At 47.6% G+C, this 217,007-nt stretch overlaps 5 protein-coding genes across 15 annotated transcripts; 3 read left to right on the forward strand and 2 right to left on the reverse strand.

Moving 5' to 3' along the window:
• Positions 1 to 24,901: 24,901 nt before the first annotated feature.
• ARFRP1 (ADP ribosylation factor related protein 1) lies at positions 24,902 to 40,977 on the reverse strand. 4 transcript variants are annotated; one of them, XM_014609670.3, is made up of 8 exons: positions 40,899 to 40,977; positions 39,712 to 39,811; positions 38,689 to 38,776; positions 38,107 to 38,189; positions 37,030 to 37,111; positions 35,852 to 35,922; positions 28,169 to 28,269; positions 24,902 to 26,170 (listed from the first exon to the last, which is right to left on the reverse strand). In XM_014609670.3, the coding sequence occupies exons 2-8, from the start codon at positions 39,802 to 39,804 to the stop codon at positions 26,083 to 26,085; spliced, it is 606 nt and encodes a 201-aa protein (XP_014465156.1). In that variant the 5' UTR covers positions 39,805 to 39,811; positions 40,899 to 40,977; the 3' UTR covers positions 24,902 to 26,082. The 4 variants fall into 4 exon arrangements, with proteins under 4 accessions (XP_014465156.1, XP_014465154.1, XP_059569157.1 ...); XM_014609668.3 differs by lacking the exon at positions 40,899 to 40,977 and adding an exon at positions 40,720 to 40,855; XM_059713174.1 differs by lacking the exon at positions 40,899 to 40,977 and having other exon boundaries at positions 26,095 to 26,302.
• Positions 40,978 to 41,111: 134 nt separating this feature from the next.
• ZGPAT (zinc finger CCCH-type and G-patch domain containing) lies at positions 41,112 to 47,979 on the forward strand. 2 transcript variants are annotated; one of them, XM_059713171.1, is made up of 7 exons: positions 41,112 to 41,200; positions 41,743 to 42,559; positions 43,172 to 43,305; positions 44,275 to 44,430; positions 45,239 to 45,370; positions 45,604 to 46,021; positions 46,614 to 47,979. In XM_059713171.1, exons 2-7 carry the CDS (start codon positions 41,907 to 41,909, stop codon positions 46,750 to 46,752), a joined length of 1,632 nt encoding a protein of 543 aa, XP_059569154.1. In that variant the 5' UTR covers positions 41,112 to 41,200; positions 41,743 to 41,906; the 3' UTR covers positions 46,753 to 47,979. The 2 variants fall into 2 exon arrangements, with proteins under 2 accessions (XP_059569154.1, XP_006273124.1); XM_006273062.4 differs by having other exon boundaries at positions 41,136 to 41,219.
• Positions 47,980 to 48,074: 95 nt separating this feature from the next.
• Positions 48,075 to 75,225, forward strand: LIME1 (Lck interacting transmembrane adaptor 1). Its single transcript, XM_019495242.2, has 6 exons — positions 48,075 to 49,676; positions 57,903 to 58,061; positions 58,826 to 58,877; positions 59,574 to 59,661; positions 60,029 to 60,486; positions 64,634 to 75,225. Exons 2-6 carry the CDS (start codon positions 57,940 to 57,942, stop codon positions 65,054 to 65,056), a joined length of 1,143 nt encoding a protein of 380 aa, XP_019350787.1. The 5' UTR covers positions 48,075 to 49,676; positions 57,903 to 57,939; the 3' UTR covers positions 65,057 to 75,225.
• Positions 75,226 to 77,482: 2,257 nt separating this feature from the next.
• Positions 77,483 to 102,388, forward strand: SLC2A4RG (SLC2A4 regulator). 2 transcript variants are annotated; one of them, XM_059713172.1, is made up of 9 exons: positions 77,483 to 77,764; positions 80,056 to 80,300; positions 94,674 to 94,783; positions 95,510 to 95,754; positions 95,971 to 96,071; positions 96,441 to 96,702; positions 97,841 to 97,957; positions 99,296 to 99,420; positions 100,453 to 102,388. In XM_059713172.1, the coding sequence occupies exons 1-9, from the start codon at positions 77,513 to 77,515 to the stop codon at positions 100,562 to 100,564; spliced, it is 1,569 nt and encodes a 522-aa protein (XP_059569155.1). In that variant the 5' UTR covers positions 77,483 to 77,512; the 3' UTR covers positions 100,565 to 102,388. The 2 variants fall into 2 exon arrangements, with proteins under 2 accessions (XP_059569155.1, XP_059569156.1); XM_059713173.1 differs by lacking the exon at positions 97,841 to 97,957.
• Positions 102,389 to 105,683: 3,295 nt separating this feature from the next.
• Positions 105,684 to 186,600, reverse strand: ZBTB46 (zinc finger and BTB domain containing 46). Of its 6 annotated transcripts, XM_059713170.1 has the most exons (8): positions 186,292 to 186,597; positions 177,703 to 177,830; positions 162,737 to 163,706; positions 134,151 to 134,432; positions 126,791 to 126,963; positions 125,487 to 125,538; positions 125,086 to 125,402; positions 116,191 to 116,270 (listed from the first exon to the last, which is right to left on the reverse strand). In XM_059713170.1, the coding sequence occupies exons 3-8, from the start codon at positions 163,671 to 163,673 to the stop codon at positions 116,268 to 116,270; spliced, it is 1,764 nt and encodes a 587-aa protein (XP_059569153.1). In that variant the 5' UTR covers positions 163,674 to 163,706; positions 177,703 to 177,830; positions 186,292 to 186,597; the 3' UTR covers positions 116,191 to 116,267. The 6 variants fall into 6 exon arrangements, with proteins under 6 accessions (XP_059569152.1, XP_059569153.1, XP_059569151.1 ...); XM_059713168.1 differs by lacking the exon at positions 116,191 to 116,270 and having other exon boundaries at positions 121,233 to 125,402; positions 186,292 to 186,600; XM_019495223.2 differs by lacking the exons at positions 116,191 to 116,270; positions 186,292 to 186,597 and adding an exon at positions 185,660 to 185,975 and having other exon boundaries at positions 121,233 to 125,402.
• Positions 186,601 to 217,007: the final 30,407 nt, after the last annotated feature.

A 217,007-nucleotide genomic window follows, 5' to 3' on the forward strand; every position in this document is an offset into this window, starting at 1 on the left:
GTTCTGCAAGAAGTGGCTCATTTGATAAAGCAGTCTGGTTTAAGGTGAGGATGAGATAAGAGTAAAGCCCCCATAGGAATACCTCGACAGGAAAACTGAACCAGCTGGCTTTAAAAGCTGCTGCTGGTCTGGGATTCCCTAGAGCTTTGACCTGACTCCTGGAGCTGGGGTTGTGTCCTACTTGCTGCCAGCAGTGCAGGTAGAGCTTCTTCCACGCATCTCACTCTGACTGCAAGTGGATGAGTCGCAAGGTGAACACAGTGGCTTAGCCATTTGAGAAGGGCCAGTCTCTGGTAGTTACACTAATCGTAGCAATGCAGGGCTGGATGAGACCTCAAGAAGGCATCTACTCTGTCCCCTGCAGTGATGAGAAGACTGTCCCTGAAGGATGCTTGTCTAACATGCTCTTAACCTCCAGTGAAGGAGACTCCATCACCTCTCTAGGTAGCCTGATCCTGGGCTTCACTATCCTTAGAGCTGCAGTTTTCCCTACTTATTTAGCCACTATCAAGATAGGAATTCATGCAGGGAAGGGCAGTGTTTTCTGAGCTCCCCCAGATGCCTTGTTTAAATTGTGTCCTTCCCAGCCCCAACTAGGAACAGGCGATGGTATGCCTCAGCCCTTTCCTCTCCCAGCCCCACACATCGTTGTAATGAAGGGGGGGAGGGGGGTCCCACCAGAATGCTGATCCCCTGTCTCCGCGGTGTTACAGCTCCTGCTTCTTCATCTGATAATGCCCAGAAGCCTCCTGTCCTGTGTGGGGAAGGAGCCTGAAGGATGTTCCCATCTGCTGCTTCCTCATAAAGCAGGGAGAAGACACTGCTTCCAGCAGGAGTTCACGGTACTGGCTTTAGCCCTAAATGGCCTGGGACATGGATTCATAAGAGGTCCATTTCCCACCCCTGGATACTGCCCCAGTTGCAATCAGATGAGGTGCTGGAGTGCCGCTGCTCCTGCTGTTAAAGGTACGGGGCTGGTTGCAGGTTGCTCACTCGAGGGGTCTCAGCTTAGATACCTGTTCCTTTCTTTAATCCAAAACAGCCTGGGTTTGTTGACTGTCAGGGCACACGGCAAAGCTTGTCTATCTACTGGGGCTGGGGGAGGAGGAAGAGGTCACAGGAGGTTCTCAGAGGCTGCTGGTTTAGTTGGATGTTTTCTGACCTGTGTCAGAAGCACGGAGCAGGAGACACCTTTCCGCTTGCCTTGTTTGTAAGTGGTTGCACTGTGCTGTGGCACTGCATGATGAAGCTGGCTGTAGAGTATCAGTGCCTCTTTCTGAAGTGTTTGGTGAGGCAGCAACGCCCAGGCTTGGATTCGCGGTGCCCGTCCTGCTGGGCATTCTGGCACAGAGCACTTGGATAGATTGTTGTCCTGCTTCAGGTGGAGTAAGTCATGGTGCTGCCCTCAAAAACATGTCCCCAAATAAGCTTGCAAAGGTGCAAACATCATCCCCTCTCGTGCTCTTCATCTTTCTTGGTGAAATGTCTCTGTTGGAACACCGCTTAGCTGTGGACACTGTTTCAAGCACGCCTGTCTGGAGGCTAGTAGGCATGAGGTCTCCCTGGGGAAGGGACTGGTGCATTTATGTAAATCTGGGGATGATTCTTCAAACATCTGTTTCCCCTGCACTTCACAGTATGCTGGACATCATCTGCTCCTGCCTCGCATGCCAGGCAGAGGGCTAAGGCACACCAACAGTGCACAAGGGAGCCATGTGGCCAGCATCACATCTAGCTGGTTTGGACTCCCCAGCCTGGAGGACTACGTCCCCACTTCCAGCTGGGTTGGCTTGGGCGAGGATCGCTCTCATGCTTCCGAAGCCCCAGCTAGATGCCTCATTCGCTCTGCTGCTGCACTCCTTCATGCCAGACTCTGCTCCATGCAAAAGCAGGCCTGGCTTCTTTTTCCCACCACAGCATTTGGGTGTTGTGTGGCATGGCAGCAGATGTCCATGGGGCAACGGGGAAATGACACTGCAGACTCTCAGCTTGTTCCCTTGAGATGAGGGATGCTCTGTACTGAACAGCATTTGTGCTGCTCTGTTGATCTCAGGGCTGGGGCAGCTCTTGCTTTCTGGAAAGCATCTGCATCTGATTTATAAGAGTCTCCAGTTCCCCCTCCAGGGACTCTGTGCTGTGAACACCTGTGTGATAGCTCTGCCCTGTTCAGTCTGGCCTGTGTGGTCACAAGATGGCCAAAGGTGCATGTAGCATCCTTCTGCCATACCATGTGCCTTGTTCTGGTTAGAGCTTTATCTTTTGATAACTTTGGATTGTGCGTAGACTAGGGAAAGCCCAGTTAGGAGTTCTGTTTCCAAATGAAGTGCTGCCCACCCAACATGTGGAGCAAAGACTAGACTCCTTCAAGCCAGAACCAGGGGAAAAAACTCCTCTGTGGGAACTACCCCCGAACCACCCTCATTAGCAGCTCTTATCTCAGGACCTTGACACAGAACTGAGCATTTTCTGCTTATGGCTGTTTTTTTCAGCTGTTCCCTTTTTTGTGCTGAAGGCAGTTACAAGGGGGATGTGGTGTTAAAGGCTTGTTTGCTTGGTTTAGTTTTGTTGCTTTTAAACTTTGTCATAAGATTTATATCTCAGTTATTGCTGGGTGAGATCTTACCCTCCCACATCACCAGCTCTGCCAATTGTTCTGAAAAGCAGTGACGAAGGCAGGAGGTAAACTGTGCTTGGGTTACCCTAATTAATGAGGTGCTATTAATACAAGGTGATATAGCTGTTTGAACCTGTGAAGCTGTGTGGTTCTGCCCCTTCCCTGCGTGGAGAAACTTCTGGCTTCACATTTCCTCCACTCCCAGGTTTGGGAGGATCGGGTGCCATCTGGACCAAGTGGAGTGGCAAGACCACGTTTCCATCTTCATTTGGCAGGGACTCCAATCGAGCAGGCCTAGCTGGGCTGGGCCAGGCACGAGTTACCACACCTGCCCCGATCCCTGGCCGATATGGCTGACCCAGTTCTCTGCAACCAGACCAGCAGCTGCAAGTGCCACTCACCCCTTTTACACACACCTGCTGCCTCAGGTTTCAGGCACGCCTTCACACAGCCTCCATCTGTTCTGGCAGGCCTCGTGTTCACTGCTGTCCCTGGTCCTTCTGACTTCTGAGTCAGCTCTGGCTCTTGCCGACCCTGTCTTGGATCTCCCCTGTAGCTTGGCGCTGGTTCTGCTCTCTCTGGTTTTTCTGGCATCCTGACTCAGCTTGGCTTCCTTGACTCAGATCTCAGATTTTCCCTGGAGCTCAGCATCAGCTCTCTGCTTCTTGATCTTGGTTTACATCTCAGATTACATCTCTTGGATCTCCCCTCTGAGCTCCAGTAACCTGCACCCCTGCCCTGCTAACCTCTTAGTTGTCTCCCAAGGCCAATCCACAGGCCCAGCCACCTACATCCTGGTCAAACCCTCACATCGTTGATCTCCAAGGTCAGTCCCTGGGTGCGAGAGGGCCTAGACGAAACTACTGGGGGAGGGGTGGGGGTTGGCTGTCTTCAGTAACACAGACAGAACTACAAGCCAGGCATGTGCTGAAGGGATTTGTTATCTTTATAAACTGTGGCAAGCGGCCATTGCAAATGAGTTGTTTAAATGCCAGCAGATATCACCTAAGTATGACTCAAGCTTCCATCACAAGAAGCACAGATAGCTTTCCCAAATGCATACGTCACATACAAAGCCAAAACCCACAACATTCTTACTGCCACACATTACTACACAACCAAGAGGCAAGAAACAGCTGAGTCCTTCTGCTCACACTTGGCTCCTCCCGGAGTTTCACCCCGAGGACCGCTCAGCCCATACCTCAGGCCACCTCTCCCATTTCCACCTTTCTTACGTTCACATGCTGCAATGAGTCACCAGCGTAGTGAGTCATCATAACTCCCTTTAGTTCTGCCCTAACAAGATCATGATTGCTCATGAGAGGAAAAGGTTTTTTGCATACATCTCACTTCATTTTTGTCGTGCAACGCATTAGGCAGCCCTCAGAAAGGGTTTGGTTTAGTACAGATGCCAAGCACCCTCAACTGCTCTTTCCCTGTCACTCCTTAACTAATTCAAATAATGAGCTTCAGATTAGTAATGGGGATGCGCAGAGGGTTAAATGTCTTTGCACAGCACAGGAAACACCCAACAGAGTTCATTCTCATAAACCAAAAAGAAAAAAGCAACCCCGAGTTGTATTATCAAGTGGTTTCTTGTACTCCATCATCAAGTGGTTTCTGGACAGCACAAGGAGCAAATGCTCTCAAGTTGCACAAGGGAAGGAAGAATTTTCTCACTAGGAGGGTAGTGAAGCACTGGAACACGTTATTCAGAGGTGGTGGAGTCTCCATCCTTGGAGGTTTTCAAAACCCAGCTAGACAAAGCTTTGGGTGGGATGATGTAGTTGGAACTGGTCCTGCTCTGAGCAGGGGGTTGGACTAGATATGACCTCCTGAGCTCCCTTCCCACCCTCATTGTCTGTGGTCCTATGACCTTTCAGAGCTGCTGCTTTTTTCACTGTGGCTTTACAACCAATTAGATATGTGCTAAATAATAAAACCCACTTAAGAGCGCAGCAGAAGAAATGTCACAAATGTACCATCTTTCATCCCAGAGGATCCCAAAAGACCCTAAAGACAAAGTGCGCTCCAGGACACTTCCATCCTGCTGAAACACAGTGGTGGTTATAATGGCAAAATGATTGCTGGTACCTAACAGCCCAGGGAGCTGATCAAAAGGCCACTGGATTTAGCACAGGGGCTGGATGTGGCCCGCCATGCCATTCTAGCTGGCCTGCGGGGGCCCTAAAAAATTTAGAAAATTAATATTTATCTGCCCTGGGCTGCCTGTCATGCAGCCCTCGATGGCTTGCCAAAACTCAGTAAGCGGCCCTCTGCCCAAAATATCTGCCTGCCCCTGATTTAGCAGGTGGTTTTCTGTTGATTTCAATGGGGTTTGGGTTACACTTAACACAGCACAGGATGAAGGTGCCTACAGATGAATGAAACTACAGGGGGAGTTTTTAAGGATGCCTAATGGTGTCTAGATGGAACGTGGCCAGCATGTGCTTTGGGTTAACAGCTCTGCTCTTATAGGTGCGTCACTGACTGCGGGGCTGCAGTCCAATTGTAGGGCAGGGAAATTCAGTCTGGGGCCTGAAAACTGCCCCCGAGTTTTCATGTTTCACCTAGAGTAATGTGTCCAGTTTTGAGCCATGCACTTCAAGAAGGACATGGACAATTTGGAAAGAGTCTAGCGTGGGGCAACAAAAATAATCAGGGTGTAGGAGATGAGATTTATGAGGAAAGGTTGAAAGAATTAGGGTTATTTAGCTTGGGGAAGAGAAGCCTGAGGAGGGATTTGATAACAGTCTTCATATATCTCAAGGGTGATTATAGAAAGGATGGAGATGGGCTTTTCTCTGTGGCTGTAGGAGATAGGGCTAGGAGCAATGGCCTCAAGCTGCAGCAGAGGGAATTTAGGCTGGAGATGAGGAGGAGCTTTCTGACTATGAGAGTAGTCAGGCATTGCTACAGCCTGCCTAGAGAAGTTGTGGAATCTCCATCCTTGGAAACTTTCAAAAGCAGACTAGAGAGACTAGATGATCCTGCCTTGAGCAGCAGGCTGGATTAGATGACTTTATGAGGTCCCTTCCACTCCTACTTTCCTATGATCCTATGAACAAGCCAGACAGGCAGAAGTCTTTGTTTGTGCCCACAAGGGAGAAAAGAATCCAGCTCTCGGGACTCCTGTGCCCTAGTAACAAAGGTGACCCGTGGCCAACATGAAGTCGCATCTCATCATGCTTCAGGCCGTTGGGACGATGATCAAATATCAACATATACGTGGAGGAGTTTGTATGACGAGGCCTGAGCCACGAGCTGCGTCACAGGATTGGGAGTGCTAATGCTACTCCCTCCATCTGCATATTCTCTTTCTCTTCTAAGTGCCGGCTCTGTCCTATCCCAGGTGTTCCTTATGCAGTCTCTGATTTCTTCTTCCTTTTTACTGCAGGAGCTTCTTGTAACTGAAAGACACTGCAACGGGGAAGTTGTCAGCACACCTTGTCTCAAAACTTGCTCCCCAGCCAAGCCAGCAAGAAAAATGGGAGACTTTACATGGAGCACAAAGCGTGGGCGGACACCCCGTGAGATGCCAAATAAGGGAAGGAGGTTTACTAGATGCTCTCACTTTTAACATGAGTCATGCACACATGTTGGGCTTGAATCCTGAACACAGCAGGGAAATCAAGCTGCTGTGACTCGGTAGGAGCACTATTTGGCTTCTGCCGCACACGATCTATACTCAGAACATTTGCTGATTAATCACGTCTTTTTTTAGATGCTTTGTCTCTTGCCTACACATAAATCCAGCCTCAAGAGAGGGGAGACCACCCAACTCTCATTAAATCTGAGAGTACGGCTGGTTGAAAATTTGTCATCAGAAACCTCTGCTGAAGGGGAATGAAACAAGCCCAGCTTTGGAATGAAATGGTACTTTTTCCCCTCTTTCCTTCCTCAGTTCTTCTTCCCATCTCTTCTGTTGTTGAGTGCTGTGATTCTGGACAGGTCGTTTCCCTCCTGGTGCCTCCTGTAAAAGCAGGAGGCAAGTGTTTTGAGACCTATGGGGAAAATGTGCTGCAGAAACGCAAAGCAGTGTTACTGCTGGCCTACACAAATTCTTCTTGCATGAATTCTGTTTGGGGGCAGATGGTCCCCATCATATGGGAGGGCAGAGACGAGAGGAACAGATGTTTGGATTACTCAGCCGCCTGAGCTCTGATGTCTGCCTTGACAGGCCTGCCTCTAGCAAGCCATACGTCTGAGAACAGCATCTGAGCCAAGCAATCCAAGCCTCCCTCCTCACAACTGGTCTATTAACACAGATCATCCCTTAACATTTGTCAGAAATGGGGCACTTGTTTTCCTGCTGCAACATCTCTGCAAATGTTCTCACAGAAAACCAGTGCACACGCAAGCTCCAACACACGCTGGCATTTGAACCTGCAACTGAACTAAAGATAAACCATAGACACAAAATGTGTGTGCATGAAAGCATTTCAAAGAGTGGGGTGTTAGGGTCCAGGACTGTCATAGACTCATTTGCATTTTATGGTTAAAGAGAATTGGCCACAGAATTTGCACTGACCGATTCTAAGAAGAAAAAAATCCTTGTTCCTTTCTGTGATCCTCTTGTTTGAGTTATTCTCCAGTACTGAGCAGCTTTCCTTATCCAGAAAAGGCCCAACTCAGAGCTACTGTTTTAGGATGTCTATGAAAGAACTCATATCAGCTGGGAAACAGCTACCAAGTTTCTAGATAGCAAAAGGGCTGGTCAAGCAGAACTCTCTTTGGCTCCAGTTCAGCAAAGCATTTAGACAGATGCTTTACTTTCAGCATGTGTTGAACACATCTTAGACAGCACTGAACTTTAAGACAGCCAAAGTGCTGCACTGAATCAAGGCTGGGAAGGTAATGTAAGACCTGAGCATTTGAACTGGTCTCTGAAATTTATTTGTATGTAAGCCATCTGTCAGATGATGAGGAGATGCACGGTATAAGCCACTTTAAACCCTGGCTGGGATGCAGCAACCACTTAAATCATGCACTTACTCAATCCCATTGACTTCACTATTAAAGGCACTGCTTACATTGACTTAAATTTGCCCACTAATGCAGGTGGAGACAGCCTGCTCGTATATTTGCACTTCTTTAAGGATGAGAACCTACTCAAGGCTTGTACTCAATCTCTGCTCAGCTGTTTGCACCTCTTTAAGGCTGGTTACACTGTTACTCAGTGCCTTTTGCCTCTAACAGCAGCCTTGAAAGGGACAGGACCTAGTCAGGTCCAGAGCTGATAATGGCACAGCACTGAAATCAGCTGAGAATTGAAGGATTGACTGCCCAACCCGCACACTGGGCAACTTTCTGGTTGCCATTGAGCCCTTTCTATGCAGTTTAGAATTATAGGATCAAAGCCTTCAAGTGATGAGGCCCTCACAAAGTGGGATTATTCCAACAGCTGCTTCTGGAAGAAAGCCTGTGGTGTTCCAGCGCAGACAAGTATGCAATGCGGCAGTACAACCCTTTCTTGAAGGACTACAGGATGGACTCTCTCTTGCCTCTGAGGCTTTGCTTCTATTGTACAAGGTGGTTTTCCTCTGCAAAAGGAAAAAAATAGGATAGGCAAACCAATAAGGCATGCACTCTCACCAGTATCACCTCTGGAGCTTAGCCAGAAAAGGCTTTAACAGGACACCTGCGTAAAGAGCAACAAGTGCATGTGTGGGCAATACTCCCTGATCATTAATAAAACTATTGAGAGGTAAAGTCATCGCAAAGGTAGCTCCACCATTGGGAGGTTTTCATTCACTGAGCGTAAAGGTCAGTTTCAGTTGGAAAATCAAGCAGCAGCTGCTTCTTTTGTTGGTCACCTACCTCATTAATCAGCATATGACAGTGTGATCACTGGAAAAAGATATGGCAGCAAGGGAAAAACAAAAGCAACAATGAGACATGACTCTGCTGATCTGTCTTCCTTGGTGGTGGAATGGGGTGATACTCAGCTGATGGTTTCCCATTCAGAAGTGAAGCACCAGTTCTGGAACTGGAACCTTTTAGCTTTCAAAAGAAAACCACCATGAAAAAAGGAAGGGAGGAAGGAGATTCCCTCCAAGGATTAAAGTTATTAATGCAAACAGTGAATTGTTTTGGCTCAGAGGTAAGAAAAGAATCCGGATGCACCTTTAAGTAGGCTCTGACCCACTTTCCACTGCAGTCTGGAAAAGCCAGCTGATATAAGAGTCTCTCTCTGTACAACACACACACTTATACAGAACGTGGGGTCCTAGCAGCAACTGGCATGGGGCAGAGGGAGTGCAGGCCATTTGCATTAACAAGGGGCTGCGCCCATGCGGCAGGAAAGGCATGAAGTCACAAGCACATGAGGTGGAAATCCCAACTGCTCTTGCCAAGGTCACATCAGATCTTCATGCCTCACAGAAAGACTGGCCTTGCATGTAGGGAACTGAACAGTCATCAGGAAATCAGGGTTCAGGTCTGAACTGCCACATTTTCTCCACATGATCATGAGCAAGTCACTTACTTGCTCTGGAAAATAGGAGTAATAATCCTTCCCGGTATCATAAAGTCATCAGTCACTCTAGGTATCACTCTGATATCAGAGATATCACTGAGTCCAGTCTCCTGCTATCACAGGCAGCACATGAGATCATCCCTTTCTGAAAACTGAAGCACAGTCTATCTTAAAACCTATTCTTCTTTACCCCTGCTGCTCCCAACACCAACAGCCTGGCTCTGATAGTTAGCAGAACCTCCCTGCTTTGGTAGCTAGAAACCTTTTTCTAATTCCCAATTTAAAGTTGTTCAAGGCCAATTTATGGCAGTGAACAATGCGTTTCTGTGCAAATACTGTCCTTTGCTTTAAACAGTTCTTTCCCCTTCCTGATGTCTCTGTAGACAATGATTGCATCCCCCTCAGCCTTCACTTTGCCGGGCTAAAAAGGCCAAACTCCTTCAGCCTCCTTTTATAAGACAAGCTCTCCACTCCTCTGGTCAACCTAGTCGCCATTCTCTGCACCTGTTCCAGGTTGGTGCCATCTTCCTTGCAGACCCATATGCACCGGTCTAGATAAAGACTCACCAATGCCTTGTGCACTGGTATTCGTACGTCCCTATCACTCCTGGAAATAAGTTGCCAGGTATAACCTAGGGTTGCATTTGCCTTTTTGAAGGCTGAACCAGATTTAATGACTTGCTCATCCCAGGACCAACCAGCACACCATGGTCTTTTTTGTCTTCTGTCATTTCCAATTGCTGAACTCCCAGCTTATGGCAGACATCCTTATTTTTAGTCCCTACACACATGACCTCGCACTCTGTCCTACTGACTTCATGCCACATCTGTTGCTCCATCTACAAAGCCACCTGAATCCTCCTGCATGATTCATAGATGTTAGGGGCTGGAAGGGACCTTACAAGTTCATCGGGTCCAGCCCCCCTGCACTTGGGCAGGAAAGACTGCTGGGGTCAGATGACCCCAGCAAAGTGGGCATCAAGATGCTTTTTGAAGATTGTCAGGATAGGTGACTGACTGCTGTGCTTTGGTGAACAAATACTCCCCCAGGCCCGCAGCCCTAATATATTTATAGGCTGCCACCAAGTCCCCTCTAAGTCTTCTCTTCTCCAGGCTGAACGTTGACCTACACAGGAAATCTGATCCTCCACTGATGCTTCCCAATTTTGTGTCTTCAGCACATTTCATTCGCTCCTAATTCTTGTACCACTGTTGCTACCATCATGGGAATATTGTGTGGATCATGCCATCAGCATTTATGAGGTATGCAGAGAATGTAAACCTGGGAGCCATAAAACTCATTACTCTGACCAACCACAACCAGCAATGCTGGGATGATACTTTTCTGAATGCTCTTTTATAGATTGATATTACAGAATGAGGGTATGATTCTACCCCCTTGCCCACCTGATCCAAGGAAAGTAACGGCACGACCCCACTGGCTTCGGTAGGAGTTGGCTCTAAGAGGGGAACAGTATGGAGGAAACGATCCCTTCACTAGGGATTTTTGTAGCATCAGAAAGCTGAGGAATTGTGTGGCTACAAAGGTGCAACCATTAATGAATAAAAGAACCTAGCCTCTTTCATGAATCAGGAATGTCTTATACTGTCTTTGACTTGTATAAAAATCCTTAAGAGAAAACTCTGCCTGATCACATGCTGTTTGTATTTGCCCTGACTAGGGCTTATTCAGATGCTGACTCCCACTGACTCATTTCCCCTGGGTTTGTAACACTGCTTTCAATTTCCTTATGTATGGCAGTGAGCTGACCTGGGCAGAGGGATGTGCTGGGACCAGGAGCCAAAGCACTGTCCTTCAAAAATGCTCAGGAGACACTGATTTCTTGATGATCTAACACTTTCTAGGAAAAAATCAGACTTGCCCTGAAGCATCTGCAAGGACCCTACCAGGTTGCTGGGAATGGACATTCTCATTTCTTGCAAAGGGAAAATGTACTCAATCTTTTGGTATTCCTCACTTAAGGAGCTTTTTGTAGTCATGCTGCCGGGAGCCGATGCATGCTATAAAGTCTGTTAATGTTGTTTCACCAGAGCGCCCAGAGTGACTGAGGTAGGCCCCAGGGGGTGTGAGGGTCTCCCTTGTGTCCTTCCAATCTTTGGCCTGGGAATCCCTTCCTGGTCGATCCCGGGGCAGTCTGCAAAGTAGCATCAGCGAGGGAATTTATTCTCCAAAGTCTTCCTACAAACAACATGTGGTTTCCCAGAGGGAGGTGCCTGGAGGGTTTTTGCCCCTACAGCCCTGTGTGCATTTCTGTGCCGCTTTACCTGGGAGCTCACCAGGACATACCAGTCATAGCCAATCCAGAGATGGGGCTCTTATTTAGGTCAAGGCATGGGGACTTAGCTGAAAGCAGCATGCTCTGTGCTGCCAGTATCTTCACTGATCCGCAAACGACAGGACGTCGCTGTAAGAACTGATAGCACCCACAGAGTCCCAAAGGAACAATTCCCCACCTTGAACACACCTACGTCCTTGCAAACTCACATTCTTGTAACACGCTGCATTTCACATCCAGGAGTTTTGCAGCATTTCCTAATTGTAAATACGTGCAACCTCTCTGTGCCCCTGTTAAGTGCAGAGAGATAAAATAATGTGCCCAAAGTCACAAAGTTGAGGCTGTGGCAAAGACAAGAACAGAGATCAAGGTCCCCGCCTCACAGTGCCCTGTTGATCTTCTCCTTTGCTTCCACCTATCTTCCTTCCAGCCAAGCAAGGCTCAGGCAGGATCTTCTCTGCTCCCATAACTGCTTAAACTATCATGGTAGGAAGAGATGAGATCCTTCCGCGTAGGGGAGGGCAAGAGTATAAGGCGAGTATAGACCAGATGTTAGCCCCATGTGTGGCATTATTGATCTCTGTCTCTGGGGGGACTCCCAGCTCCTGCTTTCTTCAGCAGTCTCGGGGCTGCTTCACAGTTAGCTAATATTGCACTATGTGCACAAGAAAAGCGACAGTTGCTTTTCTATACAGCAATCAGACATCTTTAGTGAGGGATATGGCACTCTCTGGTGGCTAAAGGGTGCATGTGGCAATATCCCACAAGAACCACTTTCCACTTTGGGCCTGGCTGCTCTTTCTTTGTTAGACTGCCCCTGCTTTGGAAGTGGGACTTCCATAAGGACCAAGCACTGGCCTACCTCTGCTCCTACTGCAGCCATCAGGGTGATTAATATCTCAGCTGAAGAGTGCCAGTTCTCTGCATGCGTGTTCCCTCATATGGCAAAACATCTGTCAGCAGCAGCAGCAGCAATTGCTCACAGTTGAGGATGGCCGTCTTCCATGACTGTCTTATCTGTGGCTCTGAAGACGGCTGCGGGGCCTATCTGGGATTGACAGAATCTGTTGCAGCTCTGGCACATGTTTCTGTGCAGGGTGGGTGGCTCTGGCTTCCTGGTTTGGTCCACGACACTCTGTTCCTACCACTCCTGTTTTCCCATATCTTGTTGTTATAGTAAGGTTTCAAAGTACTGAGATCCTTGCAGCAGACTCTTCTTCCATTTGGGGCAGTCCTGGCCAATAGTCTCCCACAAGCTGATATCCATATTGCATTTTTTCAAGTTGGCCTTGAGGATGTCCTTGAAGCACTTTCTCTGCCCTCTTCTTGAGTGTATGCCTTCCCTGGCATGGCAAAACATTAGCAAAATATCAGAAAAGCATCTCCACCACACTGACGCTAAGTAATGGGGCTTGGAATGACTGGAAGTGCTCTCATGGGACAGATTAGCCCAGCATGTCTGGTGTCCTGTCTGTACAAGCAGTTGATGCCAGACAATGCAAAGAGTGACGTTAAGTGTAACAGTAGCTTGGAGATGGGCTAGTGATGATAAGTTATTTCTATATTTATCCAATATTATACAAGGTTTGGCTCTGCAGTTTCATGTGTGATTGTAGGAGGAAGTTTCTTCTTGACCTCAACTGTTGAATAGCTTCTGGGGAGCCAGAAGCCTGAGGTTTGAGATCCCAGTGAAATTGTATCCTATTGTTGAGGGTCCAACCGGGAGATAGCTCCAAGGAAGCCCTTTACTCCAGTAGGACCCTGACACTTGGTGTGTTCTTAATCAGTGAACAAGCAGATGTTCTCTGGAATGATGAAATCAGAAAATACCAGTGTTCACTAATACAGAGGATAAATGTGGAGCTGCCACTCACTTCATATCGTTTAGTGAAGAAACAAGCCTCACAGGGATAGAGATATCCATGATGCCATCACGTGCCCTGTAACCTGATTCTCATTTCTAGTGACTGTATGGCGCCAGCCCCTGTTCTGTTTAGGAGTTTGCATCTGAGAACTCAGAATCCCTAAATTACAAAGCAACTGGAACAGCTGGGACTTCTCACTGTTTACCACACATTTTTCCTGGTTCACAGCCAAAAGTTAAACCAATCAGCAACCAAAATCCCCAGAGAGATGCAAAATACAATGTGTTCACTTTGGATTTATTGGTATCTAACCTCAAAGGGCCAAAGATCTACCTCTCAGTGCGGACGATAAGGATTTAAACAGCTTTCCTCTGGCCCCCAGAATGGTCTATGACCTTTGGCCAACTGATGCTTCATCTTGAAGTTTGTGGCAGTGATGAAAACAATGACAACTCACTCTTACCAGTCCATTTCAAAATGCTTTACCAAGGCAGTCACAATCATCACCTTCATTTTACAGAGCCACCAAGGAGGGAAATGATATGTCCAAGTTTATCCAAGAGGCCAGCTGCAGACTGCAAATAGAATCTCAAGCCACTATTCAGTGTCCCACTCATGGGGCCATAATTAGGTCTCTTGACAAGGCACTGGCTGAAAGCTGTCCTTCAGAATCACTGGCTGATGGGGTGGAGGCTGTTGAGGACACCCTGGCTGAATACTTTGGCCAAGCTACCAGCCACAGTAACTACATCAAAGTAGCCAGGCTTGCCCATGCAAGAAGCAAACCCTAGGTGCTCTGCAGAAGGAGAGAGATGCTGCTGCGGCCAGGGGCAGAGAAACTGGGAATCCTCTGGGATCCTTTGACCCTAGCTGACTTCCTGCCCTTTGGGCAGGGAGCTGGACCCAATGATCTTACAAGGTCCCTTCCAGCTCTACAGTCTAGGAATGAAATACAGTGCAGGAGGAGACCATTCCCATTTACATTGACTCTTGACCTCCTAAGATAGCACATCTCCCCACTCTGCTCTGTACATTATCACTCATGTCGATTGTTCATTCAACCTCTTTCTACCCCACAACCTAGCAGATCCAAGGTTTCCTGGGTATTTCTTTTATAACTCCACTGTTTTCATTATGCTTTTACCAGTCATGCACTTATACACGTTCTCTGCCCTAACCTTGCTTTAAGGAAGGCTTTGATGTTTGGGAATTATAAATGAGTCAGCCTAAAAAAGAGGAAGAAAAAAGAGGAAGAGTCCCCAAAAGGGGCACAGCCATTTACAGGAACTGTATTATCTTGGGTGTTCCAAATCCTTGTGATTCATAGTATTCATGGAGCGCCCACAGCCAGCTGGAGTCTTGGCAGTCACATGTGGAAATGGCGCTTGTCCAACCAGACTACAAATCCAATGTGCAAGCCAAGAACAAGGTTGGAAATTCGATTGGGATAAGTCAGTGGGATGCTCCCCAACATGCCTGAAAATGTGTGTGTGGGGAGGAGGGAGATGTGTTTGGTTCTGGGTGGACAGGAGTACACAAACCTACTGCTGGATCGGCACCAAGTGCTTTGCAGTCTTGGCAGGTAGATCCAGAACTGAAGGAAAACTCAAGTCCTCACTCACCCTTTCAGAGAGGATGGAGACCCATTGGTTGGAGTTATGTTCATAGAGCTTCTGTTGTTGCTGTTTTATGGATGCTGATGTCCAGGGCTGTCAATCATAGCACCCCCGAGTCAGCAGGGACCTCAAGGGTCCTTCAGACCGACTCCCTGCACAGCTGCAGAACTCAATGACATAAATCAAGCACTTCTACCTGAACCAGGTCTTTTATTAAAGGGGAAATGGCAGGGACCAGTGACAGGACTTCCTGTGTCCAAAGCCTTTCCCTGTCTCCCATGTTTTTCCTCTCAGTTCAGTTTCCTCATTGCCATTAATCTTGCTTGTTTGTTCCCTATGCACTTTTGAGCTGTCAGCAGTAAAAAACAAACCTAGCCACTCCACTTCCCTGAACCCCTAGGCTACTGCCCAAGCCGATGTCTAGAAGGAGCACAACCAGAGACTTTTGACAACACCAAGTCTATGATCATTTAGACAATCTGCCCTTTAAATTCACTGTTTAGTACTCTTCAGAAAAAGTGTGTTCAATTGACATTCATTCCTTGGCTTCAAGGTGGCTCTGTCTTCCTATTCCCTCTCTAAGCAAACACCTTTGTCCCACCAGTCTGATGGGCTATAGCTCCATTATCTTATCCATTGGAGTGCAGAGATCGTGCATGTCCAACCACATGAGGACTACCACGTGTGGCCTCCCCAGACTTGACTTAGAAGTATTTGTGAATACCTCAGTTCTGAGAATTATTATTAAGTGGAAGAGACTCATGTAGTGAATCCAAAGACAAAAAGATATGCCCAAGCCAGCTGGAAGCCTTCGAATACGTGGATCCCATGTTTAACTAGAGCAGAGTTCTGAGAAATGTGCATGTGTCAACAATTCCCTGTCCGTCTATACCTTGTTGCCTGTATTCCCAAGCCAAGACTCTACTGTTGGTTCCTGAAGGACAACTAATGATTTATATAAAGCATTGCATGTTGATAACTTGCTTAATATTCCTTTGGAAGAGATCCCAGGATTCTCTTACCCTTCCCAGGACAAGCAAACAGTGCCTGGATAGAAAGTTTTGTCTCCACAGGCCTTTCAAAAGCCTTTTGACAACAGGAGTTTAGCCCAAGTGGCAAATGTGGAGGTCTAAGTGACGGTATCTAGGTTAGTACTGGGTTCCTCCAACCCAAAGGGCCTTCACTGTTTATCTGGTTTGTCTGTCTCTCCAACTACTCGTACCATGCTCCTGAAGTGGGTTGGCCCCCAGATCCAATGATTCAAAGAAGAGGAATGTTTCTGTCATGGGGAAGAAAAGCAAAGATGGTTCCCTGGGACACTGGGTCTGTTTGGAAAGGAAACAAGCAAACAAAAACAAAACGAAAGAAAAGAAAATGCTGTGATGGAAAGGCCCTTTGATTTTCACCTTGGCTTGGATGCTAATGTGCAGCAGATCCTGTTCCTCAGGAAACCTGAATGTGCTTCTGACTCATGCTCTACTTGCTTATGCACTCCTTAGAAGGGTAACCTGCTGTGTGCTGAGGGAAGGCAGTGTTCTCATTAGCAGAGGAGTTTTTATTCTTGGTTTGGCCTTCTTCCTCCCAGACTGCTGGTACCAAGGCTTTTCCGCTACACCTTGGCACAAAATGACCTATGTCCAAACAGGATACTGGCCTCCCTTGGTGCACAGTTGGGATCCAAGCAGTTATGCAGCTCTGGAGGACAAACTGTTTTCCAGTGCTGAGCCCAGGAGATCAGAGCTGCAGTATGCTGATGGGGTTTTCTAGGGCATCTGAAGGCTGCTGCCTGTGTTATAGCTGATATGCGGATACAAGGAAGTGTCTCAAGTGCCAGGTGTGTCCATCTAGCATCTCTTGAGCATTGAACTCATTGGGAGTGAGGACCTTCTGTCTGGGGCAGGAAATGCACTGAAAGAGTAGAGGGCAGAGCAGATTTAGGCTTTCAGGAATTCCAGGCAGACAGAATCCATGTGCTATCCCAAGGATCTTGCACACATGATGGGACGATAACACCAGTCTATACGGTCTCTTCTTGTGCGTGCAGGCGCAAAAAGGACAGCAGGTGCTCGTGAAAAAAATCTCAGTGCTATCTATCTGCTGGTGGGACCTGGGAGGTAGGGATGCGAAGAACAAATGCATAGCCTAGTCTCATAAGGCCCTGAATAAGAAAAAGAAGGGGTCAACACTCAAGCATCCTGCCCAAGCACTGCTGTTGTCCACCCTCTCCCCCTACAGTCTATGAATGAAATACATAAAACAATTAGGACCTTTAAAAACCTGAGTGCAGATCAGAGGGATATTTGTGCTAGTTGGAGGGGGAAATGTGCCCATGTAGGATACAGCTATTGTCCTTTACCTCCCCCCTTTGTTTGCCTATTTCACGTGGAATTTGGGGTGGCTACTCCCTCATGTCACATAGCTGCTTCCTTCCTCTCTGTGCATCTCCCCATCTCAGTTTATGCATGATTAATTTGCCATTGTTTTCCTCTATGGCACATGGCAGAAGTGGGGGAAGGGACTAGGTCTCAGTTTACACTGTCCCTGGGACAAGTACTTAGGATACAGGATTGCCAACTCTGTTTGAATCTGTTCCAGGTTTCTGGAACGCCAATGTGCCGCGATGCACAATGACAAGTTCTTAGGATATAGGATTGCCAACTACATGCCCATGACACACAATGTGAACGTGCCCACGTTTGCGCATATCAGTTACAAATTATGGTGAATAGACTTTACCGCACAAAGGCAAATGCACGTTACTATTACATTTAAAAAACCCACTGGACTACTGTATAAATCAGATTCAACATTTAGTATTTATTTTAATGAATGCCCTATCGTCTATCTCCCGGGTGACTCTCAGCAGTCTCCTGGAGATTTATACCTAATTCCTGGAGACTTCAGGGCAATCCTGGAGGGTTGGCAACCCTATTAAGATAGTGCTTATTTACCAAAATATCTTTGGGCATGAGGCTGATTTCCCACTGGGAAACACTGCAATGGATGTGGATTTCAATTGCTGCTTTATCAGGGAGTATGACAGAGCTGTTCAGAAGCCTTAAAATAAACAGAGCTTCTCCGAATCTAATGGGAGATTTGGGGTGAAACACTAAGGAAGTGAAGAAACTTGAGATTCCATCTATGCATTCTATTCTAATGACAAGATTAATTTATAAAATAGGGTGAAGTCAAAACATTATTCCTAATTGGTATCTATCATTTCCTGTTCAGGTACCCAAATAGCTTTATTATTATAATATCTTTGGTATCCTTTTCGACTTCCAGCTTTACTACTGGAAATGATTACTGGACCTGATTAACATGTGGAAAAATTCCAAGACAAACACAAATCAGAAAAGCTGACCAAAGAGGAAGATGATATGTCTCAGTTCAGGAATGAGGTCACTGGAGAGGCAAGGGAGTACTGCCAAATAGATAACCCAGCAATGCATACAATAGAGCAGCGGTTCCCAATCTGTGGTATGGGTACCACCAGTGGTATGCAGACAACCTGTCAGTGGTACACATTAGCAGATCCATTATAATTACTTTATATGACAAAAACTTGCTGGTGGTACTTAAGATTGTATCATTTTAAATTGGTGGTGCATAATCTGTCAGCGTTTGGGAACTGCTGCATTAGAGAGAAAATGCACTCAAGATAATAGGAAAGCAGCTTCTTTACAGGGCTTCTGCATATAAAAGAGCCTATTAAAGCTGAAATGTGTGTCCTGCAGAGAATGAGTCTATGCCTGGAAGGTATTTCAAGAAAAAGCTTACCAAGTACAGGTGATGAATCTGTGCTGCCAAGGGAAGGTACACTGACTGCTTGGAAAAAGAATTGTACATAGAGCACAATGGACTTAACAAGCTTGTTCCAAGAAGAAAGGTGATGAACTGGAAAAAGCACTGACTCCCAATTTAAAAATCACTAAGGCATATCTTAACTTTCACTGTGAGTAAATGGGGAACTGTACTGGCAATCCAGAAAACCTGCACTGATAAACTCAGCTCCTCCAAGGTGAATTATGTAATGCCCAGGATATGGTACACGATTCAAAAACATTAGACTCCTTGTTTTGGCAGAACTCTTTCAGGTCCCTGCACTATCTATCACAGGGGCGGGCAGTTATTTCAGGCGGCGGGCCACTTACTGAGTTTTGGCAAGCCATTGAGGGCCACATTACAAGCAGCCGGGGCAGATATATTTTAATTTTCTAAATTTTTAGGGGCCCTGCGGGCCGGGCAGAATGGCCTGGTGGGCCACATCTGGCCCACGGGTTACGTTTTGCCCACCCCTGATCTATCAGGCCATAGGGACAGTCATTAGCCATTACGGCCAGTCAGCCCACTAGTATTCGTCTTTGCAAATATTTAGGCAATTGCTAATGCAAGTTCCTATGCTTCCTTTTAAAGTCAGATTCATTTCAGGCTATGCATTCTACCTCTGCTTTACAGATTCTCTGCAACGATGATGAGCAATAACGCGAGAGAAAGATGGTTAAAAAGCCCTGTGGCATAAGTACATTCAGGATGCAGTCATAGAGTCTTACGGTATAAACCTATTATGGATTAAAGGTATAGGTTTGTACAGCTCTTAGATGCAATTATACAGACATGGAATCTTTTGCATGCCTCGTGCCCTTTATCTGTTATAGTACTTTATACCCATGTAAAGTGGGTGCGAAGCACTGCCATTCTTATTTAATGGTATTCTAAACCAGCATTGCTCAACCCATGGGTCGTGACCCAAAAATGGGTCACAAGAATATATGAAAGGGTTGCAAACAAACTTTTAATATTGATTCTTCTTTAAAGGAGAAAAACATGGGAAACCATGGCTTTTCCCCTGCAGTCTAGCGGAGTCCCAGCCTGCAAGGGGTTGCTTGGAGCCCTCCATACCCACACCCTGCCCCACACCCTGGGGGGGCTGGGGCCTGGGGACATAGGGCAGTGGGTCAGGAGTGAGGGGCACTGAGTTGGGACTGGCCATCAATATTTACAAATGGGCCCTGGTACAAAAAGGGGTGAGAACCACTGTTCTAAACCTTTATGCACTTGTATAAATTACTGCATGTGACACAAGGCCACAAAAGTGCCAGTCCATGCTGTAGTTGCTCAGAGTTATGGTGCAGGTGACAAACTGCATTGCTAAAATATTAGAAAAGTCCAGGGCAAAGCATTAAACCACTGTTTCCCAAAATGAATCGAGCCACAAGTATGCTGTAGGAGTGTATTAAGAGTACTTAACAATCACCCCCTCCTTCCCAAGTGCAGGGAAAGGCTTTGGGCGGGATATGTGCATTTTATTTGTAACTGGAAAAAATCAACTTAAAAATGCTCATTTTCATAAACAGACCCCAAATAGAAGATTTGCGCAGTCTTTGTGGGTGGCACTGGGGGCAGGAACCGTCATCGTTCTAGCAGCTAACCCTAAATGGGAATTGTTTTTGCTGTTTTCTGTCTCGACTAATTCTCGCCCTTTTCACGGATGTTCCAGCGGGCTCAGATGTCAGCAAATTCATTACAGCAAGTGTAATGAATAGGTCTCGTTCCTGAACAGCCCAAGCACTGATACTGGCTGGGCATCAACATCTGATTCAGTGGGAGCAGGAAGAACATATTATATTACTGTAGTTCGCTATCTGTAACATAAATACCAAGAACTTGCTAAGGCACCACTTAAGAACAATGCTTTTTGGGCAGTGATACAAAACATGCCTCTATGGTTCTGTGATCTCTGGAGTGCTGCAGGAAACTTTCCACCAGAAGTCTTTCCTCAAAGGTGCCATCACAGCCTTTTTGCCTGAGGAGGCTTGTTCATGACTCACGGAAAATACTGAAATGCCATTTTGTTTAGGAAGTCAAATAGCTCTATGTAATAGGGCTGTGCGAAGCTTCGGGTGGCAGTGAGGTGGGGTGTCAGGGGGCTCATGCAGAGCCCCCTATGTAGCGTGGGGCAGTGGGGGGCAACAGGAATTGCCTCCCACCTGGCAGCACCCGGTGAGTTAGGGCTTTTTTTTTAACAAGTGCCAGGAGCTAGGGTGGGCAGGGCAGCCATTACCAGGCTGGGAAAGCAGGTGGGGGATGGACCAGTGTGATTTGGAGATTCAGCCAATTCGGCAGCAGCCGGATCTCCAAATCGGATTCGGCTGAATCAATTCGGGACAGTGATTCGAATCACCGTATGAAATCACTGTCTCCCGAATCAGCCAAATCCAAAGCGAATACTAGCCACTTCGCACAGGCCTACTATGTAGTACACCCTTTTTTTCTCCTTGATTCAGAAGACTTTCAGGGAGACTGATTTAAGTACGAATCTGCTCCTTTCCAGGCGCTTTAATGGCCACGGCCTATTTTCACTGTAGCTCAGCTCTCCTCTTTAAATAAAGAATTCGAGTATAAATTAAATTAAAATTCAAATATTAAATAAATACTTATTTGAATGTGATCCTATTTTCTGGTCACCATTCCCTAACAACATGTAGTGAATATAGATCTGTGGCCTTACTCTTCTCCTTTCTTCATGAAATGGTTAGTTATTATTGGGATGCTTGCATATAAGCTAACACACTGTTAAGGAAAAGATTATATGTTTTCTTTCCTGTCCAATTAACATGTGTTTTCTGAGATATCAGCTGTTCAGCCTATTTACTGGACAAGACAAAGGTAAGAGGATGACACTCCAAGGGGAGGAGATACACTACCAAGTTTGTGTTCTTTCTGTCCTGGAGGAAGCCCTGCTCATTCTGAATGTTCATCCCGAATTGGTGGGCCACATACAGACGCAAGCCTGTTTTTATTCTCATAGTATAGCACAATGCAATAGAAGTAATTTAATGCTTTATACTGTACAGTTAGTAAAGGAAGCTGTAGTCCAGTGGTCATTTCTGGGCAATGCTGCGTATCCTGCTCATTATTTTTGCTGGTCATATTCCTCCATGTCATTTTATGGATTTTAATGCCAATGAAGAATTTACTGGGAAGCTATAGAGACTTTAAATTCATTAGAATAGTGATGTTGAGGTCCCACTCTTACAAGCAGCTCTGCATGACTGGAGCTCTCTGCATGTGCAAAACCCCTCAACTGCCATGGAGATCTGCACCAGTGTAGGAGTCTAGCTGTGCTGACCAGCCTGCAGGACTGCAGTCTCTGACTGACTTGGGAGAACCCATCTCCACAAAGCACCAGGCACACATCCAGTGCCCCAGGCAGATATTTAATAAGCAAGCAGGTCAGATAGCAGCCTGCATCAGCAAGCCACATAAAGCAGCATGAGCAGGCCACATCAAAGGAAGGTAAATGATAAACACATGGCTGAAGGGAAAATTAAAAGTTGGTGCTTTCCACTCTTGAAAACTTGGATTTAAAAGTTAATGGGTTTATTTTAAATTAAACTGAGAGTACTCAGATGTGCGGTGAAATATGCATTCATTCTGTTCTCTAGGACTAGTATGAACTTTCGAATCCTTGCTAAAGGCCGTTACGGCTCTGAGCTCAGGAATGTGACGTCTTCTTCAATAATATCTATAGGAAGTGAGGGAAGAGGTCATCTGAAGAATCCCTGGGAGGGCTGGAAACCCCCTGGCATCTATTTAAGGAAAAAAGCCAGGTTGCTTGTAGTCATGAGAAAAATCACCTGGCCCCAAGAAAAATCCCACTTACACACTTCTGTCTCCTTTCACCACTGTTTCATTTACTTCAAGCTGAGTACTGGTAAAAATCATTCAGAGAGGAAGGAAAGGTGGGTCTGCACTGATGCCCCAAAAGCAGTCAAGTTATCAAAGCTGCTTGGGCATTGATATTCCTATTGCAAAGAATAGGAACTGGGCAGCCAGATCCTCAGGTGCGTTTGAGATTAGCAACCTCAAACTAGGTGCGAATGTTACTGTGACATCTGAAGTGAGTGCCACTGCCCGAGGCGTGTCAGTCCAGGCTCCCCTTCCACTTGAGTTCCAGATCTTACAGGAAAATGGAGTTGAAGTTCACAGCTTTTAGACCAGTCTAATGAGATTTGTAGTTCCTGAGTGAAATCTACTAAAGTTCGATTCTTCTGAGCAGGACTGCTAGTGTTGCTGCCCTGGCCAAATTCAAACTGAGTAGTTATGCTATGTCTCCTATTCTCCAATAGATGCAACTGAATGAAAGAATCCTCTTCCTTCTTCCCCTGGCTTCTTAAGTTGCTGTGTGCTGTTAAAAGCTAGCTAGCATCCATCATAGAAATGGCTGCATTTCAGTGGTGAGTGGTATGCCTTTTCTGTAAAGCATTTCTTCATCTTTAGCCAAGGGCACATTATCATTGGTACCAACGGAACAGACCAAGTAAAACTAACATACCAAGCAGTGGCTTCTGTACTATACACTGAGTAGTTCCACTATTACAAAATTCTACCCAAAAGTATTACCTGTGTCTAGAGGACCACCAAACAGGTTTGTGCTGGTTAGCAGAAAACACCCCTGTGAACCTTTAAAACTGGCAGCTAATCACCACTGTAACTCCTCGTGCTGTGATTCGCATTTTGGAGATACTCTAGCTCTGTAGTAGCTATAGTTTTTCTTCCAGCAATATTACTTGGGGTCTGTCTATAAGGCAATATATGTTGCAAGTCTTATCCAAGGCTCTCCTACATTTGGTTTCCATGTGGATTTCCAGCATCAGTGCTGACTGTCTGTATGTGTGTGTATATATACTCGCTTTGCATTTCACCGTTGAGACAGATAGCCAAAGAACTGTGGCAGCTTTTCACGCTTTTTCACTTGTGTCTTTTAATAGCCTGTATCTAGGAAGGAAGATTAGATAAAATACTCTTAAGTATTCCAAACTGACCCCAGGCCTTGTCACAGCAAGGGGCCCCCACCAAAAAAGAGCTTTTCTTTCATTTCTCTTTCCTTGCTTGACTCAGCAGGGAGACAGAGTCCTGGAAGCTGTGAGAATTTTTAAACGGCCCATATCCTGCTCTCACTTAGAATGATTAGAAACCATAATAATCCTACTGCACTGTAGGATTACTGTACTGTAATAATTCACAGGGTGTATTTTCTCCATTTCCATCTTCAAATGCTATGTTTTTATCTTCAGCACCTTGTGCAGTAGGTTCTTGCCTTGCTTTGTCGTGTTTATATCCCTTCCCACGTATCTAACACAAAGCCCTGGGTTCTCCGTATAGACCTCACCAGAATTTTCCACTCATGTACTTACCTCTTAAATGCATCTTGCCTTGTAGGGGACATATGACATATGTTTGAGACACGCTATGCCATTTACTGCAGGCAAGTATGTTGGCAAGGGCTAACACGTGGATCACAGAGCCATGACACAGCATAAAGATCATTCCAGAAGGCAAGCAAAGTAGAAGTTCAAAGACAGCTTGACCCCTACTCCTGTTAATCTGTTCTAAATGGCTTATGGTTGTCCTGCAGGATTAGGCTGTGAGCACAGCTGTGCCAATCTATTCTACAATCTTATAACATCAGCAATTTTCCATATTATCCAAGTGCCTTCCCGTAGCACAAGGGTGGCCAACCTGTGGCATGTGCATCACAAGTGGCATGGGCAGCTTGTGGATGTGGCACATGGCAGAACAGGAAAGGACAGGTAGCATAGTAGTGGATGGGGCAGGGAACAGAAGGCAAGGCAGGAAGCAGAGTGCAGGTCCCCCACGGCCATAAATGATGTGACTACTGGCACACACAGTCCATTTCTTTATCCAGGGTCAAACAGTTTGCAGGAAGATTGCTGGACTCCACCCTGTGAAGGCTGAGATGCACTGGTTTCAATCTAGTCTTGTGAACCTGCCAGTTTTTCTCTACTGTCAACATGAGCCAGATCTTACTCTCCAACATGCACGTATTTACAACATTACTCCTAGCTGCCTCAACCATGAGTGGATTAGCTGTATCCTCTATTACGGGATTAAATTGCATAAAGAAACCTATTCAGAAGTTACTTGTCAGACCGTGATGCAACACATTGAATGTTTACTTGACAATGCCCCTTTCCCTCTTGCCCAAATTATGGGATCTCACAAGGTTTTGTAACTCCTTTATACGAGCAATGTAACATGACAGGTCAGCGATGCTATGACATACTAGTGTAACCACAATAGCCCAACAATGACTCCTGCTAGCACATCTGAAATTTAATCAATTCTTTTGCTTCAAAAGATGAAATTTAAGGAACACTTAAGATTCATCAAAAGATCATTAGTTCTGTAGCAGGCCAGAAGGAACCAATGGGTTTGGAATGATTTACTTTCAGCTTGGACAGGAGCCTCTTTCTCTATTTTGTTCCTTTCAAACATTTCCTCAGATCAAAATCCTGTACTGAGGAAGCCTTTTAACTAAAGGCTTGAGCAACAGAGACATGCAGAGGAGTATGAAGCTTTATTGTACGCAGATTCTTCCCAGTGTACAGGTATAGCTTTCATCTTGGAACATACATAGAGGGTATGGATTCCTTCCAGTTGCTGATTATTCTCTCCATTAAATGGAGAGCACAGGAGTGCTATCAAGAGTCAAAGAAAGGTGACACTTGTAAAGGTCATTTCCGGTCAAAATAGCCCATTGTGAGCTTATAAACCATTATGTACCTGCTGGCTTACATCTCTGCAGTTACTGTAGATAAAGTCACAAATCAACATTGCCAAACTGGAAACAGAACAATTACTGTTAACCCCGTCCATTATATTAACAGCAGCATACATAGGGCCCGTAACACCATCCAAAATGATCATTAGGGTAATAGTGGTGAAATGTTGTTTTTGTTACAAGGGACGGCCACCATCTCTCTCCCCCCCAAGCAAACCCCTTGTCCCTGACTCCAAGACAATTAAGGTTTGGAAAAAGAGTCTAAATGAATTTGCATATGGAGCCCATTAGATTAAAGACATGAGACTCATAAATCCCACAGCCCAAAACAATGAAGTAGAAATCTCAAAATCCTTTGAACCTATGGAGCTTGGACATAGTGAGTCACTACTCAGCCTTCAGGAAGGCCATGCTCTTGGGCCAAGAGCTTAATACACAATGCAAGAAGCATGTTGCAAGTTGGAATCCATTGCTCTTAAGTTCTTTCAGACAGAAAGAGTTTGTTTGAAACAAACATTTGAAGACAGAATCAGGTGTAACAAGAGTCCAGTGAACCTTCTTCTTTGGAGAGCAGAGAGACTGCGAGGAAAGAAGCCATCCGTGCCTAGGTTAACCAACACCTCCTTACGTGATGTCTTTCTGCCGTGGGGGCCGGTGAATGTTCCTCACTACACACTTCACCATCCACTCGATCCCCTCATTCACTCCTTTGCTAAGGAAACACAAGACAAAGGCACAGTCATGGTTCATACCATCTGCTGCGGGTACTTTAGTTTCTTTCTCCTCCCTGAAGTCCTTCTTTTGGATTACGTTGTTTTCCTACGATCTGAGTAATGGGTTCCAACTGTTAAGTGTCAGATTTCAAACATTCCATTATTCAGTTTCCAGGTACTTTCACAGTTTAGTCTCTGTCCTAGCTCAGACTCAATACTGTCAATATGAAAGTCTTGCAACAAAACATCAAACAAACTACTTGATGTTCAGCTGGTTTGTGGTATTGCTACAAACCTTAAAGCTAGCTCTATTTCCAGGGCTGCAAATCTTCCAGGTGTTATTTTTGTCCAGTTCAAAGTGACTCAAAAAATTAATAAGCTGATATGACCACAGAGTAACCTCAACGTTGCTTGTTTCATTTTCATTATTTCAAACCTTAGATCCAAAGGAAAACTCAGGGGTGGGGGCAGGAGAATTGCACACAGACAAACTCAGGGTGTTTGTACAGGTCAGTGAATCAGAAAATGAGTTTCATACTGCTGTTTCTGCTCCGTGCGAAACCTAGACATTGAGTCTTTGTTCACCTGCTTACTGGAACTTGCTTTTCTTTTCAGTAATTACACTTGTAGTTTTTTTACCGTTTGAGAAGATTGTTCTCCTGCTCTCTGTAATATTACTGCAGTAGGCTTGCACAGCTTTGATGCTTTAACAACTAACATAGGACATTCACCAGCCTGGATTTGGTGATTTAGGCACATTAATCTATTCTAACTTGATATAATAACATTTTACACTTATATAGGGTAGTACTTTTAATTTAGAGAACTTCAAATGCTTTATAAAACAGTAGGTAAATATTCTAACATCCTAATGTTCTTAGGGTAGATGAAGGCACTTCAAATGACATAAGTGACTTGCAGCCTGAAATGGGATCCACTGTCCTGTCTCCTAGCCTGTTGTAACCATTTTACAACAAACATCTTAGTTGTCTGTGTATCAGTGAGCCAGTGTTTCTCTCAAAGTTATAAGTAACGAAGTTTATTTCCTACCTGTAAAATCCAGAATGGTACCAAGACAACATCGCCTTCTCTGACCATGGACACCCATCTACCTTGTCTTCCTAGTTTCACAAAGGCAATCACTTTTCCATGTGATTTTCTGGGGAAGTAATGGCTTGTAGCAAAGTTAACCTGCGTGGCTGCCATCACTATGCTGGGGAACTAGATCGTGGTTTTCAAGTGTGGTTTTGCAGAACCCTGGGGTTCCACGACAGGTCATCAGGGGTTCTGCAAAGAGACTGGGGGTCATGGCAGAGCAGGTGGGGAAGCAGTGACCCACCATTGCTAGACCAAGTTGCCTGGCTCCATGTCAGTTTTCAGGATAAGATCATAAGAACTGCCATTTACTGGGTCAGACCACAGGTCAATCTTGACCAGTATTTGGTGTCACACAGTGGCAGAAAATGGGTGCTGAAAGGAAGACTGGACTGAGTATGACCAGGGAAGGGGCTAGGGATAGGGGTTCCGCAGTAGACGGCAGCCCTGACAGGGTTCCGTGACTTTAGGAAGTTTGAAAACCACTGCCCTAGACAATAAATTAGCTGCACAACCCCGAGTCTCAAGATTATATTGTTCTGTGCAAAACTGTGCAGCGGGCAGGGCACCCTCAGTAGCCTGCATGCTAGAATTTCCACCTGCAGTTTTCATCAGTGCAGATGAACAATGCTAGGGCACTGAGAGACAAGACAGGGTAGGGTGACACTTTAGAGACTGAGTGGTTCAGAAAGACATGAGCTTTCATAAGAGACAGCCTACTTCACTAGATACTATGAATGGCAGCAAGAGGAAAACATGTTTTCCTTTGATGGTTCTTTCCTGCAAGTCATATAATGCCCCTCCAAGTGCCCTATGCATGCTTTTTTTATTCAAGTGACAGTCGCCTCCTTGCTGTGGCATTTCACCAGGCCACCCAAGCCTCCCACCCCTCCTAGACTTACCCAGTGAGAGCTGAGCAGGCCTGAGTCAAGCAGTCTCTTTTTCCAATTTTGTTAATGCAGTCACTAAAAGCAGTCTTGATGTCGGGGATCGACAGACACGTCTGCAAGAGAAACCATAACAAAAAATCTGCCTACTGCAGCACAAGATGGCTCTCCCCCATCCAACCTGCAGCCCCCACACATCCCTGGCACAACTTCCTGCACAGTCTTGCCTTTCAAGTGAACTTTAAGTGACTGTGAGAATGTTTAAGCAACTGCGTTAGTTCCAGACATCCCCATGCCCTCCAGCAACCTTGCTGTTCTTGCAGGCATGGAACTCGTGATGCAAAACGCATCATGTCAATCTGCACAGTGGCTTCAAGACAAGACAACATTCTGGACTGCAGGTCTGCACACTTCTGGGATCCCCTTCCCACACCATCCCACCCCACCTGCATGCAAAAGCCAGCCTTTTCCCATTCACACAAACATGTTTATTTCCAAAAAATGTCTCTGGCAGGTTCCTGAGCCAGTTCCAGTTCCTGCCAGAATCTCCATTGCTGTAGCAGACAGATCTCCAGGGCAGGTATGCCACGTTCTCCTTTGTTTGCACAACACTGAATGTAGCAGCTGCGCTCATGTTTGAAAGTTGCTCACAGGTGTTTTCACTTGGGCTTCTCTCAGGTGATATGGCCTCCCCAAATATTTAAGTCTTCATGGCACAGCGCTGTTGTTGGAGGGCTCTTGGTTCTGGAATTTGCTTCCCCTCTAGGTCTGACAGAGCCTGACATTGCAATGGGCTTCACTGCAACCAGCTGCTTGTTTTTGCTTTGGCTGGAGACATATGGAACACACCACCATGCTCTCTGGGGCATGGTGACACTGATGCAAATGCCTCAACTTCTGACCTGCAAATGAACTGCCCATGCATCCCGATGAGCAAGATTTAAAAACAAACAAACAAACAAACCTGCCAGACTAAGCTGTTTTGGATGGTCATGGCCAAGGTCACACTAAAGAACTCCAGCCCTTCTTCCTCACTGGTGGCTTGAATTTACTATAAATCTCTTGTGCCCTAAGGACTTCTCTAAATACTGTTACCATCAATGTGCAGTGGTACTAATCAGACACTGACATCATAATCTTTGGAATGCATTACAGCACCAGGAAAGGATAGATGTAAATTTTTCCTTCTGGCTTTTCAAAGCAGTACCCTGCATACCATTAGAAAGGCATAATCTCATTTTGTACTTTAGTCTACATCTTTCTTCAGAAACTTGGAGCCCATTTCTGCATGTTCTCCAGAAACCAGTAATGGCACGGTAGAAATGAATGATCTAAACAGACTGGAAGTGTAGCCAAAACAAGTTAAAGTAAGTATGATTATTAGTCAAGAGACTATGTAAAGCAGAGGTCTCTCATTTCAATATCGTATTTCTAAACTAGGGCAGGAAGGAACAATGTGCAGGAAATGTGGACTAAACACAGGATTGGGAGCCAGAAACTCACTAATCTGTTTTGACCTTGCTGCTCTCTCAACAGTCCCAGACAAGTGTTTAATTTTCATCTGGACACTGCCCAGTTTCTCTCTCTGCAAGCACAGTTTGAACCTGCAGTTAGTTACAGGCTGAAAACTACTTTCTAGGCAAGGAAGCATTTTACTGAGTGAGCAAGTCAGGTCAACTTTTTGCCTAAGGAGAAAGGTTTTGATTCCACAATTAACTTCAGGAGAGTCCAGGGGTAATGTTCACAGGTGCAGCTTATTCATGCAAAGAGGAAATGTGCTTTCTACAAGTGTGGGCCTTATTTAGGTTGCTCAGATGCAAGCCAGAGACATGACAGTTGCTATCTATTGCAGAACAGCATGTTGCAAACTTAATCCAGGTAAGTACTATGAAGATTACAGGACGGTAACTGAGGACTGTTGTCCAGTGCTCATTCAAGTGAGGAATTATTAGCAGTGGTTTGAGATTCTCTAGCCATCTCAGCTAATGCTTCTGAATCTGGAGTTGTCGTCCTGCCCTCTACAATCCTCTCTCACACCTGAGTGAAGGCTGCTAGCCATGCAGCTTCTTGACTGTGTTCTCTTGTGACCTAAGCTGAACTTCCAAACTCCAACAGCAAAAAGACTGAGTGTACTAACCCACTACCCTATTTAATATGTACATAATGCAATCTTAAATAACACTCTGCTGCTTTAAACAAAAGCAAAGCCTGCCATTTGAAAATGCAACATACATATCAATTGACAGGCTAAACAGAGAATAGTTAGTAGTCTAAATCAAACACCAACTTCAGTGGCAGTTAGACATGGCCCTGGGGAGAGTCCAGACTCATGCTGGGGGATCTGGAAGGTGGAAGAGACATGATGGCAATACTAATATAGATGTCTAGAGGTTTCCTTTCAGCTACTCTACTCCTCTCTAGTACCATGGCCAAAAAGAAGGGAAGAGCTAGATGACTGCTGACTTAAATTTGGGACAAGGCAAGCTACACCAGCAGTGAAAAGACAACTTCCATACTACCTATCCCTGCCAGCAGTTACTGATGCATTTACTGTGGTATTACAGGTTTTTCTAAGTGCAATAATGGCAGTGCTGAGCTGTTGCCAAGTCAAATGAAGCACTGAAAGGGAAAGGACAATATCACCTGCCACCAGTTTTCACATTACAGCAAGCCACTGACTCCCTTGGTGATAACATCTGATAGAACTTCTCAGAATCTCTCAAATTCTAAAAATGATGAGAAACAACAGGACAGTGTTAGGAGGCTCTGCATTGCACATAGAGCTCTAGGAAAGAAAAACTACACAAGAAATTCTACCACCAGGATTAGTATTTTGGGGTGTCGAAGAGACCTGCTGAAGCCATATGGCTCCTCTGCACATGATCATAGACACATACTCCTGCTATTTCAATTGCTCAGAATGCAGAATCTCTCCCAACAGGTGGGAACCAGTGCTTAAGTGAATATCGGCTCTTGCTTGTCCCCTGCATTCTCTCTTTGTAATCTTTTCCAGGTCTCTAGCATGAATACAAATTGCCAGCCTGCATATCATCACAACTCCTATCCCACATCATCACCGCACTTGGCAACAGCCACAAACTTAAGCCAAGGGCCTATCAATCTTAACTATACCAAATGTTCATTCCCAACAAGCCAGGAAAGTATGCTACTGGCAATGGTTGTCATGACAAGGCATGGATGTCATGTAATAGTCAGAGTTTTCAAGTTCTCATTCTCAGCATTCAGGGAGGTTTTTAATCTTGGAAACAATTCTTGTAAAACAAGATTTTGGTTGCACAAGAGTCTTGGAGAGAAAGTAGGGTGAGCAGCCAAAGCATCTCCTCTCCCCCTTGGACTTCAATTACAGAGTCGAGACACAGTTACTTCCAGTCTCTTCCACACCCCAAAATACTAATACTTGGAACCCAGGTGCTGGTGGTATGCTGAGACTAGTCAAACAAGAGATTGCCTGCATCTCTGCCCCAGGATTGGTGTGGACCTGTGTGTATAAACAAAGCAAGTTGCACTTGTAATATATTATACCCAGACTCTGCATCACCCACCTCCTCCATTAGAGAAGCCTACCTGCAATGTCCCAATGTATGCTACTGCTTGGCAGAAGGGCAATGCAATATCAGCCCTGCTATTGTAAAGAATTCTCTCATTCAACTTCTTTGGAAAGAACAGGTCTTCTGTAGCTACCATACATGCCAGTGTCACACCAAACAACTAAGATGTAGACAAGACTTGTCCCCTTACCCAAGAAGTACAATGGATGAACCATCAGCCCCGTTTATGACAGACTGACTACAAGCTAGAAAGTAAACTGTTGTTCTTATGACACCAAAGCATTTCCCTCCAACTTGATGGCTTTAGTTGGTTTCACCCGAGACAGAGAAAGCTAGATGAGAAATGAAGACCAACCAACTACACTGTTGCTCACTGTTTCAAAAGCATTATAGTACCAGGGGACAAGTGCAGCCATGTGTTTGGACGCTTGCCTATCTCACAAACGTAGCCAGTACACACTCTTCTGTTCTGAGATAGGGAAGGCCAGGGTCAGTCTCCTCCACCCTGCACTGCCCACACCTCTGAGAAGGATGCTGAGTGAGTACTACTCACTTTCCAGAAGAATGGGAGCAATAAGCTTGGAGAGGGCTCTGCCCATAAGTTACAACAGTAGCATGACATACTGTAGTCATTGCTACAGTCTGGATCTCCTTTAATTCTATTTTAATCACTTCCCTTTCTCATTTCCTCTGAGAAAACTTTTGTAAATTCCATAGAAGTGTCCAGTTACCTCAGTTTCCAAATCAGACCAGGAAGTGTTTTACTTTTGGTGAAATATACCAACTACGCTATGAAGCCACTTTGCCTGGATGAGGAATCTGCTTTAAGGATCATTACATGTCATCTTCAGAGCTGCGGGGGGAGGGGGGGCAGCAGGCTACAGGCAACTGTGCACATATGCACAGATAGAGTGGATGGGTCAATACCAATAGCATGTTGATTTGGAGGCAATCCACTTTAGCTAGAACAATTCTTGTCCCCAGCCCAGCCTTCCAAAGAGGCCATGAACTTGGGTCCTCAAAAGACGATAGAAAAGATTGATTACAAAAAGACTAGGCTTCCCAGCCAGGCACATGTGTCTAATTTCAGGATTTAGAAGAAAACATCAACATTGTTGACAGGATTTTCCCCCACTGTTATAAAATACATTTATAACTGCGTTTTGTTCCTTAACTAAAACCATACCAACTCAGAACAAAACTATGGAAACCGAAATGATGGAAACCAGTACATAATAGCAGACCATTATAGTAATAAAACCCACACAGTCTAGAAAGGTCATCTCTCCAAGATGTTTCAGAGCAAAGTCACACAACCTGGGAAACTACATATTCAGTAAAAATACAATGTCCGGTGTGTCTCACCATTCACATCCTAGTGTATAAAATTATTTTAAAGGGGAGGATGTACTTAAAATAACAGGGTTTTAAATACAGGAACTGTCCTGGATTATCATAGGAAACGAAAAGTAATATTTCCCAATATCTGCATCACTGGCAGCTAAGACCCCTGAACTCCAGCAACGCACTGCTACCCACCCATACATTTCCCACCCCTACACTGAAGGCCTTTCAGGGAAGACAGCTTAGGGCTTGCCAAAGTTTCTAAAAAAGAAAGTCTTGGACTATCTTGGCACACAAGGTTCCTTGGGTGAATTTGATATCTTTTATTAGACCAACCCAAATAGTTGGAGAATAGTTATTAAGCAAGCTTTCGGGTTCAAAAACCCTTCATCAGGCTAAGGAAGTTTCAGCAGTTGGTGTGTTAGTCCTAGAAAAATTAAATAAAATGCAGTCCCAGAAACCACATCTTCCTGGATTTCCGCAACAGTCTATTTGATATGTGCTATCCTTTGAAAGCTCTCAGTTTTTCCACTATCTATTAGTGGTATTCCAAAATGTCTCATGTTTAGCATGAAACATTCTCTCCACAATTGTTCCCTATTAAATTACTGTCAATTTTCTGGTTCGGCCGTTTTAGCTTTTTATTGTTTCACTTAAAGCACATAAAGTTACACTGAAAATAAAGTGTAAATGCATATTTTACAGGTTTCAGTGGAATAAACAATAGTCAAATAAAATCTCACCCCTCCAACCATTAGGAATTCCCACTCAAAAAAAAAAACAACCTGTCATAACTTTGTGGAAGAAACAGCTCCATCACCATATTTAATTTAATTCTGAATATTCTCCTGATCAGGATATAGTCTCAATAGGCATGGTAAAAGCATTGTTTGCTGTTCTGTCATGTGTTTCACTTTCCATTTGCATTTTGTAGCCTGTGTGCTAATATGTCAAACATTTGAAAATGTTGAACACTGCTGTTCTTAGTAGCATCCAATGGAATGATTTAGGATGTGTTGCTATCACATTTACTCAAGATAAACACATTGGCTGCTAATGGAAGAATTCTTGATGCTGCGCCAAAAATTTCCTCGTATACTTTACGTATTCCAGGCCTTACAACAGTCTTGATTGGGCAAGTTATACTTGGGACATTTACTAACTTGTTTAGAAACACAATAACCTCAAGACCTACGTCAGCTGTTTGCCACTCCTGAAGCATTTTGTTCAAATGTTCAAACATACAATCATTACCAAAGCCTGAATCAGCTTTTAATAAACAAAGCCTGGTAAGTTTAGAATCCTGACCGTCTCAGATCTTTATGTTCTGTCCCAGCAGGAGAGATCACCTGAGATGTCCTTTTTTTTTTTCTTTTTTTACAGTCTGTATATTCGTATGTTTGCAGACACAGCATAATCAATATAGGAGTCCCACTGATCAGATAAGAGTCTGCTGGAGGAAATACAGTGGAAAACCTTAAAAAGCCTGAATCTTTGAGTTCTTAGAGGTTTGATCAAGACACTTCAGGTGTGTTAAGCTGTGTAACTGTGTAAATACAGAGCTGCTCCAGTCAGGATCTTTGTCAAGTCCTTATGCAAGTTCCATGGACCCAAAGAACTAAGCTCTCTGGGTTAGTGCCGTAGCCCCTCTGCGGTATCCAGCAAGTCATTCTGAGTTTGTAGATTGGAAGCCTGTTCCAAATCCTTTTTTCCGGTCTTGTGTAGAAACACCTGTTCAATCACTTTACACTGAGCCTCCCTGGATGCCAGAAGTGCTAGTGTCTGTGGCATGTCAGGGAACAAGGGAACAGTTCCTGGAACCGGTGTGTGGAGTGGCTGTCAGTGGATAAATGCAAGAGTAAAAAGATAGAAATGGACTGTGGTTGGAAACAGTGGGTAGGTGGGGGCACTGCTTTTTGGAACAGAAGGCACTGACAATAGCTAGAAGTAGGTTATCTGAACTGACAGACCAATGGCTTCAGAGTTGAAATGAGATGCCTAATGTGAAAGTATCTGGCTCCCTCTAGAGAAGAAATAGTAGAAATGCAACTGCTAGAGTTCCGGGTTGACTGCACGTGAAAGGCAAGGATAACGGAAGAAATGGGAGATCAGAAATCACCCCTTCGCATTTCCTCTTCATGTTCCACCTCAGCAGGACAGATCACTGAGGCACCTTCATTTGTGGTCCCTAGATTGGTCGCCCAAACAATATCCACAGCTTGATCCACAGCTTGATATTAAATAAATAGGTACATCAATTATTCTAAATATCCTAGAGGGAGGGGGTTGAAATTATGAATCCAAGACAGATAAACTGTAGTTTGCCATTCACTGCTTGTTTGTGAAGAGCTGTAGAACACAGACTGTTTCACTGGGCAGGGTTAGTTCAGTAAAAAGGGAGTAGGACTTTTTCTTCATATGATTTATTGTGATGGTATAAGAACAGCATAAACATGTATATGGCCAGCAAAAACAAAGCTGTGCATTAATATAAAAAGACCCAGAATAAATTGCATCAAGTTACAATAACAAAGCCACATAATTCTGTTGTGGCACATAAGAGCCACTGCAGAGATGGAAATATTTGCTGTAGATTCGTTTGTGCCTCTGCAGCAATTATTTTTAGCAGCAGGAAAGGACTCCCACTACTAAACAGAAACCAGCAAGAGTATGAAAATAAATTTAGCTTGAATGTACAACCCACCTTTTTAAAGCTACAACAGTAGGCAAGAGATTTGTTTGTTTCTAATCTAATTTGGAAAAAAAAACACACTCCTGATCTTACCTCTACATCCTGTTTGTTAGCCAGTACTAGAATAGGAACACCTTCGAGAACTTCACTAGTAATCATCTTCTCTGTAAAGCATAAAAATAGATGAGAGAAGTCTAGATCTCACACCCGCAGCATCATCCAAATGTTTAAATTACAATGGCTGATCTAAGAGGGAGCAAAAAGCCACCATGCATCACTATTTCACTGGCTCAAACCCTGCCGGATTCAAGTTGTTCATCAGCTTCTACCTTTGACCATTTTATGCAGGTATGGTAATCTCTGGTTATTTTGCTACTACAAGAGGAATGCAAACAATGGCAAATAATAATGGTGGGAAATTAGAACAAAGATTACTCAAATCCAGAGTGGTGAATTATTCAGTGTTTATTGTACCAACTAGATAACTCAATAGCTGGTCACAAGAAATCTGCTACATACGCAACTAGGGACCAAAATGTTGAATCAGAATTAAAACAAAAGCCCAAAAGGAGATGCAGGACCATTATAGGCAACTACAACTAGAGACAAAGTCATGTCTTTAGGTCACCTACCCACTTGACCCCAAGGACTTTTCAAACTTTATACTTGAGCAAGTACATGCAGCACACAAGGTGAATTGACAGGGCTAGCCAACTGGGAGCCCACGAGCTTCATCCAGCCTGTGGGTTCCCACTCGACCACCACTCCCTCCATTATTTCTGTTGACACAGCAGGTCTTTGGAGGACAGCAGCATGGCAAAAGGCCCTATAAGCTTGTTGCCTATGCAGCATGGGGTAGGGGAGATTGTGCTGCCACTTGGTAGTGGCAAGGGAGTGAGCTCATGAGGCAGTGATGGGGGTGGGGTTGCCCAAATAGCAATGGTGGTACCAGGAGAGGAGGGAAAGCAGGCTCGTGCTGCTTGCGCAGTGGGGAAGGGAGGGGGAACCCTATCTGAGCAGCAGGGGTTCTGGAAACCTACATAGGGCATGGCCCCTGCAGCATGCTGCCTGCGCAATGTGTAGCCCAGGGCTCATGATCAGTGTGGCATGTGGACCCTGGCAACCCTGAAGCTAGAGCCTGGAGGTACAGATGCATGGTGATACAGGTAACAGAGCTGCAGAAACAAACTTGACTGAAATAATAGTTAAATTCCATAACATACATAGCCAACATCAGTAACAGAAACACAAAACCCAGAAAACATACTCACCAAAAGCTCTTTTAGATTCTGACAGTCTCTCCTCATCCGTGGAATCGATAATATAGATGACCCCATGGGATTCAGCATAGTACTGAAATCATAGTAGAGGTCAACGTCTAATGCTTAGAGCAGTTTGCTTCTCTTCCTATTTTTTACGTGAATTCTGTAAAGTTTCTGATACACATGGAAAAGTCTGACTGAGATCAAACCACTAGTGTCAGGCATGTTGTGAACAGTTTCGCAGATCTCTGTGGACAGAGTTGGTAACTGTTCCTCTATCCCAATGATTCACTATTTGCCATAGTGGGCCACGCTTGCAGCTTTCAATGTGGCACGTGGACTGCTCCCACACAACTTACTTCCTGTGTATCCATTTAACAAGATGTCACATGGGCCGCAGCAGTGTGCTGATTGGGCCGCATGAGGCCTGTGGGTGGAGAACCACTGCTCTATCCAGACAGGTAAGATACGTTATTAGCTCTTCCTGATAACTAGAATTCAGCAGCAATCTCAGTCTGTAAGTCTCCTTATTATTCCATTGCCAAAGACCCTTGTAACCAGAGTCTGGCAGGGGCGTTCAATTGCTTGGCTGTTTTCTGATTTGCGCACTTGGGCTACACAGATGCATGGAATTCCTTTAAAGTGTCAGAAAAGAAACCTAAGCAGTGACCTCCCTGACACCATCTTTAACAGTCGCAGCCAGGATGCAGTGGCTTTTAAAGTCTAGGGCAATACATGCTAATCAAGCTGTTTGTTAAATATCAGCGTGGAGCAGGCAGGGATACATTTACTATCAGACAAGTACAACCAACAGTACTAGTGGCTCAGGTGGCCGTTTCCTCCATTTGTTATAAAAAGATGCTAATTCTGTTACCTGCTCTCCCCTGAGGGCTGAGAGACTTGATCAATTAGGGTTGTAAAGCGCTGTGAAAGGCTTAAGTAATGCTATTGATCTCTCAAACAGATTAATTGCACAGGGATCAGTGCTATATATCAGGGTTCACCAAGAACCCTGTAGAGTCACCTCGTTTCCCCGCAACTCTAAAGAAACACAGAACCCTGGAATATAAAAGTTACTTCCTCTACCTTGTCCCAGAGAGACTGCAACTCGTCCTGCCCTCCAAGATCCCAGAACATTAGCCGGACTTTGCCCACATCAATAGTGCCAACTAGAGGAGGGAAAGCAACAAAAATATTCAATGAATACTTTGATCATCCTCTAAAGCAGCTTAACATATGCACACAAAATGAAAGGACAAATGAAAAGTTCATCTAGAAAAAAAAATGACACTCTATTTCATCGGTATTTCTCAACATGATAGCCACAACTAACATTAGTATAATTTCACCTTTCTATAAAGTAAATAAAAACAGTCAGTGAAGCTATGCCAGTTTAAATGAGATCTGAATCAGGTCTACTAATTTCAGTGGAGCTGTAGGACTGAATTGGCTTAGGTATGGTAAAACATGACATTCGTTCCTTCAGATTCAGCAAGTTTTTGCCATCTGCTCTTAAAAGAATGCATGAAGAACTGGGAGGTGATGGAAGTATCTCTGTTAACACGCACTATTTTCACTGTGTAACCTTTTCCTAAATACTTCAAGAAAAGATCAATTTCATGCAACTTTGCAGGAAGGGAAAAAGAGCCTCCAAACCAATTCACTTACTGTTTAAGCCTACAGTAGTCGTAATTTTGGATAAGCTCATCCCCTTGTAGTTCCTGTTAAATCGGATTTTAGTTTGCTCAAGGAAGGTCTGAAAGGATAAAGAAAAACTAGTTACTGTCACGTACTTTATTGGTAAGGGTGATTCTATCCAGATCTGCCTTCCCCCTACTAGAAACCATCAGGATTCTCCATGAAATCTTAGAATACAGGCAGTCCTTAGACTTACGACACAACTGGTTCCTGAAAACCACATCTTAAGTCAAAACGTTGCAACTCGGAACCGATTTTCCCATAGGAAGCGATGTTATAAATGGGGGATTCGTTCCTAAACCAAGTCCCAATACCCTATTTTCACCAAAAATACCCCAGAATTTTGTACTTGATCAATTATAGATGAGTAATATAGCTACATTGATGTATTTATATTGTAAATAACAATCCTATTGATTTGGAAGGACTACTTTGAGGAGCCTTTGCTGGACGTTTTGAAGGGCTCTTGGCTGGAGTCTTCTCAGCAGTCCTGGCTGCAGGTTTTTCTGGAGTCTCGTCTGCTTTCTTAAAGAAAGTGTCCAAGGAAGTTTGGACAGATGTTCTCCAGGAGGGTGGGTGACGCAGCAAACTGGTTTGCTGGCGTGGCTTGGCATCAGATCAAGTGTTGTAAAGTCGAAACCGTCAGAAAGTTGAAACAGCGTGTCAATTTATAAACGTAAGTGCGGTTCGTTGCAACTAGAAACGCTGTAAGTTGAGGACGGCCTGTATAATACTTGCCTTGTTTTCCCTGTCATACCACAGAACCCCACACGCGTTCCCAGGTGATTATGTGCTTATCAAAGCCTCTGCGTGAGTCTGTCTGAAGGCTTACTGCACTAAAATTGGGGGGGGGGGGGGGGGGAATCCATCCTTGACGTTACATCACTGAAGTAACACCAAGGAAGAAACTTGCCTGTACTCCACCTTTGCAGGGGAGGAAAAAGTGGAACTGCACGTGCCATCTAGACAGAGAGAGAAATGAAAAGCACGTACCGTTTTACCAGCATTGTCCAACCCCAGGATCAAGACGCAGTATTCATCTCTCTGGAATATGTACTTATAAAGTCCAGACAGCAGCGTATACATCCTGCTCCTGCAATAAAAAAACAACAAGTCAGATCCTGCCGTACGGTTTTATCTGCTGTTGGTTAATCATACAGGGTTTTCATTCCCGTTCTTAGCAAAGGGAGCGAGCTGGGTTGAAGGCCAAGCGAGACAAAGCGTTGGCTGGGACGATGTGGACGAGGCTGGTCCTGCTTGGAGCAGGGGATGGAGCAAGACTGAGCAACGCGAGCTCAAGCAGTCTCGCTTCTCATGTATTTGGCACCTACGACCGAGGGCCGACCAGCTCTCGCCTGCACCCCGAAAGCGGCCGGCTTTTCACCCGCACCGTGCTGAATCGTTTGAAAATCTTGCCACGTATTTGACCGCCTGAACAGCAGCGGAGCAGTCCCACGCGTACGCAAACCCCTCCACATCCTGGGCTGCCCGTTGCCACGCCAACGCCGGTAACCGCTGCGGGGTCCCTCTCGCCGTGCGCATCAAGGCGCGGCAGGCGATCCGCGCGCGGCTCCGCCGGCGCCCGGCTGCAAGTCGTGGACAACGAGGGCTTCGGGCCAGCCCCGACTGCATCGCCCCAGGCCCGGCTTCATCTACCCGGGTCTTAACCCCATTGTCCGCCCAGTGCCGTTACGCTGAGAAAAACGACCCCCAAAAATGCGTCTTTGTGACGCCTGAAGACGAACGATCGTTATTTCTGCACAAACGCACGCGCTCCGTATGAATCGTAACCGCGGAGCCCGAGATGGGCTTCTTTTTGTCATAATGGAGTGAAAAGGTCCAGATTTTTTTGGTGGTTTTTTTTCCTTATTTCCAGGTATGGTGCGGAGCTGAGGCCTAACCCCGGCGCGGAGCCCCCCGCCCCTCTGGGTCGCTCGCCCGGGGCTGCCCACCCTCCTCGTGGGGCAGTTTCTCCTCATGTCCCGCCCCTTGCCCAGGCACCTGCCGCCAGCGAGAAGCGGCGCCCGCAGCTACGAGGCTCCCGGCGTCGGAGCACAGAAGCCGGCTGCTCACGGCCTCCCCCCGCTGGACCCTTGGAAGCCGGGACAGCGAATGCGCTGGGAGGGGGGGGGGGGGAGGCCCCGACTCCCCTCAGAGCAGGCCCTCCAGTCTCGCCTCACCTCAGCGAAGCCCCGGAGGGGAAGCAACAACCTCCCCGCGGGGCGCGCTGGGAGCTGTAGTCCGCCCGCGGAAAGCGCCCCGGCGGGCACAGCGGGAGCGGGTAGGCGAGCGGACTACAACTCCCGGCGTGCTTCGCGCGCGCAGCTCTTCTTCCCCCTCCTCACCCACCTCACCTCAGGCGCCATTGGAGGAGAGGCGGGAGGACTGCCCTCCCCCGCCAAGATGGCGGGCGGAAGTGACGTCTGACCTGCGGTGCGGAGGAGAGGAAGTCCCGCGGGGGTGTCATGGCGGCGAGGAATGAGTGAGGCCGGTGTCGTGGGGTCAGTTCTGGGCGGGGGGGCAGTCACCATCTCCATGGTTACCAGCCTCCCCCAGCCCCGTTGGTCAACGATCTCCATGGTTACCAGCCCCAGTGGGGTGGGGGGGCAGATGCTGGGTGCCCCATTTGCGGGGATGCTGAGTGGGGCGGGGGGATGGCTTCTTTGTGCCCCCCCAGCAGGCTGGGCTGGGCACGGAGCGGGTCAGGATGCGACCCTGCTGGAGTAACGGGTGGTGAGGGGACGCGGCGTGGGAGCAAAGCCTGGGGGCTAACAGCCGGGCCGCGGGGTGGAAGGGTGCGCGAGGGGGGCTGCCGTCTTCTCCGCGCGTCTCCTCGCGGTGGGATTCTCGGAGCCGGCCGACAAGGCGTCCCGTGCACGGGTGTGCGCGGGCCGGCTCTGCCAGGTCGGCGGTGTGAGACGCGGTCGTGGCGGTCTCCGCCGTGAGCCCCGGGATCGGTCGCGGCGGGGACCTTTCCCGGGCGTCCTGGCGGTAACGCTGCTTTCAAATCTCCGTTCCCTGCAGCGTGATTCGTCCGGTCGCGCCGAAGGGAAGACGACGCGCGATGGCCGAGGAGACCGACGGCTAGTCTGGACAGAGATTCGCTGTCGTCGTCCTTGAGCGTGTGCTGATTTCCCGCCCACCCCCCCAAAAAGGGACCCGGCGAGACGGCTTTATACTTGACAGCGATGGATGAAGAGAGTCTGGAAGCGGCGATTCAAACCTACAATGCCCAGCTGAAGCAGGTCGAGCTGGCTTTAGGGGCAGGGCTGGACCCCTCGCAACAATCTGACTTGATCCAGCTGCAGGAGGATTTAAAACAGCTGATAGAATTGACCGAATCCAGCCTGGTCTCTGTTAAAAAGAGCAAACTATTCGCCACTTTAGACCCTGCTGCTCCCTCCGCCTCTCCAGCAGATCACCTGAAGCAGGACGCTAACCCGGGCAGTTCTTCCTATGATGACGAATATGCTGCTTTTAAAGAAGCTATCGCTGAAGCTGGTGGCAAGGACAGGCCTTCGAGTACTCGGGATGAGGTTTCTCCAAAGAAAGATGGAGAGGCTGACGGGGAAAATGAATCGAAGTACAGTGATGAAGAGGAAGAGTTTGGGAGAGAGGAAGAGGAGGAGGAGGAGGAGGAAATGAGTGGGATGAAGGTTAAAGCCCCATATTACAGTTCCTGGGGCACTCTGGAGTACCACAACGCTATGATTGTGGGGACAGAATATTTGGAAGATGGCAGCGCGGGAGTCAGAGTGCTGTATCTCTATCCAACTCACAAGTCCTTGAAGCCGTGTCCGTTCTTCTTGGACGGGAAATGCAGATTTAAAGAGAATTGTCGGTAAAGAAGCTGATTTCCTTTGTGTTGCTAGATGGTAATTAAAGGCACTGTCAGCTAAGGGGGTAATCTCTGATTTAAACACTTTATCTTATTTGGCTTTTGAAATCTGCCCCAACTTTGCCAAACGGTTTTTTTATGTTTGACAGTGTCGTCCTTTTACTATCCTATGTCAAACAATGAGAGCGTTCCTTCTTCTTCTAACCCAAGGAGAAAATGGAAACTCCTTTAAGTGAAAACTGCAAGGAAGGGGTTAATTCTAATATAATGGACAGCTAAATACATTCTTGCTAATGAGGAAGACAAAACTGGGGGGGGAGGGGGGGAGGAACGGGACACCTCAGTAATTTTGTATGTAGCTCCTGCATTTTGTCCTGAAAGATCTGTTTTGCCACATCTGTTGCTGCAGGTGTTATTGTTGATGACCAGTGAGATGCAGCCACTTCCGAAATGGACTACAACATTTATTTTATGATATTGAAACCATTTGGGGGGATGCACCTTTTTATAATTTCTGGTGTGGATTTAGCAATGCCCATGCCCCTTTGAAGGAAGAAACTTTGTCTAGGCTTATTTTCAGATGAGGGCAGATCTCATCGCTTCTCTTTCTTGCAGGTTTTCCCATGGGCAAGTGGTATTGGTGGAAGAACTTCGTCCATTTGAAGAACCTGACCTCAGTTCTATGGAGGTGGGTTCGGCCTGTTTGGCTAAACATAATGATGGAATATGGTATGCTGCGAAAATCACTGGTGAGTCTTGTTTTAATATATTTTAGCCAGGTTGGAAGGTGACCTGAGGTCCTGTAGTTAAAATAGAAGGATTAAACTCTTCGTGATCAAACAGAACCAAGGAGGGATGTGGGTAAAGTGCAGACCTGGGAGTTTTGAGATGAATAAATTCATCTCCCATCTGTGCCACAAACTTGGGATGCAAGAGATGTTGTGTTGCTTAATTCGCTAATATTTGTAAAGTGCCTTGTGAGCCTGTAAGGGAGGGGCTTTAAAGTAAAAAAGGTGAAGGAGCAAAAGCTGGAAAGTAGGGAAGACTGGAGAAAAGGGGAACAGCAGGCAAAAAAAAAAAAAAAAAGGCATAGAAATGAAAATGTGCATAGAAGAAGGAAAGAATGAATCAGTTAGATGGTCAGTAAATTGTCCTTGTGTCCCTTACCCCCTATTCAGCGTTGTTCAAATATTCTAAGCACCTGGTCAAATACGGAAGTTAGACACTTGGAACAACTCGCTATTGTTTTAAGTGAGCACCAAATTAAACACAGCCAAGAAAATTTGGCCTCTTGCCTGCTCGCTGAGGGGAATGTTAGGCTGAAGTGCTTTAACATGCGAAGTGGGGCCATTTCTTCACTCTCTTTCATCTTGAAGCAGCAGCAGAGGACTGGAGGATGCCTTTAACTTTGCCTGACTTACAGCATTTCTGCAGTGCCCCATACCCATTCTTCATTCTAAGAATAAACAGCTGAGTCTATCTGGGTTTAGCTGGCTATAGATGTGAGTGGCGTTTTTTCCTTTTTTTTAACTAGAAACCCAGCATAGCAAAAGCAGACAGTGAGGAGAAGAACTTTCGGTCAGTGTTCACTGGGCCTACCACATCCCTGGTGCCACTTGACTGAAACCAAATGCAGTTAGTAGCAGAAGGGTTAGATGTTGTCATCTGTAGTTACTTCCCTTGGAGACTTGCACAGTACATCATTTTTCCTTCCTCAGACATTGACAGTGGTTATTACACTGTGAAGTTCGATTCACTGCTGCTGAAAGAGGCTGTTGTGGAAGGAGATGGCATCATTCCTCCACTGCGAAGCGATGAGAGTTCTTCTGAAGAGTCTGAGGAGGACAACGTAGATGATTCTGGCTATGCTAAAGGTGATTCTGGCTATGCTAAAATTAGGGAGCGAGAGAGTGCTAGAAAGGCCCACAATCAAGACCTGCCCTGTAATTCCAGATCTCTTGAGCTCTTGCCCTGCCTTAGCAGAACACTGACAGGATGATTTTCACTTCTGGAGAAAGGGGACAGATAGTCAGTCTCTCTCTCCTGTTACTGAAAAAGATGCTAGGGGGGAATTAAGCATGAGTTATATCACTGTCACCAGTAAAATTTTCTGATGCTTCATGCAAACAAACTAAACTAAGCTAAACTGCACCCACAGCTTCCAAGAAAAGGCTGACGAAAGCATATCCTACCCTAGGATGAAACTAGAGAGTAAGCTGGCATGGAACGGGCTGGAGGCAAGGATCCCTATAGTTCAGATCATGGTTTCCCTGTTTGACTCTGACTTAGACACCTTGTTAATTTAATAAACTAAAAATTAAATTAAATTAAAAATCATATCCTGTGCCCTTCTGATTCAGCCATTGTTCTTGGCATGTAGGATAGCCTTATACTTTGTCTGCCTTTTCCTTTCAGGCACAGTGTTGCCACAGCCTCATAAAGGATGCTTATTGATATTAGCTCCTCAATGGGAATGTGGGAAACTTGAGACTGAGAATCTCAGGGATGTCCCTGGGGTCCTACAAGAAGTCCTACAGAGCTGGGATGTGAGCTCTAGTCTCCCAGTCTTATGTTAGGGCCACTATGTTTTGCTTACAGTTTCCTGTCCTCTCTCTCTCTCCCCTCCCAGCTTAGGGCCTCTGTCTTTGTGTCTTACTGATCCATCTCTGTTTTGTGCTACAGTGATAGATTCAGCGTCCTTGGAGAACGGGGACTGGACTCCCGCTTGCAGCTCATCCTTTGCTGGGTGGGAGGCCCATACTCGTGGCATCGGCTCCAAGCTGCTTGCTCGAATGGGTTACGAATTTGGGAAAGGTAAGGATAGGCCCAAAACCTTGCTGTACTGGTGGCTGGCTGTGTGCGCCTCTCTTCATCTCCATGTTGGCTTTTAATGCCAGCAGCACTGCACCCAAGGACTGGGTCTAGTTGTTTTAGGCTTGGCTGTGAATTGGGATTTTTGACACAACATGGTTGGGGAGGCTCATTGGGATGCAGAGGACTTTGTTGTTAGTGTTTGGCTTCCCAACTGTGTCTTCCTGCTCTCTCAGGTCTAGGAAAGAACTCTGAGGGCCGCGTGGAGCCTGTCCAAGCTGTGGTGCTGCCAAAAGGGAAGTCCCTGGACCAGTGTGCTGAGATCCTGCAGAAGAAGGAGGGAAAGCTGCATCCAAGCAAGTCAAGAAAACGCCAAGTGAAGGGAAACCACAGGGCAGCAGCTAGCTCAGGGAGCCGCAAGCCGTCCCGCAATGTCTTTGACTTTCTGAATGAGAAGCTGCAGGGGGAGGGCTCTGGGAAGCAGGAGGAAGGAGGGATGGGACTGCCGGAGAGGAACAGCAAGGAGATCTACCACGCCAGTAAGAGCACCAAGAAGGCCTTGAGTGTCCGCTTGTTTCAGACCATGGAGAAGATAGAGCAAACGCAGAAGAATATCAAGGGAATCCAAGAGGCCCTGGCACGCAACATTGGGCGGTACGGAAAATCCCTCTCTCAGGTTTCAGACTGATTTGGGGGATCCTGTTGCTTAGGCTGGGGGTGGGGGGGATCATACACGTGGCAATGTGGACAGGAGGGTGAGGAGCTGGGTTCCATTGAAGAACAAGTGCTGAAGGGAAGCTCACCCAGGGTTGCTGGGTGAGGTGCATGAGCCAGTGCAGTAGGGTCCATCCCTTTTCTATCTCAGTTGCCCAGAGGGGACCTAATGCAAAGTGTGATGATAGAGCTCTCAACAATGACTCAGAGCAGCACATGTCTTTGGGTGCTCCCCCTTGTTGACAGACTGGGGAAGGAAGGGAACACTTAGTAGAAAGGCTGAAGAGCATCACTTCCTTTCCAGTCACTTATTTTGCTACAGCATTTCCATGGCCAGCCCCATGGCAAGGCACCTCTCTGCTCTGACACGTTCTGCTGGGGATCAGGTGCTTCATGGCCCCCAGCAGATGGCTTGCAGCCACTTCATTGCAGAAACTGGCTTGCCCAGCTGCAGAACACAGCCGGGTTAATGACAAAGCTTTGTTCTTGGTGTGTAGGATAGCCTTATATTTTGCCTGTCTTCTGCTTTCAGGCACAGTGTCGCCACTGCTCAGCTGGAGGAGAAACTAGCTAACGCTCACAGACAGCTGGGGCAGCTGCGGGCCCAGGAAGCCAGCCTGCAGCGGGAGCAGAAGAAAGCAGACACGCACAAGAAGATGACTGAGTTTTAGTCTCCCAGGAAGGGGTGGGATTGTCTTGGTTCTCAATATGGCTGAGCCACACACTCGCTGTGTTTGAGCCTCAGTAACCCTGCCATCTCCCCCAGGCTCCAATCAGCCCAGATGTATCCTGGGGTAAAAAGCAGCAGCTCTTCAAAACACCTGATGCCATGTGAGCTGAGCTCTCCTGGATAGGGGAGGTGGGAGGAGGAAGAGTGTGCACCTTCTTTGCCCCAGATGTGTTCAGAAGGCCCAAGCCACTTATGTGGACTTAGTACAAGAAAACAGACCCCTGCTCCCTCTCTTGTACCATGGTAGTCCATCCACAGAACCTTTAGTCCCAGTGCCTTGGAGACTGTAGATTCTGCTCCCAGTCCCAAGACAAGTGCTCGCAGGCAAGTGTCCCAAGTGCATCCAAGCAGAGCCACTGAGGAAGGGTCTGGTGCTTGGTAGACACAAAGGGAAGTTGTTGCTACTGTTAGCTTCCTTCTGTCCCTTGCTCTAGGCTTCACCTAGGGGCTGAAGTCAGTACTGGGGTTCTCTCTTGTTGCTGTGTTTTCTTTCAGCCCTATCACAGTGAACAGGAAAAAAGGTTGAGTAGTGTAAGGGTCTGTAAGCTGTGGGTGTGGTAAGCCAACTGCAGGAGTAGCTCGGGGTCAAGCGAGATGCAGCCTAGTACAGCAGTTTAAGGCAGCGTGGAGAGCCACGTCACTCAACACCACATGCTAGAGCTACAGGAACAGGGCAGTTCAGCGGCTATCTAAAACAGCAGAGGTGGTATAACAGGTTGGCCGCACATCTGATGGCCAAGAACAGCTTAGCGGGTGGCCGTTTATGTTCACTGTGGCTGTGGAGTTACTGCCATCTAGATGTTTCCTTGAACTTGCAAGTTCCCTTTATATTAAACATCCCTAAGCACAAAAGGTCATGCGGTCCGGGGGTACTCGACACGCATCCATTTGCATCCATCTCTACAAATGAGGCAGGGAGCTAAGCAAGTTTCCATCTCATGCAGCAGGTACAGATGGTCTCTGACAGGAAGTTAGACTTCTCCCATCCAGAGGGATCCTGTCAGTGGTCACCGGCTCTGGCAGTAAGGGGAGGTGAAAGTCCCACCAGGCATCCTGCTTCTGGGGGTGACGTGGGCACTGGAATATTTTTCCGTGCATTCTGTTTTCAGGTTCTGTGACTTGCTGCCAGTAAAAAGACAAAAATAAACACCTTTTACTGTGTGAGTTATTTTTAGAAGAAGTTGGTCATACCTTTAACTTGGCCCCTTGTCTACCTTTCCGAGGAACTACCAAGCTGCCAGCTGTTGACAGAGCCTTGTTGGCTACAGGGCCAAAGCTATTCAGTTCACTGTCAAGAGGGATTAGAAAGTATGAGGCAACCAAAGCCACTCGTCAAAGGTGTACGAGTCTCATCTGCAGCATAGCCTTCCTACAAACGCCTTGGAACAGCAAAAGCTATAGTGAAGGTGCAGACATGGATGAAAAATACCTTGCCGCTATAGAGGAAACGGAGACTGATATTGCCCTCGCGTGGGAGGCACGTGGATTCTACAGTGCTGGACACCACCAGAAGAATGATGTAGATGGACAGCTGAGGTTTCATTTCTTGTTAGCAGGAAAGAAGGAAGACACGGACTGTCTGAAAACATCTTCCAACCCTAACAGCATCAGTTTCTTCAGTTCTCGTCATCAGCATCATTCTGTATTCAAGTCTTCCCCCTGCACTGATGTAATTCAGAGCTGCTTTGGGATGGCCTCTTGGGGTTAATGCGTGCAGTGACTGAGTTCTGTGGTCTCATACTTGTGATAAGGATCAGCATGCACAACTCAGCATGATGAACTGTCTGCACCCAAGTGGCATAGGATTGGAGAAGCCAGTTGAGTGGAGAAATCTTGCACGGTTTAATCTATTCCCCAGGGCCAGGTCATGTGTAAGTACATAAGGGGGGTGCACCAGGATCTGGGAGAACAGTTGTTCACCAGGGCTCCCCACAGGATGACAAGGTCTAATGGCCACAAACTTCTGGAAGGCCGATTTAGACTGGACGTAAGGAAAAACTTCTTTACAGTCCGAGTGAACAGATTCCCCCCAGAAGTGGTGCAAGCACCTACTCTGGACTCATTCAAATGGGGTTTGAAGGCTTATCTTGTAGGGGTCATTTGACCCCAGCAGACTTCCTGCCTATAGCAGGGGGGCTGGACTCGATGACCTCGCAGGGTCTCTTCCAGCCCCTAATATCTATGAATCTTTCTGCAAGGACAGGAATGTTCATTCCAGCACTTTGGTGAAATCACATAACTGCCTTTTGACTCCAACCTCGAGAGGCCTTCCCGGTTTGCTTCGTGGCTTTCTGTCCACGTGTTTCCACCTCCAAGGTGGCTGTGTGTTAAAAGTGAATAAAGCAGTTCATATATATGTTGTGATGCTTCACAATAAGCAACGCTACTTTGAAATAAAGGAACTGCGTCTCTTTTTAGGCAAATTCGGCAAAATGAATCTAGTAGTCTCAAGAACTGGTATAAAATGAGGTCAAGTACAACTGAGGAGTCAGCAGGGCGTGCTCTTGCACGTTGGTCTCCCACTGAACCCATCCTGCAGCCAGCTTTCTGCAAAAACAGTCGAGAGAAAGCAAAAGCAGCATACAAGTTAGTGAAACAGTGCTTCTGCAGGCCAGGAAACGAGCTGTGGTATCAGACTGCCTGGTATAGGCTCAGAGGTGTCTCACTGTGGACTGGAAAACAGCACTGAACAAAGCAGCAGCAGAGTTGCACAATCAAACTGAAAAGCTCCAGAGCATGCAGTTAGGAAGAGCCCCTTGCTGCTGAATAAAGGCAGCAGAGAGTAAGAGCAGCCAAGAGTGTCTGGTTCTTTGACAGAGAAGAGGACATGGATGGATTTCTGCCTAGCTTCTGAATTTGTGCCAAGTAAGTGCTATGGGTTTATTACCAAGTGCATTTGGGTAGCTGGAAAGTATTGCAGCTGTTGTATTTGCACATTGACGTTCCACATGTAGCAAGTGCAGCATGAATGCGGCTGGTTGAACTAGAAAGGTGAGATTCCTGCTCTGTGGTTTAGCACTCGAACCTCAAGTTACCTGCCAGGCAGGTTACTTACACTTCAGTTAGTCAACTGGACAGAGGAGCTGGGTCATGGTCCATAGTTGGGTCAGGAAATGGACTGGGGGCTGATTAATGTCCTTGTGTCTGAAATGCTGTTAGGAGTCGGTACCTAGTACCTCAGAAAAAAGGAAAAAAAAGTCCATTTCCTTCTTGGGGTGAGCCACCTCTTGAAGAAATAAGGTATTGTCAACCACGCTGCTGCAACTGAGGCTGTGTTAGAGGGATGGGGACTGATCAGGGAAGTAACAGCATATGTTAGGAGCTCTGATGGCATTGCCGTGGTGCTAGGAAGAAGGCCAAGGTAGGCAAGTGAATGACTGGAGTGACTACCAGGCATTTCGCAGTAAATGCACTCAGCTAGCTAATGGCCTGCCTTTCTGCAAGTAAAAAGGACATCAATTCCTGCCAGTACCAGTGTCTTGTGACCCGGCGTTCTCTCTAGTATGCCTGGCTACTACTTAAAAGTGGCTTTCTCCGCCAAGGCACGCATGCGCTCTCAGCTAGTGGATGGAGGGTGGGATCCTGATTTTGAGTCTTGACATTTCAATCGGTTTCCTCTGATGTGAAGAGGGTGCTGGGCAGTTCTGGGAGTGCAGCCTGCACAGACAAGCCAAGTGCCCTGGCAAACCCCACCCTCCTCGCGCAGGGCACCCTACACTAGGAAGAGTGCTGCGTCCGCCCTCCGTGCCACTCTGAGCCTTTCCTAAGTCCAGGGCGCTGTTCAACGCATCAGAAACTTCTCCATCCTCTAGACAGTGAAAGCTGCTACCAAGCCTGCCCAGCTTGTCTTGTCTGTTGTTGAGTTGCCAGCGATGAGCTGCTGCCCTCCATGCACATCTGAAACGGGATGGTTTTGCTGCTTAGCCTCTCCTGACAGCATCCTGGGCAGCCTGCAGCTCTCCCTGGATTCACTGCCATTACAGTGTTTTATCCAAATCTCAGTAAGTAGAAATAACCCTTTCCTGTCTAGATAAATCCTCTAAAATAGCAAAAAGCTTTTGCCAGTTACTGCCTCACTAAAGATGGCTAGTGGTGACCAACCCATACGCTCGTTCCTCTTCCCTTCCAGAAATTGGGAGGTTTGGGGGAATTTTTATAGAATTTAAAGCTGGAGGGAGGGACCCTTAGGTGATCTAGTTTGACCTGTAAAACAATCCATACAATTTCATGGTATGGTGAATTTTGTTTCATATGTTTAGGCAGTTTGGCTGATAGATTTAAGCCCCAGCCTGTGGTCACTCTTCTGAAGTAACAACATCAACTACAAAACCCAGGGGAGACAAATCAGCAAAAACAGCCTGTTTTTGTACCAGACACCTGCCATCATTTGGGTTCCCTTGTTCATTCTCACCAGTCAGGATCGCGTGTGTGTGTCCTAGCAGGTGCACGCATTTGCTGATCAAAGCCATCCTGGCCTGTAAAGCTCTCCCGGCAGGTAGTACTGGCTGCTATTAGTGCTTGCCTTAGAGAACAGCTCCAGGTTTGGGGGCCCAGTAACTTTACTGGCAAGGAGCTCCATTTCACATTTCAGAAAGTCTGTCTGAGCCTCCGTTGTGCAATGTCCCAGTCAGCCCACTGGTCCTTGTGCAGATGGTTAGCCTGGCTGACTTCAGTGAGGCTGCATGAAGGCAAAACTATTGCCTGTGCAACTCAGGGTAAGCAGAGTCGGGTACTAGACTAACTCAAAGTCCATGGCACCAACCACTGTGTCCCAAAGGAGACTTCTGACAAGTGTATGTATTGTGTGGTCTAATGTACTCTGCAGCGTTCGTCCATGCTCCCCAGGTATGGCCAGCATATTTTTCCTATCTTTATAAACCATAAATTCCATAAAAGAGCAGAGGAAAAATTATGATTGTCTAATGGGGAGGAGGGGGGGGCGTTAAAAATGTTTTATTGTTACCATTCAGTGAAATCCTTGTCCTGGCCCCTAGTTGCAGTGCAAATACCTGGCTGACAAAAAGGTCTGGGGAATTGGCCCCTTCCTGTTACCGTTACAGTCATATTGACTCATTCATGCTTGTACATGGATGCTGAGGCCTGTATCTGTATTGGATGGTCCCTGCTTAGCAAGCCGCTTGTAAAACATGAGAAGAGTTAGAAAGGCAGCTATTCAGCTAACAAGAATAACGTAATAAGAGTGCACCTAGTACCATGTATTTTATGAAGCCAGAAGGGACCTATTGACGTTGCAAGGTTTGGAGAGCTGGTGTCTCTAGCTAGTCGCCCTCTCTTCAGTTTTCTCCTTCCCCATCCTTGTATGAACGGCAGCTGCAATGATGGGTGGTGGAGTTCAGTTATTCCCTTCCAAGCCCTTCCTTCTGCATTGGGGTAGGCCAACCTCTAGACCATTTTGCAGCGTGCAGACAAGCTGATGAGGAAAGAGGACGGCAGAGAGTCCTGGCTGCTTGGTGAGCAGTAGCTCTGCTTTGCCGAGTCCTCCTCTGGGGAAAGGGCTGTTCCATGAAGAGCCCCAGAAAATCTGCCTCTTCCATACAATCACAGACAATGAGGACTGGAAGGGACCTCATAAGGTCACATCTAGTCCAAACCCCTGCTCCAAGCAGGACCAGCCCCAACTACATCATGCCAGCCAAAACTTTTTTTACCTGATTCTTAAAAAAACCTCCAAGGATGGAAATTTCACCACTTCTCTGGGTGGTTTGGGGGCCAGGCATCTGGAAGCCTTTGGGGCATGTGTTGTCTTAGTTTCTTATCACCTGAGAGACTATCTAGGGCTCTTGGCTTATGTACGTGACTTGCAAGCTTGGATGTGGGAGGAAGGTGAGTCACAGAAAAGTCAGACCAGAGGTGACTTTATTTTCCATAGCACTAAGCAAAATGATTGCACAAAAGGTAAGCGACTTGCCCGGGGAGACCTCTGGAGTGAGAAGCTTGAGGACCTGCTGGGGCATTGGCTACCCTGTTCCCTGGCCAGGGAACAGGAGCCGAAGCCAGGTTGGATCCCACAAACAGGCCCGGTGTCTGGTTTGGCTCCTTCGAAGCTCATCAGCCTGCCATGAACATGACTTTTCTCTTTGAAGGTGTCGAAGGCAGAGGGTCTCACTGAGAGGCGGCTTTTTCTTTTTATCTTTTTTTTTGCACAGGAAAACAGGTGAAACCTCAAAAACAGTTGATCGTTTTCCATTCTGGTGCAATAGCACGAATGTGACGCGAAGCTGCCACCCCACAAGCTGCCTGCAAAATACGCCTGCAGCAGAGCGGCCCCAAAAGGCAGTGGCACTGTAAATGCTCCCAGCCAGGGCACGTGATGGCTGAATCAGCTCTCGCTGCTTGGCTGGGACCGAGGAAAGGCTTGGCACTTCCCCAGTCCCCTCTGCAGTTGTGTAAGCACCAGGGCTGGCACCCACTGCAGCCGTATGGGGCCCGATCCCCATGGGAATCGGCTGAGGGCAGTGACGCTACGGCAGCGTGTAGACGGGGAGAATCCAGCCCCCAAGCTGGTTCCGTCTTCTCTGCGCTCTCTCGGGCAGCTGCACCTGGGCCCTAACGGGGCAGGGTTGGCTATGGTGGAAATGGTGCCAATGCCAGCTGGTTGACTAGCAGCGCTCCACCCACCTTCCTCTGCCTGGTTCCTCTGTTCTTTGGCCTGAGAACGACTGATCCAGACTTACTAATCCATGCTGCATGCTGGTACGATGGCTTCACCAGGGCCATTTCCCCTATTCATGGTGCTTATGGGCACCAAGCTAGAGCCCTGCTGTCAGGATGCAGCTTGTGCCTTTTAGAGGGTAGGGCCCTGCATGGACTTGGGGCAGCAGCAGCGTCCTCTCTTGCGTCACGGGGACAGCTTTCCAGCTGCGGCAAGGTTTGCTGCTTCGTGCACAGCTCTGCAAGCTTCTCTTGCAGGCTGCCAGCAGTAGAGGAGACCACAGCAAGCATGCCTGGGGGGTGGCAGGCAGGGTGGAGGGGGGCTGTGGCTTGCTTGTTCATGCACAGAGTGCATGTGATACAGGGCAGCACAGGAAACCAATGGTGCTGATAGAGGGAACAGAAGCCAAGGCAGAAAGGCAGGAGAGGTGACACTCGTGGGAGAGGCTGGGGGGCTAGTGTGGAGGGCACAACTGCATGACGGGCTTTTGCTGGGGCGGCAACGGGGCTTGAACACTGATCAGAGTCCTGCGGCTGGTTCCACGATAGCTCCTTTCCCAGGTGGACCAGCGCACCTCCTTCCTAGGCCTGGGGAGAACAGCCCAGCATCCTCAGGGCAGATGAGGACTGTGCCTTTATGGGCCAAGCTTCCCTGACAAGCCTGGACAGGGCTTTACAGCTGCTCACCTGCTTGGAACTGGGCACACAATAAATAGCGAGTACCTGGAACACCAAGGCCAGATCCAAGTAGGTGTTCCCATTCGTTTCAATGCACCTAGGGGCCTAAATGCCAACTTGGAGCTTGCTCGATGCCCTGTGAGAGAACCACCTGCTGTCCTGGGCCAGTCCCCCCAGCCCTGAATCAGATTTGCTCTAGGCTTCGTTCCCTTCTGCCATCCTCTGCGGGTCTTGGGGTGCTGGCAAGCGCTGCCCAGCAAAGCTCGGGAGTTCCCGGCCCTGGTTCTGTGCCCCTGGTGCGAGATCCCCAGAACCGCTCCCCTGCCATACCCCCCTGGAGCAGCCCTGGCAGAGAGCTGGGGCTGCAGGAGGAGCGAGTGCAAACCCCTCATGGTTTCCTGTGAGCTGAGTCATTGCCTGTTTGCCTCCTGTTCCTGTCTGCCCCACAATCTGAGCCTGCTGCTACCGCTGCTGGAGGAGTTGCAAATGAGCTGCAGGGTGGTCTCAAACCCGCCTAGCCGAGCCTGGTGCTTCCACTAGCCCCCACATGCCCAGAGTCGTGAGAGCAGGTGTGTTGGGCTGCGGGGCTGGAGGGGGAAGGTTTAGGAGGAGGAACTGGGGGATGTGGACGTGTTCAACACAGAAGGGGCTTAGCGATGAGCTAAAGCCCCTCTGGTCCCAGCAGGATGTGGCTGCTAAGAGGCCATCCAGCTGGCGCGCCCGTAGGAGCTTACTGGGGTGTCCGGTTATGATGGTAAGGAGTCTCTTCCTTGTTCCGAGGGTCCGTGGGCGATGCTGGTGTTGGAGCCAGGCGCCCGTGGCAGTACGTAGGGAGACTGCAAATAGCATTCATTTCCTTTCATGCCCTTGCAGAGGCCTGCAGCAGGCCCATTGCAGGGTGGAAGATGTGCCCCAGCCAGGTGGCATGGACAGCAGGCCAAAACCAATGTCCTGGAGCTGGAAGCGCGAGTGCCAGGACACCCTCGTGCAATGGTTTGGACTTTCCCGCAGGAGTTCTTTGGCGGTATCACGGTTCCTAATTTTGCTTTGATCTGAGAACCAGGCTAGGGGTTATTATTAACGTTGTGTTTCATCCCATCCTCTGCTCTCCATCTATTGCTTTTCTGGTTCTAATAGCATGACTCCAGGAGCTGGGGCTTCCAAGGGCACCAACCACAGCCAGACTTGCCGTAAAACGGAGAGATCAGGTTAGACAAATACTTGGATGAGAAGGTTTTGGACAGAGCTGCTCCTACCTGGAGCAGCGGTTGGACTAGATGACTTCTGGAGGCCCTGCCCGCCCTACGTTTGTGTCATTCTCCCGATCACATCCATGACTGACCGGTTATCAACTGCAGTGTCGTGTCACAGATGATGATTCCTGTGAGATTTTGGCTAATTTGAGAACCAAACCCTCAAGACCAGCTTGCACGATCATAGCCGGGTTTCAGCTTTGAATCCTCCAACCTCGCTAAAATGCAGAGGGGATGCTATGCTTGCAGCCCAGCTCTCTGCAAGCTGCCTTATTCATTTGGCTCTAGTCACCGTGAACATGATGGTTTGGTTAAGAAACTGCCGATATCCTGAACTGAAAGCATCCCTCCCATCTCCATCTATGAGTCTGCTGGGTCTCAGCCAGTCAGTACCGACATGCTATTCTACCCTCTTGTTTTCCCCTTCTGCTTTCCCCCCTCCCCATCTTTTTCTGCTTTACTCCCTTCATTCCTTCCAAGCAGATGATGTTACCCCAATAGCAGACAGGTTTCAGACTCCTGCACCCATCTAGCCACTGATACCTTGCTCGAACTCCATCTGAGAGCATTCAAACCCTAGAGCCAGGCCCCAGGATCACAAGAGAGTAACCAATAATGTCTGCAGTACTTTCTCTTTGCTCCTGTGCTGTTTGAGCCCAGAGGGGGCACAGGGGCTGTATTGCCAGGATTTCCTTGATGCCTACGTGAGCTTTGTTTACGAATGCATTTGCACTATTCATTAAATAATAAATGAGGCATGATTTGCCATGAATAACATGGCTCCAGGAGCTGGGGCTTCCAAGAGCCAGGCTTGCTGTAGAAATGTGGGCAAGCAGCGCCAGAGCCCAGTGGGGCTCTGCCAGGCACGTGAGGTTTCTGGTTTGGCTCCAGGGAAGGTTGCAGCAGCCCCTTGGAAGGAAGGGATGCGTCTCAGGGAGGGCTCTGCTTTTCAGGAGGGGGAGAGGGTCTGTCCTCATGAGGCTTGGCCATAGGGCTCATACAGGCTTGCGTCTGGGTGCTGCGAGGGATGCTTCACAGGCACGAGGGCGAGAATGGGTCAGTCCAGGAGTCCTAGGAGTTCAGTGAGGGGGAGCTGAGTTCAGCCCTGGCCTAGGAGAAAGGAGATCCAGGGCCGGGTACAATGACAGCCCCATTTAAAAGCAGCGCTTGGCTCCCAGCTGTCCACCCAGGAGCGCTGCTGAGTTGGCTCTTGATTGACACCCTCTGCCGGCAACCCCTGCAAGTTTCTGGTGGCGTCTTCAGCAACGCTTCTGCTGGCCCACGCTAGATGAGAGGCAGATCTCTTGTGCATCTTGTGACCAGAGACCCTGCATGCTGCTGTCTTCAGCAGACTCCAGCTGCCACCGACTAAACCTCCCTGACCCCAATAGCTGCAGCGAGAGGTGCTGGGGTAGGAGCAGGAGACCAGCGTAGCTGCAAGGCTCCGACGTCCCATTCACGCTGGAAAGAAGTGATCTCAGGTGCATATTCAGCTAAAACTCCTGTTCCAAGCATTGCAACCAGGTGGTCCCATTAATACCCACAGAAAGGTGGGTCGTGAGCATGGCTACGTTCCAGCCAGGTGCTTGTTACGATGCATCTGTACCTCGGGGGCTGCAGAGAGCATGTGGTTTGCTCGCAGCCACACTAGGCGTTGAGGCAGAGGGTCACAGCGGATCTCAAACTACACACGAGTCCACAGCGGGATGCTGCTGGGAAATTAAAGGTATATCTTATTCCAGGTCCTATTAACAGGACTAAGACAAAGGAGGTAACGATTCCTCGCTGCTCAGCACTGGAGGGGCTCCGGATGCAGCGTGGTGCCCAGTTTTGGGCAGCGTGCCCTGAGGAGGTAACCACATTGGAAAGCGTCTAGGATGGGCAGAGGCTTGGAAAATGGCACCTGTGAGGAAAGACTGAACGAATTGGGTTTATTTTCCCCGGAGAAGACGAGACTCATGGGAGGCACGATTATTATTCCTGTTATGGGAAGGGCAGCTGTAGAGAGGCCGTGCTCCGTTGTTCTCTGTACTCGCTAGGGGACAACAAGGAATCGGCTTCCTCTGCAGCCCAGATGATTTGGGGTAGATATTAGGAGACCTTTTCTAACTCTAAAGAGAGAAGTGCTGGGACGAGCGGCGTAGGGAGGATGAGAAATGCGCTTATTTGCAGTGCTTAAGAAAAGGCAGAAGACTGTCCAGGCTGGTCCATGTATTCTTCATCCTGCCCCAGAGCCATGGGTGGGCTGGATGATTGGGATGCATCTTCCAGCCCTATGTTTCTGTGATTCTGTAGCACCCGCGAGTTCTCAGACCCCAGCATCACACTCAGTGTGCAAGACCGTGCAGCCTCCTTGCACCATCGCCTTCCACATGGGGCTAGGCTAGCACGTACCCCATGCAATCCCAGGTGTCCCCCAAGCCCTTCCCAGGGCTGTGAAAGGACCTGCTATCTGCCTTCTCCCTGATCATCTCTTTTCTCTTTGCAGAGCTTGGCCTGAAGCAGGATTCGAAGCGGCTCCTGCTATGGCTCCGCTCCCTGGCGAGGGGGTAGCCAGGCCCCATCTCTCTCCTGTCAGTGCCCTGCTGGCCGTGGCTCTCCTGGGCGTCCTGGTCCTCCTCTCTGCCCTGTGTGCTGCCTGCCGAAGGTACGGGCTGACTCGTAGCATAGACCGTGACCCACGGGAAAAGAAACCGTGGGATTCCCACCCCTCTGCACACTCAGACAAGGCTGCCGTGTTTAATTCTGCCCTGCTCGCTCTCATACTGCAGTGCCCGGTACGTGCTGGGACCAGGCTTTGGGCACTTGTCCGGGGCCGCGTGAGTGCCGGTGCAGCACAGATCCTGCGTCTGCAGCCCAGCACGACAGGCCACACGAGGGAGCCCCCGTGCCTGGTTCCCAAGGAGCTGTAGGGAAGTGATTCCCAACCAGGTGCCGCAGCACTGTTGGCCACGCAGACATGGTTCACAAGATAAACGCAGAGATTTCCCACTGGACTCTGCAGCGTTAAACACGGGCTGACCTGCACCGGTCTTCCTGACTTCTTTGCACCAGACCAATTGCTCCACTATTGTTCTGTAGTAAAAAATGGAGTGAAAACTTGGTGCCAACGTTTTCTGAAGGGGCCCTTGAGTCTCTCCCAGAGTGCCTCGAGTTTATCAAGGGGTGCCTTGAGCCGAAAATGGTTGAGATGAGAACCGCTGCTGTAGGGCATCCAGGTCATGGCGTGCTCCAGGGACGTAAATCGTGCTCTCCGCCGTTCCTCCCCGAGGCCCATCGCATCAAATCTGTTCCCCGACGCGCTGCCCTAGCTATGAGCAGAGCCGAGTCACGTGCCAGTGTTGCTCACACCAGCTGTGCATTGTGTGTGCCTCCTGCCCCTCTCCACCTTGACCCCACTTCTCATTGCAGGAAAGGCAAGAAGAAGAAGGTCCTGCCGGACGGGGTAAAGCTGATAGATGAGGTGAGTGTATGCGATGCCTTGATAAGCTATAAGTCACGTGGCAAGCAGCAAGGGCCAGTGCAGATGGGTGGCTTGAAGGGGGTCCAGGGGGTGGCATTAGGGATGGGCTGTTTCTCAGCCAGCATCTGTCATAGGAAGCACCTGAACGAAAGGTCTTGGAGCCTTGCCCTGCAAGGGGCTGGCTCAGCCTGGGCTGGGGGAGAGGCAGGGGTGCAGGCCACCTGGAAAGCTCCAATAAGGAGCCCTTACAGACAGAGGGGGAGCAACTTTCATGCCCAGAAAGAGCAGCTGGTTGGAAAGAGCATGCTGGAAGAAGCTAAAGGGAGGACTCCTTCAGAGCGGTGAATGCGAGGGGCCTCAGGGCCGTACCGCACGGCTGAGAGCCGGGTTATGCTGGCCGTGACATGTTCCAGTGTCCAGGGGGAAATGGAAAACTAAGAGGAATTGAACTGCGTGAGCAGAGGGGCTGCAGGGTCCTGAGCCGGGCTCCAGGGAGCTCCACCAAGGCATCCTTCTGGACGTAGGATCCTGGATCCCGGCTGCTGAGCCCCTGGTGGGTGTTGCCCCCCTCGTTGCTGTTTGTCTAGCCGCATGGAGCAGCTCGGGGAGGGCTGGGGGGCTGTGCGGGGCAGCGGCGGGGGCACCCCTGATGCCACGGTGGTGGTCACAACCGGACACATCCTTCTTCCTTTACAGTCTCTGCTGAGGCAGACACAGCTCCGGTCGCTCAGTAAATCGGACACCAAACTGCACGAGCTCAACAGGGTGAAGCTGCAGAAAGACAGTGAGTCGCGGGGGGATCTGAGCCGCCGAGAACAGAGAGATCCCGTAGTTCTGCACCGGGACCATGCCGGGGCCTGTGCCGGAAAGGCAGCGCTGCCTGCCAGGAGCTGCCAGGGCACGGCGGTGCTCCCGGTGACCTAGCAAGAAGGGCGGCCCCACATGCCGCAGCATGCCCGCAGTGTGCCGGCAATCGCCATCTGACCCAGGCTGGCCGTGGGGGTGACCCACGGTAGCATGAGCCATCGCACTGGCTGCAGGCTGTAAACAGGGAAGCACATGGTCCCGGTTGAAAGGGGCTGAGCAGGGAGTTATTCTGGGTGCCTTGAAAGCTAAGCCATGCCCTCACACCCTTTCCCTTTTCCTCGCAGGCCACAGGCCTGTCAGCATGGATTTCCTCTACACGTCTGGGCCTTCGGGTGAGGGAGAGAGCTCCATGAACAGCTCAAGCATCAGCATCAGCGTCCTACTGCGCAGAGAGCTGCCCCGGATCCCCCTGCCCCACTCTTCTGCTGAGACCCCGAGCCCGGACCAGACCTACTCCAACTTGGTCTTCTCTGCCACGCAGAGGCCAGCCCCGGAGACGCTGTACGAGCCTGTGGTGGCGAAGCAGGGAGCACCGCAGCTGGTGGCCAACTTGGCATCCTCAACCGAGGCCGCCCCTTTGGGCAGCGAGGGCAGAGTGGTGACAGCTGATTACGCCTGCGTCCGCAAAGTGAAGAAACCCCAGCCCGAGCTGTGCGAGGTGATGCCGGGCGAGTCCTCCCAGAAGCCTTCGGACGGCCTCCCGGGCTGGGGAGGAGCTGCCTGCAGCCCCCCGACAGCGAAGGTACGGCAGCATCCATCACTTCTCCCAGGCTGTCCACGACCAGGGCAGTGGGAGCCGCAACCACTGGGTGGAGGTTGTAGTTATTGTCTTGAATGGATGCCTGGAGCTGGGCTGGCCGGGGAGGGCTTTGCGTGTGAGGGCGGGGATCCAGTCCCTCAGCTTCCCCAAGGCTCAGGGTGAAGGACTGTGAGGGCTGGGACTGGGGCTGTCCTCAGCTACAGAGGGATGGCGCCAAGCAAGGCCCAGCAAGTCAAACGCTCTGCAAACACAGCACTCCCTGCCCTGGAGAGCCTGCAGGAGCCAGCAAGGGTCCGTGTCCTGCAGCAGGTAGGGGTAGAGGATAGAGTAAGGTCCTCTTGGATCTATGACTGTTGCCGCTATTGGGTGGGGATAGAGAGGCAAACGTGTCGGGGTCAGCGGTGGCAGCACTGGAGGGGTCAGCGGTGGCTGGCTGTGACCCCGGCCGCATCACGCCCTTGTATCACTTAGCCACATCACCCTGATACCTGCTAGACTGGGAGGGGGGTGGTGTCTGGGCCACGCTTTGCCACGTCCCTCCCATTTGACTGGATAAGTGAAGCATATTCAGAGTGCAGAGGTGGTACCCGGGGAGATGGGCAGCCAACAATACTGTGCACAGGACAGGCTAAAGCTAGTGGCATGGAGCACCTGAGCTTGACCCCCAGACTAAGGAAAACCAGACCCCAGGGTCAGCTGGCGGAGAGGCTTAGTCTGCTTTGGGGTTGGCCTGTCACCCCTAGCTCAGTCAGTCTAAGAAACAGTGAGCAGACCGTGGTCTTCCCCTGAAGAAGGAGGAAGCCAGAAGCTCGTGGTGGCTTTCAAGAGCTCTGCCTGGGCCTGACACAGAAAGATCCTAGGTGAGTAACACTTAAGACCTTTCAAGGCCCAGGGGCTGAGAACGGTATGTGCTGGCTTAGGAAAGGTATGTGTGGATGTTCATGCAGGTCAGGAAACACGAGCCTTGATTTCAGGCTCCTCCATCAGATGTAGCCTTCCCTCCTTGCCTGCCCTCCAGAGAACAGGCTGGGCTCTCGCTGCTGCTGCTCTTGCTCGAAGCCTGGGCGAGGGCTGGTGAGTCTCCTTGTAGGACGGCCCCAGATCTCACCCACCAAACAAGCACAGCCAGGCTGGTGCTGTTCCAGGCCCATTCAACCCTCTGCTCCTGTGAATGCAACACACATCCCTGGCTCTGGTGCCCTGATCTGCCTTCTCCGCACATGCAACGTGGGAAGAAGGGGGTTTGCACTGCTGTTAGGGTGGGATTAGGCAGGATTTGGGGGCTAGATTTTTCACCTGTGCTTTGGGAAGGACGTGAAACCATTTATCTTGTCTGGGCTGCGTTGCACAGACATCTGCTGAGCTGGAGAGTAGCTTATCAGAGGAGTTCAGGAACCAAGCTGCTTGCAGAGGATCTGCTGGCAGCAGAGTCCAAGGGTTCACTGCAAGCCCTTCAACAGATCTCGCCAAGAGATCCCTGGGGTGTTGCACTGCTCACTCAGGGCTGGACCCACAGCCCAACCCCAGGACTTTCCTCTGAGCTTGGGTCTGGTCCCTAGGGGATTTCACTCATCTGGGGCTGGTGGAGGGAGTGGAAATGGCTTCAACCACGGTGAACATTTTCCCAAGCATCCTCTGCCTAGCTTGGTCGGCGCAGCTCAGATGGTGCAACGTCCTCCCGGCAATGCCTGCTAGCGCGTGCCGGGGCCTTGCCTGCCTCGCCTCAGCTTTCCTGAACGATGAGAGCATGAGAGGCCTGAAGGAATCCCATCACTCCTACCCCTTTGTCCTCTCTGGCACTTCCCAGGCTCTCAGCGCAGCCCCGCAGAGAACGGTTGTCCGATGGGTTTCCCTACTCAGGCTGCCTCTTAAGCATCCCTACTTTCGAGGTAGAATACAGTTGTTTAAAGTGGCCTGCTCTCTCCTGTATCTGTCTGGGAGAGACTCAGCCCTTGTCAGCAAAGGTGGCGAGCATTTACATGGCAGCGTTAAGAAATATGGGGGTTTCATACCATTAACCTGGAGTCGGAAGCTGCGCGCAGATGGATTCCCCAAACCATCCCAGCGTGGACCAGGTCATCCATCCCAGAGACTCCACCACTAGACATGGTGCAGGGGTATAATTTCACCCTGCAGCAGAGAAGTTACTGCCTGAACTTCATTTTTGGCCTGATCGGCAGGTTCTGCCCTACTGGCTGCTGCCTGGGCACCACAGACCTTCCTCCGTCTTCATCAGGGGTCAGGAAAACACCTGCATTGCAGGTGCGAGACCGCTGCAGTCAGGTCAGCGCATGGACTATGGGGAGCCCTACCTCCCCAGAGCGCCTGGAAGAGGAGGACTTGCCTGCGGTACAAATGGAAGATGGAGAGGGTAGAACCGGAGCGGGAGGCTGGTGCTCTCCTGATGAAGGTGTTGGGGTAGCCACAGCTTCTCTCCTGACCAGATGCTTCCAAACAGAAGGGCTAAACCACCACTGCCTTCGCTGGCTGCTTTGCAGGAAACCTTTCCCTTGGTCTTTGGACTTCTGGGTGCTGCTTCCAAGAACAAAATCTCTTCCCACAGCTCTCAATGGGCTCGAATGTCAGCAAAAGCAGCACAGTCTTCATGCTTTGTGTCAGATCCCTTGGAGAATGGCTGATCAACCACATCCAGGCCCCATAGAAAGGATTTTCTTGCTTTTAGACACCACCTTTTCCCAGTTCATTAGCAGTGGCAGCACTGGTCCATAGGCCAAGAGCAGGTCTGGCTTCCTTTGTAGTGGGGAGAGTGAAAAAAAAAATGGATGTAGTTGCCTGGAAAGTATCATCTTCTTTTTCATTTGAAATCAAAGTGGCAAATTACCAGGTGCTCATGTTGCAATGGGGGAAGGATCTCTTGGTTTGCAAAAACACTCCCCAAGGAACAACCTAGACTGGCTGTCGCTTCACTGTCTGAAAGCCAGACAACAGCAAGGCGTGTGCTCAGAGCCTTGTTCAGGCCTTCTGGGTCGTTGTATCTGCTAAAACACATTGCAGAAACCCTGGTCAGAGGCTTCTACTCCAACCCAATCTGAGGGAGAGGACCCCCGCTTACTAATGGGGTGCTTTGTTTCATGACAAGACTGATGAACTGTTCGAAAGGATCCAGGATCCACGGTGAAACCAGTGGGTCTGCTTTAGTCCTTAGCTTGCCTTCAGACATCCTCCATGGTGGTTGTCTGTCTTGTCCCAGGTGTGTCCTTGTCAGCACCAGCAGCATTTTCTTGGACAAAGTCACAGCAAGTATATTGCAAAATAAGCCATAAATGCATCATTCCAGTGCTGGCCTGGATCCAGAGGAGTCCTGAGTACTCGGGTCCTTGGGTGCAGCGAGCAGCAGCAGCGGTGCATCACGTGCTCGTAGATAAGTAATCTGGCTTTGTGCATGCCGCAGACAAGACGTGTATGGAAGGATTGGTTAATATTTATCCTGCCGTAGAGGACCCGGTTCCACGCTGGGACATCAGGGCGGTCTTAATGCAGCTTATGAACCTCTCCAGCTGTGCTCACCAGCGGGTTGTCCTTGGTTCCAGCTCTGTAATAAGGCAGCTTCTCCAACAGCCAGAACATCAGGCAGACCGGATGGCACGCTCCAAGCCCACCTTGCCTGCCTGCCCTTCTCTGTCTTTCATGGGGGTGTATGGTTGCGCTTCCAACTAGCTTTAAGTTCCTTCCTAGGCCGATCTCTGAATATTATCCAATCTTGATCAAAATGATATCATTGCGTCAATCATGAATATGAATCCATATCAATGAGGCAGGCTGCTGGTTTTCTTCTCCCGATGTCCCACTTCAGGGAGGGGCTAGCACGTCCTCCTGCAGAAGCACAGAGCGCAGGTGCGGGTGGGAGCAGGTCCTTCTTTATAACCAGGTGTTGCCTGCTGTGACTGGGCCTAGCCCAGCCAGGTGTGACTGTAGCTGCTTCTTTCCACACCATGTCCCCGGTCCCTTGCACGCATGCGCACACACATGCACATGCAGCCTGACCTTCTCTGCATAGGGCCCGGAGAGGTGATAAAGCGAGAGCACAAGTCAGAGGTGGGAATGCAGGCAAGAGCCTTGTGCCGCTGTTGTCTGGCACCTGCCATTAACCACGGCTGTTCTCTTGCAGGTGGAGGAGATGTACTCAACGGTGTGCAAGGCTGGCAAGAAGAAAGCCCAGGACTCCCCGTGTGCAGGAAGGGCTGCTGCGGAGGTGGGTCCCAGAGACCACAGCTGGCCAGCGGCATGCCAGGAAAAGGGCAACAGGGCAGGGTACCCATCCACCCCAACTTGCCCCTTGCTCATCGAGCCCTGCTACGAGTCCGTTGATGACAGCCCCTGGGCCAAGCGTGGGAGCAGCCCAGCCCCGGATCCAGACTATGCAGAGGTTGACGCCAAGTGGAAGAAGTCGGAGAGAAAGAGCAAGTCTCCCCGGAGCTGCCCCAGCGAGAACTTCTACGAAAGCGTCAGCGACCTGTGGGAAGGGGAGGCAAGGAGAACAAGTACCACAAAGGTCCACAATGGGTTGGAGGTCTTCATCACGGGCTTATAGCCCCTCTCACACAGCTGCCCCCTTCCTGGCAGCCCCGGGGCAGCCCCTCTGCACTGCCGTAGAGACCTCCACCTGCCCTGGAGGTCAGCCATCCAGCAAGGTACCACAGGGAAGTCCTGCAAACTATAATCCCTTTGGTGCTTTAGGGCACGCACCCATCTCTGACTTTCCTGGAGAGACTATCCCATGACTGCTCTCAGCTTCCTCTGAAGCAGCTGGTGCTGGCCCCTTCTGGGGGCAGGAGACTGGTCCGGATGGGAGTGTTTGGGTTGATGCTTCTTGGGGTTTGTGTCCATTGTAGAGGGACATGGACCCCCAGCTCAGGCACCTGCCCTGCCTGTGACTTCAGGCAGGGTCTGGAGAAGAAGAGCGTAGAAACCTAGTCTAGGAAAGGGGCAGCTGAGCTCATGAGGACGCTTCCTTCTATACTGTACTCCACCTTTGTAAGCTTATTATTCTGTATGTTATAGCCGGCAGGCTCACACTGCCATAACTGAGATACCCAGCAGCGGAGTAGTCTGGATTACCTGAGAACGTGCGTTTCACGTGATACGTGTGGTCTGTCTGTTTCTTGTGAGATGTGATGGCCTCCCGCCCAGGCCACCCGCCTCTGATTATGGGCTGCCCAGAGAGATCACAATTCGTGGTGCTAATTGCAAGGTGAAGCCAAAGTTTGCCAGGTCTCTGTGTCACGCTGGAGAGTGCAGGGCATAGCCAGAGCCAAAAGGGGTGCAATGCACAGAGATTGTCACACTAGGGCAGGGGACCTCCCGAGGGACGTGGGGCCAGCTCACTGCAGGTCCCAGGGCATGGGGGAAGGGATTGCACTTGGCTACAGCCTCCTGCAGCCCTCTGTCCCTCTGGGAGCTCACCCTGAGTTTCCTGAGCGATAGAGCCCTGCATGGGGACGCAGGGGCCAGAGCTTATTTCTAGCTCGACCACTGGGTGAGTAAGGAAACATCACAGTTCAGTGCTTCCTCGTGCAAAACGGGAAGGATGTTCCTGGCCTCCAGTGCCAGGCGCCTTGAGCAAGGGTCATCAAGTCGGTCCCTTGCAGGCAACAACGTCTTCTAAGCCTGTTTGCAAGCTGCTGACGGCCGGGGGGCGGTTGCAAGAGATGCAGGAAGCCCTCAGCCCTTGGCAGATTTCCTATCTGAGAAGAGCTACGGTCGTATTGTTCAAGCCTGAGAGTTTTTTTTTTTTTATACAGGAGAAAGTTCCTTGGTAAACTTTCCCCTAACATGCTGACCTGTGTCCTCCTTGACTTATCCCTTGTCTTTGTAACACTGGCGGCTGCCCATAGGGATGCTGCAGGTCCAATAAACACGACAGCAGGATCTGAAATGTGGTGGCCTGTTTGTGTTCCCAAAGCCATGCCGCTGCGATGGCCTGGAGCCCTGCTGTGGGATAGGTTTTACCCCTGAAGCAAGCCCTGAATGCAGAGCGGAGCCGGAGGAACCAGGCCACGCGCTGCGAGGGGATCTGTGCCGCCTCCCAAAGCCTTGGGGCTGTTGTTTTCTCCGTCTGCGGGGAGGAACGATGACAGGATCTGCCTGTTTCTGGTTCCACCGGTCTGATCATCTCCCGCCTTCCCCTGCGTTCGCTGGCTGCCGGAGTCCCTGGGTGTGCTGTGAGCTGCTGCCAGAGGCAAGCCTCTCTCGCAATCTTCCCTCCTCCTCCACTGAGCACCATCTCACCAGCCCTGCTGTCCCTGGGCCTGTCTGCGAACACGGGGCGGGTCAGGATTTTGCCTATGAATTGTCTAAAGCCCTGCATTTCTCACCAGGGGCAACCTGCTTTGCCCTTTCATTGAGGACATTTTGCTGTCTCTCCGTACCACCTCCAAGGTAAGGGGCATTTCCTGATCCCTCCTGGGGGCAGACGGTCTGTGAGCTGGGCACGCTTCTCCGTGTGTGAAAGAGCAAAGCTGGCAAGCCATTACCTTTCTTCCCACTGCTGGTGCGTCCCGAAGGTGCCACGGCCTGGACGTTCAGGCTGCTGCCCCTCGTTTGCATTGGGCATACGTATTTCCCTAGTGCAGGTGCAGTGTGTGCACCATCAAAGCAAGAGGCTTAAATGTTCGGGGAGTGCAGGTTTGCTATTCTCATTTCCCATCGGAGCAGGCACTTCCTGGGGAAGAAGAAACGCACGTGACAGCAGCGAGTGTGTTAATGCGTCTTGTAAAATAGCCGTCCGGGGACTCTACAAATGAGGAGAATTTGGGAATGCAGCTGAATGTATCCTGCGGGGCACATTGTCACGGGGCTGGATCCACATGTTGTCAGCTCATCCTACACCTCTTTCCATGAAGGGTGATGACAGATTGCCCACGCCTAGAGCGGTGGGTCTGTGCAACCACCAAAACAGCCGTGACCTTTACAACTTCTACCGACACCTCGGACTGACACAGAAGAGGCAGCACAGGGGCGAAGCGGGCGGAGAGCACGTGGCCCCGAACGATGCATAGTCGCTAACCGCTGCATTAACATCTTGGCTCGAAAAGCGGTACAGAAACTGAGCGGGCAGAAGACGCTTCCAGAAGCCGAGCTCGCCCGATGCTGACTGTCCATCACCACCCCGGCGCGTCCCTCCCTTCACCAGGAAAGAAATCGCCTGTCCTGTTTCGCTGGATCCGGCCCTCTGCCAAACCAGGCTCGAAGAATGACAAGAAACAAACCGCCCCCACCCCCAAATAAAAGCCACACATTCAGCATGTTAAACCTAAAAAGTCCCCGAGCCTGCAGCGTTCACGCTCTCTTTTGCATGTGCCTTTTTGTCGAGCGAATGCAGGATGCCAAACCACACAAGCTAGAGATACGAACGCTTTACCAGACATCTGGTCCCACCCCTGCCAGATACAGCGCCCAGATAGCGGCTGCAGAGAGCAGGCGGGTAACCGTGCTGTCAGCACGCTCTGCCTGCTAATGCCCCGAGCTCGACAGCGTGTGGCTACGGCGCTCAGCTGGGGCTCGGGAGAAACGAGCCAGGCTCCTGCGTCTGCCACCGAGTCCTGGTACAACCTGGGGTGAAGGAATTACCGTATTCCTTCCCATGTAAGATGTGCTTGTTCAGATGTGAAATATTTCTTCTAAAAATGGCCCGCGTCCCAAATGTAGAGTTTAAAAAAGCTTAAGACGCTCGTTGGAGTTGAGCAGATGCCCAGAGACATTAAGTCCATAAAGAAACACTCGGGGGTTATGGAAAGCAGGACTCAGGTCCCATCTGCTGTTGGCAAAATGGACAAAAGGAGAGAGGTCTCCATCTCGGCTCCATCTGGAGCCCCTCCAGATACACGCGTGTCATTTGTCACGCATGCAGTTTGCCGGGGACAAGGTGGTCCGGTGCCCTGTGGACCGTGGCAGCATCTAGGTGGGCTTGGAAACTCCTTGAATGACCTTGCTCAAGCCCACCTGCTGCTAAGGGGCCTGTGGAAAGGCAGGGTGGTCTGGAGTATGAAACGTGCCCCGAGCAGCAAGTGCCCGAGCATAGGAGCCGCAGAGTGGGCAACGGGACGCTGCGGGGCTGGCGGGGCTGCCTCGGCGAAGCCCTGCCGGACCCCCTGCTCCCGCAATGCACTGGGATGACGGCGCTGCCCAGCATCGCCCGGGGTCCTTCTAGCCCTGCTCAAGCAGGATCGTCTACTGGAAAACAGCATCCCAAGCCAGGTACCAGAACCAGCGCTCACGAGGGCTGGAGGAAAACCCCGTCACTGCGGCAAAGCCGCTGGGATTTTGGAAAGCCGAAATCACCGGTTCTTGCTTTCAGCATCAGGGAGTCTGTTTGCCTCCCTCTTCTGTGTGCGATAAGGCACAAAGCAGGGAGAAGAGGATAGTCTAATCTCGGTCATGTGGCTTCATGCACAGATGGTCAGAAGGGGAAGGAGGATCTGAATAACGGTGCCTGTGTGCACGGGGCGGGGAGGGGGAACAACCTTCCAGTCAGCGCCGGTCTTGTGACTTTTCCTGACGTGCCTGTTCCAGCCGATCATCGTGCTGGAAATGTCTCTGCGTGGGGCAGCCGATCAGAAACCGGTGACATCGGAGCAGAGACCGCACAGGCCCCCAACCGCCCTGTCGGGCTTCCATCTGGGACAAAAAACAGGGCCCTTGGCACCATTGTGGTCCTGCTGTCCTGGACCTCAGGCGTATTTCCCACGTCCGATCGTTTCTTCCTGGCCTGACAGCCCGGAAGCCGGTCCGGATGGACAGCAGAATCCAAGCTAGGCTTCACCGGAGACTGGCCTGGGTTAAAAGCAGCCGCGGCCCAGTTTCAGACAGACACAGGTCTCGCCCCGAGCTGTTCGTGTTCTTGGAAGAGAGAGACGAGCTTGCACCTGGCTCCTTTGGTCAACCTGTCGGTGCTGCACATGTGCAAAGGCTGGAAGGGCCAGCTGCCAGCCCAGGCCGAAGTGTCAGTGTCTGGACAGTGGCCCCGCTCTCCTCCACCTCCGAGAAGCAGAGGGATGATCTCGACGGCGCTGCCTCGCTCCTGCCAGGGCGGACAGCAGTTCTGCATCTCGCATTATGCTGCTTTGAGCAGTGGTGTTGTGACGAGACATCTCCCAAGCCCCCTCTGAGCCGCATCCTTGAGGGAGGTGTGGGCTGCGGCACTGTCAGCCCCCGCCCGCGGTCTCACTGCGGGTCTCGTGGTGGTGGGCCCTGCTGCTGCTGGAGGAGCCCTGTTATCCAGACTTCCACTTCAGAGCAAGTTCCTGGCCTGGGTGGCTGCAGAGGACAGCTTGGGGGTGTGACAGAAAGCCTCAAAAAGGCACAAAGCAGGGAAAGATGGGCTCCCGATCTGCCTTAAAGCAACCCCACGATAGCTTAGGCACTCCCAGCTTTGTGGGAGCCTGGTTCACTGACTGGGGGCTGCAGGGGTTGGAGAGATGCAGCTCCCTGTCTCCTCCTGCAGCACTGCACCAACCCACTCCTTCCTGAGCTGCTCCGGGCAGTGCCCCCTCTCTGCCCCAGGATACTTCCCCTTACGATCCAGGCCCTCTGGGCTCCCCGGGCTGCACTGTGGGGCCTGGACCACGATGCCACGGGTTCCCGGGTCTCTGGTGCAGGACTGCCCCGGTTTGGTTCCTGCCTGGAGCCGGCCCCGTGCTTTCCACCAGGGGGAGTTCAGTGGCTTGCGGAGCAGCCCACGCAGCTCCTGGCGCAGGGCACCCGGGGGCCAGAGCTCCAGGGCAGGAGAGCGGGAGCAGACGGCTGCGGGACAGTGCAGCGGCCAAGGCTGGGGTGCAGCGGGGCGGACACGGTGCTGGGCACCCTGCTTTGGTTTTCAAATGGGCTTGTCTCTATGCTGAGACCCAGTGGAGGGAGGCTGTTCTCAGGGCACATGGCCCGATTCGGCTTGCAGCACAAGGGAGACGGGCCCCTGCCCTTTGGGGAACGGACCGTGCCAAGGCCAGGTGCAAGGCCAAGGCATGCAGAGGCAGGATGCGCAACGGGGGTCAGCGGGGAAAGAGGTCCCAGTTACGCTTGCCCCATCTCAGCGACGACCCCGGATGAAAGGGGAGCCGCGTGCACAGCAATCCTCTCCCCGATAAGCCAGCCGGGGATCTCTCGGCGGGTCAGAGTACCATCCAGGAGCCCGCCTGGAGGGGCGCGGGAGCACCCAGCAGACCTCGGCCGCAGCCAGACCCCTTGACCCCAGCGGACGAGGAGGGCCGGGCGTCTGTGCCACGGCGCTGCGAGGCTCTTGTGAAACGACTGCAAACTACATTAGCTGCGATTGCATAATATTTAAATTGATTAAAGGAGCCAGCTCAGCATTTTTGTGTTAAAGATTAAACACAATTGGAAAGAAAAGGCAGCCTGAAAGCTGACACCCAGGGCCCGGGTGATAACAGCCCAGACTTGTTATTTCGATAATAATTTAGGGGGGGGAGGCGTTGCTTTGCCAACCAATGGTGCATCGTTCTTTTATTAACTCCTTCTGAGCTGGACTAATGGGGGGGAGAGTCCTAACAGAGCCCCCCCACAGCTGCTGCTCCGGTCCATACAGTGTAGTGACCGGGGAACCACGTGCAAGCAGGGACCCGGGGGGTCAAGGCCAGCTGTAAGCGTGGTGCTCAGTGCCAGCACAGCCTGACAGCGTCTGAGGGCATGGGTCTGACTAATCCAGCTGTTTGAGCAAATCAGGCTTAACGATGACAGATCCAGCGATGCGAGACCCGGTTGCTCGTGGTGAGAGGTCCGTTCTCAGCCTTGCTCGCAGGTCTGCACGGCTGTGTAGGGCATTGTATGTGCCCTGCCTTTTTCTTTGCTGCCTGGCCGTAGTGGTGCGAAGGTGAAGCCTTGGTGTTCTCCGCTGGGAAGAAGTGTAATTATCATTGTTAATGATTTATAGCGTGGTGCTGCCTGAAGGCCTCAGCCCGGGTTTGGCTCTGTGGTCCCAGGCTGTGGACACACAGGTGAGGAGAAATGCCTGTCCCGGGGGCTCACAGGCTCTGAGGCACAGGTGTGGCTCAGTCTTGAAGGCCAGGACATAAATGAGCTCAAATGACGGCATCTGACCCAACGGCAGGTATGTGAGGAGTCAGCGATGTCCTGGACAGGAGAGCAACCCCAGCGGGATCACGGCTTCAGCACCGACCCCTGAGGACAGGACAACCAGGCCCAGTATCGTGGGGCAGAGCGGGTGGGCCTGAGCCAAGCAGGGCAGGGAGTCCCTCGAGGTCAGTCACTGCAGCACGTGGAGATGATCAGGGCTGTGGGGGGTCACTCACGAGGAAGCCTTGGTCTGGGTCCTGAAGGGTTAAAAGCCATCGCTGCCTTTTGGTGGAAGGAGACAAACCGAGCGGGAAGAAATAGCAGCCACAACAACAGAGCCGTTATCTATGTGCAGGAGGGTCCCACCCCACCCTGCGTGCTGGCGCAGGGAGAGGGCTCCGTCGGCGCCCGACCCAGCAAAGCCCTTTCCTCCATACAGTCGTCACCGTTGTCATGTCCCGCTCCTGATGGGACTGGCAGGGGTAGGAAAGGACCCGTGCGCGGGAGGATTTCAAGCCCCCACCTTCTTTTAGCTAAGGAGCCTTTCTCCCTTGGTCACAGCTATGGGCTGCGCTGCTAGCAAAGCAGGACATACGGATACGTGTACGTCCACATCCCATGGGCAAAGGTGCGGGAGGCCCATACGGACTCTGTCCTTGCTTTTAAGCCTCCAATTTGTAAATCAAACAGTGGTGGCATCTGGAAGGCCATGCCAGGAGAAGCCTGCTCAGAGAGGAAACGCTCTCGGGCAGGCCCTTCCCAGGGTCTTCCCCACGTCCTTCCCCCTCTGCCCTTCCTGCCCACGTGCGGGCAGCCCCGCTGGGGTTCGCCCTGCATAGAAGAGCCGTGGCAGCAAAAGGTGGGTGAGCAGATGAGCAGCGCCCAGTCATGTGCCTACGCCGGGAGAAGTGGAGCCCTCGGGGAGGCTTCTGGCATCCGACCGGTTGTATCAGCACCTGATCTTCCCCGGCTGTGCTCAGAGTCGGTGCCTGTGACCCGGCTCCTCGCTTTTTGGCTGGGCTCCTGCTTCAAACCTGGGGGTTTGCTCAGGTTTAGCAGGGATGCTCGGCCCCCCTGTAACCAGCCTGCTGGCAGGTCTAGGAGTCAGACGACAGGAAACGAATGAGTAACGCAGTGCTCGACACATGAGAGGACGAGGGAGATAAAAGAACCCAAACCGCCTGTGCACGCCGCACAAGCAGAACGAGGCGCTGCGCCGCCGTAGGGAATCGAGTCCAGGTGACTGGCAGGCTGGCTCCCGAGGCGCGGAGGGGCCTCGCGGTCACACGCTCCCAAGGACTCGACGTGATGGGAACGGCAGGCTGGTGGGAATGCGGAGTGTGGAGGTGCAATTTGGTTTCACATCCCTCCACTTGCAGGAAAAGCTGGGTGTTCATTCACAGCCACTGGCAGTGGGGAGCACAGCGTAGCCCTTCATCCAGACAACGAACCCCCTAGCTTCTCCTAGACACAACTATGCTTATTCTGCAGTGCTGATCCCTGGAGCAACGTAGGGCGCTTGTATTTTTAAAACAAAAAAAGTACCAATGAAATAGGGGGAGTAGGATCAACCTGAGTGCTTTGGGACTCTGCTCTGCCTCCCCAGTGGTAACCGCTCGTGGAGTTATTCAGCAGTCCTGGACAAGTGATGGCTAGGTGAGCCCTCGCCCTGAAGCAGGTGACACTGAACTCTACAACCACAGGTTTCTCTTTTCAGGTCTGAAGAAACCCCCAGACTAAAAGCAAATCTCATCTGAAATGGCTGCCCTCTCAGTGGGCTTCATTACTGGCTTGTTTCATTAGCACAAGGCTGATGCGATGACACCTGAAGTTTTTTTTGGCCTTGATGGCGCACTGCATGCTGTGACCTGCAGCAGCAAGTGACGGATGAGAAACACCTGCAACCTGCTCCAGTCTGTGCAATTCAAGTGCCATAAAGGCAGGACCAGAGAAGCACAGGTCTATAAGCAGGATTTATTGGCCATGGTTGCTGCAGTTACAAAATAGTTGTTAGCTTTGTCTCAGCCATCTCTAACTAAGAAATGGGTTTCAGGGGCTAGGTGAATTCATAATTACTAACTCACTTGTCCTGAAGGAACTATACTGCAGCCTCAAAAACTCAGATGAGCAGTGGTGGAGGCTTCAAACAACGCGGAGACAGAGATGGAAGGAAGAGGAGGACCAAAGATGTTATTAAACGCTCTGGGACTTACCCCGAAGAAACATGCAGGAGAGAGATCAAGGGACTGAGCAAATTCTTCTAGGCACGGATCCGGAAAACACTGCCAACTGTATTGTTTTCTACTGTAATAGCCCCATTGAGGGCAGCGTGCCAAATGAGAGGTGATGACTTAATTGATGGAAGTCTTTTCACTGATTTAGACTCCGTTGCACTGCGATTCATTTCGACCTACTTGCAGTCGCTCAGAGTCCATGTGAGAGAGTCGTTTTGATGCCTAAGAGCAAGAGGAAGGTGCAAGGGTGCATTAAAGGAACTTAGACCTCTTTATATCTCCTGGCACTGATGTGTCTAGTAGCTTAGATTCCTGGGCCCAAAGGAAATGCAAGTTGGGGGTGCTAAGGGAGTCCATTTGAGACCAGGATGATTCTAAAAAATTCAAAAGCTAGAGAACTTAAAATCCCTGCAATGAAACCCTTTTTGATGGGATTTAAGCATCTGCCTGCGCCGTGTGCAAAATACGCACTGTGGCATGATAGCTGAGAATCAGCAAGTGGAAGCGGCTATAACCAGGAGTGAAAGAGGCTGGTCCATTTTCATCATCCAGGCAGAGACAGAGATGGATTAAATGCTCAGGGCTTTGTGAAAAGCACATTTGATTCGTGTCTGCAGTTGTTGTAGGGTTTCTAATCTACAGCGTTGGTGGTTATGCCATCGAGACTAGGTTTGGAATACATAAGACCAGCTTCTCTGCTAATACAAGGAGCGAGGCTGATCTGCACTCGCTGGAGAGCCATCTCATCGCTTTGATCTTAAATGTCCTTTTGAATCTTGAAGTCCAAGAGCTAATTTCCCTTTCAAAGTTCGACCCAACTTCCTCGTTACTTTAGCTGCACGTGCTTGTGTGCCCTGGCACCCTGCGTGGGGCAGAAATCTGCCTGCTTAGAAAGACTTCAGCGGTTTGGATTGAGCTGTGTTATTGCTGCAATTTGGTCTCCTGCTTACATGCCCAGCTGGTTTTTGGGCACCAGCATCTGTGCCTTAGAAAGTATAATGTGAGGCTGTGTTAACGAATGCAACCCCCGTCCGTTTCCTGCTCTTTCCCCTGACTTTTACACCAGGCCGATCTGTGCATTTGCTGTTGTCAGCATGAAGCTTTTCTGCAGTTCCTCTCTTCAGACCTTCTGCTTTGTTGACTCTCATTCATTTCAGATCTGAGAGAGAGAATATCCCTTTGCTTCTCTGGCTATGCCACTCACCTCTCACCTCTGCCAGTTATGGCTTACAGTTAGGCAGCAGAAACTGGCTGTGCTTAGGGCACATTGCAAGAGTCTGAGTTAACACGTGGCACTGAAAGTGCAAACTGGTGCCGTGGTAATTAGCCAGCCAACAGGTCTTGGCATCTTTGATGGGCCATGCAGAATCCTCATGACTCCCCGGAAGAGCAGGTAAATATGTTTGATAATATTTGCAATTAAAGGAATGGGGTATTATTGAGGGATTGTGCTTTTTCTGTCATAAGGGGAGGACTGGTGGGATGGTTACGGCACTGGCTAGGATTGGCAGGGTGGTTACAGACCTGGCACCTGTCTCGGTCACTACTCCCTGTGTGACGTTGGGCAGTCATTTACTGTCTCCGTGTGCCTGTTTCCAGCACGCTGGAGCCCTCACCAGTCGCAGGTGCTACTTTCAGGCAAATAACTACATACTTGACTGGCAGACTTGAACTTTACTTTTGGCCATGCTACTGAGTCCTGGTGTGTCTTTGGAAGCCCAGTTATCGCTCCTTGGCAATGCCCACGTGGCAAGGGTATCTGGGGTGGGTATGCTCCAGCTAGCTGTACTCTCAGCAACTCGCATCCTGCATGGAGCAGTGGTGGCGGCACTCTGAGATCTTACCTTGCTTTATCAAGCAAGTTACTAGGCCAGAAAGCCTTGGTGAGGAGGTTAGCCGCCAACAGACACGGTTCCAGCTAGGAGGAAGAATGACAACGAGGGAAGGATTTGGGACCAGCCCACCTGGAGAGGCCACCCACCGGCCCAGCAGGTTGGGCAGGATCCCTGCCCCAGCGACTGCATTTAAGGTCCTGTTACACGTTACATATATCACACAATTCACAGGTTCATCTTGGAATTAATTGAGATAGGCCACACATGCAAAGTAAGACTGGCCGTTCATGCCAAGCACTTCTCACGCTACGAACTGACGAATTGCACCATACATTGAGACCAGCCAGCCACACGGTAACCATCGCACCATGAGGCCCCTGCTCCACCTTCCATCTCTGATGCCATTAACTAATGATTCACTCCATACGTTTCCTCCGGCTGCCCAGGCAAAGCAAGGATCATGCCCAAAAAATGACCATGGAGTTACAAAACCAGCCAACCAGCTACAAAGTTAGTGCCTGAACATGTGGAACAACAACTGCAGGGCTGGTTTTCCTCCAGCTGCCACTTGAATGTGCAGCGGGGGCCCAAAAAAGGACTCTCCAGCTATAGACCAGTCACTACTACTGCTTGAACATGTGGGCTCTTTCCTCCAGCTGCTATTTGAATGTACAGCAGGGACCCAAAAAAGGGCTCTCTAACAAGGACTGGTCACTGCTAGTGCTTGAACAAGTGGAACGACAACTTCAGGGCTGGTTCCCCCCCAGCTCCCATTTGAATGTGCAAATGGTCTCTCTAGTTAGAGCTGGGCCACGCTATTAGTGCTTGAATGTGTGGAAGAAAAACTCCAGGGTTTTTTTCCTCCAGCTGCCATTTGAACGTGCAGCAGGGGCCCAACGAGGACTGGTTGCTGTTAGTGCTTGAACATGCAGAACAACTCCAGGACTTTTCCCTCCCGCTGTTGTTTGAACGTGCAGCGGGGGCCCAAAAGGACTCTGTAGTCAGATGGGAAACGCTACTAAAGTAGTGCTCGAACACGCAGAACAACTTCAGGGCTTTTCCCTCCTGCTGCTGGTTGACTGTGCAGCGGGGGTCCAAAAAGGACTGGTCACTGTTAGTGCTTGGAAGTGCAGAACAACTCCAGGGCTGGTTTCCCTCCTGCTGCCATTTGAGCGTGCAGCAAGGGCCCAAGAAAGGACTCTGCAGCTATAGACGGCTAGTACTACTAGTGCTTGAACATGTGGAGGAAAAACTGCAGGGGTTTTCCCTGCAGCTCCCATTTGAACATGCAGCAGGGCCCAAAAGAGACTCTCCAGCTATAGACGGGTCAGTGTGAGTGCTTGAACATGTGGAAGAAAAACCCCAGGCTGGGTTTCCCCCCGGGCTGCCATGCGGAGGGCCCAAAAGAGACTCCCCAGCTCGGTGCTAGCGCTTGAACGTGAAAAACTGCAGGGGTTTTCCCTCCAGCTGCCGCTTGAACGTGCAGCAGGGGCCCGACGAGGCCTGGTGGCTGCTGCTGCTTGAACAGGCAGGGCCGGTTCCCCCCACGCTGGCATCTGAACGCGCAGCGGGGCCCCCAAAAGCGACTCCGCAGCCACAGCCGGGTCAGCTCCGCGCTTGAACGGCTTTGCCGCCCCGCTGCCGTTTGCCGGGGGCTCCGCGCGCTGGTGCGGCCGGGCAGCCCCCGAAGATGGCCGCGCAGCCGCCCGCCTGCCCGTCCGTCAGTCTGTCTGTCCCGGCCGCCGCCCCCTGCTCGCCGGGCCGGGCCGGGCCGGGCCGGGCGCGGGGCGGGGCGGGGCGCCGGCTCAGTGGCAGCGCGCCGCAGCCAATGGGCGGCCGAGCCGGCCGGGCCGCGTTCCATCTCGGAATGTTGATACACGGCGCCGGCCAATGGGAGCGCGGCCCGGCCCGGCCCGCACGCGCCCCGCGAGGGGGAGAGCGCGGGCCGGCAGCGCGGGCGGCGGCGCCAGCGAGCTGCGCCCGGAGCCCCGAGGCCTGCGGCGGGTGGGCGCGGCCGGGCCGGGCCGCATGGATCCCGCCCGCGGCCCCGCGCCGCGCGGAGCCCCTGCCAACGCCGTCTACACGGTGCTGGTGGCGCGGGGCGGCGCGGAGCCGCCGGGCCGCGGCCGGGCGCTGCACCAGGTACGCGGCGAGGGGCGCGTCCCGCCCGCCCGCTCGCCCGCCCGGAAAGTTTCCCTCGCTAAAATGGCGGAAAGTTTGGAGGGACGCGGGCCCGGGCCCGGCCCCGGGGAGCGGGCTGCGGAGCGGCGCCGGGGGTGCAGCCGCCCCCTGGACCGGGCCCGGGGCGGGGCGCGGCGCGGCGCGGCGGGAGCCGGGGTGCGGGAGGCAGCGCGCCCGCCCGGGCCGGGGCCGCACTCGCGGGCTGCAGCGAGGCTCGGGGACAAGCGCGCGCTGGCAAGCAGTGCGAGCAGCGAGGCTTTCGGGGACCCCCGGGCCTCGTGTCGTCGCTGCCCGCGCTGCACCTGCGTCCAGCACGGCTCGGTCCTGTCCCCGCCGTCCCGGGCCGCGTTTGAGCGGAGCCAGGTGGGCAGCCGTGGTGCACCTTGGACTGCACGCCCTCCCCGCGCCTACGCCGGGAGCCTGCAAGGTGCATCGCCTCCGCCCTGCCTCGAGCGCGCGTCCCCAGCCCGGCTGCACGGGGTCTCGGCCGGCTCCGACCTCCCCGGGACGAGGCCGTGGGAAGAGGGTGCTCTCCCCAGGGGCTTGGGTAGGTGCAGCCCATCCTTGGAGGCCCCTTGGAGGCTGCCATGCCTCTCTGCGTGCCGGCCTGCTAGTGTCGGCCCACGGTGGGAGCTGATCTGAAACTAGAAAGCTGCCGCGGTGCAGACGGGACCTCTCGCGTTTGTGCTGGGAGCGCTTGGCGCTCGTGCCCCGAAGCCGGTGGCTCTCAGCCGGGGTGCCTCGGGATCCTTTCGAGGGCGCTGCGCCACGTGAGCCCGGCCATGTGTGCGAACGTGATTCGCGAGAGAAAACCAGGGATTTCTGCCAGGACTCCAGAGGGTTAAAGGCATTTGGACCTGTTGCGGTTTTTTGGAGGTCTCTGCAACAGGAGAATCTCTCTCAACTCCCCCAAGTGACAACAAAGACATTTTCCAAGGGGGTCCTCGAGCCTGGAAAGGTTGAGAACCGATGTCCGGAGCAGATGGGTCCTGTTCTGTGCCACTTCCTTTCTGGCGGGCTCAGCTATTTGTAGGCAGTCCGTGCAGATAGCGTCCTTCCCCCTCCTGCTCTTGGTGAGCGTGCTCCATCTAGCTGCTGGCCGAATTCTGCAAGCCTCTCTTCCCCGGTGCCGTGGGTGCAGTCCCACGGCGCGGTAGGTGCTGCTCTGCAGAAGCAGGGACGTCTCCGCTGTAGTCGCTTCTGCGACGGCAGCTCGTGGATGCCCGCCTGCGTCGGCTCCCCGGCTGGGTGGCTCGGGCACGGAGAGCGGCAGGCAGCGTAACCTGCTGAGCACGCTGAGCTCAGGGCTGAGGCAGGCAGCACCTGAGCGTGCAAGGTGAGAGCTGGCCTCGGCGATGTCCGTGAGTCTCTGCAAGCGTTCCCTGAATGGGGCAGAAGGAGAGCTCGGAGGGGCTCGGTTGACAAATTGCTAGAGGTTCTGGTTCGAGCCAGAGTGATCCCTGTGGTCGCCTTTGTCTGCACCTGCTCTGTTTGTGTAAGATAAAGCAAAGGTCCTGTACGCTTGGCTGCTCCCCTGTTTGCCCTGGCGCTGGGCGCTGCTCTGAAGGGGGGAGGCTGTGCAGTGCAGAGGTGTGAAAGCAGCACGGCATGACTGCCCAAGATGGGGACTGCAGACCTCCCATCCAGCATGTGTGAAAGAACAAGACAAAGCTTGAGGTTTTGGGGTTTGTTTTTCTTGCTTGAACAAGGGAAAGGTGCACAAGTCAGCCCTGCTGCAAAGTGCCAGCGAGATGGCCCTGACGGGCTGGAGCCGCAGCCGTGGCAAGCTTCCCACAGGCCGCTTGTGTCAGGTCGGACAGGACAGCTGCGTGGGTCCTGTGTGCCCGAGTCCCTCCTCAGTCGAATTTGTTGGAGGGGATGGATTTCGGGCTGCAGGAGGGGCTGTTTGGAAGCAGCCACGCTTGTAAGGGCAAGGATGGAGCAGTGCTGTGCGTTGGTCGCAGAGTGGCTGCGAGGCACTGCTGATTTGCAATGTCCTGGAGGTTTTGGCAGCCCAGGGTTTCTCCGCGTGAGAATTGCAGCCCCTGAGTTTTAGTCCAGAAGAAGCATCTGTGAGCAGAGCCATATCGTAGCCTGTGCTTAGGGAGTGACCCCGGAGGGAGGCTCCAGTGCCTGTGCTACCTTGAGCACTGGGTGCTGCTATACTGTGCCCTAAAGTTTCATAACCTCCGCACCCTCCGCTTGCATCTCTACCCCCACGCTAAGAGCTCTTCTCTGGGTCTCGCCTACAGAGTCCTCTCTATTTTAATGGCCAAGGGCTGCTGGAAACAGCCGAACCAGCCAACGGGCGGCTGAGACACCTGACGGACCCGTTGGTGCTGAACGGCAGGAAGGTGGAGGAGCGCCCGGGGCCGCCCGCCGCAGCTCCCAGCTTGCTGGAGGGGTCGGACAAGGAGGCAGTGCTGAGGCTCCTTGGCCTGGACTTGGAGCAGAGCCCTCCACCTCAATCCGCCTACATCCCAGTGCCCAGACAAAGGTAGGGACGTCGCGGTGGCGGTGGGGGGCACAGTGTCTGCCGCCCTGTGCCGGGGGATGTGGAAATGGCATGGCCTGCCCATGGCAGAGCTGAGCTAGGCAAGGCATGTCTAGCAGGTGTGGCCTGGGGAAGCCGGGAGCCTGCCTTCTTGGAGGGGCTCTATGCAGGGCATCAAAGCCACCCTGTTTTCCCCGTGCCGGGGCTGGGTGCTGCCGCAGATGGAGGCATCAGTAGCTGTGCATGGGTGCATACGAGCACCCTGATTTCCGTGGGGCTCCAGGGCTGCATGTGTCCCCTTACATCCTGTGCTTCTGCCAGCAGACAGCTGCTCCCCTGCCTGGAGATTTGAGTCTGGCCTGAGCTAGCAGGGGTGGCTGCTGGCTGTGCTTGCCGGGCTCTCAGTCAGGTATGCAGCGCACTGACATGTCACTTAACTGCACGCAGCTCCTGTAGTGGGGAAACACCAGGCTAAAAATAAACCTAATTGGGAGGCAATTATGTGCTGGTAATCTTCTTGGATTACAGGAGGGAGGCTGTGTCCTGCCTGAGTTTAGAAAGGCTCAGTAAGAAGGAAACGACGTTCTCCCTTGGGCGGGAGCTGCCACCAAGGTAGATCAGTACCTGCTGGCGACGGCAGAGCAGGCCAGATGTTGCTTCTCTGACCTAGAGACCGTGCTAGAGCCACTTGTCAGGGCTGGGGGGTAAGTGCCTTTTGAGTGGACTGAAGGCTTCAGGCCACGAGGGTGAAGGAAGGAAGAAAGGGGGAGAGTCAGGTCCAGGACCTGGAGGCATGAACCAAGAGCGTGAAATTGGGCCCTTTCTGGGCATTGGGTCTGCAGTGCTCTGCTTGTCCGGAAACAGAGGCCGCTGCCAGAGACAAGGCTCCAATCTCCAGGGCCATGGTAGACCTGTGTCCTCCCGAAGGAAATCTGGAAGGGCTGGGCATGTGGTTACTTTCCAGCCCTCTTCCCCGTGGCGGCTGACCGTGGTGCACTTGGCGAGTCGAGAGCCCGCAGCTCCTCATCGCCGTCTCGTAGAGCTGCGTCAATCCACCGTTTCGCTCGCCTCTGTAGGTCTGACAACGGGGCCTTTGTGCAGCTTGGTTCTGTGCTGGATGCGCGGCACGGGGAGCCCAGCAGCTGCCTTGGCGATAGTAGACGGTGAGGGGCTGGTGGGGGGCTTGAAGCCTGAAGAACGGTTGCAAAAGCTGTCTCCTTGGCGTGGTGATGGCATCAGCTGCTGGCGCCAGCCTCCTGCCGTGTTCCCACCCGCTCGCTGCCTTACCTCCTTGCTTTTGGTCGTACGTTCCCCACTTGCAGCCTTGTGCTGGGCTGAGCTCCTTGCTGGCTGCCACGAGGTGCAGTTTCCCGGCCTCTCTTGAGCTGCAGGCAAGTAGCTTTTCCATTCTAGTTTGCCCAGGCAGAGGAACAAGAGTGCGTCGGCAGAGCCTGGATGCGCTCCAGCAGGGTTTGAGTGCTTGGGGAAGGTGGGGACAGCAGTCTGGGATCGGGCATGGGCAAAGCTGGAGGGGATGGAGCAAAAGGGGCAGGCCAGGCCTGTCGCTGGATCTGCCTGTCTGCTGCTTGGCCCAGTGGGACTACCTGAAGCCTTCCCGCGAGGCGAACAGGCGTCGTCTGCAGAGCTGCTGAGTTGTAAATCACATTTGCGAGTTCTGAAACCAGTCCAGAAGATGGTGATGGGGGGTGTGGGGGGAGCTTGTGTTTTCACAACAGCTGCTTGGCACACACTGCCCAGACTTGGTTTTCAGAGTTTTATTTAGTTGGCCCTTTAAAGGAGGCCTTGGCACCCCTGCCAGCCTGCTTTGGACAATAGCGAGCTTGTTGCTGCCAGGCCTGCCCCAGTCGGGCATGGAAAAATCCAGTTCACCTTTCCCTTTTGCCCCAGTTGATTTCAGATACGTCAAAAAAATCATGTCCTGCTTTCTCTTGCTGGTGGCAAGTGATTTAGCTCTTTGCAGAAGTGTTGCTCCGGTGTCGAGTGAACAGCGTTGTACCTGGCCAGCGGGGTCTGTAATCCTCCACGGGGATATCCTAGATTGGAGTTGGGTGCTGAGCATGAGGGGCTGCTGGATTATGAAAACGGTGACGGCCCGGGCTTACTGCTGCCGCTCTGCTCTGGAGCTGCGCGGAGTCGCTGGCCGGCGCTTGCAGTAACGGTTGAACTTGCATACCTCCTGGACTGAAATAACTGCGCCTGACGTCCCAGGGAGGAGGGGCGGCCTCGGGCCCACAATAGCCTGGGTGTTCTGGGTAGCAGGAGCCTCCAAGAGAGGGGAGGGTGAGGGACGCAGGCTGGTTTGAAGTTGGGCCTGGGAAAGCTTGGATCGCCTGGCATCCAGCAGGATTTATCCTGATGGAGACAGAGCTGCTCTTATGTTTCCCGGCGTCACTTTGCGACTGCCCCTTTCAACCCAAAACTGTCAGCCCCATCTGGTTCCTCTGACAGCTTCCCATATCTCTTCACCTGAGGCCAGGACGTGTGTTGTGATTTTTTTTTTTTCTTTTTTTAATAAGAACATGTCTGTGGGGCAGGGCGGGACAGGACAAAGCATCTGTTTTTTGGTGGGGTTTTTTAAGAAACAAGCAGGCGAGGCCCCCAGAGGCTGTTCCCCCAAAGCAGAAGCCTGGTACCAGTTTTTTCTGGCGTGAGCTCCAGACACATCCTGTTGTTTTTTGTAATTTTGGAGAAGATCCATGATGCAGTTGTAACGACAGAGCTTGGGAGGCGAGACCTGCCCACGGACGGGACTTTTCAGCACGACGTGAAAGGCTTAAATTTAGACTGACCAGACCCAGACCTCCAGCGTGTCCTGTCTGGTGCCAGAGGTGACCCTAGAAGTAGCAGGAAGCATCTAGATCAGGGCCGTATAGAAGAGAAGCCCATTTTCTTGGGCCAGCACCTGCATCTGAAGTGACCCACCTGTCCTTGGGCAAGCAGTCAAGAGACCCTTGCTGGGAACTGCCCCCACCTCGTTCTCGCTCCAGCCCTTCCGAGAGCTAACGATGCCAGAAGATGAAGCAGAAATGCCAACTCCTCTTCTTGTCCTGTGTGGAGGATGCTTCTCCCCCTTTTCTTTTTTTTTTTTTTTTATTTGGCTATGTGGCCGTGCAGCGCTGGGGAAACAAGCTCCCCAAGAGCTCACCCCAAATCTGTCATCAAAAAGTGGCTTTGTTCAAAAGCGGCTGTTGTGTGTGTGGTTTAGTAATCGCCACCTCCGTTCGGTGTTATGCGTTCTGTGCTATTGTGGGGAAGAGAGGAAGTCGGAAAGAAACCCAGAACGGCAGCAGCGAGATTTAAGGAGGAAACGAGAACGCGCAGCTCAAGTGCAGCTCACCTTGGTCTGGGGACTTCCTTAAGGCTGCCAAGATGATTTCACCGCCTGTAGCGGGCGATGATCTTCCTTAGGGAAGGCTCCTAAGCAGAACAGAGAGTCCTGTGGTTCACAACGAGGTTGATGTCATGCTCTACTGGGAGCTGTAGTTGGGGTCTGGGGCTTGTCTACAAGGGGAAGTTGCCCAGAATAGCTGTTGTGAAATAGCTTGTTGGAAGGGGATTAAGTTAAATTGCAGCCAGGCATTCGGAGCGCAGGATAAAAGCGTTTGTACAGGGACTGAGTGCAGCATAGCTCTCCCACTTTCAAGTCATACCCTGGCTTATTTTGCCACGGCTTCCCAGAGTAGACAAGTCCTAAGATTAAAAGAAGACAGCTCTTTCATTCGTTTTCCAGTGCAGCCATTCTTTCTTGTGTCACCGTTAGGATTTAACGTGATTACCAGTGGTGTTAATTGGGTGACTTGATTGTTAGACCCATTGAGCTGTTGGTTCAGCTCTGATCTGATTAGTTAGATGCAGTTGTCGGTGCTGTTGGTTTAGTGTTTTGCTTGCTTGTTCTTTTTAATACAGTCCTTAAACACCAAAACCCAAGTACCCCGGGCGGGTGTAGCCTTTCAGCTTGCAGTGTTGGCCATGTAACTCCAAGAGCAAAGGAAATTTAGCTGCAGTGCTTGAGAGCCACTTGACTCGGAGGTCACACACCGATTCCCTCGTGGAGTCGCTGCAACATGTTCTGGCTCCCACATCCATAGGTGTTCAGATATCTTCCAAAAAGCAAACCTGGAAGCATCAAATCGGGGCAAAGAAGTTTTGATCACAAAACTTGGTATTGCACATCGGGACTGGCTGAGAGAGGAGATGTCGCCGACTCTGCTCTGGGTGAAAGAATCGGTACCCATCTTTGAGCGATGGATGGGAGCCCTCGAACAATAACACTTCCCGGTGGGGCTGACTGTACGTGGAAACTATATGCTGGTGTGGCATAAGACAGGCTGGGTAGGACGTGACCTCCCTGCCAGCTGTGGGAGGATGCTGACTGCCTGGGTGAGCGGCAATCTCCTGTGCCAGTCTCTGTGTCCAGAGGGCTGGTGGGTTTTAGCAGGGTCTGGTAGCAAGAAGCTGGGTTTCCGGCATCAGGCCTGGCTCCCTGCACCATGACTCTCCAGCACTTGGGAGCTGCTTCATCCAAGCCATAAAACTAGAACAAATATAATGGATTAGCCCATGGATGTTCTGGACATCGGCATGATCAGCGCAGAGCTGTTGGCTTCTGGCATACTTCCTTCTCGTGATGGATAGCTCCAGGAGTCCTGGGCACGGCATTAAGTGCAGCCTCCCTCCAAGGGGGGACTCCTCAGCCTGGGACTACGTTCCTCCCTATGCTCCTATTCCAAGGTCTCTTATCAGCGTGCTCTTCAATTTTTGCCTCTCGGCTTCTCTGTGCCCCATGGCACCCTTTGCAGCCCTGAATCTCAAGCCTGTGTTATGCCCGACAGGCCTGCCTTCCTAACAAACCCAAATGCAGGGAAAGATGCTGAGGTGTGAGCTCTCCCAGCTGCCTAGCCCTGCTTCGTCGTGGTCAACGCCGCCTCTCTGCGGGCAGGACAGGACGGTGCCTCTCGACTCCCCGGCTGTAGTGCAGCTGGGCTGGGAGGCGCTCTGTGGGCATTTGTGGCCGGAGCGGGAGCGAGGCGGAGGAGTTTGACATATGTGCTGCGAGTGGTTTCCTTCCTGGAAAACAAGGGAGCGTTTTTCCAGGCCAGAGGTTTGAGAGCAGATTGCAAAATGGCTCCTGCTGTCTCTGAGCTTTCCAGGAGGCTGGTTCCCCGCTCGGGCAGAGCTGGCACTTCTGCCATGCGGGGCGTGCCAGTCCTCGTGCCGTGCATGTGTGGCTGGATCTGAACCGAGTCGCCGCCGGCATGGCCTGCGTGAAGTGCGGGGAGGAGACGGGGAGGTGGACTAAGCTAACGAGGGCCTGTTAAGGCATCGCTTGGGTAGTAAACAACTGTGCTTGGCCCAGAGCCTGGCTGGCTCCTCCCAGCCGCTCACGCCTCCTTCCCTGCTTTTCCCATCCAGCTGCTCGGACCGACCGCAGGCCTGCGCTTGGCTCCCGCGGTTGCTCTCTTGCTCCCGCTCGTCCTCAAAGCTCCACTGTTTCTGGAGGGCGTCTGGGGTTGGGGGGAAGGATGTGGGAGGCGGCAGGTCGTACTCCGTCTGCCTGGAGGCATCGGGGCTGTCGGGAGGGCTCTCCAGGTGGGATGTGCTTGTCCCTCGGGAGCTATAGCCACAGGTTGCAGGCTACAAACTGATCCCAACTCTCCAGGAACGTCGGCTGTTCAAAGGTCTCATGTTTTAATCCTGAAAACTCTACGGGGCTGGGGGTGCACGTTTTTATTCCAGGACATTTTTCTTTCCAGGAGTAACAGGTGCGCGGAGGTGTAGTGTTTAGGCTGTTAGCAGGTAGGATTTGTCACCAGAGCCTGGAGAGACGCTCTTTATTGTTTCTATGGCAGCAGGACTCTCGGGTATATTGGGAAGAGCTAATGCAGAGGCTGAAGCCCTGCAGCCTGTGCTGGGAGCTTGTCAGGGAGCCCCTGGGCTGTGACTGTAGATGTATTTACCTAAGGAATTGTCAAGTGGTATTTCTCTGTAGTGGGATCTGATTGTAACCACAGCAGTTTTGTCTATAAATGAAGACGGTTCCTAGCTGGGAGTTGCGTGCTGTCTTGCTTTTTTTGTTTTTATCCTCTCTTCTCTCCTTTCGCTGCACTCGATTCTTTCTTGACACCTCCTGTTCTCACCTGCTACTCTCTAGGATGGGCAGGCTGCCTGCCCTCCCCTCGCCGACCGTCTGGGCATCTGGAGCGTGGGTGTCCTGCTGTTCTCCCTCCTCGTGGTCCGTGCTGACATGGGGCTTCACGTCCCCAATTTCTTGGAGTAGGTCTCAGGAGCAAGGCATGTCTGGCATTGCCTTAAAGGAGCCCCTGGAGGCACTTGAGCTGCCTCTTAGTTCGAGGTGCGATGCGGAGGGCGTGGGGGACAGCAAGATCAAAGTGGCAGCCTGTTTCCTCAAGCAGCCGCAGATGGATTGCCTGGCCCTTCACCGTGCCTGGGTGCATGCTCTTCGCTGCTGCTGTCCTCCCTCCGCCGCGAACGCTTGGGAGGTAGGTTGTCTAGCGGCCACCTCGGAGAGGAAGTTGCAGAATCTGGCTGGTCTGATTTCTCTGTGACGCGATGCTGGTCTCTTTATGGCTGCGATCAAGCCCCTGGGGCTTCCCCCTGCTGCGCATCGGAGGAGCAGGTGCCGTTCGGCCCTTGCCTGCGGTTGTCGTGCAGTAGGCTGGGATGTGTAGTGTAGTGCACGAGGGAGGGTGGAGAGGGGATTTCTCTCCTTCTAGGAGCAGAGGAGCCATCAGCGCTGTTTCCAGGGCTGTGTTATTTCACACTGTGGTTCCTTCACCCTTCTGTGCCATTGCAGCCCCAGTTTCAGCCTTGCAGTTGACTTCCTCGCCTGTGGTCTTGGCTGTTGGTTATTTCCTGGCCAGGCTTGGGGAAAAGCCTCAGCGTGTGAGGCTGAAGGACCAGAAGCTGGACACGGACCTCAAGCAACCCCCCTGGTGCAGTGGGCTCTGTCCACTGAGTTTCCCGTCACCAGCCCTGCCTGGCGGAGGAATGGCGACGGGTACTGGATGTGCCTGGGAGGAGTGGCTGGTGGCCTGTGGCTCGGACCCCATGGACAGGAACATTTTGGGCTCAGATGAAAGCCGGTCCAACTCCATTACTCTCTGTGGGGTAGCCCCTGAACTGACTGCATCATTTGGAAAGCTCCCCAAGTTGGCAGATCTCTCTGAAGCCCTGCCTCCATCAACCTGCTGCACACCTTCAGTTTTCCACTAGACCCTGGGAGGAGGCTTCTCTTCCTCCCTTCCCCCCCGGCCGCATTAAACCCGCTGTCTGCCCCCATCTCCCAGCTGCATCCGAGGCCAGCTTGAGTGTGCACTGCCTCAAGTTTGCACCCGCAACAGGACGCTCTGAGGACTTGAAACCTGAGTCGTGATCCCGCCTCAGATCTCTGCAGTCAGGGAAGGACCTCACGCATGCTAAGGGCTCACTTGAGTCGTTATGATTTGGGACAGGGGCTGAGCGGTCACATAGCTGCTGGCTTTTTTTTTTTCCTTTTCCTTGCACGCAAAATCAGCATCCAGCCTGTGGAGGGAGCACAAGCTAGCTAAGAGTGGTCTCTGCTGCCCGCCCCTGTGAGCTGCTTCACCCAGACGGACAGAAGTAGGTGGCATTTGCTTCTGTTAGCTTTATTATTTAAAGGGGTGAAACTTTAAATAAGCATAGTTGCCTGGGCGCACATCTGCACTACTTTAATTAAAATCTGGGCCAGGTTTTGTGTGGACGCACTTGTTTCGGATGAATTCCAACCTATTTCTTAGCGGTTTCAGCGAAATCTCAGGAACCCTGGTCTGAGCTCTGGCAAGGGGCTCCACGGAGTCTTTTTGCACTCCCTGAACTAAATCTGTATAACATTTTCATCTTGAGTTAAGCTGGTATGTCCCTGCTTGAAGACTTGCCAAAAGTAGGAAGGCACGGGTAAGGGTGTGCGAGGGAGAAGAAACGCTGTCTGTAGGCTTATAATGAAGCAATCGAAACAGCGCAGAAGGTGATAAGTCCTTTCCTTGCCGAGGGTGGGCTGCACTCGGGATGCGGTGCAGCCTTTTGAAGTTGTTGTTGCTTCTGGGGTGGCAGGTACGTCCCCTCCAGGCAAACTGAACCGGTTTTGTTCAGCAAAGTGTTGTCATCCTGTTAGCAACCAGCCTCGGCCTCCTGGGGGAGGTCGGACGCTTGGTTTCGGGTGCCTCGTTTCCTCTCCGCTGGCAGGGGGACTTAGTGGTGTGTTGGCCTTGTAGCAGGTAGGGCCAAGCATGCTGGGGTTCCCCTGCTTCGGGGGAAGGTGCCATCCAGAAGGAGTGTAACACCGTGCATGTTGTGGGGACCTTTGGTCTCTGGGCTAGGATGAGAGCGAGGATGGATCCGTCTGAGTTGCAAGGGCTGTCGTATGATGATGCCTGGAGGCCCAGGCTGAGATCAGCACCGGTGCACAGTGCTGTACAAAACTGTAGCAAGACAGTTTCTGCCCTCCAAAGTTTGATGGCATGGGTAGAAAGGACAAGAAGAAACCCGAGTGCCGTGGCTGCTCTACTGCGCTGCCTCTCTTCTGCCTTGAGCGTGGTGTGCGAGCGACTGTGATGGGGCGGGCATGCCGCCCCCTTGCCGAGGAACTGCTGTGCTGTTGAGCCGCTGGTTGCTCTGTGTGAAGGAGGGCGGCGTTCCCTGCTCCGGGATCTCCTTGGAGCTGTATCCGAGGCCCCGTGGCCTGGCGTTTGAGCCCTGAGCATGCTGGCAGGGCCTTCCCGCGGGAGGTGTGGGGGAGAAGGTCTGCCCTCTCCTGCCCCATCCTCCTGGGTCAGTGCCCGCACGTGTATGGGGGTGTGCTCGCCTTCGGCTTTCCCTCCCAGTTATCCCCAGGATGGGCTGGGCTGGGCTGGGCTGGGCTGGGCTGGGGGAGACCCTCTCGACACAGGGGCAGGCTGCAGCGAGCACGACTTGTCCCATGGAGCAAAGCAAAGGGCTGCGAAGGACCCCGGAGGGGAGACGGCACTACCCAGGCTGCAGCCCATGCGTCCCTGCTCCTGGCGTGCAGCTGGGCTCGCCCCAGGGCGAGGGGTTTTTCGGCAGAGCCCGCAGGCAGCTTTCCCGCGAGGCAGCCGGCGCGGCCCGGAGCTCCTGGCCCTCGCGCAGAGAGGCTGCAACAGGAAGTTAATGCGATGTCTCCCGGGCCAAGGCCCATCTCCCTGCCCCCTCCTCCCCGCCCCAATCTGGCTCCCGGCAGCCTGCGCCGCAGCTGCCGACGACTAATTTTGGCTCCGGGGCTGCACGGGGCCAAACGCTGCTACAGGAAGTGGTGTGGGAGGGGGGAGAAGGGGCTTGCGATTGGCTGGGTCTCAACGAAGCTGCCAAACGAGCTGGCAACTGCCTTGCTATTGGCCCACCAGTCTCCATAGTGACGGTGATAGGCCGGGTGTCAGGCCCTCCCTTAAGTGCAATTGTTTATTTTTTATTAAAAAAAAAAAAAAAAATCTTTCCTCGGTGGTTTGCTGCGGTTCGCGCGGGCCGGGAGGGCGCGGACGGGGCGAATCCCAGCTCCCCTCACTGAGGCTCGCTGGGAGGTCTGTGGCTCCAACATAGCCCCTGTTGCATCGGGCCGTCCTCGAACCCCGTGCGCAGGTAGATGCTTTCCTTCGAGGCAGCGTGTCTTTCGGATGCAAAATGCACTTCTCTGCAGCATCTGTGCCCGGCCCTGGGGGTGGAGCTGCCTAGACGGTAGTGATGGGGCTGCATGAGATGCAGGGAGGACGAGGTGTCTCTCAGTCCCGAGAAGTTGGGCTAACGGGTGAGTTCCTCCTGTGCTGGCTAACCTGGGGTTGTGCTAGGAAGGGGGCGGAGGAACTCTTTCTTCACGTCTCTGCTTCAAGCTGGCGATGTCCCTGCAAGGACTTGTCACAAAGCTGGATATCTCTTTTTAAACTCCTTTCTTCCATAGAAGTGTGAGAAATGGCATGTCCGCCTCTCCCTGGCTCTGCTGGATGACTTCTTGGTGGTCTTGGAGAGCGTCACTGCCATGCTCTCTCTTCCTGTGTCCTTACAACACTTTCGCATGGACCTGTGTGTACCAAGGGCAGGCACCCTTTCTCCTGGGATCTGCTGTTGGGTTTAAACAGTTGTAAACACAAATGAAGTCTTGGGCAGCTGCTTCTGGGGTGAGCCCCGATAAGTGGTCGATAATACACAGCCTCAGTGCATCCGTGGGAGAAGGGTCTGCAGTCGGAGGGTGGTGTGCCAAAGGGACCAAAGGGTCTTGGTTTTCAGACTCAGACAATTAGGGTTGAAAGGGACCTAGTCTTGGCCGTCTAGCCCCTTGGACATATACTCCAAGCAGGACCAGCCCCAACTCCATCGTCCCAGCTGAGGCTTTGTCTGCCCAGGTCTTAAACACCTCCAAGGATGGAGACTGCACCACCGCTCTGGGTAACCTATTCCAGTGCTTTACTCCCCTCCTGGTGAGGAAGTTCTTCCTAATACCTTCCTAATTGCCCACCTGATCTGAAAGGCCCAGCTCCTTCCTCCATAGCCTCAAAACCAGCTCCGAGCAAAAACTGCTCCCGGAGCCATGTCTTACAGCTCGGGGCATTTCTGGCATGTGTGTCCGGGGGGAGGCCATCCTGCCATGGACCTGGCATACACTGCTTAGCTTGCTGCTTCCTCAGAAGCCAGCTGCTCTCGTGCATCTCGTTATCCTAGTTTAATGCATCTGATTAAAATCTGGCCTGGTTGAGATCTGACCTCTGCTGAGCAGGCTGCACCGAGCCTCCACCCCTTACCCCAGCCAGTCAGCGGAGCCTGGCTCGGCCCCATCAATCACAAGCGAGGGATGGCTTCTCCCGGGAGCCAATTGCAGGGCCTCGCGATGCGGTCTCTTCCCTCCTGCCAAGCTCCGTGGAGCTGCAGCTGCCTGCCAGTCCGGTCCATAGCATTGCACAACTTGCGGCTAAACTATTATGTCCTGTTCCAGTGCCTTGTTCCAGCTGGCCAGACTCCCTTTCTAAGGGCTGGTGCATGTCACTGCTGGATGTGGGGCGCTGGAAATGTGAGCCGGGTGTGGTGGCTGTCGGGATGCTCAGTACAGTGCCTGATTTTTATTTCCCCGATAGAATTGCAGGGGCTGTAAATCTCTTCCGAGGCCCTTCCTGGGCTGCTTGCTCTTGGCTGAGGCGGTAGTGGGGAGAGAAGAACCGGGGAAAGACGCTCCCTTCTTCTTTGCACCTTTTTCTAATAGCTCAGAGGGGTCGACCAGGTGTGGGAGTGAGCGGCTTGGGGAAACCTGCTGGCAGAGGCTGGAGGTCAAGTGCGTGGTGGGTATCGCAAGCCAGGTTGTAGCGTGGTGACAGCGATCTTTGAAGGCGTTCTAGTTGCAAACGTACCTTTCTGTCTCCAGTGCGGAGCAGAGAGGATGTCAGATATTATGCTGGGAGATTAGGGCAGCAGAGAAACCTAGAGAGAATAGGAAGCGGCTGGTAGAGCTGCCTCCACGCTGTTACGAGCCGTTCCTAGAACCCCAGAGCTCTGGGGGGGGATGTTGCAATGGCCTGGGAGGAAGGAAGGGGTGGCCGTTGCAAGGCCCATTGGAGGGCATTTGGCAGTGGCTGGGCTGGAAAGCTATCCAGCACCCTCCTTGCCTCCTAAAGCGCCCACTCCCACGGTGGCTGCGGGCAGCTGAGCTGGGGAGAGGTAGCCGGAGGCAGGAGCGCACCGTGCGGTGGGAGGGACCGGGCGGGATGGCGGGGCAAGTCTGGACCTAGGCAGGCAGCAGCAAACCATGTCTGCACCTGGCAACTGTCTGGCAAGCTGTGGGGATTGGGAAACCTGTATCGCCCTGGTAAATATTAACTTTGGAGCAGAAAACGCCGTGCGGTTTACTACAGGTCAAGTCGGTGCCGGGCTGCGGTAGAACCCGGGAGCCCGAGGAGGTGGATTAACCACCAGGTCCACCCTCGGCCTGTTTTTTTTCACCATCCATCTCTCCACCCTGGCCTGTTCTCTCCTGGCTGCTTTCGAGCCGCTGGGGAGGATCAGGCAGCAGGTGCTGGTCCCCTGCTCTCCCCCGAGGCGGCTGCAGCGAGGAGGGGATGGGACCCGTGGCTGGCACTGAAGCCTGGGCGCAGCTTCTGGGAGCTGGAAGGAGGAGCCAAGGGGAAGCTGTGGTCTGGCTTTTAGTGCCAGGCATGTTGGGTCATGGTGAAGCCAAGATGGGCATGGCTGCCCGGAGTCTCCCACACTTGGGGATCCTGCGTGGCAGGGTGTGGAGGGCACCCGTGCCTGGCTGGAAGCGTGGAAGGGCTGTGTGGCCTAGGGGACTCTGGGAGGACGGGTCGGCCGGCAGTCAGGCAGGTAAGGATGGACAGCACCTGAGCGCCAGCCCTTGCCAAGGCTGGGTCTAAACCCCCTGGAGCTGACCCTTCGCAGGCTCCTACGGCCGTGCCCTGTTTTCGGTCTGACTTGGCGGGGGAGGTGGGCTCAGGCCCGTGCCACCAGAAGCCCTTTCTGTTCACGGGCAGGCCTCGACTTACAGCGTTTCGAGTTGCAACGAACGGCATTTACGGCGTTTATAAATCGACGCCCTGCTTCAACTTGGACGTTAGTTTTGATTTTATGACGCTTGATCCGATGCCACGCCAGCGACAAGTCCGCGGCGTCGCTCACCCCCCTGGAGAACATCTGTCCAAACTTCCTTGGACGCTTTCTTTAAGAAAGCAAACGAGACTCCCGAAAAACCCACAGCCAAGACCCCTTCAAAACGTCCAACCAAGTCACCTCAAAGAAATCTTTCCACATCCATAGGATTGCTATTTACAATATAAATACATTAATGTAGCTATATGACTCATCTATCATTGATCGAGTACAAAATTTTGGGTTATTTTTGGTGAAAATCGTGTATCAGGTCTTGGTTCAGGAACCGATTCCCCCATTTATAACATTGTTTCCTATGGGAAAATTGGTTCCACGTTGCAACATTTCAACTTAAGAGGTGGTTTTCAGGAACCGGTTGTGTCGTATGTCCGAGGACTGCCTGTATTCTGGGCTTTGTGTCGTCACCCTCGCGTCCTGGAAAGCAGCAATAGACTTGGTTCCCCGCTCTCCCTCCCTCCCTCCCTCCCTCGTGCCAGCCTCGCATCTATTTTAAGACGGGAAGAAACCATCTTTAACGCTTTGGGAGAAGCTGCCCAGCTCCTTCGCTGCTCTTGCCACCACAGTTAACTAGCCTGGCACTGGGCCACCCAGTCCACGCTGCCCGTCCCCCCAGCCACCAGGCAGGGATTCATCCTGCCCACGGTGTTAGTTCAGACCAGACGAAGGTGGGTGCTTTGTGGGGAGCTCCAGAGTTTTTCCCGCTGCTCTCGTTTCCCCTTCTGGGTCCAACAGGACATCCTGCCCTGCCCTCCAGCCTCTGGTCTGCTCCCCTCCATGCTCCTGCGGGCCCGGTTCAGATGAAATGGGACAATTTAATTACCTGCTGAACTTGGCAGGCTGGGGAAGGGCCCCCAAGAGCTGGCTGTGGGCTCGGAGAAGACTGATAGGGCCACGGGGGCCTCTGCAGCAGTCCCCACCCTCAGTGCCCTGCTCCCAGGGCTGGCACCAGGACCCCAGGTAGTCTGGTGGGGGGCACTGATCTGCTTGGCATAGGTTTGAATTCCTACTGGTGAGCAAGGGTGGATGGGTTTCGTGCTTTGAGACGAGGACACGCTGTGGCGTGTCCTGTGGCTTTGGGCATGTCACTTAACTGCTCCGTGCCTCAATTTCCCTGCTGCTAAAACGAGACGGCCGAGGACTGCCTGCCGTGGGTGGTGCGGAGGGTTGCGAGGGGGGTGAATTGATGGGCCACGTGGCCCAACGCAGCGGAAGTGCGGGTTAAAGTGGAGCGGAGGGCACGGAGCAGCTCCCCCGAGGTTTCTCTCTGCCTCTTGCTCCCTTCCCAGGCAGGAGGCTTTCCTAGTTAAACGCTGACCCAGATAAAGTGCCCCCCCATGCTCCTTCCTGCTCCCCCTTCCCTCCTCACAGCTGTGACTAGTTTAGTCTGGATGGGCGCAGGCTGCCTGAGCTAAGGGCTTTTAAAATGGTGCCAGCTTTATAGAGGGGTGGGTGCATGGATCCCTGCTGCTGCCGTAGGCTTTGGGATGCCCCGTCTCCCTTCGGGGCCCCTTGCTTGCTTTTCCCCGCCATGCAGCTGCCTGGGATCCAGGAGGCAGCTGTGCTGGACTAAATCGCCCTCTGTCCCGGGCGTGTAGGCGCCCCTGCTCTCCTCTGACCCTCTGGGGCTGCTGGCATGGTAAAGGGGTGTCGGGAGCAGGCGGTGCCCTGACATCACGTCGTCTCGCCTCCTCTGTCTTTCAGGAAGCTGTCGGGCAAAGCCAGGATTGACGAGGTCATGGCTGCCGCGGTCCTCACCAGCCTGTCCACCAGCCCGCTAGTGCTCGCCAACCCGCCCAGCGCCTTCAGCCCAGGTAACGACCAAGCCTGCAAAGGGCAGGGTCCAAGGTTGAACGTGAGGCACGCGCTGCTGCCCTGTGGGGTGACACTACGGGGCATCCCGTGGGCCTGAGTCTACACCTAAGAGCATGCAGATGGTCCGGCTGGATTGGGCTCCCCTGTGCCCCCATGTCTGAGAGGGGCCAGCACTGTGCGCTTTGCTGGAAGGTGCAAGACCCCTGCAGGGGACCTCTGTCCTCAGCACCTGGCTGCGGATGGGATGGGGGACTGGCAGGCATGTCCTGCGCCATTGGGTCTGGTGCCCTGCTGTTGTGGGCTTCCATGTCCCATCCCCTCACTCGCAGACTCGCTGAGCTCAGTCGTGCCTGGCACGAGGACTGGGTGCAGTGCTTCTAGCCAGACCCGGGACCTCTGCTCCCTCTCCCTCCAGCGAGGTCCAGCATCTGGGCTGCACCAGGGCTTGGAGCTGAGGTGGGCCTGAGCTTCCTGTGAAATAAAGAAGCCTCTATCGAAATCGCTTCACTTGGCAGGGACAGAGGCATCTACCTGCCTCTGCCCAGGGCTGCTGTGGTGGTGTAACCTACCCCACAGGGGGTTGCTTGCCAGTAGGGTGGGGGCTGTTGTGCCCCAGTTTTCCCCTTCCCTCTGCTTGGCCCCGAAGTTATCTCAGCCCCTAGGTTTCTAGGAAAGTGTTGGAGGGGATAAAACCTGACCCCTTTCTCTGCCTACTCCTGCGGCAGAGCCTGGCTGCGAGGCCTGGAAGGACGGTCCGGCCATGTCGTCCAGCTACAGCAGCAGCAGCAATAACAGCGGGGACTGGAGCTGGGACCTGCCGAGCGACCGCTCGACCCCGTCCACCCCCTCGCCTCCGCTTCCCAGCGATGCTGCCAAGAGCTTCCTGCCGGCCGCCCCGCTGGATGACAGCACGGAGGAGACCGAAGCGACCCACTTCCTCTTCGGCGATCCCATCCCACGGAAGAGGAAGGTAGGGGGACAGTAGGTGCTGGTACAGCGAGGAGGGGATGGGGGCAGCCTGCCAGGGGTCCTCCTTTGACAGGAAGAGCTGCTCAAACCACTAGACTGCATCTCCTTCTTCCACCCAGGCTGGGGGTTCATGCCACTGCCCAGGCGAGGGTCTTTGGGTGGGGTGGGCCCTGAGGGAGAGCTTTGAGCCTCACGGTCTCTGTCTCTGCCCCTGCAGAACTCCACCAAGGTCATGTTCAAGTGCTTGTGGAAGAGCTGCGGCAAGGTGCTCAGCAGCTCCTCAGGGATGCAGAAGCACATCCGGATTGTCCACCTCGGGTAGGTGCAGGGGCCGCCGGCGCCGGGGGAACTTGGAGGGGGTCAGTGGTGTTTTCCCCAGGCTGTGCCGGAGCTCCCTGCTCTGTTTCCAGAGGGGCTTCCCTCCCTTCTTGGATCTCTCGCATGCTTGGCAGGCAGCTCGCAGTGCTCCTCCTGCCTATGCGCCCTCCGCTCTGGAGCCCTGTCTGGCTGGAAAGAAGTCCCGTCATCTGCTCCTAGAGAGCTCTGAGCTGTCCTGTCCCCAGGCCCCAGCACCGCCTCTCTCTCGCTGCCGTTACTGGGTTGTCCAGACGTGTTCACAGCTGCCAGCCTGGGACCCGCAAAGGCAGGGGTTGCCTCCGACACCCGTCTCTGTTCTCCCTCACCCAGTCGGAAAGCTGACCTGGACCAGAGCGATGGCGAGGAGGACTTCTACTACACGGAGCTGGATGTCAACGTGGACTCCCTGACGGATGGGCTATCCAGCCTCACCCCCGTGTCCCCCACCTCCTCGGTGCCCCCGGCCTTCCCCGTCCCGGAGGTGCAGACTGCGCCGCCCCTGCTGGTGAAACCCGAGGTCTCCCTGGTGTCTCCCCTCAGCCACTCGGCGCCCACAAACTTGTGCCACGTCCAAACTGACCATGCCTATCAGGTGAGCTGCATGGGGAGGGACGGGCTGGGCGTGGGTGGGAGGGGCTGGGAGGTCAAAGGCAAAACACCATGGGGCATTGCCCAGATCAGCGCGCGGCTGCCTCCTGCCTTGGTCCTGGCTCGGAGGGGCTCTTGGGCAGGGAGTGTTTTCCATGTGCTGCTGGAGCCCCAGACCCTACTCGGCAAACTTCAGTGAGCCTTTGCAGCTGGCACTTGTGTCTGCTTCCGCCCATGCAGGCTGGGGAACATCTGTGTCCTTGCTCCGTGCTGCAGACTCAACTGCACGGCTGTAAACTCTTTGGTGGGGGTGTTGGCAAGGAGTTGCCCTTGCTGACCACGGGCACCTGTGGGACTCGCCACTGCAAGAACCAACTCGTTCGTTCTGGGCTCCTAGCTCTTCTCTCGTTGTCCGGTGGGCTGGAGCGAGGCTGGCCAGTGGTGGGAGGGTTTGCTCCCAGCTTTGTGCCCATGAGCAGGGTGGCAGGAGCCTGCCCATGTGATCTGAATCCAGGAGAGTGCGTGTAAAAACGTGGGGGAAGTCAAAGACCAGCGGAGAGGATAGGCAGCGAGAGGGCACGCAACAGAGTCCCGGAGCTGCGCCGGGACCCAGGGTGGACGTTCAAAGGGCCGGCGCTCGCTGGCTGGGCTTGGGGAAGAGGCCTTCCTAGCCTGCTGTGTGCAGCATTTGGGGGCTGCGACTCTTTCCTTGCCAGCGCCTTTCACGTGTCAGTGGGACACCGGAGCAGCAGAACAGTCCCTGTGTCGCCGCACACCTGGCTCTGCCTGTGCAAACCCAAACGTCCAGTGTCAGGAAGGGCCCAAGGGCTTTCCGTGCCAGCTCTAGATGGACTTGGATCCCTCCCCGTCCCACCGAGGTGCCGCAGAGGCTTGTATTGAGCTCCGCAGGGCACCTTGGCCTGTGAGGCCTGCTCAGCCTAGACAGGCTGCCATCCCCTCTGCCCCCACGCTGTTCCCACCAGGGCTTTGCCGGGTGTTGCTGCTGGCGAAGTGGCCTGTTGCCTTCTGGGGCCGTGGGGGCAAGACCTTCCCTTCCTCCCTCCTGCACCCCTTCCCAGCTCTCCCTGGCCACGCAGTGCCCAGATGTCTCATCCTTTGCCGGTTACATTTGTGGCTTTCAGGCAACGGCTCCTGTGAGCATCTCGGCCGTCTCGAAAACCCTGCCCGGTGGGTTGGGATTCAGCATCTCCTGGCAGCAGCCATCGCCACAGGCACCGGTTGTTTTTAAAGGGTCCCCGGTGAGTAAGCAGATGGCACCCTCTCCCCTCCGCAGGGCCTGGCTGGCAGGGAAGAGTAGGCCAGGCTTTCCGGCTGGCTGCATTAGTGGGAGGTGCAGGCACTACAGTGAGTGCACCCCTGAGTGGCACAGAGTGCTGCCTGGGACCCGTGGGGCTCCTGTTCTGGGGTGCCGGCACGGCGTGCACTCAGAGCAGGGTGCTCCGCGTCCATCAGGAAAGTGCCAGCAGCTTGGCCAGGAGGATTCGGCAGTGGTCAGTGCCCAAACCTGTGGAGGTTTGCATTTTGCCTCTCTCTGCAGCCCGAGCTGAGTTTCACAGAAGCTGCTGAGCTTTTGCAGGGGGGTGCGGTTCCTATCTGCGCCCCCCAGACCAGGAGGGCTGGTGTTGCTTGGACCAGCGACCTGTTTGTGTTCAGAACTGTCATGCTTCAGGGCAGAGGTGCCCAAGTCCCGTGTTAGGCAAACTGGGCTTGGCTTCATGGTGTGGCTGGCGATACGCTGGGCAGGGGTGCGTTGCGGTGTAAGAAGTGCAAGAGGGTCAGAGGAAGAAGGCTGGGCTAGGACTTGGCCCCTGCCAGCTGGCCTGGACCCTCAGGTCTGAGCTGTGATACTCACACTAGTGCAGCACTGTCTGCCGAGGGAGCTCGGGGCTCCTTTGAGGCAGGTGGTGGTCTCCGTCTGGGGCAGAGCTGGGAGAAGAACCCAGGAGTCCCTGCTGTCGTCGCCAGCCTTAGGAGCTGGGAGGTAGGATGCTAGAGCACCGGCGTTGGACTCCGGAGGTCACGACTAGTCCAACCCCTGCCTGAGGCAGGGTCATCTAATCTAGCAGAGCATCTGATCTATAGGATCCTGGGTGGGACCTCAAGTGGTCCCCAACCCCCTGGGCACAGCTGCTGTGGCTCTGTTCTAGGCTTGCTTTCCCTGCTGCCATCAGCCCACGTCCCTGCTTGCCTGGTGCCGCCTCCTGCTTGGGGAGGGAGGAGGCATCGTCGTCGGCTGGAGGATGGAGCAGACCCCATCTTCCTCCAGCCCTAGCCAGCTCTGGCTGCCCCGTGAATCGCACACGGCGGTGAGGTGTCGGGACATGGGCCGCGTCCTCCGGGTCCTACCCTGCAGGCAGTCGCTGCTGAGCTGCATCCCTGGGCTGCAGATTTCTCCTCTGTGCCGTGCTCTCACTGGCTGTGGCTGCTCGGTTTTTCAGGCGGGAGCTTTGCCCTTCTGTGTGCACAGACCTGTGTTGCTACCCTGGATTCAGTCCATACCATCAGCCTGGCCTTGGCAGCAGTCTGCCCACACGTGCCATCCGTGCCCCGGTCTCACGGTGGGTTGTTCTCCCCAGGGCTGCCTGACTGCGATCCGGCCCGTTGGAGTGGGAGACAAGCGGCCGCAGATCCCTCACCTGCCCGTCATCAAGCCGCATGTGCCAGCGGCCCCCGCTGCGCCGAAGCCAGCCTCCGGGACGAGGTGAGTTGAGATGCTGCCAGCGGGAACTAACGTGTTCCTTCCTACGTGACTGCAGCTGGAAGCCACCTCATGGCTATTTGACACGGTGGCTCCAGCAATAAGCCACCCGATGCTTCCTCAGCCAGCCGTGTCTGCCAGCCTGCGGTGGACCCGCATCCGTGGGCAGCTGGATGCTTCAGGTGTGTGAGCTTTCCATCTTACCCAGCCCCAGCTGCAGGTGGGCAGGAAGTTGCTTGGGCCCACGGCCGCAGGTCATAGCGCCATGTCCATGCTCTCTCCACCCCCAGACGGCAGTCCTGGGCCACAGGGCAGCTGTGGGCAGGGCTGATGCCTTGTCCCTGGCCGTGTGTGATTTGGGGAGTGTGGGGCAGAAATTGCAGTTGGCCACCAATGCTGGTGTCGGGCCTCAAGGAAGGAGCCCGCTGGCCTGCACTTACGATCCTGATGTGTAGTGCCCACTGCAGTGGTGTCAGGTGAATGCACATCGGTGTCTCTGGGGCAGCTGGGCTCAGGGAAGCAGGGGCCGCGTGCGCATTGAGGAACGGCTTCCCCCTGGACATGTACTGCTTCGCTCGTCACTGCCGTTGGCACGTTCCAGAGGCAGAGGTCCAGCCCTTTCGGCTGCCCCTGTGACGAGAGGAGTGAGGCTGGGAGGGGACCCGGCTGTGGGGAAGGCCTCCTGTGCAGATGTCCTTGACGTGCAGCTGTGCCAGGAGCCGGCAGGCTTGCACTAACGCGCATCACGCCAGGGTTCGGTCCTCAGGGTGTGGCGCACCCAGGGCCTCTGCCTTTTCCCTGGGGGAGCTGATGCCCAGCCACGGTGGTGCGTGGCCCCCCACCCCTGTGGCTTCACTGAGGCCAGGGCTCTCGAAGGCTGCAAAACGTCCTTGCAAGGGCAGAGGAGGGGAAAGCACAGGTCTCAAATCAGCCACCTCTGCTACGGCTGGGGGAAGCTCTGGCATCAGTCCCCACCTCTGGCGCCAAGAGCTGGACTCGCAGCCCTGACTGATGGGCCTTGCTGTTCTCTCCTAGGAAACCCCGTGGGGAGGCCAAGAAGTGCCGCAAGGTGTACGGCATGGAGAACCGGGACATGTGGTGCACGGCGTGCCGGTGGAAGAAAGCCTGCCAGCGGTTCGTCGACTGAGCAGCGCCCTGCTGGGACCTCCGGGCTCTGGGAAGTCAGCAGCAACTCCTCTTCCTCCTCCTCCTTGCACAATTTTTTTTTTTTTCTTTTGCACTTCAAGTGCCTTCGGAGCCTCGACTCCTGCTCCCTGCCCCCCGGGGGCCTTGACAGCAACGGGCCAGACTCAGGGAAGGGAGCCCTTGGCCTGGCACTGCCCTGAGGAGCCGGAGAGGACAGAGCGGGTGTGAAAGGACGTGGGGGGTCCTCTAAAAAGGAGGAACGTGCGCAGCGGCGGCCAGGCTTGCAGCCTCTCGTGGGCTGGGCCCTAGCCGCGTTCTTCCCCTTGCGCCCCATCTCTCCCTGCCCGCGTCCAGCCTCGGCCTGGCGGAAGCTTTATGTGCACGCGCTCGCTGACACCCCCGAGCTCTTTTTCTCTTTCCTTTCAGATAAGCTATTTCCTCCCCCCACGTTTCTGCCACTACGTTCCCACTCCTCCTCCTGCCCGGGTGCCTTTAAGGAGCCAGTCTGGGCACAGCTGGGGGGGTCTATCCGGTTTTGGAGACTGCTGGCTCAGGCTGGGAGACGGGGACGCTGCAGCCCTTTGGAAGGGAGGAGAATAGGCCTGGGTCTGCTGGCTCTTCAGGTGGGGAGAGGAGACGGCCCCTTGCCTTCCTGGCTGTAATTTTGCTTTGGAGCCTTGTCCGACTTCCATCGTTGAAAGCAGAAGAACGCGCCCGACACAGCCTCGTGTTCGGCGGCGTCTCTTGCGAATCTCTGGGTTTCGAGGAGCCGGGATCTCCCCCATCCTCGCGGGGAGCCCTGCGGGTTGGAGCAGACGGGGCATGTCACAAGGCCCCGGGGCGCGTCGGGCAAGACCCGGCTGTGCCTGCGAGAGCTCGTCCCCTTTTCCCGCTGTGCTTTTCCACCTGGATCAGCAGCAGCCCCTCGGCTCCCTTTGTCCCGTCCCTTCCCCTTCCCCCTCGGTGTGTGGATCGGGGGGCACCAAGGGCTGAGGCGGCACCTGGTTGCCTCCCACTCCCCAGGGTGAGGTTGTTGGTTTTTTTTTTAGACTTTGTAACTTTTTAAAAAAAAAAAAAGAAAAAAAGAAAAGAAAAAGGAGGGGTTGCCCTGCCCTGTCCTGTCCGTGCAGGGTTTGGGGGCGCCGCTCCGGGAAGTGCCTGAGTCAAGTCGCCCATTTGCACTAAGTCAAACTGCACAAAGAGGTTTCTTTTTTTTCTTTTCTTTGTGTGTGTTTCTTTTTTTTTAAATAAAATCTATTGCCCAGCCGGATTTTAAATACTTCCCCCAGGACCTGCCAGAGAGATGGAGGGAGGGCCAAAAGCCCTATCCCTTCCTCTCCCAACCCATGCCTCCTTGCTTCTATATTTTTTTAAGGACTACATTTCCCAGAATCCTCTTCTCTCCCAGGTTTTTCCCCCCCCCATACCCCAAATTTTAGCACCCTCCCCCTGGTTTTCTAAGCAGGCAGCACTCGTGACCGGGAAGTGGAGCGCCCACCTTGAGCGTGGTTTTAACCTGCCCAACGACGGTCTCGACTGCAGGGGTGCGGAGAGTCCAGTGGTGTTTGCTCACGTTTGAGGTCACCCCCCCAGCCTTCTTCCCAAAAACGGTCCATTGTGAACGCCTGGATGTGTGCGTGCATGTCTGTGTGGCCCGATATCTTTATTTTCTTTTGTCGAGCCGTCGTTTGGGTTCTTGTAGCGTCGCCGGGTCCCGTGATTCACTTGGTTTTGTTACTGATCCGACTATCTGCTGCCTGCCGGGGTCCGGGCAGGAAAGCCCCTGTTCTCTGAATGTATTAATGAAGGTCCGTTTGCTGCTGGAGCCCGCGGTGGTGATGTGTGTTCTGTGCGGGGAAGGGGCCCGGGCTCCTCTTAGGCAAGGTCCTCAACGTCTGCCCCAGCATGCGGCAGAGACGGCTTGGGGCTGTGCCCGAGCCTTGGCCCGCAGGTCAGCAGGGCCGGACCCCGCACCCCGGGGTTTGTGCAGTCAGTAGCTGTGCAGTCTCTTCAATGCCAGCTGTGGAGGGGGAGTAATAGAGCCACGGTTTTCAGCAGGATCTAGGCACTTCAGGCACCCTGGGAGGGGCCTGTGCAGCAGGATGGGAGCTCAGCGCCACTGGAGTATTGCAGCCCCCTCTGCCATGCCCGAGATGGGCAGTTGCTGGTCTGTCGGGCTCCTAGTCGACTCCTGGCATTTCGGTGGCTGCCGGGACAACTCCGGTGTTTGCCCGGACAGAGCTGGTTTCCCTGGGGAAGCCTGAAGGGGCTCTTGGCAGTGCCCGTGGCGTGGTACGCTTTCCACACACTAGTTTCCGGGTGGAGGGCAGCTTTGAGGTTGGCAAGCAGCTTCGTGCAGTAGGTGGCAAGCCTGTGGGTGATGGCTGGGTGGCTCTCCTCCCATGGAGGTACAGGTGTGCATGGGCCAAAGATGTGCTACTTGCTTGCCACACGTTCATGGGAACTGCCCCCCTTTCCCTTGAAATGCCCCACAGCGCCCCTGCCTCTGCCACCTTTGCCAGCGTGTGGAGCTTGACTCGCTCTGGCTCTGCTGCTTACCTGGGGCCTTTGTGTGGCTCTGACTACACCAAACATAGGGGGCTGTGGGGGGTCTCTGCTTTGGTTTGCTGTCACTTGTGCCCCTCTTGTTTTCCCTGAGGTCCCTCTGGGACCCCAAGACGGGGGTTGTTGCCAGACCTAGGCTTTCCCTTACTGCCTGACCCGTCCCTTGCAGCTGGGGCTTGGTGTGGCCAGCGCTCCCTTCCAAAGGGGCCGAGTGTGGCATGGGCGCCTCGCAGGCTGGGGCTGGTGGTTGCTGCAGGGAAAGGGGAGCCCTGGGAACAGACAGCAGGTACAAGGGGCTCCCATCACCTGTACCAGGCAATCAGCAGAAGGGAAGTGCACAGGGAGGACTCATGCCTGCCCCTGGCTGGGCTAACTCCTGGGGCCAGGGTGTGGGGGGAATCTCTGGGCACAACAGAGACCACCGTGCTTCCCTGGAGCCTGCAAGGGGCAGGGGCATGCCCCCCTGCCTGGGGGCAATGCTGGGGTCTCTTTGCACCAGCCCCTGCAAAGATCAGGACTTCAGCTGGCTGGGAGCACATTGACCCATGCTCTGACCGGGACCTGCAGCAGAGGTGCAGCAGGAGCTGCTTTTATTTCCTTCCTGGATGCAGCAGATGGTGGCACGGGGAAGACTGGGGGCCTTGTCAGAGCCAGAGGAGAAAAAGTGGAGTGACTTCTTTTCCAGGCCCATCTTCACCTGCCTCGTGTGGCTCCGGTCTGGGGTGGCAACAGCTGCTGGACTGCACCCAGGCCAGGGCAGGTCCGTGCAGCCCCAGGCCTGTTGCTCAGAGCTGGGGGCTGTCGGGGCATCCTCGGCCAGGCACTATCATGGAGAAGGCTTGTGGCTGCGCAGCTGGACGACGCACACAGCAGGCTGCAGGAGTCGGGTCCTGGGGGAGCTGTTCACAGGTCAGGCCATCACCTCCCTGGGGCAAAGGCCCCCACTCCTGTCCCTGCAGGGGCAGGGTCACTGGGTGCCAGTAGCTCTGGTCCCACTGCTGCAAGGGCTTCATAGCTCACCCCTGCTTCCTGCCAGCAGTGTGGGCCAGTGCAAGCTGCTTGCAGCTCCTGGGTCTGGCCTGAGCAGGCAAAGGGGAGGGGAGGCTGGCTGCTTACAGAGGGGTGGCTGCACTTGTACTGGCCACGGGGGCAGAAACACCAGGGCTCCCTGGAGGAGGTGGAGACCATGTCCGCACCCCAGCACATGCAGGCTCGTTCCTAGGAGTGGTATGTCTAGGCCACAGAGGGGAGGGTGCTAGGATCCTGCTGGCAAATGCCCAGGGACAATGCAGCTCAGGCCTGGGGGCTGGGCCTGTGCCCACTGGGGCACCTGGAGCCATGGGTTTGAGCCAGATTTGTTGCTGGGACCAGCAGCCGTGTCACCTTGCATCTGCCCCCAGTTCCTAGAGAACAAGCCCCTGCCACAGCCCAGAGCAGGCAGGGCAGAGCTACAACCCCCCTCCCCACAGGGCTGGGGCTCTCCTATTCTCCCTATGGTCTGGGGTGCAGGAGGCTCCTTGCAGCAAGCTTGGATTTCAGCTCTCTCCACTCACCCCAGTCCCAGCATTGCCCTGGCCAGGGGCCGAAGCCCACGGTGCCAGGGCAACCCATGCGTGCAGTAGCTTGAGTACCACTGTGCCAGCCCTAGCAGCAAATAAATGTACCCCCTTCCCCTCTGTGCAGCCAAAGGCAGCAGCTGGGAAAAAGCAGGTACATGTTGCTGCACGGAGGTGCGCACAAGCCTTGCACAAAGTTGCAGCCTAACGGTGACCCCAGCAGCCCAGGCCTGGCTCCGGCCGGCCCTTCTCCGGCAAGCCCACGGGGTGGCAGCCGAGGCCGCCTCTGCCCGTGGGCAGCCGGGCCGGCAGCAGGTGGCAGCAGCAAGCGCTTTCCCTTCCCGCCGGCTCCGGGCTGCAGTGCTGGCCCTGGGCACGGAGCGCTGCCTGGCTCTGCGCAGGGGCACACAGCCAAGCAGGCCGCACTCAGGGCAGGCCAGAGTCACAGCGGCCTTCACTGCAGGCAGGCAGGGGCCTGGGGCAGGCCCAGGCTGCAGCGGCGCTGTCCAGGACTGCAGCACGCGTGCAGCCTTGCAGGGGCGGTTGCATGGGTTTGGGACAGTCCAGGGCAGTGGCTGAGCCCTGCTGTGCCTGGAGAAGGAGCTCCAAGCTGCACAGGTGGGATGAGAAAGCAGGTTTAACCCTAGGAGGGCAGCAGGATCCAGGTGCAAGGGGTCTCTGGGATGGCTCCGGCTGCTTTCCGCCCCTATGGGAAGGAAATGGATATGATATACTCAGAGCCACTGAGGCAAAGCCCCTCGCAACACAGGCATCAGAGAGAAGAAAGTCAGCTCACTTAGTCGGGCCCTGGATCTGCAGCTGGGGAAGGCAGTCTGCACGCTCCTTTATGCATCGCACGGGCCCCTCCATCCACAAGCTCCAGGCCAGGGTGCTCGGACCCGCTTGAGCTGCCTCTGTCCATGGAGGCAGTGGCCAGCCAGGCTCGTGGGCGAGAGAGACGAGGGGACTCCCATGGGCATCGAACAGACCAGGACCACGTTTTAGCAGCAATTTTCCAATTTATTGAAACTGATTGATTTTGCAAGTATGTCTACGCTAATCCCGTCACAAAGTAATTATAATCGATAGGCAGCCCGCGGGCATGCCCAGGCAGACAAGAAACTGTGAGATCAACTAGAAAAGAAGGTAATATTTACCTGAACTACATTTACAGAAAATCAGTACAACACACAGTCATGTTCTCCCACTGTCTTCTGATTACTAAAATCTCCCCACCTCCCCAAAATATTAAACACATCTCCAATACAAACACAGGTTTATAATAATTAATATAAAGTCAGTATAATATAGAATATTCCCAGCAAAAAAAAAAAAAATCAACAATCTTCAAGCACTGTCTTGGTTTCCCCCCCCCTTTGTGTTTAGTTTTATTTTTTGTAGACAGGTTTGAAGCACGTTGAAAAATAAATATATATGAAAGCATACACACAGCACTCTTACTATGCAGAAATCCTAAAAAAAGGCAGAAATCCAAAACACAATATAGACTCTAAAAATAAAAAGAACCATTAAGTATGGCTTTCTTAAGAGTTGCACATGTCACAGAATGAGCTAAAATAAGATTATCTTTCATAATATTGCAAAAAATTCCAGTTTTTGCATTTTCTTGGATTTTTTTTTAATTTTTTTTTATTTTTTTTTTTTAAGGATGATGTGCAAAATTGGAAGTATCCACGTGGAGCTTTTTTGCAGAGATTCCTATTCAAAGATGGCAGTGTATGGACCAAACTCCCTACCCCAGATGGAGAGTCAGAATATACAACTTTGTCAGGAGCAAGAGTTGAACACCCAGCCCAAAGTAACACGTTCCAAAAAATGGACACACACACACACACACACATATATATATATAAAACGCCAACTGAATGCAATTTTCACTTTGGAACTGCAGAACATTTCAAGGCATAATTCAAAATACAAAAGGATAAAAATCAGGCTTAATGCTGAAGTCAGCTTCCTTTTCATAAAAAAATATTCTTTTAATAACCTAAACACTGATTTAAAAAACAAGTCAGTCACTTTGAAAACCTTCATTAGACATGCCCCTCTTCTCGACGCCCTGCCAACTCATTGTGCATCTCTGTGAGGTTCTATGGTGACCTTATATATATAAGAAACTATTCAAAGCTGCACAAATTAGGAGTTTTTAAAGACACATTTTTGGAAGCAAAAAAAAAAAAAGCTGACTGGAGGAGATGCCATGAGCCTAAGCTGCATTGTTAAGAAACTTTTTAATGCAGAATGACATGGAAGTCTGACTGAGTGCATCATTTAGTATCATTGAGCAGTATTCTTGATGTATTTATTTTGCGTGGCATAGATAAAAGCATATCAATCAAAAATGGTGGCTTCTACCATTGTAGATCATCAAAGCCTTGTTCAAAACGCTCTGAAATACTGGCACCATTTTGTTTTGTTTTATATAAAAACGAGAACAAGATTCAGGGACCAGTGCTTACATGTGTAAAGGAACATTTAAAAAATAGAAGCTGCGATATTTCTAGCGTGATTAAACGCTTCAATACGCCACAAAGGGAATACTTTTCTGGAACTGTATTTGTATAGATCTATATATTTTAGAAAAATTAAAAAAGGGAAGCTCAATGAAAAATACAAAGTCCTGAAGTGAGATACAAAGAGCAGGGGTTTGAGGTTAATTTGAGCAACTGCTAGATAGATGCAACGCTTGCACCGAGTCTCTTTACCTAGGAGGGCAAAAGAAACTTGCATAGGCAGCAGATTGGACCAGTGTCTAGAGAGAGAAAAGCACGAGGTATGGGTGCAACCGGGACCCTGATCTTGGAAAGACTTCAGCATGTACACACAGCTGTACACGCGCTGACGGCGTTGCAGGTTTTTAGGACCTGGCCTCTTTCCTTGCTCAGCTCCCCGCTCCCAAATCCCCTGGTTTTACAGACTTCCCTACAGGTCAAGACAGTGGAGCCGAAGGCTTGAACACAGTTGCAAGTAGTGACAAAACTGAGAAAGTTGTATAGAAGGCATCCCCTTTCCATCGGATCGACTGTGTTGCTGTTTTCAAAGTCGCTTCCCCTTTTTAAAATCAACCCCCGCGACTCTCCCCTGTACGCGTGTGAAACTCTAAACAGGAATTCCTGAAAGGGCTTCGTTTCCAAGTCTGCACACCTCCGTCAAAATCAGAGCACTTAAAAGTATACGTCACATATTAGAACAATTTATTTGGTATATATAATGTATGTTAGTAATATAGAAGCATGTGCTATATTATAATTTTAACATTATAACACGTTAGCTTTTTGTGGGGATTTCTCTCTCTTTTTTGTAGTCTCAGCCTGAAGAGCACAGAAATGGCACTCGCACTATTTAGAAAAACATTTTTGAAAGCCATTTGGCTTATTGTCCACTATTTAAAAAAAAAAAAAAAAAGGAAAAGGAAACAAAAAAAGCAATATATAAAATATTTCCAAATAAAACACAAAATAAAGCTAAGCACCCCAAAAACCTCAATATAAAATTAAGTTCACCCAAGTCGGGGCAAGGAGAGGGGGAAAAGACAGCTCAGGAGCGAAACCTTTCGTTTCTCCCTAAACATGAGCTCAAGCTAGTGAATGTCTACGTCGGAGTCAGGGGATGAGAGAGATGGAATGTCTTAGAAACAGAAGGTTTCTTGTGTGGCTTGGGGTTTTTTTCCATTTTTAAACATATTTATTATATAAAAAGCCAAGCTACAGATATTGTGAAGTACTGTATGTATTTGTCTCTATGTAACAGGCAATGGCTGGAAGTTCAGGAAAAAAAACCTAATATTTACAGGATAACTGTCAATAAATACACAGCCTGCATTTCTGAGAGGTGAAGGCAGTCAAATTCATGAAACAGTGAGCTAATCTTATGAACAACACACAGTGAACACAACTGCTGATTTCTTCTGTACTTAGAAAAAAGTATATAAAGGTCCAATCTTAAAATATTTTTTAAATACAGTAATAGGGCTTTACAACAAGCTAAAATGCAAAAACACCTTTTTACAGTTTCATAAAAATGTTTTTTTGTTTCTTAGTAGGACCCCACCACACTATTCCTTGAACATTTAACAAATTTGGTTACCCATTTTTGTTGGTTAAAAGCAACAAATCGCATTTAACTTCCTCGATCCTAAAGTTTAGCAGCAGCGTAGACAGCAATCACAGAGTTTTACTTTTAGCTAACAGGTGGTGTTGAGAATACGGAGTGTTTTGGGGAGGGGGAAACAAAGACCAACAAAAAATACTTGTTCAACTCATGGATACGAGCAAGCCAGCAGTCCCAAAGCTGCTGGACGCCTTATGCGCAACGTGAAAATAGAAAGGACCGTGGGCAGGAAAAAGCATGCATAGGTCAATCGGTGAGCTTTATTTATTTTTAATTTCAAAAGGACTGCAGACGATTGTGGAGTGAGGACTCGCGTACAAAAGCATGGTGATACGACCCTTTCGAGAAAGCACTACCTAGAAATCCGGCTATGGTTCATGCGCCGGGGGTGGGGGAGCAGGTTCCCATGCTATCACCCCTCACCACTTAGCCTGGAATAGCTGAAATCCTTACGGAAGAGTTGCTTTACTGGGATCTTGGACAGTAAAAATCTGCTTTTAATTTTCCTCTCTGGGTCGAACCAGGATCTCCAGCTTTTTAAAATTAAACTGCAAGAACTTTTCTGGGTTTTTTTCCCCATAAGAGATTGCCTTGCCCACCACTGGAAAAAAAGAAATTAGCACCTTTAAATCGTTTGGCTTCCGGATTGAACTGGTTGCCTCTCGTGGCAGGTTTCTTGTATAAAAATCTGCTCCAAGCAAGGAAACAGTGAGGTCTTCGGCTTTTTTTAAAGCACCAGAAGCATAGAGATGAGAGGTAAAGCAGAAGCTTTTACTATGAACAGGACACTTGAACTGGGTTTCTGATTTAAATGTTGTCAGAGGAAGGCAGCAGTGGCCAATATGAGCAAAAACCGAACCGGCCCATGGAAACTCAGCTGTACAAGACAGAGGAGACGCTCCAGAGGAGATATCAGGTTCTTAAATGGAGACGTTTACATGGAGCCAACCACTAAAAATTCAGGTGTCCTTGGTTAACTAAACCTAGGTGACGAACCTACCAGTTGTGCGGGACGGTTTTTGCTTGGCAAGGAAGAACGGCACAAGTTGGGTGAAACCCAAACTCCACAAAGTCAAGGACGCCTTTGCAACTGACTTCCACAGAGCCAGGACGTCACACCTTGCTTCTTGCAACTTCAGTTGACCCTTCATCTTGTTAAATGCCGTAGATTTACTAAAATTTGCATATATCTACGAAAAAGGCAGCTGACACCAAAGGGGGAAGGCAACACCACACGCAAACCAACACATTGGGCGCTAAACCGTTCGCGTCTTGCTGGGTGTATCATACGTAGTAAACGTTTCATGGGGAAACACTGCTGCTCCTTCCACCCAACAGAAGCAAACGTGGTTGGAAGACTGGACACGATTAAGATGCCAGAAGGCCCAAATAATTTCATGATCGTTCTCGGTGAAGTATTTGGAAGTGGAGGCCCCATTACTATGAAAGGAGCTCTTAAGGCTGCAACTCAACTTGCCTTTTGATCTACCTGGCTCTGTGAAAACACAAATGACACCAATCCACACCATCAACAGAAATTAAATATTTAAATCCATTCTCTGCAAAAGGCCTGGGTTCTCAGCGGAAACCCTCCAACACACAGGTCGGCTTGTTTACAAGATCCTACAGTGTGCAAGTCAGTCCACTGCTGCTGTGAATTTGGAACAAAGATTAACAACATTGTTTGGGGCACGAACACCACCCTGATATTTTAATTCAGGGTGGAAAAGATGGATCAAAGGAATACATGCTTCGCAGTCTCCTTAGCGCACTCTCTCCGCACAGTGCTCACACCATCAGAAACTCAAAGTCACTTGCATGCAATCTGATTTGCTCCCACAGAGAGGCCAAGACAGTCATGTTTTCATGGGGGGGGGCAAGGAAGGGGAAAGGTGGAAGGAACTGATGCCACCAAAAGTGACGTTTCCGAATACAGTATCCGAATAGTATAGAGAAAGGGCTTGTTTAAAAAGAAAAAAAACCACAAAAAAAATCTTTTGCACACATGGACGACAACAAGGCTACGTAGCTTTTCCCGACACGCTCCTTCCTCCTGCCCTCCCCTCCCCTTACAAATGACAACAGAAAAATCCCTAAGAAATCCAAGTGAAATCCTTGTCGTTCTCCCCAGAGTTCTCTTGCTCCTGCGGAGAGTCGACGTCTTTGTCATCATCTAGAATCACGTCGTCTTGTGAAATCCCAACGTCATCCTTCCACTTGATGTCGTCGTCGTCGCCCATCTCTTCGTCTCCCTCCACTTTGATGTCGTCGGGGTCTTCCATGTACTGGCCTTCGCCGGGATACAATTCGTCGGGGGAGCCTTCCCCTCCGTTCTGATCTAGGTGGCCTGCCATGCCTCGTCCAGAGCAATCGGCGCACACCCCGTGGCGGCGGGAGCCGTGTTTAATCCCCACGCTGGCGGCAGACATGAATACTCTATTGCACACTTTACACACATATTTCTTATCTTTACTGTGCACCTAGGAAAGGAGACAACATTAAAAAAGATTTAGGCCAGGGAAGATGAAGCAGAGAACAGCAAGCATGCTCCAGAAGAGAAACAATGCTTTGTTTCACTGGAAGAGAAGAAAAGGAGTGTAGGCCGTGACCGTCACCAGCTAATATCAGGGACGGACAGGCAAGATGGCTCCTTGGCGTGATGTGAATCCTCACTGTGTTTCATTCTGCTTTGTGATAACGTTAGTAGGACTGCATTTTATAAAGCAGGACAAAATCCTTCCCTGAATCACCTTTGGCCGTCAACCCAGTAATTTTAGCATGAGCCATCACTGGTCGACATTTTCTCAGTGTGCCTGTATCCCCCAGGGGCACTACAGCACATGCACACACACACTCCTGAAATCCCTGCTGCATTTTTGAAAGTCAAATTCTTCAAGTGGCCTTTACCTTCCGCTCGTTAAAGCTGCCAGGAACAGGTCTCAATGTTACAAAAAAGGGTATTTGCTCAAAGTCAGACAAAGGGACAGTTTACCACAGATGCATCAGAGTAGCTGCTTCACCGCAGCTACATTTTGCAAGCCCCTAATGTAAATTAAAAACCCCCAAGGGTGGAAACTCCACCACCCCTCTAGGTAGCTCATTCCAGTGCTTCACCACCCTCCTAGTGAGAAAGTTTTCCTAATATCCAACCTAAACCTCCCTTGCTGCAACTTGAGACCATTGCTCCTTGGTCTGTCAAGTTTAGAACAAACGCTTCCTTGCGCTCAAACACGGTGGTGACGTGGGTTTCCCAGGGAGGAAAGGCATGGTGGGAGGGACGGGGAATATTACAGCAGCCCCATCTTCACTCAACATAGTCAGGAAACGTGCTGCCTGGAAAATGTCATCTGGAGACACAGCACAGGTGGGCCAAAATATGGCTCTACCATATATCCCCCTCTGAGAGACAGTGGCCCCTATAGGAGGCTGTGGACAGAGACTTGCGCCTGGAGTTTGGTCCCAAATCTGTTGCAGAATGACCCTGGACAATTCACCGAATCCTTGTGCCTAAATTATCAACCAGGCAACAGGGATACTATGACTGCTTTTCTCCCATGCTTTGCAAGCCCTGCTGCATTAATGCGATGGCTTGAACAATGCAATACTGGTTGGGCCCTCCAGCCAAAAACGAGGAAAACAGGCAGCAGCAGTGGCAGCAAGCTCATTTTAGTTAAAAGCAAAAATTCTTGAGCTATAAATAGAGAGATTTGCTCTGGCTTTGCAAATGAATGTTCAGCCACCAGCACAGCTGGTACCATGGCTAAAAGCATGAGAGGGGTGAAATGCCAACACTCTTGCTACCTTCAGGAGTAGCACTGGCAGCACCGAGAGCTGTGACTAACACCAGCCCAGTATGAATACACAAGAGTCGGTCATTCCCCATCCCAGCTCCAAGGAAAGGGAATCCCCAAGTAATTCTGATCCCCATGTCACCAGAAAGCGATTGTGAGGGTGCAAAGACAAGCTCAATGACAACAGCTTTCCCTTGTTCCTGTTGGATCCAGAGGTCCACTCTCCCACATTAATTTTGTAGCAGCCAAAAACTCTATCCTTGAAGGGCTTTCAAGTTTCATACTGATTGCCATTTCTCCAGTAGAGTACGAAGGGAACACTCCTGGCCTTAGGGTCAAGCTGGTTGAGCAGACTGGTTATTTCCTGTAGCAATAACCGTGACACATGCGCCTGTTTTTCCACGGGAAGGCACCAGCTAAGGGGTGCAATGGATGAGAGAAGCGGTGGGGCACTTCTGATAAACATGCCAATATGGGAAAAAGTAGCATACAGCCTTCCTGGCCCTGTTAAGGTCCCTTGTTAAGCTGGCCATGGATGTGCTGCTTGCGCACAAGCAGCAACAAGCACAGGAAGCAACTATTTGGCCCCAACTGTGTGTGATGCCTTTCACAGGACACAGCTCAGTTGTGAGAACAGGTGCTTGGCTACACAAGAGCAAGCAACAGACTCTTCCATCAGAAGCAGCATCCCACCTGCCAGTCAGCAAGGAGATGGGGAAGGGAGAAAAGCAAAACAGCAAAGGAAAAAAAAAATCCCAACAGCCTGAGCAACAGGTACAGCAAAGAAGAAAGTGAAGCAAGTTAGAAACCTGGCAGAGGAGTCATCAGATAGCATGTGGGGATGACAGGGGCTCCCAGGGAAAAGGAATAGGGCTATACTGCTTGTCCTCTTACATGGTTCACTTAAAGCAGGTACAGGTGGCCCAAAGACTAGTAGGCAGGGGCAGGAAGACGGCTCCTTGGGCGACAATCCCTTTAGAAAAGCTGACCGAGGCCCATGGATTTCTTCCTTGTTCCATGCTGCTGGCTCTACCTCATTTTCACAGGCGCTTGGGCTCCTCAGTGCGGGGGAAAAAAGCCCAAAGTTTTTAGACTCTGAGGGAGCTAAACATACCATACCTAAACGTAGGAACTGAGACAGTGATTCCTTTGTCCCTGAGTGTAAGATACCTCGATACCTTTACACCTGGGTCCTCTGCAACGGCAATACTCAGTTTTCTTCCTGGCTGCGTAGCTGAGTGGCAGGGAAAATTGATTGGCTCCATCTTTTCAATATCTACCAATAAAGTCAAAGCTTCCGATTTGGTCAGCACCAAGCGAGCAAGTTCAAAGCCAGTACTCTCCGATGGCGCTCTCACTGCGAGCGATCCCTGTTCTCAAACGTCTATCAACCTGGGTTCTTAAAAGCTATTTCAAACTACAACACCACTGTGCTTTTTACTACACCTAGGTGGAGCGTTAACTGTCTGAAAACAGCAGGGCAACAGACCCGGGCTAGAGAAGGGTTCTCAAAGGCAGTTACAGTCTCTGTCCAACCCACTGGGGTCAGCTGAAGTGGGTTGCTAACAAGGTTTTCCAGAGTCAGAACTGGGATGTGGCATCAGAAGATGGGAGAGGCCCCTCATGCCAAAGGAACAATTTTGGACCAAAATAGAAACATAGGCCTCAAAAATGAACCATGCTTCAAACAAAAACGATCATGGTTTTTACTTCCTTATCTAACATGGATAGTCTAGCCAGGATTCTCAAAGTGCTCTGTGTTACTCGATGTTCCCCCCAATCCATAAAATACTTTTTAGAAGACAGGAACACACTCTCTTTACCTGTTTTGAAGGATCAAAAAAGCACCAATTTCCCCTTTGTATTAGAAAGACCCCATTCCTATTGTATTTGTTACCAAGATTTCAAGGGTGGGGGGAAGCCGTCTCGGCTGCAACAGTAGCAAATCCTAATATAAATCAATTGTTTCCAGAACGAAAAAGACCCAGGGAAGCAGCTGGCACGACAAGGTGTCTATAACTGCAGAACTAACAACAGGCCTAAAAACCTTTGTGTCTGCAGGGAGACTAACCATACTGTTTGGATGTGCCTATTGAACACCAGAACACTAAGACCCAAAGGAAATAATAAAGGGACATCTCAGGGAGCAGTCAGTCCCCAGACCAGATGGCTGGGCACTCATCCGAATGGACAAATACTCATGGAAGGAAGGAAAAGATGGCGAGGCTCTGAATACCATAGCAACTGATAACATAAGCCCCTTGATCATTCTGGTTTAAGTGGTACGGGCTAACTGCCCACCCTGTGTATACACCACCATTTGGCAAGCTATGCCATTACGCTGGCATCTGTTGCAGGCAGACAACTGGCTACCAGCTGACGATATCATCATTCTTCCCAGAAATGGGAACTGAACGTGGTTTCAGGAGGCAAGAGGTTACAAAACAAGTTGCACGTGCAGGGCAGTAGTGACAAAAAGTTTTAAATGGTCTTTGAAAAAAGCCGCCTCAATACTAGAACTGGGGCTGTTGCAAAATTCAGCACTTCCCTTTAGCTGGACGGTAACAAAAACCCCAACATCTGTCAGGGACATCTTTGTGCGTCTTGCCAATTCCAATTTCTTGTCTGCTGGCACAGGGGTGACCAACCTGGGACATCAGTCGCCCAAGTGGCGTGGGCAGCCTCTGTGCAGCAGGCAGTAGACTGGGCATGGGGTGGGCAGCTCAGTGGCAGACAGGAAACGGAGCAGAAAGCAGAGCAGCAGATGGGGCAGGGGAAGGGGGTGTGAGTGGCCCTTGGGAGGGTACTGAGCTAATTTGTCACACGCCTGCCAAAACCATGGGTCCCGGCAATGCTAGCACATTGGAGCAACGTGGCCTGCAAAGCTTGCAGGGACGACATTATTCATTTAAACACTCGCACTAGAGACAGAAACATTTCTACTGAACTTAGGAGTCGAGTCAAGAGCCTTTAATAGCTATTTTTAAACCAAAAAAATGGGCTAAATAAGGTAATATAGTCCCTTTAATCCTTAGTAAAAGATCAAGGAACTGAAAGCAGCAAAGGCTTTGTTGGTTTACACTGGTTTCAGGCGTGCATGCATAGGTTCTCCGCAGCAGTCTGCACTGCGTTAGGAAGAAACGGTATGCTACATGAAGACAGGAGGCTCGGAGTGAGAGATTCTAGCTCAGGCTAGGAGCACTAGGCGGGAAGAGCTACTGGAAGTAATCTGCACTTCGGGAACCCTCTGGCTGAGCAGGTGTTGATTAGCTCTGGGTGAACAGTCAGCAAAACACTGGGCCTTTGAAGGGTGAGGGGAAAGCACAGAGAAGTCTTCAGAGCTCCATAAAGAGACTCAGAGGAGCCCCAGAGGGGAGAACAAAACCTAAATCTAAGCCAGGTGAAGCTCCTATTATCCCTAATCTGAACAAACCATCTCTGTTTCCCAGCCACCACTCACTCCAGCGACTTCAAAGACACCTACTTACCAAGGTGTGCCGTTTCATGTGCTCCCGGCGTGTGAATTTTTTCCCACAGATTTCACAAGGATAGGGTCTCTCCCCTGTGTGGGATCGCATGTGTCTCTTCAGGATACACTGGTGCATGGCAGAGAAACTGCAGTACGGGCACTTGAATTTCTTTCTGATCACTGTGAATTCGTTTACTGTAAAAGAGCAACCAGAGCAAGCAGGTTACAACTCACAGCACTTCAAATAGCCCGTTTTGTTGTTTAATCTTCATTACCAGGATCTTTTTGCTAGAAAGCACATTCCTGCTGTTTAAACCCCTGCATAAGGAAAACATGAACCACGTTCAATTATGCCGCGCTATCTTCCTAATGTCTGTTTTATTAAGTAGCCTGCCTTAACCAGGGTACTTAATACTGTGTCGACACAGCTGGGGATTTCGAGCACCTTCATCAGAGAAACCTTTATAAAGGTAGTGCACGAGGCTGTCAGCTATTTAGCAACAGTTGAAGAAGGAACTAATTTCTTCATCTTTCAAAACAAGATGATCAGCAGCCATGAGGCTGAGTTATCAGGAAGGAGCTGGCACACCTGAAATTCAAGCATGGCTCTCATTAGTGTCAATGTCCTGAAACCTCCATGTGAAGAGTCAAGTCAAAAATGACTACCTGTGAACCAAGTGCCAGAAACGTGACACAGTGACAGCTGCATGCTGAACTTCTCTTTCAAGCCCCAAATAAAACTAACCAGTGAAATAAATGCAGCTGGTGTTACAGTATGTACCATGTTCGTATTCCCATTAATGTTCAAACAGACCAAGATGCATCTTGAACAAATATGGCATTCTGTACACAAGCATTTCATGGCAACCATCTCTCAATTACTGTTACCGGCACTGCAAGCAGAACGAATGACAGTGAGAAACAAAATGCTGAATTAAAACTCAAACCTCTTAAAACTTCTTCGCAGCCCCAATTGTACAATTTTCATAGGATTCAAAATAAATAACCACATTTTGCTGAACTGACAGAGGATGACTTTTTCAGAAGATATTCCTGGGCTGTCAATAGCTCTCCTCTTGTCATCCTGCTAGAGTGCACTCAAACCGGACTCCAGGGATGCATACAGCACTGACAGCCCAAGGGTCTAATTTGCCACAAGAATGCACATAACAGCTGTGTTGATGTTTCCTCCTCCAAACAAAAATGAAAGTGGAACATGCAAAACAAGGCAGGTGAAAACACAAGATCAGATATTCCCCCAACGAAATCCACCCACTGTATATTTGAAAGCAACTGTCTGCGTGCACGTATTTTTTTTTTTTTAATCTGTCCTCTAAAAATCCTCTCGTTTGGCATTATTGCATGTTAATCATCACCCATTGACTCATCCTCACCCAAAGCAGGTTTCCAACGGTGCTAAGGAACTGAATTCTGAACCAGAAATACAGTTGTCATTAATCGAAATGTGGTTAAGGATCTGATACTTCTAGATGTCTGGCAAACTTTTTATGGTTGTTTTTGGATGAAGCAGGGCAGGAAAGCAGCAAGGGAAATTCAGCGCCTATGCTGGTGAGCACTTGACTACACTATTACCTGGTAACCCGAAAAACTCTGTGTTCAGCAAAGACCCCGCTAGTGAAGTGAAAGCAAGGGCTTTCAGCATGTTACAGGATCATGCCCTGGGAGTGCAGCTGTACCCCAAAAAACAAGCATTTAAAGCTCACTGTTTTCTACTCATTAGGCAGGCTCCCTGGATATATTCAGTCTCACCAGTTTGCTTTGATGTCCAGATATTTTTTTAACCTTCACTTGCACTGTATTTTGCCATACAATATAAAGCAAGCCATGGGAAAGGGACTGCAATTAATTGTGCAAATGTACCTGAATATTTGCTGTGAAGATGCGGGAGGAGCCCATATGTATATGGGATAAGTTAGTTGGGAGAATATCGGTTCTTGGTACTGGTACGTGAAAGGAACCGAGTTCGATTGCCATCCTACGTGGAACCGCACATCTGTTTCTTTCCAACTTTTCAGACTAGAATCACAACCAGGTGCAGGAGACTGGCGGCAAGTAACTAGCACAACTTATTTCAAAGCATACAGATTACACATTGCACTTTTTTCCTCCCCATATTTCCAAGAGGAGGCCTTGAAAAATAGGGAAAGTTCCACATATTTTACATCCAGCCAACCAACCACTGCCTGCTGTGTAATCCAACATAAAGATATGTCTTGACATTCCATCAATTTTAATTAAATTAAAAAAAATGCAATTTTCTTCTCTTTTTTTAAAAATATGCACAGTAAGGTTATAACAGGGCCATTTACTGCATACTTGCTGCCTATCTTAATACATTAGTGTCACCTTTACATGCAGATGCTGCTCGTGGGAAGCACTTTTGCTGCTAGGTCTGAAAGTTGTAGGTTCAAATAAAACCATAAGCAGCAAAGCAACAACTCAGTGTTACTTGCAATGTACTGTAGGATTAAAGTAAGAACTCCTGGTAGAAATGATATCCTTTAATGGGCTATTTCACACTCCTTTCTAACCTTTGTTGCCAGCTTAGGTAGCAGTTGAAGAGCCCCTGGGCACTTAAGGCTGAGAAATAAATAAACTATTTCATCAGATGCTAAAAGCCAGCTAAAAATCATATCTGTTCAATACCTGGATGGGAGACAAAGTTAAATACAGAGTTCTGTAAGAAGTGGTAATAACTAACTGAGCACTACTCTACCTTCTAAGTCTCCTGAGTGAAAATACCCTAGTATTGTGCTACGGGGTGCCATGCTCCCACATGTGCCGCTTTTAAAATAATACACAAAAGTGGTCCTGACTGAAGCTGGTCTGACATTTTTTTGACTAAACATTCTGATGATGAAAGCTAAACATTTTGGAAAGAGCCCTGTTTTGATACAAAGGTATCAAAGGTCACTTCCAATGAGAAACACGCCCAAATAAAGAAAACCGGCCTTTTTCTTCAAAACAAGAATGTTCAGACAAAAGTCAACTTCGTGAAAATGTTCTAAGAGCCTTGCTGTTGTTGCAATATGGGACACACAAAAAAAAATCCAATGTTGAAAACTTGAAAATCATCTTGACGCGAAATGTACTCTGGCCAGCCTACGGTCTGACCACTTACAGACAAAGACGCGTAGAAGGGTGTCTGCTTCAGCAAAATGGGCAGTTGTCTTCAATTGACCTTTAATTTCCTCAACCAACAATATGAGTTAGATGTACTAGAATTCATAAAATCATAGAAAACGAGGGTGGGAAGGGACCTCGGGAGGTTACGTCTAGTCCAACCCCCTGCTCAAAGCAGGACCAGCCCCAGCTACACCATCCCAGCCAAAGCTTTGTCTACCCAGGTCTTAAACATCTCCAAGGATGGAGATCCTAACAACCTCTCTGGATAGTCTGTTCCAGTGCTTTACTACCCTCCTAGTGAGAACGTTTTTCCTAACATCTACCCTAACCTTCCCTTGCTGCAACTTGAAAGCATAATCTCCACTTCTTGTTCTAAATTGTTGCCTTGTGCTGTTTAACAGCTGTCTTGTTCCACCCCAGAACTGTTCAAAGCAGCTGTATCAACTTTTCCCAGTCCAGACCCACAAAAATCTACCCGCTCACCTATGCAACAATGACAAGAGTGATCATAGCAATAGCGAAAGCCAAGAATATTTTATTCACCCATTAGAGACGCTTGCTTGTTCCACAAAAGTAGAATTTTAGAAGGCTAGTTTAAAATCAATACACACACACATGCACACAATCTCTCTTTTACTCTCACTTCTTTGCAACCCTTTGAGACAAGAAATGCAAAGTAAGTAAGAGAGACTTTAAAACACCCAAGTTTCCAGGCACCATTCATTCCTCAACAAGGCATGTTCTAACATCCACTGCTTTGTGCGGGCTTATTGTTGATAACATAATAGTAACTCAGCTTGCCTGCATACATATTGTGCTACCTGTATTTAACTCGACTTGTAAAGCATTTCAGAAATGACTGCAGTGTGAAAAGGCACTCTCTTTTATTTTGTCACCATGCTCAGAAGAACTTGGAAGCACATGAAAAATATTTTGCCTGCAACTTCTGTTCAGGTTCTGACACATTTCCAGGCGACATAACCAAATTCAAACTGCCCACTCTCTTTTCTAGAGCAGACTTTGGAAAATCAGAATATGGTGAGACACAATGCTATTTGTGAGAATCTATCACCATTTAAAAGAGAACAAAAAAAATTAGCCTGCAACTGCTTGGTCACTAGCGATGGGTTATACAAGCAAAACATTTGTACTCCCCAGGATCACCATAAACCAATTACTACAGAGTCTAGACAAAGCAGGCGAGCTATAAGATCAGACGAGGTCAAGAGGGGTTATTCCAGCCCTCTCTCCTTCACTTCCAAGGCTATTTTCAATTCTATTCAACAATTTGGACATGCTATGTAAATTGTAACCTAATGGGCTCCTTCCTTGGGTAGCAGATTCCAGGTCTAAGGATTCTTTTACAGGTGGTTATAGGACAATGTAAAAAAAAATGTAAATTTTTCTAGAGCTCATAACACTAGCTTGCAAACCCTTTTAAAGATGCAGCGGACCAGGTGTTTGGATCACCGGTTTTGTGAACAGGAAATATTCGTATACAACTACAAAGGACCGATCCAGTTGAAATAAGCTATGCACACCTAGTATAGCATGTTTATTTGCCTTCTCCACTGTCTCACAAAAAAGTAATTATATCAATTGCCTGTTTCAATAAGCATAAATAAAACACACAGGCTTGAAGGATCTTCTCACCTTTGCGAACGCTCACTGCATGCCCAAGTGGCATCAAAACTAAACAAGCCTAAAGTTAGATACACTGCTGCTATTCAAAACTGTAAGAGCAACAACAAAATGGAAAGGAATTTGTTTCGCATTGCTGCTCGGGAAACAGATATACAACAAGTCCTGGAGTTATTCAGAAGAGAAGATGCAAAACTGAGACTGATGGGTCCCATATAGCTGGTTAGTGCAGAAACCAAAGAAAAATGCATCTACTTGAACTAGAGAGGTTAAGGTAGACAGAATTTTGTTATCACAGTTGAAATTATTCAGGACGTTAGATTTAATTACTTTCCACTTGTGAAAAATGCCACAGAAGTACACAGCAACTAAATGCCTGCAGTATTTATTCAAAAGGCAAGAATGCCCCTTAATGAATACATTCTTTCCTACATCATGGGGCACCTTAGAGATCTTCCACCCATTTATTATCTAAAACCCCTGCATGGATTAAGGTTGTAGAAAGGCGGTGTACGTTACTGCAAGTGCACAAAACACAAATTTCAGACTTCAGGTACATGACTACAGCAATTATTCAGACATTAGCATGCACAAATAGCTAATCAGATACCACGTATGTGCACCTATCGCACTTCAGGTGATCAATCACGGCAACTTGATGTAAAAAAAAAAAAAAAGATGTATTTGTATATTTAAACCATACTTGCATATCCAAAACAGTGTTAAAAAACCAGGCCCACACATTTTAAACAAAGGGTTAACATTATATTGAACCATTTACAGCCATCTGTTTATCAACAGAAAGATGTGAAAGCCTCAACATTAAATACAGATGAAAAATCTGTTTCTAAGAAGGTATGCAGCATGCGCTATGTTCCTCAAGTTTACTGCTTTGCTTGTTGATAGTGAACTTTGATGCAGGTAAGATTCAACTTCCCAGATAAGAATTCTTCAAAAAAAAAAAAAAAAAAAAAAAAAAAAAAAAAAATCAGCTTGAAAGAGACTGGACATTTTTTAATTTAATTTTGTTTTTTTGCAATTATAGTTTTATTAAAACTAAATATTTTGGCCAAATAACTATATATTTTATCTCTCCATCTATAAACTCTTGAAAAAATAAAAGCACTGTTACAAAAACTATATTACACAGTTTGAATTCGTATTTTATGGTATTGTGCATTAAGAATATATGCCTACAGGCACGTATTTTGTGAGCAACATACCAGCTTTGGTATAGAAACATATTATTTTTTGCCTAAACAAAGGTAAAATATGAAATATCTGTCCTAAATAAAGAGGTTCAAGTTGAATATATTACAAAGCTCAAGAATAGCAGCATCTGCAACCTAGAAATTGGACCCTGACTGGATCATTACTCATGGCGACATGGATAAATAAGTACACAGTAAATCTTTACAAGAAATTAGTACCAAGAAATAGAATTTGTTACAAATATTTGCTGAATTTAAAAACCTGCAAAAATATATCATTTTACAAATACGGTTATATAAAATGTACACTTTAGAAAATAGATCCACCAATGCTAACCCCTCCCCCCTGCCACCCAACCCAGAAACAACCTTTGGCATAATCTCAAGTAATCTCACTTACATCACTAAAGTAATTTTTCATGGTTTTATATTTTTAGTTTTCTCTTTGGTAACAGTTTATTTCTCAGCCCCTTCTCTATCTGAAAAAAGGGATACATAATTCTTATCCATTTATTTTACATACTGGCCTTCACTTTATATTTTTAGGCTCAAAATAGCAGTTATTACATGGTAAAACTAATAGTTCACATCATATTTTCCCCAGCCCCAATCCTGGAAAGTGCAAAGATTGGTTTAAGAGTGTTGTACCGTACTTATGTAAACATATGCTACATTGTACCCTCTGGTCCTTGTCTCTTGCCTAATGCTATGGGCATTTTTAGTTTATTGGCTCATTCCTGAAAAAAACTAACCCAGGAATATGAGAGACTCACATTTTGATAAGAATCAGTAAAAGTTTCTAGACTTTACAGCAGGTATTTGGGGGGCAGGAGAAGGGGAGGACACCTACTTAACCTGTCTAATAAAAAATTAGTTTGGAAACTGAAGGTAGAATTGATTAGTATGGTGAATTAATGCAGCTGAGTTCTTTGAATATTGATAAGAGGGACTAGTATGTCTAGCAAGAATAGTACCTAGGCACTTTCACACAGAGTAGCAAAAAAAAAAAAAAGGAAGGACAAATGAAAATCAAAAAAATAGCAGCTCAGCCAGGTTAGTACAAAGAGAATCAACTTGATTATAAAATAGAAGTATTCGGTAATCAATAACAGGGAAGAAATTATAGGGACCAAAGAGTTTAATATGGCTTTGCTGCCATCTCACTTAAAATGTGCATGTGATTATATAGCAACAGACTGTCAAATGCATCGGTAGTTTGCTCAGATGCAGTGTGGGTGGAAGCCTGGGGGGCTGTCAACCCAGTTGGCTTCCTGATCTAGAGCCATCCAGGCCTGGTTCAATTTAAGAGCCGCGGCTCTAATTGAAACCAGCAGGCGATTGGGCGTGGGGGAACTTTGCTCCAGAATGTGCCCTGACAGTTCACAACGTGGGGGTGGGGGCAGTCGATTCAGGGGGTGGCGGGGCCACCTCTGCAGCTTTCCCAAGAGGACAGCTCCTTTTCCCAAGGAATTCTCCACTGCCTGCTCCCCTCCTGGAGACAAAGGGTGGAGAATTTCTTATGAAAATAAATTGTCCACTTCATTTTAAAATAAAATGAACCAAAAAAATTGATAGGGCTGTAGTGCTGTATGTGAAATGATAAGCATTTCCCTACTGTGTTTTTCCCCCCTGAAGCAAGTCACAGAATCACCATTTCTAAAGGATGGCCATGGCTTCCTAGGTTCTTTTGATTTACATGACAGAAGAACCAACACACAAAGCATCCTAGGGTGTAACATTTCAGCACCAAACTAAGCTGCTAACAACTTGCATATTCTGCAAAGAGCATTTGAAAAGCAGTTTTACTGAGCTCTGAACTATCATAATTGTTCATTTAGCTTCAGCTCTGTTTGTAGGCAAACAAACAGCAAGCTGCCAGTCAAGGAAAAGAAAGCAGTTCACAGCTCTCAAAAAACTGAGCCAAAGTAATAAATGGGAGCTACAATAAGACTTCAATTTTCCAGTAGCATCCAACTGTCAAACTCCACTATAGCTTATAAGCTATTTTAAATACAACAGGATCTATTTTAATATGCATTCAATGTAGCCAACTCCACTACAATTATAGAAAAAACAAATAAGATCAAAAGACTTAAAGAACCTACCCTCCTGCAAGCAGCATTTTACCCATATACATGTATATCTCTCTAAAAACTCCAGGAAGCATAGCAACATACAGGTAATTGGTAGAACCTAAATATGTTCTCTTAAGTATAGAGTTTCTTCAGAAATCTTAGCCTCATAAATAGCTTATGGTACTTTCATAGCTCTTAACCCTGAGATGGAAGAAACAAAAAGAATGGATAGCCAAATGGACCAGGAATCAGGAAACCTAGGTTCTGCTGGTGACCTTTGGGTAAGTTTGTCCCCACTTGACAGATGGGAACTATGACACTGATCTCCTTTGTAAAGCATTCTGAGATTTACTGATGAAAAGCTGCAGTATTCATATAGGTGAATACTACAGCTTGGTAGCATCGCAGCTGTAAGCAAACCAAAACACCAATCTACTATCCAAAATATTCTTACACAAACTTGCACCTCGGCTGTAATTAGACATTTTAGATTCACGACATCTGCAATGGAAAGAGCTTGTGACCAATCTGCCCACCACTTGGAATTTACTGTGGTATTGCAATCCACCCAATGGTAACTGTGTTTGCTGCAAGTAATAGTACAGCAGTCTACTGTTCCCAGCTTATGGAATTTAAAAGAAATAATTGCCTAAACCAGACATCCCTCATGGTCTTTTAAAAATGTCTGTAACTGTAGCTTTGCTAGACATTTTCAGATTCCTGATTTTGATCTGCATCACCTAGAAATTCTTCTACTGTTGGGTGGGTGGAGCCCAGATAGCACATTTTCATATGAGTAGTGAGGTTTTTTTGTGTACCAAAGCCCTTGCCACAAAAGAGACACACAAAAGTATGTTCATTTGAGTGCACAGATGTAAGGTGCCGGTTTAAGTCAGTCTTGTCTCGAAACATTTTTAAACAGTTCGGACACTGCACCTTCTTGCAGTTGAAGTGGATTGTCTTTTCATGCCGATCCATGTTGGACTTCAGTGTGAAGCTTGCAGGACACTTAGAGCACTGGAAGCGGGCAAACTGGCCATAGGGGATATGATTAGCAAATTCAGTGACTATCGGTCTAGAACAGTCAATGAAATCAAAAGGCAGTATCACGGATAAAGCGTGCTCATGGATGTGCTCCTCCAGCTCTTCAGCACACTCAAAAGCTCTCCAGCACAAACCACAAGTCAGTCCGGAGTCCCAGAGCAGGCCTTCATTAACTAAAACTGCATCTTCAGGTCTTGAGATGTTTCTCTCTAAAACAGAAACACATACACAAATCAATGACTTCTAATACAAGATTACACCTATTTTTAAATGATATTGTCCTCTCTATTTACCTGTGTCAGAGTTGCCAAACTGCCAAAATGCTAAGAATCCATCGTAGGTGACCTGCAAATGAACAGCGCAATTAAGTTAAAATGAATGTATACAAAAATGTTTCTATATGCTAATACCTAGATTTCCAATTCACTCACCTGTCAAAACCCCCTGCTACTTGTCTAATGGAAACCCAACATAATGTTTTGCAACAATTATTTCCTTTTCTACAAAGCTTCCACTCTGGACAACATTTATTTACTTACATCAAGAGTTTGGGTGCATAAAGACAGGGTCCTAAAACTCATGGATAGGCTATCAAGTGAAAATGCCTGTTATAAAAATGGCTCAAATAAATGTTCACCGTTGCTGAGAACCTGTAGGCCCCATTTAACCTTGGGGATGAAGCATTCCTGCTTTTATTTAGAAGCCAATGCAGGACTGTGGGTACCTGACTGTAAACAGCAAAATTGAAGACTGTGCCCTTACCCCTTTACTGCTATTTCTGCTTTCCACAGAGAAACACCTATCTCAAGCAAAAACAGCCTCTGTTCCGTTTCCTTCACATGAAACTGTCTGGCATTACTGATTCTAAACCAATAAATAAGAGCAAGGTTTTTCATAAGCAATTTCCACTATGCCACTGCCTGGCAGATGGTGACCCTCTATGAGGCAGAGCAGATGATATAGCCTGGACTGGTCCGTCAGATTGTGGAGGGGTTATTAACCTTTCTTACTATGCAATTTTTCTAAGGTGACTGCAAGGGAAGAGGCTCTGCTTCTCTCCATTTGTTTAACGAAGCAAATTTCTCACTCAAAAATATTTGAGAGGAAAGCCCCGAGAGGAGAAACTTTTATATTTAGATAAAGCCGATCCTCCGTCTAGCCCTATTCAGGCCGAGGGAAAGAAAAAGTGCATTTGGGATAGTTGTGTTTTCAAGTATATTTATGCTGCATCTGATCTCTTTAGCACAATGACTTAATAACTGTTTTATAATAAAAAATATATACATGCAATTTTTGTAAAAAATATTGTTCAGGATAAAGGTTCCATTGAGGTAAAGGAAAAAAGGAGGGAAAGAGGGGGAGGAAAGGGAGCTGCAGAAAAGGTTAGGAAAGTGCTAGCTTTCCAGCCCAAAAGCAGAACCGGATATTCCCCTCCCTACCCAACATTTTAAATATAGTATATTTTGAAAACATAACTAATCAGTGAGAATCAGCTACAGGTATAAAATATTGCTCATCAAAAATTCTCCTGCCAGGGATAATTTGTTTCAAATAACCTTAACTTTTAAAAATGACTGCAATTATCTCTTGTTCTTACCTGAGTGGAGGAAGATGTGTCTCCTTTTATCCTGGTTTCCGGTGAAATGTCACCGGAACAGGAGATCTCAGGGGGGCTCTGAGTGGCAAGGTGTGATGAAGACAGCAGGGGAGATGGTGCTTCCACTTTGCCATCAAATTCGCCCCTTGAACGATTCAAGTTGGTGCCAGGCCCTGAGGAACACAGGAAACGAATCTCACCCACGTGAACTAGCACCAGCTGGTGGTTTTAAAAAAGGCCCTGAAAAGGCAGTGAATGAGCACTTGCAGTTTATCTTCTCTCAGTGGGAGGGAATGCAGCAGTGTAGGGATGCCAGCCTTTTTTTTTCCTTTTTTAAACTAGCCTCCCCACCCAGAATGCCAGTTGTCTGTATGTGATGCGTGTGGTGAGCATTACAACTCAAGGCTGCAAAATGGTCACTAAAAAGAGTTACATGGGAGAAAGAAGTATAAGGCAGCGTAAATACTCAGAACTAGTACATCTCTGAAAGACACCACTTTTAACAAGTACTACTTGAAATATATACATCTAAGCTTGCCATTGAAGATGCATCAGTTATCTATACAATTTGCTTTTAGAAGTGGTTTTGTCAAAGCTTTTAAGCTCACTATTAACCTGAGGGGTTAAATACCTTAGGGTTATTTATTTATATAATTCCTCCTGGAACACAAAGTGCCTTACGAAGGTGAGAAAGTGTTTTCCTTAATTTATATTTATGAGAATACAGAAGCAAAGGAAACTTGTTCAAGGCTGCACAATTAAACCTTAAAACAGTTACACTCTCTAAACCTCACTTACAGTTTAAAGGGGGAAAAATGACTGGCCAGGCAAAATATTTGTACACTTCTGCTCTATCTGAAACAGCAGCTAAATGGTACATTTTATACTGTAAGCAAAAAATATGCTTTAAAAAAAAAAATGGTGGAAGTGTAAGTATAAGTAACATTTTATGGAAGATGAATTGCTTTAAGTTTAAAGCTGTTAATTAAACCTTAAAAGCCACATTCAATTTTTTGCCTCCTTCAGCTACAAAAACAAACATGGAATTTATGAAAAGAATGTAGGAAAAATAACCAGGAACAAAAGTACATTTATATTTAAACAGGGTATTACTAAAGATTAAGCTGTAAACAAGATGATGTTTAAAATAATTTTTTGTCCTAGCGGCTTTTCATTGTCATTACAGAGTAATTCAGTTCAAACTTACTTGCGAGATTGCAAACAAGTCATGTAAAAGTGTCAGTCACTTCATAATCAAGTTATTAAAATACCTGCACATGTTGAGCTGCATAGCATGAACACCTATTTCACAAATGCCCATTATTTCACATACCACCATAATCAGAATACCATTGAAATATTCAGATGAAAACCTTCTTAAATTTTAAGCAACCCAATAATCTATTGTTTTATTCAATGCCAAAAAGGTCAGGTTTCTCAACCCTGTATTATCACATACTCCCACTGCTATCTCAATTTAATTTTTGGTCTAAGTGAAACAGCAGTGCTACTCTTGCTCTGTATTTGGTTTTGCCTCTGCTGTTTTGATCACCTATATTAAAGTCTTTTTATTATAGCCAAAGATGATAACACTATTTTAAACTTCTTTTCCAACTGTTTCAGCTTAACAATAATCACAGAATGGAAGAGGACAAAAGGTGCCAAGAAAACCTAAAGGCAGGCAATAACAATACGAAATGCACGAGTCAATGGCTCCAGTTCTAAAACAGGTGGATGGTTTTATCCGACTCACACTGCCACGAACGTAATTTCCTTCTGAACACACATCCTTCTAACTGAACAAGAAATTCAATATATTTAATGAGAATTAAATATTCAGGGAAAAGCAGCAGACAATTCAAGTCTGATCATGAAAACTGCCTGTGAAGCCAAACACTGGAGGCTAATTACTGTTCTGATTTAGTCTTACAATGCTGAGTTGGTCCTGTTTATATTGTAACTATACAGTGGGACTCCAGACTGCGTATGAGAGGTTCAATCCGGAGACTTCAGCTTATCACAGAGTAAAAACAACAGGACTTGGCTTCCATAATTCCCTTGTTAGCCCTCAGAGGAAGCTACACTTCATATTCAACACCAACTAAACAGCTGCCCATTTTTCAAACCAAGGGTAAATATTCATAAATGACCACCAGTAAGTTTTGGGTAGTATAAAGGGGAAAAAGTACATAGCCATTGACAATGGGAATGGAAGACATTCAGCACAACACAAGAACAGTGATTATTTTGAAAACAGCCATTAAAAAGATACTTATCTGTTTTTGCCAACTGCAAACATAAAAAAGCAGCACTGCTGTTCTGTGCTACATGTGTAAGTAAACAGCATTTGAGTTCAGGCTCCATTCTGACTGGTATGGTAAGAAAATTAAGATAACTAAGTTTTAAATGTAATTTTCTTTAATGATTGAAAGATGTCTTAACTTCTTAATGAGAAATTAAGCCTGCCTATAATCCTCCAGTCACCACTGTTCATGGAAGTAACATGCATGCAAGTCCTTTAGCTATATGAAAGCTGTGGGTCCCCATTGCTAAAAGCACCAAGAGATTTAAAAGTAAACTCCTGCAGAAATGCCGAATTGAAAGGCAAAGCTCATTATGACATGCTTAAAATGACATCAATGACGTTTTGGTTTTGCATGTACAAAAAAATCTATGTGCATGTGAATAGTTTTAAAGCATTCCCACTTGGGAAAAGTGACCACTGTGTAAATGTATTCCTTTAACTTTTACTGAAAGTATAAATTATTGGCTGCAATGAATTGCTACCTAAAAATAAAACATTAACTGGGTTAGGCCTAGAGAAAAGGGCCTTGTGTACTAGGTAACATCTTGGACAACAAGGTTCAAGGAATTGCTTCTCTAAACAGTTTTAGGTGTAATGCAGAGTGTAAACAGGAAGAGCTGAACTTAGACATATGAAGAGCTATATAACATCTGAAAATATGAAAGGAGTCATTTTAAGGGAGTTTAACTGAAGTACCCAGAAAGCTGAAGCATTGACTTTTTACGCTGGAAAAGATAGATAAAATAACATGATCGAATCACCAAGATTAAATCTCTTCTTCTCTTAGACATGAAAGAAGAATAGCAAGACCCTCTCCCTTAAAGAAATAGAAACTGGGCATAAATTTTAAGAGCCGACAAGCTCACCCTAATCAGGGCCCATGTAAGCAAGCTCTGCACACAATATCAGGAAGGGAATTTTTCAGTATCTTCCAAAAAACCTCTGAGTTATTGGCAACCTTTAAAGCACAGGCAGAATTGAAGCAAGCAATCACATATTCATTTTGGAAACAGACCCTTTAGGTAAAAATTGAGTTTTTCAAAGAGTTATTTTTGTTTATTTAACAAAAATGCATTTCATTATTTTACCAACCTAGACTGTGCCAAATACATAACATGTATACACATGATAGATATATTTAAACTAAAAAATCACCAGGAAGCAGTGTTGCAGAAGTTTTTACTATATTTATTTAATATGTTACTCCAAAGAATCCCAAAATATTTGACAAAGAAGCTGATATAACAAGTTATACACAAATGATGTCCTCTACCCCCCCCCCCCCCAACCACCATGTCATCTCTTTGGGGTGAACTGCGACGCTTGTCTAAAACCACTTAACATCTCTACAGACTTTTAATACAATACATGGAAGTAAACTTTACACAGATTTACAAAGGGCCTGAGAGACCAGTGCATCATCATCATTACTACAGTGGGATACTAGCACAGAACAGCCTCCTTACGAACAGTACATGACATCTATAATGACAAGTAAAACTGAAACCCTGATCGCATGTAAAACTCAGCAACTCCAGCACCAAACTGTCCTGTACCACATTGATTCAACAGCTAATAAATCACTGAGATTACTTTTCTTACAGTATCCACTCTTTAGACTTCTTATATGACTATTAAGCCAGCTAGCTTATGAGAAGCAATGTCATTCACAGTAAAAGACAGTACCGTTTCCAGGTATATGGCTATGATGTTATGTCGTGGCAAGAAATGTAAATTACCTTATTTTTAAACTGCTTTGAATCTGGCAAATTTAGAAGTACTGCACTTCTGCTTGATCCTTACATAGAAAATATATTAACATGCACTGAAAAGCAGGAATCCTACTAGGCTACATTTCTTATTAACTGAATATTAGGTAATTTCACACCTCAGGTGTCAGTATTACAAAACGTACAACACTTCTACTTCCACTGAAAAGACTGTTCCAGTTGCAAAGAACTTTTTACTTTGTTTTGTTTACTGTGCAGAACCATTTTTGCAGAAAAACAGGAAAAAAAATGAAGACAAAGCTTTCTGGTAACCAGTTCTTCCCCAAGTACAACTTCCCAGGTTTGAAATACATTAGAAAAAGAAGCATGAGGTACAATGAAAATTTTAGTGTGTTCTCAGATAACATCTCACAAAAGTATGAATTATGTTAGAGGAAAACAGCAGGGCTCCCATTTACACAGAGACTTTTAGAGGTATACCCATTTGAAACAGCTCATGAGAAAGCACAGAAAACAGAACTCTTCTGTTCTCCACCTTCTCACTTCCATCTTACTTTAAAAAAAAAAAAAAAAAAAGGAAAGCTGATGTTAGCCCTAATTAGATGAGGTCCTTACGGTACCATTTTCAGAGCAAGGAGGAGAACTGAATCAGAAGGTGGTCAGCCAAGGTCCAAATACAATTGAATTAAAACTGACATTAGGAAACCTTTTTAAATGCTTCAAATTACAGTAATACATTTCGTTTTCAAAGTCCACAAAGCAGAAAACAAGGTATTGAAATGTATCTACAACTGCATGTGCTTAAAGAAGAAAAAAGAAAAAGGAAAAAAATCAACCTTGTTCATTGTGCCTTAAAAAAAGGATTTAAATGACTCAACATCCTCAAATTGTGCTTATGAAAACTATGGAAGTGAAATAATGGGAGGCAAAAACATCCAAAAAAAATCAATTACCGATTGAAATGAGATGTTCTGGCTATACTGTAATATCTAGCCACTTGCTTTGCATGAAAGTTATACACTATACTTTTACAAAAGCATTATGTTCTGGGGGGATTTTTTTTTTTTTTTTTTTCCCCCCAAGCCAAAGAAGAGTGCTCTGTGTTAAAAATGATGCCTAGGATTTAACACTATAAATTTAATATCACTAATGGATTAATATTACAAAGATGTGCATTTAATTGGAATGAACATTAAAAACAAGTCCATTTCAAAACTATGACAGCACGTCCAAGCGAGTCATGAACAAATAGCACACATTTTAATAAAACACAGACAACATTTTTCAGCTCCATGCTTCAGCTTTAAAATGAGTTTCCTCAGGCCACAGCCACACCCAGAAGTGAGAACCATCAAATAAGCAATTATCTTTTTGCCTTAATTAAAAGAGAAATCCATTTCACTTGCATAAGGTGATTGGAGGCTCCAGGTAATTGGAGCCTTCATGCTTCTGTTGGTTAAAAAAAACAGCCTAAATTTGTTTGTGATCCGGTTTATACCTATTTGATCTCATGCCAATAGCTTCCTTCTGCTTCAAGGCAAAATAAAAATCCTGCCAACTCAAGGCCAAGATGAGGGGCGGTGGTGCAGCATAGTTCTCTCCTGCCAATGAAGGTAAGAACTCCTTCATCATGCTACCACTTGCAGAAGCTGTGGCAGTAATACACTGTACTTGAAACTGTGACCCAAAGCCCCCCCCCCCCCCCTTTTTTTATAAAATTGCCCCATTTTCAACCTCCACACCAGCTGCAGGCGTGGTGAGGACACGCTTTCCATAGCAGAGGTTCTAGGGTTGGTGCTATGGAACAGGAGACTGAATTGGTACAGAGGGGCTCTGTGCTACATCACTACTTTGAGATGATTTCTGTTTGAATAACCAAAACGATTCCAGTCATTTAATCAGAGATCACCAAGGTAAGTAAACTGAAAATACAACATAGGAGCTGCAAAAGCCATAAAATAACCCCCCAAAACTCTCAAACTGTCAAAAAAGGTTACAAAAATCTCAATCCCCTACATTTTTTTTTCTTTTAGACTGATTGTAAGAATGAAAAAGAAAAAAAAAAGAGATCTGCTGTTATGTTTATGGCAGTTACATGGTCATCTCCTGCAGTCACTGCACAATTTACAGTGATTACTGGGTTAAAAGTAACCAAGCACACTTCCTGTGACCAAAAATACAAAAAAAAATAATTAAATCCATTCAAATGTGAATATCCTTTCAACCTTTTTTATTGAGTGAAGGAAAAAAAAAAATCTCTGAAAGTAATGGCTTTTAACTTTGCTCCAGCCTCTACTTTGCCCTGAGGTCTCTCCCCACATTATCACTGCAGTGACAAAGTTTTCTTAACATTATACCCCAAAGAATCAAAAATGCCTTAGCAGCCTGCTCCACTGAGAAAAAACAGATCTGTTCTTAGAAAACCACCAACATTTATGCTCCAGTGCAATTGTGACTTGTCTCTCACTATCTCTCTTATGATAAACAGGGTGCCGTTATACACGAAATGTTGAGAACTTTTTAGACTCAAAAAAGTAGCTTTAAATGACTAATGCAGAGAATGTCTGTTGCTATTGCTGTGCAGGACATTTAGCAAATGTGCAAGTCATCAATAAAAGAATCCAACTGATTGCCCTTCCTTTTTCAGTTCCATCATTTGAAATAAACTAGTTCCTTCTTCATAAAAGAAATGTAAAAGCCAAACGAAACCCAAGCAAGCAACTCTTTTTGTGACTGAACACAATGGAAGTCAGTTCACTTGCACAAACCACTAGGTCATTATTAGCTGAAGAACAAAACACAGCAGTAAGGAGGAAAAAATAGGTTAAGCAGAGTTATAAACATGTCAACTACTCTTGTACTTTTTAATGTTACTGGAATAATGATTTCCTCCCATCAAGCATTACGACTGGTCAAATTTGGATTCAAAACCTTCACGGTATCTTTTTTTTTTTTTAACTGAAGAAATCAAGCATTTTGCATTCCATTCATAACTACCATTTTCCCAATCAGAGTTGAGCCATGCTACTTAGATACTATTAGTGTCCTACTGTGTCTATTATATACACCTCTGTAACACCTTTTTGTACTTCCAGTTGTTGCTGTTAAAGATATGCTGCATAATATTACCAATAACAGTGTCTGAACATAATGGAATACATATGAAAGACAGGGTAGAGGGGCATAAGTTTCTATACATGCAATTTTAAAAGTCTGTATAATCAGTTCTGATAAATCTAAAATGATCTATATTTCCTGCTTTTCTCCCAAATGACTTTGCAAATGTATCGTTAAACTAAAAAATAAAATAAAAGTGCAAACTTACAAGATAAAGAATGTGTGCCTTTGGGTAAGTATTCGAAGAGCAGAGAACTATCCTCGCTCAGCATGTCAGCTTTCAGAGACAGCAGGCTGTTCTTACTCATGAGGGCTGCCCGCAGGTTAGCAACTGTTGCAGCCTGAAGTGCATCATCCTTCTCTGGAGTAAGAGGCTGAGACAGGTAACTAGCTTCACCGCCTATGAGTGCTTCATCCACATTTGTGTAAAGATCGGATCTCTCCACACGGTTATCGGAGCTGCTAGGTTCTGTCACCGTCACATCACCACCTATGGAAATAAAAAAATGCCATTAGGGAGACGTATAAAATATGCCTTGCCTTGAAAGTCTGCATGTCTGCCATACGTGCATTTCTAAAGTCTAGATAACTAGGAACCAATACCATGTCGTTCAAGAGGAAAGCAGTCCCCTCGGTTTAACTCTTAACAAACGGCAGGAATATTCCAATTAGTCCCAACCTTGCCAATACATTACATTTCTTCAGCTTAACCCAAAACTTGCTTTACAGGTACTCTATATCAAAGCAAACTTCGTTAGCTTTGCCTGTTGCCAACCACTGAAGCCTCGTTGTAATGCATCATGAGGAACTGGTTTGTTGTAAACACCTCCTGCATACCTTAAAAAAAGCCTGTGAACTGTAACATTATGTTTTACTGAAGAGCACATACTCTTTTACAAATTAAAGATGATGCCACCAGAATCAGGTCAATGAAAGCTCTCTGGACCTAATAGGAGCTGTAGCCTACAGTGTTGTCCTGGGAACTAGTTGGGTGTCATCACAGCAACCATAAGCAATGACAACCCAACAGAGTACAAGTAGTAAGAAAACCCCTCACTCAGCTATATCAATTTGTATTTTGTACTAGGGTTTAAGAGCCTCAGTAACTACCACAGTTCAGATTTTATGACAGTGCACTAGTAGAGAAGCTGTTTTCAGTCCCTTAAACTGCAGCTTTCCAAAACATTACTCGTCCAGGCTGAAATTTTCCAGCCCTGGTTTCTTCCCTGAAGACGTTTTTGGAAAATTTGAGCAACAGAAGTTCTACTCTCTGTACAGGGTCCATGAGGTCATTTATATGAAAAGGGCATGCACGCGTGTGTGCATGCAGGCACGCGCACGCACACACACACTCTAAATGGTTCAATCACATGCAAAAAGAGGTTAAGCTTTACATGAGCAATAGTGACAGATTTCTGACAACAGCCCACTTGATTTATAAGCTAACAATGCCAAGTGCTTCAAGAATAGTCAAGCACTGAATAAAAATATAATGGACCATTAAAAAAATGACATGCAAAAATAAAAAAGATACAAGATGATACTAACTATATAATGTTTACAATTGTGCATGCATTTGCATGTTTTTGCTTTGATTGAATTATAAAGCAGCGATCTCCATCCATACCTTCAGCCACCCTGGTAATTATTTGAAAAATTCATAAAGAAAAGAATTATCACCAAGCTGCCAAACATGAACACTACCCCACAAATATGAATTAGTTAATTAGTCAGTAGCTACACGCAACCAACCCAAAACCCAATCTCACACATCTGGGTAATGGTTAAGACTCCCTAACAAACAATGCCTTTCTAGGATGTATTAAAAACTAAGATCTTCAGGATGTTTTGGGGACTCTCTGGAAATGACCCAGCAGGGGTGACTGCAGCTCTAGAATGCTGCACAATTCCACGTAAATCCATGGGGGGGAAGAAGAGGTTTTCAGGTAGATAGATCTCAAATGATTTATACTTTGTATGTCAAAACACTGTAAAATCCACACAAACCAACAGGCAGTCAATGCAGGTATAAGAACTGGTATTATTTGTTTCTCTTCAATATACCCCACTCAGAGAACCTGGCCAACAGACAGCCGTCAACAATAGTTGTTGGGACATATGGGGAATAGCGAAGGAAAAGCAGTGTCTAATTGTAGGCTTCAAATACATCCTTTCTCTCCTTAAGCAGGCAGGCTACTTCTGAGTGATAAGGGACCATAACCCTGCTCCAGCTCAATTTTTCTTTTTGGAGAAACTACCCAGTTGTACTCATTCCCATCAGAAAAAAATAAAATACAATTTTAAGTTGTGAATTTTTAAATTTTAGTTGAGGGTTTGTTTGTTTTTTTAACTGCTAATACTTAGCTATGTTTCTGTCTGTGTTGTATTGAGTGGTATAATCATTTAAAAACAATTATGTATACATTACATGTTATTAGGTAGTTTCCCTTTAAACAGAATTCAAATTCAAGCATCATGAGATGGCCAAAGAACAAAGAGAATTTGAGCTAATTAAAAAAAGTGATATAATGAACATCTTTATCAAACAGGTGGTTACAAATGGATACCAAACTTGTTCTTCTCCTGTTTGGAGTGCATTTCTGCATGTAGCGACAAAGAATTCAGGGCAGAAAGTATGTTTGACAACAAAAGTTACTGTTGCCAAATATAGGCAGTAAATACTTCCATTTTTCTCACTTCTTTTCAGAAGCCAATTACAGATGCTGACTGACAGCTTCCAGAATCTGTTGCTGCATGCTACACATACACACTAATTGCTAAAACACATGCAGATTAATTGTAACCGCGACAAGATATTAAAGATTTCCCAAAAGCCAAGACAGCAAAATACAAGCTTTGGCACTTCTAGTATGTATAGTATAACTGGCTTAAATACACAGCAAGGCAAAATATATCCTCATACAATCACATGCATATTAAAATACTCTTCAACCTAGAGCAGACAAATGTAATTTATATCAGTTTTGCAAGCTCTTGTGAATTGAACAGGGATCAGGAATGGATAGATGGGTAACTATCACAGGGTATCTCAGACAGTAGGCAGGTATTATTGCAATTTGCTCCTGGGCAAGAAGGTAGCATTTAGCCTTTAGCAAACATCTGCCTCAGGATGGACACAGCTGGACAAAAATGTAAATTGCTGAATCTTATGCCAATAAAGGTTTATCCTGATTTCTTCAAGAGCAATTCTCTATCAAAAGGGGTGAAACTGCCTTCTCCTAAAGGGTCTCTCTTCTGCTGATTACTTTTTTTTCTTAACACACACACGCAAATTGCTTATTACTTTATGTAAATACTGTGTGTCCAGAGCTGGAGTACACCAAAAATAAATGAAGTCCTTCTTCACGGAGCCTCTAAAACTATTCTTCTCTTCTGTCTGATATAAAAGGCCTAGTATGTTAGCAAGGAATTATGTAAAATCTAGAGTATTCATCATTGCCCAGTAATCAAAATTCTCTATAAAGGCCCTTCAAATTCCTGTAAACTAAATTTCCATAAATGTCTTTTTTCTTTAAACTATCCAAGGAAAGGAGACATTGCAAGCTTCAGCTTCACCTAACTTACAGCTTTCAGTGCAGTTTTTTTTTTAACCACTAAGGCATTCCTCTGATTCAAGGCACCATTCACTGAAGTCTTGATCAGGGCCAGCAAGTGAAACAGGGGATTAATGCTGTTCTGAAAAACTGAGCTCATTAATGTCATTGAAATTAGTTCTTCCCCATTATTCTTTTGCCCCACCCTACTTTCCAGGGCACCAAATCTTTCAGAAAAGCTTTATTCATTCAGCTGAATAAAGATATTTATAAAGCACAGGGTTTGTTTTATCAATTTTAACTGCAGTGTACGTCCCACATCCCTGACACTATGAAAGCAATGTTTAACTGGAAAAGCCCTTATTTACACATTAATAAAAAAAAAAAAAGAGTACAGGAAGCCATAGTACATGCATTTTCACACAAAGCAATCATATCCTAGTTGCTTAGCATACTGTGAAAATGCATTTTGTCCTTGATTACACTGACCAGCTGGTAATTACCACAACTAAGCAAGAATGACGGTCAAGCAGTTTGAGAGAGTGGCTAGAGCAAGTTCCTAAGCCAACATAGGCAAGGCTGCTGTGTATAATTTACATTTGGAAAAAACAGAACTGAAATGGATACTTGCTCTGCTGAGGAATATGTTAGCAATAAAATACAGCTCTCTGTTTCATGCGTATAGTTCCTAATCCAGATTACAGTTACTCGATCTCAGCAGCAAACTGCTACTTTGGTCACCAGGATTTTATTTTAAAAGTAATACTAAACTGGAAAGGGCCATAAACTGGAGATGAGAAAAATTAAACACACCTAGAGATGGTAAAAATACAACTGAAATATTTTTTCTACAGAGACAATTACCTTATATTTATGTAGTCTGAAGAACCCAAAATGCAGTTATGTGGGTGAGAGGTTTGGAAAACATTAACGCTACAAACTACATAGAACCGGTCATGTCATTTACCACCGCATGCAAAAACTACTTCCCTTAGTCTTTACTGAGGAGTTCATAACAGAAAACATAAATTGCATTATACTGATCAATTGTATTATATTGATCAATCAAAAAGGGTAGCTCTCCTATATCATGAGGAATATTTCAAGACTAGCTACAACATATCTGGGGATGAGGCTGGAATGTATGTAGTCACCTAGGTACCGATTTGTACTGTGCTGTTTGTGGTAAGTTTAGCTTGCATATATGAATAACTACTGGCTGCTCCTTTACCACATTGTGACAAAGTGCTCCTAAGCTCTTTGGTCTGATCTATGTCTAACAGGGTCTGACAGGTCTCCAAACTTCCAGTCTGAATAGCTAGCTTCACAGAAAACATAAGCCTTAGACCAGTGAGAGACTAAACCTTTGGGCAATGGTTCGGCAAGCAACCAGACTCCAGAAAGAAGTGATCACAGTTTCCCTTTAAACAGAATTCATGAGGATTCTCGTTCTGTGTACACGCAGTTTGTTCTTGGTTACTGTAGCATGAAAAGAAGCCGAAACCACATTACAGAATGTGTTCTAACATCACACCATATCCAATTGACATCATCATTAGATTTTTGCATCTCAAAAAATGCAGTTGGTGCAAACTGGTGTGGTCTTGACAATCTTGATTCCTCAACTCTATGCGGTATATAAATCTAACCATCAGTTTAGAGTTTAGTCAAAGTGAAAGGACAATGAACTGCATGAGCTCCTTTTTACTGTGAAGAGCAGGAGCCCAAAGACCAATTCAAAACAGTCACTGCTGTGTAAGATGTCTACGTCCGGCCGCTGTAGCCTTTCAAGAATTTCTTCAGACTTCCCTCTTCCAGGAAGCTATGGATGATGACAGATATCACCCAAGATGATCTGCCCAGCAGAAGAATACCTGGGTAATATCTGTGAGCAGATGTGAATGAATGTGTGCGATTCACAGCATTCTGAAAGTAGACAGTGGATGCTCATTGCTGCCAGTCATAGAAGTCAAGGTAGCACTCAGACTGCAGCATGAAAATGCTTGGCTGCTTCAAGTTTTAGGTCTATTTTGAGCTGATGCCCAAAGATCAGTGTTTAGGCCAAGGCCCTTAAAGAAAGCAAATCCCCAAAATATACAACGACAATATTTAAAGGGTCAGGAACTCAGCCCAGTAGTTTCTAACCACACACACAATGCAAACATACCACAAACATTTTGCTCTTAACAGAAAAAAAGCAACTTGACCTTGAGTTTACATATTTCTGGACTAAAGTACAAAAAGAATGCTACAAGGTAACACATTACTGACCAAGCAGGGTAAAGGTATTAGACAGCAGGATAATTATCAGTAGGGCTGGCATGCAGAAGTTTCAGATTTTCTTTTAGTTGATGCTATCCATAATCACATTACCTGCATCTTGTAACCAATGAACCAAAACTGTTCTGTCCAAGATTAAAATTTACTGATGCAATAAGGAGAAGAGCAAGTCCAGAAACTATGTTACTCCGCTGATAGAAGTTGACACAGATAAACGAAAAAAATAATTAAATTGTGGGAGCTGTATCCAAGACACGGCTTGTGTATGCATATAAAAAGCCCATCTCCATCAACTAGGACATATCATCATCATGGGCCATGATTAGCTGGAAATTCAGATTTATTAGGCTTTAAGGTAGAACTCAAAAGATTGTATTATCCAGAAAAGCATGATGTATTCTACACACCTCAAATGTCTAGTGAGGTATTAAAACAAAAGTAACGTGATAATGTGACTTACTAAAAATACTGGAATGAAAGAGATTTTTTAAACTATTTATCTACAAAAGCTAAAAAGAGTTGCTAATAAAAGCTTGAGACCTAGTAGTCTAAAGGAAAAATAACTGTGCCATCATCCCCAGACAGAGAACATATGCTCAAAGAAGTAACTCCTGCAGTTTAAAAAAAAAAATACAATTTTATGCTGCAATTTACCTGTAACTTGCTTTATTTAAAGCACTTTACATTTTTTGCTTTTGCTTATTTGTCCTATGCTCTCATTTCATTAGCCAGCCCCCCCCCCGTACTTTATGGCTTACAAACATCAAGCTATACTTAATTTCTTTCCTCCTTTCCTTCCCCTCCTTCTCTTTTCTCTACTTTTTATTCTTTACTCCCCCTCTCCCACACATGTTTTCCAGTCATTTCTCCTTTTTTCCCCCCAGGCTCCCAATACCACTCTTCCCTTTCAAAATTTATTCCAGGAATTTTTCCCTCCTGCCTACTTTCATTTCTAATTGTCAATGGACAACTAACCCCACCTCTCCCAGGGAAGGAAAAGCATTTTATGAAATGGGCAAGGTGTAGATCAAGAGAGCGATCAAGAACGTTGATTTTGCAAGTTACTTATAACCTTTGAATAACAAATCAAATGGTACGAGGTTGCCCTCCTTTCATAAATTGCTGAGTTTAATACTACTATGGTATCATATTTTTTTCAAATGAAACTAAGCTTTTCTTGTAGATACTTTAATGTCTTCAAAAGGAAAGAGAGAAAAGTCTAAAATATATGGTGACAGAAATGAGAGCCAATACAGGGAAAGCAGATGTAATCTTATATAAAAGAGTCTAGATGAATGTGTATCACACCGCGGCGAATGCTACTGGAAATAATAAGTGTTTGGCACAACAAGCATAAACAGGCATCTGATTTGTTCTTCATAGTTAATTTCAATTGCAGATAATTACCATTTTAAATCCATTTGTACATTTAAGAATTAATTGTGCTTCATAAATGTTCCCGTGTTTTGCAACACAATTTATAGGCTGTCTTCTTCACATCTGTATGCGATCCACAGATAAGTGGCACATTATAACTGGAATAACCCACAGATGAGCCGATTCCAAACAAAACAAAACAACCCCCCCCCAGATATCCTAGAAAGACGATCAAAAATATTTAAACGTTGATTTTAAAATGTAAGTCACATGGTGAAAAACTCACTCCTGAGTTCAGGTGGAAAAGCCAAACCTAATTATGAAAGTTCAACAAAGGACACACTGACCTTACCAGCTTGTTCCGCAGCACCCACAGCTGCCTCCATCCACCCACGTTCAAAACTAAATAAAACCAAACTCTTTATACTTATTGCATTTTAGCAGGGCCTGGCCTTGCAAGCCATCCTACTTCCTCTCCTACTCAAAACTGCCAGAAGCTCAGATTTGCACCCTGGGGAAATAGGCATTAGAAATGATGCCTGTGCCACATCAAAGATACAAACACAATTTCTACGCCAAGTGAGGGCTCTAAAACACAAGAATGAAGGAATTTTTTTTTTAATGGGGCCGCTAAAAAGTATACTGCCTCCAGACAAGTTTAAATGGTCAGAGTAGCCTTGGAATATTCTAGTTACCGACATAGAAATTCCCCAATGTTGTATACTTGGTAGAATATAAGAGACCTGCAGCCAGCTTTAGAAAAAAAAAGGAAAGTCTAGAGCCTAAAAGAGAGGAAAGAATGATGAAAATAGACAAAGTACAAAATGTAACATTATGAACTAAGTTCCACCGCCATCATTTTCAGAAAGGAAGTCGGAACCTTTTCTTTTCTTTTTTTTAAATCAGAAATATTATTTCTATGTCTAATGGTAGTGACTTCTTTTAAAAGATGTTTCTTCTGCATTTTAGTAATTGTCTGTACACCTAAGGAAGTCTTAAATTTATAAAAGTTTTTATCTAGAAGGACCTTGAATCTTTTACCTACATAGAGTTCAATTAAAATAGATACCAGACTTGCATTCTAATGCAAGTAAGAGTTGAACCATAAAAATAAGAATATTTACCCCTCTTAAGTAAGAAAGCAGATGCTGACAGAATTGAGATAATAACTTATCACAACTCTGTTCATCTTTAACACAGTGACAAAAAACAACAGCTGAATAAAAGTTAAGCTTCCACAACAGAAGTCCAGCATCCCAAAGGCACAATGCCTTTCAAATATGTTCTATGTATGTTAATAGCGTGCTATATTACTGTCTCGCACCAACCATTTTTACCCAATGCAATACTGCCTGATAGTTGAGCAAAACAGCAAGATCTCAAGCCCACACACGCGCATATCCTTATTCTCATGACAGTGAAATGAATCTGTGGACTGAAGTCTTGTGTAAATTTTTCCACATGCAAAAAAGGTTGCGCTTACTCCGAGTGAGACATGAAACCCTTTTACAGTTAATATGGTACCTGCAAGTATACTTAGTAGTGTATTGCATGCTCTCTACAGTAAAAAAAGACCAAAAGTATTAAAAGAACCCAGATTCTAAATGCTAGTTTAGAGAAAGAAGAAATCCAAAGGCAACCCTTAACTACATGATTTAGGATCAATATTTTTTGAGTACAAGCTCTACTGTATGCTGATACACTCATTCTCGTGTTGGCTTTTTCTAGCTGTTAAACCCATTTACAAAAAGGGAAGGGTCCTTTTGATCTCTTCCCAACTCTTTATATGCAGATGGAATCTGAAGGCAATTTAAAGACTTGTGTGGGAGTGGGAAATGAAAAAGCTTTGGGAGGGAGGAGGGACATTTCTGGACAGCCAAAGTCAGACAGTTAATGCATGAATAATCAAAAAGATTTAAAAGCCTATAGTTGAAAGAGTTGCAAATAATTTCTAAATCTCTCTCCTAATTTTAAGTTGAAAATCATGCTTGCAGAGTCGTTTTCATACACACAGGTAATCAGAAGGAATTTGCTGGTTGTTTCATACCAAGGCTACACAGCACGCGGCACCATGCTGTTAAGGACAGTCACTTGAGGTAGGCACTGTTTCAGTATATACATCTGTTTGTGACAGCAACCCCCCTGAGAGGCTGTTTTAGGACATTTCTAAAATGTAGCGTCCCCGAAAAATATCTGGAGCCAAGGTTATGGGTTGTGCACGTCCAGCTGTCCGAGTTTCCTCTCATAAACCCAAGTATCCTATCAGAATAAAAATCTTAAGGAAGAGGGAAAGGCACAATGATGGCAAGACGGCACTCTCAGACAAGCTGTAGTTGTAATATTAAGTGACTATATTGGCTTTCTTCAAGGTGGCCCATTTCCACTGCCAAGAGTCTAGTAAGCAGCACACAGGATGGAAGACTAAGCCCTTCTAATTATACAAAAACTGCCTTCCTTGTTATATCCTGGTAACCTGAATCATGCTGAGGGGTGCTTTAATCTCCAAGTGGTGTCACTGAAGTCAGTGGTACTTTTTGAGGAGGAAGGTGTTACTCTGATGTAAGAAAAGATATAAGAATTTGGCCCCAAATGGACCACCACATCTAGATACAGAACACTACCAGAAAGTCAATAAATAGCCCACAAGTGGGAGAAAGACAAAGGACAGCTCTCTAGACTGATAATGCCCAAGCTATTACTAAAGGGATACAACATTTGCACTGACAACACCCAAACTACTAAGGCCATACAAGGATCCATGCATTTTTTTCTTCCAACTTCTGCATCATTGATACTTCCCTCCTCCCCGCCAAAATCAATCCCTTTGAGCTGGTGATAGCCACATACATGCTGAACAAATGGTAATTAGAGAGCTGGGCTTAAAAGGGCAGCTTTTCCCGCCATCATTTTAAGTGGATTTTTCTCTCAATTTGTTCAATCAATAAACATATTATGTTAATTATTTTGCATAGACTACATCAACCAACTGACTAATAACAACATTCAAGTCACAGGTCAATACCGACCCTTGTCCATTTAGAAATGGAAGTCGTTCAAGCGGCTGTTGAGCATGCTAAAAGGCTACAACAAGATGGACTATCAATATTGAAGAGCCATCAGAACCCGTCTGCACCGCATGAAGGTCATTTGAAAAATCGGATGCTGGAACGTACACCAAAAAGGGTTCATTAACTTCTGAATTACACAAGTAAAATACTGTTTTTGTACAACTCCTTGGAGAAGTCAACTTCAACATAAAATACATTTTTGCATTAAAACCACTTACTGGGGAAAAAAACTGACAGTTCTTTCATAGGTCTTAAAACTTTGTTCAAACATAAATTAGAGACCTAAATTCATTTACTGTCCCTTCCAAAGGCTCAGAATGGATACCTCGTGGGTTTTTATAGGCCATTACATCACCCAATTTTCAAAGTAGTAGAACAAGCCAACCCTTTTTAATTGTTCCATAATGGTTATAATGCTACTGCTTAAAATGTTTGAGGTCTTAAGAGCACAAATTGTCCAGAACCAAAGAAAATCTGCCAAGTATCAGAACGCTTCCACGTGCCAAATATGAAGCAGGTCTGGAAAATCATGCACTCACTCCCCCCCACTTTTCTTCTACTCAACAAGAACATGCTGAAAAACACAGTATGTGTATAACACAGGATTAGTTTGAAAACAAAGTAATGCCACGAAATAAGTCTTTGATTTGCCAGTACTTAGGGTGGTGGGGGTTTTTTTGTTTTGCTCTTGAAAAAAAAAAAAAAAAAACTATATTGGGAGCAGTGGAAAATAATAGTTTATATTAGGCAAGACAGCCACTCCAGACTGAGGCTGCAAATAATCCCAGCTGATGAACTGAAAGGTCCCAAGATCAATGTTTTACAAATTACTATTTGTGGAAGGAAGTTGCTATGTTCATGTGCTCTACTTAAACGATTTGCACTAATGAATTAAGTCTGGTCCCTGTATGGTATTCTTCGCTAACCCTATTTTGAGTTTTGCTGAATTTGCATACGAGTCAGCTGTGCAACAAATTTTATAATGGCATGCTCCTGGTTATTCAAACTACACATGCCTCATTTGCTGAGCAATTTATATAGCTTTTGTATAGAGAGAACCAAGAAACTGTGAGCTTTCAAGCACACTCATTGTGTATGTTACTCTAGTGACATATCTTAATGTCTTTTTAATAACACATATTCTGAGATAAATCTCCATTTAATTGAAACAGTTAAATTAGTCTTCTTATGTTTGTACTTCACTTTTCACCATGTTTTGGGTTTGATGGGAGTGTTTTAAGTTTAGTCAATATTAGTGGGACCTAAAGCACAAATCTCACTTGTACTGCAGGCTGGACTTGGATAATCCATTGAGAAGTACCGTTCTGAAAGAGATAGCTAATAGCTTTGGAAGTCGGCAATCTAGTGCAGAGGGACCCAGAGGGAAAACTTCAAAGCTTGCTGGGCCAGCCCCCACCATCACTACTTACTTCATTTTGCATTTAGCTAGATGTCTCTGGGGGAACCACAAAGGCTTTTGGATAAATTGGGAATAAACTGCAATATGGTCTTCCAGGGTATATACAGAGTTGAACTCTGACAATTCAAAGGCAAATTCAAGTGCATGTCATTTGAAAGGTAAAACTCTGCTGCACTTACAGAGTCTTGGATTCAATTTATCCAGCTGTTATCATATGGCAGCAGTGATATGCATGTGATCTGTAGCAACAAATAAGTTTTTCATCACCACTTCTAGAACCTTATGCCTAAAATCAAATGTGTTCATGCTGAACTTACTAGTCTTTCCGAACTAGTTTGTTCCTCAAGTACCAATACAAAAAGCAGAACAAGCAAACTTAAGTGCCTCCCCAAAAAAACAGGCTTTGTAGAATTTCTGAATACAACACTGCAGGATCTAAAAATCTTGCTCTATTTTTTTTTCCCAAGTGTGGCAGAAAGGAGAACTGGGTTTGCTCCTAGATTCAGGCAGATGGGTCCAGTAGAACTCATGTACCAGCCGACTCTTCATCAAGAACAAAAGGTAGCGTACTTTAAGAAGGATGATTTATATGCAATGTATTTTGGCCCAAATGGGAATAAGGTTCTCTTGACTGGCATCTCAAAAAGCAGCTTAACAGGCAGCAGAAATTACACTATTGGTCATACAATGTTTGCAAACAAAAACATACTTTGTTTAAAAAATATATATACACCTTTCATTCAGTATGAAAAGCTTAACAGAAATCTAAGGATAACTCACGCTCACTGAATGTGACGTAGCACCACCCTGAACCGCTGCGAACGTTACCTACTACCACATTTTAACCCATTGACTTTTACTTGCCAATTCCCTGATATTCTAGACCAGACATATTGTACTCAGGCTTCTGTGGGCATGACAGAAATGTTTGAGACTAACCTTCAGTGGCAGAACGTTAGCGCTAACGACACTCCAAGATTAGGTATTTCAGAATGTTAGAATGTTTCAAAACCCTCCAAAAAAGAATTTTTACTTGATGAAATAATATTGATTACAAAGCTCAGAAAAAGTAGAAGTAACTTTACTCTGCTGATCCTAACTTTAGGACTCACTGGATTCAACAGCCAGCAATTGAAACAACACATTCCTCTCCAGTACTCTTAATTGCCAAATCAGCCCTTCCAAGCTAAAGGTGAAAATACAGAGCAGTTAACAAGCAGTATCCCTCTTATCCCCTGAAAAGGCGAGAAGAGTTTAGTAGCCTGACCATTTGACTCGCACTGAAATTTTCTAAAAATTCAATAATCAAAAGCAGTGGTATAATTAAATGGATATGCAGGAGTAAGAATATTAGCAGGACTACTAGAACATCTGCCAAAAAGTAGGATATATGTAGATGAGAGGCTAGTAGAGGTTCTCAGTCAAGAAGCAAATAAAGTAAAGTAGTAAGAAAGGCACTTTCTAGGGGGGAAGCACACTCTGATCCATGGAGTTAAAGCAGATTAGTAGAAACCTGGCTGTTACCATAAGGGGAGGAGGAGGAGGAGAAGGATAGCTCTGGAGCCTGGGGAAAGTGGAATGCAGGGTGGGGAAAGGAAACAGACGCAGAGCTTGGAGCTAAAGCTGGTTTAGGGTGGAACCATTTTAAAGCCAGGGTGTAGCCAGGGAATAAGTGTCTGGGTTTACAAGAATCATTTCAGTTTCCAGAGACTTGAAAATAACCGAACCTAACCCTTTAATAACGGAAATTTAAAGCAGCTATTACAGTTAAGATTGCACACCATTAATTTCATTAACCTGCAATTCTTGTTAAGTGAAGGATCTTCTTCAGTGAAGAGTCTGGACTAAAGACATTCTGGATAAATGACACAAGGTTCACTGAATTTTTTTTGCTTTGTTCCAGCAGGTTGCTACACATTCAATTGAACGTGTTGCTGTATATGACAAGGTGGCGTGGACCAAAAGACGGTCGAAAGCTCTGAGCAGCTTCAGCAGGCAGTGCAAATGCAGAACAGGGGGTGATTTGGCTGATTTAGCTTCCAAGGAAAGAACTGTGGGGGTGGCATCTCAGCACTGAATCTGTAACCCCTACAGGTCTGGTGGCACAGAGAAAGACTAGCATCACCTATCACTAGATTTTACAAAACCCAGAATTATTTCACAAAGTTAAGCATGCTATCACTTGGGCAGATCTGATAGCAAGGTAGACTGCAATACCCTGTACTATATTAGAATACTGGCTTAATTGCTATATTTTCCCATCTGTTTTTGATTAATTTCCTTTTTCAAGGTGGTATGCTATGTGAAGCTCAAGTATATGCATGTGTGGGAGACATCCAACATTATGTTAGCACAACTCAGATTTTCATCCCCTCAGTTTCTAAACCCAGTTAAATGCAAGATGCTAATACCTGAACTCAACCCCCTTCTCCCCCCCAAACACCCCCAACCTGTCTAGACTAGTGAGATGCAATTTGCTCTAGCAATACCTGGTAGAAACATGACAGACATACGTGTATACCTCTACAAAGATGTGCACTTGTCCTAAGGATTTTTTAGTCTCCTTCAAGAACTGAGTACATATTCTTCTACTGCTACTTTTAGAACAAAGTTTCTCTACATAATCAAACCATTTCCCTCCCAGAAATGCTCACAGGACTTAGATAAGGAATTCATTAAAAAAAAAAAATAACCACCTCGATTTCAATTAACTGCAATAATACTAAGTATTTTTCCTTGTGCTATTTTAATCCCACCCTCAAACTCCACCAATACTTAAAGCAACATTATTTGACTAAGCTGCCCTCATTTTCTTCATCTCTTTTGCTGTAGAGAAGGGTGAAAGAAATCATCATAACCCTGCAGTTAGGGGAACCAAATACTGTGCTTAGATCCAAAATACAGTACATGATAGAAAGATAGGAAATTCAAAATTTTACCCCACCTCCTTTTTTAAATTATAAAGCTCATTATACCCTGTTGCTTATCCAATTTGAGGCCCCATGGACAGCTTTCTTTTAAATAGACCGGAATGAAATGTGTACTGTGACAGAATGATCAAGGCTTTGGCTATTTTACAGAGTTCTCAATATATTAGAACAAAGAAGAAAGAAAAAAAACCACACCCTCTCAAACAAACCCGTAGATCAAACATAGAAAGACTAACTTTGTTTTGGTTAGATGGTTTAGAAGAGCTCTGGAGAACAATCTTTTGATCCAACTAAAATTTTGGGGGGAAAACGTTATGGAAGGATTATATGCTAATGCACTCTCGTATTTTAAATGCGTTCCACCGTTGAAAAGTTTACTGACCTGAATTATGAACCTACTCAAACACTACTGAAGTTGCCATCTTGATGGTCAGAAATAGAGGCCAAAACCACAGGTACAAAAAGCTTCTGAAGAGCTTAAATAAAAATTCTGGGATGAAAGATGCTCAGTATTTTATATCTACTAGGCCAACAGCCTAAGAAAGCAAATGACAATGGGATGGGAATTTGACTCGTTCCTCAGTGCAAAAACGTCACAGGCCTGCGGAATGGATACATAGTTTGAGAGAAGCTAGTATTTCTCTGCTGTCAAGATGGGTGAACCAAATACCACCATCTGTCAAAGATATGGAAAGGCCACAATTACCAATGTTGTCCTTGGTCCTTTTTATCTGGCATCTGTACATTTGGTGGTCTGCAGCAAAATATGCACTTGAGGGAGAAGGAGCATCCTGAATCCTCTCTTTTGGCAATGAGTATTAACTACTCAATGAAAGGGGCAGTTCCCTCACCTTTCATTTACCTATAGGTAACACAATCATATTCCAGAGGACAGATCCCATTTCCTTCTTTCAAGGGACGAGAAGGGCAGATTGCTCTGTATTTTTCCCTAAACTATGCAGGCAAAATGCTGAAACTATAGTCTTGTTACATAGCCTTTTACCCTTAAACTGGCTTCCTTAAAGCAAACTGTAAAGAAACGTTGTTCCATGATATTATATCACTAACTACACTCACAATGATGGAAGGGAGGTGGGGGAAAGATCAACTCAGCATCCTGCTCCCTGAACAGTGCTTTTCTGTCTATGATAAAAGTGATCCATCCCTATAATGAATGGTTAAGACATCTGACTAGAATACACTTGGTATGAAAGATGGGAAATCATATCGAAAACAAAGCATCTGGCAAAAAGATGCTGAAGTTTCTGTCTTGGAGGCAGCTTTTTAAAAACAGTTATTTGGAGAAGCTGCCAGCTTGCACTGCACAAACCCCAGGGCCAGATTTTCCCGAACAATACATATGGAAACTTCAACATGCATGCATACACTTCACAACCTCATGCACTTTGCCTTGAAGGAGCTACACCCAAAAGCCTCATGTCCTGCAATTAGGTAGCCACGTTGTACAATTATTTTTCTTTAGATGATGCACAATCCCTTATTTGCCTTGCACAAGTTTAATGTTTAATGCCTCCTTTTGTGACAGCTCAAGTAAAACAAAACAGAGAGGTAGGGGCTGAATAAGCTTTAATAAGTGCATTGAAACACGTCTGTTCAACAGAGCTATGCATGGCAGTAGAGGGCCAAGGTCCAAAGCAGCAGATGCTTTGATGAGCCTGGAGCAGAGGGGGAACTATCAACAGTTCAAAATGGATTGACAAATCGGGAACTGCTTAATTTAAAACCAGATTGTTCTTCACACTGTAATCTTTGAGACACAAAGTATGCTAAGAGTAAAGTGATCTGGTTTTAACCATAATTGCTTCCAACTACCAAGTAAACTGAACATCCCTCTCATCTCACTGCTTTTCTAAGTATACAAATACCCTGACCACACAAGGACTTGAAGATTGGAGATGTAAAGATTGTAAGATTGGAGCATCTGCCTGGGCAAGACAGTTTTTGAACAGGACACTGTTCCTGAAATTATCCTGGCCGTATTTCCTCAAGGTTTTTTCTTTTCTTTTCTTAAAATTTTGTATGGACCAAAAGAATTGGCAACTTAATAGGGGAAGAAATTCTCTGGTGATTTGCCATCCCTTACCACAGGGTTGAAAGTTAATAGCTTCCTCTTCAACAATTAATGGAAAGTTCCCCTGAAGCTGGAATTTTACTATTTAGAGAGTCTTGGAAAATTCCCCTCTCCCCCGTATGTTAAAAAATGCCCTGTATGTGAACGAATTGGTTTTATTTTCTGCCCCTTCAGACTTAGAAGCAACACATCCTTCCTTCCTCTGGGAGCAAAAATCATTGTTCAGTTGTTACATAATAATACTATTTACACCAGTTCTTCTTGAAGGCTGATTTGAAAGAAGGATATTCCTATTTAAGATGAGGAGGAACATAGAGAGGCATCATTTTCACTGACAAGTGACTTGGGAAGAAACTCCCCGAAAACCACTAATTACAAGACAACAAGGGAGTGCTCCTTTGTGCCATATATGGTGGTTGGGAGTCACCACTTGAAAAAGTCCAAAGAAACTTTTTGGGGTAGAGGGAAAAATGGAAGCGGTCCCTGCTGTATAGTGTACAGTTTATTCTACACTGTCTAAGCCAGAGGTGTCCAACCTTTTGGCCCCACAGGCCAGATGAATGGCATGGGGCCAGGACTGGGCCCTACACCCTGATCTAGCAAGTTAAGAGTTTAGGATTTTAAAACGTACTGTTCTGTATCATTTCTACTGGACAGAAGTTTCACAGCAGGCCCACTCCAGGCGGAGATTTGCTCAAGTATGTCTTAGCCATGTCTGCCAAGCAGATGTTACCCTAACAGAAAAGCTCAGTAATTTTATAAAACATATTTGGGGGGGGGGGGGGGAGATACTTGGAGAATACTTAAGGACAGGAACACGTTATGTTTAAAATAAGCAGCCATCAAAAATTTACAGATTTCAAATGTGTTCTTGGTGAGTACAATTCTCATAAAGGGCAAGTTTTCTGGTGGGGGCACGAGAGAGATGCAAAAGAAAGCAGACAGTGAAGTAATGCCACATACTGTTGAAGCCAACCACCTACTATAGACAGACTTCCTGGAGGTGGAGTGCACATAGGAACCACGATGGACAAATGAATGAATTCCTCTGCCAGATACCAGCGTAGGCTGTAAGAGACTAAGATTTGCATGCCATGCTGTAGACATTTCAATACCACGTAATCCATGCTCTATAGCCACCTACTGAGGCTTTTTTTAGCATCTGGTTTAATACATTTATTTTCTTCATAAAAGCTGTAATTTGCCAATTTTTTGTTCTTTTTTTAGATTTTAGACAACTTGACTAGATTCACAGATATGGGTTGGGAGAGGCTACAGTGCAGAGAAAATAACTTTTAACCTTATGTAGGAGCAGTCAAGATCAAAACAGGTTGTTCACTCTCCCATGCCTGGAAGAAGGGTTAGAAGAGGCATGCAGAAGCAGCACTATTTTCCATGTATCTGCAGTACAGTTCAAAGTGTTTTAGATTTCCTCTGCATATACTTTAAAAAAATGGTGAAGGCTAACAGACAATAGAGTCCATGTAACAAAGTTCAGTTTCCTGTGGCAAAAGCTTTTGAAATCTCAGAAGCTAGATGAAATTTGTGCATTGCTCCAAAAGAAACTCTCCAACCACGCCCCTCAACAGACTAGAATACAGAACTAAAGAGTTCTGTGGTGTCTGAAATATTTCCAATTCATATACAAGTTTTTTCCCCCTGAGGATAAATCCCCATACACTAGCACGATACAATAAGATATTACAGAAAATTTGCATGCTGGTTCGTTGGGCTGTAATAGGATTTGGAAATAGAGCGGGGGTGTGCATGCGTGTGAGAGTGGGGGGGGAAAGGGAAAGAAGTCAGTAGCATCTTAATTATTTGTGCAACGTTAGCTCTTGATACTAAACCAGAGATGAAGTATTTCCTCCAGTGTTAGGCCTAGAAAGAGATTCTGAAGGGCTTGTAGTTTAATGCTTCCTTTTTCATGGTTCTTCTTTATAGACATCTTTTAAATGGGGAACTGAGACAAAGATTAATTGATCTGCTCAAGGTCACAAAGAAAATCCTGTGAGAAAATCAGGAACTGAAGCCTGATCCAGCAGTTTTACCTACAATGCCCACCTGGGGAGGAATTCAGCTGAGGAATTAAGTTAGGTATTCAAACTTCAGGAAGACAGCAAAAAGTATGCAGCCTGCGCTAGCTGAAAGTAGCCAGACACCCTGCTTGAAATGCCCTAACGGGTGAAATGCTTCAAGTTTTACAGGAAACTAGGAACACTAATAATTATCACTGCTTACAGACAAAAATCTCTCCCACCACAAAACTGGGTTGTCATTCAAGTTTATTTGTAAATCACATTTTTTTATGAAACAAATCAGATATATCGCATTTTACATTTCCCTTTGATACTATGGGATGGCAAGATAGAAAAGTGTAAAACATTTGTAAGAAATATCACGTTAATGTATGTTTTTGTGCAGCTGCCTATGTTAATCATCTTTGAACACCTATACTTGCACCCAACATGAACTTGGATTATGATCACCTCCTGTCTAATCTCACTGCCTTGCCTCTTCACGATCCATCTCCAACAGTTGCTGATGTTCCACCCTCCGGTCCCTGCACCGGCTTGTTTCACTACATTAAACTAAAGTGCTTTCTTCTTACCAAAAGGGTCTGTTCAAGCTTCCCTCACATTACACTTATTTGCCATTACTTTTTCTCTTGTTCCACTTTGTACGCCTCACTATCACATTAGCATAATCCTCTTTCCATCCTTTACTTCATTCTCTGCTTTCTCATCAGTCTTTTACACCTGAGTCTCCCTGTACCAACCTGCTAAACCCCATCTCTTCCACATCCATCTATTTAAGTAATATTCCCTCCACTTCCCCCATTAACATTACTCACCATAAATCTTACTTCAAAATGTTTGGCGTTTTTTCTCATGGTACTTAGAAAATGAGTATTTGCAAAGCACCATGTAAAGCTAGAACATTATATGTTTTGCAATAATAGTTCTTACAATCTGCTTACATGATTAGCTACCGTATATGAACGGTAGGAACCCTAAGCCAACACGGCTCACATTTTTACTTCTAATTACCCAAGGCACTTACTCCACAATGTGGACTAATATGTTGCCAAATATCACAATAGGAACCATACCATTCTTCTCTCAAAAAAACCTGAAAGCATGCCAAGGTTAAGAAATGAATTTGTAGTAAACTCAATTTCCTAAAACAGCAACAAAAAAACAATCTATTGAAAACAGATTTTAATATACAGTAGTTAGAACCAAAGAGGGCCAATTAATGGATGAGTCACCAAAAGCATGAATTGCCTGGGTCTGTTTACTACATACCTGTATAAATAAAAGGAATTGTACCTGATCAAATTTACTACTTTTTATAAAAAAAATTGTGAAGTATTAAGTTTCCAAGCGATTCTTCCTTTCTCCTTTATAAAAAAGAATATCAACATGTACATGTAGATGAGTATGCAGACTTAAGGAAAAGCCCAGCAAAATTCAATGATTGACGGGTAATATCAAAACAAATCAGTACTGCCTGGAAAGTGACTTGAAAATTAGTTTCATTTTTTTTCCCCTTTTAAAATGCCCATATGTATGATATATAATTTAGTCACTCATTTCCTCTAGCCATTTATCCCTTATTCACCACAGGTGGCCTTCAGCTGTTGTATTTCTTGATTGAGCTGACCTTCATTATCACAAGAACAGTTTATGAAATAACATCCTTATATTTAGCTATTAAATACTTGCTACAAATAAGCATGCAACTATCCCCCTTACTAGCTAAATGAAAAATTCTAAAAAATTTCTTTTTATTGTAGAACAAACCATTTTACATAATAGATAACAGGCGACACAAAAACAGCATCACGTATCAACCCAGTGACTTCCACTCCATAAAAACAACTGCAAGTGCTTGTGAGCAGCAATAACCTTTATGTGCACTGAATTCCCAGAATGATATAGTAGCAATGCCTAGTTCAGATGATTAATGTGATCAATAACTGAAAGCTTGTGGTATGCATGTTATATATACACAAACATTTAAGAGTATAGTTCAAATAACAGTTTTGGAAATAGCTGAATAATTAAGTTACCTAGGTTTAGAAATTCATCCTTGTACTAAGTGCCAACATAGCCATATACCCATGCATTTTCATAAGTAGCAGGAGTCCCAAAGATGAACAGGGCATATACCTTAAGGCAGTGATTCTCAACCAGTGCATTCCAGCACCCTGGGGTGCCAAAAGATCCTTTTAAGGGTACGATGGGGGTGTTGTTCAAAAATAAGACTGTTAAGAGTGCAACCACCTACACAGGATTCAAAAGAAACCCAGAGGTTTCAAATAAGAATCCAAAGCATCAGAAACTAAGGTTAGGTAATTTGGACAGTCAAAATAAAGTTTGGTCAACTGACTGGTCAAATATCAGTCAAAAATAGTAAAAAACTGCCAACAGGTTGAAATAATGCAGAGAAAGTACACATTTTTCATTAAGAAATGTGTCAACAGACAATAAAAAAAAAAAAAAAAAATCACTTTCAGCCAAGAAAGCTACAAATAAATGTAGGGGTTTTTTCGGTAAAATTGCTTTAATCTTTGACTGGTCAGATGACCAGCTTGCCAACCCTATCAGAAACATTCTTACCTGCTGTGGTCTTTCCAAGGTCTCTACAACAGAAAAAACTGCTCTATTATTTTTTTGTAGTAAAAAAATGCGTGAAAATTAAGTGCTGGCATTTTCTGATGGGTGCTTCAAGATGAATGAGGGGTACTTTGAGTCTACAAAGGTTGAGAACCACTGCCTTAAGGTTTCAAGGAGGCAAAGAGGAATTTCCATCCCTTGGCTATAGAGAGATCTTTTGTAAATCTGACAAATTTCTGCTTTGTAAAATTTCTGAAGCCCTTGTTCAAGTTACAAAAAGGCTTAAGTAATTTGGTATTATTCATCCCTCAAATAAAGTGCAGAATATGACTGGATTCCAATTCTGCCAGAACCACCTGTTTTGGATCACCGTGCTCAAGCACCATTTTTAGGTACAGCCAGCCAGACCTTTCATAGCCTTATCTAATGTTACAAATAAATGGCTCGTTTCCTGAATTGCTTTTGGTTTATCTTTGGTTTTAGGAAGAAGTCGGGAAGGTTGGTGGTGTAGCTGAAACAGAAGTCTAGTTCCACTTTGGTGAGAAACTCAGGGTAGGTGTCTCATTGCCAATTTATCCTCACAGAAGGCTGTGCAAAGGATATATGCCACTTGAGTCTTGCTAACACTCCTGACTGTGGTGATGGGTACCAAGGAGATTGTTTCCCCACCTTTGGGTGCTCAAAACCATCTGGGTAAAGGCTCGAAGGGAGTTTCATGAGGCCAACAGCTCGATTTAAAGTCCCAGGAGGGAGAAAGTTGCAAAAAAGGGGCCAAGAAGTCATAAGCTGCACCTTTTTTGCCCTACATTTGTTTTCAGTTTTGGGAGAGCCTATAAAGGAAATAAACCTGCTACCGTGTAGATTGATACAACAGAGGTGAGAACTTGCCTCTCTCATTGAGCTGAGCAGCAGTACCATGGCTGTACCCAGTCTGATATCCCTTATGAGCCTGGGCTTTGGGGGAGGGAGAGAAAAATACTGCCTTGAAGCCAAGATTGAAAGAAAATGTCCTTGAGCCAGTATCTGCTCTGAAGCACAAAAGGAGGCACTTGCCATCAACAAACAAGTCCATCAGCTGCTAAATTTGGACTTGAGACTTCAGCAAAGATGCACGGTTGGCAAGATACTGTCTGCTTAGGTAAGATGCCAGATGGTTATTTTGTCTGCTAGGTAAAGAGCCACAAAAGATACCCTGCAATGGTGGTGCCATCCCTACAGTGCAGCAGTTTCCCTACAGAAGGGAAATGAATGAGCAACTCTCCCTGCCATTGATACGATACATGGCTGATTGTCATCTGCCAACATCTGGATTGCAGTGCCTTTACTTTCAGTAGAAAAATATTACAGGGTAGCTGAATTGCAAGGAGGTTCAGCGTACTGCTCTGGAGAGGGAACTCTTTCCAGTATCACAGCTCAAGACTAAGCAGCTAGGCTCCCCCATGGCACCTTGCCCTGCCCCTTCCCCTGAAAGGTATATTTTTCACTCTGCTTGTTCTAGTATTAGAGGTATAGTAGCTGGACTTTTACCAGTTTTGTGCAGAAATGTCATGGGTTTTCTCTAATCTTTTATTCCAAGAGTAAATATACATGTCTCTCATTTAAGAGGTGCTCATTTTGTTTGTTTATTAAAATCTATTTTAATATTCTAAAGAGTGAAATCTGATGGAATGTGTTGGTCAAAAAACCCACTTAATGTGAAAAAAAATCTTCCTTCAGAGCCAAGTCTGTCTTAGCTCCATTAATACCACCTTAAAAGCACAGTACTGGATTTCACTAGGTTTTTTCTTTGGTGCTTATAATGTGAAACTGGAAGTAGCTTGTTGACATCTTGACACTTCAGTTTGAAAAGTAACACCATATTCTTGCACTGCTCTGATAGCCTACAGGCATTTTCTCCTCTACTCCCTAAACATTTAATAGTGAAGTAGCTGCTGTATCCTGAGAGCACTGAAACATTCTGTGCGACTGTTGGAGGATTAAGAGGCTGCATATTTTCCCTTGGTTTTGCTACTCAAATTTACAAATACTTCTGCATATCATCTATCTTCTTACTTGCTCTTAAAAAAACAAACAAAAAACCCAAATAAAACCCCTCCCTGGAGTGCATCTAGCTGACCCACTCTGCTAGGTCTAAACACCTTCTTGCCCAACACTAGCCTGAAGTTGGGTGGAAGGGGAGCAGCAGAGACTCTCAGCCTCCATCCAAGAACCATCCCTTTGGCACAACCCAATATATAATAAAAATATTATGAGCTGCTATTCACAGACAACTCCAGCAAGTAATTTTCTTTTGAGCTTGGTTTCTGGGAAAAGGAAAGAGAATCTTATGATACCACTTCCCTTCAGTCTTTGTGGACAGCCTCTCATGGCAGACAGCAGGACTGTGTTGAATCAGACAGGGAAAAATAGGCTTGAACCATCTCCATTTCCCAATACAATACTGTACAGCATAAAATATTTGAGCTGGGGAACCGAGTTTCTTGGGTCGAAAAATTATAGAGCATTTTAATACTGAATGGATAGGAAAAACACAAGGCCCATCTTCAAAACATGGGTCAGTTATGTCAGATGAATCTGGAAGCCTACATAAGAAGATGTATCTCCTTTTAACTTCCATGGGATTAATGCTTTTGGTTTATATAAGCATGAGAGAAATTTATTCATAATACAGCTATTGCATTCAAGGGCGTAAATTCTCTCTCTCAATCAAAGGGCACTAGGTATTGAAACTTGATTAAAAGTTCCAAAATTTGAGTCTTTAAAAACTACTATTCAGTTTTATTTTTACAAATCTTTCGTTTTTGTGCCACTGACTATGTGACATAGCAACATCATTCCAAGCTCAATGTTGGAAAAAGTGAAAAGATAACAGGGAGTACTCCCTTTTAAATAAGTTCTTGAATAAGAATTACTATGTCCAAGTTGATCTGTATTAGCAAAACATTAATAAATTCCTTAGCACACAGGTGCACACACACACGGAGAAAAAAGTTTCAATTATATGTAAAAAGCAACACATGTTCTTTAAGGCTAACAGGTCTTCTAGTGAAGATAATTGACCTCTACGAGGCCAGCCTCTAATACCATCAAATCCTTTAGTTCAGTCTCAGACTCTCCTTAATCCTGTAAAAGGTATATTCCTAGCATTAACTGAACAGCCGCCTTGGGAAAAAACCCCTCAGAAAACAGAAAACTGTTCAAAGATAAAGCATTTTTGTTGTCTGGTAATATTAAGGGGTTTGAAATGAAAAAAAAAGTAAAGACTAAGCCAGCCAGGCAAATCTTTTTAAAAAGCTTCTATTTGGTTGCTCTATGATGATGATCCCACAATTGGAACGCTCAGGTTTCAGAAGTTGCTATTTTAATACATTTGGGCGGAAAAGAAACTTAAGATAAAGGAGCACACATCTTTTCACATGTCCAGAAGTCCTCTTAATGAAAGAATGGAGGGATTTATTTCTTTTTCCTTGGCTTTAATACCAAAAAAATAAAAAATAAAATAAAAAAAATACCCCATCCTTGGTTTGTCTAGTTTCTTTTCTTCAAAGAAAGTGGTGCTCCTATTGTATCTCTCACAGCAGAGCACCAATATCCCACAAGCCCTATCCTCCTTTGCTCTGGATAACTGCAAACCCAGACACTAAATAGCATATGCTAGGAATATGAACACAGAACAAGAACATGCAAGGCAGAGTTCTCAACCGTTTTAGGCACAATATACCCCTCAGAAAATGCCAGCTTTTTGTGTTTACTCATTCTTTTTTACTACAGAAAAAGAGAGTAAATCTTCCGTTGCAACGAACTTGGGTCAGAATGGTTGTGACATTATGGATTCCTATTTGAAACCTCTGAGTTTATCTTGTGAAAGCCTGTGTGGGTGTATAAACCTAACAGTGCTTATACTGCACCCTTAAAAAGGGCTTCACGGCTCCCCTGGGTACCAAAAAACCTGGCAGAGAAACACTGTTCTAGATATCAATAGACACAAAGATAAAGGAAGGAATCAGCAGTACTTATTCCAGGTATAAAGGAAGGAAAAATTATGGGCAGAACATCCTAAACAATCATACAGCACTAAAAGGGACTGAGGAGACAGGGAATGAAGCAAGATCTCCATATAATTAAGTTCCTTCGTGGTATCATGAAAATTTGGGGGGGAACACCAAGTGATGACCCTACACAATTCTACCATGAGTCATTGGTGCTTTTTAGTCTATAAAAGAACTAATGGCCTTGGAGGAGGGGGGGAAAATATGCATCAGTCAGCCTTCAGCCTACCTACCAGGGAGTCCATGTTGTAACCCTTGGTCTATTAAACTTTGAAAATACTGTCCCGACTATTCTGAAATCAGACTTCCTGAAGTCTCAAAATGCTTCTTATTACATCTGGATAGGAAAAATTGTAACCAAGCCTCACAATATTAAAAAAAAAAAAAAAAAAAGGTTTTAGATAGTTTTTTCTCAGGTATTTCTAACGTGTCTACTGCCATGACACATCAAGTGCCAATCCCTTCAGTGCCAAGGCATTACTTCTCCTTTGTTGTGGACAGTGTAGAGAAGGATACTTCCAACAGGCAAAAGCAACAAGTAATTATTATACATAAAAAAGTGAAGCCAGTTTGAAAAAGAAAAATATCTTGTTAAATCACAGCAGGCAAAGCTAGATTTTTAAAGGAAATCTTACATAATACATGCTAAACATCACTTCAAACTCCTTGCCTGTATATTGCAAGCACTTGTTAATACAGATTATTATTTCTTCATGGATGGTAACTGTCTGTATGTTTGTGAAATCTCTAGTCTACATTTGGACTCTAGATTAAATATGAAAGTCAAGAACCTAAAGAAGTGTAAAAGCATCAATGACTAACTTAAGCAGATGCCTAGCAGCTAAGGAGATCTAGCAGCTAATAAGAGGGTTGCTTCCACCTGCTGGAGATGGGAAATATTAGATGCAAAAAAGCCCCACATGTGGGGGAGAAGCAGTTAGCGAAATTGGCTTTTTTCCCCATTCTCCCCCTTATCAGAAGTGAGAGGTAAGCTTGTACGAGTGGCCTACTCAATGTCACTCAGAATATCTGTGGAATTAGATAAAGGAGGAAAACTTGCCGTTGGCAAGCAGCTCAAATACCAAACACAGGATGCATCCAGACATTTAAAAACAAGACACCACACCACCACCAACCCAAGAACAAGTACAGGCTAGAGAGAAAAAACAACTTTTTATCTTAAATACATAAAGTTTGATCTTGCCACTGCATGGATGTTGGGTACCAGTAAGCACCCAAAGAACTATAGAAAAGGGCACTGGATCCAGAGTCTGCCCATGCAGCAAATACTAGGCCCATTGAAAAAAAAGACTGCATGACTCTTCAACAGTACAAAGAACAGGATTAAATATCCAGTGGGTCATCTCCCTACCTACTAAGGTGGAGAGACCACAGGTCACCCACACATATCCCCTTTCTCTAGCAAGGCTGGGGACCATGGGGCTCAGAAGGTGCAGCTATGATATGGGAAGATCCTCGTTAGCATGGACAATCCTCATTAGTTAAATAAATTGTTATTCTGAGCATGTCATTTAATTTGGAAATTTGGAAAAGTGAAAATTGTTTCAAGTTTCTCTTTCTGGTTTATACAAACTGGTGAAAAGATTAAATATTTCAAGGTTTCATTTTTAAAAAAAGGATTAATAATTCAAGCCTGTAGGTGCCAACATAAGAAAACACATCAGGGTCTCAGCTATCTGACAGTATCCATATTGAAGCAACTAAAACAACACTGCACTGGAAACTTTCCCCTTCCCATCCCCAAGAAACTGAACAGACCTCTATTTCTTTTAATTAAATATTGTTCAGTACTTTAACAATTAGGAACTGAATGATACAGATATTAATTCCAACAGTAGAAACTCTTATTTTATTATCGATTCTTTGACTTATGCTTTAAAAAATAGTACTTGTAAAGTGATCCATGAACTTATTCCTACTATTAGTGCTGCAGCCTATTTTTGTAGTCAGTCAAATAAATATACATGTATTTTACTCTAAAGCTGTCCAAAAAGCATCTACTGCATGGATAGAATAAATGCTTGAGTCACTTTTACAGGGTGATGTGTGAGCAAGAAATATTTATGCTTGAATAGTATCACAGGCAGTCAACTTTGAGCCTTTATTGAAGAGTACCCTGAAGTTTGAGGATTATGACTCCAAGGTCTATTTATTAGAGATTAATCTTAATATTAAAGTCATTTGACACTGTTAGTTAGAACCAGAATAATTAATGCATATTTGCATAATTTGCATTACCGGGCTATTGGAATGATCAAGATGGCATATCAAACTGTTACAGCACAAATAAAGGTAAATAAAGGTAATAAAGAATAAATTTAAAAAGTATCACGTGTTTCACAAAATTTGATGTCAAGGCATTTAACACTCAAATTTCAAATCACAAATAGCCAAAGCTACCATGTTAACACGCTGTGCAAATTCAAACAGCATCAGAAATAAAGAGTCCCCTGCCCTCCACCCTCAACATTCTTACCTCTTTCTTACAAGATTTTTGAAAAGCAGTCATACACAACCCCTCTGTTTTTTGCTTTTACATCCCAGCATGAAGTAGAACAATTTTTTTAGCTGTTGACAGACACTGGGATTTTGACAAAGGCACAAGTTGCTGTACATCCAGTTTTCATGCAATTCAGTGGCATGCAGACACCTCTCTCTCCCTCCAACTTCTCAAAAAATCCAAGGCATAACATTTCCAGGTAAACATCCTTTGGTCTAAAATAACAGGTGCTTAACAAAGATAGCTGGACAACCTTATTCTGAAAATAGAAGAATAGTTGCTGAAAATTCAAGAGCTCAGGAACGTGTTTCCTCCCTGTCCACATATTGAAAATCATCCACTGAAAGACTAGAAATACTCATAAGAAAACTGAAGGTTTAAACCATGAAATTATGTGAGGGTTCCAGTCTTAAAGCTACCAACTGCTTGCTACATCTGATGTTTGATATAAAGAAAAAATATGGATACTATACTGCCCTTAAACTTTGTCTATCCAGTGCTCAATGGCAGTATTTAAAGGAGAAACTGATATTCATTCCTTATAAAAGAAGTGTTCTCAGCACTGACCTGACTCAGTTATTCTACCAGGTGGGCAAGCCATGTCAAATCTTACCTCACCAAGACTGCTAATTACATTACATTTTTGACAACTTCTACAGCCACCTGAGGAGCAGACTGAAACTACAGATTCATTTTGCAGACAAATGAACACTTATCAGAGAGCTCTGACTTCAGGTTCCCACCGACCCAGGCACAGTAGGAGTAACCGACCTAGAGACACAAAGCTCCTATGTTCCACTATGAAATGACAGCACTTCAATGAAGATGACTATTAACATTACTAGAGCATTCGCTGCTGGAAATTAAATAAAAAGACTTACTTGTGTCACGACTGTTGTATGGCCATCCTGAGGCAGGTAAAAAAGATGGCATGGGAGAGCTTGCCCTGCTGTCATCCTCTACTTGCTGAGTAATGTGACGCACAGTTTCTTTATTTTTTCTGTTCTTTCTGCGTCCTGTGGGCTGCCAGCCATCCCCTGCTCCTTGCTCCGACAAAGCGTTCTGTATTGCACTATCCTTGGCAGAACGTAATTCATTCCCTCCGTAATGCGACGGTGAAACCTGCTCCTCTTTGATACGTAGAGACCCGTAACCCATGTCACTGGACCAAAGAGACTGGGATGAAATGTCATCGTGGCTATCAGTTTTTGGTTCCTGATCCTCTTTTCCATAACTGCTCCCTCCTTCGTGACAGCTAGCGATGGCAGAATCTCCAGAGGAGTTTGCTGGACTCGTTCTCCGAGCTAACCATGGAGATATACTCCTGCCAGCCACGACTGCTGAGATCAAAGCATCCGTACTACTGCTGGAAGGAGCTCCAAGTTCATAGTCAACAAGGTCATCTGAGGCATCAGATTTTATGCTTATGTCAAGAGCTGCTTTTATGAAATTGTGACAGGCTTGGACAATATCAGTCATTTGCAGATAGCTAGCAGCTGACATGACCTCAATGACATTTCTGCTGGTCAGTGCTAGGTGTGCAGAATACATGAAGTCAATGATTGCTTTAAAGCCCTGTGCGGTTACAATGTCTAAATGAGTGACTGTTGCCTGGTCGGATGTCTTCTGCACCTGGCAGTACAGCGTCTTGAAATACCGACTACTCCCGAGCAAAACATTTTTATGAGCCTTGAAGATCTTCCCTTCCACTATAATGCAAACATCACAGAGGATGCCGTGTTGTCTCTGCTCATTGAGCTCACGAAGTAGATGACGGTAATGGGAGGCAATCTCCATATCTTCCTTTCGGTTATTCATTTGGGAATCGTTCCGTTTCCTTTTCCACAGATCCTGTTTGGAGGGGGGCGGGAGGGAGTGAAAGTGTTATACTCAAATACGGTGCAAATTTAAAAGACTTATTTTATACACAATACTTCTATGAAAAATAAACTGCATGGAACTAAATAGTCTCCAAGGATTCGTCTATAAGCAAAACACAATTTATTGCTTACCGTAGATTGTGCACTCCTAATATGATGCATTTTCCTTACCAGTTATTCAAATAATTCACATTATTAAGAGACATCAAAACAGAAGTTCAATGCTCTGAAAGGCAGTAGTGTCTCAACGAGACATTACATACCGGAGACCATACTTCAAATTATCATAGGATTATTGTAGAAATGTGCCACTAAATTACTGAAACTGCCTTGGTAAAATGCCTGTCAGTTTTTACCATTTAAGGTTTGGTTAAAAAAAAAGACTAGAAATAAAACTACAGTGATAGATGCAAAATACCAAATAGCATTCTGTGGCAGTAGTTCCGCAGGGAAAAAGTATTATGTATAGCACACTGAATAGTTTAAATCCTCAAACAGTAAAAGCCAATTGAAACTAGCTATTTTTCTTGCTATATTGGTGCTGTGGGGCTATAAACGCTGTCAGGTGTCAGAAGAACAATAGACAGATTGGAGACCACATTTCAGAAAGCTTCAAATTCCCACCCAATAGAATGAATCAGTAACATACAAAGGCTAGGAAGCTATTTTGCCTGAACTTTAACTTCTTTTCTGTGAGATCAAGACATTTTTAGCATTATAACATAGGACAGGATTAGTGTACCATTTCCTCATTAAGTGTCCCTTTTGAACTGAAGAGGTTATTCTCTACATATCTAAATACCTCCCCCCTCTCTCAAACATGGATCAGTAAAACACCTTTGTTCATCAGATCCTATGGTCACATACCTAAAGGCAGTTCTATGATGGAAGCTGTAGGCAACACATTAAAACTGATGAAGATATACTGGGCTTTCCCCACTCTTCAGAAGCCCTGCAATAGGAACCTCCAAGGAGTGGTGTTGCATTCAGCCCAACAAACACCCAAATATGCAGGCCCCAATGTCTTAGGGCTTGTTTGTTTTTTAAAGCTAAACATACAGTTATTGCCAAAAGATGTTTTCATTGCCTCTTAAGTTCTCAATCAAGTTTATTTATTTAGAAGAAAGTTTTAAAATAAACATTTTAGCCTTAACTAAAATTTAATCATTTTCCCCATATTGCAGATAGAATAAAATTCAAAGAATACAAAGCAGCAAAATGATAAATTAATATTTAAGTTTTTATAGGCCACTAAAGTGTAGGCACAATACACATGTAATTTCCATATATTAAATAATTTAAATTTAAACCAGATGCAACTTAATTTACTTCTGATGATGCTATGAGTTAAAGGAGAATAAACCTGCTAATGTCTCAAGATGCTTCTTTGTTGACATAATGCTCATTAAAAAGTCCTACCACTCACGTAAAAAGCCTTCTAATTTAGGTTTAATCCGGGCCTAAAAAAACAAAACAATGCACATGAAGCTTGCAGTCAGGACAGGCTTGTAATTTGTGCCAATACCTCACTTCCATATGAGCTAGTTTCACAATCTCCTCCGTGTGTGCAATTCCATAATGCTAGACTCTCCACCAGAGATTCTGCCTGTCTTTATGCTTCTGTTTGGAGCCCACTGTAACAAAATATTATTCTAAAGTGCTGTTCGAGCAGTGAGACCTTAACAGGCAAAGTCCTGAGCCCATGGGATGCTCTATTACAGAATAAAGCATATTTCCTAATTGCATTCAGAAACTGAACTTTGACATAACAATGTGTGGGTATTAGACTCAAACAAACAATATGAAACAGCCATTTAAAGATTTTTTTAGAATTGTGTACACATGACTAAATTTGCATAGCTATACATAATTATATACCAGACGCCAGGTAGGCATCTAACTGACAGTTTGCATTCATCTACCAAATGCACATGAAATGACTCCAGATAACACGATACAGAAGAACTTGATATTCACAATCATATTTTTTAAGAGAGAAGCTGGAGAAATAAGGACATTTTCAGAAAGCTGGATTAACTTTCAGTCACCTATTTAAAATAAAGACCCATCTGCTCCAGACAGTTTTTCTAGAAGGGAACAAGCCTGGCTTTATGACTGGACTTTGATCAGGCAGACCTAACCTCATATAAAGAAGAGTCATCAGTACTGTGCAAAGGCTTAACAACATTAGAGATACATGGCCCCAAAAAATCAACACAGACAGTTTCTTTAACTTTTTAAAGTTCCTCTGCCTCTTAAAATCTGAACTGTTATACTATATTTGCTATAATATCCATGTGCCTTGTAAGTCATGGTTGTCTCAATTTCCACCTCCAACAAACATACACCCATAGAAGCATTCATGACAAAAAGTAAAAGATGAAAATTGTGTTCGATTGGGGAGGAGAGTGGAGGGAGAATTCCCCTTGAAATACACATGATATTATTGTCCGATTATTAATCATCTTGGAGAGCAGGATGTTTTAACTGCAACCCAATACTTTCATTATAATAATTATAATAAAGAAGAGAAAAGGACATGAACCAAATAGTTATACCCTCTCTTTCTGAAGGATCTTCCTGACAACTCAGGACATCTACTGTCTCATGTACTACTTGTCTCCATAGGATCATTTAGGTACAGTATGTGGGAACAGAGGTTTTCACCTTCTTGAAGCAACGACTAACTTTGTTAGATCACCTTCCACTAAGGATCTTTGGAAGGGACTAGTTTCCCCCACGGAAGGATGAATCCTTGAACAGACAGAACTTTAGTGGCATATTTTTTTATAATAACTGAACTCCATTTGGAGAAGCCAAACCTAGAGATTCTCATCCTCTGGAATAAGGCACAACCTAGTCTTTTTTAAGCCAACAGGCAGAGGACTAATCCTAAGTACCTGTAAAATACCTGGATGACATTACCTGCTGATTATGGAAATCTACCCTGCAGTCCTCAAATATACGTGTGTTGAAATTCCATTGAAAACCAATTTGATTGAAATTGTACAGACAAGGATCAGATGAAAACCAAAATGTGAGAGCACTGGAAAATTAATTCTTAAGTATTTCATCTTGCAGAGGAAAAATACTTGTTGGAGGTATCCAGGCTAGAAATTATCCAATCGGTGATTTGAACACAGCTGCCACAGCTTAATAGTTCCTTTGAGTTCTGTACAAGAAAGCTCTTGGGGAGTCCTTTTCAGGGAGGAGGACAGGTAGGCTAGAGGCTACTGCATCTATTTTTACAAAACAAAGGGGAATTGTCACACAGAATAAATTAAGTTGTTCATCATCTATCCCATCTTCAATGGCTGTCATTACGAAAGCTTCTGAGGAAGATGCAACCCCTCCCAAAAAAAACCCAAACCCTTCACAATATAGTTATGAAGGCTTAAAAGAGTCCAACTTTTCCCTTTTGTGTTGCCATTCTGATATCAAAATCAGTATGAAAGGGAGCATTTTTTTTTGTACCTGTCTGGAAAATGGTTTAAAAGTTCTCCCCCATGGTACGAGATGCCTTCCCTTCACAATTTGCTACAGAAATATTTTATTGATAGTAATTCATATCTTCACCAGTCTTGAGGAGTCTTAAGTAGTAACAGCTACTCTGATTTCTTCTTCAATACTTTCTATTTGGAACTCAGGTAATTCTCCTGCCATTTGATACAGAAGATCACTGTCACTACTTATATTTGGATACATGTAAGTTTTTCCTTTGTCTATTGTCTGCTGATTACTCTGTTGGACCTTTCTGATGTACCTTAATGCTAGAGTTATCTTCCAAGAGAAGAGCCACAGTGATAGAAACATCGTAAATGTCTAGACAGATGTGGGCTGGAAGGGATCTCTGCTAGACTGATTACATACTTAATCATCCCTTACTGCCTTTTTAAAGCAGGGCTTTTAAAATTGTCCTTTTCTGATATTACAGTAATTCAGGTAAACTCAACTGTTCTACTAGCCTTGTGCTGTTTACAGACATGGCACGTGCTAGCCTCAGCAAATGAGAGTGTCTCAGTGATTTTCACTGTTTCTAGACGCAAAAAGATACAGCACTGCCCTCTCTCCCAGCCAACCAAGACCTTGACAGAAGATGCCCTCAGGGCAAGCCAAGAAGAATGAACACAAGGACACTAATAGGAAAGCATCCTGCCTTGTTTGACCATATTTCTGACAGTACTGAAAAAGAGCAGAAGATGGGAGGATACATTCTGAAGGGTAAAACCACTTCCTCACTAAAGTTTCTTAGGGCAGACTCTGTGGAATCAGGCCCTGCAAGGTGAAGGGCTGACAGGAACACTGCACCAAACAAAGAGGAGCAAGCAAAAGTAGCTGTGGCATCCTCAGGCAGGCTACAGGCAGTTCACGCCAGTCTGGAGTGGGAAACAGCAACAAACCATGGAGATGTTCAAATTATTCTGTTCCTATTCTAGGAGCTACTCAAATATTAAGTACATAAGTGGTAAGAGTGTTGGAAACCAGGCGCAATTTCTTTGGGAGGAGGCTTACTGCAAATAAATATAAATGTGTGTTAATATGCAGCATATAGGAGCTCTAGTCATAGGCCAGGAATCCAATGCCCCAGCATTGTACAAACAGAGCAAAAAGATTGTCCCCGCCTCAAAGAACTTATGGCCCAAGTTTGAAACAAGAGGGAACAGATGGAAACAGATGAAAGGGAATCAAGACAGTATTTTTCAGAATAAGGCACACAAGCGGCCTATACATCATCTAGGGTTTTTGTTGGCATCACAGAAGAGTTTTAGGGAGCGGGATACTGAATGATAGCAAAGCAACTTTCTACTTGCAGGGCTACTTATGGGGAGCTTCTCCGAAGCAGGGGAGAATGCATACAAGTGCTTTCTTTGGAAGCTGAACTAGATGCCAGTTTCCACAGCCCACATCAGGCACAGATTGGGATCCTGATGGCTTGATACAGGATGAGAAGTGATAGGCTGCAGAGTGCATGAAAGCCCTTGAAAGTAAAGCAGCATAGCTTGAATGATGCAAAAAGATGTGATGCATACTGAACATTTTCTAGTCTTTTTATCTTCTTAGGTTCATCTGCATGAGGGAAAAAGGTAAGATGGCCCTAAGAAAAATTACCCAACCACTGAAATTGCTAAAAAGAATGTGTAAAAGCAGATACCAGCTTTCCTTCCAGTGGTAAGAAAGTATCTCTCTCTCTCTCTCTCTCTCTCTCTCGCTGTTTTTTGGTTTTGTTTCTTTGTTTGTTTGTTTGTTTTTTACAAGCGAGTCTGGTAATAAGTCTTTGCACAAACTTCTGGAAGGCTTTTCTAAAGAAAGCTATTGCCACAATGAAATACAAAACTATTTTCCTCGCTTTGCAAACTTGTTTTAAAAGAGGTACCAATTATAAGGACTAGTGGCCACTGCAATGACAGCCGGCCATATTATGTCACCTTCAGATACATAAGCAATGGCAACTTGTACTCTATTTGATCAATAAAATTTAACATCTTCCAGTCTGACAGAAACACTGCTATATGCACATCTTGATCTACCTGTCACCATATATGCCAACCTATGTTCACTGTTCTATATTCAGGCTGGACATAAGGAAGAATTTCTTTACTGTCTGAGCCCCCAAGGTCTGGAACAGCCTGCCACCGGAGGTGGTTCAAGCGCCCACATTGAACACCTTCAAGAGCAAACTGGATGCTTATCTTGCTAGGATCCTATGACCCCAGCTGACTTCCTGCCCTTTGGGCAGGGGGCTGGACTCGATGATCTTCCGAGGTCCCTTCCAGCCCTAATGTCTATGAAATCTATATTTACAATGTTTGCAGTACCATTATACTTTTTTTTTTTTTTTTTAATATGTGAAGTCTTTGGGGGAAGAAAACTAAATATGCCTCAAATTCAGAAGAATTAATTAGTTTTTTGTCTACCCATTTCAAGCCAAAGCGCCTGTTTAAGGTCAACGATCACAAGGGAATTAATCCAAGTTAAAATTTAAGGCAATTTGCTAGTAGTTAAAAAAAATTCAGGAAGCTTCAAAACGCTGCTCTCCTGTGTCCTAATTCTACACACAGCTTTGTGATGTTAAGTCTTTGTTTTTCTGTCCTGGTAACCAGATACCTCTCTATTAACAGAACAATTTTCACAGAAAATCAACTAAAGGGAGAACTCCATAAAAGAATATTTGACGGTGAAGTAATTTTTTTATATAGATGGATTCTCACTTAGAAGAACATATTTAAACCTGAGCTTATCAAAGTTTTCCAATACTCCATATGAGATCTTAATGCCAAATCAACTTATTTAGGTCTAAATTTCACTCAGTGTTTAAATGTAGCATAGCTCCTAAAAGGACTGAATAGCAATAAGAAGCATGAACAAAGCCATTAACAGCTAAAGCAAGTTAGACAGATATGGTGTCAGGATATTATAATTCACATCTCAGTTAGGAACAAACTTTTAAGTGTTTTCTATCTGATAGATTAGCATCAATCCATGCACTAACTCCACTTTGGTGGCGTAAACCTAGTCCAAACTTTTAAAAATGTCCCTCATGTATTCAGAGTTTATTTGGGCTCGGAATCAAAAGACAGTACCTAATACGCTCAGAATCTGTAAAGTCGAATATAAAGAGTCTGTCAAAAGAGTACCTATTTTTAATATTTAAGCTATCCAACGATTTTAAATCTCTGAAAAGACATCATCTTTTGCTCATGTGGCCCCAAATCCTGACAGCTTTCCATTTGTATTTGCATTTACACATTGTTAGTTCCACTGAAGTCTGTGTGTAAGAAGTTAAGCATAAACATATGGTCCTTAAAAACTGGGGCATTAATCTTCAGTAACTAAACAGGATCTACTATCTAAACAGCAATAAAGTTACCTTCATGGCAAGATGCACAGAAGTACATTGAAAATGCAAGAGAAAGCATGAAAGATATGAAGAGCTGCCAAGCTTTGGAAGAATACAAGACTTAAAAATTAGCCCATCTCAGACCACAGACTGTATACCAAAAATAGGATAATTCTGGTTTTAGATTACAATACTCCACAGAGCTACAAAAAAGAAAATAAGATCTATAATGCTTCATGATCTATGCCTTTTAGCAGCCACATTCTATCACCATTATTAATACACTCAAATGGCATTCTCCACTTAATATATTATTGACAATATTACTAGAATTATTTTAGTTACATAAATCTTACAACCTTTGTGCTGCCCTGTATTCCTCCTTAACTCCAGGGAGTCTTGCTTCAATAACCTAGTTGTAATACCTACTCGTTTGAAGATTTCTAATGTCTGACGAAGTAGGCTGTCGCCTACTTTCTGGATCAGTTGGTCTCTGGGGTGCCAACCTGCCCTGTCCTCTTATAGATTTCAGGGGGAAAAAATACATTTCAATGTAAATGTACAATTTGCTGTTCAGAAAGCATCCACTGGGCTCATAATGTATAGTGCCCAGAGTATCCTCAAAGGAATGACAGAGGAAATACTTTTAAAACATCACCATTAACATAGTGATATGAACAGGAAAAAAAGAGCTGAATCTCACCACTGCAAAATCAACCCAGGCAGCAGTCCCACTTTCCACCACAGTGGCACACGATAGCAATGAACAATCCAACATTTGTCCTGATTTAGCATTAGCTTAAGCGATCTGCATTTGAGTCAACTCCTCAAGCCCACCTTGCATGAGTGAGAACAGTAACAATGCAACACTCAAATGGCAGAATTAGCGTATTGTATTAGCGGCAGAGAACAGCTAAATCTCGACTGTATTCCTACCTCAAGCATGGGGGCAAGCTTCAACCCAGCCTCCTCTCCTCTTCTCTCCCCTCCCCAGGTGGGCCAGTTAGCTTAACTTTAAAGCACCATTTAAGTAGGAAATAAATGAATAAATAGACTGATAAACTGACAGATTCACACATCCATGCACTAGAGCCGAATTAGGAGCAATACTTACAGTATATCCCATTACACTGCAGTGAACACAAGTTCCCAGTTACAGGGTTTGTCTACACTACACTACAGAGCCTGTGCTGTTATAGCATACTGGCACAGCTGCACTGGCTACAATCCCTCAGGAAGGCACAGTGCATGCAAACAAGAAAAGGTTGGGTGGGTTTTGTTGTGGGGTTTTTTTTTTGTCAGTAGAGTTACCCTGCCTTCTGGAACAACACAACTAAGGTGGCAGAAGCCTTCTTGTCAGCACAAGTGCACTCACAGCAGGGATTGTGCCGACATAGCTCTACTGGCTAATGGGCTATGTCTGTCAAACAGCTTGTCAAATATCTGTAGCACAGACCTGGTCACAATACTTTGCAGAATAAAAGGGCTCCCCCATTGACCCCTACTTCAGAGATGGGCATAACCTATTGTGACTACCAGTCTCCTGCTGGTCCAGGAAATGGAAGTTTTAACTGAAATTACTAATAACTTTGACCACTAGGGTGAACCAGACTCATGCTCTGATTGTAGAAAGTTACATCCCAAGGAAAAAAAAAATCCTCAAAACTCTAAAGTGGTAAATTTTCCAGCCCTGTCAGTATGATATACCCATGTAATAGCTGCATATTCTGGCATTCTTGAAGTGAAACTTTCATTGCAGAACATGTACTGTGAGAAGATGCAAGCATTGTGGTGTCTACGATTTGACAGATTCTATTGAGATTAGGTTATTCATATCCTTTTTAAATACTAATTTTGGAAGTGAATATATTACTTGGCAAAATAACCTGAATGGAAAAAAAAAGTTTTAAAAAGCCAGGGTAAACCTATCTGCAATCACTTAGATTACATGCATTAGATATGCTGTTCAATGGGTTTAGTGGTTTATTAGGCTTAATTTTAAAAGTTCATTTGCTACAGCTTTCCTCTGTCATATTAGAAACCGGGTTGGAAAGTGGCAGAGGGGGGAGGAGGGGGATGACATATAGCATGTCATTTTCTAGGGCACAAAAGGACTAAGAGACAGCACCCCCAGTCTCTGAAACCAAACATTCCTCTGATTGATCTAGGTGCTCTTATGACAGACTCCAGAGGGAGAAGAATCGGGTCTCCTGATAAAGGAAGGTTGCCACAACACAGCCTTCCAAGAGGCCAGTGAACCATGAAAACTCATCTGTAGAGAACCTGACAGATCTCTCAAAACAAACTGAAAGCTGAACATGGTTTTTGTACAAGTCAATTCACAAATAGCAACTCCATGCTATTAAAAGCATATTCATAAAATTAACACAGAAAACTAGAGAAATGCTTTAAACAAAAACACTTGAATGCAACACTACCATCAACTCTTCAGCCTCAGCAGATACAGTATAAGCACATTGGCTACTCTGATTTATAGCTCAGACTGACAATGCCCAGGTCTTTCCTGCTTGAGTCTGAAACTAGATATTACAAATACAAATCTAAACTACTGCTGGAGTAAACAAATATTGTTGATAGAAGTACTTGCCATATGTAAATCCCTGATATATAATAAAACAAAGTCAGCCACATTAGCTGATGAACAGCCTATTAAAATGATCTCCTTTAGTTCTTTAACAAACAAAATACAGCCTGACTACATGCAGACAGTAACATTCAGTGTAGACTTAAAACATGTAAAAGAGGACCTTATTTTTAATTTTTCCAAAAGAGAGCGCTGTTTGGTATGCCAGTAGTTACCTTCTATGAAACCAAACAACAGAATCAGAGCTGCAAGACTTCAGTATATTAACCTGGCTACTTAACCTCCTGTTAAGGTATCATAATGCGAATATGGAACTAATTACATAGTACTCTTAACTAGAAATCTCAAAATTACTTACTTGAGGTTTTTTGGGGGTTTGTTTGTTTTTTTTACTAGAATGGGCTTCACTAATGTACATCTTCTAACGGACTACGCTAGACAATACAGGCCTTATTTTCACTACAGTTTATATCACTGCCAACTACCTAAAGTACACATTCTAGATTTCATACTGCGTTTTAAACCACCAACTAACAAAGGCACTAGAGGTTTGACAGAAGCAGTGTTCAATGTAAGGTTTACAGTCAGACCTTGGGGGAAAAAATGGTAACATTTTCCTTTTACCTTAAATGTTGTAACAACATGAAGTGGCCTATACTTAGCTTTGTTTATTTTGAGAGTGTTTTCTTTCCAGATTAAATTAACACCTGCAAAATAGGTTTACAGCTGCAACTCCACACATTTACCTCCACTGTGTTAAAAGTATAATACTGCTGGCATTTAAAAAAAAGCCTTTTTATTGATAATGCAAGACCTATAATACTTGGGCAGGCAGGTATACCCTCAGGACAGAGGAACAGTCCTAATAAAATTGAAGAATCCCTAACACAATGAAGGGGCACAAGCAGTTTGTTCCATCTAAAACAGGGAACTGCTTCAACACCAACAAAAAGAGACAAAGTGAAAATGCAGTTTGCAGATCAAGTCTACAGAACAGTCCCTTGGGAAACCTTGGAGACAAAAATAAGTTCTGAGGTACTTAATTCCCTTTGCTCAGAATAAAAACAGCAACAACAACAACAAAAAAAGATTTAGCTTTTCTGATAAACTGAAATCAAAATCCAGGAGAAAGATATTCTTAAGTCTCTTTCAGGATGAAAAGTCACTTAAATTTCTGGTATTTAGTTTTACTCTGATTAAGTTACTAGAAGGGTCTTTACCCTTAGTATAAGAACAAGCTATCATAAAAACTACTTAGGATATGCTGTCTTCTCCACAAGAACCACCACCTACCACTCCACGATCCCTTGTTGGGAGAGCGGGGGAATTAAGTGGAACTCAGACCAAAAAAAATGAAGTCTGTTGTTCACAGATACCAAGGTATAACATATTAAAAGAGAAGCCAAATTCAATGCAAAGATGTATCATGCAAGATTTAATGAATGAACCCCACATTTCTATTTTCCCCATGCTCCTGCCTATGTCCCTGCCGCCACTGGACTGGCATTCTAGCATTTTTAAGATTCCTGTGCAGCAGAACTCTAGTACACAGAATCAAGCAATTCTTCCACTTGCAGAGAACACAGTATGCCTGCCAGTTCACCTGGATCCTGGAAAAGTGGTATGTACAGGGAGCCAGGAACAGGTGTGATTTTCACTGCTGCAAATGCAGCTGGAGAACAGAACAAACAGGTAAATCTCAGCAACAGAAGAGGATTGTGTCTGTGCCTGGGTTATATTTTATATATGGCTGATCAGAAAAAAGCAGCAGAATTAAGGTGTTGAGGAATGATGATCCCCAGCAGAGCTGCTCTTTTTGCTACTCACTTTGGGACTGGAAGTGTTCCCTTTCCAAAAGTAAAGGATTTTTGTATGGATGTCTTTGAGAAGGGGAGGGACAGAAGTACTGGGATGTGCTTAATGCAGTTTGCTCATGTTTGTTAAGTTCAAAGGAATACCAATTTCTTTTGCACAATATTTCCAGGCTAAGTGTACATAAAACTTTCAGTAAACAGTTGCAGAGAAAAGCAAGTAAGTTTACAAGTCCTCTGGGTCACCAAAATCGCAAACAATGAATTTTGAGGAATCTGGAAGACTGAACAATGTCTGTAGTTAGGGCAAATCAGATCTCTCAGCCTGTGCTGTTATTCAGAACTAGACTTCAGCATGCCACAATGACCCTTAAGTCATAGAAAATGCAGACATTTAAAATTAGGGGCCAAAATGAATCCTGCCCTTATATGTCTCCTTGCATCTTTTTTTTCTGCCCTAGAGCTGGACTCCTGGATCTAGGAAATATTATGGAAAAGGCCAAGATTTCTGATGCATCATTTTCAGTTATGTACTTTAATACTATTAAGCTGAGGTTTAGCTTTATTGCTGTCAAAGTCTAATAAGGTTCTTCTAATAATCAATTTAAAAATTAATACCACAAAGTAAAAGCAATAATAAAACAGAAGTGATCTCTGTCTGACGGGATGCTTTTCCTTCCCTCCTCCCCCAACCCCGCAATCCTCTGAACATGTAGAACTGGAAGACAGGTTTGCCTGTAAAATTTCAACTTGCCACTTACCCCCTTTTACTTCTGTCAGACTCCCAATTTCTTTTTAAAGGGATTACTGTCCTCTCTGCGAACAGTTCAAGAATATGTCTAATAATTTGTATTATCTGGGTCCCTCTGTGCATCTGCAAGCATTAACTTTTGATACTGCCGTACTCGCTGATACTTTTTTAAAACTTCTTCAGAAACTCAGGTCTGACTCCGCACATCTTGACTTTAATGGGACTATCCTTGAGGAGGAAGTGAGCTGGGCCAAAAGCTACATTTGGCTATGAGGATAAGATCTGAATCAAGACATTTATTAAAAAATCTAATATTCAAGAGCTTCTCTCTTCTGAAAGCACTGTACTTAGAGATCCTTGTTATCATAGGCTCCAAAGTGACAGGAAAGGTAACAATAGCAAATGCTAGGGTAATTTCCTATTTAAATAGGACACTATCAAGGCAGACAGTTTCTAGTCCCACACTTAAAAACTATAACACTGGAAAATTAAAAAGAAAGAAAGAAAAAAAGAAAGGGTCACCAAGATTGAGAGGCCAAAGACATTCATTAAGACCACTTCCCAATAGCCACAGAGTAACTGATTACAAATATGTAATTAGCATCATCTACCTGAATTTGTAGCAGTAGATCCTGGCACCAGGATCTGACCCACTTCACGTTGTGGGAGTTGAAGGAGACCCAAGTTTAAGCAATATAGGCATGACTGAAACCCACACTATTAGCAAACCTTCAGAGCTAGCATGTCAGTAGGTGGGCAAGGTCATCCAATTCAGTTAGGTTATTGCTTCCACCTGTACCATGCATGAACTGGTAAAACACTTGGGAAAAAGGAGTTTGAAATGGTTACCATACTGTTTCAGCCACTAAGATTTTTTTTCCCCCTAGGTGGTCTTGAGTGACAGCAGCTACATGGAGGAAGAAGTTTCTACTTATGACTTTACTCTTCCTGGAGAGTTGTGCTACACACTTCATATTCTGCTTATTTCTCTGCTATAAAAATATTTTGGATGAAAAATGTTATTCAGTTGACTTTCAACACCTAAAATTTAAAACTGAATACTTCTTACCAGAACTTGCTTTAAGTTTGGTTTGGGTCCTTTAAAACTATCATTATGGCTAGGATTTTTTCAGTATGCCCCCCACCTCCACATTCTGTACACAGACTAGCTCCCTTAGCAAAGGGGATCAGTTGAAAATAATATTAGTTTCCTTAATGCTAGGGCACCAAGGCATATTTATCTGTGTAAAAAATACTAGCATGTATAAATTAAGACAGAGTTTTTGAAATGCATACAGGAGTTTTAAAAGTTTATTACTTCATTATTATAGAACTGCCAAATTGCTATTAGAGTAACAAGGAGAAATGTAATTGCTCTCTCAGAAATATGTAAATTATACAAACTCAAATAAATACTTCCACCTGGTTTAGACCATCAATCCTAGCTTCTCCATTCCCGTTGGCTTCTTTTGGATGCTCTTTTCAGCCACTCTAAGGCTGATGAACGACAGCTGTTTTTATATTTTAAAAGTAATTTGCATTTACATTGTCTTCTATCCCATTACTACTAAAAATTCTCAATTGTACTTCTCTGACCATGAATCCAAGGCTGCACAGAACGGAGACTGAACAAGAAAGAATAGGAAAAACGAGAGCGATGAAGTTCATATCTTCCCTGCTTTGCAGCACTCCTAGGTTTTTCTCGTTTTGAGTTCTGTGACATTCTTGCCCTCCCTGTGCCTCCTCTACTCAAATAATAGAGGAGACAGATCAGGACTAATGAAGGTGCCCAAAAACAAGAGATAAGCAGCAGAGTAGCCAAAGGTTTTTAAATTAATCTTTGTTACCAATATAAAGTCAAATTATACATAGAACTGGAAGTCTTAAAAGCAGCAATTCCAATTCCTCTCCTCCTTTCCTTTACCATATAAAGTAGTAAATCTTTAAATGTTCAGAACTTACCAATAGTTGAGAATGTTTTCCGTTAGTAAAGATAAATGCCACGATGTGTCACGGTAGAATAATACATGTTTTAATGAACAGAGGAATATCGTTCCTGGTAATAAGCTTTGAAATGTTCATCAAACGTCCTGTATTTGGGAGGGAGAGAAGAAAAAAAAAAATCTTAACTCTAGCTTGAAATTGCACATCATGTACTGTAACTTCTACACGTCTCCAAACAATTAGAAAAAACAAAGCCTGTAAATTGCCTGGTAAGTAAAATGCAATTATGTTTGTTTAAGGATAGCCCACTAAAAGATTACACAAAAATCAAACCAATGATTGTTAAATCATTTAAAACACTATTATATTTACCATTTTATGCAGAGGACTATTTCTGGACAGTTACATAAAAGCCTAAAAGGGTCTAAAATTATGGGCATGGAATATATACTTTAGCTATTTGTTAAGTTAGTGAGCAATTTTAAAAGTACTAATTCCAGACTTAATTGACTAATGACAGGATTAAATAGAAATGGCCAGCAGAAGTCACTGTAAAACAAATACTGAACTCAAGCCTCCTAAATCTTTTTGACACAGGAACTGAATCTTTACAATAATAAACAGCATCCCCGTGGCTTCCCCAACAAGATACAAAAGAATATCTATGCTACATATAGATGCTGTCTTCCCAGAGTTTAAAATGCTGCTAAAGAAAAGTTTGTCTCTACTATAGCAATAAAATACACTAGTTAAAATAATGATCAGACAAACCAAAACAAAATGAAAAAAAAACAAGTCTACAGCATAAACAGCTGTGTTTTCATCAGCCTGGCGGGAGCAGGAAGCAGAGAAAGAGGGGGTGCCAGTATACAACATGCTCCCAACATAAGAAAAAGTCAATTTAAAATAAAAACCTTATGTACTTAATTCAGTGCAACTGCAATGCAACAGCAATGCAACACACCTCAGTAAGCTTAATTAACATTAGCTTAATCTCGCATCACTTGTGTGAGATAGATAAATACTCCATTTTAGAGATAATTAAAATAAAGTGACAGAAAGCTTAAAGTGACTTGTCCAATTCTGCAGGAGGCCTGGGCTCAATTCCCAGATCTACCGAACCCCAATCTGTAACACCACCCTATCTTCAAGTTAGACCAAATTATAAATCAGAGGAATATTGCTATATGAAGGTACTAAAAGAAAACGTAGCTTGCTGTTGAGAAAATTTGAGGAAGAAATAATAAGGATATAAAAGAAGGTACAATAAAACACCTTACAAAGATTTAGAAGTATTTTTACACAATGCAAAATTGGGGGGGGGGGGGGTACATTACCAGAAACTCCATATTCCACTCAAGAACACTGCTGATGCATTGGAAAGCATTCTCCCTCACATCCCAGTAAATAAATCAATTTGTATGACATCAGGAGCTCCTAGGCCATCTCTACCTTTCAACTTCAAAGCAATGAGTGTGGGATACAATGTAGAACAATTCCCCCCACCCCTGGATTTTCTCCTCATTCTTTCATTCTGCATTGCCTTTGTACTTCACTTCTCATCCATTTCCCATAGGGTTTTTTTTATCATTGCCCATTTCTTTCCTCTCTCATCAGCTTCTTCCCCCTCTGCCCCCACCCATTGTGCCATAGGAACATTGCTCATGAAGCTCACAAACTTCCAGATCCCTGCTCCCCCATCCATGCACGTAGCACTAACAAAACAGATCCAGCACTTCTCACACAGCTTGGCTTGCGGCACAGAGAAAAAGCCGGAACTGACAAGTAAAGCATCTGACAAGTAGGATACCTTATAGGATGCTTGAGGTCCAGTGATGTCCAAAAAGGGTTAGACTTGAAAACCAGATACTCTTGGAGTTATGCAGCTAGGATAAAATCAGGGCTTGAAAAAAAAATCCAACTGCCTGTGGCAAACAAGAAGCTTATCTAAGCAAGTGCCATTAACTTTGGCAAGATCTAAGCATCCATTTAAAAGAAAATCATGTTTCTAGTTCTTTGAGTGGCACAGACTGCATAACTTTCCAAACACAAGGCATGCTTATCAAACAGCCACGAGCCAGAGACCAACATGAAGGAAGCTGCAAGAAGCAGGGCAAAGACCAGCAGGCACATCTCACTGGGTTTTTTCCCCTGAAGAGTGAGATTTCCTCAATTTTCTTAATTGCTCCCGGCTATTTAGTTTGCACGATAGCTGTGGGATGTTCAATAAAGTTCCCAGGACTAATTTGTAAAAGAGAAGGAGAGAACTCATTTCTTTCTCCTGTTAAGTGAAAAACAGAAGTATGGTGTTGAAAAAAATTCTGCAGAAGCAGGAGAAGGAATGAGACAAAATATGAAAGAGAAGGTAAAGGACTTCTAGCTTTTCTTAGTTAAGTGACGCAAGGATAAACAGACGAAAAAGGAAAACACTAAACAATGTGGAACAATAAACAGACCATGAGAGATTTTGCTGCTCTGGGCACAATCAAATTTTATTTTTGTACTTTCTGGCAGAGATGCTCAGCACCACAGAGAGGCATCTTCTGCTTTTCTGTTCAAATGTAACAGCAAATGATGAGAAAGTAAAGAGGAATAAAGCTCTTGATGATATGGTATAACAAAAGCAAGCAAACAATTTTTTCAAGTTGTTAAAGGCTGTCCCCATAACTGTTTTGTTCTTCAAACCCCGGAGGGATGCGGCAGAACATCAGTCCTCAGGTATTTTTCATTCTGACTATCTACATCTGTCCTCAGGTTAGCTGATTTCAGGTAAGGCTTAATAAGTTCCTGATAGCTACACAGCCTGTTCAACTTCATGCTCCAGGGCATCATTTGACTACCTGGGTCAGGAAGATGTTTCTTCCTATGGTACAGAACTGCACAGGTCAGGTTCTGCACCTTCTTCTCAAGCAGCTGACATCAAGTGCTATCAGAGACTAGCTAACACACTGAAAGAACCAAATGTCTGTCTGGTACATTTTTGTAACAAGTTAAGCAACGCAAGATGAAGAGAATACTGGATAAGATTAAATAAATGTTTTAGTTCCAAAGGACTTTTGTAGTAACGTGATAAAAAGAAAAAACTTTGAAAGGTAAATGGGCATGTGGATAAGTATTCTTAATTATAAACATATTCCGTAGCAAACTGAACAGGGCTTCCCATACTAAGTACAGTTGGTAGCTAAGTTTCTGGCATGTATACCCTGCCATTCTAGTTACTAAGTATACTTCAAGCCATACACATGCACTTACTGACTGGTGTAAAATATTTTACACTCCTCTGATAACCTTTCCCTAAGAATTCCCACACTCATCTCATTTGATATACAACTGAATTTTAGAAAGTCATCCTAGAGATCTGTTGACTATTCGAATTAGTCAACCAAAAAGTGTAAATTAATAAGAGGTACAATTAAACAGACTAAAACCCCAATAATAGGGGTGGAGTAAAGAAGCATGCATCAGCAAAGCTCCTGAAATCTAAGGGAAACGTCAAGTTCCAGCTCTCATCCTGCAAGCAGTCATTACTTTTCTACTAGGTACCACACCTGTCTATAGAGGTACTGTCCAGTTCTGCGTATGCAGACATACAGGTAATCCAACTTTAAACATGAAGCAGAACACTTCCATCTAACTAGAATTACTGTCAACAAGCTTGTCCAGTCTAAAAAAAATGTATTATTATTAAAAATCTATGCTTCAATGATTAAGGAAACAACTACAAATAAATTACAGCAACTGATAGAGGAAAATAACCGTTGCAAACAATTTCAAAGGTGATGATACAATTCTCATAATGAAATCCACCATGTTGCTTGATAAAACACACCTAGCACTCGAGGCACTTGCATTTATAAAGAAAATGCATGCTTAGCACCAATATGAGACTTGATCAATAGATCCAGAAGTATTTGAGAGACACAAGCAAGCATGAGCATGCCCATTTTACAGACAGGAAAACAAATAAAGAAAAATTACACACAGAGTCTACAGCAGAGGTGGGGATTGAACCCAGTTCCTCAATTCCCACTGGACAGCTATGCATATCCAGACATGTTAAGGCAAGATCAGAGAAGTAGCTAAATACCTTGGCTGTGGGAGTCCGGATTCCCCCCACCCAGTCTCTAAAGGACACCAGAGGCAATTAATAGATTCTCCAGACCCTTTCAGAGGATGTAGAATAAAGCTGAGATCACAGGGGTATCTATTTAAAGGAGCTTGTATTATAAACAAATCCTCCATATCCCCTCAAAAACAAACAAGCAAACAAAGGTCCCAAAGCTTCATGAGTTCTTTAACACTTGTGATATGTCAATGCCGTTACCCCTTAACAGAATGGCACAAAAGCTGCCACGGGTATCATTAAATAACGTGTTTGACATTGTAACTCTCAGAAAAAATAATCTGTCCCACAGTTTGTTTGGTCTTTGTTATTCTGTCCTTCTATGACCCCTCCAATCTACAGATAACCTCACACTGCAATTTCTTTCGTCATTAATGAACTGTAAGATACTTAAGTGTTCAAAGCACGTGTAAACACAAAGCCTTTAAGGTAGGCTGGTAGAAAACTGACAGCAAAATATAAACATTTTATTAAATCTTTGGTGCCGAGTGCGAGAATTTTTGGTGAAGTGTTCCTTGCTAGTAATGAGCGCACACTGCTGGCTTAAGGGAATTATAATGAGCGTAAGGACTAGCCATTAAAGCTGTTCGTAGGCTTGAACACCTCAAAGAGACCCCTCTTTAGCCCATTAAACCAAACATACCAGGGCAAGACAAACTTGTGCAAGTGCTTTCTTCCAGCTCAGGAGTCTAGAAAGCATCATAGGATGCTCCAGGACAGCCGTCAAAACAAGCATAAACAATCAGAAAGAACAGAGCTAAACTGATCTCAGTGGTGGCAGATAGAGCAAGGAGCAATGGGCTCATGTTACAGCAAGGAAGTTTAAGTTAGATATTAGGAAAATCTCTTTCACTAGGAGGGCAGTAAAGCACTGGAACAGGTTACCCAGACAGGTGGTAGAGTCTCCATCCTTGGAGGTTTTTAAGACCTGGCTAGACAAAGCCTTGTCTGGGATGATGTAGTTGGGGCTGGTCCTGCTTGGAGCAGGGGGCTGGACTAGATGTGACCTCCTGAGGTCCCTTCCCACCCTCATTTTCTATGATTTTAAATCTGAGGTTGAGCTGTCACATGAAATAATCCTGATCTGGAAACCAAATGCTGGATTGGATGGTTATCTGTTGCTAGGAGGACAGGAAACTTTGTTAAAAACATTAAGCCTACCTAGATCATAGATGAAAATGGGGGGCACCTTGAGAAACCACATCTGGAAATGGAAGGCAGGCAGTTTCATTTTAAATTATACCTAATCCCACATCAACACAACATGGTACCAGAGCAAGAACAAACATATGAACTGCAATAACTGATCTCTCAGGCTCAAGACCTTTTTTCACCCCCGGGGAGATGGAAGCTTGCCAACTAGTTTTCCTCAAAGCTCCTCCAGTTGTTACAGGAAAGGGGGGGAAAAAACCCAACCAAACAAAAACAAAACAAAAAAACCCCTACTTGCAAAGAATATATGCACTGCTATACAACTGTCCCAGAAAAAAAACAGACCACAGGGAGAAAATGGCCCTTTTCTTTAGTCTCTAAGAATCTTGTGTACCAGTACTATTTTCAACGGTGTACACTAAGAGCCTAAGAAAAACAACATCACGGGGCTTTTTAAACATATGAAAAATGTATTTTTACTCTAGCACAAAAATTACTACAGATTTAAATCTATTTTGTGCATGGCACATACTATAAAAATATGATATTTCATTTCCATGACTTATATGAAAGTTAACATACAGTAAGTGAAACTAACTGGCATTTAAAAAGATGTCACTTAAGTAGAACAGGTTGTCATATGAGGAAATGCTATCAAAGAACAAAACAAAACAAAAAGTGTACGGTTTCCCATTTTAACAGCAATTATCCTATTAGTCTAGCAGACCAGATCACAGTTTTCAGGAACAAGCGTATGAGAGTTCTGGTAAATACAAATCTAAATATTGTTTTGTAGTTCCCAGCCTGGCCCATGGGGCAATCTTCTCTATCGTTTTTTCTGCTAGGTCCCAAATACACCTCAAAGCAATAATTCTTCACCACATGTCGAAAATATTGTGACTAATAATATACTCCACCCAATCTTTCCATCACTAAAAGGATTTCAAAATAAAAAACTTGACAAATGGTGCTTGAATTCAAAGAAGTAGGTAAAGCCAAATTTTAGCTACTGTAACAGGACTGGCTATAAAAAAAAGTTACTGCATTTTCTATATCATCCTAAATATTACTGCAAGAGTTAAAGCACAGAATAGTCCAGCAAAATTATGTGGAACAGCAGGAAAGCTGTTCAGTAGTTGCAAACTTCTTTCATAAAATGACATCCCCATTTTTTGTATTTTTTTTTACTGTTCTTAAATTACCCTGTTTGGACTGTTGTTGAAAGGACATCTTCCCCCCTTTCCGCCTCCCCCCCACAATAAAGAATGAAAAAAACAGGTTTTTCCTCTTTTTGAAGAGAATCCCTTTCAGGCAGGTAATACATCAGAAACAGAGATGAACGAGGCACAGACCAAATGTGAACTTGCAATAAATATTTTGTGGAAAACAAGAACCAGGAGCTAAATTATTGCTGCAATGACTAAGCGTTGCAAACGATACGAGCCATTCAATTAAAATCCATATAAGAACTTTGGTACAGGTGTCTGCAGTAGCACTGTTTGCAAAACACATTTCCTAATTAGCATACCCTTAAACAATGCTGATAATAATCTTGTCCCTGTAATCCATGCCAAATGAATCATTAAGACTGTAAAATTAAAAAAAAATAAATAAAAAAGCAAGAGGAAATTCATTAAAAATCCCTCTTAAACTCTCCTTTGTTTATATTTTTCTTGTCAGGTGTTAAAAAATATAGCTTTCTACATACTGGCTTTCTCCAAAGCATTCAGTTCTCTGATGCAGCGTGCACAAAGTATCGATGTTTTTTTTTTCCCTCTTTCCTCGTTTAAAAGAGGGAGAAATCCTCCCACTATTACAGTTAAAAAAATCTGCTCCATTCTCTATTTGTCATCTGGGATTGAGTTATCAGACGCTACTTGTATTACTTCGGAAAACTGACATGTCTATTTACAGAGACACAAAGGCAATCCAGCCCTGCCACCCCTCACTTCCCCAGCACCTCCCTGACCCCTCTCTAATCCCCCCCCACCCAATTGCACTTTTTTTTTTAGATAGGGGGAGGCAGTTTGCCTGGAGGGAAAAAACCATATCCAGTCACTTTTGCACTTGTTACAAACACCACCCCCTCCCCAGAATAAAATAATACCACCCTCCAAAGAAAAGCAGCCATGTTATCTTATTTTTAATGGGGGGAGACAGCTCATCTGGAAGGGCAAGAACAATTCCCAGGCACTTTTGCACCAACCACCCCCCTCCAGGAGCCAGGTTATTTTTTTTAATAGGTGTTGGGGGGAAGGAAGAAAGGAAGGAAAGCAGCTCACCTGGAGGGGGGAAAAAACCAATTTCCAGTCACTTTGCACTTGTCACAAACAGTATAAAATAAAAAAATAAAAAAAACCACCCTCCCAATCAAAAGGAGACGGTCATTTATTTATTTATATGTTGAATGGAAACGGCTTGGGCAGAGAAGCAGCCCACCTGGAGGGCAAAGCACAGTTTCTCATGACTTTTCTATGGGAGGTGCCAAAGAAACCCACCTTGCCAATAAAAACGGGGCCGGGTTCTTCATTTATTTATTAATTTTTTTTTTTCCTTTAAACAGGAAGGGAAAGCGGCTCACCTGCTAAAATTTACCCAGGTGACAAACACCCCCCCAAGTCGAAAATTAAAAGACACCCTCCGGATGGAAAGGAGCCGGGTTATTTTTCATGGGGAAAGGGGGGAAGGGCAAGCACTCACCTGCACCAGACCAGACCAGACCAGACCACACCGCTCCCTGACTTTATACTGGGGCGAAGGGGGGTTACAAGTGCAAAATTAAACCAGTCTCCACATTAAAAAGGGGCGGGTTTTTAATGGGAAGGGGGCAAGCCTGGAGACCAGACCGCTCCCTGACTTTTACACCGGGAGGGGAAGGGGGGTTACAAGTGCAAAATTAAACCAGTCTCCAAATTAAAAAGGGGCAGGTTTTGGTTGGTTTTTTTTATGACTTTTATACAGGGGGGGTTGTTACCAGTGCAAAATAACCGCCCCCCCCCGTCCAAATGGGAGGGAAAGGGTGACATTTTGGGGGCGGCGGGGCTAGGGAAGGACCCTCGCCGGGCAGTCGCCCCCCGCCCCCCTCAACACGCAGGGGCTATTCCTGAGGGGAAAGGGGGGGGGGGGGCAGCTCCAGGAGACTTTTATGAGGGGGGGGTGAAACAAGTGTCAAATAAAATAAGTGGGTTGTTCTCCTCCGGGGGGGTGTGAGGCGATGGGGGGGGACGGGGGGGCGCCCCGGGCACTGGTCCCCTCAGGCTGGGAAAATGGAGGCGCGGCCGGGCGGGCGTTGGACAATGCCCGGCGGGGGGCCGGGAAGGGGCAGCCCTTACCTCGGGGTGCGGGTCCGGGCGCGGCGCTCCGCTCCCGGCTGTTGACGCAGCAGAAATTACCAGCTGGAAAATTCCCCTTTCGGAGGTTCCCGGGGGGAGGCAGGCGGAGGAGGAGGTGGAGGAGGAGGAGGACGGAGGGAGGGAGGGAGAGAGCGGGCGGGGTGGGTGGGGGTTAAACCCTGCCCCTCGCCGAGCCGCGCGCGCCCCCCGCCGTGCCCGCCCGCCGGCCGGCCAGCCGCTCGCTCCCTCGCTACCTGCGCCCGCGCGCGGACGGGCCGGAGCCGCGGGGAGGGGGGGAGGAGAGGGGGGGAGGGGGCGCGCTCCCCGATCCCCCCGCCGGGAGGGGGGGGCGCGCTGTGGCGGGCGGCGGGGGCGGGGCCGGGCGGCGCGTGCGAGGGGGAGGCCGCTCATTGGGCGGCGCCGGGCTCGGGCCTCCGCAAGCCCCGCCCCTCGCTCTGCCGGCTCCGCCCCTCGCCCCTCGCTTGCGCCAGGGGAGCGGGGGCCGCGGGGCCACGGCCGGACACCGGAAGTGAGGGGCGGCGCGGGGCATGCCGGGAAGAGTCCTCCTCGGCCGCGGCCTGGGCCTGGGCCTCGCCCCCGCGCCTCCGGCCTCTCGCCTGTGGGCACGTGTGTGTACACACGTGTCTGTGCATGGGTGTACAGGTGTGTACATGTCTGTACGCATGTGTGTAGGGTTAGGTGCACGTGTGCGTGGGTGTACAGGTGGGTACAGTATGCACATGTATGCGTGTACATGGTATACGTGTGTATATGTCTGTACGTGGGTGTACATGTGTTGGAACACGTGTGTACGTGGGTGTGTGCACATGTACACGTGGGTGCACGGGTGTGTGCGCACGTGTGAACTCTGCCCGGCGAAGGGCGCTTGTGCCCGAAAGCTTGCAAAGAACTTTTCCCCAACTATTTAGTTTGGGCTAATAAAAGAGATCGCATCTGCCCAAAGATGCCTGTGTATGTACACGCGTGTGCATGTACGTGTACATTTATGCGTGTAGAGGCATGTTTACGTACAGCTGTGCATATACGTGCACACGTGTATCTACTTTCGGTGCTCTACGAGGCTCAAATCTCCCCCGGCTTGACTTCGCGCTCACCAGGACGCTGAGGACTCCCTGCCCCGCGGGGCCGGCCCACCCTTTCGGGCTCCCCCGTGGCCCCAGCTTGGCGCGGCGCCACGCGGCCGTCCCCACAACCCTGCCCACAGGTGCATCTGCCTCCTAGGAGAAAGAAAGAGAGCACTTCCCCTCCGCGCGCGCCCGCCTGCGCTTTCTCCCCACGCCGCAGCCACGGCCACTTCCAGTTCCCTTTTGCCGAAACGAGGCAGCCCACGCGGGCCTCCACCTGCAGCGGGGGGAGCGGGAAATCCAAGAGGCTGCGTGCAGAGCTCGCTGCCCGGCTGCAGATACGCGGGGGGAAGAGAGTCCTCTCCGGACGTGGGTGCACCCCGGCAGCGCTTCCCTGACAAAAAACACTGAGCGAGCCCCAGCTTTGGTGGGGTCGCACGGGGGCAGCTGTGGCCTAACGGCTGAGACGGCGGCTGCAAGTCAGGAGGACTGAGCGCTGTCCCAGCCTGCGGTGCAGTGAAATGGAGGTAGCAAAAAGTGGGGTGGCTCGACAGCTGCAGGTGGAAAACACTACGTAGAAGGCAAAGCGTAGCTATCGGAAGGCAGGGGAGAGCTGCACCGTTGCGGGCTAAAATCAGAGACGTCTAAGCATCATAAGCATTGGCAAACCAAGGGCTTATTTTGTCAGAAGCTGTGAAGGGACTGCAGGAGAAGGCAGACATTCCTCCTTTGAATGTGACCCCCAAAGCTCCAGAAGAAACTGCCGTACATATCAAGGGAGTGAGATAACAGGACAGGAACAGGTCTGGAGGAAGGAAGAAGTAACCTTGCTCATGAGTCAGCTGTGCAGGCAAAGAGAATGAGTTTCTGATCTGTTTGTACAGTTGTAAAAAGCATGATTTCAGCCAGAAGTTTTAAGATAAGATTTTTAAAGTGTTTGAGTGCTTGCAATTTATTGCCATTGAGTGCATGCATTTGTTGGGCCACTTTGGGCACACAAAGTGGGTAATTATGCATGCAAATAACTGGAACTGGCTATTTATTTGCATAGTTATCTGGCTCTGTGTGTAACAGTATTTGCTCAGATAATTGTATACCTAAACCCTGGAAATCTGCTCCATAGTTCCTTTTCCTCAAAACGTGTTATGATGAAGATAACCTGTTCTGATGGAGTATTCTTCCAGGGTGTCAAACTTAGCAACCCGTGTTGCACTGAAGTCGGCCAAGTCATGCTGGGGCTAGCTTTCACTTCCACATGCAAGTCCCTTTCTGAAAGGCTTGGGTGAGCTTCTCATATGCTGTAAAGCAAAATCTACAGTTGCTATTTTTCAGGGTCACATTTTGGGATAGACAAGCAGGTGTGCTCACCTGTCTTTCTTCCCCACTCCTCTCACCCTCTGCTCCCAAAAAAAACTCCCACACCTCTATTTTAGAAAATAAATTATTACAACTGGTTAATAAAAATGAAATATCTTTCAACTCCAGTAGATTTCGGAACTACCTTTTTATTGCTAAAGGAATTTGTCTTATACCCGTCTAGAAAAAATCCCATTAAAATACAAATGAGTAGACTGTATTAGTTGCATATTTATGCAACAAAGGGCACCGTTTGTTTAGGAAACACAACATTAGAAGCCATGGGCCTGATTTTTGGGCTGCTTTGTTTTGTACACACAATTTTGCATGCGCCCAGCAATCGAAAGGATTTTAATGCGCAAAAAAATGCCTTATCTACATTAAATGATCATGTGCACTTTGCACGTGGAAATATTCCCATGTGCCCATGCAGGTGTTAGACTCTTTTAGCTGTGCATGCAGCAGTTGTGTGCTTCACATCTGAATTGGAGGCTCTAAAATCACACGTGCAGGAGTGATAGTAGGTTAGGGATGCACTGAAATTTGGGCCATATAAATATAGATGGGTCTATTTGTAACAACGTTGTGTTTTCCCAGGTTCTCCTGATTCTGGCTGCATACGCTCCTATCCTTCCTGGGCACTCTCTTCCCAATTTCCAGCAAGAACTTCCAATCATCCCAGCACTCCTTTGATTGCAGAAGGGTATTCCCTAGCTCTGCATCGACCCAGAATTTCTTCCTCATGCCTTTGTTGGGAAAAAAACTATTTATTTGGTTAGTTGTGTGTGTCAGGCTGGACTCACTCCCCCATGAACAGCAGCAGCTGCAGTCTGGCCACTGCCCTGGGGACTGCTTTCCAAAGGGGGGGTGGGGAAGGGTGGATAGAGCCTGAGTTTCCTAAAGCTGTTCAGCACAAAGGGTTTGAGAAGAGCTGGAAGGTTTTAATATCCTTTAGCCTGTGGTTTGCTGTCCCCACCCAGCTTTGCTTTTCGTTATTAGACGTTTGGATTGGATTTTAGGTTAGCATACAATTATACGGTCTATCCCCAGGAGAGGGGAGGCTGTTCCTCAGAAAGAAAGAAAGAACTGATGGTGGGAAAAGAGGAGAGGAGGAGAGAAGAAGCCTGGAAAGGAAGTATGGTGTGGTCATGAGGTATTTGGTGAATAAACTGGAAGTGTGAAATAGAGGTTAACAGCATCATGATGGACCATTGCTGATAGATGTCAGGGATGAAAGAGCATGTGTTTTGAGAATGAATCTTAATCTTTTCTACACTGCTCTTCGCAAGCCTGCCAAATCACAAAACTCATCATTCCAGGCCGTCATGCCTGGGGTGGTTAGGGCTTCCTCCTCTGCCGCGTGAGTTTGTAGCCATGGGCAAGCACATAAAAGTCACGTGCTTTTAGGATGCGCGCTCCGGAGACCTTGGAATTGCTCCATTCCATATCCTTCTTTCTCGTGGTGAAGAATATGTGAACATCAACATTCATACACGTGTACATGCTCGCTTTGAATGTGCTGCCTTGAAAACAGCATGTGCAAACACTGAGCGTCTAGGCGCAAACCTTGCGTGCGCGCATCAGACGCTGACTTGCTCGTGTGTTCTCAAATTCTGGAAAGCAGGGTTATGCATGTTCGTGTGCGTATATCTTGTTTTGTTATGGAGCACATTTTTTTAACTGTAACTATTAACTCTTACCAGTACAACCCTGCTGAGAGGCAGGCCAGAATCATCCCATGCTCTACAGCTGGGGGCCTGGGGTACATGGGCGTTGTCATTTGTCCACATTCACACAATGATTCAGTTGGAGAACTGAGAAATTCTTAAGCATCCCTCCCTGCAGTCCTGTGATCAGCTCCAGACCATCTGTCTGTCTGTCTGTCTGTCTGTCTACCATATAAATAAGTCAGAGTAGGCCTTATATGCAATATGTGCAAAGTAATTTCTTGCATCTGCTTGTAATTCTGCTCCGTGCAGACGCATGCTGTACCAGCAGTCAAGATAAAAACCCAACAGGCTGAATTACTCTCTTCTTTCTCCCATATATGATTTGTACCTTAACATAGATGTGCAAAACTAAACAGTTGGAATTCAATCTGACAAACTTTTACATGCAAGGATCCTCCCTCTAGTACTCAAGAGGCCAGGCTTACGGGGTTTTTTGCACGCTCAAAAAGTCAGTCTTCAAATGAGCCCTCAAAGCCCGTTCGTGTCCAGAGCAGGAAGAGAGCCATTTTCCTGGGATCCAAACCTACACAACATGGCAGTTCCGGCTGCACAAAAAAAAAGTCTCAGGACTGTCACCTTCTTCAACCAAGCTCACGCCAAACCGCTATCTAGCAGAAGGGTTAAGGGATCCACATTCCTGTCCATATTACAGTGGATCAAAGGTCATCTGGTTTCTTTATCAGGGGACCGTGAAGGAAAAAAGGGAGGTGATGTGCCGCCCTGACCAGGTCATGTTAGGAGTAAACCACATTTAAACTGAGCTAATGAAAAAGTATTTGTCTGTCTCTCTCTCACACACTCCCAGCTTGTGCTTGGCGAGTTAGAATTCCTTCTCTAGTGGGAGTGAACATGTCAATTGTATTTTTTTCCATGATGTGTAAGGAGGCATTCACTCCGTTGTGGGAGTAAGCACTTGGGGGAATTCTCCATGAGCTAGCAAGGGCAAGTCACAATCCTACTATATATGGTGAATGAAGATTACAGAAAACCCCAAGAGAATCAAGTTCCCTATCTCCACCCCACATTCCCTCCCACCCCCACTTCACTTTCCCCCCACATTGTTCTGCTCTGTTGTTCAGCTGCTTGACATTCAAATCCGTTTCCATTTGTGTTACTAAACAGGTTGTGCTGTTTGCGTGTTGTTCTCTGTACTGAGATGTGGAAGCGAGGTGGTGTTTGGTTTCTTCTTTATTCAGCGAGCTGGCCTGCTAGCAAGGGGCTGAGGCACCAAACAGTCAAACCAAGGGGAAGAACAGGAAATTCTCTGGGGTTGACATATGCTCGAGGGGTTGATTTGTAAACTATTTGACCAGCTACCTCCCCTGAGCATCTTTGGTGCAGTTCTTGAAAGGTACTGGCCAGTCTCCGGGGGAGGCTGGAGTGGACCTTCAGTGCTGGAAAAACACACACCCTTCAAAACCTTCCTGTTGGGGAAGCGCCCGTTCTGCAGAATCCAAGAGCTCTCCAAATTCCTCATGGATGTACCCAACTCCACCAGATTTGCTTAGGGTCCATGCATCGATTGAACAGAGGGGCTGCTAGTCACCCAGCTACAGTCCAAGCCTTTTCCCAGGTAACTTCTTTGCACTGACGTTCTCGTCCCTAGAGCTGCTCAGGCACGTGCTCTTTTCTTCCATGATGAAGGCCTGTGCCGTCTTCTGGGGAACTTTCCTTGGAGATCTCAGAACAGCAGAGTCTCCCCATGCCTGAAGAAGGGCGCTTGTGCCCAAAAGCTGGCAAAAAACTTTGTTCCAACTACTCAGTTGGTCTAATAAAAGAGATCACATCTACTCAAAGAAGCTTGCCTGCCTATGTCCTTAGAGCAACACGGCTGCACCCAATAACCCAGGGAACTTTCTATACTTTCCAAACCACCGGCTGTCTGCTCTTTCCACAAAGCTTTCTGCAGTATCAGATATCGATGGGGAATAGCTTTACCCGATCTCCATATTTTCAACCGGTGAACAGACAGGGTAGCCTTCAATCAGAGCTTTTCCTTCCACAGGTCTGTGGTTAAGGTGGCTTCGCTATCTGGAAAGAACAAGTGCCTAGGGCATTTTTCCCCCCAAGGCTAATGGTGTAATGTTGACGTGGTTAGAATAAATGTTGCTCTCTCATTTCCCCGTTCCAACAACACGTCAATTCTCCCTTGTAACCTGGGATCGAGTAGCACGCCGTATCAAAGCCGAATCTATTTCTCTTTAAAATAATTATGAGGGACAAACTGGGAAAGGCCCCTGACTAAATGCTAATGTCTACATCATTAAAAAACTAATCTAATTCTCCATTAAGCTGAAGCCTGTTTGCTACAGCATCTCAAGCCACTCCATGTGTGTAAGGAGCGCTCTGTGGAGCTACCTCCATGTTATCAGCAAGGAAATCTTTCTGCTTTCTGTCAAAAACAAACACACTGCAGGCCTGCGGACAGGTCCTGCGTTTCATGCAGCCTGCATAATTAGTGTGCCAGGATAAGCAGTGCAATGCATCTGCTTAAAAATAGAGAAACTACAGTTAAAATATATATAACTGTAGCAAAGAGTCTGTGCAGTGTGGTTTTGGGTTTAGTCAGACAATTTGTAGTTTGTGCAATGATTGAGGCCACATTCTAGACTTTACTTATCTAGGGTAGGTGCCATGAGCCCAGTCCTGTGCACAACGGCAGTCGAAACTTAGTGTGTCTTGCACCAGGTATCTGAAGCCACAGACCAACGCTGTGTGGTGCTCCCTTTATATTAAACCCTGCTAAAAACTGTTAGGCATCCTCCTCCCATCCCATCACCCTTCAGAAGGAGACGAGACTGACCTCGCCCCCTAATACTAGTGCTGCAGCAATGAGATGCACCCCCGCCTCTCCTACCAACCCCTGAATTAGCCAAAGTCTGATAAATGATTCAAACTCCATCCACCGACTGATTCCACGTATGAAAAATGTTGACACCTGAGTCAAACATCACTTTCGAGGGTACATTCATTCAGCCATCCATTAAAGTGTACGGGACAAGAGTCATCCCTAGCAACATTTCCACTGAACCCAGAGACATTGTACTTTGGATGAATTTAAGCTATGTTCCCCAGATCTGATCTAAGAGCAGGTATCCCTGCTTCACTCTCCTGGATTTGCTAAATGTCCCATATTTTCGGACGCTTCATTGGCGAGCCATCACGCACAGCGTCTGCAATTCCAAGTCTTCGGTGTGGAAATCACTACGTCTACTTGTTCTTTGTTGTAAAAATAGGGAAAAGCGACAACAAAACTTGCTTTATGCCATAGCGGTAGTCTGAATAAATAAAAGTCATTGCACACACCAGTGCATTGGCAATAAAGTGTTTGTTAAGGGAAATGAGGGAAGATAAATAAATTACTTTTATTTTAGACTCAAAGCAGTTAAAAAGCATTTACTAATATTTAGCTAAGAGTTTACAAACATCAAGAAATAATCCACTGCAATGGAAGTATTTAGAACTATAGCTGAGGAATCGTGAAGAAATCTTGTTCAGCTGGGGACTGGCTGCAGTGAGGATGATCAAGGCTTTTGTGGAAGTAAAAAGGTGCAATTTTTGTTGAATAAGTTGTCTTTTACAGGCTTAAGCCCCAAAGGTTGATGCCTAGGTTTAAATTTACAGCTGTGAGTTTTCCCACTTAATCCTCCAGAGTAAAGTTAAGCATATGTGTGAGCCTGCAGAACTGGGACATTTGCAATGTCATCCAAAATACTCCAGTGCCTCGAGGAGCCCAGAACTCATGATAACATCAAGGCTGGGTTTTCAGATGTCACACAAACACCTCTGTGTACACAGTCCTTTGTACCCAGAATTAATTGTGCCCTGTATCTTGTGCCCACAGCAGAATATACATTCACAACCCTCCTATATTCTTGAACATGGGGTGTGCTAGTGGAAAAGGGTTAGTATAGCTGCACAAAGATACTGGATGTGCAAAAGATTTTGTGCACAAAAATGCCTGTGTGCACACACATGCACACACACAGAGGCCCCTGTTTGACAGTCAGACATTTGGGCCAAGATTTTCAAACAGTGGTGCCTAACTGTAGGCAACTAAATTCACATTTAAGCAGCAAAATACAAAAAAAACCCAGCTTGAATGTCAGAGGCGCTGAGCACCCACAGCGCCTAGTGAGAGCTGCAGGTGTCCGGCACCTCTGCAAATCAGGTCACTTTTCTTAATGTGCATAACTATGAATCTATGAATCTATAAACTATAGGCCTTCTTAAGGAAAATTCAGTCTAAGCAACTTTGCGCAGCCCAGCTGCCCTCCCCTGCCCCATTCACTGCCCTACACAAAGAGGGCAAGCTCTCTCCCCTGAAGCAGCCACCAAAGCAGTCTCTGCTGCACGACGCCAAAGCAAGATGCCAAGGTGAGCATGTGAGAGGCGCTGACCACAAGTCTGTCTTGCAGCTGTGGGTGCTACGCAATGCTTTCCATTCAAAGGTCAGCATCTGGCAAGCCTTGCCACTCAGCGCTGCCTGAGCTGACCCCAGGGTCCCCCGGCCCTAGCAAAGCGGTGTTTGTGCCACTCGGTACAGCCGACACAGGCCCCGTGCAGCTGGGCTCGGAGGCGCAGGGAATGCTAGAGGGAGACGGCAGCGTCTGCAGCTCGCTGTCAGCTCGCAGAGGACTTCCTATCTCCTCTGCGATCGGCAGTGCGCAACGCAAGCCAGCACAGCTCTTTTCTCGGTGCGGGTGGGGTCCACCTGGGAGCCATCCAAACTCACTCAACCGTCATGTTTCCAGCAGCTGGGTGCAGTTCCCACTACACTCGGACCTGCCCATATCTGACCCCTGCCAGCTCACTTCAGAAAACCGAACCCTGTTCCCTTTCAGGGCCGATAAGCTGCCCTGAGCAGGAAGTGCTGACTCCCATGTTGGCTGCTTGTGCAGGGGTGGGGTGGGGGCAAACAAAGGGGAGAGGAGAAAATGGGGGGGCAGGGAGGGGAGTTGTCAGATAAGGTCTAAATGGAAACACAAAACGGATGCAGCCCTCGGTTTGGGATCAGACCTGAGCCCCGGTCATTTCCCGCGTGCTGCCCGGAGAGCAAAGCCAGTAGCAGTCACAGGATCCCAGAGATGAAATTACAGCCGGACTGACACCACACCTGAGCTGGGGGTGTGCAACAGGCGGCCGGAAAACCCCTCCCTGACCCAGGGTTCTTCTAAAATATGTTTCCTCTTCTCCAATAAGCACTTTGAAATGTTTTCAGGTGGATTAGGGACAGCTGGGGAATGGAAATAACCTGAACCACCAGCAGCCATGGGAGGGCTGCAGTCTAGAGGCTGGAGCAGGCTGATGAGAATCAGAGCCGAGCTCTAGTTCTGCGCCTTGTGCAAATTATTTCCAGTCCCATCCTCCACTGTTGAGCGCACGCATTTGGCCTCTGCCAGAGGGAGAAAGGGGCTAAAATGCATGATGACAGCACAGGCCTGGCAGCCAGGGACACTCCTGCCCTTCGCCCAGCTTTGCCACAGACTCTGTCACTGGCTTCATGTAAGTCGCTGTGTGTGTGACCAGTTTCTGGTCTTGTCAAGGGGGTGTTTGCCTTTCTGAGGTGTTGGAGTTTTCTACGCTTCTTGTTCACAGCTGCAGCGCTGCGGAGCAAGAACTGGGAGGTATAAGTTGCAAACGCTATTACCCTGAGCTTGTAACCGTTGTACAAATACAGTCCATACACTGTGCATACGAAGCGTTCAGCTTTTCTAATACAGACATCAGTCTGAGACTGTGGTTCTCAACTACGATGCCACCAAAATCAGCAAAGTTACCGAGAGGTGCCTGGAGTTTAGCAAGGTTAGGAACCACCAGCCTACAAAAATATCCCACTCGGCTCCAACTTTCTCGCCAGCCTGGCTGCTTCTCGGGTTCCTCTCCCGCGTCTGCTCAGCCCACATCTCTCCCCCCAGACGGCCATGCCCATTTCCCTTATGCCCAGAAAGGAAAGCCACCTCTTGCTTCAATAAATCAGACGAAGCTGGTTCCCAGCAAGACCAGGGTCTGCTGGAGGGAGCAGGTGGTTTGGGGATAATGCCTACTTACAGGTGGCATAGGCAAACGCTTGTTGCAAAGCCTTACCTATCTCACAGCAGGCATGTGAGGCTGCATTAACTCACATGAATATGGGACCTTGACGACGACCAGAGCTAAGCAGTATTATTAGCAGCAATGCGGGGGAAGGTCTGTGATGTCCCAAGAAACGTCACAGGAACACGAGTGCTTTGGAGGCTGTTTCAAACTACCTCTTTTTTTTTCCCCTTAGAGTTTCATAGTTCCAAATCCCCTGAACATTTTACTGCTCTTTTCTAAAATCCTTTCCAAACCAAACCCTGCTGCTCTCATTACTCCTTTTGGTGAGTCTCTTCCATTGCTGCACGAACTACTCTCAGAATAAAGCATTGCCACATGAACCCCTTTCGTGTCCAACCACTCCCGAGCTTCAATTCCTGGCCTCCATTGTTGAATCCGACACCAGTTCAAATAGCCGCGTAGCGCCTTTCTGCTCTGTTCCCTTCAGCATTCGGCAGATCTCACTTAATCGTCTCTTTTCTAAAGAACACAGACCTAGTTTCTCTGAACTGGCTGTATCACTAACTTCCCTCGGTGCCTGCCTCATTCAGGCTGCCTTTCACTCTCTCTTCTTCCTCTCGGTCATATGATTCTTCAGAAGATGGAAGCGAGCAGGGCCCCGCGCAATGTCCCATGTGTGGTCTCATGGTTGGAAGGTCACAAGTCACTCATGCAAGTGTCCTGAGTCAAAGGGCAGATCTGCTCCACCTAGAACAAAGACGCGTCCTCGTCTCCCCCACTGAGAGCATTTTTGCATGGCACTATTTGTGCTAAAAGGTTTCCCCCAAAGCGCCACTGCTTTGCTCGGGGATGAAGCTGCATCCCCCTGGAGTGGCTGTGTTGTGGTGCTGGGAAGGAACTTGGAGCCTGGTCCTAATGCTGCCGCTCCAGCATGGTGGTGAGAGCCTCTCCACATCCTGGTAAGGATGGTGGGGCTGGGCTCCCTGGCGTGAGCTGTTCTTGAATTGCTGGATTTGTTTTCAAGGGCCTCGTGCTCCAAAATCTGTTGTCCCTCCCTTACGCCCGCACCTCATTCACTGAATCGTCACTACTGCCATCGGGAGGAGGATGAGGAAGACCGTGCGGCAGCGAGGTGGCTGAGTCGAGTGAGGCGTGTCCACAGACCATGCAGGCTTGCGTGTGCTAAGCACCTGAGACAGCGCTACGTGACAACGCCACCATCAGACCACCCGAAAGAGCTGAGTCGGAAACACTCTGGCTCTGAGGAGACAGGGCCAGCTGCTTGCCTGCACACCTCTCCTTCTGGCGGCAGCCCGTTCCTCCCTCTCTGCATGTCGGGTTCACAACTGTGAGTCCCCCACTGCAGCTTTCAGACCCCGGTTGGGTTTCTTTCCTAAGGGCATTTGTTATTATTAGCCACCCTGAGCACCATTACACTGGCACCGAGAAGCACATGGTGGGGACCTGCATGGCAGCCTTGGAGGGGCAGAGGGATGGTTTTGACCTTTGATGGTTAAAAAGGCCACCAGAAGCTCTAGCGCAGCACAGGGCTGGCTATTCTTAACCCGCATCCCTAGTATAAGACTGACCAAAGTAACACCCTTGCTACAAAAGACACCCAGAAACTATAGGCTTGAGAGAGGCTCCGAAGGTTTGCAGAGGGCTCGTTGGATGGCTGCGGCTGCAATCCTGGAAACAACTGACCGTCTCAAGGTACCCTTTGGGGACAAACTTGTCCTGCTTTACAGACCAACCTCAAATGGCATCTCTCAAACAACACGCTAATGCACTCCCATCCCCATTGAAGTACCAGCCTTTGCAGTGGACCCAAATGTCTGCTGTATCCCCCCACATCAATCCAGACCACATCATCAGTAGACCTAATAACGACAAGTTTTTTTCACCGGTAACTCGATTAATGTCATGCATGCCGTCACCTGGTTACAAAGCCCTTCTGCTGTCTACACCAGGCAGACAGATCTCTCTGTGTAAGAGTGAATGAAAACCCATCTGACATCAGCTGCAGAAAGACACAAAATCTACGGGAGATTGTTTCAACCTTTCCAGACACTGCATCACTGACCTCAGGACTGCTGTTCTCTGGTTGGAAACATTTAAAAAAACAGTTTGCACAGGAAATTGCAGAACAAGAACTCGTCCACAAACTGGACTGTGTTAAGTATGGGTGAAACAGGGACTATGGTTCTTATCTCATTACCTGGATTAGCTTTTGTGACCCCTTTGTTCCTATGGGTTTAATGCTTATTTCTTTGTCTCTCCTACCACTTCCCCCACACTGTCCTGCTATCTCTCTCTTCCCCGCGCTTGTCTTTTGTATTCTAATTTCTCTCTCTTATACTCGCTTTCTTCCTGTCCTTTCACAGCATCTGATATAGGTAGCTTCAGTCCATGAAAGCTTGTGTTTTCTCTCTCTATATATCTTATTGAGTTAGTCCATAAAAGGGTACATCTACGCTGCCTTCTGACTGACTTTAGATTCATGTAAAATGACCTCTCTTGCAGCTCCCACGAACAGCTCCAAGAAGCCGCTCAGGAGGCCACCAGCCAAATGCTGCGGTTATTACCCTGGTCCTTTTCCAACAGGTTCGAGCATCCGCAGCTGAGCGGGAGTCACTGCTGCGCAACAAAATAGTTTTGGAGTTTGCCCGGGCTCTCACCGTCAGTGCCTGGCCCACCACCGAGTCCTCATTTTCCCTAGTACAAAACACTGCCTCCCCTATTCATCTGCATCATGACCCACAATGCAGGGAAGCCAAGGATCAGGCCTCTGATCAATCCTTTTCCTTACAAAGCCTTCCAGGCACCCACAAAAAGGACAATGCAGGCCCAGGCTCTGCTCTGCTTTGTCTGCTGGGGCTCAGGTTACAGAGGAGCAGAGGCAACCCGTTTCTGTTGTAATCTCCCCGGGAAATCTTCACACCTTTATTTGCTCTTTTCCTTGTCAAGCACTCAGCTTGGTGACATGGCCTCTTGATGCGGGCAGTTGCCTGCCTGTCTGCAGCTGCAGCTTTAATATCTTTTGTTCCTCCCTTTCTTTTCCTCCGCCAATAAGTCACATCTCTTCTCCTTGCCGCCTGACTAAAGAGGCCTCTCCGCATTTTTTTTCCAAGGTAGGCATCACGGATGCCTTACACACAGAAGGAGCTGAGTGTTTTAGATAGCCACCCAAGGGTCAAGGTCATCTCTGACGACCTCTATTAACTTTGGTGGCATTACAGCAGGCACGAAGTGGCTCTGTGCATTCAGCCTCAGAGAAGACGAGGTGCAAGAAGCATTTTTTACTGGAAGGAGACATTGCACATCACCCATCGCCTGCAGCAGTGCTGAAGAATTCGTTGATAAGGCAAGGGTTGATGCAGCAAGCACTAGGCCTCTTCTCTCTGGGGGTGGGGGGCTGGAAGGGGTATTTGCCCGCATCCGTGCAGCTGACGTGTTGTTTATGCTCACCATATAGTTTGATGACTTTATCTGATTACAGGTTTTCCTGAGGAAGGAAGGGTGAGTCTGAGTCACTTGAAAATGGGGGCCTTTAAGCTCCGGGTATGACTAGCTGGACCACAGCATGACATTAGATGAAGGCAGGGGCTGGTGTCTTATACCAAAGGGGTTCTTCTCCCACTGTTCTGCCCTTCAGTGTTCAGCCCAACCCAAGACAGGGCCTGTGGGGGGGATTTCTGTAGCCTCTTGCATTACTTTAGTCATCCCTAGACCCAAAGCAAAGGGGCACAGATGAGCAAGGTGCACTGAGGCTCAGAGAGATGCTGCTGTGAGCTCAAATCCCAGCCTGACTGCTGAGTTGCCTTGTAGCTCTTATGTCATTGCTCTTTGCCTCAGTTTCCCCCTATGCAAATAAAGAACAATGGACCTGCCAATCTCATAGGGAGGGAAGAAGGGGTGTGGGGGCACTTTGGGCTTCAATTAATTAGGCTGGGATGGCCAAAGGAGCCTAGGAGAGTTAGACACCATCCATGGGTCCCTTTAGGCTGCATGCTGGAAAGCATCACATGCTCTGTTCTTGCAGCACTGTTGAGCAGGTCAGAAGAGAAAGGAGATGAATCCATGTTCTCTTCTCGTCCCCTAGGAAAAGTTCTGGCACGTGACCCCTGGCCAGCCACGGGCTGTCTGAAAACGCACCCCTGCCCGGTCTCGAGCACAAACCCCCCCACCCACCTGCCTGCCTGCCTGTCTATATTCCACACGAGAGGCCGCTGAGCCCCCAGTCCCCATGTCACTGCACTGACGTAACCCCCAGCACTTCCAGGGCATTAAGGCGCTCCCAGAGCACTTTGCAGATATTACAATCACGAGCAGAGCCTGGACCAGAAGTGAGGAGATCCCTTCTTCCTGCTCTGGGCTTTACCCACTAGCTCTAGCTGCCTCCTGAATAATTAAAGCCAAGTTATGCATTGACGCCAGGTTAAGAACATCGTTGGCACCTGCTCCTACCTCGGATGCAGGGGCTGCTCCTAGGTTATGCATATTATGGCACTGCAGGGAGGATCCTTTCCCTTTAAGGCAAGCATCTCCTGGTGCCTTTCGAGCTCTGTTCATTAAACCTTCTAGGCCCCCCTCCTTTTTTTTTGTTTTACACTCACCCAGCATTTTCCACGGCAACCACGCGAAGGTGTTTGTCACCACTAATGATGCTGTTCCCCATCCTGAGCCTGTGCATTTGCTGACTCCAGGTCCATCTCTCCAGCTAACTCCCCTGGGGCTTTCGAGTTCTGATTTACTCCGAGCAGCCAGGGAGACAGAACATTTCCCTCCCTCCTTCCGCCCACGGTGAGAGCATAAAGGAAATACCCAGAAACAGATGCCATGGAAGAAAGAGGGAGAGCAGATCATTTACCATTTCCATCAGGAGAGCGAGGAAGGGAGTTGCTGACATGATGCCCGGGGTGCAGAAAGCACCATCACAAGAAAATTGAAAGCAAGAGATAAAATCTAGCAGCAGTTGATAAATTCAACAGAGAGACAAGTTCATGCCCTCCTAGAAGAAAACCCAGATAATTAAACTCCATTACTCCACTAATGTCTTTGGTGACTGGCTCGAGACACCAACTAGTTTGAACTAATCTTCTTTTTCTTTGGAGAACTCTCAGCCATGCCTAACCGGAAATCCTCCCGGAGTGCGGGGGTAACCTGGTGAGACCCTGAGTTTTTGCAAGAGGCAATACGTGCCTGCCCCTGGCTTTGCTGTGTGCACGGTGGAGACTACGCCTTGCTGGTTCCACGAGGGGCCCTGGCGGGTGTCTCGTGTTGTGAAAAAATTAGCTCAAGTGAACTCGATTCCAGCGGCAAATCTCCGCTCGGAGCCGCGGTGCCAGGGAAGGCTCGGGCACTGCAACAGCAAGGTGCGTTGCTGGTTGGGATTGAGCTGCATTGTTAAAGCCTCGTCTGCACACAGACCCCCGCTTCACTCTGTGCCGTTGGTCTGTTTTCATAGAGAACCCGTGATAAAAGCTGCTGACTTTGTGCCTGCGACGTTTGGAAAGGAACTCATTGGCCCTCAAAGCCTTCGCCTGCTGGAAGCAGGGTGCAGACAAACTGGCTGTAAAACTTTACTAAACTCAGCCAGGATGACTGGGGAGAGGAGGAGAGCAGGCAATCTGCTGAGTGCACACACAGAAGGGCCTCTGGGGTCTAAAATTAATAGGATAGAGAGGGGGCTGTTCCCAGTGTGTTTTATTTATGGGAATCAGGACAAGTAAGTTCCCTGAACACACAGAAATAGGGAACCACGTCACCCATGTCGGGAGCTGCCCAGGGCCCCAACCTTGATAAATGTCTCGGCGTGATGCCCTGGAAGATCCGGAGCTAACTTTAAGGCAGAGAATGCGTGCGTGTGTGAGATAGAGAAAGAGAGATCTCATCACCCTAATATTTTCTCTTCTTTTTTTTGGACATCTGTGAAATTATCTCGATAACTTGGGCAGAGGAGGAAGCGAAGCTCTAACCATTCAGAACCCGAATGTGCAACCTGGACTCACCCAGGCTGGCCCCTTGCTGCTCAGATGCTCCTGCTGAAATCAATGCAGCCATGTGTTGGGTAAGAAGCTATTCCACCAGCAGAAGGGCAAGAGAATCTGGTCTGCTTGTGGCCATCCTGGATTTGGAAGTGATTTGGCTGATTTGACTTGGGACGTGAAAAAATGTCCTTAAGAAAAAAATCTGGTCTGCTTGTGGCCACCCTTTTCACGTGCCGATTTTAGTCTCTTTAGGTGAAGTGCGTCCCTGTGGGGAGGTGCATAAGGGATGGCACTTATGCCCTAGGGCGGCAATTCTCAACCAAGGTCCTGCAGCACCCTGGGGTGCCATGAGATCCTTTTAAGGGTGCTGAAAAGTACCGCATAATATTAGCACATTGCACTGGGTGCAGACAGCGACATGTGATTCACAAGGTACACCCAGAGGGCGTTTGTACATGACACGAGACTTTAAATAAAAACCCATAGTGTCAGACGCTCTTTGACCTGCTGACTTCTTTGCTACAGAAGAATTGCTCTATTATGTTTCCGTACTCAGGAAACAAGGGAAAGTTGAGCTGGCATTTTCCGAGGGGTGCCTTAGGTCTAAAAAGGTTAAGAGCCACTGCCCTAGCTTAAGGGCTTGAGAGGGGCTGATGGGGTGTGCTGAGGTGCAGAGGGGTGACTTTCACTCAACACTGATCTTCAACTATTTCCCAAAGTCTGCTTGTGCTGATACGGATGCGCAGTGTGAGAGCAGCAGTCGCTGGGTCCCTGGTTGTGAATGCAATTGCCTGAGCTCGGCTGGCCACTGCTTGACCACAGGAAGCATCCAGAGAAGAAAGCTTTGTGGTTTGGAGAGCTACCAACAGGATTGAAGGAGCAGGAAATGCGCCTTCCCTTTTTCCCCCCCTTAGAGTCAGTATCTAGCAGTGGTCATCTAGACTCAGCACTCTTTCCTGCTTATGCAGGGGGTTGGACTCGATGATCTACTGAGGTCCCTTCCGACCCTAGCATCTATGAATCTATGAATCTATGAAGGTGCAGGTGAGAGGCGCTGGGAGCTGCAAGCAGAGCTTGGCAAGCCCATGACTTTCCCCTTGATGCACCTCAGCGAGAAGACAGACCGTAAGGCTGTTCCCCTGGCTCTCCTGGCGCAGCCTGGCAACAAAGGCAGCATTGTGGTGGAGCACATTCATCCGCACAGTGCAAATGCCTGGAGCAAGACTGGTAATGTGGACACCTGTCCATGAGCAAGTGGACTGAGCCAACCCTTTAGCTTCATGCTGGACCCCAACCCACCCGTCATCTCTCAGGGCCCACACTGAGCTGGATTTGAGTCAATGCCTTTCAGGGGGAAACACCATATCCCATAACCAGTCCCCCCAGCTACTAGTTTTTCTGGAGGAAGAGCACCACGTTGGGATCTCGGGGACCCGTGCATGTCCGCTCTGCTAATCTCATGCTAGTGACCGAGCTGCAGAGGGGCTCCCAGAAAAGTACCCTGGATCTAGTCTCTGCCCCTTAGCAATGCAGCCCTGGATTAGAAAGGGGTGCTGTGCTGCGTGTCACAAGCCAGGGCGAGCTGGCCCGCTTTGGGAAGGCAGCTTGCACAGATCCTGTCTGCACCAGGCCTGGCCCCAGCCAGTGCTATCAGCCCCGGCTCAGAGGAAGTCACAAACGCTAGCAGCGAGGGATGCTGAGGACAGCAGCAAGGCCCAGTGGGTGATAGCAGGAGGCTTCGTGATGACACAGACCTTCAGCAGAGCAGATTTAGGATGCTGCAGTGGAGGGCAGGGACACGTGGCTGTGGCTTCATATACAGATGAGCATGCAAATACATTCACAATCCCAGGGGAGAAACAGGCAGCTTTGTCCCCAGACTGCTGCTAACACTGGCCAAGGAGGTATTGCAAAGGAGCAAAGTGAAATCTTCTTTTCCCTCCTGCCTTAAATTAAAAGCATTTTCCAACTTCTCCTTGTGCTCACTTTCTTCTTCTGCAAGAAATTGCCCTTTTTCTTTCTTTCCGCGGGGCATTATTTGTCACCTGCCAGGCGAAGTAAGCCAGGAAGTGGTGTGGGGCAGGAGCCCGGGCAGTGTTGGTGGTTGGTGGGAAGACATTACCACAATACAAATGTGAAATACATGAATGGACAGTGCTGAGGATGGTGATGAGAAACAGGTGACAGCCCTAGTGGTAAATGAACACCATGACCTCCTCCGGCTCGCTCCCTTCCCTACTCCCTTCCCTGCAGGTCCTTGACTTAAATGCAGGGGTTGAGTCTGCATTGCATTGCTGGCGGGATGTTCAGAAGTGCCCATGTCACTTCTGGACACAAGTCCCATTGAAAGCCAGAGTCTTTGCAGCTTTTTGAACCCCCCAGACCTCCCCGCTGGTGGGTTAGATGCTTTGTGACTCGGTCAGATCCGCGTCATTCTTCTTACTGCCCCTTAGCCAAAATCCCCAAGTACTTTGTCACCCTAGAAGTCTCTGGCAGAGCTCGAACATGTGTGCAGAGAGCCTGGGATGCACGAAGGCAGCCGTGCTGGGCCAGGGCAGCTGTTCAGCAGCTCACCTATGGATTTCGTCTGGCAGGACAGACCGACAAACAGCCCTTGCCACCGGTTCATAGCCGAGCGCGCCCGTCCGGGGCCTGGCTGTCCCCTTGCTATTGTCCATGTGTAAACCAGGAGCAGTCGCGGTGAAGTCAGCAGCGTTGTGCTGTGTGAGGACAAGCAGCCTCCTGCTTGCTCGGATACCTTTCCACTAGGGACCCAATCCTGCTGCCACTGACAAACCCCCCATTGATTTCAGCCTCAGAAGGATTCAGGATAAGGGGAAACTTGGGTTTCCCAGGGTAAAGGGGAAACTTGCCCAGCTCCAGCTCATAGTATGCCTGTGATATTAGCCCTTTGCAGGCAGACCGATTCCCTCGGGAATGGGGACGTGGCTGCCACGAACACATAATGGAGAGGCCGGGCGCTTTGCAACAGGAACAAAAAGCAGGTCAGTTTTCTGCCGTGCATTTTTATGAGCTTCCCGGAGCAGGTTTGCCTTGCCAGCGAACGGGCAGCGCCTCACCAAACTTGCCAGCTAGCAAGGGCACGGTCTCCTCAGCTCTCCTCCCAGCTGGCTCGACTCTCCGGGCTTCCTCCCCCCTGCTTTCGTTTCTCTCTCTCCCAACAACAGCTCCATTTGCCAGCTGCAGCAATGATCCCTGAGCACAGAGAACAGGAAAAGCAGCCTCGAAAAGGGCACCCTGGGAGGCAGGGCAGGAAGTGAAAGGGGCAAAAGGTGCTACAGCTGCCTGTGGGAAACAGAGAGCGGGGCCCAATTCTGCCGGCTGTTGCCCTGGCATAAATCTGGAGACGGCCCGTTGAGCTCCGAGGAGAGACCCCCCGGTTTGTGCCAGGTTCTGGGAGATGAGAAAGCAGCGGTGTATCTTCACCGGTCGGATTCAGGGAACATGTTGTTTCATTTCACCTGAACAATAAGACAAGCCAGGCAGCGCCTTTAGGGTGATTACAGCACGGCTCAGGTAGTGTTAGTGTCACGCTGAGGAAGCTGCAATCAGGAGCTGGCAGGTGTCAATCAAAATGCACTGGCAGCGATATACACTTCCCATTAAAAACCAAACCGCTCATCTGTTTCTCCTGTTGACAATGTAAGCTCCCCCGCACGAGGAGCGGGGGCTTGGAGATCTGCCTTCCAGACCCACAGGCTAGAAGTGATCACCGTCTAAAGGACGTGCCCACCACAGGGGTCTCAGGCTCACCTGGGGTGAATCTGGAGTGACTCCACCGAGCTCAGTGGAATCCCTCGAGGTTTGCACTGCTGCGTGTGGGATCAGGCGACAGCCCACTGGGATGGCTCGCACAAATAAGACCTGGCAGAGTTGCACCTTCAGTTAGAAAGAGGCCAATTCAACCCCTTGTCTCATCAAAAGGGGAACGTCCGCATAAAGGAACAGTGTCTACAAGCCCACCAAATGCACGATGCTTCCTCAAACGAGCCAACGCGGGTTGCAAACGGAGGCGGTGAAAGGCACCGCCAGGAGGACACGGGCCCAAAGGCAACGCTGTGCGGAGATCAAAGCACGAGGAGCGCCTGGACCTGCGATTGCTTCCAGACGTTCCCCAGACTACCTCTGTCCTGGAGGATTCACACGGCGCTACCCTCACCCTGCCAGGGCTTCGTCCTCCTGGAGCACCTTTCCCCCGAAGATGGCAAAATATTTGCAAACAGCAATTCATTAAGCTTCCCCGCACCCCCAGCGGCGCCCGGCTGGCAGATACAATGGCTGTTACTGCAGAAAGGGTGTAATACCGCATGCCTTCTATAATGAGGAGTTCAGTGGCTTTCCCAGGGTTGCACTGAGTCAGTCCTAGACCTGAGAGGAGAACAAAGGACTTAATTTTCCCACCGTCCCCCGCTCTGGCCCCAAGGCACCACGTCCCTCCCAACTGTCTCCCCAAACCAAGGCTTAGCTCGGTCCCATTCTGCGTAAGGAACGGCCCTTCTGTTTCCCTGCGACGTGGGAAGGCTCCACCGTTTGCCACTACGGTCGAATTGGACTCAGCAGAGCAGGGGAGATCTGCCGATGGCATTTCCTGCTCCTCACCCGCCCCTAAAGATTACCACTTGACCCAAAACCACTGCCCCGCAATGGGCAGCGGCGTATATAAAAAGTGCTCTCTTTAGTCCTACTTGAAAATATATTTAGTTAATTGTATCACCACTTGTCTTTCTTTTCCCCCCCAAGTCCTGCCCGCAAAGCCTCGTAGGTCTTCTTTGCGTATCAACAGGGTAGGCGGCACATGGACAGTGCCAGCAGCGATCTGGCTGACCACGGTGAAGAGTTGTCGTGTACCAGTTACTTCCCTTGAAGTCATCAGTCTAACCAAAGCCAACAGCTTCCCACGGAGGAGGCCTGGTCCAGCAGTGAGGGCACCTCCCTTGGCTTCGAGTTTCTTCTCTGCTGTGGGCTTCCTTGGCAGGTCACTTTGCTCTGTGTGCCTCACCTTCCTGTCTGTAAAATGGGGAGAATGGTTCTGCCTCCTTCCCTAGGGGAGGTGCGGACTAATGACTATGAAGTCCTTGGTACAACAGGGCTAAGGGCTGCCTGATCTCCTGGGAGAGCCACAACAAGGGCAGTGAAGGGGTAGACCTTTCCCATCCAGGGTGACACTCAGGGGAGGGGGAAGGAGCCCTCCGCATTCACATCTCAGCTGTGGCTGTGCCTTGCTGATGTCTATTTAAAGGATGTGTTTTGAAGCCTCACTCAGCAACTAGACAAGGACGGGGGGTGTCTCAGAACCGAATACCCGGCTGGGCCAGTGCTACGCCCTGTTTTCACATGGGAAAATAAGTGTGTTTTTAATAGAAGCTGCTAACAACGGATTAAAACCCTAGTGTAGACGAGGTACCTGTAGCTTTGAGATGTGTCAGCTGGCCACAGTAAAAGCCCAGGGTTTTCCCTGCAGATTTACCGAGCCCAGCCGGTGATCAAGCTGCACCCTGCCCTGCTGCTCCAGGACTTGAGCACACCGGCTAGTCGCACAAGTGTTTTCCATGCACCTTTCCCCGGTACAGACGTCCCCTGGCAGGGGGGAGTCACAGGGCCGCTGCAGCCCGCTGCTCCGGTGGAGCTCAAGGATTTCAAGAGAAAACCCAGCAGCGGGAGGCCTGAAAACAAGGATTTGGGTCTGAAAAAGAAATAGAAATCACCAGCCTGTCGGCCCACCGGGCTGCATCTCTGCATGGGTCCCCTCCAGGACGGGGGTGGGATCCAGGCTTCAAGGACCTTCGTGGCTGCCCCTGCCAGCCCTACGGGAACAAAAGGCTCCCTTGCATTTCCTGCCAGGCACCGAGGGACTTTGCCAAACCCGTGGCTCCACCCGAGCTGGGTCCTTGGCTTCCTGGTGCAGGGAGGGAAATGGGGGAAGGGCCTTACCTTGTGGAGGCCCTGCCAGGATATCCCATCCCCCGGCCTCCCCTCTTTGTGACCTGCAAGTGCTGAGCAGCAGGGTTGCATCCAAAGCCCCCGTGTAGGACCCAAATGGCTGTGGTACCCAATGCCCTTTGTAGCCTTCCGGCTGTGAGGATGCAGGGAAGGGCAAAGAAGGGTTTAGGCTGGGCGAAGGGTGGAGGAAGCTTTCCCTGCCCTTTCCTGGGCTCATTTATGAGACGAGCTTTGTGCCTTCGTTGGGCTCTGGTGCTGCCGTGGGGCTGGAGATGGACTTGAGAGGCTTTCCCCGGGGTACCAGGGGAAGGCCTCCCCTCTCCTCGCCTCCCCTGCCCCGGGGGCTTCTCATCGAGCACAATGAACCCCTGACACCGAGCTCCATCAGCGTGAAACCCCAGGCTTATCTCCGTGTAGGAGCGGAGCCCCAAGGGGCCGAGCCCCCAGCCCCGCTCCGGGCCCTTTGCCGACAACTGGAATGTGACCTCGGCCCTGGCCTTTCAGCGAAGGCTCCTGGGAGCGCTCGCCCATAAAAATCACTCTGTGTAATGAGAGGAAGGAGCTCTCCCTTAGCCAGGGGTTGCAGCGGGCTCTTGTAACCCGAGGCCGGGCAGCCACGGGGTTACGGGGCCGCTGGCTGGAATCTGGATGTCAGACCATCCATGGTCACCTTCTCCATGCTCCGGGGTGCACGGCCTCATTTCATGTTATGAGCGGGTCTCAGGAAACGTCTGCCCTGCTTGTTAGCTCCCCCTTCGATCTCCCTCCATTCCCCAGAGCGAAACCCCACAGCAGCTCCTCTCCCCCCCTGGCACGGACGCCTCTGGAGCGTGCCCCATCCTGAGTCTTCATCAGAGTTGCAGGTGGAAGGGCGCCTGGCGTGACAGCTGGACAGGAGCTTTCCCTGCTTCTCCCTTTTGAGTTAATCAAGATTTAAGGACCCTTGGAGGGTTTTTCCAAACCAGAATATCTTGGCTACCAGCAACAAGAGGGAAAGAAACACAAGGAAAATGCAGTCATTTGACTGAAGCTGCCTCCTACCTTTCCAAAGCAGAATAAAGTGACCACGGCCAACCATGCTTTGGCTTTTCGGCATTTGCTCATCGCCAGCCAGGGACAGGAGGCTTTGTGAGACAGTATTGCACGGTTAGGTAGGTGCATGAGTGTGGTCTCCAGCCCTCCGTGGCAGCATCCAGCATTGCTTCACCCGTCCCTTTCACTGCGTCTGGTCTGGAGTCAAACAACCGATGGTGACAGTGGATGGCCAAAAGGAGGAGGGGATGTTGAATGGGATTGTGACATGCTCTCTGAATTTGGAGCGAGCCCAGACAAATTCTAACAAATCTCGAATTGCCAACAAATGGCCTGTGCGAGCTCGGCTAGGAGATAGCCACCGCTCCCCGGTCTTATCTGCACCTTTCACACAATGCAGAAGCTGGTTGTGAAGCCAGGAAAGGAGACCCTTGACTGAGCCTTGAGCACCGAGGAAGACCCCTGCCTTTCTCTTGGGGTCTCCAGCGCCCAGACTGAGCCGCGCTGCTTCTACCGCATCCTGCCCTGACGTGCGGGAGTCACGGAAGGAAATCTGGAATGCGTTATCTAATCTAACTCTGATATGCCCGTTGTTAAGAGCTGATGTAAAGCATTGCCAGAAGAGGCCATTTGCAGTGCATGGCAGATCTGATAGCTCCCATAAAACAGAGGAATAAAGCTTACTTCCTTGTGTCTCAGCTCCTGGCACCTTAACTATTGCCTCGCTGTGTGCCCGCACACAGAGAGCAAGCGTTCCTGTTACACTCCTCTCCCGGGCATCAGACAGCAACTGCCCTTCACAAGATGAGAAGCCATCCCAACCTCCTGGTGCTCATTGAGGGGGTCTTGTATAGCAGTAACCTGCATGGAGCATGGGCTGCAAAAGGGCAGAGTTGAAAGGAGTCACCAGTAAGTTACCTGTGTGCTTGCAGTAATGGCAGCATCGTTACACACGGTTCTTTAAATAAAAGAGCCAGCTTTGGAAACTTGGGTTCATCTCAAGTACAGAAGAGATAACTATGTCATCGTTCTGTAACTGCTTTTATGTAGCATCTGCATTGTCCAAAAGAAATATTTGAAGCCGAAAAAGTGAGGGAGGTAAATTAATTCAATGAATAGAAATGGAGCTTGATTTGACGTCTAGTCACTATTTACTGGGAAGGAGAATTTGCCAAGTGAACTTAACCTGGAGTGATTTTATCTGTTAACGGTGTAACCAGTAGTTATTTTCAGGAGGGCCATTTTTCGTTTGGTCTTTATCAAAGCAGGAGGGAAATGGGCTCTGCTGGCCCGTGATGTGTGTTTGGGCCTTTCCTTTCCAGTTAAGGGGGCTTCTCTTTCCAGCAATGGGCACTTGAAAGCTCAGAGATACCAACCCTAATGAAAAGCATTCCCTTCTGATCTAGCGCACAAGGTGGCATCTAGCACAGTGGTCCATGGACCTTTGGGGGTCTGCAGACTATTTCTAAATGGTCCATGAACAATGACTACGATCAATCAAAAGTATGTGAATACCCACACTTACCGCTCAGTGGGGTCCGCAGCTTCATTCGAAATTTTGTCGGGGTCTGCAAATGAAAAATGGGTTGGAAACCACTGGTCTAGTGGGTAAAGCACAGTTCTTTGGCTGTAAATGGGGAGAGGAGGGACTCAGGAGAGCTGCACCCTTCTCTAACCCCACCTTGCTCTATGCCCCTGGAAGACTCAGGTAATTGCTCTTTGCCTCAGTCTTCCTGTCTGGGCAATGGGGCTGATGTCACAGGGCATGCTCACGGGGGGTCTACAAGGGCCTGACTACAGGATGGAAATTCATGGCAGGGCAGCAACAAAGCAGTAATTATGAAATGGAGACGTGGGACATCAGCACTGAGTGGGGTTGAAGCTGTGCAGCTCAGTGCTGGAAATGACCCTGGGGAAACCCCCCTCTGCATCACTGCTGCGAATCCACAGGAAGGGGCTGCACTGGGGTAACTGCACCCCTGCAGCTAGGCCAGGGCAATAACCCGAATGCAGACGGGGCCAAAAGCCCCGTGCTGCTCTCAGATGACAGTTGCTGTAGGAACACAAAGGAGAACCTTAAGCCTGGATCTTCAGTGTTTTATTTCTTATGGTCCCAGCTTCTGTAGTCCAGTGACACTGTGAGCATCTCAGATCTCATTTAAAACAGAAGTTTCTGGTCCTTGTTGTCGAAATGTGACCCCCGAGGGCTCAGAAATCAGAAGGGAAACCCAAAGAACCCAATTTAGTAACTCTGAGCCCGTGTCCTAATCCCAGGTCTCCTGGTTCTGCACAGCTGGAGGGCTGGCCTCTGCAAGCAGATGCAAATGCCTTTTCCAGTGACACCAAAACCCCCTGGTTTCGAGGGGGGATTTCACATCTCATGAACCTTGTTTCTCTGAGGTTTGCACTATCCCTTGCTCTCAGCAGTCAAGGAGCGAGCCATGCATCACGCTGTAGGGGCTTTCTCACTCACTTCGGGCAAATCCAGGCCAAATTCACCCATGTGGTAAACCCACGGGCTTGACAGATGCCCCCCCCACCTTCAGGGCAGAGGCTCGGGGGCAGTAGAAATGGAAGCAATAACAAAAATCATGCCTAGCACTTAGAGCTTTATATCTTCAAAGCCCTGCACAGGCATAAACTAATTAACAGAGAAGAATCTAATTCCTAGTCACATAGGTCCCAAGGATGCAGATCTTAAGGGCAATGGACCATAACGTATTGTAATAAGAAACTGTTGCTGTCAGCGGGGCATACTCTCCCTCGCGCGGAGAATTGCAGGGGGAAGCCTGCGTGAGCTGATGGGAGAAGGGGGCTGCGTGCCAGGAGGGCATGGGGATGGTGCCCTAGCAGGGTGTCAAACTTAGTCCTCCAAGAGGGGAAGACGATGTCCTTCACTGTGGGCCAGGCCTGGAAAGCCTGGGCCTTGCAATCCCCCAGTGAATCCCTACTCACAGCAATAGGAAGAGGATGGAAAAGTCTTGGGGAGAATGTGAATCGTAGCCAGCCCCCACGGGGCTTGTCTTCTCTGAGGCCTTCTGCAGGCTGCACATTCATCACTTGCATTGGGACTTCCCAGAGAAAGGTCCCTAGGTTTGAGTTCATCTCATCCTGCTTGTGTTCAGCCTCAGGCGGTGGGAAAGTGAGGCGAGGGTTTGTGGGGCTGCTGCCAGTTCTGTTCCTTGTTTGCTTGCCCAGGTGCAGTTACTCAAACTATATGCACAGCTGCATGGCCACGGGGCTTGCAGATCCGGCCTGGTGAGGGGCATCGCCAGGCTGCAGAGTCTACACTGCACCAGGAGAAGCAGGCACTGCCTTGTGGCTGCAGACTCAGGAAGATGGGCCTGCATAGCTTTTTGCCAGTTGACAGAGGGAAGGTTTTATTCCCCCTTTGCTCTACAGCCTTGAGCCAGACTGATAAAGGTCTTGGTCCCACTTGCAGCAAAGAGGTGATCCTATCATGAACACCACCTGCACCCCTGACAGCCCTGACGCTGGTGATGGGCACTGTAACAACAACCATTGTGGCCAGTTCAGGGCAAAGATCCAGCATTGGGGGAGGCCTGGCATCCCAAGGAGAGTCTTACTCCTCTGGGGTCCTGGAGGTCAAGGCTGAGACAGGTGGGCAGAAGCTGGCACAGCAGCTGTCTGATCAGAGCTTGGTTTCCCTCCACACCATACATTGCCCTTTCCTCCCACGGCGAGTGTGCCCAGCCCCACCGTTCCCTACCCGCTCTGCACTGGGGCTACGGGTGACACACCGCAGAGCAAGGGAGGATCAGCCCAGTGCATTTCAGCAGAGCATGTCAGGGTCTGACTCCCCCCTCACACCCCCAAGTTATCCCAGGCAGCCCCTCCATCCGACTGGAAAGACTTCCACGTTACACCTGTGCGCATGAGCGGGGGATCAGGCTCTTGGCTCACTGGGTTCTCAGTCTAGCACCTTTCCCCAGCACTAAATTCACGCTTTTAAAGAAGCGTGGAGATGAATAAAGCATTGCTCTTGCTACCGGAGTAGTCTGGGGACCTGGAGATGAGCTCCCAGGGAAGCAATAGAGAGAGCTGGGGGGTCCCTGTAGGGCCTGAGTCACGGCAGCCCCTGCAGGAGGTGAGACGGGCAGGAGCACGCAGGACCCTGCTGTGCGAGCGAGTGCTCCCCTCCGGGAGAGCACAGTCCCCAAGTTCAGCAAAGCCCCTGGCCCAGGAGCTGAAGGAGCCCTTAATGAAAACAACTCTGGGCAGCTCCTCCTGTGCTTGCTTAAGACAGAGCTGCGACCAAATGCCCAGCTGAGCTGGGAGCAGGGACCCCAGGTGCACAGTGGCCAGGGGAGAGATGGAGGATGAATGGACGTGAGTAGGGAATTGGGTGCTTCTCACAGGGCAGGACAGAAGGGAGACAAGTGGGGGATGCTGCTTGTTTCCAGAGGAAATGGTGCCGTGCCCTCATCCCTGAAAAATGAGGAGCTCAGGGGTGGGCTGAAGTGCAGGGGCAGGCGTGGGCTGCTGCAGGTTGCATTGCAAGGGTGCAGAGCTTGAAGGAGAGGGTGGCATGGCCTGCAAGACGCAGACCCCACCGTCGAGGACTGTATTCAAATGGGACTAAGTGAAACGTACTGATGCTGCGGGAAGACGGAAGAGGACAACGGGAAAGAAATGGCAGACCTCATCTGGTGGAGAGGGGTCTGGCATAGACTTTTTCAGGAGTAGACCCTCCGAGGAGGGCAGTGGGTAGGGGTACGGGTATAGAGATGGGTGCACAGGTGCGTGGTGTGAACTCTGTAACAGGTTTTTAGTGTGAGCTGCCAAGTGAACCACAAGGGCCACTTGGCAGAGTGCTGGAGGTGGAGTTATATATATCTATATATATCTATATCTATATATCTCTCTATATATAATATAGATATAGATATATATAAATCTATTATATATATATTATATATATATTATATATATATTATATATATAATTTTGCAAAAAAAAAAAGCACTGCTTGCAGCTGGTCCTGGTGGGAGGAACACCAGTGCTCCCACCATCGCCATCACCACGGGAAAGGTGCCTGCGTCCACACCAGGGCTGTCGATCCCATGCCCTCCTGCCTGGTTTTGGCCTCCCTGCTCATCCAAGCGGGCCCTGACAGGAGATGGTCCGTCTGCGAGGGCAGCTCCCTTTCCCAGGTCACTGCTGGAGCCGAGCAATTGCAGCTGGCACACCAGCTTGCCTGGGGACCCTGCCGTTCTCCCTGGGAGGCAGTGGCTTAGCTGGCAGGCAGAGCTCGGTCTGGGACTCGTGTGCCCTTGAAGGCTCTGCTCCCCCCAAGGAAGTGGCTTAAAATAAATAAGTAGCTGCAGCTCTCAGAGATGCGGTGCATGTGCTGACAGCCAGCCTCATGCTGGGAGTCCTCCCCAGCCTTTCTGCTGCCGCCTGTGCTCAGAGCTGCTCTGGGAGAGGAGGAACATCTGCTGGGAAATGTGGAACAGACTTGTAGGAGCATCTAGGGCAAGACAGCTCCAGAGGCAAGGCAGAGCTTGCATCTCTCTTTTCTGGGGAGTTTAAAATACCGAGGGAGAGAAACACGCTTTGCCACTTTAGATAGGCTGGCGGGCAAGGGCCTCTGAGACCCTACACTGGGGGTGGCAGCTCCACGCACCCCTGCGTCCGCAGCCGGGCGTTCAGCTATAGAGACCGCTGAGTGGGCACCGGGGCACCGACCTGGGTCACTTTTAGTGCTGAGAGCATTTTGTAAGAAGGAAGTTTGCCCTCCAGGCCTGCTTTGCTCTGGCCAGGCTAGATGACCAGGCTAATGGGACATGTTAAACCCTCATCGGGGCCCAAAGGGACTCAGAGAGACCTCTCACATCTTTTGCTGTCCCAGCTGGAGGAAGTCTCCTGAGAGAAGTTGATCTCTACTTTATTTGAACACCTGTGAATAGGGGCAAGGAAACAGCCCTCTCCAGTCTGGATCCGAGTCTGACCCAAGCCTGTGGGTGAAGGCAGGGGCCGGGGAGGATCTACCCTGGCACTTGCAGCAGCTGGAGCTGAGCTGTCCATCTCTCTGCCTCTGGGACACGAAGCTTTACAGACCTTTCTTCCCTCTCTGAACTTTGGGTTTGAGGGGATGTCAAGGCAGAGGGACTGTAAACCCCGGGTGGACAGGCCTGGACTGCTGCAATCTGCAGCGGGTGCAAGAGGTCAGCGGTGCTGGCTGGCAGGACAGAAAGAGCTCTGTGCGGGAGTTCATGGAGGAGGGGCAAGCGGGCGACCGGAGTCAATTCGGAAGGCAGCAGAGAGGAAGGAAGAAGCAGCTAAAATAAGCAGATGGGTGGACAGGGAGGAAATAATACTGGTGAAACTGATAACATAAAGGCCAGAGACCGGGGGGGGAAAATCTGCTACAAGGGAAAAAGACAAAAGGCTCCTGCAGGAAATAGGAACAAAACCCCAGCGAGAAATAGGAAGGTCACTGCCGGGGTAGCTCAAGGCGAGGAGGACGTCCAGAAGCAGGGGGAACTCGGACCATCTGCTCGCAGAGGGCATTTCAATATCACTGCGCTCAGCTGGAACGTGGTGGGAATGCAGACGGCAGCGGGAGCTCGCTCTCCAGGGGTTCGGCCCTGACCGGAGGACGCAGGAGGCCTTGTGCTGCCTGGGGGGGTCATGAAGGCACCGTGTGGGGAGACTCACGGGGCTGAGAGTTAAGGGCCCGTCGGCTGCTCTGGCAGGGGGCGAACGGTCCACTCCAGCCTGTCTCTACCCCTGGATCAGGGGTGTTGGCAGCAGGGGAGGGGAAGGTGACCCCCACGGGCAAGGAGGGGGATGTGGCAGCATCAATTTATCTCCACCCGCTATTTTCGGCTCCCACACCCTATAGGAGACCCCGGCTCACAGGGGGAAGCACAGCCCCAATGATGCCAGCCTTCTCGCAGCCCGGGGAAGGCAGGGATGTGACGCAGGGCCTGTGCCTAACGAAGGGCGGTGGCAGGCAGCACGCCGGCCTGAAGGATGAAGGACACGCTTTACAAGGAGCTGGGGGCTGGAGCAGCAATGCATTGCGTGCTCTGCACAGCCATAAATATGCCACAGCCGCAGAGAGGGCTGACGGCCTCGGCAAGGTAGAGCAAAGGGTAATTGAGGGTGAAACAATCAGCATGGAGGCAGCCGAGCTGGCATGGGGGGAAGGAGAAGATGAGGACCTTTCCTATGTGCAAGCGAATGTTGGCTTGGGCCAAACCTGGCTGCGTGCAGAGGGGGCATTGAGCCCGCTCCCGCCCCGGGGCTGCGTGCAGGCCAGGTGCAGGCATTTCAGCTTTGCAAGTCTCTGGAACAAGAGGCTGGGAAAGGCGGTGGCGGTGCCTTCAGGTGCGAGACGGCCCGAGTGATTTATGGGCAGGTGGGAGGGACGTGAGCGCTGTTCAGCGCCTGGCTCGTCTCAGCGCGACAGAGAATAGGGAGCAAATGTCAGCCGGGAAGGAGGAGCCGGATCAGACCTGCAGGGATGAGTAAGATGTGAAAATAGCTGGTGACCG

The sequence above is a fragment of the Alligator mississippiensis genome, chromosome 9, assembly GCF_030867095.1.
Source record: "Alligator mississippiensis isolate rAllMis1 chromosome 9, rAllMis1, whole genome shotgun sequence".
Classification (NCBI taxonomy): domain Eukaryota; kingdom Metazoa; phylum Chordata; order Crocodylia; family Alligatoridae; genus Alligator; species Alligator mississippiensis.

Bases quoted from the DNA above. Each gene is read 5' to 3' on its own strand.
- ARFRP1 (XM_014609670.3), bottom strand. From the start codon at position 39,804: ATGTATACGCTGCTGTCTGGACTTTATAAGTACATATTCCAGAGAGAT. The intron at 38,777-39,711 runs GTACGTGCTTTT...TTATCCTTTCAG, and splicing joins TGGACAATGCTGGTAAAACG to ACCTTCCTTGAGCAAACTAA. The intron at 26,171-28,168 runs GTAAGTCTAGGA...GTGTTTCCTTAG, and splicing joins GCCTGCTCAGCTCTCACTGG to CAAAGGAGTGAATGAGGGGA.
- ZGPAT (XM_059713171.1), top strand. From the start codon at position 41,907: ATGGATGAAGAGAGTCTGGAAGCGGCGATTCAAACCTACAATGCCCAG. The intron at 42,560-43,171 runs GTAAAGAAGCTG...TCTTTCTTGCAG, and splicing joins AGATTTAAAGAGAATTGTCG to GTTTTCCCATGGGCAAGTGG. The intron at 43,306-44,274 runs GTGAGTCTTGTT...TTCCTTCCTCAG, and splicing joins GTATGCTGCGAAAATCACTG to ACATTGACAGTGGTTATTAC.
- LIME1 (XM_019495242.2), top strand. From the start codon at position 57,940: ATGGCTCCGCTCCCTGGCGAGGGGGTAGCCAGGCCCCATCTCTCTCCT. The intron at 58,062-58,825 runs GTACGGGCTGAC...TTCTCATTGCAG, and splicing joins CTGTGTGCTGCCTGCCGAAG to GAAAGGCAAGAAGAAGAAGG. The intron at 58,878-59,573 runs GTGAGTGTATGC...CTTCCTTTACAG, and splicing joins GGGTAAAGCTGATAGATGAG to TCTCTGCTGAGGCAGACACA.
- SLC2A4RG (XM_059713172.1), top strand. From the start codon at position 77,513: ATGGGAGCGCGGCCCGGCCCGGCCCGCACGCGCCCCGCGAGGGGGAGA. The intron at 80,301-94,673 runs GTAGGGACGTCG...TCTGTCTTTCAG, and splicing joins ATCCCAGTGCCCAGACAAAG to GAAGCTGTCGGGCAAAGCCA. The intron at 95,755-95,970 runs GTAGGGGGACAG...CTGCCCCTGCAG, and splicing joins CCATCCCACGGAAGAGGAAG to AACTCCACCAAGGTCATGTT.
- ZBTB46 (XM_059713168.1), bottom strand. From the start codon at position 163,673: ATGAATAACCGAAAGGAAGATATGGAGATTGCCTCCCATTACCGTCAT. The intron at 126,964-134,150 runs GTAAGTTTGCAC...TGTGTTCCTCAG, and splicing joins AGGCACACATTCTTTATCTT to GGCCTGGCACCAACTTGAAT. The intron at 125,403-125,486 runs GTAAATAGAGAG...TTTCTGTTTTAG, and splicing joins GTTTGGCAACTCTGACACAG to AGAGAAACATCTCAAGACCT.